The sequence below is a fragment of the Periophthalmus magnuspinnatus genome, chromosome 13 (assembly GCF_009829125.3).
Source record: "Periophthalmus magnuspinnatus isolate fPerMag1 chromosome 13, fPerMag1.2.pri, whole genome shotgun sequence".
Lineage (NCBI taxonomy): Eukaryota > Metazoa > Chordata > Actinopteri > Gobiiformes > Gobiidae > Periophthalmus > Periophthalmus magnuspinnatus.
The window spans coordinates 14,817,244-15,105,601 of record NC_047138.1 but is presented as its reverse complement, the minus strand read 5'-3'; the positions used below and the strand labels follow the sequence as shown (position 1 = coordinate 15,105,601).

Sequence of the window (288,358 nt, the reverse complement as noted above, 5' to 3'; positions counted from 1 at the left end):
TTCAAATTTAATTTATGTTTGCAATATCAAGGTTGAGTTGCACTAGATTTTGTGTTTAAGCAAAACTAAAGTTTGCTTCTGTATGAAAAGGTTAAATATTACATATCAGGTGCAGTCAATTTTTCAGTAAATATTGACTTTGCCCTGTGAATTTGCCTTAGTTTTTAATTTTGGCCCACAATGAATTTGAATTTGACACCCTTGGCCTAGATTGTTCCACAGTTTGACTATAATGATCTTTTTAAGCAAGCAGTGCACCAGGCTAAGGTACAGGTCAGATCTGTGGAGAGGTGACTCAGTTTTTAGGAAGAATGCAGGTTTTCTGACTTACTTTCAGCAATAACAACACTAGTAGATAGACACGTGCAATGTCATACTCTGTGATAACATTCCAAACAAAATAATCAATAGAGACGTGTGTAGAAAAGTTACGCAGTGTAGCTTTAATATATTGTTATTCACTAGCAAGGACCACTTTTGGGTAATTAGAGGTGTGGTTGAGGTGTGGTCCTGCTTCTGAATCTCGGTCAATCATATTAACTCCATATATTGTTTATTTTGTGCAAGACCCAATGTGTTTGTGCAACTTTTTCTTCTTATTATTATTTTTCTTATTCCCCATCCTTCATCTCTTTCTCTCACAAACTATCTGATAATTTAGATTTGGAAATAGAAGGTTAGCTCGTCTGAAATGTAGCAGAAGACCTTAGTAATATCAGCTATTCATGGTCATTGTAATCTGCTATTCAAAACAGAATATTACAACAATGAGAACTAGTCATCTGAATATAACTGTATTTGCCCACGCAGAGTCTTTGGAGGGAACCTGATTTTTTATTTATTTATTTTCTCGTGAGCTCTCCAAGAAATAAAAGCTACAATATGGAGGTGGCATGTCATCTGCATAATTTTATGAACATACAAACAAAATAGAGACAGGCAGGGGGAGGTTGTTCTGCAGCCCGAATAAGAGTCAGGTTTGTGGAGATGCAAGCTTGTGAGCAACGGTGTTTTTCCACACGCTTTGACCAAACTTTACAAAGACGAGTGGATCCGGAGCCCGATTTCAGAAGCAGTGATTGACAGGTGGATTAACCAATCAGAGACGTATGGTCTGTTTGTGTCAAAAACAAACATGGCTGCTCACATGTAAAAAAGGAAAACAAAAAAACGACATAAAGGGCTGAGAAACAGCGTGGGTTTTTGCAGAATCAGCAATGGAAGAACCAAACTCTTAATCTTAGGTAAAATAAGTTCTATATTATTTAAAATGTTATGAAAATGTTTGAGGATTTGAGAAAAAACTGATACAAATGAGTGACTGTGGTTGGACTGTCCCAGGTTAGAACGGAGGTTTTTAACCCTCTTTTGTCTGGTTCTAGGCCCTTCTAGATTCAGTAAGAATGTAGAAGGGACTGGCTGATCAGGCAAGGTTTTTTCAGAGCTATAAACACAAACCAAGCAATGTATTTTTAACAATAAAATAGCATACTGTGGTATTAAGTTTCACGAGATTCAAACTTTTGAATGATCACAAGTCCCCAAAATGGCACCTGTACAGATAACTGAAACCATGAACATCCAATTAGGCAGCTGCAAGTCTCATTCAAGGGCAAATTTCAACAATTCAAATTCATATTGTTGAATACACACAGACTCACCACACAGACATACACACACCACACAAACCACGGCACATACACAGACACAGATCACACAGACACCTAGACACATGCACACCACACACAAGGGCACACAGACAAAAACCACACACACTAACAGAGACATGCGCACACACACACGCACACAGACAACATAACATACACTCGCAGACACACACACATATCACACACGACATACACTCACACACACATATATCACACACCACATAGACACACACACCACAGACATACACACAAGGCCACACACACATATGAACACACAGACACACACCACATAGACACATGCACAGACGGACATACACGCGTAGGCACACACACCACAGACATGCACACACCACACACAAGGGCACACACAAACACACACAGACACACCACACACGCAGACATAGACACATGCACACACAGACACACACCACACACACAGTCACACACACATCACACACAAGGGCGCACACACAGACACAGACCACACACACTCACAGATACATGCACACACATCACACACAAGGGCACACACCACACAGACACACAGCACATAGACACATGCACAGACGGACATACACGCGTAGACACACACACCACAGACATGCACACACACCACACACAAGGGCACACACACACACAGAGACATAGACACATGCACACACAGACACACCACACACACAGTCACACACACAAGGGCACAGACACAGACCGTACACACCCACAGATACATGCACACACATCACACACAAGGGCACACACCACATAGACACATGCACAGACGGACATACACACGTAGACACACACACCACAGACATGCACACACACCACACACAAGGGCACACACACATAGATACATAGACACATGCACACACAGACACACTACACACACAAACACACAGACCGCACACACTCACAGATGCATGCACACACATCCCACACAAGGGCACACACCACACAGACACACACCACATAGACACATGCACAGACGGACATACACACGTAGACACACACACCACAGACACACACACCACACAGATACGCACTGCACACACACCTCACACACACACACCACATGCACAGATACGCACACACACACACGAGAAGAGCGGAAATGAGTGTGCGTGCTGAGGTGTGACTGCCCCGCTCCACTTGACTAATGAGCTGCTGTTAACTGGGAGGAAGTCAGGAGCTCACTGCGGCTACGCTTGACCCCCGGCGCTAACGCTAACTCTATGTGACAGCTACATATACAAGCCAGTGCCACCAAGCAACCCCGAGCGCTGTCATTAACTCCTCTGGACTAGTATAGAGTGGGAGCAGAATATGTGCATGTGTGTTTGTGTGTGTGGTCAGGTCATTCACTGTCATGTAACAATGCAGAGTCCAGAAGCCATGTTGTTTACCCGCTCCCGCTCACCATGACTAGTGAAGTTGTACAGTAGTTTGCAATTCTGTGTCGCAACAAAAAGGTTCTGGTTTCAATTGTGTGTCCATGGGAGTGTATTTATCTGTATGGTTCTCCTTGTGTTTTTTTTTTTTGTTTTTTTTTGTTTTTTAATAACACAAAAAATATATTACTACTGTACTGTACTGTATTTAATTGTATATCTATATATTTGCCAAATATTGCAGACAAATACAAAGACACTGAGTAGAACAAATCGGTCAAATTTTGTAAACATATCCAAAAATGCTAACGACAGCTGTGTGCTAAACACTTCATGATGCCCGTTGCATTTTACAATAAACAGAACTTTCTTTTACTTTTTTTGTTTTTCTGGAGTAACATTTCAATGTCTGTTAAGGCTCAATTATTCCTCGACTTGAATTAGTTTTGCTTGAAATACACAGAACCCACCACAAATCATCTCATAGAGGGGTATTATGCAAAATCTGTTCTTTTTTAGAGCTTTCTATCATGTTATAATGTTGTTCCCTTATCAGAAACATTCCTGATGAGGTTTTAGATATCATTCATGCATGTCTCAGTAATTTAGTGATCTCTCCCGGGCCCTATTCAAACCCTTCTTACATTTAGTACCTGTAAGATTCTGTCCAATGCTCCGTTCACAAGCCTACGTCATCCATGCTCCCACACGACAGTTCTCCATAAATATACAAAAGCGTGATTCAAAATTGTACACAACAGCTTGACAAACTTGATACGATCTGCAGTTGTTTCATTAGCGGGATGAACACTGATTGTGTTGTGATAGCGCTCTGAATGGGGAGTGACTTAACACAATGAGCAAAGGGAGAGGAGGAGAGGTGTCAGAGCATCAAAAACAAAACTTATAAAAAAAACATTTAATCAAATATAGCATTTCAAAACAATAAAAGGTAACATGGTTATGTCTTAGCAGTTAATACCCTATAGAAGTAAAATACCTCCTCTTTAGAACAGGGAAAAGTTGTGTTTCCCATTGATTTAACAGAAGGTTTAACACACACTAGACCACATCCTTCACTAATGATGCACTGTATCTATGGATAGGAACTTTTTGTCTCAAATTTGCATGTTCTCTCTGTGGTCATATTTCCCCATGTTTAAATGTGACACTTCAGCATATATCTATTGAAAGCTTCTCATTATATTCATATTATTTACTAGCCAAATATGACAAAATATTTGCTCTCCTTTTGAAGATATTTATAAAAAAGGACAATAAACCTGACCTTGGACACAGATTTGAGCAATGGCTTGAAAGTAAAAAGCAAAAAGCTTGTGATTTGTAATAAAATGTTATGTCTGTATTTAACTGTAGTTTTAAGGCATTTCCCATTTTAATAAAGGTGTAACTAATGGCATTTTTTATCAGTAAAAATGACAAATAATTTCATACTTTTTCCCTGTTGGTAAAAATGATGTGATACTTTTTAATTATAAGTCTGACGTTTCAAAACACCACTTCTGTTTGCAACAAATAGCAATTTTATTAAAGCCCCATTGTGTAACATTTTGAGCAAAAACTTTTTGTTTGTTTGTTTGTTTTTTGTTGTTTTTTGTCATTTTTTATGTTTTTATTGTACATTAAACCATAGAAAACATGCATCCTCAGTCTGTGTGGGCTTACAGCTCCACAAACCTGACTTGTACTTTGCCTGGGGGCAGCATGAGGAGGCTCTTCATGCATGTTTCTAAGGAGATGTTATTCCTTTGGCTATAATATTCTATAGTATTGCATAAAACGTGACTGTCTCCATGGAGAATTTTCCAAAATATTGCTTTAACTTTTGGGGCGGGTGCGGAGAGATCCGGGCAGCAGTCGAAGGCGGGGACCTCGACGACCGGATCTCCGGACATGGAGACTAGCTCTGGGGACATGGAATGTGAGGGAAGGATGGAGCGCGAGATTGACAGGCGGATCGGTGCAGCGTCTGCAGTGATGCGGTCGCTGTATCGGTCCGTTGTGGTAAAGAAGGAGCTGAGCCGGAAGGCGAAGCTCTCGATTTACCGGTCAATCTACGTTCCTACCCTCACCTATGGTCATGAGCTTTGGGTAATGACCGAAAGGACAAGATCGCGGATACAAGCGGCTGAAATGGGCTTCCTCCGCAGAGTGGCCGGGCGCACCCTTAGGGATAGGGTGAGGAGCTCGGTCACACGGGAGGAGCTCGGAGTAGAGCCGCTGCTCCTACACGTTGAGAGGAACCAGCTGAGGTGGCTCGGGCATCTGCTCAGGATGCCTCCTGGACGCCTCCCTAGGGAGGTGTTCTGGGCATGTCCCACCGGGAGGAGGCCCCGGGGAAGACCCAGGACACGCTGGAGGGACTATGTCTCTCGGCTGGCCTGGGAACGCCTTGGGGTCCCACCGGAGGAGCTGGAGGACGTGTCCGGGGTGAGGGAAGTCTGGGAGTCCCTGCTTAGACTGCTGCCCCCGCGACCCAGCCCCGGATGAGCGGAAGAAAATGGATGGATGGATGGATGCTTTAACTTTCTATATACATAGTGATGTGCCACCTTTAAAAAGTTACACAGGGTTGCTTAATGAATTATGTTAATGTGCTGTATGTTAAAACATGCAGCATCTACAAAATGGTGCTTCTTTAAACTGCTGTAAGAAAAGCTGGACTCAGATGCAATTAAAAAGCCGAGAGCCTCACACAGAGAAGACTAAGAGGCAGATCCTATCACATACACTGTGGCCAGAGGCAACCTGCCATACCGCCAACTCAAATACAGCTCAAATACTCTACAAAAGTGTCAAAATATTGGTGAATTATGACAGACTGGCAATATGCAAAAGAAGCCTCATCATGGCACAGCAGAAGCATAACCTCCTCAGCCTCTGCATCTCCTCCTCTTCACCAACTCAGCTTGTTCATCATAATATACCTTCATTGGCTTGAAGTTTGAACCTGTCCGAATGTAAACCTCAGAGTTACCCATTTAATGTTTAGTCACATCTCACTCACTTTGTGTATTTTTATAGCTTACTCACATATACATGTTTGTGATTATTGGGATTTGAATGTCCAACCAGGAATCTGTGTTTGACCCTCTCGAAGTCTGATCTGAATTGTCATGGACTGGAATTCACTCAGACCAAGTTTGGTAATTGTGTCCTTCAGCCATATTGCCTAGTATGCAAGTCACCCTGATGGCACAGATTGGCAGCCTCACTTCAGACAGTCTGCCCGAGTTACAAATGTTAGGTATTACCATTATTACTGCTCCCACTTTATCTCCCATCCTACTTAACCTCCACCATCAGACAAGATTGGCCAATACAAAGGTGACAGCCTATGCAGTGCAATTATACCTGAAAGAAAACTTTTTGTTCTCTCAAGGTGTAAAAGTGAAGAGAAAGAAATGATTCATTCACACTCTTTTCCATTATAGAAACTGCCTGCATTGTATATTGGCTGTTTTTGTGTATCCTGGCCCCAGAGACGTTGGTATTCCATTTGCAAAAAAAAGCCTCTGTATTTTGATATGCCGTTATCTCCTGCTATATTTATTCATTGAAGTTATCCACCCTATGTAATGCAATGACAAGGCTTGATCCGGAATATTTTAATACTGTTGCCACCAAAGAACAAAGTTAAATCGATATATGTCTGACACGACCTCAGTGGACTAAAGTAATAGGGTTCACAGAGATTATGCTGTTTTTGTTAAAGATTAGATTTATCCAGGAGTTGGTGTGTGAGAACAAAAGAGTTAGGAAATATATTGTTTATTTTATTATATTATTTATGTTTGTTCCCTCACCAAAAACATGCCTGAAGTGGTTTTTAGATGGACCCTATTCGAACCTTCCTTACGGTTAATAGTACGAGCCTGTACAATGCTCATCCCACAAGCCTACATACGTAACCCATGCTCCAGAATATATATAGCATTTTCAAAACAATAAAAGGTAACATGGTGATCAAAATATGTTATGTGCTAGGAATTAATACCCTAAAGAAAAGTGCATGACCATAGACTGCATAAAAAAGCGTTCAGTAAATGAAGCTCATCAAGACTAACAGTTATAGGTGCGAATTTGGAGCAGAGTTCCATATTTGGCATTCCAACCGCGAGTATCATAGCAACAAAAGAGGAGCGAATCGGATGAAGGTAACGCCCCTTCCTGCCCGCACCGTTGGTTTAGCATGGGGCGGGAGCTTAGCAATGCTGTAAATCAAACCTGTTTTTAACACTAGTGGGGGAAAGAAGACAGCTGATTTGTCGGTTATTAATGTTCATATCTTAAGTTATGGACACAAAGCAAAATTAAAAATACCAGGATCACGTAGAGCAGGTCAATATGAACATTTTAAGACCAGGACCAGATGGAAAGTAGCATTATGCTAAATCTGGTGCAGCCATCTTTTAATGTAACTACACATTGTCCTTTAAATAAAATAAAGTAAAGTAATTAAGTAAAGTAAAGGACGACAAGCCTGACAGCAGCAGTTATAGAGAAAGGGGTGACAGTTTTCTAATGTAAAGTGAATTGGAGCCAGAGTCGATGGAACCGGAAACGCGCCCATGATCACTCCCTATTTGGAACGCAGCGACTACCAGGTTAGCTATGTCCATTGATGTATACAATCTATGTGCATGACAGAACCTACTTAAATCCAGGCTCCAAAATGGTTCTGTTTAGCTGTGCACATTAATGTTAAGTTTATGATGATTATTTATGTTTTGTTTGTTTGTATTGTGATTTTAATGTATTTCTTGCACTTTGAATTACTTTGTGTTACCAATTGTGCTATACAAATAAACTTGCCTTGCCTCGCCTTGCCATGAATCACACAAAACACAACCCAGAGTGAGCTAATGATAAGGGAACACCATTACAACATGGAGTCTGTTTGGGAGACTAAGTATAATTTACTTACATGGTATCGTATTGACACAAACATAACTTCTACACTGACTTTCTCAAGATCACCTCAAAATTACTACAAGGTTCATCAAGGCAAAAACATCCCTCTTGACGTTGAACAGACACCCTTCCCCTAATAGCTCTGACAGGCTGGGGATCCCTGTCAGCCACGCTCCATATGGCTGCTTCCATCTCAGCTGCTTCCATCTTCGCTGTGCCCTCCTTTACTCTTCCACTTTATTTGTTTGGAACTGATCCGCTTGGTACTTCAAGCAGAGGCATAATGTGTCCTTTTAAATAATATTTCTCCAGTAGAATTTTTAACAAAATAGTTGCAGAAATTTCTACTTGAGTACCGACTAACTTTTTGAATGCAACATCTGATTTATATACGCTACACATATGCAAAATTGCCTCTTTCATTTTGCTTCATTTACATTTATTTCATTCATTCATGCATTAAAAAATTGAGTTCTCTGAGCACTCAACAATTCTCAGTTTGAATTTTGCCTGGATTGTTGCATCACAGGTAAAAATCCAATCTTCTCCTACAGTTTTTAAGCACATAAATCATCATTGGACGTATACAGAGGTCAAATTGTGTTCACAACAAATGCATGGGTCTATTAGCGTAGCATTCACATGGCTTAAGGGATTCATTTGTTTGTTTTTGTATTGTTTATTCCTTTTGCAATAAGCAGAGGGAGCTCCAGTGCCTAAATACTTGATTGGAAACTGAGGTGCAGTTTATAATGTGTTTTCCCAGTGTAGAAAGGTCAGAGCTGTGAAAAGATGATGCTGCTGGATAAGTGTAATACCATACTATTGAACATTCCAGGCAACGTGATAACATTTCCAAGAGGAAGTTGGTGGTGGTTGGTGGTTTTTCAGATTCTAAATGTGTTGATGTCATACTCCCACATAGGGGAGCATGACAAGAACCAGATTTCATTATTGATTACATCGTATTTTGCCATGAAATATCCACAAATGTTGAACCTGCTCATTTCTCTTAATGAGTAGACCTCAGACCTTAATATATTGCAACATAAATCAACACAAATTTTAGCTCTGCATCAAATATTATTGGCATATTAATGTTATGATGTCATCTGAAACCATAGATTACACTATAAATTGACATACTGTAGCTAATGCTGTAGCCGCCACGTTCCAAATACGAAGTGGCTTTTTTGTCCGTAAATCAAAATGTGAACATTAATAACAGACAAATCAGACGCCTTCTTTATCCCGAGATTGCTCCGGCTAGCGTTAGCAACAGGTTTGATTGACAGGGTTGCTAAGTGCCTGCTCCCTGCTAAATCAGCGGTGCAGGCGGGAAGAAGCGTTACCTTCAACAGCCTCAGTACAGATTGGCACTTGTTATGATACTTGTGGTCAGAATTCCAAATATGGAACTCCGTCTCCAGATTTGCCCCTATAACTGCTAGCCTCGACAAGCTTCATTTGGCTGGAGCTGATGGGTGATGTCGCACTCACTTAGTCCACTTCTTTAAGCGGTCTATGCCTGAAACCCAGCAGTAGGCCACATGTAGCACTAAATAAGGTCTTCATCGGGAGTACAACCAAAATATGTTAAAATAAGAATACATTTAGGTCAGACAAAAAATATTATTAAGTAAATGTGACGTCAATGAAATACTCTTTGAAGTACAATTTCTTCAAGATTACTCAAGTAAATGTAACTAGTCCTGTCACAATAACACATTTTGAAGCCCAATACAGTATATGGCTGTAGAGAGTTATTGTGATAAACAATAATATTGAAACTATTTTATCCAACCGATTCAGTAACAGAAAATCAAAATAATTCCAGTACACCATTTTTAAATAAACGGTAAGGCCTGAGCTGTAACCAGTGGTGGAACGTAACAAAGTAAAACTAGTAAAGTACTGTACTTAAGTAAATATGTTAGGTATCTGTACTTTACTTTAGTAGATTTTAAAGTTGATACTTTTTATTTTTACTTCACTATATTTGAAAGGAGGTATCTTTTTACCTGTGATGCAACAATCCAGGCAAAATGATACTTTTCAGTCCACTACATGTTACAGTTCACTACATGTTTTACCTGGACTGAAAAGTAAAAGTATTTTTCATTATAGTTTGAGCTCTGCTGAAAAGGCTGAGGTTTTATTTTTAACATGTTTGTTTAAGAAGCTTTATAAGATCTCACTGTGCAAAATACTTTTACTTTTTACTCTTTAAGTACATTTTTAAACGTGGTACTTACTTATGCTTATTTACTTAAGTAGATATTTACTTTCAGTTGAGTATTTTTTTTGCTCCAGTACCTGCACTTTTACTTAAGTAACAAAACTGAGTACTTCTTCCACCACTGGCTGCAACATATAAATAGCAGAATGCACCAATAATAGCCAAAGAAATTATATATTGAGCCCCAAAGTATATTCTTCCAGCTTAAGAATGATAAGTCTATATAGTAATTACAGTGACAGGCCTAAATGTAAATAAGTACTACCCACCTCTGGCTGCAGATCCACCTGTTACACTAGTCTGTCAGTAGCTGCAGAGTACATATACGCTATATGTAAACTGACAGGTAGTGAGAATATCGAAAAACAACGTGGTGACAAAAACGCATGTAGGCGCCGAGCTTGTTGATGATGGCAGGTGTCACAACTTCTCCCAGATGGTACCTTTCATAGTCTCATGTGCGCAGAGGGACAGCTGTATATAGAGAGCATATGGGATCTGTCTGTGTACAATACCCTTTGGCGTATATCAGAGAAATACTGAATCATCTTTTGCATGGTTCAAAAGGCCCGGTAGAGGAGTCTGCGAGTAAATGTTTGCATAAAAACTACAGACTTCTACAATGTCAACATCATTTGGCTGGGAAATGGTAATACGGGCAATAGTGACATCTGGAGAAGGTGCTTACGTGTGCGTTTTGTTTGCAAGGTGTGAGGAGATGAATATGTCTAGACTTGTACAATTTATTTTAAGCTAGCTCTGTCGTAGTGAGGAGAGACGGGAATCATTTGGTCAAAATACAGGTATATATAGAGCTGCTCTGTGTAACTTTTCTAGTGGAGGGTTTTGAATCTTCTGTCTTCTCGTGGATTTTTCACTGTATGGCATTAAACCTATCTAACATGAATTATTTGTATGTCTCTTGGCTGCCCTGGGAACGCCTCGGGGTCCCACCAGAGGAGCTGGAGGAAGTGTCTGGAGTGAGGGAAGTCTAGGAATCCTTGCTTAGACTGCCAGCTCCAGGACCTCTCCCTGGATAAGCAGAAGAAGATGGATGGAAATTAATTTTATTTTAATTGTTTTTAGAGCTGACAAATACCTATACAAAACATGCATTATTTTCATGATTGGAGTCACTCTCCACAGAGCTGACCTGTAACTTGGCCTGGTGGCATCATCTGCTTGTTTACACGGATATGTTTAATTGCACATATCAACCTTGATGATACATTAAAAAGCTCCTACACGATAGAAACATTTAAAAAGAGGTATAAAACTTTACTTTTTGAAAATTTCAGGACTCAGGAATGATTCGTGTGAACTGTCGTGGTTTGTAGTTTTTTCTTTTGTTTACATATTGAGTCATTTGTTGTAGAACTGATGCTGCTTTTCTTTGAATTACTGTGTGTTATTAGTAAAATGGGTTAGGCATCATAAGTATTTTTTTTTTTTTTACTTCAGCCTAAACCCTTTTGGTCAAATGTTTGATTTGAATGTAATGACTGAATAAACAGAAACAAGCAGGTGGTGAACTCTCCACTATAAAAGATACATAGGTCATCAGTCATGTTGAACTAAAGTAAAAGTACATTTACTCTTCTACAGATGTTGAGCCAGGATGGTGGTTAGGAGTATTTGGAAAGTAAGTCAAAATACTGGTCTTCTTCCTCTTACATTTGATGGTATTCAGAATTCAGTTACTAATGACAAATTAGCACATGTCAAAAGATGTTAGAGTGAAGACGTTTCACTGCTCATCCAAGCCGCTTCTTCAGTTCTGGTCAGATTACTTTTGGACACTGCCATATATCTATCTGAAGGGAGGAGCTAACTAGACAGATATAAGACAGTGTCCACCAGTGATCTGACCAGAACTGAAGAAGCAGCTTGGATGAGTGGCAAAACCTCTTTATTGTAAAAACTTTTTGTACAATTGACAGAATAGAATTTTTTCTTTTACTCATACTGGATGACTAAGGGATTACACAGACATGTTTTTGGATCTAAAATATAATCAAACTCAACATACATGATACAATATAGGAGTATAGATTTTTAAAGTACATGTTTTAGGTCAATGCGGTAAAGCAGACTGTTGAAGTAACCCATCCACACACAGGAATTTTGAATAGAAAATTTGCAGTCGTGGCCCACATAAAGGTATTGTAGTATTACCTGATTTTTACTATATTCAAAACGTAAAATAAAAAAATAAAAAAATAATAATAACAGTTAAGTTTTTCCTCGCTTATCTTATGCATTGAGTTTCTAAGCAATTTTCACAATTTTTGGAACCCAAAGTGAAATTACAGTAATCGTAACTACAACTAGCAGGCTAACAATGCACTTCCTGATTATCATACAGTAACAACACTTTATAATTAGAAAGCACACAGTTGATTTATGCAATATGTCTGTACTGGGGCAAGACAAATGGGAATATTCTGGGACAGCCACCACTATACTATAATACAATACAGCACTATCATTTTATTCAGGAACATATTAATATTCCATAAGTTATATAAGCCTGAAACCTGACATTCACCACTCCACTTCTCTTCCCACCTTTGCTCGGTGGTAGCCATGTGGTCCTCCCCTCTGCGAGCATACCACCTGCCCACTCCCGCTAACACTCAGCCTCTCATGCATATTTATTCATAACTGCCCTGTCAATCAAAGAGCTGCCAGGCAAAGTTCAGCGACAGTGAAATAGCGCTAATATCCCGACATCTCCAGGACACATTAGCATAGCGCCAGAAATAAGATAGATGACAACATTCCACTGACCGCTGACACTTGACAGTCATTTGAGATGGCTCGTAACTGCTTTTAAAGACAACATTGACAAAATCTAGAGTGTAGTGTTTTTATATTCCTCTTAAGGCCATCTGCCTATTCACAGGTGTCAGTTTCCTGCTATTTGTAACTTTTTGAGGACTTTTTTCCATTTAAAAGGTATAATATGTTCTTTCAAATTATTAATCACTATGGCAACACCCCTTACCTTTCATCATTAGCATTAAAACTAATATAGCATTAAACTAGTCGATCTTTCATTTATTAGTCTGCAAATGTGCTAAACAAATGTCTTGAAAAACCGATACATTTTAGTGAGTGGGGTTGCCTCTCCACAGAGCTGACCAGTAACTTGGCCTGGTGGCTTCACTTGCTTGTTTCAATGGAGATAGATCAGTTTAATGCCATACTATGGAATTTTTCAGGCAACAGTGAGCTCTCTCAGCAGGACTGACCAGTCTCTCCATATTGAAATTGCGTACACATACTTTCAAAGAGGGGGTGGGTGGGGTGAAGGGTTATTATGCAAAATTGATGTACATATATTTTGCTTTATACCATGTTATAACATTGTTCCCTCATCAGAAACATGCCCCAAGAGGTTTTAGATGTCATCCATGCATGTTTGAGTAATTCAGCAATCTCTCCCAGGTCCTATTCAAACCCTGCTTACGGTTAGCTGTACGATTCTGTACAACGCTCCACCCACAAGACTACATCACTCATGGTCTCATAAGATAATTCTCCATAAATATACAAAAACAAGATATAAAACTGTACACAACAATTTGACAAACCTGATGCAATGTGCAGTAGTTCATCATTAGCAGGATGCACGCTGATTGTGTTAGGATAGCGCTCCGAAGGGGGAGTGACTTAGCACGGAGAGCAGAGTAAGAGACGAATATAGCACTTTCAAAACAAAAAAAAGATAAATTAACTGCTAACAAAGACATGTAATACCTCTTTAAGTTTGCACTAAACAAAGAATGCAAAAGTTGCCAGAACGATTGAGCAGATGTTGAAGAAAACATGTTGCGTTAAACACATATAATTCCATGAACGCTTTTGAGGAACAGTCTTTTATTGCATGTCAAATCTTACATATGTTTGAGCTACTGTACGTGTATGTTTTATTTGAATTAAACACGATATAACTGCTTTATTATTTATATAAGATGATTAATATTCATGCTGAAATACACATTGTTGGTTGATCTGCGTTGACGTGGCTTCTCTGAGGAGTACAGGGTGATCCCACAGCTAACAGAGTACAACGGCACTAGGATAAGGCCTATCCATGGGTTTCGGAATGATCAAAAATAACAAACGTTGTCATAGCGATTAACAAAATATGATATCTTCTGAATGTTAAAAAGTCCTTGAAATCTTGCGTATGACAGGAAGCTGAAACCCATGAAGAGGATAGTTGAAGCTGAAGGACAAAGTGGATTATATAAATGTTGCCTTAAAGGGGACAAATATATGTTGGCAAATTCGTGTAATGTAAGTACGGAAGCGGACACTAAAAGCATCATTCCCCAAACTTTTTTTATATTCTCAGCTCACTTTTTAACATAAGTAGACATTTTATTTTGACAGTAGACACACTATGTCACATATATAGATGCCAATCTGAACTTTTGAGACTGACTCCAGACTGACTTCTTGAATAGGGAGTCTTGACAGGTAGGAATACTTTACCATAACAATGCAGACAGCAGAACTCACTGATTTGTACTTTAGTCTGAGAACAAAACAGTTAACAAGTCTGTGTAATACCTCATTCGTCCAGGGTAGAAAATGTTGACTGTTGTAAAAAAATAATACAAAAATAAATAATAATAAAATAAATAAATAAATAAATAAATGTATAGCACTTTTCCACCTTTAAAGTGCTTTACATCAAGGAACTCCTCATCCATTAATACACACATTCATACACCAGTGTACGCAGACACTCCATGAACAAACCCTCTACCAACTGAGATATTAAAGGAACTGACCATACCTTTCTCTGATTGGCTAATCCACCTGTCAATCAAGCCCATCTGAAATCGGAGAGCCAGGATATGGTTGTAAAGTTGTAAAGCTGGCCAGGTAACAGTACTGGAACTAACACCATATTTTTCAAAACTGGGCAGGATATTGTGTGCAGTTATCTTCTAAACAAACCCACAGTCTCACATGGGTGTGTTTTTCTCTCTCTCCATCTCTCCATCCCTTCTTCCTCCCTGCTCCTGCTGTTCAGTTCCATGTGAATGATACTGAGTGGTCCATCTTTCTCTTCCCTCTGCCACCGAGCACCCATCTGGCACCAAAGCCCTGCCATGCTCGCCTCTCACCTGCCCCTCTCCAGATGGCCCACCACCTGTCTGCACCTGCCAACAAAAGCCGCAATTACCCTTCATGTCCAACACGGAGGAAGAGGCAGTGTGGCAGAGAACACACCGGGGCTGAAGCGACATGCAAAGGAAAGCGGAAAGTGTGATGTGTTCTAGAAAAGATAGTTTGAACGAAATTAGATCCAAGATGGCGATGCTGGCGTAGGTGTAGTATGAGTGTCAGGCGATCCTTTCCTGATTTGGAAGGTTTTGTCAAGACTTTTATCCATCTCAAAGACACAATATTAAAACTTGTTATAACAGTGAAGGCCTGTTGCCATGGCAAATAAGAATCCTTTGCCTGAAATCCACGAAGACGTTGACTGTGTCTGAATGTCCACACTATTTCCTTGATCGGGCACTATTTTGAGGTCATTTTTAGTGGTGTCCAAATGTCCAGTTGGCGAGAAAATAGTGTGCACAAAACTTCCCATAATGCAACTTGAAAAGTAGCGGGCACCAGGGTCACTAGACTGGTCAATGTAGACCATAATGCATTGTGAGAGATGGGAAAATAACAGCGCGGCAACAGGTTTTTAACTGGACACAACATGACTGAACTCTTAAATAAGTCATTGTTGTTTGAAGTTGCTAGGGTTATGGGTTTACCTCAGCTTGAGCAGATAAACAGAGCGATAATTTCCACATTTCAGACCAAAAAAAAAATTATAGATCCAGTCTGTTTATGTGAGATCCATCTTGATAAAAACTTGTATGGTTATTATTAGTCCTTAAACATTTGTATGCCAGTTGAATCTGATCAGTATTTATTACAAAAATCAAGTTTCACATGACCTGATTGTGGTGAGCTGCATGTCCCAATCACTCTGTGAATGAAGCGCTATAGAGTCTGCTAAAGAGTGCTGGACTGTGTAGTGACTGAGGGTTTAGGGACTAGAGGGGACGATCGGACACAGCTATGGTTTTTTAGATCATCACTATATAGCTGGGTGTGAGCGTAATGTCTATTCATCTTAGATATTTGGTGTGGTTTTGAAATTAATCTATATATTTTTGCATCACCAATATACATTTTAAGGTTATACATTTGCCGAATTTTAATACTTGGGTAAAAGTACTAGTTAAAACAATTTACCACCAAGTCTTAGGGCCAGCTGAACATTGGTCAGATGGTCACATGTGTGGACACCTTTTATGAAATACATAGTGGAATATCATCCTTTCTCAGCGTGCTTACTTTTGAGGTGCATGTTACACAATATGGCATTAAAAGTATCTATATCTTCATGGAGACAAACCACCGGGCTATGTTACAGGTCTGATCTGGGAGAGGCAAGCCTGCTCGCAGTCAGAACGTGTGCCTTTCTAGATATTTTTTGTGCAATTAAAACACACTGTAATCGAATACATGCTATAATATTATATCATATTATATTATATTATATTTTTACGTTCATCATTCCCAACGCTAACACATTTCATATCAAGATGCCATTTGAGTGCAAACACCATTCCACACACCTCCAAATCTTTCCCTTATTTGTTTTTTGTTTCTCTAAAACTTTCAAATCAGGATAGAAATGTAGGGGTAATAATGGACTCAGACTAGAACTTTAACAACCACATCAAAGCCACATCTGCAGCTTTTAACCATCAAAAAAATATTGCAAAAATCAAAGGTAAACTGTCAAAACCAGACTTGCTCGGGTCCTGACTAGAACCTCAGAGAATAATCTTTAAAGCAGCTCTGCTTGCGTACAAGTCTCTCCATGGCCTAGAACCAAAGTACATCTCCCACATGTTAGTGCCATATGAACCACACTCTCACACTCTGAGGACTTCAGGGACCGGTCTCCTGCTGGTGCCCAGAGTCAGAACTAAAAATGAGGTATCAGCATTTAAGTTTTATGCAGCTGAAGATGTGAGACAGGCCTATATTTTGGCAATGTTTCAATTCAGGCTCAAAATGGCTCTGTTTAGCTGTGCATATGACTGAAATTTTCTTATCCTGCACTTTTCTTATGTTGATTATTTATGTTTTGATTTGTTTGTATTGTGATTTTAATGTCTTTCTTATTCTGTAAAGCACTTTGAATTACTTTGTGTACGAACTGTGCTATACAAATAAACTTGCCTTGCCTTGCCTTTTACTTCAATTCAACCGACACCACTTCTTTTGCACCATAAGCCATCATTGGTATTTGCATTCACACCTCTTTTAGTAAACGACGGGTAAAGGGAAGCAGAATTTGTTAGAACTAAAGCTGCGTCCTCCTTATGCACTAATGATGGTTATTATTGTGTCATATGGTTGGATCTGACTGTGCAGACGTGCTCCTTTACACTATAATTACACGTGGTGGAGTACGCGCCAATGTGTGCGCAATCCCTGGTAATTACGACTTTGACTGACAGCTGTAATAAACAATGGCGTACCTTCAGCTGTCAGGAATCACAGCGAGGGAACCAATAAAGTGGAACTCAAGACTCTTTTTCATTTTAGTTTGAATTAATGCAGACGGGATGGAAATGAAGGCAGTGTAATGATATATTGTAGGTGACTTTAGACAGTGCAGTGCCGTGTTTGCTTTGTTTGTTTATACAGTATATTAAAGGGGGTATATCCATCTTTGTTTGCGTAATAAAGCAAAATTTGTTTCGCTCTGGAACATATAAAACCAGCTCTTACGGACAAAATAAGACGGCTGTAAACTTGTATCGTCTGCAAACCAGGAAGTGTGTTGTTAGCATGCTAGTTGCTGATATCATAACAAGGCCTGTACCCACTTTTTTCTTTTTTTTTTTTATTTGTGTGTAATTAAGTACAATTCTGTTTCACTCACAGACTGTATACAAAAGTGGAAGAATGTCTCAAATGTAGAGGACAAATTTACCTGGCTTAACATTATGCGTAATTAGAAAGAGCTTGTGATATACTGGGCAGATAGCGTCACCAATCTGCGATTCTAAAATCTAACATTCATTCACATCATCAATTTTCCCAGAAAAATTTATTTTTTTGCTTTCCTATTCACCACCTCTCCTTAAAAGCCCTGTGTCAATTTTTCAATGTAGCCTATTTGAGCAATATTAATCATCCTCCCATAGACTGTATAAAAGAAGTGGACTAAATGAGTGTGACATCACCCACAGCGTTCGGCTCCAGCCACATGAAACTCATCGAGACTAACCTTTATAGGGGCGAATTTGGAGCTGAGTTCCATATTTTAAATTCCGACCTCGAGTATCATAGCAACCAAAGAGTCCATCTGGAGCAAGGTAGTTGAAGGTAATGGCCCTTCCCACCTGCACCGCTGGTTTAGCAAGGAGCAGGCGTTTAGCAACACTGTCAATCAGACCTATTACTAACACTAGCAGGAGCAAGAAGGTATCTGTTATTAATATTTATATCTTGATTTATGGACAAAATCATCAAATAAAAACACCAGGATCGTGTAACGTGGATTAAAACAAACATTTCAAGACCAAAATGGCGAGGCTGACAGTTGCAGTTATGGAGAGAGGGACGACAGTTTTTCAATAGAAAGCAAATTGGAGTCGATGGAGCGCGCCCATGTTCACTTCCTATTTGGAACATGGCAGCTAGCAGGTCAGCTATGTCCATTTATATATACTGTCTATGTCCATTTATATATACTGTCTACCCCTTTATTTTAAGTAAAAATCAGTTTCACCCCAGTACACATATACTGTAAAAGCTGATCTTAGGGTAAAAATTAGTCAGACGTATGTTTTCTATATCTAATTATAGAGTATTTGTATTTTCTGAGAAACAGGAAGTCTTTACAGTGACGTTAAAACTCTGCTTTGACATCTAAAAGTTGTGAAACGCCCTTACAAACTCATTGTGATGAATAATTAGGATGCTAGGTATGCATTAGGACAGAAGAGGAGGAATACGTTCAGATGGCTGCAAACTGTTTTTATGTAACTAGTTCAATATACAATGTATCGAGGACAACGTTTGAAGGTGCTGATGGATTGTCCATATTTTGGTCATTCACCAAAGCCATTAAATCAACCTGTCAGATGCCATAAGTGACTTCAGTGCACAGGGTTATCTTCTCCACCATTAATAGTAGGCCCGGAGTGGCTCAGAGAGTAAAGCGTACGACCATCAATCGAAAGTTCAACGGTTTGATCCCAGTCCATACCAGAGCGTGGTGGGTATGGTAGTAGGAAGAGTTGATGGCGGAGATTGACTCTTATGTTTGAAGATGTAAGAGAAAGCTGGTTGAAAATAGAATCTAAATTTAACTTGATGTGATAGTTTTTTAAGGCTTTTTAAGAACTTTTGGATATGGAAAGGGGAGGAGTGGATTAGAACCATGAATAACAGGCTTGTTTTTGAGTACCTAACTGAACAAACCCAACATGAAAGTCAGGAACCCACGCACGTCCAGGTCCGTTGAGATTTATCAGTGAAATAATTCTTATTAAATTTTGCATAATTATTCACTTCAACAAGTTTATTAGTGCATCTCTCAACTTTCACATTTACTGTCACTGTAATGCAACAACTAGCATGCTAATAGTGCACTTCCAAGTACACACAGACAATAAAAGTGCTTTTCTTCATAGGAGAATTAATGAACTATTTACCATGATAAAGATAAAATGTCAATACAGTTGGATGGAATGAATTAAAAGCATTGCAACAGAATTCTGGAACAAAAGATATTTTTCCAAATCCTGTTACTCAGACACTGAAAGTGGGCTCAATATTTGAGTTTTACAACTTTTTTGGGTGAACAGCTAGTTCATTTTTGCAGTGGACGAAAGTTATTCCTCATTTTCCTAACACCTTCCTAGCACTGTAATCTGAGCAAGGCTGTTGAAGATAATGGCCCTTCCCACTCACCCAGCTGGTTTAACGGGGAGCGAGCACTTAGCAACGCTGTCAATCCAACCTGTTGTTAATAGTAGCGGGAGCGACCTTGGGGAAAGAAGGTGCCTGATTTGTCTGTTATTAATGTTCATATATTGATTTAAGGACAAAATAGCCAAATAAAAACACCAGAATCGTGTAAAGCGGGTTAATACAAACATGTTAAGACCAAAATGATGACCCTGACAGCAGCAGTTACAGAGATATGGGGGACAGTGTTTCAATAGAAAGTGAATTGGAGCCCACGCTTACTTTCTTTTTGTAACGTGCCAACTAGCAGGTTCGCTATCTCCCTTTATAAGAATAAAAAGCATTTCAACAGAAATCTGGAACAAAAGTTAGTCTGACATTGAAAGTTTCATTATAAAGTGGCCTCAACAATTGAGTTTTATGCTATTTTTTGCTGAACAAGTTCATTTTTTGCAGCAGACGAAAGTTATTCCTCATTTTCCAAATTCATTCTTAGCATCGTAATCCTTTTTAAGAATGAATTTATAAAAACATTTCACAACTTTCACATTCCAGGGCAGTCCAGAGTTTTGCTGTCAGAATAATGGTAACAACTAGCATGCTAACAGTGCACTTCCTGTTAGTATGCTAGATGCAGGACAATATTACAACACTTATTATAGATGCAGACAGCACACAGCGGTCTTATTTTGACCATAAGAGCTGCTTTTAATATATATTTGTACTGGGGCAAAACAAATTTGACTTTCTTAAAACTACTACAAATGCAAAGGAGACAAGAGGTCCCATAAACTTGCTTCTGCTTGCTCACCTGTTTGGATAAAAAGGTGAAATTCTATTAAAAGTCAATTGTTTTTGGTGAATAGATGTGCTGGAAGTTTGATTATAAAGTGGGCTCAATATCTGATATCTGGCTTTAGTTTGGAACAATGTCCATAATAAACTTATGCAATAAGAATTTCCAGAATTCTAAAAAATAAAATAAAAAGACTGCCTTAAGTCTGCTCCTCTACAGTCCCTCTGCCTGTGCTGAATGCATCAACAGTGATTTAAGCAGACTCATTTCACACTGCATCTGAATATATATGAATGTGAGTTAGTGCCATGGGCGTCATCATATATTTGAGCCCACACCAACCCAACATGTGTCTGCCTGAGGAGGGTGTGGAAGTTAGAAACCTACGCAAGTCCCGGTCCCTCGAGTTTTATCTGTGAAATACTTGCATAGACTGTGAATGGGTGAAAATGTTTAAAAAAGCTTACTTTTGTTACATTTGTATTACAGTCTGCACATCTGTGAATGATTCTTGGTTAAAGATGCACAATGTGTGTTTTTAGGTGTTGCGTCTAGTGTTGTCGATACTAAAATTTCATGCTGGATACTAACGAATAGACACAATACTTAATACTGATTCTGTTTCCTCAGTGGCCCAGGTAGGTTCCATAGTGGTCCATGGGTGTATACTAGTCTATGTGGTTTTATGCTTGTTCTGAGATCATTCTAAAGCTATTCAGGAAAGGTTAATTTCTGTGGTCTGAATGTGACTTTTTTTAGTCAATACCTGCTCAAATGAGTTTTTATTTTGAATACTTTATTTTAGTATTCATTAGTATCTGATTTTCAATACTTTTGATAATCCTAGATGGGTCCGACACTTCACTACCTGCTCTTCTCCTTGGAGGTGTTATAGCTTGGTTGGAATGTCCCACTGTATGGTATTAAACACATATCTATTTCCATGGCTACAAGTTGGAGATGCTACCAGACCACGTTACAGGTCAGCTCTGGGGAGAGGTGAGCCTGCATGTAAATTAAATGAATGTTGGTTGAGTTTAATCTCAAACCCTGCAACATTCCGACCAAAGCAGTAACATCCCAATGGAGACAAGCAGGTGGAGAACCCAGAAAAGTACACAGTCCCCAGGTGTTACCATTTATTATTTTTTCAAGATGGTGGCAAACATAGATCATAGACTGTATCAAGAAGTGGACTAAGAGAGTGTGATGTCACCCATAGCGTTCAGCTCCACTCAAACAAAGCTCATCAAGGCTAGCAGTTATAGGAGTGAATTTGGAGTTAAGTTCCATATTTGGAATTCTGACCACGAATATCATAGCAACCAAAGAGCCAATCTAGAGTGACGCTGTTGCAGGTAACGCCCTTTCCCACCCGCACTACTGGCTTAGGGCAAAGAAGAGGCCAGATTTGTCTGTTATTAATGTTCATATTTTGAGTTATGGACACAATAGCGAAATAAAAATATCAGGATAATGTAGAACACGTTAATATGAACATTTTAAAACCAAAATGACGAGCCTGATAACAGGAGTTGCAGAGAGAGGGGCAACAGTTTTTAACGTAAAGTGAATTGGAGCCAGAGTCGATGGAGCCAGAAGCGAGGCCATAATCACTTCCTATTTGGAACACGGCAGCTAGAAGGTTAGCTATGTCCATTTATATACAGGAGCTTTTGGAATGTTTTGGTCTTATATCTCTTTTGAAAACTTATCTTATAACTTAAATTATTTTTGGAACAAAAAGTAAAATGTGTCCTCATCAGAATTACGTATTATACTACAACATTTGATTCAACTCCTCAAGATTCTTCACAGATATTTAGCCCTAGCCTCTTTGACAGCTCATTACCACACAATCAATAAACAGACCTCGGGTTTACAAGCCCCGCCTACTCCGCGCAAGCAAACATAACAGTAATTCAACACAGCAAATTGGACTTGGAATGCAATCCCGTGGACACATCTGTATTCAGACCTGCAGCAGAAATCATCCATTAAGAGGGAAGACTCGCAAATGGAAAAAAAAATACTGTACATTGTATTTTGTATCTGCTCAAACATGCCCATGCATCTGAACAGTAGAAATCTAATCTGTACGCCTTGTTTATTGGGTGTTTGGGTCAAATTGAAGGGATATGAGAAATATGGGATTTGTTTTACAGCACACTGCTTTACATGGTGGTGCTATCTCCAGGTGGTGATGTTATCCTCCATAGACGTAGTGTATTGCTCTATATACATTTCAATATTCAGACCACACAGCAGCACCATTGTTTAAAGTGTAAATGTGATGTCTGATGCATGCAGTGTTATGAGACAATTTACAGTCTTAAAGGAACAGTACTTGATTTTCTGTCTTACAAATATGAAAAAAACCAAAAACAAATACAGAGGTAAAGTTACTCAAGTAAAAGTATCACATGAAAAAATCTACATAAGGAAAAGTATTTACGTACATGTTTAAAAATGTACTTTAAGAGTAAAAAGTAAAAATATTGTGTTTGTTTGTTGAAGTGTAAATGTAGTGATATTGATGAAAAAAAAAAAAAAAAATATATATATATATATATATATATATATATATATATATATATATATAATAATAGACATATTTTGGTCAACAGTAACAATACAAATCAATTTCTTAGATTTTCTTATGAATTTTGTGTATTTATTTTTGTTTGCTCAAAGCTGAAGATTGAAATCGAAAACCTCAAATCATATGAAAAGTAGTTTTTACTTTTCAGTCCAGTTCAAAAATGCAGTGGAGTAGCAAGTACAGATACCTGCTCTCTAATGTAGTGAAGTATATGTAAAAGGTATCCAAGGTAAAGGTCCCCATTTACTTACGTACAGATACCTAAAATTTTGTACTTTGTTGCCTTCCACCACTGCATTTAAGCATCATAGCAATTATTCACCGCAATGAGTCTATTAGCGCATCCCGCAACTTCCACAGGCTAGAGCAGAGTTTTGCTGTCACTGTAATGCCAACAGCAACTAGCATGCCAATAGTGCACTTCCAGGTTCGCGGACAATAGAAGTGCTTTTCTTCATGCATTGATTTTACATTTGATGGGTTCTTACTAATTATTGGTAAGCTGGTCTGTATTTTTTTGTATCTTTACACTGTATTGACAGTAGGCTTACAACATGTTTATATTGTTCACTCAAAGAAAAATAACAACAGAAGATATCACTACAACTACTGCTATTACTACCACTACTACTACTACTACTTCAAAGTAAAGGAGACAATGGAGGTTCCGGTCCCATAAACTTGCTTCTGCTTGCTCACCTGTTTTATTAAAAGGTGAAATTCTATTAAAAGTCCATTGTTTTTGGTGAATGAATCCACTGAGAGAAGGGTCCTCTCTGAGTCAATTAACTCCATTCAAAAGAACTGTAATGGTCTCAGCACTGCTCCAGGAAAAGTCCCAGATAATACAGTCATTGTCAGGGCAGTGCTGTGTCTGTTTCTGTTTAGTTCTCTCAATAAGGACATGAAGCTTGTTAATGTTTTATTTTTAATTCACTATCCCCACTATAAATTAAATAGTAATACCCAATTACCATAAAGATATAGATATAGAGGGAAAAAGTTACTCAAGAGAAAGTAAAAGTATCACATGAAAACATCATGCTAAGTAAAAGTATTTAAGTCACCTGTCATCCTGTCTTGGTGTCCGGCTTGTTTCCCGTCATCTGCCCTGGCTCCTGCTTGCTGGATTACTCCTGCTCGGCCCTTCCTGTTCCCGCGCCTTGTCCTGTCGTGCTCCGGCCCTGGATGTCTCCTGCCCGCTCTGGACTACGCCCGTCTGGTCTGCCTCCTGCTACCTACGTCCCGTGTGAGATAAATGAACTGTCTGAACTGTCTTGTGCACTAATTGTAAATAAACACCGTAAATCTGCCCCGAGTCTGCACCCTTTGGTCCGCTACACCCACCGTTACGACAGAACGATCTTGCCACAATGGACCAAGCGGATTCGGGGCCAGATCAGATGCACCGCCCGGCATTCCCCCACCACGGACAATTCATCGGACCATACAACCTGCCCACCCTGCTTACCTGTCTGTCTCCTGTTCACGGGCCTGTTCCCCGCTTGCTGTTCTGTCCCAACCGGTCCACTCCCAACCTGTCCTCCCCTCGCCTGAACCGTTGTAGCTCCGCTGGACATCGTTTTCCGTCCAGGGACCTCCTCGTGTCATCAGCCCCTCTTCTGGACCGTTGCAGCTCCGCTGGACACGTTTCCCGTCCAGGGACCTCCTCGTGTCATCTGCCCCTCGCCTGGACCGTTGTAGCTCCGCTGGACACCGTTTCCCGTCCGGGGACCTCCTCGTGTCATCTGCCCCTCTTCTGGACCGTCACAGCTCCGCTGGACACTGTTCTCTGTCCAGGGACCTCCTTGTGTCCTCTGCCCCTTGTCAGGACTGTTGCAGCTCCGCTGGACACTGTTCTCCATCCAGGGACCTCCTCATGTCCTCTGCCCCCTCGGTGGGACCCTCGCAACTCCGCTGGACAAAGCTTTCCGTCCAGGGACCTCGTTGTGTCGTCCGCCCTTTGCATGGACCGATGTTGCCCCACTGGACAGTCCCCCTTCTTCCCCAAATTCAACCAGTCCGCACCAGTGACATTTTTCCCGCCGTCCAGCTCCCCTCCGCCCACCCGTATCAATTTTTTGGGCCACCTGGTGGCCCTTGGGGGGGGGGTACTGTCATGATCCGCACCGTCCGCTCCACGTTTTATCTCCTGTCCTGCTCCTTCCCTCCCTCACCTGCCGGAGCTGGGCTGAGCTCCTGGCTCCTCCTGCGCGCACCTGCAGCTCATCAGCGCAATTACATCCACCTGCTGCGGAGCATAAGAGGAGCTAGGGCCAGACACTGGGCGCGAGATCGTCTGCGTTTCCTCACCCTGTCTGTCCTGTCGTTGTCTGCGGGATCCTACGTGTGTCTTCGTCTCCTGTCCTGTCTTGGTCTCTGGCTTGTTTCCCGTCATCTGCCCTGGCTCCCGCTTGCTGGATTACTCCTGCTCGGCCCTTCCTGTTCCCGCTCCTTGTCCTGTCGTGCTCCCGCCCTGGATGTCTCCTGCCCGCTCTGGACGACACCCGTCTGGTCTGCCTCCCGCTACCTACGTCCCGTGTGAGATAAATTAACTGTCTGAACTGTCTTGTGCACTAATTGTAAATAAACACCATAAATCTGCCCCGAGTCTGCACCCTTTGGTCCGCTACACCCACCATTATGACACACTTATTCAGGTCTGGTCAGATTACTGGTGGCCTTATATCTGTCTGAAAGGAGGGGCTAACTACACCGAAACTGTAAACAACTATTGTCTCCAGTTTCACCGTTAATGACCCTATTCAACCTTTAATGGCCCTCTTATTGTTCTCTTTTGTTTTTGTTTGCTTCGGGTCTGAGGATGGAGTTTTAGATGGGGGACAGTTTATGTCTCAGGCTCCCATTACTGTTTAAGGAAGGATTCTCTTTCCTAACAAAAATAGCTTCTTTAACGCCCTCTCAAATCATTTCTTTTGTCTGGCTAAGATCTGAACCTCACTATCTTCAAAGGAGTGGCTTTGAAATGAAGATGTACGGCAGACTGGGGTCCAGAGGAGCTCTCACGACGGTGTTGGTACATCCTTTTATGTAGTAGCTGTTTAGTTTCTCCAATGTAATGCTCACTGCACTTTTCATTAAACTGAATGGAGTAGACTACATTACTTTGTTTATGGCTCAGGGTTTTGTCCTTTGGGTGAACCAGTTTCTGTCTTAAAGTGTTTGTAGGTTTGAAATAGGCCGGAATCTCAAACTGTCTGAAAATTCTCTTAAGTTTTTCAGACACATCCACTGTGTAAGGAATGGTAACACCTTTCCTTCTAGGTTTAGATTCCCTGTTGACCTATTTTTTAGCTCTCTTATCTATTGAAGGTCCATTTAGGATATCCACAAGCAGAGAAAGCTTTGAAGTACAGATACCTGAAAATTCTACTTAAGTACAGTACTTCACAATTTGTACTTCGTTATGCTCCACCATTGGTTACATGTTATGCTTTTTGTTTTCATTTTTGTGACGGAGCTCAACGTTCCCATCTACTTCTGTCTCCAGAAGTTTAGTCAAATTTCCATTCATTTTCCCCAGACCCTTTGAAAAATACGACTATAATAATAATACCGGTAATTGGTTTGTGTTTAATCAGTTTGAAAGCTAGCTAGCGGCTAATCGGCTAAGTGATAGCTAATAAGGATCAAATGCATAATTAAATGTATAAAATGCACTCTAAAAATAAATGGTTGATACTTATTGTATTACTTTTACTGTGACACTGATATTTAACTATTTTGGTAACTGTTTCTACTGCCAGCCAGCAACATTTTATGCATTTGTTTGGCTTTACTTCCCTTTCAGACATGCTTTTAGTCACTTTGGGATAAGTATTTCACATTTTATAACTTAATAATGTCTGCATTTGGGAATATGCTTTATGAACTACACCTTTCCAATGAGGAACAACAGAGGTCCTCATCTCCCTTGAATACTCTGCTAATAGAGCCACGTGTTTGTTGTGAACACATGGGTTTATGGGCTAAAAAACTGCATAGAAGAAGTCTGGAGTTTTATATATTGTTATAAACATCTTTACCCACAGCGTGTGACCTAATGGACTTGTCTTATAGTCTGGTGTATGAGATGAGTACTACTATGCAGGGTCACCATGACCTCTCACTCCCATTTTCTTAACTGTGAGTTTTGATATCTTAACAGTTTCACTGTATCTCCTCCGTTTGACCTCAGATGCAGTAACAGTGCTCTGTTGTACATTTTCCAAATGCACATTAGATGCCGACTGTTCATTCTGTGGTCAACAAGAAGTGTTCTGGCCTTGTGCTCCAGGTTTTCTGGTTCATGTATATTCTTATCTGTGTGGTATAAATATGCTGTATGTACTGACTGAGACAGCTCAGGGCAAGATGATGCTCTGATGTAGCATAGAGTAGGTAGCTCATTTGTGTGCACAATTGCTTCAATAAATCAGACTCTCGATTCAAGACATTCTTATTCTTTAACTGTTTGATTGTAGAAATTCTACAACAATGTGACACAACAAAAGTGGTAAAATGCAAAAGTAGCGTGAAAGCAATCCCACTCTGGATTCTTGGATTAATGAAAAAAGCATAACTGAAGTAAAATACAACTCCAGATCAATGTTCCCTCTAAATTTTTCACGAGTCTGAGCAAACACATAAACTCCCTGAGCGGTCCCATGGACCAGTGTGAGCAACATCAGACCTGTACACTGTGGTCATGCTGCATCGCATCCATCCAACTTAAATGTTTTATTAAAAGAATCAAATTACCGCATTTACATTTCTGTTATAAGACTTTTAATTAAGTGCTTTAGCCACTTATACAATGAAAATGACAAAAATCATGCTCATGACCTGTGTAGTATGTTAATGCTATTGGAAGTATTCATCAGAGAAATAAGCACCTATATTCTGTTCAAAAAACATTTAAACAACTGGTTCATAACACATCAAACATGTTTGCATTAACAATACTAATGACTTCCCCCTGACTAACCAGACGAGCACTTGTGTTTTCTCTTGAGTTGGATGTTGTGGAATGGCTGTGGACTGTCTTGTATGATGCCTGTGTTTTGTTTGTTTCTGAACACTTTTGTTGACAGTGTTTGTTATATCTGTTTTTAATGTTTTTTTCAATATTATATTGTAATTTTCTTGTTTTAAGGGAGACAGGTCTGCCATCTGTCCAGGGACAACAGATGAAAAATAGCCTTTTGGCTAATTCTGGTGCATTTGCAGCAATGCTATTAATGTACACTGTCCCTGTCAAATAAACCAATAAATAAATAAATAAATATAAATATTTAATTTTAACTATGGCAAAACATGAGCTTCCAACCAAACCAAGACAACTGTAAACTCCAATGTTGAAAACACACTTAACATTTTTATGATAAAGCTCTGACTTGTATTATGAGTATAAGTCATTGTGTGAAGCTTTTGCTGTTCACTGAGTGAGATTGTCCTACTGTGGTCTGGGAGACAGTCCGGTAACTCTTTTTCAGTATATGACACGATCATTTGATTTTTACAACTCATAAACTAGTGACAGTATTCAATGACCAATACACACTGAGAGGAATCTGTATCTGCACACCCAGCTGCTCTATTACTGTACATTTACATAACATATCAAAACACAATATATAATGTGTATTTGTATATAAAATATATTCAAAACAAGTGGTATGGGTCAAAATAAATATATATTTACAAACCACACACTGCAAACAGTGAATAAACACACACACTTCAAAATGTAAACAAACACACACTGGAAACTAAAAATACACTGTACATGTGACAGTGTGACAGTCATTCTGTGACAGAGGTTGGAGGATCGAGTCCCGCTCGGACCAACTTCTGTCATTGTGTCCTTAGGCAAGACACTTCACCCAAGTGGTGTGTCCGTGATGATTGGTGGTGGTCGGAGGGGGCGCAGATTGGCATTAGCTAATGCTAATGACTACACATTTGACCCACAATTAAGTCAATAGCAGAATAACCCACGCTTACCGATCAGCATCCAGTCCATCAAAACATAAGGTCCTCTGCTCCTCAGTCCATCACGAGATCTTCACTTGGTTCCACGAACCGCTCCGGGTCCCAGATGCCTCTCGTTTAACTTGTACAAACATCCACAGTGTCCTCGGTCGCGTACTTCCTTTGTTTTGTCCGTTTCGTCATGTTTAAAATGCAAAACTGCTGAAAAACAGTGCGTAAAATTACGCGCGTGTAATTGCGGATCTTTGCCCGAGGGCGGGCCGTCCAAACGTAAAGGGGTTAAACAGCACTTAGAATCATCAGCCAGTCTTCACTCCACATCGGTCGCATCGGCTAAAACACTGATAGCGGCGCATGAGGACGCCTGTCAATGACGTTGATAAGCTGCGCAAATGCGTATGTGAATCACATAATTGGCTGGAGCAGCTCATCACCGGTCACACTCACTAACTCACATTGAAAAATGGCGCAGAATGAATTGTTGTGTGTGTATTTAATTTTCAACTCCGGTTCGATTTTTTTGTGTGTAGAACAGATTTTCTGTGCGCGGAGACTGTAGCAGCAGTGCGCAATTGTGCACGCGCGCAGTTTAGAGGGAACAGTGCTCCAGATAATGTATAATCCCACAGTCGTCCAGGTCCATAGTAAAAGCCAAAGTTAAATCCGTCAACTGGACAAAAAGTTGTAGGAGTGAAGATGTTTCCCTGCTCATCCAAGCTGTTTCTTCAGTTCGCAGCTTGGATGAGCAGTGAAACATCTTTACTTTTTCTCCAGTTGACAGATTTAACTTTGGCTTTTACTACAACTCCGGATAGGTTTTTGATGAGGTGACAAAAGATCGAAAAAGTCCATTTTGAATAATATGCGTATTCTAATATACGTATTCTATAAATATATGCCATTGTTTTATTTCATTATTTTAAGTTGATCCAAAGCCAAAAAATATGAGTTTCAAGAGAATACTTCAACCACTTTACTATTTTTATATTTTTGTTCCATAATTTCAGACTGAAGTTACATCTTGACCAATTGCCTCCCAAACTGTGCCTCTTGTCTTGTCACAAAACGTAGGAGTGAAACGAGAGAGAAAAAAAAAAAAAAAACAACAACTGCCTCCCCACGGCCTCGACCTTAATGATCCGATCCGACTACAGACTTCCACTCCAAACAATAATAATTAGAGGGTGGCCAGGCGATTGATACCTCCTCCGGGTATGTGCGTTGGCTTTGGGCGTTGGGCATTCCGATTGTTTGTGTGTCGGCGCTTCCCCCTCGTGTGTTAGCTCGCTGTGGGGGGATATAAATCAATGTGTCACGTAATTGCTTGAGTGACCTTTGCTGATAAGAAACGGTAGCCTTTTGAAATCTCTATCTGTCTCTGTCACTTTGGCCATCTTCACCTCTCTCTCCTCCGCCCCGCGACTCCTCCCCTCGCTAACCTCTACGCCCCCCCGCCTCCTCCTTTTCCTCTCCCGCCTCCTCCGCCACATGCCCTCACATCATTATAATCGCACGCGCAAACTCCCAAACAAGTACTTGGCATCCGCTGGCCCTTCATCGATTTGCAGAGTAGTTTTGCTTGAGCACGGGTTCAGTTTGCAGTCCGCCCCAGAAGTGAAAAAAAAACATTTTTAAATCACAAAACTATTACTTTTACAGTTAAAATCTTAAAGAAGAGGGGGTATTACACTTGTATGGGACATTCATTGCTAACACATTGCATATTTCTAGTATATTTTTGAAGTTAAATAATGTAAAATTGCTTCCGTTTCATTTTTGAGTTTTTGGAGTCCCTGCTACTTCCCTTCCTCCCTGTGCTAAGTCACTCTCCCTTCAGAGCGCTATCTCAAAACGATCGGCGTGCGCTCTGCTAATGAAAATACCGCACATCGCATCAGGTTTGTGAAGTTGTAGTGTATTGCTACATACATATGGAAAGATGCCGTACTGCTAACTATTTGGCTTGAATAGGTGGGAGAGATCACTAAATTACTCAAACATGCATAGATCTCTAAAACCTCTTCCAGCATGTTTTTGATGAGGGAACAACGGTAGAAAGCTCCAAAGCGTTGATTTTGCATAATACTCCCTCTTTAAAAGATTAAAATCATAATAAAACAAGCACATTTTTTACAGTCACTTGCTAAGTACAATTATACTTCTATATTATATGTGTTCATTATTATGACAAGCAAACAACTAGAAAAATTATTAGGGCTTTTTTTTTTTTTTTTTTTTTTTTTTGCAACATAAAAAAACTATGGAAGCCCGTTTCCGCCATGAAAAAAAAAAAAAAAGCCCCACAGAAAGTCGAAATTACGAGTTTTAAACTCGTAATTATGAGTTTAAAACTCGTAATTATGAGTTTAAAACTCGTAATTATGAGTTTAAAACTCGTAATTACGAGTTTAAAACTCGTAATTTCGACTTTTAAAACTACTAATTATGAGTTTAAAACTCGTAATTAGGACTTTTAAAAGTATGAATTATGAGTTTATAACTCGTAATTTTGGGAATGTAACATTTACAAAAAGTGAACCTTATCAATTTTGATTAAATGAATTTGGTATTTTAATAATTTCCTCAATAAACCAGCGGGGTTGTGACCAGCTGGCACTCTGCTCAGACCAGGAAAACGAGCGCTCACAGACACAGAGCACAGCTCATGAGTGGTCAGAACAGCACTCAGGGCCCACTGATTTGTTCAAGACGCCAGAAACTTTACTGGAGCTTAATTTATTCATTTTTTAAAAGTATGTAGGTGATAAACATAACAGTCCTCCTCCTGTCTCCTCTGCTCTGTACACTCAGTTGCAGTGTGCTACAAGCTCAATTAAGACTTTAAAAGTTCTAATTACGAGTTTTAAACTCATAATTAGTAGTTTTAAAACTCATAATTACGAGTTTTAAACTCATAATTACGAGTTTTAAACTCATAATTACGAGTTTAAAACTCGTAATTTCGACTTTCTGTGGGGCTTTTATTTTTTTTTTCATGGCGGAAACGGGCTTCCATAAAAAACAAAACCAAGAAGTAAAAATAAATTTAAAAAAAACTGAATGAACTGGTCTGAGTAGACTTTAATATTTATTTTATCTTGTCACAAAGTGTTCTCAATAACATTAAAATGGGCTGCCAAATGAGCTGCTCTCGTGCCATTAAAATTTGAATGCATTGAATTAATTAGGTACAATGAGTTCACAAGAATCAATCATTTGTGCTAAATGTGTATTGTAGTGTAACCAGTGGACTGTTGAACTATAAGCAATAGCAAAGCAATAACATCTCCATGGAGACGTGGATGACTAACCTCCCATCAGAAAAGCTACACAGTGCACCTTTAATCAAACAATGATGATATTCACATTATATTTATAGGTACAGTATGTAACTTTCCAAATTAAAACCATACTTCAGAACATGGAGACATTGTAATCCCTCATAGATCCAGGAGTGGTTCAATGTAGAGATGGTTTTTAGCGGTGGTCATCTGGACATTGGTCATAGAGGTGAAACAAGCCATAATGATGTTAGGAAGTAAACAATGCCAGGTCAGTTTCACTCCAAAGCTCCTCCCTTTGGGGCTGGACTTATTGACTTAGGTTAGGATAAAGTCCAGTTCTTCAAGGCAGTTCCATCAAAATGAAAATGGCTTCTGAAGGAGAACTGAAATGTCATCGCCACAAAAACAATGTCCAGATGACACAGCTGAAACCATCTCTACAATCTCCATGGAGAGAGATGTTTAATGCAAAAGTGTGGATGATTATAGCCAAAGGGACCCTTCCATGTAAGCAAGCAGGAGGAGACCCTCTTCAACACCAAGTAAGAGTAAGGTTTGTGGAGATGCAAGCCTGCTCAGAGTAAGTAACTAAAAAGAAGCATTCTGCAGCTTTAATGTGACTGACATGCTCAAGATGAGAATGGAAAAAAACAACATTGTGTTAGGGATAAGATCAGCCTTAGTTAGAGAAAAATGTGAGTTATGTGGCTCTTCTTTCCTCAGTGAACCTTTTAACACTAAAATGTTGAGTTTTGCAGGTTGACACAGATTCTCTAAGGTGGCTCACTTTTTGGCCTTAGCCGCATCATTTTGATGATAATGATGACAAATTTCACACCAATGAGTAATGGGCAGACCATAATGATGTGATGACATTTTACGCCCAAAGGTCACCAGCACCGTGGCATCTACAAAATCTGCAAAACACTTCAAGATGAAACAGAGGAGGCTCTGAATGAGATCCTAGAAGTAACACATTTTTAAATGCTCACTTTAGCCAATTTAATGTTAATGTTATCAATCTCATCAATACTTTTACTCTAATACATTTTAAAGACCAAAAGTAAACTGAACAGTATTGCACATGTTTCTCCAATCTCATTTTATGTAATTTGCTAAAGATCCTGTATTTCTACGATTTCTACTTCACTTGCAAGGACCACACCACAACAATAGTATACGATAGAGATATTTTTTGATGACGTGAATAGATACGGTGGCTGGGTAGAGACTCAGGATGGGGCCTTTGTCTCAGCCAGTTAGCCCAGTCAATTCAGAACCCCTATGTTTCGTAACGTGTAATAATAATGTGGAGTTTTCTTTAGACATGCAAAACACCATTGTTGCCAGTAGAGAATTTTGAGACTCAAAAATAGATCATTATAAAATGCTAGATGATAAACTACATGTGCCATTGTTGAGAACCTGACTTCATTCAGATGTGCTTGCGACAATATGCAACCTTTTTCGCAGATATCAAAAGAAATTCAAATCTGTTAACTGAACAAACCTTGTAAGAGTGAATACGTTTTGCTTCTCATCCAAGCTGCTTCTTCAGTTTTGGATTACAGATTACTGTTGGACACTGCCGTATATCTATCTGAAGGGAGGAGCTAACTACACTGAAACTAACAAACTTACTGTTTTCAGTTTCTGTTTGTAGGCTAGGTCTGCAATCGGGGCCTTAAACATGATCTACCTCCTATTTATAATCTACCACTATACGCATCCACATCCACTTTGCACCTTTATATTTTTGTCAAGCGTTTCCTGGTTCTATTGCGAGCTGCTTGATCGCCTGTAGCTTTGTCATTTTCAGCCTTGTGTGGTGTTAAATCCCCTCCCCACTGTGATAGAAGAAGCACATGGAGATGCAAGGAGGAGGAGGAACAAAGGAGGAAGGAGTGATGAACGACAAGGTGTGGTCTGTCTTTCTTGGTTGTTAGACTGAGTGGGAAGCACAAGAAGGTTCCTGGTTCGACTCCTGGGTCACCCGTACCTTTTGTCGGGGTGGGTTTCGTCTGGCTACTCCATAGGTACAATCCTCCAGCTAAGGTAGTCCTGACCAGGCCTAGCATTGAAAGATGAGTCAACAATAAAGTGTACCTTAAGTAAAAGTAATAAAGTGTTGAGTATAAGAGCTATTGAAAAGAATTATATCTGACAACGTCCACTAGCATTACATTACATTATTTACACTACCAATTTTGTAACCAGGCCAGCGAGATTCATTCTCTCAATATTTGTGAATTGACAAAATCATGAGAAGCATCTGCCCCGACTCCCCATGGTCCAACTGGGCCCGTCCCACCAGTGAGACAGACCAATCACAAATCAGCATTGTGGTTTGGGTTGAAGCTCACTGTTGTGGCGCTTAAGCCCAATTAGCTTCAAAATTTCATCATGACCTTCTGCCTTTTTCTGACCCCTTTCAATAAGAGCCATTCCAGATAAATCTGTAGAACTTAAAGCAGATCTATTTTGCAAAATCGACTTTTCAGAGCTTTTAACCATGTGATAGTTGTTTCCTCTTCTCATTTACCCTCTCAAAGTTGTTTTTAGAGTGATTTGTGCATGTTTGAGCAATCTTTAATTGCTTATTTTCAAGACACCATATTGCCAAACAATCCCTGTCTTCACTGCCACCGGCATACACCCACTGCTCTGTACTTACTTCCCAGTCAGTTGTTAAATGCATCAAAGAAAAAATACAGATGGATATTTAAAATAGAGGTAGAGATAGTGAAAAAATGCAGTACATTCTGATACTTCCTTTAACATGATTTGTATGGCTAAAAAAAGAATAAAAGTCTAGGCGAGCTGTACTGGTCTATAATGTGCTCAGTCCTTAAAGGGTTAATCTGTAATACATGTCAGATTCGGCAGTGTCACGCAATCATTCTGGTAAAATGAAAAAAAATTTGCTACCCATTAGAGTGATCTGCAGTTATCCATCGAATGGGCCCACGGCTACATGGCTCTTTGTTATGATGACGTTTACGGCAACGTCAGGTCCAATTGGGCATCTCAGTTTTATAACACAGAAGTCAGTGGAATTGTATCATTTATTAAGTCATTTTAGATGAATATTGCAATTTCAAAAGTGCAAATTATAACTGAATGATCCACGGGTGTAATAGATTATAACGGTAGAGCACACAAAGTACAATAGGTTTTCTTTAATGCCACAGTCTGGCATTAGTCAGGTTAATAGAAACTTTGTTTACTATTCATCAGAAAAATGCCACAATAGTGTTTATGTATTTTTTTATTTTTTTGTGTGTGTGTGTGTGTATTTCATTTCCTACATGTAAACTAGAAAGATTACAAGGTACAATTTATTTTTTATTTTTTATGATATACTCAATATTCAAATCTTGCACATGTTTGGAACAACATTATAAGACGTTTTCCACATTCACCGCAGACAAACACATGGGCCTCCTCGTGCAGCTGCGTGTCAGAGCTCGAGGAAACGTATGAATGGGGAAAGCTGCAGTCTGGATGTTTTTCACTTGTAAATTAGCATCGTAGATTTGCTGTGGGTGATCATGTGGTCAGCATTGGTTTTCTAGTTTGCTATAGGAGACGGGAAGCAGCGAGCACTATGACGGGAAAAAGGAAATAGAACTAAAGTCAGCTCGAATAACCACCGCAAATGTTCTTCCTGTACAGTATGAACAGTGCATCTGGGCCACCATTTTCTCAGCTCTCAATGATGTCAATGGACTGGATCTCAGCTATGACAAAAGCAATGCAACACAAAAGGAATATAGCAGTACGGTTTGAACGCGTTGGGCTAAAAATAAGCAGGAGGCCAAGGAGATTGTGCCAAGAATGCAGGCCTCTCTATAGGAAGTACAAGTGATTAATGAACCATGTGTGGGATGTTGTGAATCTCTGAAAACAAAGTAAAATTTAAGGCAAGACACTGCTGGAGAAGAGGAAAAAAGACACATTTGTTTGAAAGTTTTTCTGTAGTTTAGATAAAGGTAAGAAAGAAAATGTACTTGAGGTCAAAATAAGCCAGTAAACTAGATCATACTGAATCCATAAACTACACCAATGTATTAAAAAAATTAAATATATCAGGATCATATATATAGATTCATATATCAACAAATCATACTTTACAGGCTGTAAAAGTCTTGTAAAAGCCTCAATTTAGAAAGAAAACAAACATGAAAGAAAGAATGGACAGCAGTGGATAAGAAGTTAGAGCATCTGCCAATCAAACCCGAGATTGATGCTTCAGTTTTCATTTGATTTTTAATCATTTAATTTTTATTATTCTGTTAGACATGCTCTATGTAACTTTTCTAAAGGAGGAGATGGAACTTATATACCCCCATCTAAAGGAGGAGATGGAACTTATATACCCCCATCGTAGACTATAAAGACATGGACTAAAGGAGTGTGATGTCACCCATAGTGTTCAGATCAAATCAAGCTCATCGAAGCTAGCAATTACAGGGGCCAATTTGGAGCCGAGTATCATGGCAACCAAAGCAAGGCTCTTGAAGGTAACGCCCCTTCCCGCCTGCACCTCTGTTTTAGCCGGGAGCAGGCGCTTAGCAACGCTGTCAATCAAACCTGTTGCTAATGCTAGCTGGCAAGACATCAGGGACAGAAGGCGCCTGATTTGAAATAAAAACACCACAATTATATCGAGTGGGTTAATACAAACGTTTTATGATGAAATGACCAAAATGCAGCACTTACCACAAGATTGGCAATTGTTTTTCAGTAGAAAGTGAATTGGAGTCAATGAGATGATCCTCGTGGAGACAAGCAGCTCATGTAACCAGACATATCACAACCAGGTCAGATCTGTGGAAAAGTGACCACTGCTCATAGAAAGAATGCATACAGTTTTGAGCAATAAGAACCCCTGTAATTGAATAAATACAAGGCACTCACATTTAATGAAATGCTGTGGAACATTCGACAAGCAATAACATCTCTAGAGAAATATAAAGATTGCAGGAAAGTTACATACTGGAGCTTTAAATTTCAAGTCATCAACACTGGCAATTACTATCACTATTGTTTTTATTGATTTGCCATTAAGTGCTAGAATGAAAATCAAGATATATTTATGTAAAGTCTTTGGAAAATGTGAAAAGTGCAAGTGTTTACCTCTGACAAGAGAAGTTCTTTCACTGCTTTGCAAAATAGTGGAAATGTTCCGAGCTGGTGTTTAGAGAGAAGCCACAAGAAGAAGCACATTTCTGCAGTCTAGACAGACTCGATGATCAATGGGCTTTTGGGCAACAGTCAAGGTTGAATGAGAAATGTAAGTTCAAATAAAACTAGTTCAAAAACCACTCTCCATCAATACAACAGTGAACAGTGTAATGCAACTAATTCATTCAACTATGACTGACACATTCTGGTCAAACATTTAAATGATCTGTTAAGTCAAACCAAACTGTGAAATCTGAGAATAGAGTCATGTGCCTTTTATTTAAGTGAACGTTATTCAATACGGATTAATTAAATGTTTTCTATGTACATTTTCTGGTGGAGGTCAGCCACTTGCTTGCCACCATGACCAGGTTATTGCTTCAAATGTTCCATCATATAGTAAATGGTAAATATAGCGCATTTCCACCTTCAAGGCACTCAAAGGACTTTACATCAAGAAACCACTCACCCATTCACACACACATTCATACACCAGTGTACTTAGAAACTGGAGGCGAGGTGGGTTGAGTGTCTTGCCCAAGGACCCAACGACAGCATTGATCTGTGAGAACTGGAATCACACTGCCAACCTGTGGATCTGATGGGATGTGACTTTAAATCTGATCGCTCGATTATGGCATAAAGCGTGTCTATATCCATGGAGACGAGCAGGTGATACCACAAGATCACCTTATACAAATGAGCTGAGCCAAGTCACAGTAGGAATGCATGTTTTTTCCAGGTATTTTTTTTAGTAATTAAACATAATTTTAATTGAAAATGTCATACTGTGGAAAATTCCAGGCAAAGATATCCCCATGGAGATAAGCATGTGGCAAATTCTCAACCAGAAAAAAATATATTTATTGCACCTTTGAGACAGTAATTTGAATTTCTGACATTTGGTTCATGTTAGAGCAATGCAATAGTATGAAGTTATGTGGACTTTAAAAACAAAGAGGAGCAATTTGGTGATATTACTTATATTGTGGCATGTCTGTTTTGAAAGAATTTAAGAATGTCATTTAAGAGATTTTACTTTTATGGGGTATTAACTGCTAACACATAACATTTAGATCATCATGTTACCTTGTATTGTTTTGAAAGTCCTATATTCCCCCGAAAACACATTAAAATGTTTAATAAGTTTCACTTTCAGTTTTGATGGTCTCCTTGTTATGTCACTCTCCCTTCAGAGCGCTGTCACAACACAATCAACGTATGTCCTGCTAATTAAACTACTGCACACTGCACCAGCTTTATCAAGTTGTTGTGTGTTTTGCATCTTTTTCTGGTATATTTATGGAGAATTGTTGTTCGTGAGCATGGATGACATAGGCTTGTGGGCGGAGCATTGGACAGAATCTTACTGCCTTAGAGAGATCGCTAGATTATTCAAACACACATGGATGATATCTTAAACCTCTTCAGGAATGTTTTTTTGATGAGAGAACATTATAACATGGTAAAAAGCTCCAAAGAGTCGATTTAACATAATAGTTTCTTTAAAAATAAATATAATGGTGAAATTGATGAACGTAGTCCTTGTTCCTTTCCTCATTAGGCTTCAGACATCCTCCATCACACGCACCATTCTTCTCTTACTTCCTCTTTTGTTGGACCATTTCATTCTGACAATGTCCTAGTTTTCATTGCAGACTAAAGTGGTACCAGTGCTGCCCAAATAATCGCTATCATTTTATCAGAAAAATCATATATAGTGGAATAGTGGTTGTTGGTTCAGAAAATTGAGCCATTTCATCCATGTATCTAATAGCACTTTTTGCTCCTTTTGCCAGGAATCGTGAACACTTTCCTGGCCCTGTGCCACAGCTTAGCATGACATCTTATGGCAGCTTTTGAAAGTTACTGCGGTGCAGTAGATCAAATTGACTTGTACACTAAGACATGTCTTCCTTACTTTTTATTCAATTCTTTGGGATTACCACAGCTAATCTTCTGCCTCCAAGTCGGTTTTTTGCACCAAATACATGCAGTTAATCCAAGTTAACCTTCCCTTTTGATGTGGTGTGTGCAAGTGGTAGTTGTTAAAAAGATATGTGTAACTTTTTTGGTACCTCCTTATCTCTATGGAGATTTTATTGCTTTGACTGAAAGGTTTCACATTATAACGTTAAACTCATTTGTTTAGTATTTATTCAATTGCAGGTGTTTTTAAAGCAAAAACTATGTGAAAAAGATCGCTATAGCGGTGTCATCTCTCCACAGATTTAACTTGTAACTTGGCTTGTTGATGTCGCTTGCTTGTCTTTATGGACATATTTATGTTTAATGCAGTACTGTCGCATATTCTAGACAAAACAAACACATCTCAACTGAGGCAGGTGGCAGAAAAGTTCCATAGTACACCTTTAAAGCAATCTTTTACTTCATATGTAAGAAATTGTTCTTTGCATTTCATTTATGGTTCAGTACTGTTGGAGCGATCTCAGTGCAGCACCTATGGGCTGTTTTCCGGATCTTGAACAACATTCAGGAGTACCTAGCTAGAGTTAAGCGTACTATGTGTATCTGTTAGGTCGGTACACACAGTTTCAGTTAAAGTTAAAAGAGACATATTATTTTATCATAACAGTGTTCCCCCATCATTAGATTACTTTGAGTTTTAGTATCATGCATGTTATCCTCCATTTTTTTTTGTTTTTTTTTTTCCCCACTCACCCTGTATATCTGCTCACTGCACTGTATTTACTTGCAATTAACAAAACAAAAAAAAAAGAAAAAAAAAAATATTGAATTTTGATAATACATGTTACAGTACATGTTGTCATACGAGTTAAAGGCACTGTACCTGATTTTTACTGTTTTAAAAACACGAATAACAAAACTCCTTAATTTGTAACTATTTCTCAATGGTCAAAAGTGATTCATCTTAATTATTCACCACAATGAGTGTATAAGCACTTTTTACACCAGAGAAGACAGTAATGCTAACAACAAGTAGCATGCTAACATGCACTTTCTGATTATTAGACAGTAAAAGGTTTATAACTAGATGCAGACAGTACGCAGCTGACTTATTTTAACCTTAAGATCTACTTATACAATATATCTGTACTACTATTTTGCTTAAATACATGAGAAAAATTGGGGACAACACAAAACAGTTTCAAACAGTAAAATCACATAGATAAACTGCTTGCTAACATGAAAGTGAAGTGCCACTGTGAAGAGGTCTTTCAATTCTGCAGTTTTGAACAGGCTGTCATTAGAACAGTTTGTATACCATCTACTCCTGTTATCTACTCCTGTTTACTAATCTGTTATAAATATTGTAGTTTACAATTAACAACACGTAAAATTATTAAAATAAAATTAAATTAAATTAAAATTAAAATTATTATCTACATATGCAATACTTAAATACACCAAAATGAGGTCTCCTGTCTATGGATGCTAACTTAAAGGTCATATATTACACAGATGACTGAGCTTCAAGCTATCTTATAATGTTATTACCTCCTCAAAACACAACTCCAGGTGTGTTTTGAGGAGGTAATAAGTTTGAGTAATCCTTTATTATTAATCTGTATACATCTCCAAAGCTCAAAATGCTCTGTTCCACCTTGTGATGTCATGAAACAATAGTTTTCAGGTTAACAGCTATCTTTTACCTTTAGTTTAATAGAGATGGGCAGTTCCAGGGCGGAAATCATCCAAATGTTTCTGGTGAGTTTAAAACAAAGTGGAGCATTTCCTGTATTACCACATGACATGTGACACATGTTTCAACCAGACAAGAGAGAAATACAAACAAGTCAATCAGAGCTAACGAGAGAGATGATCCAATCAGAGCAGAGGAAACACAAGCCTCACTCGTGGATCGACCCAAGAGTCACTGACAAACTGCCCCCAGAAATCAGGACTTCTTGTGTGAATCTTTCTACATCTCCAAAGCTCAAAATACTCTGTTCTACCTTGTGATGTCATGAAGTGGTAGTTTTTCTCACAGACAGAAAACAGGACATAGACACAAATCATTCAGTCCATACACATGACAGACATGACAGAGGGAATGACCAGTGAAATACAGAATGTGTCACACAGCACACACATTAAAGACAATACACAAAAAATCACAACCTCACAACAAGACAGAGACAGCTGTTAAGATGTTTAACACATATAGATTAGTCCATGTTATGCTCACATGTCTGACTGTCCAGAAGCCACTGTTCACAGATCTACTAAAGCTATGGAAAGCTACTAAAGCTAAAGGTCATGTTCCTGAGTTCTGTAGAAACCCTGAATGTGCGATGTAGACTGAATGAAGCCTTTCTACGTAGGATTTTACAGTCCCCTCTGCTTGATGCTCAAGTGTTTCTATTTAAATGTAACTGTATGCACTCTTTTAATGGGGCTGGAGCAAGATCATGGAGGGTTTTATAGGCTAGAATAATGTAAATATTAAGTTTAAATGTAAATAATGCTTCCTATAATTTCTGTAGGCAGCAGTGTGGTCTTGTTTGTTTGGCTCCAGCTCATCATACAGTAATTTATATGAGAGAGAATGGAAGCATTTAGATACAATTTCGAAGCCTTTATAGCAAGCTTTTTTTCTAATGTACTTAAAATTCTCCACATTGAATTTAATTATTTTTTTGCTATGCTTTTTAATTGCTGTTGTCCACTTCTTCACCTGATTTGAAGAGGGGTGTGATTACAGCCATTTTCCATGCAGTGGGATACACTCTTTCATCGATTGACCAATTAACAATTTTACATATAGATGGAATTAGCGAGACCTTTCTAAAGTTTAAGAACATGGGATCAATATTGAAAAAGTCCTTTGCCTTTGATGATTTGATAGATGATATAATTGTTTCTCCCTTTGTCCGTGAAACTTTAGTAAATGTCAATATCGGGTCATACATATTCAAAGGCACAACTTTAAACTTTGACTGATCAGGATTCAGTGTCATATTTCACATAGACGTGGCAAAATAATGACTAATACTTGCATCTTCACAGTATCCTCTGTTTTCAGTTGCATTGGTCTGTTTCCTGTAGTTGATTTCCTGTTAGTTTTGTTAAGTTCTGCCAAATCGTTTTAGCATTTCCTTTTGAATTATTAATGGCATTAATGAAAAAAGATGCTTTCGCCTTTCTCATCTCTTTTGTGACTTTGTTTCTTAAAGTAGTAAATCATTTCCTGGCATGATCTTTCTTATTTTTGAGTGATATTTTGAGAGCACGATCCCTTCGCTTCATCAGAGACCATACATCTCCATTTAACCAGGGATCGTTTTTACCATGACCTGGTTTGCATTTGACTTTTCTCGTGAACCCATTTAAAACTGTTTTGACTTGTGCTATAAAATGAACTACAGGTATTTTCTGAACAATTTTCTGTGAAATGTCGAGTCCAATCAGTCTCCCTAATTTAGTTTTTCAGCAAAAGTAATTTATTTTTAAAAGGTAATTGATTTTTAGGAATTTCACCTGTTCTTGCTTCGCATTAAATTATACATTTATTTCAGTTTTACAAAAAGGACCGTGTTATGATCTGATAATCCAGTGGCTAAATTATAGCTCTTCTTCCTTTGTTCTGAGCTAAAATTTACTAGATGTGCTTTTTCATTCTTTTTTTTTTTTTCCTTTGTCATTATAACAATGGTGGAAGGTAACGAAGTTTAAGTGCTGTACTTAAGTGGCATTTTTACGCATCTGTACCTAACTTAAGTACATTTTACAGTGTGTACTTCTTACTTTTAGTTCACTACATTTGAGAGCAGTATCTGTACTTTCTACTCAACTACATTTTTGAACTAGACTGAAAAGTAAAAAGTACTTTTCATATGATTTGAGGGGTTATTTTTGGTAACTAAAGTTTTCGTGTTCAAGCTTTGGCTTTGAGCAAACAAAAATAAATTGACAAAATTCTTTAAAAAAATTAAGACTTTGACTTGTATTGCTGCCTGTGTAAAATACTTGTACTTTTTACTCTTAAAGTACATTCTTAAAGAATTATTTACATACTTTTACTTTAGATTTTTTATGTGATACTTTTACTTTTACTTGAGTAACTTTTGCCTTTATCTGTACTTTTACTTAAGTAACACAGTTGAGTACTTCATCCACCACTGCATTCTAATTAACATTGAAATCTCCTATTAATATTATTATCATTATTGACATCACACTATTTGAGCAAAACATTTAATTTGTCATTAAAAAATCATTTTGCAGTTGGGAGTCTGAATATTCCCAGCAGAGGAAAATATATTTGGTCTGCTAAAGTTACTTTTATGCCAATATATTCAATGTCAGAGGCATTTTTCCAACTAATTTGTTCACATTTTATACTTTCTTTTACATAAAATAACACAGCTCCTCCACTTTCTTCAGTTCTGTCCCTTTCAAACATGTCGTATCCATCAATAGTAGTGATGGGATTTCCTGTTTTTTTATAGGATCCAAATCTTTTGAATCTGTTCATTTCAAAGAGCCGTTCAAAAGACTAGCACTTTTACTATTTATTGATTTGACAGAAGCCAATGTGAGAACTCATTTTATCAACACACTTATCACAGAGAGAAATGACCAAGGCTTCAATGTGTTTAAAATGGTTCAAAGTGAGAATGGGAGCGTGTTTACCCTTTGGAATCTACAAAAATGTTTCACTACAATAATAATCATTTAAAAACTAACTATTATTATGATACCAAAGATGTTTCTTGTGCAAAAAGCTCTAAGTCGTGTGTCTCAGCATTAATTAGAGTAAAAATACATCGAAACTAGACAGAAAAAGATTAGTTTCTTTTAAAAATGAATGATATCTGGTTCCAATAGCATGCATTAAAGAACTTGTGATGGCTTTCTTTACCCTAAATCTTTACTTTTATTGTCATGGATCTCTTTGACCTAACCTTCGTAATACCATCTGTTGTTATGCATGGATATATCTCTTGTTTGTGTGTTCAGCGGCCTCCAGACTAGACTAAATTGGTAAGATTTTGGTGGTTTTGATGGTATAAATACACTGTATGTATTTTCATTTGTTAGCTGAGGGCGAGAGGACACTATTAGGGACAACAGCTCTTTGACGATTGTGCAAAATTGATTCAATAAACAAGACTTTTTGATTCAAGACGACTTCTCTGTTGATTTTATATTTTTAAGGTTTTTATTATGAGAAATTCCACAACAAACCGTTCAAAAGAGCCGACTCGTTCACAAACGTTACATCACGATTCAACAGATCCACGTCCATCTCAAGCTGGAACAGTGTCTTCAGTTTGGAAGAAGAACTCAGCTTAAATATGCAGGTTTTGTGTGTTAAACATGTGTGAATGTCACAAAACCCAACTCCAGGTATGTTTTTGATGAGGAAACAACATTATAACATAGATCAGAAGATATATGCAATATGGGCCCTTCGACGCTGCGACTGTCACCTTCCAATCCCCCTTGCATTCTTGAACAACTCAAAGACTTCCTGTATGAAATTGAATGCATGAATCAACAATGGCTGCTCATCATTCATGTAAGGCAGACTATTATTGCATTATTAAAATGCGTTGATCGACTGTTCCTTCATTTAATATCACAAAGCTCAAAGAGGTGCGGGCAGGTTCCTTGTAAATACTTGATGAGGGCTCATTGTAATGGTTTTGAATATTTCATGCTTTGGAAAGAAACCAGGACTGACAGCCAGGAGTGTGACCCGTTTACCACACACACCTGCGGTACCTCAACACACACACAGGCTCCCGGGACATGCTCTAAATGCAGAATTAAACACAGAGTTGTTGTGTTGGCAGTATGGCGTCAGGGTTGCACAAAGCTGCTAAATGAAATAACAACAACAGAGATGAAGAGGCAAACTTATACCAAATATCGAAATATATTGTGAGATATAAGACCTATAAGTTCAAAATGTTAAACAGTTTGTTGATTTATACATAATCCACGTTTACTTAGTGTGTAGGTTTCCAGGAGTGGATACTTTATTTTATATTTTTAAGATTCTTTCTCCCGACCAAGGTTTAGTTTGTTTTCATACCTGATAGTTTGGACTGCTCACTAGCACTTTTCCTCAGAGTGGTCACGTGATCTTGCTGTGGAGTGTTCAATCAGCCGATTTAAACAGGTTTTGGCGCTGTCTTCCTATCAATGGAAGCAGGACGACAGCATCATCTGCAGTCTGGCTTATCCCAGGTGTGTGAGAGTAAAAATGCCCCCTCATCCTGGTTTAAAGTGCTTTTAAGATAAGACAGCGCCAAAACCTTTTTAAATGCGCTGGTCGGACACGTAACTGCGACACCATGAGACCACTCTGAGAAAGACCACTAGTGAGCAGTCCAAATTAAATTAGATTAAATTAACAGAAGACCAGATGAACCTTATTGGACTAGGTCATACTTTACCTCATTCAATTCAATTAATTTTATTTTTGTAATGCCCAAAATCACAACAGTTGTCTCGAAGGGCGTTCATGTTTTGGTTGATGGGGGAAACTGGAGTACCCGGAGGAAACCCATCCAGACACGGGGAAAAACATGCAAAACTCTACACAGAAAGGCCTGGGCGACCCGGGGATCGAACCAAACTTTCTTGCTGTGAGGGATGAGTGTTGCCACTCAGCCACCGTGCTGCCTACACACAAAAACAAACAGGAAAATCAAACTACAGGAAAAATCAGACAAAACAAGGAAAATCGGCCAGGCGAGGAGCAGAGGGAGGCGGGTGGAGGAGGGCCAGGCGGGAAGGAGGAGAGGGTCCAGCTGTCATCGGGGCATCTGAAAGAGTTACACTCCACATTGTCTCCATGCTGATGTTATAGCTATGTCTGAAAGGTTGATAACATTGAAAACATTTTGGATTTTATCAATTACAGGTTTTATTGCTAAAAATTGAAAAAAAAAAAAAAAAAAAAATGAAAACAAGCTCTTTTTTTTTGCCTCTCCACAGATCTGACGTTTAACTTGCCTAAGTTGCGTAAAACAAAATGACATACCAACAACATGGATAGTGAGGCAAATGTAACAAATTCCAGGATCTGTTGTGAAAAATTGAGCCAACTGAGCTATTTCTACAAAATGTACGCAAAATGTACAAGGAAATATCGATGTAAGTGGTACGTTTTAAGTTTCTAATAGTTGTCTGGGTGGGTGTCCTCTGGATGCTTCAGTTTCTCCAGCAACAGTGAAGAATGTGTCAAATGCAGATGACAAATGTACCTGGCTTAACATTATGCCTAATTAGACAGAGCTTGTGATGTACTGGGCAGATAGCATCACCAATCTGCAATTCTAAAATCTAACATTCATTCACATCATCCATTTCCCCCCAAAAATGTATTTTTTGCTTTCCTATTCACCACCTCTCCTTAAATGCCCTGTGCCAATTTTTTCAATGTAGCCTATTTGAGAAATATTAATCATGCTCCCATAGACTGTATAAAAGAAGTGGACTAAGTGAGTGTGACGTCACCCACAGCGTTCGGCTCCAGCCAAATGAAACTCTTTGAGACTAGCAATTTGGACCAGAGTTCCATATTGGGAATTCCAACTGCGAGTATCACAGCAACCAAAGAGCCAATCTGGAGTGAAGGTGTGGACAGTAACATCCCTTCTCGCCTGCACCACTGGTTTTGCAGGGGACGGGCCCTTAGCAACACTGTCAATCAAACCATTTGCTGACACCAGTTGGAATGACCTCGGGGAAAGAAGGCGCCTGATTTGTCTCTTATTAATATCCATATCTTGATTTATGGACACAATAGCCAAATAAAATCCCCAGGATCATGTAGAGTGGTTCATTATGAACTTTTTATTTGGAACGCAGCAGCTAGCAGGTTAGCTATGTCCATTTATAAATATGTATATATATATATATATATATATATATATATATACAGTCTATGCTTGCTCCAGTACAGATATATTGTATAAGCAGCTCCTGAGGTCAAAGTAAGTACAAGAATGATCTGCATCTAAGTATAAAACATATGAAACGATTCTTGTCCAAGAATCAGTAATTGTGAGGTTAGAATAGTTGTTAGCATTACCGTGATGGCAAAACTCTACTTTGACCTCTTTAAGTTGAAAAAAAACTTTGGACCACTGCAAACTATTCATACCCAACTTTAATGGTACAAAGTTTTGTTCTTCACATTTTTAAGGTGGTAATAGCTAACTTGGCAGAGCTTGTGAAGTATTGGGCAGCTAGCAAATTTGAGTCTAAAAGATTCCCAAAAATCGCATTCCTTCTGTTCACTTCTCCTGAAGCATGGCAAAGCTGTGTCTTATTACAGTATTCAAGACTTTCATACAGTGGCAGTGCCAGACATTTTTGGTGGGAGGAGTTAAGGGGGTGCTGAGGTCTTCAGTGTTGGTGCTCATTTAAGTTAATTTAAGAATGGAGCATACCAAGCTTGAGCTTACATTTAAGCTTAACAAGCTTAAATGTAGTTAGCCCCTGTAGGGATTTATAAAAGCTAATATGGATTTTTTTTTTTTTTAATTGGAGTCTCATCTTGAACATTTTTAGTCAAGATTGGATGTGCTATGAAAGTGGAGCAAAAATCTTTGGGGGAGCTATGAGGGTGCTCTGACTATTCTAGAGGAGGCTAGTGCCCCTGAAGCCCCCCTCCTCGACGCCGCCTCTGCTTCCATATTGTTTGTTGATGGAGTTTGTAAATGTGCTGAGCCAAACAGATAATGAGGTTAGATTTGGTCCTGAAGTTTAAATCAAACACAAAGGCCACGTGTCCATTGATTTGAGCCCGTTGTGTATCCAAATGCCAAATCAATGTGTTCAACGCCTGAGAATTGCAATGTCTTTGCTACAACCTTCCTTCAAGGAAAAGAGTATTCAAAGATGCAAAGAAAAAAAGATCTTTCTACTCTGGAATTAGTATGCACGCCTCTTGTGCCAAACTTGAATATTTTGAGTATATATATATATATATATATATATATATATATATATATATATATATATATATATATATATATATATATATATATATATATATATATATATATATATATATATATATATACATAAATGTGTGTGTGTGTCCTGCATCTTTTATTCAACAAATTATATTAAGATTGGAAAATGTGGACATAAAGGGGCACCATGTATCTTTTCTATTGGAGTGTCTGCAACCTGCTTGTTTCCATAGAGTGCTTTGGCTGGAAAGTTCCACTGTATGGCACATAGAAGTGAACTAAGAGACAGTGACATCACCCATAGTGTTCAGCTTCAGTCAAATGAAGCTTATTAAAAAAAGCCGAGTTCCATATTTGGAATTCAGACCGCGAGTATCATGACAACCCAAGAGTCCATCTGCAGCAAAGTTGTTGAAGGTAACGCCCCTTCCTATCTGCACTGCTGGTTTAGCAGGGGGTGGGCACTTAGCCACAGGTTTGATTGACAGCGTTGCTAACACTAGCGGGAGCGGCCTCTGGGAAAGAAGGGGCCGGATTTGTCTGTTATTAATGTTCACATCTTCAGTTACGGACACAATAGTGAAATAAAAATACCAGGGTCTTATAGAGCGGGTCATTGTGAACAGTTTAAGGCCAAACTGATGAGCTAGCTTCTAGTGAATAGGAGCCTGAAGCGCGTCCATAATCACTTCTTTTTGGAACGCAGCGGCTAGCAGGTTAGCTATGTCCACTTAAATATACAGTCTATGGTATGACATTGAAGAATTTTTTATTGTTCTTCTTTATTGAAATAAGGCAGTATAATAACATACAAAAATATATGATGTTGTCAAATAAAAAATAAATAAATAAAAAGAGCCAGAATTTCCCAGGAGAACTTAAGTTGTTATTTGTTTGTTTGTTTACTCCTGTAATAAAATAAATGGAATATAGGTCATGTTTAATACCATTCTGTTGACATTCCAGGGAAAGGCCAATGACATCTCCATGGAAACAAGTCGGTCACCAGAAAAGTTACATAGTACACCTCACAGTCAAAGTACAAGTTAAAGATTGTCCTTTACTGTTTCCACAGGGCAATTTCTCATCCATTTTTTGCCCATCCTTCAGTGTCACCATTCATCTCCTGGGCACTTCTCTCCATCTTGTGTCAAGACCTTGGTCAGGCTCATAGCTTAAGAATCAATGTATTACACTTGTTTTAGTTGATGGCGTTAGCAACACCCATGACACCCACCAAAACACTGGGAAAACATGCAAACTCATGACAGAAAGAACAGATACTAATCAGAGTCCCTACACAGTACCCTAACACAGTACTTGCATCCTAATTACTCACCATCATGAGTTTATAAGCACTTTTCGCAACTCTCAGAGGCCAGAGTGGAGTTGTGTGGTCACAGTAATGATAATAACAAGGACTAGCATGGTAATAGCGCTCATTACTTTGTGGTTCAGTGACGATGAAAACGCTTTATTAGATGCAGATAGCACACAGCGGTCCCGTTTTGACCCTAAGAGCTGCTTTTATTATATATCTGTATTGCAATATGCAGATAAAATTTATGTTGTTAGAAAAGTAAAATTAAAAAAAAAAGAGAGATTCCCTTAAACAACTTTCTGAATGAGCAGGAAAAAAAAGAAAAAACTCTAGCATGTATTATGGCCTGGTATGATACAGGGCATTTCCTGAGTCTTTGATGGTGTATTGTGTTCCTTATCATTGGACCAGATGTTGCTATGGCAGGTGTACATGCTCAGACCACTGTTTGTACTGAGAGATTAAACTACCACATCTGTTCACTGCTACTTCACATATAGGCCTACACAAGCTTGCCTTATGCTTAACTACCTTGAACTGTCCCCAGTTTTAGTTCCTATTGTAGTAAAAATGCAGTTTTTCCAATACCAAGGCAGTAGGAAAATGTGTTTGTGTCTACTATACAGTTAAAATCTATGACACCCAAGGATCATTATGTTATAATTTGGACAAAACACTTTGCCGTCCTCACAAAAAAAGAGTTTGCAAAAGCTGTTGGCACCTCCTATGAATAGCTATGAGCTAGCTAGTGAGTAGCAGATTTGTTTTTTTTTTTCATTTGTACCAAAGTGACTATGTGACACTACTGAACAATTGGAGAACAAAGTAAATACAGAGCAGCGGGTGTGTACCATTGGAGGTGAAAACAGGCATTGATCAGAGCAATGATGTCTTGAATACAGAAGTATAAAGATTACTCAAATATGGATGAATCATGAATCAGTCTAAATACGCATTGACGAGAGTAAATGGGAATGGGAAACAATTAAACAACTATAACATGATTAAAAGCTCTGAAAAGGTGATTTTGCAGAATAGGTCTGGTTTAAAGGTGCAATATTCGGTGTAATCCCGTCGTTTATAAGTGGTCTATGGTAGAAGAGGTTTCAAAGGTGGTTGTCTGGATGATGTTTCTCTAACAGACAAAGAGTAGTAAACAAGATCAGATCAGAACAGGGCTATTCTAGCTCCACTTCCCTCAGTGCAGTATAAAATCTAGCTCTTTGGACCAGTACTGTTAGATTCAAAATGACTTCCAGATAGCAGTAGAAACATTTCAATTTCAAAAACAAAGCTGAAACATTTTGTATCAATGGTGCACTATTTATGCATGTTATCTCAGGATGTTTGACTGTATAAATGTTGCTTTGCATGGAAATTGAACAGTTTGTCATTATTAAATCTATCTCCATGGAGACCACCAGGTGACACTGCCAGGCCATGTTACAGGTCAGGCCTGTGCCCACTCACATTACGGATGTATGTTTTCAGGGTCTGCTTGACCAACAAAACATTGCAATGAAATAAATGCTAGATATATAAGTTTATTGCTACTGTGGGATGTTTTCTCTACTAGAAACTTGTACCTTTAGCTGAAGTTGTAATCAGTATACAGTACTTATAGACCAGGGACCCAACCATAAACTCTATAGAAGTGGACTAAGTGACTTTGACATCACCCATAGCGTTTGAGTTCCACATTTGGATTTCTGACCACGAGTATCATAACAAAGCAACCAAAGAGCCAATCTGGACCAAGGTTGTTGAAGGTTGTTGAAGGTAATGCCCCTTCTTGCCCGCATGGCAGGTTTAACAATGAGCGGGCACTTGTGAAATAAAAAAGACCAGGATCATGTAGAGCGGGTTAATACGAACATTTTAAGACTAAAATATCAGGTTTACTGCAGCAGTTACAAAGAGAGGGGCCACAGTTTTTCAATGTAAAATTATTTGGAGTCAGAGTCAATGAAGCACCTACAATCATTTCCTATTTGGAACGTAATGGTTATGTCCATTTAAATATACAGTCTGCCAGGAGGTTAGTTCCAGTGACCCCAAATTATTGCTAGAAAACGTCAGTATATAGTTGAGGACAAAATTACTTGTATACATTTTTATGAAGGGGCAATAAGGTAATATAAGAGTTTTCTCAAAAGCAGAATGTCTCTCATGGTCCTCTCTGCATCTTTTGGTGTAGTTGACGTAATTTCAATGGTCTCTCAGTTGAGTTTTCTAACACAAAAGCTGCTGTTTTAATTGGATTCACGAGAGGCTGGATCCAAGCTGTTTGTTCCATTGTTTTAAAGTAGCTCTTACAAGGCTTTTATACTACGCTCTGTCCAGGCAATCTGATTGGACAAGAGGTGTGCAAAGAGTTTGCATAACACATTCTATTGATGCAACAGTATTAGAAGTAGTTAGCAACCAAGGGCCAACCATAGATGTTTGAAGATAAATCGTATAAAACTTGTGTGATCTGCCGTTTTTTCTGGTCAACTGGTCAAAACTGCAAATCAAATGTCATATCTATTGCCATGTTAATTTAATTTGTCATGTTTAATTTAATGTTAATTTTCTCCTTATTATAAACCAGTCATAACTTGAAAATAAGTTATAATGATTTGCTTTTATTGTATTTGGGGTGAGTGACAGGACTGAGCTGAAAAACCTACGTCCTTACTTTGAGCGGGTTTGCATCTCCACAGACCTGACCAGTGGTGGAAGGTAACGAAATACAAGTAGTAAAGTACTGCACTTAAGTAAAGTACAGATACCTAAAAATTCAGTTTAAGTACATTTTATCGTGGATACTTTTTACTTTTACTTCATTACATTTGAGAGCAGGTAACTGTATTTTTACTGCATTAAATTTTGAATTGGACTGAAAAAGTAAAAAGTACTTTTATGACTTTCTTTACCCTAAATCTTTACTTGTATTGTTATGGATCTCTTTGACGTAAGCTTCGTAATACCATCTGTTGTTATGCACGGGTATATCTCTTGTTTGTGCGTCCAGTGGCCTCCAGCCACTTGGACTAGACTAAACGGGTAGGATTGTTTTGATGGTATAAATACACTTTATATATTTTCATTCGTTAGCTCAGGGCAAGACAACAGCTCTTTGGCGATGGTGCACAATTGATTCAATAAACCAGACTTTTTGATTCAAGACAACTTCTCTGTTGATTTTATATTAGAAACTTTACTATTAGAAATTTCATCACAGTACTTTTCATATGATTTGAGGGGTTATTTTTACCATGTTTGTGGTAACATCCTGACAAAAAATTTTGAGTTCCAGCTTCTGCTTTGAGCAAACAAAAATACACATACAATTCATAAGAAAAATTGAGAAATTGATTTGTATTGTTACTGCTGATGAAAATATGTATCATTTTTAATCAGTGTCTTTTTTTAATCTGCCAACTTGTGGATCTTACCACTTAATCAATTATGTTTAGTTGGCAAATATTCTATCAATTGAGCCACTGTTGCCCTGCTGGTACTTAAAAAAATATAGATTTTTTCATTTGATACTTTTACTTTAACATAAGTGACTTTTAGCCTCTGTATCTATACTTTTACTTAACTAACAAAATTGAAAACTTCATCTACCGCTGAACCTGATAAAACATATATCCTTCCATGGTTTCCATGGAATCATTCAGGAACTTAAATACTGTATCTTTGATTGTAACAAACTGTGTATTTAACTTAATAACAATGTCATTTTCTTTACTGATGTAGTTTATACTGCTAATCGACTCTCAAACGTGTCATTATATCAAACGGTACCATACATAGGCTATAATTTTGTATTGAATAGAGGGTTACGTCTCCTTTTCAAATGTGCTTTCTGTTGTTTAGAATGTCATTATGTAAGCTGTGCAAACTCTGTCAAACCTAAATGTGGAAAACCAAGCTGAATATCCAATCAGAAAACAGTAGACTTTAAACCAGTTGGAAATAAACCAATCAGCCTTTGACCTTGAAGGTGCTGTACCAGATTTTCACCATCTTAAAAACATGAAAACTTGAATTAGTTCATTTTAAATGGTTTGCTGTGGTCCAAAGTTTTTTCTCACTTACCTTCTGCATTCTGAACATCCTAGTTATTCAGCAGGATGAGTTTAAAAGCGCTTTTCACGACTCTCAGACACCAATTAGATGTAGACAGTACACAATGTAATCAAGGGCAGCTTGTACAATATGTATATAAACTGGACAAAGATCATAGGCTGTATAATATATATACATGGGATGTGCCACTGGAACATAACTGAAGTGGCAGATATCAAGAAATCCTACCAATGGCTTGAGAGAGCTGATCTGAAGGACAGCACAGAGCCACTCATCCTGGCTGCACAGGAGCAGGCCTTGAGCACTAGAGCGATAGATGCCCAGATCTACCACGCCAACGCACACAACTGCAGGGTGTAAGATGCTGGCAGGGAAAGCATCCACGGGCCTTGAGTTTACTTATTTTTTCCCCATTTGGATTGGACAAAAAAGGATTTAGTGCCGGTGAGTCACATCTTTTGAGAAGCCATAGTTCCAAAAAGTATTGCTAGAATTACAACAAAAAAATAAAATTAAGTAAATGCTGAAGTCAACGTTGGAAACTAAATGGCACTGTTTACAAATAAAATCTTGTCTTGTCTCGTTCTCGTAGACCCAATCTCATCCCATCTTGTCTTGAAATTGTGTCTCGTCCCACCCGTACAAACAATGGAAACCTTATATTTTGTAGATTGAATAACCCAGATCCATATGGTGTTTTCATATTGCATAGAGAAAACTATGATCACCTTGTTTAAAACTCACTAACTCCTTTTGCTAGGCCTCAGAAATGATAGCTCTAGCTGCTTCTTTTGTTGAAGTGGCTGCTCTTTAGTCAACCTTATCGATCTGTTGCCGAACAATACTTCACCTTCACTTAATGTCTTCGCCATCTCTCCCTGCTTTTCTCCCTTTCTTCCTCCCTTTTCCTGCTCCATTTAAAACACATTGTCTTTGAACATGTCTTTTTTTAGAATTCCATTTCGCAGGGAACATGAAATACCCCATATCTTGCTGCTACATATGGCGTTTCCCATAAAGCAGACCCAATTCAAATGACTGGATGCGTGCCAATTCCCATCATATTCTGCGGGATTTTTAGAATGCCTCTCTTGTATTAAATTTGCACGCCTTCGAAGAAAAAAAATAATACTGGAAGGAAGTCAAGAGGGACAACAACCAAAAAAATACTAGTAAAATGCTACCACCTGCCACCCGATATTTGAAATGTACACATTGCCAGTCACGACGTCGCCACCACCTGTCTGGGGGTTTGGGCCGCTATTTAGGCAGAGTGACGATCTGTCTCATTCATCTGCAGTGTAAACAAGAGCTGTTGCCGACGGTTACAGGTCTGCTGGCATGGAACTCCAGAGACTATGGTGCGGTGTGCAAAAACATGATCAGTTTTTGCACGCGCTTTGATGAATGGAACATCGGGAAAAAGAATAGACAGGTAGACCGAAAGAAGTGGTGCCAGAGAGAGAGAAAAAGAGAGTGTGCCAGGTGGCTGGTAGGAACAAGAGACCAACGCATATTCATAAGCAGCTTGAGTTCAGAGTGGAATTTGCCAAGGTGTGCTAAGTCATGCTTCTAAAAAAAGAATTACAGACTAGCAAATTTGTCAAACCAATTGGTGAAGAGGTTAGCCGCCATGTTACGCAAGACTCTAGGGTTCAGTTAAACAATGGGGACACTCAAAAACAGATATGCTGTTAGCTAGTAGTCGTAATTTTTGAAAGCTGTAGGGCTGCAAGATTAACCGAAATCAAATGAATTAGCAAATCGCAAAGAGTGCAATTTTTTAAGTACCACATGGACAAAATATGGTATCTTAAAGGGTCACAGTTTGGTCACATTTCTATATGGCGCTTTTCCACCTTCAAGGCATTCTAAGCGCTTTACATCAAGGAACCACTCACCCATTCATACACCTGTGTACACAGAAAATAGGGAAATGTGGGTTAAGTGTCTTGCCCAAGGACACATCGATAATATTAATTTGTGGGAGATGGAATTACACCTCCAACCTGTGGGTCAGTGGATTAGACCGCTGTACTATTGATGCTTATGTCAAGAGCGGGATTCGAACTGTCAACCTTCCGATCAGTGGGCAAACACTTTAATCTGGTGTCCCCTGCATAATTAATTAATTTTTTTGTCCTGATTTTTCGATGTCACACTACACAACATGAGGCCTGTCACGGTAATTACTATATTGATTTATTGCTCTATATATGAAAGCTGGAACAATCTATTCTAGGGCTCAATATTTATCGTGTGCACAATTTCTTTGCAATAGAGGGTGGATTTTTTTGCCATTTTTATGTAATAACGTAAGATTTGAGCTATAGAGAGTTGAATAAATAATTTCTATGCCTAATTATTGGTTCCTTATGCTCTTTATATGTTGCCACCCAGGCTTTTTAATGATATGGTATATTTAAAAACTGTTTTACTGTGATTATTATGATTTGTTTCAGTGGCATTAAGTAGTTTCAATATTATCACTTATCGCAGTATTTCTCTGTAGCGCTATATCATCCTTCAAGATGTTTTATCGTGACAGGCCAGCATTCTAGATGTATTTCCATGATTGTAAAAGTGAGTTAATGACACGGAAACAGGATTTGACGTAACAGATTGTTCAGCCCTTTAGCATGGTGAGATAAAATAGCAATATTCCAGACTGATTTGCGCAGTGTCAATACTTGTTATAATGTAATGACTAATTTTCAATACAAGGGATTGGTATCATTAGTACCTGTTCTTTATTTAAAGATATATTGTTAGCAGACAAAATTGCAGCCTGTTCTATTTATTTTTTTTTTTTTTTTTATAACTCCATCACCATAAAAATCTGGTGTGTTATAAACTTTCTGGTATCTGTTGTATGATTACTGTGTAATTTAAACTAGATTCTACTATATTAAAGTTCCAATCTGGCAAAGAAAAAGGAATTATAAAAAATATTTTTAGTCTATATATAGACAAAAAAAAATAAATAAATAAATAAATAGACTAAATAGACAAACAACATTTATTTTGTAAGGTTATTTTTTTGTCCAAAATATCTTACGAAACATGAATCTGTACTGTTAGTGAGCTTGCCACTTCACAGACCTGGCTCGCAATTTGGCCTCCACGTCAAGCCTTTTATTTTAGTCTATTTAGGGGCGACAATAGCACAGTTCAGTAGAGTATCAGATCCACTGATCCGAAGGTTAGCGGTTCGAATCCTGATCTCGACATAAACATCACTGATAGAGCGGTCAGATCCACAGACTTAACCAACCTTGCCCTCAGGGTCTGAACACACATGCGTGTGTGAATGGGTGAGTCATTCCTTGATGTAAAGCTTTTTGAGTGACCTGAAGGTCGAAAGGCGCTATTTAAAAATGTGACCATTTACCTTTATTTGTTGGCTGAAATGTTACACAGTGCACAGCTGCTTTGTGAACACTAGACACTGCACACACATCACAGTTTAACAAGGATGAAGGAGTTAACCCAAAATTAAATGTTTATTTCATATTTAGATTACTTTGAATTCATATTCAAATCATTCCAGCTGGTGTAATTTCTACCACTTTACATTTTCTATTCTCTCCTTCTCTCTCTCACACACACACACACAGACACACACACCTGTCAGAGTCCCAGTAGGAGCCTTACAGGAGCCCATGAAGCCAAACCTTCAGTCAGCCGTGAACAGCCAATATGGTGCAAGTTTTCCAAACACAATTTACCAGGGCATATCCATTTCTGGCACTCTTTTAGCATTTGTCACCACTCTTCACAAAAAAACAAAAAAAAAACAAAACAAAACAATAAAAACAATCTTTAATTATTTCAACTTAGACTATATATATAAATGGACATAGCTAACCTGCTAGCCTTCATATTCCAAACAGGAAGTGATGATACTGGTATTTTTATTTTGATATCGTAAATCAACATATGAATATGAATAACAGACAAATCAGCTGCCTTCTTTTCCAAAGGTCGGTCCTGCTAGTGTTAGCAACAGGTTTGATTGATAGCGTATGCTAAGCACCAGCTCCCTGCTAAACCAGCGGTGCAGGTGGAAAGGGGCGTTACCTTCAACAGCCTCGCTCCGAATTGTCTTTTTAGTTGCTATGATACTCATGGCTGGAATTCCAAATATTGAACACTGCCACCAATTTGTCTCTATAGTCTTGATGAGCATCATTTGACTGGAGCCGAATGCTATGTTAGCAACATGTCGCTATTATGTCTCTACTATGTTCCTCTATATATTCCTCATCAAAAGCATACCTTGAGTTTGTTTTGTTTTATTCACACATGGTTAACACAGGGGTGTAGGCCACAATACCACATTAGATATAGGCATGATTACCACTGACAGGCAACTACCACTGAGTCTCAGTTTGTCCTAAATCAATACAATGTTACGTACCCACATGATCCTGTTCGTGACGCCAAAACTTGTGGAATTTCTTTGGAAGAGTAAAAACCTAAAAAAATCAACAGTGAAGTTGTCTTGAATCAAAAAGTCGGATTTATTGAATCAATTGTGTGCACGATTGTCAAAGAGTCACACAATCTGTTGTCCGTAATAGTGTCGTTTGGCCCTCAGCTAACAAATGAAAAAACATACAATGTATTTATACCATCAAAACAATCATACCCGTTTAGTCTAGTCCAAGTGGCTGGAGAAGCACAAACAAGAGATACATAACATAGCAATAGATACTACGGAAGTTAGATCAAAGGGGTCCAGAACAATACAAATAAAGATTTAGGGTAAAGAAAGCCATAACACCTGCATAATTAGGCTGAGGTCTTCGCTCAAGAAAACACTCTGTTCCACCTTGTGATGTAATTTGGCAATACAGGAAGTGCTCCATTGTGTTTTTAAACTCCATACACCTTCACTAGAATAATTTGGATTCGACCCTTGCCAATCTCTACTGAACAAGAGGTAAAAAATAGCTGTTAAAACTACCACTTCATGATATCACAAGGTGGAACAGAGCATTTTGAGGTTTGGAGATGTAGACAGACATAAAGGGTTACTCAAACACGTGTGAATGAAACAAAACACAACTCCAGGTATGTTTTTGATGAGATAAGAACCTTATAACATGCCTAAAAGCTCACAAATGTCAAGGCTAGAAGCATGTGTGTCAGTGAAACATTACTCCAGACTTATTTTAAGAAATTTCTTTAACATGAATTGAAAACTTAACATTTTGCATTTGAAACTAGAGCTGAAAAGTGCATAAAGAAAACCCCAAGCATTACGAGACAGCAGATATATTGTTGGTATTGATCTCAGACCTTGGGAGTCCGACTGTGATGAGGGGACTTATGATTCATACCAAAGCCAAACTTCTGTGCTCCTATGGCCTACCATTACTCTGCCCCAATCCTCATTCTCTGCATCTTTAGCTCATACCTTACATATATCGATCTACACCTGCCTCCACTGACCAAGGCTGGGCCAAAACCAATAATGTGATGATCTGCTACGGCAGAACACAGCAGGCAGGGGGCGACAGGTGAGTAAGCGCTGTTGTTAGGGAGTGGTATTAAAAGTTTGTGCACTCTTATGGAAAGCCTAAGTTCATAAAACGCTGACCAGAACAGAAGTGGATTTTTGAGTCACTGTTTCTATTGACAGGAGAATGAGCAAAGTATTCCCAACATGCATATCGGTCAAGCTGACTCAAATGCATAGAACACACTTCCTTATGTAATTCTCATCTTTAAGTATTTGTTCATCATACATAGGCTTATAAGTTAGCTTTTAGTTTAGAAAATGAACACATCCAAAAGTTAACATGAGAGAACATTACACATTCATGGAGTATTCATTGTTAACATCGTAAAGTGTATAAAGAAGTGGCCTAAAGGAGTGTGACGTCACCCATAGTGTAAGGCAAAGGCAATTGAAGCTCAACGAGACTATCTGTTACAGGGGCAAATTTGGAGATCCACACTTGGAATTCCAACCACAAGTATCATAGCAACGAAAGAGCCAATCTGGAGTGAAGCTGTGCAAGGTAACGCACCACTGGTTTGGCAGGGAATGTCCGCTTAGCAATGCTTTCAGTCTAGCCTGTTGATAACGCTAGGGGGATCGATCTCGGGGAAAGAAGGCAACTGATTTGTCTCTTATTAATGCTCATATCTTAAGTTATGGACAAAATAAAAAGGATCGTGTAGAGCGGATTAATACGAACATTTTTAGACGAAAATTATGAGTCTGACAGCAGCAGTTACAGAAAGAGGGGCAACAGTTTTCTAATGTAAAGTGAATTGGAGCAGAAGCGCAGCCCATGATCACTTCCTATTTGGAACGTGGCAGCTAGCAGGTTAGCTATGTCCATTTATATATACAGTCTATGATTAACTCATACATAACTGCTTTAAATTGCCATATTCTAATTCACCTGAAACAATTTTAAAAAATGTTTAGTTTCAGTTTTGTCTTTGATGCTCTGATGACATACAAACTCATTTCAGGCATGTTTTTGATGAGGGAACAACGTTATATTATGATAGAAAGCTCCAAAAATACAGTTTTGCATAATACCCCCTCTTTAATCATACATGTACAGTCTCTTTATGGCAAAGTATAGACATGGATTGCCAGCATGTAAGAATGGAACATACCATTTGTAAATCAAGCAACCCCCCTGGATAGAAAGCCCATTGTTTGGCAGAAGGATGAGGTTCTCTGGTGGGGTTGTGATGTGAGGTAACAAAACCATAGACCAACCAGACCAACCGTATTTTGTCACTGTATAATCAGACCTAAAGTAAAGTAGTTGGTGCATGGACTTGGATATAACAGTGTAATTTGTACCTACTAATGGTACTAATGGTAAAATTTTTATATAGCCACTTTCAAGGCACTCAAACCTCTTTACATCAAGGGACCACTCACCCATTCACACACACATTCATACACCAGACAGGCGGACAAGGACACAACAACAACATTCATTTGTGGGAGTTGAAAGCGCACTCACCAAGGTCTGCCAATGATGTTTAGGTCAAAAGCTGGATTCAAACTGCCAACCTTCAGATCAGTGGACAAACATTCTACCAACTAAGCTACTGTCATTAATACATGTAATGCTTGTTGAAACATGATAACACTGGCATTTGTACCATAATTACAAGAAGCTTGCCATTACATCTATTGTATGGCATCAGCTATAAAGTATTCCAAATATAGCTTCTTTAAATATTCTTATGATTAGGCTTTAGTTATATTTCTTCATGTAGTATTGGGATTGCAAACATTGGTCACATTGTTGTAAGTGGTGAGCTAAAGCAGAGCCTCTCCTTCCTCCCGTAAGACCCTGTGAGCATGAGCAAAGAGCACGTTATTGACCACTCTAGTTGGTTGTTTTAGGTTAGGAAGAGGCTGCACTCTCCCGATCTATCACCTCAATACTTCAGACACTCACACAACACATTTTTTGCTGATTAAATAGCTTGAAAAGCATGCATTCTTTTGTCTCCAGTTGGGCTTGCCAATCAACAGATCTGTCTGATGTTGCCATCCATACAGACATATATAATAAGTAGATGCTCAACCACATCAACCACTTAGCAATTTGGCTAGTCCAGGAGGCAGTACCCTGTATTTTTTCCTATAGCCGCAAATTATCATTAATCAAGTGGGTGTCAACCCATGGACCACATTTACGTGAGGTCAAATCCCCGTTCAAAGTCATTGCTGAGAGTGTAAACTTTTTGGTGTTTTATTATAGATCACAATGACTGTGCAAAAGTGGCATCTGAGCAGCTAACCACCTCTCAGTTGAGATTTCCAAACTTTTGTGCTTCTGGTGCATAGTGACCACTAAACATCCTCTGTGACGTCATTATTATGTAATAAACATTCATAGATGGCCCGTAGCTGTGTAATATATATATATATATATATATATATATATATATATATATATATATATATATATATATATATATATATATATATATATATATATATATATATATACATATACATATATATAATCTGCTTGTCTCCATAGAGATAGATCAGGAATTTTCTAGGCAAAACAGTAACATCCTTATGGAGACAAGTTGATGATGACCTTCTAATGGAAAAGTTTATTATTTAAAGTTTATTTATTTAAACTAGAAACAAACCAGAAACTTCTTGCTGCGAGGCGGGTTCACTAACCACTGCACCACTGTACCATTCAGTGGTTATAATCTATGTGCAAAAGGCATTATTTTACAGCATGTGGGATTTGATGTAGTTTGTTATCACCTGTCATGATTTATTCAAACCTATAATATGACATAGTGATGTCAATGTCAAAAGTGGACTAACAATAGTGACTTTTTTTTCATAATTGTTTTGTTTATTGAACGCCACACTGCACACTCAAGTGTTTTCTAAAGCATTGCAAAGTTAAAGATCTGAGAGCATAGGCGACATGAGGTGACCCTCACGTTTCCCGTTGGAATTTAGTTTGCTAAAAAAAACTGCAATATACTTCATGAAACTATGGCTATTGACTGTGGTATAATTATGCCTTGAAGCTAGACTTAGCCTTGCACTAGACTCCAGCCCACACAGTATGGATCAAAATGAACACTAAATGAGATATTGGATATTGTGTTAACAAGGGACACTATAAGGTCACACTGGTTATCCTGTCTGCTTTCTGTAGAATTACTATGTGGGCCTTTTTATATGAGGAAAAAAAAAAAAAAAAAAAAAAACATTGGTAGATTTTTATTTTTGAATTAACCATTACGTAGGAGGCTTCGACTGACAAAGTGCATTCACATGACCTTAAAGGGCCTGATTTGTCCCAGTATAGCTATATTGTACAAGCAACTCTTAAGGTCAAAATAAGTCTGCTGTGTGCTGTCTGCATCTAATTAGGATGTATTCTATTGTCCCATAATCAGGAATCGTGCGTTTGCATGCTAGTTGTTGTTAGCTATACTGTCACAGCAAAACTCCGCACTGGCCTCTGAGAGCTGTAAAAAACACTTATAAACTCATCACTGACTAGAACTAGGAAGTACGAGCACATTAGTCCTATGCTCAGGTCTCTGCACTGGCTCCTGTGGCTCAGAGAATAAACTTTAAAGCAGCTCTGCTTGTGTACAAGTCTCTCCATGGCCTAGCACCAAAGTACATCTCCCACATGTTAGTGCCATATGAACCATCTCACACTCTGAGGACTTCGGGGACCGGCCTCCTGCTGGTGCCCAGAGTCAGGACTAAACATGGGGAATCAGTGGTTCAGTTTTATGCAGCTAAAACCTGGGACAGTCTTCCTGAAGATGTGAGACAGGCCTCTACTTTGACATCGTTTAAATCCAGGCTCAAAATGGTTCTGTTTAGCTGTACATATGACTGAAAGGTTTTTCTGCACTCTTCTCTTTTAATCCTAATTCTACAATGATTTATGATTTATGTTTTGATTTGTTTGTATTGTGATTTTAATGCCTTTCTTATTCTGTAAAGCACTTTGAATTACTTTGTCTATCAAGTGTGCTAGACAAATAAACTTGCCTTGCCATCACTGTGAATAATTAGGACGTTCAGAATGGATACGATAAGTGAGGATAACTTTGGACCACTGCAAATGGTTTATAGCAAACTAGTTCTGTTGTTCAGGTACAGTGCTTTTAAAATGTAATGTGTACAATTGCTTTCACCCTTGCACAAAATTTTGACAAAACCGACAACATCCGGTTCTAAATCAGGACAAGACCAAGACCACATTTTGGTGTTACAATGTTTGTATTAACCCGCTCTACATGATCCTGGCATTTTTATTTCAATATTGTGTCCACAAGATATGAACATTAATAACAGACACATCAGCTGCCTTCTTTACCCGAGGTCGCTCCCGCTAGCGTTAACAACAGGTTGATTGACAGTATTGCTAAGTGCCCTCTTCCAGCTAAATCAGCGATGATCCAATAGCCTCGCTCCAGCTCCAAATTCGCCACTATAACTGCTAGCCTCAATAAGCTTCATTTGAGTAAAGCCAAACGCAATGGGTGACGTCACTTAGTCCACTTCTGTACACAGTCTATGGTTACGACACAAGACTTCAGCACATTTTCAACTCCACTTTAAACCATACCTCGCCAATTCCTCCAGACACTGCCCACCGTGTAGCCTGTTCCGTCTGGGCCAGTGGAAACAGTATGCACTCTAATGTCCCTTTAACAAAGACACACCAGGGGCTTAGCTCTGAGCGGCTGCCTTCATCTTCAATGTGTTTTTGCTTTGTGAAGACTCCAGCTGTTGTCCCACTACAGAGGTCACTCCAATAACTTCTACAGGCACATACTGATACACAAGACAGAGGGGGGTTCTTTTCAATTAAGTCATTTATTTATTACATTACCACATTTTATTTGAAAATGTAGTACATAAAACAGAAATTAATATTGTTGCTTCAAATATTCTTATGATCATGATTTAGTTATACAGATTTATTATGTAATACGGAGATTGACAAAGTTGGTCACATTGTCCCCTGTCATGATCTTCAGCAGAACCTATCCTTTGTTGAACCGCTAACCTTTGGATCAGTGGATAAACACGCTACCAACTGAGCTCTTCTCATCCTTGGCTTGTGTGTGAATGGTTTGAGATGCACAGATTGGCAGCATGGCTTCTAATAATCTACCTTTAGGCAGCGATGGCTTCTGAAGTCGTTAACCGCCACTGAGTTTGAAATGAATAGAAAGGACTACAGCGGTTTAACCATAGACTGTATATATAGATGAACATAGCTAAACTGCTAGCCGCGACGTTCTGAATAGGAAGTGAGCGTCAGCGCACTTCCAGCTCCATCGACTCTGGTGCCAATTCACTTTACGTTGGAAAAGTGCTGCCTCTCACTGGAACTGCTGCTGTCAGGCTCGTCATTTTGGTCTTAAAATGTTCATACTGAGCCACTCTACATGATCCTGGTAGTTTTATTTCGCTATTGTCGCTATAAATCAAGATATGAACATTAACAGACAAATCAGGTTCCTTCTTTCCCCAAGGTTGCTGCTCCCTGCTAAACCAGTGGTGTGGGCAGGAAGGGGCATTATCTTCAACAGCCTCGCTCTGGATTGGCTCTTTGGTTGCTATGATACTCGCAGTCAGAATTCCTAATATGCAACTTGTCTCCAAACTCTCGCTTCATTTGACTGAAGAAAATGGGTGCTATTTGTGCACTCAGTCCCACTCAGTCCACTTCTTTATACAGTCTATGGGTTTAATAGTCTTTTCAAGTTTGATAAACACAATACAGGTAAATGTATGGCAAAATTATTATTACACTACTACTACTGGAAATTGTAGATTACTTGTAGCCAGTTCCAACTGTTTTTCTCTATATAATCTAAGCTTTATTTTAATTGTACTGTTTGTATTATATGTCGCTAAATTTGTATATAGGTGGTAGGAAATTATGTTGTGTTTTTTTCAACAGGAACAATTAACACGTTGGCGGATTCAAACCCAAACATACCCAGGATTCTTCCCCAGGGTGCGGTGAGGTTTGAAGCGGTCACCCTACTTTTGATGAGTGAACGCTCAACCCACTCTGGCCCCTCTACTTTTGAAGAAAACCTATTGCGCTTGTGTCTGCTAAATAGTCTAGTGGATCATTAAGTTATAATTTGGACATTTTAAATCACAATATTCATCTAAAACAACTTAATAAAAGAAGCATCACTCTGACTCTGGTGCCCAATGGGAGCTGACGTTGCCATAAACTTAGAGCTGTGTAGTTGTCAGCCCCTCCAATGGATAGCTGCAGATCACACTAGCAGGTAAGGGATTTTTTTTTCATAGGATCCTACACGAACCGCGGATTAAGAAAATAAATTGGAGAACGAAATAAGTACGGAGCAGTTGGCGTGTACCGGTAGCGATGAAAACGGGATTGATTGGCAATACAGCGCCTCGAAAATAAGCCATTAAAGATTGCTCAAACATGCATGAATCACTCCAAAAACAAGAGGGTAAATGAGAAAAGGAAACATCTATAACATGCTTAAAAGCTCTGAAAAGTCGATTTTGCATAATAGGTTGGCTTTAATTATTTTGCATGTCAGTAGCACCGCATGAATCCAGCATTAGGTGACCCTTCCCACTCCTGTATGGTAGAGCAGTTACATAGGGCCCTCTCTCCCGCTGTCTCCCCTGTACACTTCATCTGTATTGACTTGTGATGCACTCAGGCTGAACCTCACATCAATTAGTCGCGCACGGTTCGAGTGTGTGGTGTGACCTTTTGGACCGAACAGGAAGAAGGAAAACTGCTGCCAACTGTGTCACTGTGACCCAAGCCAGCTAAGCACTCATTCATGTTTTAACTCCAGACATGCTTATTTCTATGCGAGGTTAATGGGTCTAATTATACACTGCACATTAAAGCTCAAGCAATGGTTTCTGCTTACATAATAGAGGTGTATGTGTTATTTAAAGGTCCTATATTACGCAAAATTGACTCTTGTGAGCTTTAAGCCACGTTATAATATTGTTACCTCATCAAAAGCATAGCTGGGGGTGTGTTTTTTTTACCATTGATCTGTCTACATAGCCAAAGCCCAAACTGCTCCGTTCCGCCTTGTGATGTCATGAAACATAACAGCTACTTTTTGGGGATTGGCAATTCTAGGGCTGAAATCATCTAAATGATTCTAGTGAAGTGTTTAAAAACACAGTGGAGCACTTCCTGTATTACCACATGACATCACAAGGTGGAACAGAGTGTTTTCAGTTTGAGAAAAGAACCTAAATACTCAGGGGTTTTGTGTTAAATGTGTGAAGGAAACAAAACACAACTCCAGGTGTGTTTTGATGAGGAAACACCATTATAAGAGATCAGAAAATAGCGCAATATAGGGGTTTTAATATGCAGTAAAGGCATTAGTTTGCACATTTAAGGCCCTATATTTGTAGTACTTTCTTTTATATTACCATGTGGCCTTATATCTATGTACTCCCTCAATTGTTCAGGTAGGTCCCATAGTGGTCCATGGGTATATACTATGTGTATGTGTTTCAAGATCTTTCTAAAGCTACTCAGGAAAGGTTCATTTCTGTCCCGTGAATGTGACTTTTTTAGTATTGATACTTGCTCAAATGAGTATCTAGTTTTAGTACTACTTTTAGTATTCATGAGTATCAAATGTTCATATACTTTTGGTATTTCTGTGTGGAATTCTGCTGAATCAGATGAAAATGGTAGGCTGCCATCTTGTCTCATGCAAATCTCTTTTTAATGACAATTTTTAAGAATATGGCATCACAAAAAAATCATTTTGAGCAATAAGGTTTAATAGTGCTTGGCAATATAAGAAAAACATAAATCAAAAGAGTCAAAAGTCTGGATTATCCTCCACATGCTTTTACTGATGGAGGATTGGCTGGGGACTTCTGGATTTAAAAAACCCAAGCTGATCATTGTGAGTTAGAAATGACAGAATCTCGATCTTGATTAAAATTTGATTAATTGCACAGGCGTAAGTTGCAGTAATTAGGTAAAATAAATTGTGCTTGGCGGGTATGGATGGCTGGCAAGCACTCTCACCTCACAGCAAACCGTTCCTGGCCAGCATAATGTTCTTCCATCTGGTTACTTCACTGTTGATCATCCCACCGATGTAATCAGGATTGAAGGATGGGTCAAATGCAGACGTTGTATTTCTTCAGCTAATATGACAGTGGTGCCAATGGCACCGTGGTTGTTTTCAAGACGTTAGAACCATCAACTGTAGAAAAAAAACAGTGGACTTACGCCACTTCCCACCTGCACCGATAGTTTAGCATGGAGTAGGCCAGATTTGTCTGTTCATATCTTGATTTACGGACACAATAGCAAAATAAAAATACCAGGATCATATAAGACAAAATAACAAGGCTCACTGCAGCAATTACACGGAGAGGGGTGATAACTTTTCAATGTAAAGTGAATTGGAGAATTAGAGTCGATTTAGCCGAAGTTTGGACATACTTCAAAAGTTTGGACATACTTTTTCATATATTTGTCTTCCATATTTCCCTGATTTGTAGATCCTCACAGATGAGATCAAAACTATGAATGGACACATATATAATTAAGCAAAAAAACAAAAGTAAATTTCAAGAGACTTCATTCATAAGCTCACTAAGAAAAGACCAAGGGTTTGCAGCACAATCAACAAAGCAAAAACCAAAGAGGCTACTTAGAGGATTTGAATAAAAAATACATGAAAAATATAATAATAATAATAATAATAATAATAATAATAATAATAATAATAATAATAATAATAATAATAATAATAATAATAATAATAATAATAATAATAATAATAATGAGCTTGTAAATGTAAAACACAATCCAAGAAAAATATTTTAGGCAGAAATATGAAACTGACAACAACATTTGGATTGTAATATCAGAGGTGGATAGTACTCAGTTACATTTACTCAAGTAACTTTTAAAGAAACTGTAGGCCTACTCTTCTAGCGGCATACTTTTACTCCTAGTTGGGTTATATTTATATTGAAGTAACAATATAAATAGGTTTTGGTTACTCTTCCCACTGTGAGCAAGTCTACAAGTAACAAAAGCTTTATGTCGACAATATGAAATGATATGAACATTTGTGTTTCCTCCACTGCTTCTTCAGATATGATTTATTTAAAAAATTTTGTATCTATCCTTTGAAAATACCAGATTGTGTGCATTATTTAATGTTTTGTCTTTCATATGACATTAATTTCAAATCATAAACTTTCTTCATGTATGTTTTTGTATGATTTCTTGGATAGGCACTATTATTGAAGTAACGTTACTCTTACTTGTGTACAATTTGTGGCTACTCTACCCACCTCTGTGCAATACCTAGAACTGATTTACCAGCACTTGTATGTTCTCCAAATAGTACTTGAAGCTGAGCCCTACCTCTGCAGTCTGTCACTAATGTCTTCTGGGCTGGACAGAGCGAGCTGCAGCACTGCCTGAGTGCCCCCGCGGCTCCCTCACCCTCCTCCGCATGTTAAGTAGCTGGCGTCGGCTCTGCTCCATGGGACAGCGGAGAGGGTACAGGAGTGGGCGAGCAGCACCAGGCCTTACCATGGGGCTCTCCTCCACTGTATCTCCCCGAGGTGGCACAGGTGGGCTCGGTGGCACCTGTCAGCGCCTGCCAGGGCACAGGTGGTGGAGGGGGTGGATGAGCCTTGGGAAACGGTTGCCATCTTGTTTTTTGGCACCTTATTTTTTCCAACTGGTCCATGCTATTCACGGGAGTAGTGCATTAACAGGCAGAGGCATGCTTAGCCCACCAATTACACCTCCATACAGAGGGAAGAGAGGGTATTACGTTTTACAGCAACTCTGGCAGGGAACCAGTGGAAACAGTGATGTGGTAAATATTTGACTATGTACTATAAAAGGTGCTGGTGAGATTATGAGGTTTGACTTTCCAAAAATTGCTAAATATGAAAATTCTGGCTTCCAACTTTTCTCAACAGGAGGTGTAAATGGATTCTTTAACCCGTGTTATAATGTTGTTACCTCTTCAAAAACATACCCGGAGTTGTGTTTTGTTTCATTCACACATTATTATTATTAGCGTTGGGAAACCAATAGGCCCTACACCATAGAGGGCTCAGGCCTAATAGTAATAATATTTTTAGCAAAAGCAATATATCCGTTGCCATGGGAACAACATATTACATGTTTTTTGAAAGTTCTTGACCTTCCCCACATCACCGTGGGGTCATTCACCATTTCGTCAGGGTTTCCCACTGAACTCCCATTGACTTCCATTCATTCTAGCAGTTATAAATATGGACAAAGCCTACTGAATCAGTGTTGACTGTTGCATGTTACCAATAAGAAATCTGCATGTGCTTAGATGCTGTCGTCAATGCTGGGGGCGACTAAGAGGACAAAGTTGAGCTCTTTGCTCCACTTTGTCTCTCTGAGTTTCACAGTGAATGTGTGAGAACTGACAGCCCTGACAAGAGATTATTTTGTCTCAATGCCAACACTCATTCTAATTTTGAGGTATAATAAATATTAAAACAACACCACAAACTGAAGTATTTTAGATATAAAAATAACCGGGTAGTCTTTATTTTAATTAATTTGTATTTTGATAGGCTGTTTATTTTATGTTTAGCTTGGAGACACAGTGAGCTGCCTCGCATGCTGTTCTGCACGGAGCCCTATAGAGTGATTTATCACTCTAGTTATTGGGGCAGTTAGGGTGTCTTTGTGTGTTTTAGGGAAAAGGTATTTAATCTATGTATATCCTTAACCCAGGAATCATGACAGTGAGGAGAGAATTTTGTTTACTTTTTGTTTTTATTTGTCAATTCAATTAATTTTGATTGTTTACTGCCACTTCCCTGTACAACGTTTGGGTGATATTAGTATTAAGCTTTTGTACTGAGTGGATACAATGATGATTTCATCCATTCAGTACCAGCGTCATGGCTGCTGGAAATAAAAGTGCCATTCATGTGTAGAGTTATGGTTTCATTCCTGTGACTTTGTGGATACTTTTCTTGAGTTGTCTAGTGTTCCTTTTGTGGTTTTAATTACTTTTAGATAAAAGTCTTCCTTAGCCTTTCGTAGCTGCACTGTAACTTTGTTTCTTAAGCTTTTAACAATCATATGGTCAGTGTTTAAACCTGTCTTAATGGCTCTTTTAAGGGCTGAGTCCCTTTTCTTCATTAGGGCCCAGATTGTCTCATTAATCCACGGCATCTTTATTTTTGCACTTTGCTTGCGGGGCTTTGTTATAGTATATTTAGAAATAATTAGTTTGATCGTCTCTGTGTCATGACACTGCTAATCCTACTGGGGGCGCACTGTGCAGACTGTTTCTTTTGGCTTTGCTCGAGACACACTTTCTCTTTTAATGACCCGTTTGCTCAACACATTTGTGTCTTCTGTAAAAGTTTGCTGGTTCTTTAAACTGTAACACTGCTATAGGTTTTACCACCAAGTTGTCTGACAGCAGTGTTTGATACTAATGTGTTGCTGTGTATTTAATATAAGAGTGTACCATTATAATTTATATTGGAAAGTTATGGAAATGCTAGCGTGATATGGGCCCTTTAAAGGTGCACTGTATAACTCAATTGGTGGAAGGTTCGCCACCTCCTTGTTTCCATGGAGATATATTTAACGCCATAGTGTGGACCATTCCAGGAAAAGCAATAGACCAAAACACTTTTAAAACCAGTGATTAAAAGGCACAAAATGAATGCATGGGGAAGACCCAGGACATGCTGGAGGAAATATGTCTCTCAGCTGGTCCCTGCTTAGACCGCTGCTCCCACGACCTCGCCCCAGATAAATGGAAGAAAATGGATGAATGTAAATGGATGGATGAATGCATAAGAACATTGTGGCTATTGATCATTTTTACAAAAAATCAGTGCAAGGTTCTAGGTATGAATCATTGTTTGAATTGTTAAAAGTAAAAAAAAACTTTCAAATATTCAAAGAACTTTTTCGATTCCGCTCAAACAGACTCTTTGTAGTGTTTTGACTTTCCTTCATAAAAACTGACAGGCGATTTGTCACAACTGACCACATTACACAGACGCGCCTCCACGTGAACAATGGACCTGTACGAAGTCATTGGAAACACCAGTCAATACCTTAATTTTTCTGCACAAAACCCGTCAATGTTTGTGACTCCATTTTCTTTAAGATTGATTTTAGATTAAACAAAGGCTACGTGACGGTGGCTTGCCAGCGTTCTGCCTGAGACGTACAGGTTTGAAAAGATCGATGTATTGTTGGAAGTGTTTGTAAGATGGCACCGAGAAAAACAAATGGAACTCTTTCACCGAGCATCCGTGAGCACAATGAGGAGCTTCAGATACAGCGCGTGTTGTCAGCTTTGAAAAGAAACATTCAAACAGCCTCACAGGTCGCTATGCTCTTGGAGAAGACTATAAGGGGAACTGCGCTGGGGCAAGATGCAAGAAGTTAAGAGGGGGTATAACACTTCTATGGGATATTAAATGCTAACCATAGACATGTATAAAGAAGTTAGGAGACAGTCAGAAGTCACATTAGCCTCAGTGCTCCCTACACCTACGTTATTCCTTGCTTACCTTATGTATTATTCACCACAATAAGTTTATAAGTGCTCACAACTTTCATAAGTTTAATCTGAGTTGTTTGGAGTGTTGTGGAGCAACCATAGACTGTATATATAAATGGACAGGGTTAACCTGCCAGCCACTGCGCTCCACATAATAAGTGACCATGGGCGCACTTCTGGCTTCAATTCAGTTTACATTAGAAAACTGTCGCTCCTCTCTCTGTTACTGCTACAATGAGCCTCTTCATTTTGATCTTAAAATGTTCGTATTACCCATTCTACATGATCCTGGTGTTTTATGTCACTATAGAGTCCACAACTCAAGATATGAACATTAATAACAGATAAATCAGGCTCCTCCTTTCCCCGAGGTCGCTCCCGCTAGAATTAGCTACAAGTTTAACTGACAGTGTTGCAAAGTGCCCACTCCCTGCTAAACCAGTGGTGTGAGCGGGAAAGGGTGTTACCTTCAACAGCCTTGCTCCAGATTGGCTCTTTGGTTTCTATGATACTTGCCGTCTGAATTCCAAATATGGACCTTGGCTCCAAATTCGCCCTATAACTGCTATCCTCAATTGGCTCCAGTCAAATGAGCCGGGGGATGGATGTCACACTCATTTAGTTCACTTCTTGATACAGTCTGTGAGAACAACGTACAGGTTTTTTTTAAATCTTCAAAGGTTTTAACTTTGAGAGTGTTTAAACAAGAGAGAAATGTGAGAAAATGTTAATACCTGTCTGAGAAAAGTGTATAAAGTGTGTGGTGAGGGGTTTTACAGCCTTAAAAACATATATAATAATTGTATAAAATAAAATAAAGCTCAGTACTTTGTACTTCGTACAGTACTGTGAATTTCGCCTATCGCTGGTTATTTTGAGAACGTAACCCCCTGCGATAAAAGAGGGACCACTGTATTAGATTTCTGATTTCTTGATTACTGTAATTCTCTGCTCGCCCAGTGCCCCAAAAGTACTATAAGGAGCCTCCAGTTGGTCCAAAATGCAGCAGCCAGAGTCCTAACAGGAACTAAAAGAAGTGACCACATCAGTCCTGTACTAAAATATCTGCACTGGCTTCCTGTCGAGCTTAGAATCAAATTCTAAGTCCTCCTCCTGACACACAAAACCCTAAACGGTATGGCCCCATCCTATCTGCAAGATGCTATTGTCCCGTACCAGCCAAACAGAGCACACCGCTCTCAGAATGCAGGAATATTAGTGGTTCCTAGAGTGTCCAAAAGTACAGTGGGAGGGAGAGCATTCAGTTACCAAGCTCCTGTGCTATGGAATCAACTCCCTGCCGATGTTAAACAGGCCCCCACAGTCTCTGTATTTAAGACCAGGCTTAAAACCTTCCTCTTCGGTATAGACCAGGTTACATAGTGAGGGAGTTAGGGACATTAAAACCTGGGATAAGATAGGCTGCAGTAGGAGATAACTAGCTGGGGGAAGTATGGCAACCTGAGCACTATCCTCTGCTTTGTCCTATTTTCTCATCAGCAATGCTATTCACATGTTGTCCCCTGTCCCACTCCCCCTGTGGAGTGTAACTCTTTCAGATGCCCCGATGACAGCTGGACCCTCTCCTTCTCCCCGCCTGGCCCTCCTCCACCCGCCTCCCTCTCCTCCTCGCCTGGCTCTCATCCTCCTCGCCCAGCTCTCCTTCTCCTCGCTTGGTCTTCCTCCTCCTCGCCTGGCCCTCCTCCGCCCCCCTTCCTCCTCCTCGCCTGGCCGATTTTTCTTGTTTTGTCTGATTTTTCCTGTTGTTTGATTTTCCTGTTTGTTTTTGTGTGTAGGCAGCACGGTGGCTGAGTGGCAACACTCATGCCTCACAGCAAGAAGGTTTGGTTCGATCCCCGGGTCGCCCAGGCCTTTCTGTGTGGAGTTTTGCATGTTTCTCCCCGTGTCTGGATGGGTTTCCTCCGGGTACTCCGGTTTCCCCCATCAACCAAAACATGAACGCCCTTCGAGACAACTGTTGTTGTGATTTTGGGCATTACAAAAATAAAATGAATTGAATTGAATTTCTGAATGTAGCTGTTCAACATATAAAATTGAGTTCAGTTTTTGTCATGATCATGCTTATACTGCAGATATAATTTACTATAACTCATTTCATTATCAAATCAGAATCTACAGCTTTTTAACCAATATTCACCATTGTAATTCCATTTATATTCACTACTCCCTACTTTTATTATTTCACTACTCCCTACTTTTATTATTTTATTCCACTCCATCGTGTCACCATATTATCACACCTTTCATGAATTAAGATTAAAATCTCTTTGAAGTGCCAAGGTTTTATGCTAAAATATGACACTCAGATATGGGGACCGGGGGAGTGATTCAACAGCGCACTTAAACGCACTACTTGTTGTCATTGCTTATTTATTTCTTTAACCGGAACTACTTTCCATCCTTGTGTCTTCTCAGGCAATTACTTTTAATTGGATAACCTTTCCGTTTGCGGGGGAGGCGCTATTTTTTAACTCGGAACACACAAGACATCCAAGCTCCGAGTTCCCCCCCTCAGGAATTCCTCACAATTCCGTGCCGACAGGTAGAATTCCGAGTATGTGTCTTTTAATATGGAAACGAGATGCAAGTGGGAGGAGGACACATCAAACACATGGAAATTCCTTGTTTGGAATTTCAAATACGGAAAAGTGCAGTTTTGAAAGATTGAGATAATAAAAATATTCTGGTTTTAATAAATATGGAACAGGTCTGATGAATAAAAGTGATGATTTGACAACTGGAAAAAGTTTTATAATTTGTGACAAGCAGATGTTATCAGTTATGTATTTGAAGTAGTTTCCTCTACCAGCAGAACTGACAAATAACTTAAGTCATCCTTCGAAATTTGACATTCTGTGTGTGTGTGGTTGGCGAACGCATCATTAAATGTTCAAAGAATTCATATTATCATTGTCTCTGTACACTGGTGTATGAATGCGTGTGTAAATGGGTGAGTGGTTCCTTCTAGCATTGTTTATCAGCATGCATTAGTCATTATAATTGTGTTTATTTATTTGTTTTGCTTCATTATTTGCTGCCACTAATGATAATATCCAGCAATATCCCTATTAATTGTTTTTATTTGATAGGGACAAGTATGTACATGAGACCATATAACATACTACATACTACAGCGTTTATAGCCAAAGCTAATTTGTAGTGTTTGTTTTTAGAAAAGCTTTTATAAAAGATAAAAACACACACATGGTTGATGATTGATTTGATTTAACAATATACAAAGGAAAATGTAGGTCCTCACTGATGGTTTGTCAGCGATTACATATCTGACTGCCCGATAAGACACGTTTCAGGTCATCTTTAAAACCAGCCCAGTCCTGGTCCAGTTTCAGCTCAGGGCTTAAGGAGTTCCAGAACTTAACCTTCCAAAAGTTCACCTTCACATTCCCGTTGTGGTCTCCTCGTGTGATGGAGCCCGCTGCTCTGAATGGGACTATGAGCTCATTGAGGACACCTGGAACGTTACTCTGCAAACATGTATACATCAGTTTCAAATGACAAAACCTAATAAAACATTTCTAAGCTAAGAACGTGTAATCGCTGTAATGTCTGGCAATGGTGTGTTCTAACAGGTTTCTTGTCTAATTATTATATTTACAGGATTGTCCATTGAAAACCATATTAATCTTAATAATAAACAAAAATAAAATGAAATAAGCAAATAAATAAGCAAATACATAAATAAAAAAAAATTAAATCAACATAGTGTTTTTTTCTTTTCTTTTCTTTTTTTTTGTGGACAAAATGGCAGTGTGACAATAGGCAGGCAGGGTCATGATACTAGGTGCAAACAGGCAACACAGAAACACTCCATCATGCATGAATCACACATATCAAATCAGATTACAGCTCAGAGTAAACTTAAAACTGATTTTTTCTCCTGTATTTGAGCATGTTTATTTCTTGTCCCTGTACAAATATATTGCACAAACAGACCTGGAGTTGCGTTTTTTTTTTTTTCATTCACACATGTTTAACACACAAACCTTACATATTGAGGCTGAGTTCTAGTTTCAAATGGAAAACACTCATTTACACCTTGTGACGTCAGTGTAAGCAGCAGTAACAGACACTATTTAATGGCAGAAATGCTTAAAATGAATCTGGCTATGATTTATGGACTTAGACCAAATGTCCACCCTAGTCCCTAACCCCTCATTCACTACACAACCCTGCACTCTTTAGCAGACTATACAGTAACTCATTCACAGATTGAGTCAGACGTGCATCTCACTACATTCGGGTCACGTGACTCTGAGTTTGGGTGAAAAAAAGTCAGCTAAACTACGCTTAAATTTTATATCTGTCATGAATAATGATCAAATGTGACTGGCACATCAGTATTTATGGACTAATAATGATCATACACATTTGTCAAGCCGGATCTTAAGTAAGTGGACTGGATTCGTCAGCTTTTTGTCGTAATCAGCAGTGCGATAAAACAGCACTTCTACCTGCTTTTATTCTGTCGTGTTATGTCATGTCTCTGTCTCTGTTGCAATGCATTGTGGTCTGTTTTGACGAGTCTAGTGACCAGCGCTGGATACTACTTTTCAAGGTTCATTGTGAGAAATTTTGCACTACTTTTTCTCCAACTGGATGTTCGGACACTGCAAAAAATGTCATGAACCCTGAATAGCGTCCTAAGTAGGGAATAGTGTGGACTTTCAGACACAGCCCGAGTACTTAAGGAGGCTCAGAGGCAAAGGACTGGAGGATTACTGAAAGACGTGAAATACAACTCCAGGTATTGTTTTATCCCTGAGTTCCTTCCAGTATTTTTCCCAGTATTACGAACACACTTGCATCCCAAAATGGAAAGCGATGCCTATAGGAGACTAGACACACTACGCTGCGTGCGCATACCAAAATAGCCTCTGTGATTGAAAAGCAGTTAATGGCGACACCCACCTGGAGTGACACGTTGCAATCAGGAAGCTCCGGTACACAGAACAATGGAGAGATTGTCATAGTCAAGTACTAGCTTTGACGTACTGCTGCTAAAAGTAGAATAGTGCATCCACCAGGAATAGTATTTTAACTATCTCATAATTTGCAACTTGTACTGCAGTTTTCTATCACTACCAATACCAAAAAAAAAAATTTAAAAATGTAACCCATTTCAGGGTATGTACACATCTGGACCTCTAGGTTCGTAGGAGCTGAGATATAGCAACAACAATGGACTCAGTAAATGTAATTAAATGTGAACTTTTAGTTATAAAAACATTAAAGAAGTGCACAATACAATTTCAAATACATTTACACATTTGGCCCAAAAACTAAAATAAAAGTGTCCCATGGGAATTTTTCATTTCCAAAATGCTTCTGTGCAACTTAGATCAATGTTCAAGTCAATAAGTCAGGGGATAGTCAGTCATGGAATGTGTCCGGAGTAGGCTCGTTGGTATTGGTCAGTGGGACTGACACAAATCCTACCACAGGATCCGTTGTATGGGATGATAGCGCTCACGATTCGATTGGGAGGCTCGCCATCAAATGGATTTCATCAGCGTCGTTATACACCAAGGTTGGAACATCACTTTTCCAGTGAAGTACAAAAACCTGACCTGTATTAGTAAAACGGGTTTTACAATCCAATTCTCAGTGTGTGCAATTGCAAATAGGTTCATATCAAATTCACATAAGATATCAACATACGTAGTGTTGTACAACATCAATTTATCCTATCAAATGGAAAAATAACTTAATATAGTTAACATATAGGTAACTACAATTACTTTCCAATTAACTGTCTCATATTCAAATAAATGTCTTATATTGTTAAAATATATCATTTTAACCAGAGTAATTTCAATGGAATTTCACAATACAATCACATTTTACCAATGTGTTCACTTATTTATGGAAAACACATTAACTTGTACAGTATAATGCATATTTATATTTTCTATGTATTAACTCTTTTTAACACAAGGTTTTAGATAAATTAAATGAAATATAACAAAAAATCACAGCTTTGTTGGTTATACGTATTTTAGATAACTTAATTAACTGAAAATGACCATTTTTTATCTTCAATTCCTTTTAACATATATTTTTTATAAAATGAACTTAAAATGTACAAAATACTCAAAATAATGAGCTAGCGTGTTCGCAAGGAGCTTCTTAATACAGTCAATGTGAACATGTGCGTGCTAGCTTACCAAGACGACCAACTCGGATGATTCACCAATTTTAAAGTAACTCAGCAATGGTTCTGCCACCTCCAACAGGAGCTTTAATCACACTAAAACAAACACTTTAACATTTGTCACTTTCAAAACACAAAATGAAAGTTACGTATGTAACTACGGTTCTATGAATCCCGGATGACCGCCAGAGGCGGTGCTTCAAGCACTGGATGATCACTCTTGCGCATGTGCAGGTCGAGATTTAATAACAACAAATTCACCTATGACTTTCCGGTGACCCACGTGAGGCTATATAGTCACGTGACTCCGGAAGCACAGTCCCTTAACCTTCTCGCGAGGGCACGAGGATTCCGAGGGACAGAGACCTCTGGCGGTCATCCGGGATTCATAGAACTGTAGTTCCATACGTAACTTTCGTTCTATTTCATCCCTTCTGACCGCCAGAGGCGGTGCTTCAAGCACTGGATGACTTGTAACAACATGGTCACGAGGAATCCATAGACCACGACAAGTAACCTACCTCCTCATAATGAAGCATGATGCTTGCGTAACATTCCATCCAGGGGATGAGGGACCGCAACATTCACCCAGTAAAATCTGGCAAACGTGCAGGGTGAGGTCCAAGAGGCCGCAGCACAGATCACATTTAGGGGAATCCCATGCATAGCAGCCCAGGAGGTAGAAAGGCCCCTGGTTGAGTGGCATCTCACGCCCTCAGGCATCAGCCGCCCCTGCGAGGTATAAGCATGTTTAATTGTTCTCTACAACTCATCGAGAGAGACGCTGTGTAGAGAGAGCCCTACCCTTACGTGGGCCAGCATAACACACAAACAGATTTTCCGACTGTCTTATACCTGCCGTAACCTGTATATAAGCCTCCAATGAGCGAACAGGGCATAAAGGTTCTGTGGTGAATTCCGTGCCAAACCTCGCCAACTGGAGCGGTTGGGCATTATCAGCAGAAGATAACACCTTAGGGAGGAAAGAGACATTAGGCCAGAGAGTTACACCTGAGCCATCAGCATGCCATCTACAGCAGGACTCATTGACAGACAGTGCCTGCAGTTCACCCACACGCTTACCCGAAGCCATGGCGAGGAGAAATGCCATCTTAAACGACAGCCACTTAATGTCTGCCTGGGCAATAGGCTCGAATGGATGAGCTTGCAGAGTCTCCAGGACCAGTGAAAGATCCCATGAAGGAGCCACTGGTCGTGTAGGTGGATGAAGCCGTCTAGCACCTTTCAAGAAACGGGAAACGTTCTTGTCACTGCCCACAGTGCCACCATTCACCCCACTGTGCCAGCAAGATATTGCAGCCACATATACCTTTAATGTCGAAGGCGACAGACCACGATCCAAAAGTTCCTGCAAAAACGCCAAGATAGCAGAGACTGAACAGCGCACCGCATCTTGTCCATGTCCCTTGCACCATTCCTCAAACAGTTTCCACCTGTTTGTGTACAGCCGCCGTGTCGATGGTGCGCAGGCATTACAGATCGTATGTCCTATTCCTCCAGCATACTCTGAGAATGCGACACCGGGCCTTGCAGAGGCCAAACCCAGAGCTGAAGGCGGCTGGGATGGGGATGCAGTATTCGTCCCCCCCAGCTGGGACAAGAGGTCCGTCATGGCGGGGAGGCGCAATGGAGAGCTGCAACAGAGTCTGTGCAGAAGTGAGAACCAGATCCTCGGTGGCCAGAATGGGGCAACCAGCAGAAGCTTGTGTCCCTCCTGCAGAACCCTGAGGAGTGTTTGATAAATCAGGGGAAAAGGAGGAAAGGCGTAGAGGAGAACGTGAGGCCAGTCGTGAGCCAATGCGTCCTGACCCAGCGGGCTGGTGTTGTCCCTCAGAGAGAACCAGAGAGGGCAATGGGTCGCTTCCTGTGAGGCAAACAGATCCACTTCGGCCCTGCCGAAGACCCTCCAGATGGTGCAGACCACCTCTGGGTGAAGCTTCCATTCCTCTGGCGAGAGAGGAAATCTGCCACCTGATTCAGCGTCCCCGGGAGATAGGCTGCCCGCAGGCTGGCAAAATGGACGGACGCCCACCTGAGAAGCTGCTGTGTTCTCTGTGTGAGATTCACTGATCTGGTCCCTCCCATGTGATTTATATGGTAAACCACCGACCTGTTGTCTGAACGTACAAGCACATGCCTGCCTTTCAAGTTTGGCAGAAAATGGTGCAGTGCCAAGTCCACAGCCATTAACTCCAGCACATTTATGTGTTCTTTGATCAGGCTCGAGGTCCATGTCCCTTGTATCACACGACCTTGCCATGTTGCACCCCAACCCGTGGAGGATGCATCCGTATACACAACCTCTCTCCGTGACGGTAGAGGCCCCAACGGGACGCCCTGTAGGATCCAACGTCTGTCTCTCCACTGAGACAGGGAGTGCAGACACTGGGGAGACACACGCAGCCTCTTGCGTCTGTGTGCGACCCGAGTTGGATCCAGATGCAGGCTGTTCAGCCACATCTGCATCGGCCGTAATGAAAGTAGTCCCAGCGGAACTACACTGGAGGCTGCTACCAACATGCCCAGAAGCTGGAGATATTGCAGGAATGGCAGGGCCTCTCCCTCTTGGAATGCACCCAGCATCCCCATGATGTTGTCGACCCTTGTGGGAGAAGGGCACGCAACCATGGTGACAGTGCTTGAAGCCATCACGAAAAAGGCAGTGTCCTGGGTCGGGACCAGATTGCTCTTGTCCATATTCACACCCAGGCCCAAGCGGCTCACATGCTCGAGTACAAGCCCTGTGTTGTGAATGGCCTGGTCGCGGCTGGGTGCACAAATTAACCAGTCGTCGAGGTAAGGTAGAATCTTCAAACCCCACGCCTGTAGTGGAGACAAGGCTGCTGCCACCACTCGGGTGAACACCCTGGGTGACAGGGACAGCCCAAACGGGAGGACCCTGAACTGAAAATGTCTCCCCTGAAAAGCAAAGCAAAGGAACCTCCAATGATTGCGTGCGATCGGTACATGAAAATAAGCATCCTTCAGGTCGATTGTCGTGAACCATTTGTCTGGGGAAAGTGCCTGAAGCACCTCTGAGGTGCGTAGCATGTGAAAAGGCATGACTTTTAAAAACACATTGAGACCTCGCAGGTCTAATACTGGACGGAGGTTGCCAGTTTTCTTCGGGACAAGAAAGTATCTTGAATAAAACCCCCCCGGATCCTGCCGAGGGTCTACGTGTATAATTGCACCCTTTTCCAGCAAGGTTGCTATTTCCAGATTGAGTGCCACGGATTTTGCCGGGTCCGAAATGGCAGTCATTCGGACCTGGCTGAAAACAGGAGGCCGGCGTCGGAACTGTAGGCGGTATCCCCGTGATAAGGTGGTCAACACCCACATGTCTGGGGTGTTGGCAGCCCAGTACTGGAGCTGTTCCGGGGTGAAACAACCGACTGCCGGCCTGGGGGGCTTCACCTACGGCCCCCCCGGCCTCTCGAAGGCCTGGTAACCAGACTGTGATAACCAAGTCACATGTGAAGCCCTGGGCCGATCACTCTGTGAGCGCCCAGACCTTGTAACAGGCCGCCGGGGAGCCAAAAATGGGCTTGATGGTACAGCATATGTCTGCTGGTGTGCAGTAGATGACCCAGGAGCAATAGGAGGAGGGGCTCGTCGGTGAAGGCCCGCCAGCTGATGTCTAGTCTGAGAGGCCTGGGCTGTCCGTTGCAAAGCCTCCAGCACTGCCTCTCCAAAAAGTTCACCCGTAACCACAGGTAATCTCCTCAAGGTTCTCCTACATGTCTCGGTTAAGGGAGATTGTGCCAACCAAACCTGCAGACGCGCCTGGGTCAGGATGGACAGCAGGCGGCCCAGCTCCCTTGACATAAAAGCAAATGCTTGTAGGGACATGTTGACCAAGCCTTGCGTAGCCGCATCGACATTAGATGCCTCTAGTGAAGTCGCTAAACCTAACAGTAAATGGGACAGGGAATTGCCAATACGACCCATGCGCGCCCCAGAGTCGTAAGCTTTACACAGCAATTTGTCAGTAACCCGGCACTGAGGTCGCGGGCACCTGGCATTGGGTCTCAGAGCCTCGTCTGGAGCCACAATAAGGGAGGCCACAGCTGGTTCAATCGCTGGCATATGTCCCAATCCAAACTTGGGCGCCTCCTGCATGGCAGCAAGGACCCTTCCATCAGACGTCGGTTTAGAAAACGCTTTTGTATCTGACCAGCAGGCATGAAGTTCCTTAATATACTCCGTAGAGGGAGGAACCAAAAAGGAAGACGCAGAGCTCTGTCGTCTAAAAAACACACTAGAAGCCATAGGCTGCGCCGTCGGTGCCTCCAGTCGTAACCGTGCAAAAGCCATGCGTAAAGAGGAGGCAGCTGAGTCATCGTCACCTCCCTGAGAGCAGGTGGAGTTGTGTGAGCTCAACTCTGATATGTCAGAACACGCATCCAAACCATCCCCAGTATGCGGGTCAGTGTCGTGGAAGTGCGTATCTGACACCGCCACAGACAAGGCATCGTCTTCACAAACAGAAACCACATCCCGCTGGGCAGCTTGCTGGTCGCTATCCCGGGTCTGCATGGACTCAATGAGAGCTCTCATTCTAGTGAGCTCTGAAGTAAGGCTATCCACCTTCGAGGATAATCCCGCAGAGCGATCCCCTTTGCTGCGCTTATGCGGAGTAGGGGAAGCATCAACAGCAGAGCGCTTTCTCCTCACCTTCCCGCTCGCCGGCAACTGGGTGTCCTGTATATCAGAGGGCCCAGCTCCTCCAAGCAGTCAGCACGCAGGGATCTCAGCATAATGCTGCAACTCATGCAAGCATTCTCCGTCAAGCCCTCCTTAAGGTGGTCCACACCCAAACATAAGGGGCATAAATCATGTCCATCCTCCGGTTGAAGCGGGGCCATGCAAGCTCTACAGCACATGGACTCCATCACAACAGACGCTAGATCAGGTCGAGCTGAAAACGCCACTCTTGATCCGCACGCTGGGATTAAAAAATACCACGTCGAGCCGAAAACGCCACTGGTGGTAGACTCAAAGCGAACAATAACACTGCTGATAAGAATGAGCTAAAGAACCGAGCACGGTTCCAAAATAACAGATATTTTAGCCGAATGCGGCAATAGTCAACACAAAAAGTCGAGCTGAACCGAACACGGCAGCAAATACAAACCAGCTCCACCGACCCGGTGTCGCTTCCAACAAAAAATGCAGTAACTACTTACCATACGGTCCTTGTGAAACGTGCACCTCACCGGCGTCAGGGAAACACCCGCTCCAGGTGAGGCACTCCGCCCCGCGCAGCTTACGCAGCCCCTGAGGGGCGAGTGGCACTCGCTACCCCGACTGTGATAGACTGCACTCAATTCACAAGTCACGGGACTCTGAGCAGTAAGCTGTCACCAAAGGGAGAAACAATTGTGGTACGAAGCAGTATTCGCGAGTAGCCACAACACACTCAACCTAAGCGCGAAAAGAAAAAAGGGACTGTGCTTCCGGAGTCACGTGACTATATAGCCTCACGTGGGTCACCGGAAGGTCATAGGTGAATTTGTTGTTATTAAATCTCGACCTGTGCATGCGCAAGAGTGATCATCCAGTGCTTGAAGCACCACCTCTGGCGGTCAGAAGGAATGACATAGAACTTTGAGTTTCATACCTTTTCTCTATTTTTTCCAGCAACACGTGAGGGAGAGGCCGTGCTCTGCGCGTAAGGAGCACAGTCAAGCTACCTGCGTGCGCTCATACCACTTCCGGTTTCGTCAAAATAAAACTTTGGACTTTCAAAATAAAACCACTTATATTGAAATGCAAAATAAATGTAAAAATACTCATTTTAAAATTATTTAAATATTATTTGGTTCTAACCGGGCGGGTTACAAAAAGTTTAAGAGAGAATATAATGATTAAAAAAGTATCTGATCCGTATAATGATAAGCTATTAGTGATTCAGTGCTTGTCAGTTTAAAGGGCCCATATTACGCAAATTTCTGATATATGTTATGATTTTTCCTCATTTCCTCAAGACACAAACCCTGCATATTTAGGCTGAGGTCTAGTTTCAAACAGAAAACACTCTGTTCCACCTTATGATGTCATGTGGTAATACAGGAAGTGCTCCACTGTGTTTTTAAACTCCATATACCTTCACTGGAATCATTTGGATGAGCCCTGGAATTGCTAATCTTGAATTGAACTGGTAGCTGTTAACTTAAAAACTACCACTACATGACATCACAAGGTGGAACAGAGCATTTTGAGCTTTGGAGATGTAGACAGACTAATAATAACGGTTATTTAAAAATGTGTGAATGAAACAAAGCACAACTCTAGGTATGTTGTTGAGGAGTTGACAACATTATAACATGGTTTAAAGCTCACTAGAGTAAATTTTGTGGTATATAGGCCCTTTAATATATCACTATAGGCTCAAACACAGACAATTTTCTCCCAACCACTCTATTTTCTATTTTGAAAGAGTGACAAGCTCATTTAACCAATTAGAGAGCTAGATAGTATACGCTTTGAGAAGAAGCAGATGCCTTCACTTACCACTTTAAAGTTGAAAATGTGCAACTGAAGTTATGTACACACCAGAAGCCATTTTTAATTGGATGGTACTGGTTTGAGACATTGGGATTTAAACTTGGATGAGTCTTGCCTCAAAGGAAGGAGAAAATGGAGGAGGAAAATGGTTTCTGGATGGGAGCCGAAACATCTTGATTGCACCAACTGTGTTGAGATGAACATCGCTGAAACCTTCTCTACACTGGACAATTCCTGGATGAATAAGGGATTACACTGTCTCATTCACCACTGTTTATATCTTGGAATATCATTAGATATTGGCCTCCTGCGACAAAAATAATAACGAAATAGTGGCAGAGTGGTTAGCAAACTTCACAGCAACAATCCTGGAGCGTGCAGGTAATTGCCTAGGGGTTGGTTTTCTCAAGGTGCTTAACAAAAAAAAGAAAAAAAAATCATAAAAAGTTAAAAAGATACTCGCTCAAGATCTGTTATCTGCCCTATAAAGGTGACAGACTTCCTCCAGCTCCCCCAGTGGGACCCCTAGGCGTTCCCAAGCCAGCTGAGAGACATAGTCGCTCCAGCGTGTCCTGGGTCTTCCCTGGGGCTTCCTCAAAAGTGGGACATGCCCAGGAGGCATTCAGAAGAGAAGCTGTAGCCGCCTCAGCTGGCTCTTCTTAATGTGGAGGAGCAGCGGCTCTACTCCGAGCTCCTCCAGTTTGACTCTAAGGGAGTACCCACCTTGCGGAAACGTGCAGTGTGAAATACAATCCCAAGTATGTTTTTGATGAGGTAATAATATTCTAACATGGCTAAAAGCATAAAAACGTCAATTTTCTATAATATGTGTTCTTTAACGCCGTACTGTGGAACATTCCTGGCAAAGCAATAACATCTCCATGGAAACAAGCAGCAGAAATGTTACAGCTACAATCACACTTTCTTTCCCTTTGAATCTTTACGATCTTTCACTCACTTTTTCTTTAGATTCCTCCCAATTGTCACAGCCACATTTATACTCCTCTCTTCTCTCCCAATCACATCTCTCCATCTCATTTCTCCTCCAATGTTTCTGACCGGCTCCTGGACGGCTGTTGCATAATTCACACGAGGATCTTTTATTTATTCCAGTACGGTTGGGGCAGCTGCACATTTCTATAGCGGGTCAGGGAGAGAGTCCAGGTCGGAGTCTTATCGCGGTTGGCTGTCATAGACTTGAGTGATGTGTATTCAGGATGATGGAGTTGTGCCCATGTGAAGAGGAGGGCAGATGAAAACAGGGGTCAGAGGAGCCAGAAGGCAAGTCGTGCTTATCCCCCGAGCAGCACAGAGTGTACAAGAAAGTACATATAGAAGTAGGGCCATATCACTGTGATTCATCATTGTAGATTGATTAAACTTGCAGTAGTAGTACAGTGCAGATTAGTATATGGTATGTAAAAAAGATACATAATGATGTTACATACTTATCAGTTATTCTAGGATTTCATGGGCCTTATTATGATTGTTGCAGGCTTCAGTGCTTGATTTCATGGTCCATATTTTCCATTAATGTGTTTTCAATTCAATCAAACTTTCTGTGCTCTCTGAGAGCTACAATGAGGGTATGTCTATTACTCCAAGTAAAATGTTTCAGTTCAATGTATGTTTTTTGTAATTTTTTTTTACATTTTCACAACAATGCAGAGGGTATTATTTTGAAAGGGCCCTGGAAAGTGTTTAGAGCATCTTTTTGGGTCATAACTTGAATAAAAAGAGGCCAGCCAGCCAGGACATCCTTTGCGTGTCCCGATTGATACATGGTCCCTAATGCCACTCTTCCATCTGCATCACAGCATTTACATCTGTACAAACATGTTCAGAAACATTGTATTAGTTTGTCAATTCATATTTCAATCTTTTTGTCAACTCTGTCAATGCGTAAATAAAAAAAAAAAGATAAACTGCTAATCTAATCACAATTGCACTAGAGTGTTTATACAAATGTGTTTTTCAGTTCTTCAATTCTAATCCTAACTGTAAACATATTGCTGGAAGCGAAGCTGCAAATCTGGGCTGTATCCCTCTCCGACTACCACCAATCCTCACACTCCACATTCGTACTCATGAAAAAGAGGGCCCAAGTGCTCTCATTGAGTTCCCCTGTATAAAAAAGATACATAAATGAATCAAATAAATAATAAATACACAGGTGGGTAGACAAGGACACAACAGCTGTATTCACTGGTCTAAGGTGGTTCAAACTGCGCTTTTCCACCTTCGAGGTACTCAAAGCGCTTTACATCAAAGAATTACCTACCCATTCACACACACACTCAGTGTACAGAGGCACAGGAGGCAAGGTGGGTTAAGTGTCGTGACTAAGGACACAATGGCAAAATCCATGTGTGGGAGCCGGAACCACACCACCAACCTGTGGGTCAGATAAGTAATGTTTATGTCAAGAATGAGATTTGAACCGCCAACTTCTGAATCAATGGATGAACACTCTACAAACTGAACTACTGTAACGTTGAATCCCACCCAACACTTTGAGGAAGTATATAAAGAGTTAATTTCCAAAAAATGCATTTGGTCCATCTCTTCTCAAGCAAATCTCTCCATATCTCTCCCAAATTTGTATGGATGTATATAAATATGGACACATTTTCAAAACATTAATATCTGCATCTGAAAATAAACTCTCCATATGAAACCCACCAACCCCGATTCGCCCTTTCTCTAACCTACCACCCCTCCTCCCTTCTCCGTGCATACTCCACTCTGCCACTCCAGCTCCATGGCCAGTGGCGGTCTCTCTGTTAGCGCCAAGAGAGCAGCTTAACCCTCTGCGCCCGGATAGCACTCCACGACAAAAGCTTACAGGCCACGGGCATGTTGTGTGTCTGTGCGATGCAAGAACTCCTCCTAGCTAACCACTTGTCTGTAAGCCGCTGTCAAACGCATGTATCAGGGAAAAGAGGGATTACTCCGACAATACATGCTACGCTGGTTCGCCTTTGACGTAACAACCAATGTGAATGAGTCTCTCGGTTTGCACAGAGAAGCAGAACAATGGTATTTCACATTCTAAAGCCCTAACAACCTTTGGAATGAGTCATCTCGCAGCGTGTATGGAAATGTATGTAGTGCGTGCCAAAGAATCAATACAGCTCTGCAATTGTATGTATATTGAAAGAAGAACTGACAGATTTTGGTTCATTTTGAACACCAAAGGCGATGCAACGCGCTATTGTCTGGGAAGATATAAGTAGCCATGGATCTATAGTTTATGCGTGTACTGCAGAATTTCATGTTGATAGAATTCTTAAGAGCTGAATAAAAATCTATTTTGTTCAACTCAGTGTGTAGTCATTATAGTTATACACACAGTTAAACAAAAAGAACAGGCATGTATAGTAGTTGGCAATAGTTGACAATCGACAGCCGCCATTGAGCTGGTCTTCGCTCTGAAGGCACCCAGAGGTCAAAGGACACAGAAGATCTGTTGAAGGTCCCCAAAACGTCAAGACAAAATGTAGTACTACAAGTGTTGAACAGGAGAATCATTTATTTTTGTTAATGTTATTTTTATGTTCGACAAGATCCACAGAGTGCTCTCTTACAGATAGGCCGAGGAGCTCAGTTACATATGAGAAACTCGGAGTAGAGCCACTGCTCCTCCATGTCAAGAGGAGCTGAGGTGGCTTGGGGAAAAGGAAGTCTGGGCATCTGTGCTTAGACTGCTGCCTCAGTGACCCCGGCCTGGATAAAGGGGAGAAAATGGATGGATTGTATGATCTAAGGAAATCTTAGGCAAAGTGGGGACCCCTAAATGCATCTTGAAAAGGGTCATTGTACATAAAAACGTCCTTGGCTGTGAGCTACCATGAGCTTTGGAGTAGAACTTTGGCTAAATAACTGTGTAGTGTGACTGAAACTGGACTGATATTCTGTATCAGCAGCTACCCGGTATTGGAATAACTAGAATGCTAGAACACACATTTTTATAAGTTGCATCTCTTTCAAAGTTTTGACCTAACCTCAGAATTTGCACGAAGACTACTATTAAATACTATTGGATTACATTTCCTTACATCAGATGATCCCTTAAAGGCATCAACGTAGAATTAAACCATCTCTAATACCACATAGCGTGTAATTTTCTTTTAAGCAAATTATAGTCTCAGGCCTCTTTATGTTTAGACAAGACCAAAGGAAGACTGCTTGTACAATTACCACTGAATTAGTTCTCTTTATCTGCAGAAAGCATGTGCTGTATAATCTCTTATGCGATTAGATTCATTATCTTGTTCCAATATGGACTTCTGGATTTGACGGCTCTATTCTATCATTTTAAGGCAAATTTCTTGCTTTGATGTACATTGCAATTTCTAATATTATGGTAATCTGAGATGAAGGCTGGTAAACTTACAGGGTAGTCAAAAATGTATACCCACATACTAAAACTAGTCCCTAAACTAGATGCTCATCTGAACAAGTATTTATGAAAAAAGGATGAACAGTTTTAGAATGGTCTTAGTCTATATCAGAACTTGTGTAAGACCACACACAGTAAAGATACAGTGTGTAACTTTTTGCAGGATTGCATGGAAATACAAAGTTCAAAGCATACTTCAGAACATTCTCCGTAGAGATAGATACGTTGTATGCTATATTGCAGAAAACTGTAGGAACAACATTTCCATGGAGACAGCAGGTCTCTCCAGGTGAGGTAAGAGTCAGGTTTGTTGAGATGCAAGCCCGCCCAGAGTAAGGAAGCATGTTTTTCCACATTTTTCATGCTTTTATTTTACCAGTATGCTCCTCTGTGTTTTGAAAGTCCATAGTGATACTTTATTCTTAGTTATACAACACAACAAACAGCCTTGGCCAATGAGTCTAAAATGAGTTACATAGCCTAGAATGTATATTTTGAAAAAGTATTTGCTGACATTGGGGTTATTGATTCATTTTGAATGATCACAATGGAGCTGGATATAAAAGAGCCCTTAAAGGTGCATTATGTAACTTTGCTGGTGGAGGATATGGCAACTGCTTGTCTCCTAGTAATGTTCCACTGTGTAATAATGCTTATGTTGTGTTTATTCAATTCCAGGTGTTTATATTGCTCAAAAACACGAAAAAAAAGCATTCTTATTGTGAGTAGGACCTCCTCTCCACAGATCTGACCAGTAACCTGGGTTGGTGGCATCATCTGCTTGTTTACATAAAGACAGATTATTTTAGATAGATGCATAGTATGGCAAAAACCTGTACTAAAAAAAGAAACGTAAAGGGAGATAAAAAGTTACATAATGCATCTTTAAAACATTCAGCTGACTTAGTTTCACAAACCAAAACTGTTTGCTGTATTTCTGCTCTAAAGTTTGGATTTATAGGCTTCAGCTTCCAGGAATATGCAACATTTCGAGTACTTTTTTCTAGCTCAAAACAAATAATATTTAGTTTCAAACACTTAATTGCAAAGGAACAGTCCTAATTTCTCATCATTCTGAAACCCTTGGACACACAGACTCTGTTAGCCTTAAGCAGGACTGGCTATGGGCTTTGGTGCTAGCTAGCCTGTGCAGCTGCCGTCTTCATTAGCATGGCAGACAGCAGGGGGCTACGTGACGCGCCTGTTATTGGACTGTGTGTTTGTAGGACAGAGGACAACACATCCTGCAGGCTTCTGGTCCAGGAATAGCACCATCGGCAGAGCGCTTATGTAATGTATACACAGGACACGTAGGGGTGAAGCGGAGGGCGCGAGGCCGTAAACTTCACGAGGGAGGGACAAAGCTGACTTTCATTTAAATGAGATGGTTTAATGAGGGAGCAGGGTGCGCACTATGCTAACGAAAAATGCACTGAATATATGTGATAGGAATGTCAAGTGTTAACGTTCTGGTTATACATCCAGTAAAATGAAGGTTGCCAATTCAAAACCTACTTATATCTAGGTCTGGCACAATAATTACTATAGCGACTTATTGTTCAGCATATTAAAGCTGGAACATTATTTTTTGGGGGTCAGTATTTATCGTGTGTAAATTTTTGGTTATTTCGTTGCTATATGATAAAATTTAAGCCATGAAAGGTTCAATTAACTTCTATGACTCATTACAAATACAAACTAAGTACTTAAGTGTTTCATTCTACTGTTTATTTATTGTGGGTCATGAATTTTTAACACTATAGATCCATCCATCCATTTTCTTCCGCTTATCCGGGGCTGGGTTGCGGGAGCAGCAGTCTAAGCAAGGACTCCCAGACTTCCCTCACCCCAGACACGTCCTCCAGCTCCTCTGGTGGGACCCCAAGGCATTCCCTGGCCAACCGAGAGACATAGTCTCTCCAGCATGTCCTGGGTCTTCCCCGGGCCTCCTCCCGGTGGGACATTCCCGGAACACCTCCCTAGGGACACTATAGATTTAGAATCGTTTTTGTGATTTAAATCTACTCTTGGGTTTTTGTATCAGTTGGCATAAATTATTATAATAAAATATAATATAATATAAAATAATTATTTTAGTATTATCATTTATTGTCTATATTTACTTCAGCGCTATATCGAACTTCAAAATTTGTAAATGTGACAGGCCTACTGTTGTCTCATAAGGAGCAAAAACTTTAGCACATGCTTTCCTAGTGGATTTAAAGTTGTTTTAAGAGACATATGTCAAATATATATATTTTAGGAGTGTTTAATATGTTAGATGAAACTTTTTTTTTAGGGTCAATATTTATCATGGTGACTTTTTCCTTTGAACTAAAGGGAACATTTTGGTTATTTTTCTGCACTTTAATAAGATTTCAGCTGTAGAAGACTGAATTATGAACTTGTCAAACTAATTACTTAAGTGTTGCATTCTGTTCTTTAGAGAAGGTAAGGCAAGCTTGTTTATATAGCACAATTTGTACACAAAGTAATTCAAAGTGCTTGACAGAATAAGAAAGACATTAAAACAATACAAACAAAACATAAGTAATCAGAATATAATTAATATTAAAAGAGAACGAAAGCCGAAAAAAAAACTTTCATTCATATGAACAGCTAAACAGAACCGTTTTAAACCTGGATTTAATCATCGTCTCACATTTTCAGGAAGACTGTTCCAGATTTTAGCTGCAGAAAACTGAAATGCTGATTCTCCATGTTTAGTCCTGACTCTGGGCACCAGCAGGAGGCCGGTCCCTGAAGTCCTCAGAGTGCGAGATGGTTCATATGGCACTAACATTGGGAGATGTGGAGATGTATTTATTTATGCAGTTATTTTTGCAGTATTGTACATTTAGAATTGATTTTTGGGGATAATTCTACTTTATGGTTTGGTTTCAATATCATCGTTTATCATCTATATTTACTTCAGCAATATATCGCACTTCAAAATATGTTATCGTGACAGGTGTTCCCTTCATCACTATTGGACTCAAAGATGTATTTTTATTAATTCACGCTTGTTGAAGTAATCAGGCATTGTTCCCCATGCGAGGTTTGAGTGCAGAGACATTTCCTACCCCTCAATCTTCACACTTATTATGTGTATGATGGTGAGTCATAATGTTTCAAATTGTCACATAGCCACTCTTCAAACATAAAAACACAGAAATGGAAATCTACTGCTTGTGAAGGTGAATTGCCACTATGAAGAGGCAGGGCTTCTCAGTTCTACAGTTCTGAACAGGAAGTCAGTGGTCCCTAAAATGATGATCTATGTTGTACAGAAATGAAAGGAATGCACTAAAATGTACCAGCAAAAGTGTTGTTCAAAAACGCAAGTGGATTGTAAAATGAACCCCAAAATTAACCCCATGATTGTAAAAACACTTTATAAAGTTTCTGTGCTTTCATATTTTTAATCCACGTTTTGCCTTTTAAATATCATTTAAATTACTTTAACAATTTCCAAACCAACAATTTTTCGATATTTCTCCTGACATAGTTACAGACAGATCAGACACTACATGATGTGTTCAAATGTACAGTTGAAACCAGAGGTTTTTAAAAAGACATACACTTTTTTTTCTCACTGTCTGACATGAAATCAGACTAAACTTTCCTGTTTTAGGTCTATTAGGATTTCTAAAATGAGAGGATTGCTTTTAGACTTTTTTCATTACTTACTAACTCAGTCCACAAGCTTCTCACAATAGTTTGCAGGAATTTTGTCCCATTCCTCCTGACAGAACTGATATAAACTGAGTCAAGTTTGTAGGCCGCATTGTTTGCACATGCTTTTTCAAGTCTGCCCAGAAATCTTTAATATGATTGAGTTCAGGGTTTTGTGATGATTGTGAGGATGACCATTTCTAAACATTAACTTTGTCATCCTTAAGCCACTTTGTTATCCTTAAGACACTTTGCAACCAGTTTGGCAGTATGTGTCGGGCCATTGTCCATTTGGAAGACCCATTTGTACTCAGTCTTTAACTTCCAGGCTGATGTCTTGAGATGTTAGTTCAATATTTTTTACATAATGTCCTTTCTTCATGATGCGGTCTATTTAGTGAAGTGCACCAGTCCCTCCTGCAGCAAAATAACCCCACAACAGGATGCTGCCAACCCTGTATTTCACAGTTGGGATGGTGCTCTCAGGCTTACAAGCTTCCTCCTTTTTCCTCCAACTGTTACAATGGTTATTATGGCCAAACAGTTCAATTTTAGTTTCGTCAGACCCCAAGACATGTCTCTAAAAAAAGGTCTTTGTCCCTGTGTGATTTTGCAAACTGTAATCTGGCTTTTTAATGATTCATGGGAGTAATGGCTTCTCCCTGACACATGTCGGTACAGTTCTCGTTTCACTGTGGATGACACTTTGTACCAGCTTCAGACAGCATCTTCACAAGGTCTTTTGCTTTTGTTTTTGGATTGATTTGCACATTTCGGACCAAGACTCCTTCCTCAGTGGTATGATGGCTGGACATTCCCATGGTGTTACGTATAATTCTTTGAACAGATAAGATGATGAGCCAGACTTGTGCAAGTCCACAGTTCTCTTGATATTTTGGATGATTTCTTTTGACTTTCCAATGATGTTACACAAAGAAGAAGTGTATTTCAGGTTTGCCTTCAAATGCATCCTCAAGCGTGTCTCTAATTAAGTCAAATGTTGTCAATAAATCAGAAGCTCCCAAAGACATGACATTATCATCTGGGTTTTCCCAAATTGTTTTATTGCATTGCAATCTTACCGTATGTAATCTACTGATTTTGAAGAAAGTAATGAAAAAATTGTCTAAAAAACCCCCAAAAAAACCCAAAACATCTCTCATTATTTTGGCATTTAGCTAATAGAAATATTTTTGGTAATCCTAATTGATCTAAAGCAGGAAAAGTCTGATTCTGATTTCATGTTAGTGGCAGTGAGAGAAAAAAAGAAAAAAAAAAGTATGTCTTTTTATATAGTGTATGTAAACTTCTGGTTTCAACTGTATAAAAGGAGGTATTACTCAGTTTGACAGCTGCCATTTTAAAATGAATACAAATAAGTATGGTTGTAAAGAAATATATACAAATATTCATGGATTTGAAAATGTAAAAAAACCTGTTTCAACCATCCATCTAGAATGACTCGATATCACTAAGAAAAGGAGGGACTCAGTCGAGTGGTCCCACAGCAGCCAACTGACACACTTTGATCATAAACTGTATCATTTGGACTAAGTGAATGTGTTTGCATCAGGCCTAATGTTTCTGACGTTTCTTGTTATCAAGTATTTTGAGGTTTTCTTTTGTGTGGAAATATACACTGTCTGCTGAACACAAAGCTTGTGTGGACTTGACTGGATCAGCCGGGAGCCGTACAAGATGGATTCTTGTAAGTTTGAAAAGTCAAACATGACAATGCAGCTTGCTGCGCAAAGGTAAAAAATAACTGTTGACTTGTACAACTCACCTTTTAAACAATGGGCCATTTCTTTTATGGCATCTTTACCCCCTCATATTTTCTCTCATATTTTTTCTTTTTCTCACAGCACCTGTAAGAAAAAAAAAAACAAAAATCAAACATATATCATTTGAGTTTTAAAGTTGACAAACGATATTGCCGTTACCAATCACAACCTCTAAACCTGCTTCTATTTATTTTACAAGAACCCCGAGAGCAGCAAGTTTTGTTACACTTTAATACTGGCCCATGAATTTTTGTTGGTTAGCTCACCCACAACCAAATCAAATTCTCAATGATTTTTGCAGCATTGGGAGCTTTTAACAGCTTATGTTTACACATCATCTTCTCATAAAAACTAACCCCAAACCACTCTGAGAACGTCAAGGTGAAATCTTAACACTATGAATCAGCTGCCATCCACATGTAGACCATAAAATATAATTAAAATAGAATTAGCACCTTCCAATGTTCCACGGAGCGCCTTTATAACTATGCATGCCAGTTTTTGGATTGACCTGGCAGCCCTTATCAGCGTTAATCCTCCTGCTGTGAAAAGCATGTTCTTCTGTCAGAAATGAGATGGGTCTGAGCAGCTGTAACCAGAGCAGAAGTGCACTCTGGGATATGTGAGCCAGAGAGAAGGACGAGCAGGACTACAGTGGCTTTGTTAGAGGAAGAAAAGGCTGTTTTAGGAAATATCTTGGTTGTTAATCCCTTCTGTTTATAGAATGGCTTTAATACTGACAAAGCTGTAATGTAACTATGTCTAGAGCAAGGCCACCCAAACCTTTTCCCTGCGAAGGCCAATGTAAAAATTGTCAAGTGGGACTGTAGGATCATTTGAAGGGACATTCTTAGACTTCATAGGGAATTTGTATTCTGCATTTGACTCATCCTTCAAAGCCGCTGGGCAGTGACCTCTATCCAAATCTTGAGCTAGTCTTGGTCAGGACTACCTTAGCTGGATTATTTGATCTATTTTGCTTGTTATGAGTTGATGGGGAAAATGGAAGAAAGACACCCAGACACAGGAAAAACATGAAAACTCCACACAGAAATGTTTGAAGGTCAAACACGGCACCTCCTTGTTGTGAGCTGAGAGTGGTACTGGTTTTGGCAAATATATTAGATTAATGTGCCATTGCATTGTATTGAACTTTTGCAATGGTTAAACATATTGTAGCAGCCAGCGGCCCTGTGCCACCAGCTACTAGACTAACAGGGCCCAAAGGTGTTACAACATGTGGTTAAAGAGCCCAATATTTGTGTATTCAGTGAAGTATCCTTTAATTGCCATTTTCTGCACTTACACAACCACTGTCAAAAACGGTATGCCTCTGCTCTGTAGCACTGCTCATCCATTAATTAGCTCTTAAATAGGCACACCTGGGCACACCCAGCACGACCGACTAGGAATCACAGTGCCACAAAGTGGTTGACAGTGCAAACACACAAAAGGGTCTCAAAATGGCTCTTACACATACTTAACAGCAACAATAACAGCTTTGAAATGGTTGAAAGTTGTAGGTACAAAATATAGCCTGTGTACACTGCATAAATGGATGTAGCTAAACTACTAACTGCCATGTTACAAACAGGAAGTGAGCATGGGTGCACTTCTGGCTCCATCAACTCTGGCTCCAATTCACTTTACATTGAAAAAATGTCACCCCTCTCTCTGCAACTGCTGCGGTGAGCCTCGTCATTTTGGTCTTAAAATGATCGTATTGACCTGCTCTACGTATCCTGGTGTTTTTATTTCACTATTTTGTTTCACTAAATCAACATCTGAACATCAATAACAGACAGATCTGCTAAGTACCTGCTACCTGCTAAACCAGCAGTGTTCAACAGCCTGGCTCCAGATTGGCTCTTTGGTTGCTATGATACGATACGACACTGCACACCACAGATCTGGCCTGTAACCTAGCCTAGGGATACTATTTGTATCCAAAGACATTTATAAGTGTAATGCTGGGACATTTCAGGCAAAGCAAAAACATCTCCATGGAGACAAGACCCATAGTGTCTGTCCACATGTGTGAAGGTTGGAGGTTCGAATCCCACTCTAGACATAATCATCATTGGTTGAGCGGTTCCATCCACTGACCAACAGGTTGGTGGTGCAATTCCAGCTCACACAGGTTAATGCTGCCGTTGTGCCCTCGGACAAGACACTTAACACACTTTGCCCCCAGTGTTTGTGTACAATGGTGTATGAATGTGTATGTGAATGGCTGAGTGGTTCCTTGATGTAAAGCGCGCTTCAAAGTGTTTTGAAGGTGGTAAACGGCTATATAAAAATGTGACCATTTTCCATTTACCAAGGCAAGTTACATAGTGGAGCTTTAACCTTAGCTGACTTTTCCACCAGCTATGGGCTATGAGTAAACATATTCAAACCGAGGAAAAAAAGCAACAAAAAAACTCCCATATACCTGATGCTTGCTGCTGTTCCAATATTTCTTTTTACTAATTCACCTCACAGCATGAACATGTAGATCCACTATTTCACCGGGGCCATGTCTCATTTCTCTTTTCTCTCCTCCTTCTCCTTTCTCTCCTCAATTCTGCAGGAAATGGGTGAGGAAGTCCCAGCCACAGAGGAGCAGAGGGGAGAGGAGAGAAGAGGAGGGGAGAGAGGAGCAGAGGAGTAGAGAAGCAAAGGACAGAGGAGCAGAGGGCAGAGGAACAAAGGAGGGAGGAGCAGAGGAGAGAGGAGAGAGAAGCAAAAGAGAGAGGAGCAGAAGAGCAAAAGAGAGAGTAGTGGGGGGGCAGAGAAGAGCAGAGGAGTGAAGAGCAGAGGAGAGAGGAGGAAAAGAAAGGAGAGAGGAGCAGAGCAGGAGCAGAGCAGACAGGAGCAAAGGAGAGAGGAGCAGAGGAGTAAAGGAGAAAGGAGTCGAGCAGAGGGGAGAGAAGAGCAAAGTAAAGAGGAGCAAAGGAGAGAGGAGCAGAGTAGAGAAGAGGAAAGGAGGCAGGAGCAGAGGAGCAAAAGTTTTGTAGCAACTATACAAACTCGTCACAAATTTTTCAATATTTCATCTGATGTCTGCCCCTTGAACCTCGCCCATGTTTCCTTTGTCGTTTCCGTCCCTTGCCTCCTCTGAGCTTTGGGACACCACTTACTATTGCTCATTTGATTGACAGCTGAAAGTGGAGGATCAAGGAGAGGAATCAAGTTTATTTTTAGTAATATAACACGTTTAAAGCAACATCAGCTGCCCAAAGTGCTTCAACAACAAATATACAGATAATACAATACACAGGAAAAGAACAATAAAACACAAAGATATCCTGTCTAGTATTAAATGCCAGAGAGAAGACGTGACACAGAGGGCATGCCCAAGAAAAGGATCTGTCACCTCTAGTTGAGCATAGACTGTATATATAAATGGCCATAGCTAATGCCCTAGCTGCCAAGTTCCAAATAGGAAGTGATCATGCACGCACTTCCGGCTCCATCGACTAAGACTCCAAGTCGCTTTACATTGAAAAGCTGTCACCCCTCTATAAATGCTGCAGTGAGCCTCGTCATTTTGGCCTTAAAGAATTCATATTAACCCTCTCTACACGATCCTGGTATTTTTTATTTCGCTATTGTGTCCGTAAATCAAGATATGAACATTAATAACAGACAAATCAAGTCCAGTCTTTACTTGAGGTCGCTCCTGCTAGCGTCAGCAACAGGTTTGATTGACACCGTTGCTAAGCATCCACCCCCTACTAAACCAGTGGTGTGGGTAGGAAGGGGCATTACATTCAACAACCTCACCCTGGATTGGCTCTTTGGTTGCTATAATACTCATGGTTGGAAGTCCAAATGTGGAACTAGGCTCCAAATTCACCTCTATAACTGCTAGCCTTGATGAGCTTCATTTGCCTTTAGCCAAACGCTACGGGTGACGTCACACTCTCTTAGTCCACTTCTTTATACCGTCTATGGTCTTGAGCCTGACTTTGGACACAGCCAGCAGGAGTTGGTCAGCTGACCTCAGGGCTCTGGGTGTAGTAGTAACCCCCTCAAATAAAAAGGACCCATAGAGTGCAGACATTTAAACACAATCAATAACAATTTGAACTGTACACAATATGAAATAGGGAGCCATGGCGTGATGTGCTCTCGTCAAAGGGAAGGAAGCAAGGAAAGAGAATTGAGATCCTGGACTACTTCACAGCTAGTCTTGACAAAGCAACAATAACCACTTAGACAAAAAGAAATGACTTTACGATAGACTTCCACTTCCAGGTCACCCTCCAAACACTAGACTGCAGTGAGGGAGCTGTATATATTAGTCCTGAAATGTCCTCTTTTACATTAATCAATCCTCAGATTTTCAGAGTAGCTCAGGAGTGTGTGTAATGGTGCCACCTCTGACAGCTCTCATTGCCAAGAAGCTCCAACGGGCCCCAGCTGTGTTAATAGGAAAATGGCTAGGCGGGGGCGCAAAGAATGAATATGAACTCCTAAAATCTCCTTAATTTGGAAAACGTCAAGCCGCTCGTCCCATCAGGATTTGTTCATTAAACTGGATTACAACAACTTACTTTTAAGGATCCCCAGTGAAGTAGTGAATCATTTTATGTCATTTATAACTGTTGAAATCTGGAAGATATTTTTTTCTCATCGTAGTTATAAAACGTTGAAATATTGACTTAAAAACAAGGCTAGTTGGAAAAGTTTGGGTCTGAAAACATCCCATTCTCATTCATATCGGTTGGGGCGAGAAGCACTACGCATATTGTCTGCAGTTGTTGCCTTGTGAAACGACATCTGACGTTAATACCTGCCAAATTATGCAACTGATTTCAGAGACATACTATACACTATATAATTAGCACACTCACTACCCATAATTTTACATATACTTTTATAGTCTATGGAGATTAGAGGTAAGATCGGGCCTAAAAAATCCAGCCCGACCCGACCCAGGCCCGCGGGTATTAAAGCCCGACCCAGCCCGAGCCCGACCAATTAACTTGATTTGCAGGCCCGAGCCCGAAGCAAACCCAAAATTTCATATTTTATTTGTGAGGATAAATAAAAAAATAAAGAACCAAACAAAGTTAAACATGCGTAAAAATAAGCCTACTAATAAAAAACCTTCGCCACTAACTACTGAAAATGGTTTAAGGTCCTGACAGCAAAAGTCCACGCACTTGTCTGTGATGGCCTGCTTAGCGCGAAGAGGTGCAGTCTTTGGGACAAATGATAATATAGATGTTTGACGATCATCACTTTTGCCAGTACAGCTGTTTAAATGCCTGCTCAGCGTCGAGGTGCCAGTCTTTTTGCTCTCGTATGAAAGCAAAGCGCCACATTGACTACATTCAGCGAAGCCAACGCAAGTTTCTGTAGCATTTTCAGCAATCAGTTTGAAGCATTTCCACACCTCACTCTTGCCGGTGCGTGTTTGCCTTTTCAGTTCCCCTGTCTTTAGTTTATCCTTTACTTCTTGCTGCTCCATATCAGGGATACCAGGTCAAAATAGATGCGGACTTGCGGAGGGGAAGAGGGGGCGTTCACGTGCGCAGAGTGTGCTCTGGCTCTGCGGCTCCTGTTTAGTAGTTAAATAGCAATTACCTTACAGCGCCTTCTCTGTTTTATCCAAATTATTTTTTTATAACAAGTATTCCTAAGTTTAGTATCCACACATTGTTTTAGTATACATTTTTATAAACATATATTTATTTTAAAAAAAAGTCAGCTAGAGAGAAGCCCGAGCCCGACCCGACCCGAACGTAATGATTGACATTTTAGGCCCGACCCGGCCCGAAATTCGGGTCGGGCTCGGGCTCGGGCTTAAGATCTTACCTCTAATGGAGATGTCAATGTTTTACCTCAGTATAGCATTAGACATATACATCTAGCATTTGTGTCATTATGGGTGTTTTCATTGTCCAAAATAAAATACCTTGACAAACATGCATTCTTACTGTTACTTTGCTCGTCTCTCCACAGATCTGACATGTAACTTGGCTTGATGTCATTGTGTTCATGGAGATACGGTGGCTGAGTAGCATTCACACTTCACGGTAAGAAGGTTCCAGGTTTGATCCCTGGGCCTTTCTGTTGCGGACTTTGCATGTTTTTCCTCGTACAGGCACTCCCCAAACTAGATGGGTCTTCACTGGTCCTGACGAGGTTCCCCCATCGACAGTGAAGGATGGGTCAAATGTCAAATGCAGAGGACAAATTTCCCAGTGAATATAATAAAGTGTACCTTAACATTATAGATGAGTTAAATGTTATGCTGTGGAACATATAGGTAAATACATATATAGAGAACAGACTTTAAAGCAGCTCTGTTTGTACAAGTCTAGCACCAAAGTACATCTCCCACATGTCAGTGCCATATGAACCATCTTGCACTCAGAGGACTTCAGGGACTGGCCTCCTGCTGGTGCCCAGAGTCAGGACTAAACATGGGGAATCAGCGTTTCAGTTTTCTGCAGTTAAAACCTGGAACAGTCTTTCTGAAGATGTGAGACAAGCCTCTACTTTGACAATATTTAAATCCAGGTTCCAAATGGTTCTGTTTATCTGTGCATATGACTGAAAGATTTCTATTCTGCACTCTTGTCTTTGAATGTAAATTTTATGATGATTATTATTTATGTTTTGACTCGTTTGCATTGTGATGTTAATGTATTTCTTATCCTGTGAAGCACTTTGAAGTACTTTGTGTAAAATTGTACTATACAAATAAGCTTGCCTTGCCTTGCTTAAGCAAAGACAACATCTCATGAATACAAGCATGAATACACACTTTTCTGGTTTGCCCTCCACCAGAAAAGTTGCACAATTAATCTTTAAATGAGAACAAATAAATAATCCGTACATATGTTATGTTTGTGTTGAGTTCAGTAGTTTTATTACAATATACAAATATACAACATCTACATATCCTTTAGCAGCACCGACAATAGTGAGTAATTATGACAGCTCCCTCTGCAGATCAAGGAATGAATCAAAAACCACATGTGTCATTCTGCTACACTCCCTCAGTACCTCACACTGCTCCCATGCTCTGATCCTCTACTCCGCTTTTATTTTTATCTCGGCATTCGCGCTGACAAACTTCTCCCTCTCAGCCACTTTTAGTGCCATTCTGGGAGGATTCTTCTGAAAAATATACCTGAATGTTACTCCAGCACGGATCGGCGAACAAGGTGAGAACATAAAAGATGACAACACCTCTGGTTCAGCATCGTTCTAACTGCAGTGTGTTCTGTCAGATGTGAGTGTGCCAGTCACAGCGACATTCACTTGTTCTATTATGGTATTATGGGAGACATGGGATCTTCATAGACAGAACATACCTGTGGCATATAGCACTTAAACCTGTGGCGTATAGCGCTTAAAGCCACCCCCAAAATAAACTTTTAGCTTATTTTTCAGCCAAAAAATATGTGCCATTACTAAGAGCGGGCTTGCGTCTCCACAAACCTGACAGTTATTGGGTCTGGTCATAGTCTGTATATATAAATGGGAATAGCTAACGCACTAGCCGCTAGATGATACACATATAGCAGGTTAATACAAACATTTTGCTTTTGTGTTCGTAAATCAAAGTATGAACATTAATAACAGACAAATTAGGCGCTATACCATCGGTGCGGGTGGGAAGGGGTGTTACCTTTAACGGCCTCACTCCGGATTTCTTTGGTTGCTCTGATACTCACTGTCGGAGCTCCAAATATGGAATTTGGCTCCACTGCTAGCCTCAATGAGCTTCATTTGACTGGAGCCGAATGCTATGGGTGACGTCACAATCGCGTAGTCTATTTCTTTATACAGTCTATGGGTCTAGTATATATCCACACCTGCTTGTCTCCATGGAAATGTTGTTCCATTGGCTAAAATATTCCACCGTATGGTGTAAAACTTCTATCTACATGTTCCGACGTGTATGGTTTTAACTTTCTATTTAAATGGAATCATGCAGGTAATTAGCCCAGTAATTTATTTCAACTGCAAGAAGTCACAATTTTTCTTTAAGGCCAGTTCCAAGCTTGGATAAAAGTATATATTTGCATCAGGAATTGATGTTACAATAATTGGTGCTGTGACTACTAGCCCATTGGAATCTCAGTGTTTTCTATGTGTCAAATAAAAGTGTTTATTTGAATGTTTCCCTCAGAGGTAGGGTTGGGATAGAGATAGTTTCTGGAATGTCCACATAAAAAATAATAATAATTTTTAAAAAATACTGAAAAAGCTATTTTAATTCTGTTTTGCACAAATCTGACCACACAAATTTAACCCTTTGTGCATGCATTTTGTATAATAGAAGTAACTCATTTGTTAATGGGCATATTATGCATTCCTCTGGTATTAATTCCCTTTTAAACATTCTGTGGGGCTCCTTAAGATAAGAATTTTGCATTTTCTAACTTAAAATAATAACAATTCGAAAATATTGAAAGTACACCACCTCCGTTTCCAATGGGACATTCAGGCACTGGGGCTTCCTCTGCTGTCAGCAATGTGAATAAACACTGAGACAAGTGATGGTTTATGGAGTTAAAAACTGCAGAAGTCTAAATTTTTACCTGTGACGTAACAATCCAGGTAAAACGCAAACTGAGCTTTTCAGAGAGCACAGAGCAGACTATTTTTAATTAATGGATTAATTAAACAGCTTTAAAGAAAACATTATTTTAGGTTTTTGATTAGAGGACAACAATGTAACAGGTTTTAAAGCTAACTAACCCCTTAATTTCACCACCCAACACGGCATCCATACCCTCTTTATCGAAACTTCTACCCCACCCACTCCCCATGCTCACCTCTGCCCCCTCCTGGATGCATCTCTCGCTCATAATTTTCTTTCTGCCGTCTTCCCCCCTCTCGCTGTAATGAGACCGTGACTTCCTACACAATGAGACTGAAGGTGACGTAAGTGGACTCCTGCGTGCCGAGGAAAACTGACCTCAATCAAAACTATTCTAGCAAGAATGCATCACTCCCGGAGGTGGATAGTACTCAGTTACATTTACTCGAGTAAGAAATTGTACTGATGGGGGTGACAGTACCTCAGTTGGTAGAGCGTTTATCCACTGATCTGAAGGTTGGAGGGTCGAATACCACTCTTGACATAAACATTATTGGTTGAGCGGTTAGATCCACTCACCCACAGGTTGGCGGTGCGACTCCAGCTCCCACAGATGAATGCTGTCGTTGTGTCCTTGGGCAAAATACTTAACTCACCTTGCCCCAGTTTACTGAAATAACAGTACTCTTATTTTGGTTACTCTTCCCACTTGAGTAAGGGTACAATTAACAAAAGCTTTATGTTGACAATATTAAACGATTTGAACATTTGTGTTTCTTGCATCGCTCCTTCAGATATGATTTAGTTTGTCTCATTGTTGTGTCTGTCCTTCCCGACGGTTTCTCTTTAAGTTACTCTTACTTGAGTCGTCATTTTCCCAAATACTTTTCTACTATCACTTGAGTAATTTCTTGGACCATTTCTTTGTACTTCTACTTGAAAGTAATATTATTATAAAGAAACATAATTCTTACAGTACTTGAGTAAAATTTTGGCTGCTCCACCCACCTCTGATCACTGCCCTCTTCCCATCCCTTGCCCTCTGGAGCTTTCTCTCCATCTCCCCTCCTCTGTGTGAGGTTTCGTGGTGTGCTTTATTCTACCTGACCTGCTGTGTCACGGCGATAGTCATTCTCATCGCTCAAGCTCGCACTCCCGGCTCCATTTCTCCCTCGCATCCTCTGGCGATGATCACGCTCTATTCGTCATCATTGTTCTGTGATGGTAATCCGTCCATCTGGCTGCGTCACAGGGCCATAACATATGTGGAGGAGCGGAGCATTTAGCAAAGTCTACTTTAAAGTTGGTCTAGTTCAACAGTTAGAGCAATAGTCTGTAAGTTCAAAAGTCGGCTGCCGGGCCTGGTCAGACTCAGTTTAAGCGTTGCTATGTAACTTTTAAGCAAAGGAAATAAACTAAGATAAAAGCAAGATTTTTCACTTTTCGGTGTTTTTATTACATTGAAAAAACAGAACCAGGAGCTGTGTTTTGTTTCATTCACACATGTTTAAGACACAAACTCTCCATATTTAGGTGTTCTTCTTTCCAACTGAAAACACTCTGGGCCACCTTGTGATGTCATCTGGTAATACAGGAAGTGCTCCACTATGTTTTTAAACTCCATACGCCTTCACTAAAATCATTTGGATAAATTCCACCCTGGAATTGCCAATTTCTACTGAATAAAAGGTGAAAGGTAGCTGTTAACTTGGAAACTATGACTACGTGACATCACAAGGTGGAACAAAGCATTTTAAGCTTTGGAGATGTAGAATAATCATAAAAGGTTACTCATACATGTGTGAATGAAACTAAACACAATGTCTTAAAGCTCACAAGAGTCAATTTTGTGTAATATAGGACCTTGAAAAAACAAAACAAAAACATGAGTCCTTACTGTTAATGGACTTTAATTTACACAAACTGAACTCTTATTTGACTTGGAAGAGGGCCTTCTGTTTGTCTCCATGCTCTTTGGATATAACATTCCACAGCGTGACATAAACCTTATCTATCTCCATGGACAATGTTCCAAAGTATGGTTTTATCTTTCTATTTCCATGGGATCATACAGATGACACGCAACCTCCAGAAAGTTACACAGTGTTGCTTTAATAAAAAATGTAGATACTCTTCTTAACTGTCTGAGTTTGATGGGCAGGATAGACATGAGATTAAACAGACACCCATAGGCCCTATTGATTCAAAACAAACATGGCTAATGCAAGTATGGATGTTTTTAAAGCAAATTTTGAACAGCACAAAACATTTTAATCAGCGTTTAAGTCATGCATTAAAGATAAACAGCATACGTAAAAATGATGATCCACGAATGTAAAGAGACAAAATTATTAGTTATGAGAAAGTCTCTAAACCTAGCTGCATTTGGTTTAATTCAAGTTACTGCTGTTGTGTCCTTTGGCAAGACACGTCCACTCTGCCTATGTACGATTATGGTATGTGTATAAGCAAATAAGTGAGCGACTGGTTACTAGAGGGAAGGTTGGCGCAGATTGGAGACAGAATAAATAATGCTGTTTTTGTTTTTTTGTTTGTTTGTTTTTATTATTATCAAAGAAAGAATATATTTAACTCAAAACTGTACAGATTCAATAAAAAAAATTAAATAAAAATGAAAAAAACACCAAAAAGGGCATGTAGATCTGAAGTTTCATTCCATAGAGCCGTTATTGGTTGGCGTTAAATGTATCTGCCGTTTATTACTGAAGTGCTTTTATTGCACAAAATACCTTAGAAAAGAAAAAGCGTTCATAGTGTGAGCGGAGTCGCCTCTCCACTGATCTTACATGTAAGTTTGCTACTCTGCCAGCATTGTGTTTATAGGATGCTTATTGCCAAAAGAGGAAGTATTTAAGGCAACATTACAGACACAGTTTTTAAGCTTCTATTTTTGGCCACAATTTCAACTTTTCACTGCAGAATGAACAAACACACCAAGACCATCTCCACTGCTTACACTGGGAACAGCACAGCAATAAATAAAGTTTAAAATTATCTTATAGTGTAAGCGTTAGCAAAGTTGGAAAAATGTGTCCAGCAACCTTGCAGAAATCCATGTTTGAGCCCAGAACATTGGGGAGAATACTAAATTAAACAGTGGTAAACTAATGCAGTCTCTGAAGGACACACCAATCAATGTCAACAAGGTTACTAAGTCAATGGGCTCGCATGAAATCAACCAACTGCACAATCAGCCCCACTACTACGACCCAGCGCTGGAGAGAGGGCCAGAGGAGAGTGGAGGACTGAAAACTACTATTCAAATATACATACAAATACACAGCTGGAATCAGGGGAGTTTTCTGAATCAAGGTTGAACTGTATAAAATAAAAACAACAAAAAGACCACGTAAAGACCATAAAGATTCACTCCATGGAGCCATCATTGCGTTTCCTAAAAAGTTTCTTCAGCAAGGCATTAAAAGGTAAACTTTTTATATAGCGCTTTTCCACCTTCAAGGCACTCGAAGAGCTTTACGTCACGGAACCACTCACCCATTCACACACACATTCATACAACAGTGTACACAGATACTGGAGGGGAGGTGGGTTATGTGACTTGTCCAAGGACACAATGACAGCATTCATCTGTGGGAGCTGGAATCGCACCGCTAATCTGACCGCTGTATCAGTGATGTTTTTGTTGAGATTTGAACTGCCAACCTTTAGATCAGTGGACAAATACTCTACCCACTGAGCTACAACCATTCCCGTATAAATGTATCTATTCAGGATTTATTCCATTGCAGTGCTTTTATTGCACAAAATTAAATTGCACTGCATTAAATATTGCACTGTATTAAATTAAATATTGCACTCAGTCAAACATATTGCACTGTATTAAATATTGCACTCCAAACAAAAAGCATTCATAGTGTGAGCAGAGTCGCCTCTCCTCTGATCTCACATGTAACTTTTCCGGGTGGTGCCACCTGCTTTTCTCCATGGAGGTATTTAAGTTTAAAACTATACTGTGCATCATTTATGTAGCGCTTTTCCACCTTCAAGGCACTCAAAGCTTTTTACATTAAAGAACCACTACCCTATTCACACATGCATTCATACAACAGTGTACGCAGACTCTGGAGGTGAGGTAGGTTAAGTGTCTTGCCCAAGGACAAAACAACAGCATTCATCTGTGGGAGCTCGACTCACAGCACCGTCGTGTGGGTCAAGGGATCTGACCTCTCAACCAATCATGTTAAAGTCAAGACTCTGACTATATCTGACTGCATTGTCCCTGTCAAATAAAACGATAAAAGAAAAAGCGGGATTCAAACTTCCAACTTTTGAATCAGATGACAAGCACTCAACATCTCCATGGAAACAAGCACTTGCACATTACCACTAAAAAAGCGTTTGTGGTCGATTTGCAAAGCGACGTTGGCACTTCCGAAACTTTTTTATGCATATACAACAAAATTCGCTCTGACCAGATTTAAGCACATATTCTGCTGTTATGTGTCCGCGGTAACTTTTCCTCAAACCAAATGAAATGTTTTGCTGTCACTATGAAGCGTGTGAAGCGTCAGAAGACATTGGAGCGTCCATAATCAAAGTGAATCATGTATGTGTCATTCATGTGGAGGAATGGAGAGTCTGACAGAGCTGGAGGTCTTTCTGATGCGCTGACATGGCAACAAGGAAGACAGACAGAAATACTGACCTTTCAATGACCTTTTGATGTCATTGTATGGCATTACACAAGGTGGGCGGTCCTCAGTTAGAATTACATTTATTTAAGTATATTTTTTTTCATAAATTGTACTTAAAGAGAAGGTATTTTACTTCTATGGCGTATTAATTGCTGACACATAACATATTTAAATCGCCATGTTACCGTTTACTGTTTTGTAAAAGCGATATTCACCAAAAACAACATATTAACATGCATAAAAGTTTTGCTTTCGTTTTGACAGTCTGAGTCCCTGCTCCCTGGGCTACCCCACTCCCCCTTCAGAGCGTCATTACAACACAATCAGCGTTCATCCCGCTAATCTCGCATCAGGTTTGTCAAGTTGTGTATAGTTTTGTATCATGCAGTTGTGTATTTATGGAGAATTGTCGTGTGTAGCAGGATCATTTTAAGGAGGGTTCGAGTAGGGCCCGGGTGAGATCGCTAAATTACTCAAACATTCATGGATGGTATCTAAAACCGTTTCTGGCATGTTTTTGAAGAAAGGAGACACGTTATAACGTAAAATACACCCATTCTTTGAATAAAAAAATGGGTTACTCTTGGCGTCCTGAGTAAATCTACAAGTGACACAAGCATTATGTTGTAAAGTGATTTGAACGTCCTTGTTTCTTGAATGGCCACATTTTCAAACAGCGCTTTTCCACCTTCAAGGCACTCAAAGCTCTGTGCATCAAGTAACCACTGACCCATTCACACACACGCATTCATACACCAGTGCACACAGACACTGAGGGTGAGGGGGGTTAAGTGTCTTGCCCGAGGACGCAAAGGCAGCATTCATCTGTGGGAGGTGGAACAGCACCGTCAACCTGTCAGTGGACCGTGCAACCAACGATGTTTAGATGTCGAGATCGGGATTCGAACCGCCAACGGAAGATCTATCAACTGACCTACTTCCTCCGTGATCCCATTTTTTTCTTTTTTTTTTGTTTTGTTTTGTGCTTTAAAAGTACCACAATCAATGCCTTATTCCCATTACAAGAACTTCAAATTAACTTCAATAACTTTGACAAACTTTAGCAATCAATTTAATCACTATTATTATGTGTTCCACAGTTGTTCTTTCCAACCTTTGACAACACTGGAAGCTCTCAAAGCCATATCGTATTTATTACAGAAGCACATATTACGCTTGCAGCTCCCGGCTCCTTTCTTGCCTGATTTCCGTCGCCGTGGTGATTACACGCAGGGTAAATTGCAGCATATGTGAAATATTGAATTACTTAGCCACCAGAGGCATTGGACAGGCTCAGCTGATCCGGAAGTGATGCAATCTGGCTAGCCCCATTTCCAGTGGTATTTAAGTCGTTTTTCGTGTGAATGGGTTGGCACGGGCTTGTCTCCGGGTGCGTGGGGCCTCATGGTGATCGGGTTTGTAAAGGGTGGTTTGGATGTTCGCGCGTGGTAATAGCAGCGGGGGTGCTTGCCGTAATGATGTGACATGTAAAGAAATGCGCATGAGGTTGTTTTTAGTTCTAATCCACGTTCTACCAGAGAGGCTCGCTTAAATTGTGTTGATTTGTTGCGGCTCTTTTGTGGATGGACCCTTTTTCTCACGTGCAAGGTAATATGGCTTTGGTTTTATGTTGAAAATGGGTCATTAAGACATTTTTAAGACAAAATGAGATCGATTAATCATCAGCTAATTTAGTCATCAAATAATTTATAATTTTTCCTTTGTTTTAAATTGTATCTTGTGTCCATAGATAAGAGGTAAAAATATTCAAAACAAATATTGCTTTTACTGATAACGGTTGTAACACTGATTGCATTGTTGTTGTTGTTGTTGACAAAAGTCTATTCGGGTTGCCAGTTTATACGATTGCATCCAGTTCCGGCGCCGCTCTTTCTTCTGTTTTTTTGCACCTACACGCACCTCGTAGAGCTCGTAAACACACAAAGCGTTATTATACTGACTGTCATTCGCACACACCCACAGCACACGACTCACATACACTGACAGTCACATTCTTCTTATTATTTGTGAAATAAATGCCTGACAAAGTGTTGAAACGTTGCCGTCTGTGTCCGCCCCATTCTTTTGTTGCGATCTATTGTGCCATAACAGTAAAAACGTAAATTCTCCTTCAATCCCTGCACCTCACCTGCAACTCCATAATGATATAAGTCTGGTCTCCACTTCCTCAGGCTCAAACACAACCGTGCAATCAGATATGTTTGTTTCAGTGCTCATTGGTCACTCATCATTTTGAAACAAATGACATTTCTCTCACCAGTGTTCCGCTCTGTCAGGATTTGTTTTGGTTTTTTGTGTGTGTGTGTGTGTTCTGTGCTGTTTTCCCCCCTGCATTCTGTGTTTGAGTCTGGAGCTGGGCGGAGACTCTGGCACCACCTCCGCACACCTACGTCAAGCCTTCACCTGCGAGTAGAAAAGGACTGAGGATCCAACACTCAGGGCCAGGTCGTCTTGTCATCTTCAGGTCATGCTCCGGTTTACTTGCTCATCTATCCACTATGATTTCACTCCTTGGAACTACCCTGCATCTCCGTTTCCGACCCAGCTCTCCATGTCGGGTACGAACACCCCAGCCGTTGACCCTGAGACCCACGACCCGCTCCGGGACTACTGCCGACAACACCGTTCCCAACTGTCTGTTATGACTACCTTCATTCAGTTTCCTATCTCTACAAATAAACTCCGTTCTAACTGCTTCCCCGAGTCCTGTGTCTTTGGTCCCCCTGTCAGTCTTTACAACACGCTCATTGTTTCCTCTGTGATGTTTTTCCATTCATTTTTTCCTCAAAAGCAGCCATATTTGTTTTAATATGAACGGACCATGACTGTCCCTGATTGGCTAATCCACCTGTCAATCACATCCATCTGAATTTATTGATATTCAGCAGTGGCCAGTCTATAGTAAAGGAGAAGAGTGTATTCTAGGTCCCATGCGATACAGAACCTGCAGCCAATCATGAATCAGCGCTAGTGCAGCCTCTTCAGCTCAGGGACTACTGGAGGTTCTGAGTTTTCACCAGAGCTGGTTTAAAGTAAGATAAAAAAGGGAGTCAAAAAAAAAAAAAAAAAAAATCCAGTTAAACTTATAGTAGTTTCTGTTCTGTTGCATGAAAAACAGCTGCAGAGGTACAGGGATCGTTCTGTAGATCTTTATTTTCGGTTACAGCAACACTGTCGGGTTAAAGGCAGTACACGGTGAGATTGTACCAGGGTCTAACAGAGCCTCACAAAGTCAGTCTCACAGAGTTTCATAATCTCAGAGTCTCATAATATTAGAGTCTCACAATCTCAGAGTCTCACAATCTCACAGAGTCTCACAATCTCACAGTCTCACAATCTCACAGAGTCTAACAATCTCACAGAGTCTCACAATCTCACAGAGTCTCATAATCTCAGTCTCACAATCTCACAGAGTCTCACAATCTCAGAGTCTCATAATCTCAGAGTGTCACAATCTCAGACTCTCATAATCTCAGAGTGTCACAATCTCATAGTCTCACAGAGTCTCACAATCTCAGAGTCTCATAATCTCAGAGTCTCACAATCTCATAGTCTCACAATCTCACAGAGTCTCATAATATCAAGTCTCACAATCTCACAGTCTCACAGAGTTTCATAATCTCACAATATCAGTCTCAAAATCTCAGAGTCTCACAATATCAGAGTCTCAAAATCTCAGAGTCTCATAATCTCACAGAGTGTCATAATCTCAGAGTCTGAAGACGGTGATCTTGCACCAATGTTTATTATTACTCGAGCAGTGGGAGTTAACATTATATAGATAAGAAATTCAAAGCACAATCGAACAATATGATCACATCAGGAAGTCGAACATTGTGATTGCATCAGTCTATAATACCCAGCGTGGGGTGATATATGGCCACTGCTGCACGGAAAACAGAACGTTTTACACCATTATAAGAAAGTAAGCAACATTACATTTATATATTGTCCCCAGTAGGTCTGTGTAAAAGTATCAAAACATACACTGAGAGATAATACAAATTCCAACTTTGTATTTCTTCTCAAAACTTTAACCTTTCCGTCCCATAAAAGCTCGACGTCTCTTTATGCCACACTCCTGACTCCATATTGTGCGAGTAATGACAGAGATGATTGTGATTATGATTGCCACGGTTACGGCGCGCCTGCCACCTGAAGCTCCAGGCAGCTGTCGACAGATGTATTTTAACGACATTTATTAATTACACTCTTCTCCTGTAATGTCAAATGATGTGGAGTGCTCTCTGAAGATTCATAAGTAGTTCACCCTCATCATTTTGGGCTAATGTGACTAAAGGATGTCATGTGCACCCGAGTCACAAATTTTCTCATCATGCATTTGGTCTTTGAACGCCAGCCCAATCTCTCTGTCACTCATGTCACCTGTGCGGGTAATTTATGCAAAAATATGATCGCAACTTGCTCCCAGGCTGCCCTATAGTGTCATTCATTTCAACATAACAAAGAGGACGGAAATAGAATGTGATGTTTTTATTTATTTATTTTGTTTTGCAACTGTGATTTTGTGAGACGAAGCGTTTTAAGAGGGAACTGGCTTCTTGGTGTTTCATATCAGGCTAGTGCGTCAGATTGAATACAGGAAGTAAAAAATAAGCTAAATGTGTTTTGTTTTTTTTTTTTTTTTCCTCAAGGTTGCAGTGATAGATAAGGACAGAAGAAAGGAGAGTACTGTAGAATGAGTAATGCCATAAAGAAACAAAGGAACCCAGGTAGGTTGTGTTCTTGTTCTTCTATAGAACATTATGGGAGATTTACAGTTTTTCAAAGAAATATCCAAGTTTTGAGCAACAAATGCTGAACCTTATTAATTGTGAGAGACTGACTCCCCAAACTTACATATTAATCTTATCTCTTAAAGTCCTTTCAACTGACAACAGACACGTCTTTGGGGTTGAATAATGGCACCACAACTGAAGATACTGTTATCAAATATTTCACTCGTCTTTATTTATTCTGACAGAGAAGCATTGTTCCAGTTTCTGTTTCATGAGGGTAGGCCCATTAATTAGAGAGGTATAAGCCACAGACCAGGTCGACAAGTTAAACGGCCAATTCTTCCATAAGAATCTGATCTTTCTAGCTCAGTTTTAAACTACAGGCATTCTTCATTACACTTGTACAACAAGATGAATTCTTGCGATATCTGAGTTCACAAACTCACAAGAACATCTTGATTGATAAATGTGTAGAATTCAATTCAGTTTACATAAATGACACATGGCATGAGTCATGTTAATTCTTCATGTATGTCTGACAGAGTTTTAAATGTTCATATTTGCCATAAAAATCAGGTTAGACTCAATTTACAAAGCAGTAACAGTGCATAAGTGCAGCAGCACAGCACAGTGTCAACAGTGTCTCCAGGCTTTTTAGCAGAGGAAAGACAGGAAATAAGTATTTGCAGTCAAAATAAACTTCTGATGCCCTTTCAAAATAAGTCTCTAAAAACACCACAGTCTCATAAACAGCATGCGCCGCATCCAGGACCTCGAGGAATGACTCGTGATGGACTACGCAAAGTTTATAGTTGTGGGGGACAAATATAAAACATGTCAAACAGCAGCTTTTTAAGGACAACATATGAAGAAAAAGACACTGAAATTTGCTATACAAAGCATTGTCTCTCTTGTCAACTGTTCTATAGTTTTACGTAATTCATCTGACCAACACTGAATATGTGTTTTGGTGTTTGAGAATATACAGAGGCTAATGTTGTAGGGTGTAAAAACGGTATATGCAAAGTGTAAATTCTGTGTTAGTTCGACATTTCTTAGATGATTCTTTACACAACTGTAACACAATGTAACATGAAACAGGTTGTATCAGATATCTTCATATTTACCTTAGCATTCCAGGTCATTTTGGTGAAATTGCCTTTATTCTGACTTCTCCAAATTAAAATAATCACCACTATTGAACCCTCAGTAGTAAATGCACAAGTTTGGGGTCTTTGTAAAGGTAACACCCTATAGTTTTACCCACAGGTGTCAGAATCACCGTGAGTTTGTCTGCTGAGCATTTATACACTTTGGAACACACATAAAAAATAAAAAAAAATTTCATCCTCACCAAAAAATTTTTGTGAAAATGAAGGTAGAAAGCTGCAGTAGGTAGGTGGGGCCAAAAATACACTATATCTCTGACAAGATTGTTGACCACTTACACTTCAAATTTGAGGTCAATACCTATAAAAATGAGAGTTTTACAATCATTTTATCATGAGTAAGTCCAGGCCTCTCCAAACCTATCCAAATGAAGACATTTGGAGAACGTTTGGAAAAAGTGCAATAACTTTTGAATGTTTCAACTCACAGACATCAGTGAGGCTCTACTGAAAACTCACACTGAGAGGAATCTGTATCTGCACACCCAGCTGCTCTATTACTGTACATTTATATATCATATGAAAACACAATATAAAATGTATATTTGTATATAAAATACAGTCAAAACAAGTGCTATGGGTCAAAATAAATATATATATTTACAACCACACACTGCAAACAATCAACAAACACACGCACTTCAAAATGTAAACAAACACACACTGGAAACTAAGAACACACTGTACATGATCGTACAGTGAGACAGTCATTCTGCAACAGTGGCCCAGTGGTTAGAGCTTTGGTCCCGCAACGTGAAGGTCGATCGATTCCCACTAGGACCAATTTCTGTCATTGTGTCCTTAGTTCTGTCATTGTGTCCTTAGGCAAGACACTTCACCCAAGTGGTGTGTGCGTGATGATTGTGATGATTGGTGGTGGTCGGGGGGCGCAGATTGGCATTAGCTAATTAATGCTAATGATTACACATGATACACATTTGACCCACAATTAAGTTAATAGCAGAATAAACCATATTACCGATCAGGAACAGCATCCAGTCCATCAAAACTCCTGAGTCCACCATGAGATCTTCACTCGGTTCCACGAACCGCTCCGGGTCCGAGATGCCTCTAATTTAACTTGTACAAACATCCACAGTGTCCTCGGTCGTGTACTTCCTTTGTTTTGTCCGTTTCGTCATGTTTAAAACGAAAAACTGCTGCGTAAAATTACACAATACGCGCGCGTAATTTTACGTGCGGATCTTTATATCCAGTCTCGTCTTTTTACGCGCGTAGCAAACTCCGTCTGTTTACAGTAAACCACTGCATGAAATGCATCAGCGTGTTCCATAGTTCATGGGCTTTAAGAGGAAAACATCACTAAACGTGTGTAATGTAACAGCTTGATTCTACAAGGGGGAGAGTGGGGCGTACTCTTTCAGTCATCTGTAGCTCTCATTCACTGTCCGCTGTCCAGTCACCCACAGCCCCCACCTTATTGGCCAACTTTGGTGTCAATCACAAGCTAACAAGTTTGTTTTGCGCTGAGGAACAAAGTTGGCGCTGTCAGAAGTTTATTATGCCTGAAACTGACAAAAGAAATGCAGAGAAGTGACGGAACAGATTTCACTTTCCTGCAGCAGATTGGACATGGAGGCTCTAACTTCCTTTGTGGACATAATTTGTTGACTGGAGTATATTCTCTGGACTTTACGGAACGGATGAGACCAACTTTGTGTGAATATGTTGATGTTTGACAGAACCAGAGCGCTCAATGGTAAGTGAAGTCTAAATCCACATTTCTGACTTCTCTGTAAAATGGCTTTCCTGTCAGCACTGTGGTGATTAGAGATGTAAATGGTTTACATATTCAGAAAGATGAATGCCGTAGCTTTCATTTGATGTGTAGATTTTGTGTGGGTGACACAGAAATACACGTACATTGCTGTAAAGTTGTAACGTAAAGGCCGTCGGAACGCTAAGTGCCTATGATTTTGGTAAAAGAAATATTACACATTTTGACTTGACTTGGTTTTAAGGTGTATAATTTTACTTCCTGATTAGAAGTAATGGCATCACGCCAGGGAATTCCATAACTGTTACCTAGCAACCATGTGTTACACAGAGATAATTATTTGAAAATTAAAACAATATGAAAACCCCCTTTAAATTGTATATAACTTTCGAATGGAAGTCTCTCTCGCACGATGTCATCCATGTGCTTTAAAACTCTGCTCTACTTCCTGCACTTACTCCATATTTTTAACTTCACAAAATGCTACTTGATTGGTGTAAATAATGATAATTTCCATTTACAACTGGTATTATTTCACCAAATGAACCAAAAATGTGTAAATCTTAAACCTGTCATACACACTTGAATTAGTTTTTATACCGTCACCGCTGTACTGCATGTTGTGCACCCACAGGTATAGGCCTATCCAAAACACTACAGCAGTGAGTGTGTTTGATGTAGTTCAAGTACTGCCCTCTTCATGTCCTTTCATCTGCTCGCTCATCCCAGACCGGAGATGTCCGTCACTGCGGCAACAAAGACTCACTGTTACACTATGACTAGCAATCATACTTTACAAAATTCATGTTCCCTGGAGAATTTAAAGCCATTTCAAATACTTTGTCTAACTAGTGTCTTTTCTGGACCTGACGGAACTTTAGACAGTCTGTCGTATCCCCCAGTGCAGATTCCCTCAAGGATTCTCTTTTCCCCACTGGGTTTTTGTAGATTTTGATTGCTGAGAAACATAGTCTAAGGACAGGCACTGCTCTTGGGCTAGTTATCCAGTTGTTTGTTTCATGTGGATGTTGTCTAATCTGCTTGTCTCTTATTGACCAATGAAAACCACAAGTCACTCATTTGAAGACGGTGAGGTGCAGATTTTACGCACAGGGAAAAATTGGTTAGCAAGTCGAGCAAATTTTTGTGAAGAAAGACATTGAACAGACATGGATTGTGGATGTTTACAGAAGCATTCTGAATCCGTGGAATAGAACCACAACAAGCCAATCAAATGTCTGTGTAATCCCTCAGTCATCCAGGTCTGATCCACAGCAAAGGATGAAGTTTAAATCTGTCAACTGGACAAATCGTTGTAGGAGTGAAGACGTTTCACTGCTCATCCAAGCCGCTTCTTCAGTTCTGGTAGCTCCGTCTCATTAGACCTAGCCTACGGACAGAAACTGTAAACAATAGGTGTGTTTCAGTGTAGACAGATATAAGGCAGTGTCCACCAGTAATCTGACCAAAATTGCCGTGTGAGCATGGGTGACTTATCCTTGTGGTCTGAACTTTACAAATATGGCCCGTAAGAGATCACTAGATTACTTAAACGGGCATTAATGACATATAAGTCCTCTTCAGGCACGTTTTTGATGAGGGAACAGCATTATAACACGGTAGAAAGCTCCAAAAAGTCGCATAATACCCCCTTTTTAAGATGACATAACTTGGCGTGACTCAAGACTTAACACAACAATACGAGAGCAGAACAGGACAGTGCCTACCCTTCTACCAAACACTGGCTGCATGCTTGAAAACTCCGTGACTTGTTTTAATCTTCAATTTTACAATGTCAACAATTGCTCAGGCTGTAAATACTGCAAGGTTTGTCTTAACTTTTGGGGAACAACTTCTACCTCTTCTCTAATAGCTTTGAATGGGATCTTTTCTCTGCCTTCTGACGTGTCCGGGAACTCTCTATGGCTTTTGTGTCTCTGAGTAAAAAAAAAACTGGCATATTTATCTTCCAAATGTCACTCTACCTCTACCTCACCACAAATACAACTTTTTGGGGGTCAAGACTATACACACGCGTTTCTATATCCCTCCCCAAGTGTTACGATTAGAATGGAAATCAATTTGAGGTGCCCATGGCTAAACTGATATCATTACATTTACTGGTGGTGGAATAATGGGCGGCTATATCGTTATTTGGGAGAGAATATGAGCAGGAAGACAGCTTGCCGCAGGTGAGAGCTATAATTAGTACGTGGTTGAGGGTACACCTGCACGGGCGGCCATTATGGAGCTAGTCAAACACTCAAGGGGAAATATAATGGCGAAAATGCACCAAAAATTGTGTGATTAGGAACGGCATATTGTTTCTGAAACTGGGCTGTTCAGCTTGGTTCAGTATGAAAATGGAAAGGAAGATATGATGATTCTGGGTGTTTAGTCCCACATTTTCTTGATAGATTAGAAATAATTTGGTATTTTTCTCGAATTCTAAATATGTACAAATTTGTGTTAGTGGAAGCGGAGTGAGTCTATGTCTTGCTGTGCCAAAGACCCAAAGTTACTAGAATCACAATAATAATACTACATATATTTTGAATGAGCAGTCCTTGCAAAAGTATAGAAGAGAACAAAAATCATCAGAAAGTGTTAGCAAGGATCCAAAATATCAACACTCTATACTGACTGAGGGCGAAAATTATTGACTCACATATCGATACCTGTTTTTCAGTCAATTTCAGACTTGTGATTAGTTTATCTGCAGATATATTTCATCTTCACAACAGTTTGAGCTGGTCTGAAGTGAATATAACCATAGTCTCTGCACTTACCAGCAAGGTAAATTTCTATAGAGGAGTTTCAATGCATTTTGTACAAAACTTTCTATCAGATTGAAATCGCCATAGTATTTTTTGGTCACCTTAAGCACAAGAGCCGTGATAACAGCACAAAATGCATACAACCCTTAACCTTACCTTAAAAAAAAAAAAAAAATGTTGTTACACAGGTGTGGGCAGTGGGCTTTAAAGACTTGCACTACACTGTGATGTGTCATGGAGTCATTTCCAGTGGTGGAGCATAACAAAGTACGTAGTAAAGTACTGCACTTAAGTATAAATTCATAAATGTATCTATACTTCAATTAAGTACATTTTAAAGTGGATACTTTTCCTTTGACTTACTGTATTTGAGAGCAGGTATCTGTACTTTCTACTCCACTACATTTTAAACAGGATTGAAAAGTAAAAGTATTTTTCATTATTGCTTAAGACCTGCTGAAAAGGCTGAGGGGTTTATTTTTAACACGTTCAATAATTTGAACAAACCAAAATATACAAATAAAAACTAGAAAAAAAAGCTAGAAACCCCCCCCCCCCCAATTGATTCAATTGTTTCTGTTGAACAAAATTCAGCACAAATCTGTATCAAAATTACTATATCTGAACCTCAAAACCTGCACGAAATACTTTTACTTTTTACTCTCTATGAACATTTTTAACAGGTACTTTAATACTTTCACTTAAGTGGATTTTTTCATGTGATACTTTTAATTGAGTTTTTTTTTTTTTCCTCCGGTATCTGTACTTTTACTTAAGTAACACAATTGGCCATAAATCAGTCATGACAAATAATATCTAATCTGATGTAAATTCACTGTTACTGTAAGAGGTCAGGTTTTGTTAGAAGTATTGTCTAGACCCAAGAACTCACAGTTTTAGACAATACTTAAGATGCTCTCAAATACAATAAATAATTAAAAAACAACATGTTTTTTATATTTTTTATTTCAAACAAAATTCGTTATCTTGAAACTTTACAGTCTCATCGTTATATGTGTTGAAAAAAAATGCAATTGTAAATCAAAGACCAAATAATTACACTTCACATATGACCATAAACGTGACTCTGCAGGTCTATCTCCATGATATCGAGAAGGGCAGATGCACTTTTTGGTTTTTCGGGGTGACATCTATTATCAGCTCCTGTGAAACACAAAAGTGAAAATTAACCCAAGATAAGAACACTTTTAGAACAAGGTCTGTCACGATAACACATTTTGAAGTTCGATATATTGCTGAAGTAAATATAGACCATAAATGATAATACTGAAACAAATTTATGCCACTGACAGAATAACCTAAGAGCAGATTTAAACCACAAAAACTATTCTAAATCTACAATATTGTTAATAACCATAAGCGGCAATAAATAAATAGTAGAATGAAACACTTTAGTTTAGTACTTAGTTTACATCTAGTATAATGAGTCATACTTTTTACAGCTCAAATCTTATGAAAGATCCAAACAATACCCCAAAACGTCCCAGTAGTGCAAAGAAAATGTACATATGATAAATACTGACCCCCAAAAAATATTGTTCCATCCAACATACTGAATGGTAAGTCGATATAGTGATTATTGTGACAGGCCTATGACACAGAAATCCACCACATACTGATGCCGTCCTAAACTCACTTGCATTTGTGTTAAACTGTATTCCTGGGTTTCAGATGACATCCCAACTTTCTATAGTCCAATCATAAGTAACACAAAGTGGTTCAGCTAAAATTGATATTGTTAAAATGCAGATTTTTGTCCTAAAACTGTGAGTTCTTGGGTCTAGTTTATGGCGCTTACACGTATGACTTGGAGTCGGAAATTGAGTAATTATAAGTAACTACAAAGCAGTGGGAGGAGATAAGGGGTAGGTGAAAACAGAAATGTTCTAAGCACTCAAGCCTTAAATGCAGGACAATACAGGAGTGGTACTTGGACAGTTCTTCAGAGTGCTTACATTTGCACTTAATGCACTTCTTTGGCTAATTTCTTGTTTAGAACTACAGCAGAAACGATGTTGTCCACTTTAGACCTGGTTTAGCTCTAGATTAGACCTGAAATAGTTCAAATATAGACTTGGTTGAGATCTGGTGGTACTTGGAAAGCCAAATGTTTTCTTGGTGTGAAAAGTTTGAGAGCCATTGCAGTACAGGATTACTCAAACATGCATGAATCAATCAATACATGTAAGTGAGAGGAGTCAATTTTACATAACTCTTCCCCTTTAAATATGGGTAATGGAGTATAAGGTCCATGTTACCTGCCGTATGTACAAATACACAATAATAAATGCATATAAAATAAAGAAAACTCTAGCACTATACAGTTGTCAAAAGTAATGAAAATCAGATGCTAATCGATACTAGACTAAATACTCATTTGAGCAGGTATCGATACTAAACAGAACAAGTATAAGACCACATAGACTAGTATAAGCCCGTGGACCACTATGGAACCGACCTGGACGACTGAGGGATTACACAGATATAAGGCAACATGGGAGTATATATAAGAAAGTACTCTTATTTAATGTTGAAAATCACATTCTACTGTCTACAGAGAATGTTTTTTCTCATCTCACCGACCCTTCCCTCACTGTACTCCACAAAAAGCCAAATCACGAGCCATTCATTTGAGCATAGCTGTATGTTCGGCGGTTTATTCAAATAGCTCTACCGCAGTCCCCTTCCCTTGCAGTTGTTATCCAATCGGACTATACTCAAGCAGACAGATGAAAAATTGAAAAATTGATAAAAACTATAGCTTTTCCCGTGTCTCCTCCGCAGCCTGCTTTAGACCATCATCTCTCATCCAAATCTGTGTGTGATGTATCCCCCTCTGCCCTCTCTGCTCTCAAATGAATCCACATGCGCATATACAAATTGGACGTTGCTCGAGGAGAATCTCAGTGTCCCTGGCAGATTCGCTCCGTCTCCGCTAATGGTGGTATACATCAGAAACGCGTCGCCCTTTTGGCCAGTGATTATTTAGGAAGACGCCCGAGCTTTGTGTTTCGGCTGTCACAGATAAGGCTGGGCTATAGTGAGGGGAAAGAAACAGATGCTTAAGGTTACAGGACGGCCCAACTGGATAAGCAGAGTTTAGACTAATTTCACCAGCTGGTTTTGAGTATTTAATCTATTTCTGATATATATAATCACTATTGTCATGATAAGATGCTGCATTGATGTTGATTCCCTCAGGTGCCCGTAAAAACAAAAAAAAGTGTAGTTGTAGCAAAGGGCTAGCAGTTATAGGGGCCAATTTGGAGCCGAGTTACATATTTGGCAGCTGATTTGTCTCTCACTAATGTTCATATCTTGAGTTATGGACACAACAACGAAATAAAAACACCAGGATCATGTAAAGCGAGTTAATACGAACATTTTAAGACTGAACTGATGAGCAGACTGACAGCAGCAGTTACAGAGAGAGGGGTGACAGTTTTCTAATGTAAAGTGAATTGGAGCCAGAGTTAATGGAGCCGGAACACAGCAAGCTAGCAGGTTCGCTACGTCCATTTATATATACAATATGTGAGTTGTAGTTAGTATAGTTAGCTCCTCTCTTCAGACAGATGTAAGGCAGTTTCCACCAATAATCAGACCAGAACTAAAGAAGCGGCTTGGATGAGCAGCGAAATGACTGCTATAACTTTTTGTCCAGTTGACAGAATTTAATTTTTGTTTTACTGTGAATCACACCTTTACAACTGAATGATAACACAGACAAAAAATAAATAAAAAAATAATAATAATAATACAACTAGGGCAAATAACTTTTTTTGGATTAGTCAGCTAGTCAAACAATTGTTTTTATAGTAAATTATATATATATATATATATATATATATATATATATATATATAATTATTATTATTATTATTATTAATTTATTTTATTTTAATTTTATTATTATTTTTTTTTTTTTTTTACCAAATAGTTTACTCTTTTTCTAACTTAATTTTGATTTGTAATGCTGTTCATACGTGTCACTTTGTCACTTTTTGGTGAAGTTGCCACCACCTGTTTGTTTCTATGAGCTGTTATTCATTTACCCAGAATGTTCCACAGTATCTACGCTTATCTATCTCTATGGAAACAAGCAGGCGATGTCACTGGTTAGGTCAGATTTGTGGCCAGGCGACCCCTCTCACAACAGAAGTATTTCAGTGTACTTAAAAAAAAACAAAAAACAAAAAAACACTTCAAACCAGTTTAAATCCATACTGAGAAACATTCAAGGTAAAGCTGCATCTGCAGATGACAGAGCACCTACCAGAAAAGTTACACAGTGCACCTTTAACTAGTAAAATGTGGAAGGGACAGATTTGAAATACATAAAGTTGTCTTTTGACCTATCTAGTCAGACTATCTTCATTTGCTTAGACACACCTCTCTCTTGTCTTCTCATTTCCAGTACAGGAAATCCTTCTTTTTACACGCTTTAAACATGCACGTCCCGACTGGAGAGTGGAGCTGTTCATTACTGAAATGCACTGTCAGGTGGAGTGAAGGCTTGATTACTGCTATTAGACGTCAAACTAGGGCGCAGTGGGGGGCCGGCTTGTGAACCTGGGAATTTTTGTGTCGAGCTGACAGTTTCTGACAGGCGCGCAATGCTCCATCAACGCCAAACCTGAAATATGAATAAATGCGCGACGCAAGTGACACCTTTTCATAAATTAATCTGTTAAATGCAGTGATTTGGAAGGCACCGTCGCAGAGGGGTCCCAGGTCTAAGCAGGAGGCTATCCAGGTCAATATGTTTGATACAGCGTCTGTGTTTGTGTGTGTCTGTGTTTGCGTGTCTGATTTCACTTTATGATTAAGAAGATGCAAAATGGCATAAACTAAAATTATCTTAAAAATTACTTCCTTCATAATGAGCAACTAGTGCACTAAGAACGGCTCTAGTAACAACTCACCCTAACTCCTAAGCACGAAATGAAGTAATATTAAAATGAAATTATTCTTAATAAACTATATATAAAAGTCCATAATGAATAATGTGTTCTTCATTGTTAATGAAAGTATATTAAAGGTACACTATGTAACTTTTCTGGTGGAGATGGAGATGTTATTGCTTTGCCTGGAAAGTTCCACTTTATGGTGTTAAACCTCTCTGCCATGCATTTATTATTTTATTGACCTTTATTTAACGAGGAGGGTTCTGCTGATGATCTAGAATCTGTTTTTCCCCGGAGGGGAGGAGCTTATTGTAAATGTTTTTAATGGCAGAGGAAACCGGAGCACCCGGAGGAAAATCTATGCGGACGAGAACATAAACTCCACACAGAAAGGCCCTGCGCTGCCCCAGAATCAAACCCAGGACCTTCTTGCTATGAGGCGAGGGCACTAACTGCTGCGCTAACCACTGCGACATCATTTTTTATTGCTCAAATATATTTTGAAAAACGTTCATTGTTATGGTGAAGGCGCATGGCTCTCCGTGCTCTCATTTTCTCTGTCTCCTCGTTAAACATAAAACAATTAAATTCTGTATCTTCTCTTGTCCTCCTCCACTAAATCAACTGTGTATCTGCCCAATGTACCTGAACACCCATTTTACCTACCAAACTACTGTCTCACGTTGCCACTCCTATTTACTTCAGGATTCACAAAATAGTTTAAAATCCTTTCTAGCCTCAACTTCAAATGGAACTGTAACATCTTGATCTCTTCTATCTCTAGTCTCTGCCTATTTCTCAATGTCACCATCTTAAACTATACCAAGTACATGGTCTTACACCTACTCCCTTTTTAGGAGGTAAGTGAAAACAATGAATAAAGAAAAAGGCTGTGTGTAATACAAATTGTGTAAGACAAAAATCTGTAGCTAAACCTGAGCATTTTGCATTAACTTTTTTTGTTTACTTTGTAACTCTCCTGGTGGGGGATCCACCACCTGGGGTCCACTTTGCTTTGCCCGGATTGTGTCATAGTGAGGACTTAAACCAATCTATCTCACATTTATTCTGTTGCAGGTGTTTTCATTGCTAAACAAATATATACCTGTTTGTCATGGAGCACGATATGTTTAATGCCATACTATGAAGTTAAACAATGTTAAAAATGTTAGTAGAATAGTGAAACATATTTTCCTGTAATGTTACCCAAAGGCCCATCATGTCCACTCCATCCCTCTGTCTCAGCCCTCTCCTCACCTGTGTGTCGACGTTGTGCTGGACAGTGAGTGGGCTCGAGGACCCTGGAGAGACAGTGAGCGTTGCCTGGGTGATTTGCACACTCCCCGCTCCCCAGATCTTCACCACACCCATCGAGAGCTGATCCTCAGGCTTTAGTCCATTATGAATCACATTGTTGGTCAGGGTGTTCTGAAAGACAAAGTATCAGTGTAAAGATCATGACAAAAGTAAAAAGGAGGTTAAGAAAAGAGACCATAGTTTTGGAATTTTTTGAGGGGGAAAACGTGGATAAACTCATCTAGAAGTACTGTGTGTGTACTCAGGGCAACAGTGGCTCAGCTGGTAGAGTGTTTGTCCGCTGATCTGGAGGTTGGCAGTTTGAAGCCCACTCTCAGGTTTGTTCATTGTTTCCTTGGGCTTAATCACTTAATCCCCCCTCACCCTCAGTGTTTGAATAGATTGGTGTGTGAATGGGTGATGTAAAGCGTTTTGAGTGACTTGAAAAACCACAAAGGTCTGTTTTTAAAATAAAATAAATTAAATTAAAATATAGTACCTATAAAGATATAATGATATAATAATAATAATTAAAAAAATCTAACTAATTGAGGCAATAAATAAAATATGACTAACATACACACTGGTCTTTTAACTTCTTTACAAGCTCTTACATATTGCTTAAAAATCTGCTGAGGAAAAAGTGCCAGACAGAAACTTGCGCTCTATTACACCATTTAGCATTGGGAGTCTGTGATTAGAATATGTCATGTGTAAAATGTGTGGGATTTAAACTAAGAGGAAAAAAATACACAATATTATTTTGATAGTCCTTCCTGTCACTAACTTCGCGTGGTCCTTGGTGAACAAAATTAAACTCGGAAATCCAACAATAACCTTCCCATCACTCATTTTTCACTCAATACTTGAGTTGACTTATGGACAAACACTTTACCAATTGAGCTCTTGTCAACCCTTCAACATGTTTTAAACTTACAATAAGAAAAGGAAAAAAAAAAGAAGAAGCACAAAACCTTTAAATACAATAAAATATATATATCTTGCACTATGTAACTTTTCTCGTGACCTGCTTGAAAGAAGTTATGCAGAAAAGTTAATGCTTTGAATGGAATGTTTCCCAGTATCACATTAGACTTATTTATCTCCATGGAGACAAGAAGCAGGTGGCCCCACCAAGCCAAATTACCGATTACATCTGTGGAAAGGTAAACACGCTCACAGTAAAATGGATGTTTATCCATGGTACATTTGTGCAATACAAACACCTGGAATTAAAACAAAACAAAAATTTAAACTGAAATTGAAACAAAATGAAAAAGATTGCTACGTTTAATGCCATACTGTGTAACATTAAGTAAAATACACTCTATTCAAAACACACTCTGAACTCAACTTCCCTAAACATTACATATTGTATTGACCTCTTGGATATATTGTAGTGCACTGGGATTTTGCTCTTTTTTTTTTTTTTTTTTTTTGCCCCAGCTGTAGGAAAACATCGCCCAATTTACCAACTTATCATCTGAACCATAGCAATCTATAGATGCACACCCCCATAGGAAAAGACCTGGCTCTCCAAAATGGCATATGATGTGCTAATCTGCCAGGCAGCATTGGCCCCATTGCTCCAGTTATCCTCATCTTCTCACATCTGCTTGTTCACACACACACACACACACACACACACACCCCCACACACACACACACACCCCCACCCACCCCCCCACACACACACACATGCACATGCACACACACACGCACTCCTTCTCCCTCTGTACCCCTTGGCTGTCAGACGTTGGGGCTGTTTTATCGCTGTGTGAAATTGCTTTGGAATGAGTTTGATGGTAGGCAGAGGACAGACACAGATGTTTGGATGTAGTTTTGCGGTGTGTGTTTGAGCGGAGGTTGGATCATGTATGGTTGGATGTGTGTACATGGGTGTGTGTGTGTGTGTGTGTGTGTCAGAGAGAGGAAGAGAAAAGAGGGAGGGTAAGACAGGGTGAGGGAGAGATAGAATAGTTTGCCTGGCTGCAGAGCAAATGGGGCTGCTTTAGTCCCATTAGTCCTAGTGATTACGGGGAGTGTGTGTCATGTCTGATTCCAAACAGTGATCAAACTGGGAGTTTGGTTATGTACTCGCCTTTCACTGAACTTATACTTGTCTCTGAGGAGTATTTCACATAGAGATGCAATATGTAACTCTCACACACACATCTCTCCACACTATGGCATTAAACTTCTCAAGCTTGCATTTACAGGTCCTATATTATACGGAATTGACTCTTGTGAGCTTTAAGACATGTTTCCAATGCTGTTACCTCATCAAAAACATACCTGGAGTCACGTTTTGTTTCATTTATACATGTTTGAGTAATCCATTACTATTAGTGTGTCTACATCTCCAAAGCTGAAAATGGTCCGTTCCACTTTGTGATGTCAAGAAGTGAGATTTCAAGTTAACAGCTCCTCAGCAAAGATTGGCAATACCAGAGTTTAAAAACAGTGGAGCACTTCCTGTATTACACAGCCTAAACATGTACAATTTGTGTGTTAAACATGTGTGAATGAAACAAAACACAACTCCAGGTGTCTTTTTGATGATGAAAAAACATTATAACACAAAACACAAAATGGCTTAACATGGACCCTTTCATAAATGACTAGTGTTTAATTGCACAAAAAGAACTTGCAAAACATGCATTTTTATGGTGAACAAGGTCGCTTCTTCACAGATCAGAATTCTTGCGAAAAGTGTGTACAGGGAGAAAACACAAACATCCTCACTTCTCCTCCCTCTGAGCACAGATTGGCTTCTGCCTCATCATCTGAAAGCCCTGATGTCCGAGGTTCAGAGTTCATTCATTTTGATGTTAAGCAGTCTTTTTATAGATTGTAAAGTTGCCGTAGAAAGTGTGTATTTTTGTACATGCACACTGTATAAATGAGACCCCTGATCTGTAGCTTGGGCTTGAGGTGACGCCTACTTGTCTCCATAGATCCGTGAATACATTTTGTGCCATACTGTGGAACATTAAAGTATAGATAAAGCAATAACATCTCCATGGACACCAGCAGGCAATTAGACCTTTCACCAGAAAAGATACAGTGCACCGTTAATGAGAGATATATAATAGAGCAAAACAAAAAGAGCATTTTAGTTAATGCCACAGTGACTTTTAATGTAAAAATACACTAAAATAAAAGCATGTCAATTTATTTTGATTGCGTCCTTGCACTGGGTGGGCTTGCATCTCCACAAACCTTACTGTTATTTGCTTGCTTGCCTGCTTGTTTCCATGGCAATGTTGCTCCTTTAGCTTTAATCTTGCACAGTATGGCACAAACCTTTTCTATCTTCATGGAGAATGTTCCAAAGAATCAGAATCAGAAGACTTTTATTGCCACCGTCAGTGAACACAGCTCACAGACTAGGAACTTACTTCGGTGATAAAGTGCAACATAAAACACACTGAATAAATACAAATAAGGGCATGCACAAAGTTAAAAAGATATGCTTAAAGATAAAATTAAATACTTAGAGGTAGAAAAGCAGGTTTTAACTTTCTATTTCAATGTAATGATGCAGGTGATGCGCCAACTCCAGAGAGTCACATACAGCTTTTTTTTTTTTTTTTTCCCACACAGGGAAAACATAAATAAAAAAATCTCTGAATAAATCACCTTTCTTTCACCAATTAGGGTTTAAAAATTTTTTAAAGACGAGACACATTACATGCTTTTATGATAATGCTTCTTCAATACTTTAGGACCTGGAAACCCCCTGTAATAGCTTGAGAATGAGCAGATGTACAGGCCATTTTCAACAGCTCCTTTTGTCTGTGATTGGAGGATATTAGAGCTTCACACAAACATTTGCCAGGGTTGTTTGGGAACACAGCTGAGGTTGGACTGCACTGTGCCATTTCGGTACCCATTTGAAAATTGCACCATCAATTTTACTCCATAAAATTCTGTTTTGCCAGCACCAAAGCCATAAATGTGATTTTTAGCCGTAGTAACTGAATACTGCATAAAGCCCCTCGATAAAAAGGCGCTGCGGTTGGCATCCATGTTTAATAGATCATCAAGGGTGGTAAAAAATAAGAACGTAATATAAAGAACAATGCAAAACAAATGTGAGCTGTACGCAATGTAAACTAGCTACATTTTAAACCTACACTGAAAATTAATGAACTGATAGTAAAAGGTAAGTAAGTAAATATCAATTATTAACTAACATTTGATAACATTAATAATAATAGTAATAATAATAATTATTATTATTATTATTATTATTATTATTAATTTATTTTTATTTTTTAAAATAACATTAAAAAAATCTAAACTATATTATATTATTAACTCTAAACAAGTATTTTAAAAAGAGGGTATAAAACTTGTTGCTTTTATTGTCTTGAAAATGTTATGAAATATTTTAACATGATGTTAAAAGTTTCGCATTAGTTTTTGATGCTCTGAGTCTTCCCTTCTTTTGCTCTTTTTCTTAGTCACTCCCCCTTCAGTGCGCTATCACATTACAATCGTATATTTGTATATTTACAGAAAAGTGCTGAGGGAAAGCATGGGTGACGTAGGGTTATGAGCTGAGTCTCGGAGAGCTAACTGTAAGGAGGGTTTGAATAGGACCTGGGAGAGATTGTTAGATTACTTAAACAAGTGTGGATGACTTTTAAAACCACTTCCGCCATGTTTTTGATGAGGGAACAACCTAATAATGTGGTAGAAAGCTCCAAAAGGTCTAATAATAAAGATTATTATTATTATTTAAAAGGTGACAGTAACATCTCATGCTTGTTTCTTAAAAAGCTTATTATCTTTCCCTAAATTATAATTAACCCCTTGAAAAAATACTGACTTTTGAGGTTTTGTAACATCATTTACCTTCCTTCCAAAGGCACACATATGCTTTTTAAACCTTGTTAGGCCTGTATGCAGTAAAAGCTCTCCTCAAATCACCTTCACAAAGTTGGGCATGCGAAATGATGTGCTAATGGTTTCCAGCGGTTAGCCTTTGACTTCCGCCCACTGGTCTGGTCCACGGTGGGGCTCGGACTCATTCTGTTTGACCGGATTAATAACAATAACTACCCTCGCTAACGCCGCTAACGCCGCTAACAATGCTAAAGGCAGAATCCGTGTGCTTGGCCTCTGAACTTACCGATTGCACTGAGAAGGATGAGAGCAGATGCTCATTTCTCCCAGCCGTATCTGTGAATACAAAAGAAAAAGGCAATTTAGACGCAGAGGAATGGAGAGTATTCATTTCATTCATTCATTTTTTATTTTTGTAACGCGCAAAATCACAACAACAGTTGTCTCGAAGGGCGTTCATGTTTTGGTTGATATTCGTTCATGTGTAGTGAATGAGGAACGCTATGGAATACAAAGATGTTTTACAGTTCAGAAAATACTCGTGTTTGACTCGAATGAGGCTGCTCATAATAGCAGTGACATTAGATATAGAATCAGAAGGATCAAGTAACAATATACAATATACACACAAATACAAATACAAAATAACTGCACAAGTAGAAGAACTTTGGTAATTCTGTGTTATTCAGCCCCAAGGCAGCTGTGGCTAGAGAAATAATTTACCACCAAATATTGAAAGTGAATGTAAAGAGACTTTGAGAGCACAAAAATGCTATCTAAGACTGAAAAAACTTGTGATATTAAGTTAGATAAAAAATAAATAAACAAATTTAAATAAATAAATAAATAAATTTAAATAAATAAATAAATAATAATAATAATAATAATAATAATAATAATAATAATAATAATAATAATAATAATAATAATAATAATAATAATAATAATAATGAAATATATATCAACAAAATTATGAAAGTGCTTTCCGAATATTCCCCAAAATAATAATTTATTAAATGGTCAAAGTCAGATGGATTAATTAAATATTCACAAAAAAACTGACATATTATGTGTGGGGTTTTTTTTGTTTTGTTTTTTCCTGGTATTTAGTAATAAAGCTACCGTTTGTAATTAGATTCGCCAACCCGACCATGTTGCATTCTCACATAACGCCACTAGGTGCTATCTGCGTTACTGCTGTCCAAAGCTAGTGTGCCAGCTTTGACCTGACAGAAGAAGACCAAAGAACACAGGTGAGTCTGAACAAAGGCCAGGTGAGGGGACACAGGTTTCACATGTACTATTTACTGGTGTAAAAAAATAAATAAAAAGATCTAATCTAAACCTACGAATGGTAGCTTTAAACTATAGCATATGCAGATCATGATAAAACATTTTGTTCATCATAAACTGCAAAACTGATCTAAAACAACACAATAACATAAAAGGGTCCTTTGTCTTCCTGTTCAAAACTGCAACAACTGAAAGGCCCTACCTTTTCATAGTGGAATTTCACAGTTATAACACAGTTAAAAGCTCATAAAAGTCAACTTTGCATAAGAGATCCCCTTTAAAACAGATTCTAGACTGCAGCTAATTGAATTCCCTCTCCCCCAACCTGTTACAGACTGAATATGAATGACAGATGAGTGGCAGCCTGTGGAACACTGTAATAGCCCAAGTGCAAATGGATCATATCAGCAGGAAAGCACTACACGGAGAGGCAAAGAAAACAAGTAAGACGTGCTAAGGTTAGACTGCGGACGGACGGGGAGAGGCAGAAGACAGGAGCGAGGGAGCAGATAAAGGAGGAGTGATGGAGAGCCGATCTGGAGGCAGCGACATGGCGAATTACTGTAATAGTTTCTGTCGCTCCCCTTCTTTGTCATCCCTCGTTCCCCTCTCTATCTGTCCCGCCCGGCTTTGTCCCAACACAAGCACACAACGCACTTTCAATCATATGGGTGCGCTTATAATGTTATGTTAGAATTAGGTTTTTGCATTGAAGCAGAATTTTTTTTTATACACCACATACTTGTAAAAAAAAAAAACATCAAGACTTCTAATCTTCTAGATCACGTGTGTCAAACTCAAGGCCCGTGGGCAAAATGTGGCCCGCCAGGTCATGTTTATGTGGCCCACGACAAAGTAAATTAAAAGGTATGACTGTCAAAAAAAAATAAAAAATCAGTTTATCAGGAGATACACAGTTACACAGCCATTTTTTCATATCTATGCAAATCCATATGCAATATTGGTAACTTGAATAAGTAATAAATATAGAAACGGTTAAATAACAAAATTAAAAAGTAGTTGCATTTGTGTTTTTTTTTATATTTGTTTACATTTATCTTACAGTTACATCTGGCCCTTTGAGTGCAACCATTTTGTTGATGTGACCCTCTGTGAAAATGAGTTTGACACCCCTGTTCTAGATGGTAGCTTTAAGTACCGGTAGTTAGTTAGCCGAGCTTACTTATTCAGCCTTCCAAAGCTCAAATGTTAAAAAAACATGGTAAAACTGAGTCTTCCCAAAATATCTTTTCCACATTTTCAATCTGACAGTAGCTCAGTTGGTAGAGTGTTTGTCCCATTATCTGATGGTTGGCGGTTTGAATTCTGCTCTCGACATAAACATGGTTGTGTGTTCAGATCCACTGACCCACAGGTTGGCGGTGCGATTCCAGCTCAAACAGATCAATGCTGTGGTTGTGTCTTTGGGCAAGACACTTAAACCACCTTGCCCCCAGTGTCTGTATACACTGATGTGTGAATGGGTGAGTGATTCCTTGATGTAAAGTGCTTGGAATGCCTTGAAGATGGAAAGCGCTATATAAAATTGTGACCATTTATAATTTATTGAAGACTAAGTTCATATAGTAATTATCGTGACAGGCCTAATACTGGTGCTCCTCTGTAAATGTAAGGAGGTTGAGGGTTTGAAAACTGGAAGCCTTTTTGAATCTACTGTCTCAAAGCATGGCCATACCCAGACAGATTAACAGTACGTGTTCTGCCCCAGAGCCGGATGTCTGTCTTGCTCAAGAATACATCAACAGTGACCATTACCTGTTGCAGGATTTGAACCACCAGCCTCATAAACAAATACGCACTGACTGAACCTTAACAGCTGGTTCTATACACTGGCACTAAAATACACACATACATAAAATGGTGACTTGAACTAGTTTTCTTTTTAGTGTAGAAATGTGACAATAAATCTACCTTGAGCCTACGTAACTATTAGCCGGGACAAAGACTAGCGCAGTCCCTCAAAACCTCAAAACTCAAGAACTGCGTTTTTACACACACTCTCAATCGCACAACCCCTCTGATTGAAATCCGAGTGCCAAGTACGAATCCTAAGGCCATGTCACAAAATGGGAAAAAGCAAGAAAAAAGGTTGAGTGTTCGAGGCGTAGCAGATGAATCATCACTCAAATCTGAATGTGGTATTATAAAAGCGTTCACTGTCAAACAACAACACACAGTTCCGTTTTATTAGCCTGCCAAGTGGACATATGGCCCCAGGGTTAACCACAACGTTGGCATGCCTACTGTGCTGAGATGAATGAAATCTCAAGATAAAATATTAGATAGAGCCTCTCGAAAAGGTTCAATTTATTTTCAACCACAAATGACAAAACGAATCTCTCATAGGCTGTGACCATTCCTTTGAATTTGATAATATAAAAAAATTCAGAGCGAGATACATTTTTAGAAAGAAACCTAGAAAATAAATTCCTTTTTTCCCTGTAGCTGTTTGATGCCTAGAAAAAAAAAAAAAAAAAAAAAAAAAAAAAAATGGCTGTGAATGGCTTGATGAAATGTACTTTCTACACTACCAGGATCTGTCTTCTTTGTAATAGAAGTTTTGGATTTTTACCAATATATTAAAGCCACAGGATGCAACTTTTTAGCACAAAAAATATAAGCAGTTTTCTTTTTTTTTTATGTTTTGGATTCCCTTGAAAAAAAGATTAGTAATCACAATGAGACTTTCCTGTTTAAATAACAAAAAAACAAAAAAAAACAAAACCTTCTACCTCAATTTACCTGTCATCCAACTCGGTTCCAAAGAAGACTTTTCAACAACAATTTGCTCTCCTGTATTCCATAGCGCATAGTACCGATCTGAAAACTGCACTTACTAATGCTTTCCCCGTCGTCCCAGAAGAAGGATCCTTGTGCTGTGTTGGAGTCACTCAGGGCCACGATCAGTCCAAGTGGATTTGTGCGACTGAAATGGAAGCAGGGCAGAGGGTTAGCCTAGCACGTAGCCAAAGGACACTGTCTCTATATATACACCTGCCTGTGAGGACAAAAGCATTAACATCTGTGCTGAGGGGGGCCCACCTGATCCCAATGCTGCTGCTAGAACACCCTGCGCCTCCGAACGGCAATCAGGACTATCATATACATAGACGAGAACAGTGGAAGCCGGATTGGGTAAAGGGTGAAAAGTAGCTATTGTACTAGCTCTGAGTCGGGTTTAAAAAAGTTGAAAGATATTGCTGGCATGGTAACTGCCTCATACTAATTCAAATAATATGCAAATGTAAAAGTTGCTGAGGATAAAATTGAATTAAACTTGCAAATTTAAGATCATTTGGTGTGGCATTAACTTATCCACATACCTATGCTATCTCATCTATTGTACATATATATAAATAAATAAAGACCAAGCAAATGTAATACAGTTAAAGTCCGAATGGGCCTGTCGCAGTAATTACTATATCGACTTACTGTTCAGTATATGAAAGTTGGAACAATCATTTTTTGGGGTCAGTATATATCATGTGTACTTTTCCTTTGCACTACTGGGAATATATTTGGTTACTTTTGGCTATATGATAATGTTTAAGCCATAAAAGTTTGAATTAATAACTTAAACACTACTAAAGTGTTTCAGTATTCTGTTTATTTATTACAGCTCATGATTTTTAAACAATATAGTAGATTTAGAATAGTTTTTATGGTTTAAATCTTCTGTTGGGATAGTGCATCGGTACATAAATTAGTTTCAATATAATCATGTATTGTCTATACTGTATTAACTTCAGAATAGGAATAAATAATAAATCAAATCCATCCATCCATCCATCCATTTTCTTCCGCTTATCCGGGGCCGGGTCGCGGGGGCAGCAGTCTAAGCAGGGACTCCCAAACTTCCCTCACCCCAGACACATCCTCCAGCTCCTCCGGTGGGATCCCAAGGCGTTCCCAGGCCAGCTGAGAGACATAGTCCCTCCGGCGTGTCCTGGGTCTTCCCCGGGGCCTCCTCCCGGTGGGACATGCCCAGAACACCTCCCTAGGGAGGCGTCCAGGAGGCATCCTGAGCAGATGCCTGAGCCACCTCAACTGGTTCCTCTCTACGTGTAGGAGCAGCAGCTCTACTCCGAGCTCCTCCCGTGTGACTGAGCTCCTCACCCTATCCCTAAGGGTGCGCCCAGCCACTCTGCGGAGGAAACCCATTTCGGCCGCTTGTATCCGCGATCTTGTCCTTTCGGTCATTACCCAGAGCTCATGACCATAGGTGAGGGTAGGAACGTAGATTGACCGGTAAATCGTGAGCTTCGTCTTTTGGCTCAGCTCCTTCTTCCCCACAACGGACCGATACAGCGACCGCATCACTGCAGATGCTGCACCGATCCGCCTGTCAATCTCACGCTCCATCCTTCCCTCACTCGTGAACAAGACCCCGAGATACTTGAACTCCTCCACTTGGGGCAGAGACTCACCACCCACCCGGAGAGGACAAACCACCTTTTTCCGGTCGAGAACCATGGCCTCGGATTTGGAGGAGCTGATTCTCATCCCAGCCGCTTCACACTCGGCTGCAAACCGCCCCAGTGCCTGCTGCAGGTCCTGGCTCGATAAAGCCATCAGGACAACATCATCCGCAAATAGCAGAGGTGAAATCCTGTGGTTCCCGAACCAGACCCCCTCCGGCCCCTGGCTGCGCCTAGAAATTCTGTCCATAAATATAATGAACAGAACCGGTGACAAAGGGCAGCCCTGGCGGATTCCAACATGCACCGGGAACAGGTCTGACTTATTGCCGGCAACACAGCTCCTGCTACAGTCATACAGGGACCGGACAGCCCTTAGCAAAGGGCCCCGGACCCCATACTCCCAGAGCACCCCCCAAAGGACACCGCGAGGGACACGGTCGAATGCCTTCTCCAGATCCACAAAACACATGTGGACTGGTTGGGCATACTCCCATGAACCCTCGAGGACCCGATGGAGAGTATAGAGCTGGTCCAGTGTTCCACGACCAGGACGAAAACCACACTGCTCCTCCTGAATCCGAGGTTCGACTATCGGTCGGATTCTCCTCTCCAGTACCCTGGAATAGACCTTACCGGGAAGGCTGAGGAGTGTGATTCCCCTGTAATTGGAACACACCCTCCGGTCCCCCTTCTTATACAGAGGGACCACCACCCCGGTCTGCCATTCCAGTGGTACTGTCCCCGACCGCCACGCGATGTAGCAGAGACGTGTCAGCCAAGACAGTCCCACAACATCCAGAGACTTGAGGTACTCGGGACGGATCTCGTCCACCCCCGGAGCCTTGCCACCGAGGAGCTTGCTAACCACCTCGGTGACTTCAGCCAGGGTGATGGATAAGTCCGCCTCTGGGTCCCCAGTTTCTGCTTCCTCCTCGGAAGACGTGACAGTGGGATTGAGGAGATCCTCAAAGTATTCCTTCCACCGCCCGACAACATCCCCAGTCGAGGTCAGCAGCTCTCCACCCGCACTGTAAACAGTGTTGGTGAAGCACTGCTTGCCCCTCCTGAGGCGTCTGACAGTTTGCCAGAATTTCTTTGAGGCCATCCGATAGTCCTCCTCCATGGCCTCCCCGAACTCTTCCCAACCCCAAGTTTTTGTCTCTGCAACCGCATGAGCCGCAGCACGCTTGGCCCGCCTGTACTCATCGGATGCCTCGGGAGTCCCACGAGCCAACAAGGCTCGATAGGACTCCTTCTTCAGCTTGACGGCATCCCTTACTTCCGGTGTCCACCACCGGGTTCGGGGATTGCCGCCGCGACAAGCACCGCAAACCTTACGACCACAGCTACGAGTGGCCGCATTGAAAATAGAGGTGGAGAACATGGCCCACTCGGAGTCCATGTCTCCAACCTCCCCCGGGATCAGGGAGAAGTTCTCCCGGAGGTGTGAGTTCAAGACCCCTCTGACAGAAGGCTCTGCCAGGCATTCCCAACAGACCCTTACAATACGCTTGGGTCTGCCAAGTCTGTCCGGCTTCCTCCTCCGCCAGCGGATCCAACTCATCACCAGGTGGTGATCGGTTGACAGCTCAGCCCCTCTCTTCACCCGAGTGTCCAAGACACGCGGTCGGAGGTCAGATGACACGACAACAAAGTCGATCATCGACCTCCGACCTAGAGTGTCCTGGTGCCATGTGCACCGATGGACACCCTTGTGGTCGAACATGGTGTTTGTTATGGACAAACTGTGACTAGCACAGAAGTCCAATAACAAAACACCACTCGGGTTCAGATCAGGGAGGCCGTTCTTCCCAATCACGCCCCTCCAGGTGTCGCTGTCGTTACCCACATGGGCGTTGAAGTCCCCCAGGAGAACAACGGAGTCCCCAGTCGGTGCACTGTCTAGTACCCCTCCCAGGGACTCCAAGAAGGCCGGGTACTCTGCACTGCTGTTTGGCCCGTAGGCCGACACAACAGTGAGAGACCTGTCCCCGATCCGAAGGCGCAGGGACACGACCCTCTCGTTCACCGGAGTGAACCCCAACACGAAGCGGCTGAGCTGTGGGGCAATGAGCAAGCCCACACCAGCTCGCCGCCTCTCCCCGCGGGCAACGCCAGAGAAATGGAGAGTCCAGCCCCTCTCAAGAAGTTGGGTTCCAGAGCACAAACTGTGCGTGGAGGTGAGGCCGACTATATCTAGTCGGTAACGCTCAACCTCCCGCACAAGCTCCGGCTCCTTCCCCCCAGCGAGGTGACATTCCATGTCCCCAGAGCCAGTCTCCATGTCCAGAGATCCGGTCGTCGAGGCCCCAGCCTTCGACTGCTGCCCAGATCTTCATGCACCGGCCCCTTGCGGATCCTCTTGCGGGTGGTGGGTCCACATGAGGACGGCCCCACATCACTCCTTCGGGCTGAGCCCGGCCGGGCCTCGTGGGGAAAGGCCCGGCCACCAGGTGCTCGCTGTCGAGCACCCATAAATCAAATTACACTTTAAAATTTAAAATAATAGCTATTCTATGTTGCCTTTTGCATTTTGTTCACAACTAACTAGAATTTGATTACACAAGCCAAACAGAGCCATATTTCATATTTCTTTGTGTCATATGTTTACATACTATTACGATGGTTGTTAACAAGTTACTTAAAAAGTATTACTCTGGCTGTACTTACCTGAGTTTTGTGTTTCTCTCTGGTTTCTGCCATGGTAAGATATAACCTCCTCTGACATGAAGGTTAATATGGTTGAGTGGGGTTGACATGGTTACCATCTGTCCACGCACACCCACGTCTTTGGCCTAATAAGAAAAGCAATAATATGTTTTTAAAAGGCCCATATAATATTATTTTCCGATTCATGTTCTAATGTTGTTTTCCTCATCAAAAACACACCGGGAGTTGTGTTTTGTTTTATTCACGTATGTTTAACATGAGCATAAGTAGGCTGTGTTCTTCTCTCAAACAGAAAATACTTTGTTCTACCTTGTGATTTCATGTGGTAATACAGAAAGTGCTCCACTGTGTTTTTAAACTCCATACACCTTCACTAGAATCATATGGATACTTTCAGCTCTGGAACTGTCAATCTTTACTGAACATAAGGTAACTATTTATGTGAAAACACTTCATGACATCACAAGGTGGAACAGAGCATTTTGAGCTTTGGAGATGTAGACAGACTCAAATGTGTGAATGAAACAAAATACCACTCCAGGTATGTTTTGGATGAGGTAATTATAATATAGCTTAAAGCACACAAGAGTCATTTTAGCATAATATAGGACCTTTAATGTAGAACCCAATTCACCTCACACAACTTTCACACAATACTTTGGTACTTGAATTCCACAGTAGCGGCTGACTCTACACTCCGTTTGCTTGGCCATTGCAAACTACTTTTCTTGTGTTAAGCTTAATAGTGGGGTCTAACAGCTGTGGGAGAGACATCAGGCTGCCTTCTGTACCAGTGTCTGACTCTTTTACTGCTATTGTCGAAGATGTTCCTTGTTGCTGGAACCAGGTTTTCTGTTGTCTGAGGTCAATATTATAACATAAGATCTGTACTCAGTAGTACTGTTGTCACAAAACTAAAATTTCAAAATCAATTTCGATACTAAGGAATAGGCTGACTATTCCAATACCATAATGATAATGGAAAAAAAAAAAATAATAATAAAATGAATAAATAAATAAATAAATAAATAAATATATATATATATATGTATATATATATAATATAATAATATATAATTATATAATAATATATATAATTATTATTATTTAGACAATAGAATGTAATTTTCAACATTAAATCATAGTACTTTCTTTTGTGTTACCACGTGGCCTTATATCTGTGTAATCAAGATAGGTTCCATAGTGGTCCATGGGCGCATACTAGTGTAGTTCATTTCTGTCCTGTGAATGTGACTTTTTTTAGTATCGATACCTGCTCAAATGAGTACCTAGTTTCGATACTAGTTTTAATATTGATTAGTATCTGATTTTCGATACAACCCTCCTCATTAGGCAGCACTGTTTTTGGATGTATGAGTTGTATGAGAATCTGTGGATTTATTTATTTATTTTTTAAAGCTTTTGTGATAGATTTCTTGAAGGAATAATGTTATTTATGTTATTTTTGTAGCAGCACATCTGTATCTTACATAATTGTTTTTAATAGCTCTTTTTACGTTTATTATTTTATTTATATACTTTGGTCTTGATGACTAAAAGGCTTTTAAATTCACTACTGGTTGTTTACTGTTCCATTCATCTGACCATTACAAAAAAAATAAAAATAAATAAATCAGTGACTCACAAATGTGCAAATATACAAGTCAGCGCCCTGAAAGCTTGTTTTTGTCACTGTTGTATTAATAGCATTATTCAAATCAGGATAGTCACTGTGAGAAAAAGCTTTTAGTGTTCATTTAAAACACAAAATTACCCATTTACTTTGTACAGTACGCCACTTCATTAAGTACAGTTTTGTTGATTTGTTTATACCTTTTAGCCTTCATTTGACGGGCCACCACAGTGTGTACAGCTTTATCTGACACAGCGCCCTCTTTAGAAAACTGACCCCATCCATTTGTGAATCAAACATAACCATTTCATTAATACATCTGCCCATTCAATATGATTCATGATTCTTTGAGCGTTACCAAACTACAAGAAGTTGTTATCTGCCTCTTGCTGTCTCTTTAGCTTCATTTATAGAATTAAACTGAACTACACTAAGTAAACACATTTCACTTGATTAATTATTTCATTTTTTCTGCAAATCCCATAAACTTTCTCTTCAAGCCCGGGCCTATACTCCAAGTTACTTACCGTGTGATAGTCATACCAGCGATCATAAGGAACATATCCCCTCACTTCTCTGACACCCTGTTGATAACACAATTGGTTAATATGCAAAAGCCAATTGAAAATAAATAATAACTTTAATTGTACAAACCTTGTCCATGGCCGGTGTTATTAGAAACGCTGGACCCCATAGGAATTGGTTGTGGATATCCCATGTATTTCTATCTTGTACAAACCTGGAAAACAGAAGTTATATAGTTATTAACAGTGGTGGATAGAACAGCCAAAAATGTACTCAAGTAAAAGTACTTTCTCTTTTAATTAAAATTTTCTGATGGTTATTTTATGTTTTGTTTGTATAGATTTCAACGTCTGTCTTATTCTGTAAAGCTCTTTGAATTACTTTGTGTAGGATTTGTGCTATACAAATCAACTTGCCTTGCCTAATTACTCAGATAAGATAAGAAAAGTAATTGGTGAAAATAATACTAAGCTGTTATCACTTAAGACAGACATATTAGTACTAAACCGGGAGCAAAGCTGGACTAGACCATGATTAAACCAAGACTAGAACGGGACCGTCAAGTTTATATCAGGACTGTGAACTATCATCAAATTGCGATCCAAGTGTGAATGCAGCCTCACTCACACGTAGCATCGTAGAGTACCGTTACTACCATCTTACTACCCGTTACTTCTTACCAACAGCAGTGATGTGGACTCTCCCATGTCCTCTGTCTAACAGACTGCTCGAACACTCATTTAGAATTAAACGCTCTTAAGAACCTAGCCAAATATGTGTGCCATTCTCGCCTCTGCCAGTTCCTTAAATACCATCTGTAGTCTTCTGAAAGTCTCTTGAATAAATTAATCCATGTATAAATGTTTCATGCCCCTTTTATTAACTCCTTCTCAGTGAAAAATTACACCAAGCAAATAGCGCGACCGTCGGTCAGGAGGGAAGAGCATGTAGATGTAAATAAAGTAGTTTTTTTCCAGTTTCGCTAACATCTGTCGCTAATAAAAGCAGCTTTGATGGGAAATTAGCCGAGCATTAAAACAGAGTGATGCTAAAAATGTTGCACTCCAATGAAAGCCGTATCCCAAATAGCTTTTTAGTCCAGCAACCAGCTCATGTGCAACTCCGTATTGTAATGAGAGCCAATGCAGTATGAAATCTGGTTATCTCGCTAGCCGATCGGGAAGACTATCCAGCGTGCTAATAAGCAAATGATTGGATTATGGGGGACTGTGATGTTAGCGGAGAAGACGTACTCGTGCAGCAGGGGCCGGACGACGGTGCTGCCTTTGGTGTGGGCCTCATACATCAGGGTGTAGAGGTAAGGTAACAGAGTGTAGCGGATGTTCAGAGCATCCCGAGAGGTGTTGGCGAAGAATTCGTCCCAAGCGACGGGGTCTTGTCTCTGAAAACATACAGAGAGGAAAAACATACATCACTGTATTAAGGATTCAAGAGTGAGACCTATGCAGATACACAAAACTATAAAATAAACTTGGGAAACTGTGAAACAATATCATAATTTGGGCTAAAAGTTTAAATTAAAACATGTTACTGACTCATGGTTTGCAATCAGGTACCGCCCCTTTAAAGTTAAGGTACACTTTACTGTCCCCGTAGGGAAATTTGTCCTCTGAATTTGACCCAGCGTTCAATGCTCCTGGGGTGATTTGAAGCAGCCGTGGGAACATTTTATCTTCAGCTCTTGGGCTAGTCTTGGTCAGGGTTGAAGTGCCCAGAGGAAACCCACCCAAGCACAGGGAGAACATGCAAACTCTACATAGCAAGACCTGGGAACTTTTGTGCTGTGAGGAGAGAGGTCACTCAGGCCACTCAGCCACTGTGTGAATCTGACAGTAAAAATTGTTACTACCACTACTACCACTGTCAGCATGCCACCTAAGCACCTGACTGCAGCAAGTCCAGTATTTGTGTCAAGACCAAGGTCAATAACCACTTCTACTCATAAAGAGTCTCAAATAAAATAATATTTTACAATAAGACACTTTTATCTATGTGTAGTCGAAAAAAGCCTTCACCACCTCAACTCAGAACACATTTTATTTCATGATACTTCCCTAACCCACTACTACACATTCAAACTTCCCCGGAATTGCTTAGCCTCCATTTTGAATATTTCACACTCAAAGAAAACTGTTCAAACATCGCACCACGTCAGCTGCCTTCCAGTGCCATGTTTGAGTAAGCAGATTCACTATAACAAGATATACTTTGCAAACGCCTCGTGCACGGTTCATTTCCTTCACTCACGAGTACATGCAGAATCCAGCCAAGTGTGGATTTATTATACTGCTCCCTTTTTTTATGCGCCAATGCTATTTACCCTCTGCCGTAGTCTCCGCTGTCTTGACATTATGTTTTCTGTTTATTCGGATTTCGCAACTTGCCGGGAACAACTTGCAAAGTGCTGCGAAGCATGAAGGACGCCTGACAGGAACACCGGAGCTAGTTAGTAGGCTGGAAGGGGCACGGCAAATGGCCCTCTGATAAATTACCCACAAGCCACTCCGGCGCCAAATGTAGCGCGCTGACATTTACCTTATTTTAATCATCAACAAGTACGACGTCTCCTTAAGGGACGAGGGCCAGCGGAAAGAGGACATGGTGTACTGTCATTTAGGAGATGTAGGCCAATATAAATGCATTAGCCCATTTATCCAGAGCTGTGCAGGGATAATATTAAGGCCGGCTAAGTGCAAGGCGTAGTAGACACTTAGCTCGAGCGCGTCATTGCTATAAGCTCGTCATAGTGCAGGAGAGGGCACAACGACAAGCTAAAGGTCTGTGTTTACAAAATAAATTGGTAATAGAGTGTGCACGGAAAGGCCAAGATACTGTTCTTTGGCATCAGTCCTGTCTTTTGATGGTAACGATGTAGTTTGTTTATTATTTATTTAAAGTGGGAATATTACGCAAACCCATGCCTGAAGAGGATTTATATGTCATCCATGCATGTTTGAGTAATTTTAGCGATGTCTACAGGGCCCTATTTGAACGTTCCTTAAGGTTAGCATTACGATCCTGTCTAATGCGCAGCCCATAACCCCACGTCACCCATGCTCCTGCACAACAAATATATTAAAGCATGATACAAAACAATACACTACAACTTCACAAACCTGATTCGATGTGCAGTAGCTACATTAGTGGGATGCCCAGCAATTGTAATGTGATAGGACTCTGAAAGGTGAGTGACTTAGAACACCTAGAGCAAGGGGAGTGGGGTCTCTGAGCATCAAAAACGAAACTGAAACCAATTTTACATGTTAATATGTTGTTTCCGAGAATATAGCATTTTAATAAACAATACAAGATAACATGGTGATCTAAATATATTATGTGTTAGCAATTGATACCCCCTCTTTAACCACGACAGTTCAGCTGAGATCATGCAAACCCCACAGAGAAAGGCCCCGCAATGCCTGTTTAAACTCACAGACTGTGTAAAGACGTCGAGCGAGTGCAATGTCACCCATAGCGTTCATCTCCAGTCAAATGAAGCTCATCGAGGCTAGCAGTTATAGGGGTGAATTTGGAGCCGAGTTTCATATTTGGAATTCCGACTATGAGTATCAAAGCAACCAAAGAGCCAATCTGGAGCGATGTCCATATATATATACTGTATATACAGTCTATGGTAGAACCCAGGACCCTTCTGTTGTGTGGCTGAAGTCCTAACCGCTGTGCCGGCGCAATTCAAAATTGAGCAACCTTGAATAGTTCAAATAATGAATGCTAAATATAAAGTGGGCATGCTATCCAGTAACTGCTTAAATACAAATAAAATAAAGATGTTACTCAGGTCATTATTCACCTTTAACTCAGAAAATTGTGTCACAATAGATAATAATAATTTAAAAATAAAAACTAAAAACACTGAAAATATAACAATTTTGAAATTTATTAAATCCAACATAATAAAATAGAGAATGTATCATTTCTTAATCATACTGAGATTCTTGAACAAATAAATGGTGCCCTGATGCCACCATATGAGAATGTTATAACCTGGCATCATTTGTGGTTACTGTCCTTGTAAAATGAAAGCACACTGCCTCACAACAAGAGAGTCCTGGGTTTGAATCCTGGACATGCTCTCCCTGTCTCCTTAGAATACTTTGGGTCTCTGGCAATCTAAAACTGACTGATGTAAAGTGACTGGATGTTCCAATTACTAAACAGGGATACACGGTAAATACTGTTATTCTCAGGGGTAAATTATCTAGAAGATTACCTAACATTCAACATTTGACATGTTGTAATTAAAAGGAAGGCTCTTCTTGTCCACGCTTTCGTTTTCACCTTAGCACCTTGAAACATGTTAGTGTGACTTTAGCATGTGTGCGCGTTCATAGGGCAAATCAGAGAAATCTTAACCTAACATTAGAACACAGATGGTGGGAGCAGGTACTGTTGTTTTTCATTAGCAGGTGGGGAATGTGTTAACTCTATTAACAGTTAACAGATAAGATAAGCTATTTTAGTTATCAGCAACTGATAGTATATTAAGCAAAATTAACTCTTGTGAGCTTTTATCCATGTTACAATGTTGTTACTTCCTCAAAAACATACCTGGAGTTGTGTTTTGTTTCATTCACACATGTTTGAGTAACCCATTGCTATTAGTCTATCCATCTACATCTCCAAAGCTCAAAATGCTCTGTTCCACCTTGTGATGTCATGAAGCGATAGTTTTCAAGTTAACATCTACATTTTACCATTTTAAACTCTAATCTAAAATTATCCAAATTATTCTAGTGAAGGTGTATGGACTTTAAAAACACAGTGAGGCACTTTCTGTATTGCCAAATGACATCATAAGGTGGAACAGAGCCTAACTAATTCAGCCTAACTATGCAGGGTTTGTGTGTTAAACATCTGTGAATGAAACAAAACACAACTCCAGGTATGTTCTTGATGAGGAAACAACATTATAACATAGATCAGAAATCATCACGATATTTAGACTATGCCTGTGTAATCCCTCAGTCGTCCAGGTTTGATCCATAGTAAATACCAAAGTTAAATCTCAATTGGGTTTAACTTTGGCTTTTACTACATTTAGACTCGCATACCAGTCCTCAAGAAATGGTAAGAGAGTGTTGATGCCAGCTCCCTTTAAATAGCATTACAGTGATCTACTTGCATAGCCTAATTAGCATGTAAATCAGCCTAATGTCTTTAATAGCTGACAGAATTGACTTAATAATTATGTTGTTGTTCTAAATGAGTCATTGACAGCTGAGCATGCCCAACCTTGCTCTATTTGTCAACAGGCAGTCAATGCACTCCCGACAGCGAAGGCAGAGTTTTGTGGGAAAAAGGGAGGGATGGATAACGGGAGCAGGAAGAGGTGTAGACGTGGAATCTATCTTGTGGAGCGGATGAATTTATGTGCACATTTATAAGGGCGAAAGGCCTTGTGACGCGTGCTGATTTGGGACAGATACGACTGTGCAGGTGTGAGGAAAAATGTGTTTATGGTGCAGTGTCAGGCGACCTCATCAGTCCTGGCCACTTGGCTTTTACTTTCTCTTCATCTGTCTGGTTCTAATCCACTCCCTCGGTACATCTGAACGACGTTGCATTTTTTTTGGATTGCTTAAGGAGATTTATTTTAAAATGTAACTGGTAATTGTCAATATCAAATAACTTAATATTGGGTTGATGGAGGTAGGAACTTGGGAACTTCTAATCAGAAATGAAGGCATTTCCTTAAATTAGTGTGGCCCTCCACATCATTTTATGTGGCCCTTAACAGGGTAAATTAAACGGTATAATGCTCTTAAAATGCCATTTTATCACAGTCATATTGTTACATCTAGACAAATGCATATGCAATATTAGTAACTCAGACACTGTATAAGTAATAAATACAGAAACAGTTAATTAAGAAGTTAAAAAAGTTGTTAGATTTATTTTACATTTGGCTCTTTGAGGGCAGCCATTTTGCAGATGTGGCCCTCGGTGAAAATGTGTTTGACAACCCTGTTCTAGAATGTAATGATTTCATACCTTCAGATGAGGAGCAAAAGCCAGTTTTGATAAGTTTGTATTCTGCCATAAAATGTCCAAAAGGTTATTTTCCAAACTGTTAAACTATATCCTACCTAGAATTAGCTACATTGCATCCATCAATTTTTTTCTCTTTATCTGGGGCTGGGTCGCATGGGCAGGAGTCTAAGCAGGGACTCCCAGACTTCCCTTACTCCTTCCTGGAACCCCAAGTCGTTCCCAGGCCAGCTGAGAGACATAGTCCCGCCAGCGTGTACTGGGTCTTCCCTGAGGCCTCCACCCAGTGGGACATACCCAGAACACCTCTCCGGTAACATTGCATTTTAATAAAATTCGTTTCAGCTGTCCATCATCTGCATTTAAAATTACTGCCCCATAAAATATTGTGAAAATCGTTTTACCTTGTTACATGCTTGTTGTTGCCAGCCAATCACAGCCTGCCAACTTTTCCTTCCAACCAATTACCTCTCAGTGCTCAAAATGCTCTGTACCCTCTGTGATTATGCTATTTTAGCTAACTAGCAATACATCTCAAAAGAAGCAGCAGAATCAACAGCCTCCTCAGCCTTTCCAACTCCTCTTTACGCCCTCTAGTGTCCAGCTGTAGGGACTGCGTGCACAAACAAGCAATATCCTGTAATACACTGAACCATCTCATTCATTCAAATAATTAGTAAGAACAATTTGGCTGTGTTATCTTCATAGTTACACACCACAAGTGCGCAGAGAGCCAGTTTGTGCAACTGTTCTGGTAGACTGTGTCCTCTGCTCAAATTGCCGGAATAAATTTCCACTTTGTTCTAGTTTGACTGTGAACAGTACTGCGAGTACAATGCTGGTGTGGTGAAATTATCCGGAGGTCATGACTGGACGAGGGCGAGAGACAGTGGGCGTGACAGGGCATGGAGAATGACTCTGCACAAACAGTCTCTCTCTCTCTCTCTCTCTCTCTCTCTCCTCTCTTCTCTCTCTCTCCACTCTCTCTGTCTCTCTTCTTCTCCAGTGTCTGTGCCCTTGTGTAACCTCTGGTCCAATATGTACTGCTAATGCCGAGGTGTCAAACGCCTTGTTGAGCAGGACATAGGGTGCTGGCACTAACTGTCTGATAACATGGGCGCTACGTGTGAACATGGGACTTCCTTTACAGTACACTCTTTAAGTATGTGTGTTTTTGCTGCTTTGATTTTGGTCTTCTTTCTATTACAGTATTACAAATAAAGTATACATAGTGCAAAGACCCGCATATACTGAAACATGCAATGTTTTTTGGTCCATGTTTTCTTTTTTACCTACAAAGCTGCTACACTTTAGGACGATAAACAAAAGCTAAAAGTTCAAGACTGGGCTGTAGCCTCTTTACTTTTTCACTTCCTTCACCTAAAAAAATTAAAATTTACATTCCCATGGGTATCCCACTATTTCCTGGCAAATCCAGTCTGATATCTTTATGCACTTTTTTTACTGATTGATATCTGTCTGGTCCCCACATCCTCTATTGCATCTCGAGTAGGGATGGGACGATATTAAATTTCAGACTCACGATTATCGTGGTCAAAATAATCGCGATTAACGATATTATCGCGATAATTATTAACCTGTTAACGTTCCGACGGCCCGGGCCTACTTTACAACTTTACAGCAATGTACATACACTTCTGCGTCACCCGCACAAACAATCTACACATCAAATGAAAGCTGCGGCGCTTGTCTTTCTGGATATGCAAATCATTTTCACCTGCAATCACCACAGTGCTGACAGGAAAGACGTTTTTACAGAAAAGTCACAAAGTGTGATTCTGGACTTCACTTACCATTTAGCGCTCTGGTTCTGTCAAACATCAACATATTCACACAAAGTTGGTCTCATTTGTTCCGTAAAGGTCCAGAGAATATATTCCAGTCAAGAAATTATGTCCACAAAATAAGATCCTCCATGTCCAATCTGCTGCAGCAAAGTACTCCAAATATGAAATCTGCTCCGTCACTTCTTTGCCTTTCTTTAGTCGATTTCAGGTATAATAAACTTCTGACAGCGCCAACTTTGTTCCCCATTGCTAAACACACATGTTAGCTTGTGATTGACACCAGTGTTGGCCAATAAGGTGGGGGTTGTGGATTACTGAGCCCGCACACAGCCAATGAGCAGCGGGACAGGATGATGTATCACATGCCGTGGTTTTCCGTAAACAGATGTACCCGGAAAAAAATGTGTACTCCTCAATGCCATGCTGGCGAAATGGACCGGTCCTTGTTGCGCCGGAAGTGACGCAAGTGCCCGTCGACGAACATTTTTAATTTTTTTTAATTAAGGCAGTTGGTGAATTGGGAAACGAGTGGATGCAGAAATGTGTGCATAATGGCACATTTTACGCACTGTTGTTTTGCGTTTTAAACATGACGAAACGGACAAACCAAAGGGAGGACGTGATCGAGGACACTGTGGATGTTTGCACAAGTTAAACTAGAGGCATCTGGACCTGGAGCGGTTCATGGCAAAGATTAAAGATCCCACAGTGGACTCAGGAGTAAAGGACCTTATTTTTTGATGGATTGGATGCTGTTCTCGATCGGTAAGTGTGGTTTATTCTGCTATTGACTTAATTGTACGTAAAATATACCGTGTATAATCGTTAGCTTTGCTTCTGTGCACATAGTGCACATTCGGACCATACGCTCTGGCACATTTGTGTTCAGCTGTATGAATTAGACTTAATTTGTCTATTGTTTAAAAGGTGTTGTTTTATTCTGCAGTTTGCATTAATGTAGGTAAAAATCTAAGATGTACACACATTAGCGTCTCATCTATGCGCACGGGTGAGGCGCTCGCTGGTACGTTCCTGTGGAGAGTTACGGATCAGACTTTGTTTATTGTTGATATCTGACAGAATATAGTTCAAACATAGATAAGCACAGAAGCTACAAGTGTCATTGCTATGTCAGAGTGGGCAAACACCAGAACTAACATCTAAACGTTGTATTGGAACTGGAAACATGAGGCAGTGTGGTGCCGTAAAGGCGATTATAATCGTGCGCGATGATCAAGATTATTAAAAAATGCCACGAACGATTAATTGCGGACCTTATTTATCGCGATTAACGATATTATCATATATCGTCCCATCCCTAATCTCGAGTCAAGTCGAACGTGATCGCGCAATCAAATCTGTTTGTTTTTTTTCACTGACACGCATGAAACGAACAAGCTTATTGGTCACCTATGATTGACAAATAAAATCAAATTTACCTCGATGTTTTTAAGCCCAACTTCGATTTTTTTTTTCTATTTTTTGCTATATGGGTGGACCATGCATATCCCTGATTGGCTAATCCACCTGTCAATTACGCCCATTTGAAAACAGGGAGATTCACAGAGAGATCTGTGTAAATTTTAAAACTTTATATGGTATTCCTACAATGATATTATATTCCTATTATATTCCTATTATATTCCTCTATTGTAAATATTGAATGGAATATTTGCTACTACCTTGTATTTTAAAGAAGGATCCCAAAAAAAGTAGCTTGTTGTTAAACTCAGGTAATTATAAACTAAACTAAAAAAACAATGCATCATAATCAAAACCTTGACCCAAAACGTAATTATTTTTACAGTATCACATGAGCAACCAACTTCATTCATTCACTTCATACATTACCAATTCAAAATAACCTCTAACCATTTGAAGTTATGTTGCAAACAGACTAAACCAACCAATTTCACTTCAAAACTGGCCACCGCATTCCTTCAGCAGCACCAGGGCCACAGCATGACTACCCCTTTAGCTAATACAGTACGCTATGCTAGTGATAGGCCACCCAGGGAAGCAATTTCGTAGCCTTGAGTTAAAATCTAACATTGAAATGACAATCTCTGAATATCTCCCTCCAATATCTCCCCCCTTTTTTTCAGCTTTATCTTCTGAGCCTTAAGCCACTGTACCTCTCCGCGTGCGCCTTTTTTGCTCAATTTTCCCCATGTTTAAACACCCATTTGCAAGCCATTATTAAATGATTGGAATCACGGGGCGTATGTGTGCATGGTGTAGAGGTGAGAGGTGTGCCGTGGTGCCCAGATCACCTTGAGAATTCAATTATACGGGGCTCCATGCTGTTAAAAAGAGCACGCGCACACACATTACACACACATTTACACCCACACACACTTACACACATTTGCACACACGCGAGCCTGTCCTGTCTCGTATTGCCGAGTAGGGGAGCAGAGAAATTTCGCCCGCTGGGATCGATCTCCGGACGGGCATTATTGGATTTCTCAGACGTGTTCCAACGCTCTTAAAGGTCACCGCTCCAATGAATGCCAGCGACACTACACCGCCAAACAGGTCTATCGCCGTGTGTGTATGTGTCCGAGTGTGTGAACAGATTAGGGCCAAAAAACAAAAGAGGACAGTTTCTCTTTCCAAACCATAACGTATAATGGTATTAGAAAACAAAAATGAGGGTAAGACTAAAGGTCCTATGTTACTCAAAATTTACTCTTGTGAGCGTTAAGCCATGTTAGAATGTTATTACATCATCAAAAACATACCCAGAGTTGTGCTTTGCTTCATTCACACACATTTGAATAACACTTTATTATTAATCTGTCTGCATCTCCAAAGGTGACAATGTTGTTTCGCCTTGTGATGTCATGAAGCGGTAGTTCTCAAGTTAACAGTTCCTTTTACCTTTTGTTCAGTAGAGATCGGCAATTCCAGGGCAGAAATTATCCAAATGATTCTAGTTTAAAAACACGGTGGAGCACTTCTTGTATTACCACATGACATCAGAAGGTAGAAGAGTGTTTTCCATTTGAGAGAAGAACTCAGCTTAAATGTGTGCTCATGGGATTTGTGTGTGATAAACGTTTGAATGAAACAAAACGCAACTCTGAGTATCTTTGTGATTAGTAAACATTAGAACCTAATAGCTTAATAAAGGCCTTTTCACATTAAGTTGTTTTTTGTTGGGGTTTTGTTCAGCTCTTTCTATTATGGTTTTGTAATATAAAAACAATGTCTCCCATAACATATTTTTTGTTGTTTTACATTTATAAATCCACTAGAGACAAAGGTACAAAAGAACACACAAATAACAAAATAATAATATTTTTTCAAAAAATAAGAACAAGAGAACTAAATGCCTACATAATTATTAAAAGAATAATGGTAATTATATGCTATAGCTATATCTATATAACTATCTATATCTATATATCGAGAGAAGATAGAGAAGAAAGAGAGAGAGAATGTAAGTATTGTAAGTATCGCATTATGTCATTATGTCAAGATTTTGGTGGGTTGGGGGGGGGGGGGTTTGCTTTCTAGTTCAATAAAATTAAGTGTCTGGCCAACGATGTAACGTAACGCATGACATTCATTTGCTTATTATCAAGGCTGATATTTGCAGTAGTGCCATCATTGGGTAGATTTTTAACATTAACTTTACCTTAAAAACTTTATTGTCCACCAGAGTGAACACATCAGTCCATCACATCTTAAGAGGCACTAAATAGGTTACAATGTCCACTACATTTAAAAGAAGTAAGTAAGTATGCTGCACATGCACAGCCTTTTCATGAGTGCGTATTTAACAAGCCGACAGTATTTGGCACTAATGAATCTTTATACACCTTCTTTGTTGCTAAAGGCATTCTGTACCGACGTCCTGATGGCATCAAATTTAACCCATCCTAACATCAGTAGTTATAGTAGTTATATTGGATTTTGGGTTCTACTGCAGTGATGAGCATTGTGACTTTTTCGGTAACACTTTATAATAACCAGACAGGTTACAGCATATTTTATGCTTTAAAGGTACACTATGTAACTTTCATAGAGATGTTGTTGCTGTGCCTGAAATGTTCCACAGTAAACCATTAACTTTCTCTATCGTGCATGTATTCATACAGGTGAGTGTATTGCATTATTACAGTGATCGGGCTTTCCTCTCCACAGATCTGACTTGTTGTTGGTCTTGTAACAACATCTGCTTGTCTTCATGGACAAAGTTAAGTTTAATATCATACTGCGGAACATTCCAGGCAAAGCAATAACATTTCCTTGGAAACATGCAGGTGGTGGACCCTCCTCCAAAAAGTTACATAGTGCACCTTTAAGTCAACTCTTCAATTAATTTTTGAGTGTGTTTTTGTGTGAATGAATGTCATCTTTGCTATTATCGTAAATGAGCTACTGCAACAAAATTATTTCATGAAAAGAATTAATGAAGTCTGTCTAATCTCATCTAATCTCTACGACTCTATGTTTATGTTATCTGCGTAACTCACCGGATTGCCCAAACCATTGTGGTTGCGTGAATATGGATAGAAGGCACCGAGTTGCATCCAGCGCAGGCAGAGTTCATACTCTGACGGGTTGAAGAATCCACAGATGTCTGCTCCAGTCTGAAACGCAGGGCCATGTGTGTGTGAAGAGAAGTTTTACAAACAGCAGCAGAAGTGAGAGGCAGACACAGGCTTGTGGCGGGGAAGGGCTTATAATAATATTCTGAATGACTGTATCACAAGCTGTCCTTTGATCAGTGGGGCTAGCAAACAAAATAACATCACACAGGCTGCTGTAATCTGCTTACAAAGGACAAGGTCACGTCAATAAGATTATGGCTTGTCAAACTCAAGATCAGAAGATGATACTTACATAAGGGATTCCAAACAGACTAAACTCCATCATGCCTAAAGAAAGAGAGTAGCAGACATGAGTAAGGCTTCATCACAGACTGTAGGTGTGCATGTGTGACCCATGCTACTATCACATCCTCAGGTGTGGCAAACTGTGTACAGTCACATCATTCACTCATCTGTTCCTAAGGAACACACAGCATGACAAGTACCTATGATGGATTTATAGAGCTGGTCCCAGCTGGCGTAGTTGTCTCCCAGCCAGTGTCCAGCCCACTGCCCACTGGAGGGGTAGGTGGAGCGGGTCACTACGATGCCTCTTTTACCCGTGATAGCCTTCAGGGCACTGTATAAACAAAGCACATGCACTCATTTGTCTTAGCCATCACACAGATAGCTCTATTCCAGCAAAACTAAAGGACTGTACATTTTCTCAATGAAACTGTTGCTTCAAGTCTGGGCTCGGAGCCCAGTGTCTCCTGGCCCTTCTGTGGCTAATTCTGCAATCTGGCAGTGATAAGGGGACAATCTGACCACTCGGACCAATACAAGTGCACTGTTGATTATGCACACAGAGTGTTCTGATGTGGATGAAGGTGATTTTGTGCACTGTGCTATGTGGGACATATGGGAGGAATGATCACAGGCCGGAGAAGTGCTCCTAAAATCTAAAGACTGGGGCAGGTCAGTCTGTGAATAGGAACGTTCACACACCAGTCTGGCAGCCAGGAGGTGCAAATGAAAGCAGTAACATGGGAACAATCACCACTCAGACACTGAAATATTTCAAATAAAGCATCTCTACTATATCATAAATGTCCTCCAACTTTGACTACTATTTACAACGTAATATGCTACAGTCTCTGGAGATAGGCTTATAGGTGTTGAGAAGGCACAGGGCATTTCAAATCCATTACTATTCATCTGTCTTTACTTTGACAGTGTATTTATATGTAGTTCAAAACCTACTCAAAGGTGGGTTTGGTGTGGGACCAGCCGTAGAGGTTGTGAACGTCGTAGTGCCTAACCCGTTTCTCGGAGGGGAGGATCTGCTCACTGTTCATGCACAGGGTCTTATGGTTCAGGCCCATATGTTTGGATTCCAGAGCTAGTCAAAGAGAAAAAGAGTAGCACAACATCTGAACAGGATCTCTGGTAGCGGGCATGCCACCTGCAGGCTTTATGAAATGGAACGTTAAAGCCCCAGTGTGTAACCTTTCAGCCAAAATACTAAAATAGAATAAAAAGCATGTTTTTTCAATGATTGCACTGAAAACACGTGTCCTATTTCATTAATATTCATGGAGGATGTTCCCAAGTATGGTTTAAACTTTCTATTTCCATGGAATCATGTCGGTGACATGCCACCTCCAGAAACTTACATAAGGTTAAACTTTGGAACATTCTTAGTTTTATGCCTGCGAAACATTTCAGGCAAAGTAATAACATCTCCGTGGAGACAAGCAGGTAGCTTACTGCAAAGATGCATGTTTTTCGAGGTTTTTTAAATGCAATGCAACTGTCTGTCTGTTATGTAGTTTTTTGGTAGAAATCTTGTGCGATGGGGCTTAAAGCTTCAGCATGTCACTTTTTATTTTGCTAAAAATAGTCAAAAATAAAAGCATGTTTTTTTTTCATTAAAAAACACTGAAAAAACATAGAAACATGCATCCTTACTCAAACTTCACTTGAATCTCAAGAAAACTGACTCTTCTTTGGCCTTGAGGAGGATCTCCTCCTACTACTACTTGTTTCCAAAATGAATGGAACTGTTGTTTCTTTGGCTACAGTATTCCACAGGATAACATAAAACACATCTCCATGGAGCGTTGGACATTCTGGACTTTCCATGTCCAGAATGTTCCATCCTATCACTTTAAATAATACATAAACATGATAATCAAGTCTTGTCTTACGTGGCATATATGGTGGATTTTCCAGGAGAGGGTTACCAAGACACTTTCCATCAACAGTGCCATGGACAAAACTGGCAGGCTCATTCATGTCCTGTGTATGGAGTGACATTCACATAGGGTTGGAATAGTACTTTGTTCTATCATATTTTAATATAATTTTACTCACAATCCAGATTCCATCAAACTTCACAACATTGTAAAAATCTGAAATTTCTTTTTGCCACCACAGGGCTGTTGAAGTGCGGAAAAAGTCAGGGAATGCTGCATAGGCTCTGTATAACTGAATATGAAGTCTACATTACAAATTATACAAAGGGAATTTTTTAATAATAGGATATTTTAAATTGACTATACCTTAACTTGAGTGTCCCAGTCCAAAGAGGTATCTACAGTGACATTGGGTATATCTGGCCATACCTGCAAAAGAAAAAAAACAAAACAGTTTGTTGTCAAAATTGGTTCAGGATTCAACCATTGACAACTGTTAGTTTTGGTCTTACCTTTCCCCATACAATGTCATTACCCAGCTCTTTTGGCCACTTGATAAACACATCTTGTGCAAGACCATTGGTAAAAGCAGGATAAGGCTCAGTTTCATTGCCTGAAATGGCTGGATCCTGGAATTGGATAAACAATTTTAAGTGTTTTTCAACATTTTATGAGTTTATGACCCACTAAAACATTACCAAAGCACATCATTTAGACAAAAAATGTGCAAATAGTTTCCTTGACCCTTGTGTCTGGTTCTTTGTTTTTGGCAATGATGATTGTCTCAACTTGTTCAGATGCAGTTCAGACACTCCAAAAATGGTAAATTATTCAGTTAAATGAAAGTCATTAACTTAGCTCAAATTAGGTTTTTTTTGTTTTTTTTTCAAAGCACACCTGGCAATACTTCAGGGCACACAAGTGTTCCTCAGCACAATGGCTGAAAATCAATGACTTAGAAATAATGCAATCACAAGTAGCTCATGTTTTATAGTGTGCTGACCTAACTGAAACTCATATGTAATATTAAATATGTGAATTTAGTGCACAAAAATATTTCATTTAGTGCAGAGAAAAAATGATTAAAGAGCAGGTATTTTACTTCTAATTTTGTATAAATATTTTTTGTTAAGTTGTGATGAGTGATGGGCGCTATATTGGTTCCAGTATCTGTACCTATATTGATCAAAATAGCTTATTATCGCTATTAGCCGATATTTTATATTTAAAATATCGGCCAATATATATTTATTTATATTTTTTTCTGGCACTGCCCATGTGTCATTCCCAGTTTGTCCTCAGTGCAGTGCCTTTGTCTTTTTGTACAGACGAATGAGTAAGTGTAGTAACAGAAGAGTGTTACTGTATTTGGCTGTATGTTTACACGTTATGTTTACATCCATCCAATATATTTTATTATTTTTACAAAGGTTAGCCTCGTCATTTGGTGTTAAAATGTTTGTATTAACCCGCTGTATATGATCCTGGTGTTTTTATTTTGTTATTTTTTCCATGATTCAAGATACAAATCAGGCTTTTTCTTTCCCCCGAGGTCGCTCCTGCTAGCATTACCATTTGATTGACAGCATTGCTAAGAGCGTACTCTATGCTAAATCAGCAATGCGGGTGGGAAGGGATGTTAAACTTCAACACCCTCGTTCTGGATTGGCTCTTTGGTTGCTATGATAGTTCAATGAGCTTCATTTGACTCGAGCCAAACGCTATGGGTCATGTCACACTCACTTAGTCCACGTCTTTACACAGTCTATGATATCGGAACATTCCTAGTTGTGATGTGAACAATCTCCTGGCACAAAAGAGTAAATCTGACAGTGGTGCAGGTGGTACAGTGGTCATCTTATAACTGGGAAGTTGGCAGTTTGATTCAAGCTCAGACCATTGCATACTGTTATTGTACAGTTAGGCAAAACACAGTCTTTACTGGCCATAGAGCATTGTGTATATACTGTACACAACATATCAATATATTATTCAATTATGTTTTTCTCACCAGAATGAAGATAAACCTCATGCCCTCTGCTCTCATTGAATCCACCAGTGCAGGGAGGCCTTTGAAATTCACTTCATCTAAGACGAAGTCCAACTGACGTTCCATGTAGTCTATGTCACCATATTGCACATCCTGGAATACAGAGGAACAACACAACATCAGCGCTGTTTATTTGTACACTCTTTGTTTATTTAGACTTGTCACTTTAATTACTACATTTATATGTAGTTTTTCTTTGCACTACAGGGAGTGTGTTGGTAATTTTTTTGGCTGTATAATAAGACTTAAGCTGTAGAAGATTGAATTAATAACTTTTATGACTCATATAGATGCAAGGTAAGTACTAAGATTTTGCTATTTACTTATTTATTGCAGGTCATGATTTTTCAACAATATAGATTTAGAATAGTTTTTGTGATTTAAATCTGCTCTTGGGTTGTTGTGTCAGGGGCATAAATGAGTTTCAATATTATTGATTATCGTCTATATTTACTTCAGTGATATATCAAATTTGAAAATTTGTTATCGTGACAGGCCTATTTGAGTGAAATTAAGTGGTTAGTTCTATACCACTATGAATTGAAAAAAATAAATGATAATAAAAATAGATAAATAAAAAAAGGCCATTGCAAACTGACTCCTGAATCCTAACTTATATTCATGGATTTTCTTTAAGGGAAGAAGTCAACATTACTATAAATAACAGAAATGGGACAATATCTCGTGAGGCTTCCTTTACATTTTGAATGGACAAAAAGAGGTTAAAAAAAAAATCTAAATGGTGAGGCTAAAATTGTATTATAAATGATATATAAACCTCTCATGGTCTCATCCCATCCCTAATAAATAGTTTTACAAATTTCTACACAGATTCTGTTGAAATTTGTGTAGGTATGATCTAATTAGTTTACATCCTTCCACCAAAGTACTTACATAGGGTATCCCAGCAGCTTTCATGTCCTCATACAAGTTTTTGATCTCTGTGTCATTGGCGTAACCGTAGCGACAGAGCTGGAACCCGAGCGACCAATAGGCAGGCAGAACGGGCCGCCCAATCAGCTGTTAAGAGGAAAGGCAAACAGGGAAGTTAGGGCAGAAAGTTCTTTGGCGGGGAAATCGGCTGGCCTCCGCGAAGTGTTTGTTTGATTCCCTTTCCCTTTTTTCAGCGAGTGTGTTTAGATTGGCTAAATGAGAGCGCGCAATGAAGCAAGGAACTCCCAGCTGCTGCAGTCCATCAACGGCAGCCCTTGGCCAGACACAAAATACACACACGTTTTAGCGCTAGCACACACACTCGCACAGAGCTATGTACTAAAACTAGGCTCAAGGAACTTACCGCAGTATACTCCTCCACCACCATCTCCGGAGTGGGGCCCAGGACCATGAAGAAGTCCAGGATGCCCCCCAATGTTCGGTAGGTAATAGCGGGAGTGGGCTGGAACGTCACGTCTAGATACACAAAAAGGAAATTAGAAGTTAGTCATTTCATGTTTATGTAAAGTGGGTTGAGTCATAGTTTAAACAGGATGAGGAGAGTTTTCTTATAATAATAAAAGTGTAATTGGTGAAAGGTATGTGGTGAACATGAAAAGTGTTCAGTTATGATTAAACTATGTCTCTCAGTTTGATGTTTTACATGATCTGCTAATGTGATTCGGATTATCTCCACACTAAAAGACAACTAATTTATAATGTTTTTCACTTCAGGGACAGGGATTTTTTCTGTACAAAATAATTGATAAGAATACTGCTGTGGAAATCTTGATGAATAATAATCCATTTGTGAAGCCTGGTGAGTTATGAAATACAAAAAGGTTTATTCTTTGTTACAACAGATATGGACAAGACAGGATTGGCGTCCCGTAATTTCCCCACTGTGAGACAAATAAAGGTTTATCTTATCTTATCGTATTATATTAAATGGACATTATGTGTTTTTGTCGGGTATTTATCATTAAACTAAAACATCTTTTGTTGTTGGAAAATGGCTCATTGACATTTTTGAATACAACATGTCTCGGCTGAATAATCGCAAGTAAGTGCAGGGCTGTGGGCGGAGATAGGAGGTAGGTGAAACACTGAATTTTCAGAGTTTCATTCCCTTACTCAAATGCAGAACAAAACAAGAGTCAATCAAAATACAACTTTGAGTAAGGTCATGATTAGAAAAGGTTGATGTAATGTAGTTAAAAGCTGATAAAAGTCTATTTTACATAATATGCCCCTTTTGGGAAAAAAAAAATACAAGAATTTTGTGAAAGACCTAATTTAAAAAGGTGTACATTCTGTGACATACAATTTAAACTTGATCTATAACTTGAACCGTTCTATATAAATGATGGAATAGACATAAAATATAAGACCGTATCATTTCTCCACGTTATTAACACACTTGATAATTATGTAAATGAGTATGTGCGATCCGTGTTTTCTCACCCATGGCGTTACTGTTGAGGAGCAGCACACCGTGAGTGTCGGCTGTGTTCTCCAGGCCCATATAGAAAGGATGCACTCCATAGCAGTTCATCTTGTACTGCAGCAGACAGGAGAGGAGCACAGGTGAACAATGGCTACACTAGATATTAATATATACCAGGAGTGAGCGTTTCATGATTTGTACTCATGTTGCTCGTACTCCATTTTGTTTTGTCAGCTCTTTGTTTTTGGAGCAGACACGGAGTTTGTCATTGTAAATATGGGGAACACTGTGCAGTTCAACAAAACTTCAGAAAGTTGAAGCTAGACTTTTTTATTGACAATAAATGAATTAAATATAAATGTCACATATCACATTTCAGTGTTTACATAACAAGAATAGGATTTTTTTTTTCTGTTTCATTGTTGGATCTGAACAGAGCATTTTAGAACTACAATGAAAAACCTATTATTTAAGACTAGATTAGATTTTTCTTTTCATTTCTTCATTAATTTTAGTGTTTTATTGACAATTTTATTTCTATAATTTGCTCTGCTGAATCAAATCAAAATCAAAACTGGTCAACTGTGGTTATTTTTTTTTTTAGATGGGCTATAAAAACAAATTGGAATTATTTTAGCTAATGAGAGAGAGCGTGAAAGAGAGGTTTATATTGCAACCTACCCCATGACAGTACTCCTAAAATGATATCAATGTGAAGAGCGGGTAGAAGTATTGCGATTTCTGATATGTTTAAAAAGAAAAAAGTGTGTGAACATTTCTTCCTTTCACTTAGGACATTCCCTTACCAATTTAGCTTATTGATAATTGCTCCAACTAAAACTGCGATTTACATATATATACATATATATACACATATATATATATATATATATATATATATATATATATATATATATATATATATATATATATATATATATATATATAAATATTAATATTAATCTTTACTTAGAGGGAGACCCAATGAGACTATTTAGACCAGTGGTCCCCAACCACCGGGCCGTGGACCGGTACCAGTCCGTGGATCAATTGGTACCGGGCCACCGGCCGTCCAAGAAATAATTAATTATTTCCGTTGTATTTATTATCTGAGTCTGAAAAATCGTTTATTTTGAAAAATCTTTTATTTTGAAAAATGACCGGATTCTCTCGGTTACATTTCCGTCACTTGAGCGCCAACAACTTAACCACTTAGCGTTCCAACGGCCCGCCCGCGTTACAGGTTACAACTTCACAGCAATGTACATGTACTTCTGCGTCACCCACACAAACAATCTACACATCAAATGAAAGCTACGGCATTCATCTTTCTGAATATGTAAACCATTTACACCTCGAATCACCACAGTGCTGACAGGAAAGCCGTTTTTACAGAGAAGTCAGAAATGTGGATTTAGACTTCACTTACCTTTGAGCGCTCTGGTTCTGTCAAACATCAACATATTCACACAAAGTTGGTCTCATCCGTTCCGTAAAGGTCCAGAGAATATAATCCAGTCAAGAAATTATGTCCACAAAGGAAGTTAGAGCCTCCATGTCCAATCTGCTGCAGGAAAGTGAAATCTGTTCCGTCACTTCTCTGCATTTCTTTTGTCAGTTTCAGGCATAATAAACTTCTGACAGTGCCAACTTTGTTCCTCAGCACAAAACAAACTTGTCAGCTTGTGATTGACACCAAAGTTGGCCAATAAGTTGGGGGCTGTGGGTTACTGGAGCCGCGGACAGTGAATGAGAGCTACAGATGACTGAAAGAGTACGCCCCACTCTCCCCCTTGTAGAATCAAGCTCTTACATTACACATGTTTAGTGATGTTTTCCTCTTAAAGCCCATGAACTGTGGAACATGCTGATGCGTGACATGCAGTGGTTTACTGTAAACAGACGGAGTTTGCTGCGCGCGTAAAAACACAAGACTGGGTATAAAGATCCGCACGTAAAATTACACGCGCGTATTGCGTAATTTTACACAGCAGTTTTGCGTTTTAAACATGACGAAATGGACAAAACAAAGGAAGTACACGACCGAGGACACTGTGGATGTTTGTACAAGTTAAACTAGAGGCATCTCAGACCTGGAGCGGTTCGTGGAACTGAGTGAAGATCTCATGATGGACTCAGGAGTAGAGGACCTTATGTTTTGATGGACTGGATGCTGTTCCTGATCGGTAAGCGTGGTTTATTCTGCTATTAACTTAATTGTGGGTCAAATGTGTATCATGTGTAATCATTAGCATTAGCTAATGCCAATCTGCGCCCTCGACCACCACCAATCATCACGCACACACCACTTGGGTGAAGTGTCTTGCAGGACACAATGACAGAAGTTGGTCCTGACTGTCTCACTGCACAATCATGTACAGTGTGTTCTTAGTTTCCAGTGTGTATTTGTTTACATTTTGAAGTGTGTGTTTTAGACCATTTAAACGATTTAGACCATTCTTTTTCATGCTCAAAGGCTCAAAATACAGAAAAAATACTAACAAAAAACAAACAAAACAAATAACTACATGAATCCATTTAAAACATTATAAACAGATGCAGGTATCAAAGTTTGTTACCAGATTATTAAATTGCGATTGTGGCACCAAAGTATCCAGTTTTCCTTGAAATACATTCCATTTTTGTGAAGCAAAACAGCCAAAAGCCTTTTTTCCCATCTCAGTTCTTGTGCGGTTAGACCTTAGACTTATGCAGTCATGTGATTTGCTTGCTATATATTATGTAGCCCTAGTATGAAGGAATTTTTACACATTTATTCCATGTAAAAGTGCAAACTGCCCTGAGGATGACCCACATAACAACACTGCAGAAAACCCAACAACCACTATGCGTTCTCAATCCACCCTCTCCTCCACTGGACTTTCAACTCTATCCTTCTTTACCCTTTTGCATTTCTGACTCTCCTTCCTCTCCTCCCTCCATCCCTGCTGCCCTCAGCTAGGGCCCGTAACATTTGTCTGAACCCTGTGGAGGCGCTCCTGACAGCTCAGCAATTAGGGGCCGATAGTGCTGAGGCGAGCGGGAATGCGGCCTTGACACGCATTTCAGAAAACATGATGACACTCAATAACTGCTGTTCATATCAACGGCGCCTCAAAGTGACACGGACATGACGTTTACATCCAGGTTATTTACAAGTCACCTCCGCCAGTCTCCAGAGAGGTGTGTTACATGTGGTTTAAGCAAATATGCATAGTGTAAGGCTGTTCAGTAGGGGGAGTATGGAGAATTTGTGGGTTGGGAAATTGTAACTGATTTTAGTAACTTGCACCCAGGGTTGGACATTTAATAGAATTTGAATCAAGACTGAGATTTGGGCATTTCTAATCGTCAGTGATCAGCTTGGGTATTTTTAAGGAACCCTAATCCTCTGTCAGTAAAAATGTGGTTTGGAGGCGAGTTCATATTTTGGAGGAAGAAATTAGACTATTTTTGTGTTAAATGGCTATGATCAGTACAGTTTATGTTCACAAACTTACATTTAAATCCATTTTCATTTGTGTTTGTAAGACAACATAATATTTAATTGAAAATGAAGATAATATGAGGTCCAGGCCGAACCAATTATAGCATCAAGCCAAACTTTAACCAGCACCTTCTTGTCTCTATAGATATGTTATTGCTTTGCCTGAAATGTTCCACAAGATGAAAGTACATGTATTCATGGGAGATGATGCCACCATTCCAAGTTACAGGCCAGATCTGTGATAAGTCAACCTCGCTCACAGTGATAATGTATATTTTTCAAGGAATTTTTAAGTCAAAAACAAACCTGTAATTGAACAAAACTTTAATCCTGTACTATGGAACATTCTAGGCAAAGCAATAACATCAATGACATCCATGTACCATTGCTTGTTTGAGTTTGAGACCACCAAACAAAGCAAAAAAAAAAACAAGAACACTGACTCTTGTTACCTATCAGAGTGGCACGATAAGTATTTCTAACTGTAGTGTTGTACTTACGCCCGGTGGCTGGTCCTTGGCGAACATGCCCCAGGTGTGGTAGTTAAAGTTGTGTTTGTACGTGGGGTGTTCTGTCTCCCCAAAGCCATAGACAAACTCAGAGGACAGCTTGGTGGACACTTGGATGAACAGGTCCGAGAAGGTAAATCCAGGCACAGATGAGTCCCAGCTAAGAATAAAAACATCAGTGTTTTACATGTAGCTTATACGTTAGTTGAACTTGAAAGTGAAAAGAGAACATCCTGAGGAAAGAGAAACACACATTTCAGCAGTGGTGGAAAGAGTACTAATATTTGTACTTTATATCGTATAAAAATGTACTCCATTGAAATTATCTACACTGCAAATTGTAACTAAAAGTAAAAAGTACATATGAAAAAAAATGCTACTCAAAGTACAAGATCATTTTTAATACACTTTTCAATTATTTTGTACAAAACTTTATTAATTAAATAGTTTTAACGCTGGATTATATTGTTTTAAACCACAATCTGTATATTCCCAGAGCTCTGGCCAATCAGAGCAGGCGATGCAGGGTTGTTGTCAGTGTTTGTAGGTATAGAAAGAGCAGAGACAATGGTGAGACATATGTGAACTAATTACAATGACAGACTTAGTACTTATATATAGACTTATAATTATAATTAAGTACAGGTTTAAAATGTACTCAAAAATGTACAATCATCCAAATGACCATTACAGTAATTTGAGTATTTGTAATTAGTTACTTTTTACTTTTGGTTTAAAGTTCCTATATTATGCTATTTTCTGTCATATTTTCACATCGGAACAGTTGGATTTGGTTGTTATCGCCCTCTTCAGGCCACAGGGAGAACAAAAAAAGACTATCCAGCACTGGTTTTAACCACTTGAATGTAATAGATGAGAGACATAATGCTTACAATGTAGATAGGGACATTAAGTAAAATAGTGTCCGAATGTAATAGATGAGAGACATAATGCTTACAATGTAGATAGGGACATTAAGTAAAATAGTGTCCAAAAAGTAAAAAAAAAAAGAAATTCTACCTATTGTACTTTACTATCAGAGTCAAATAAAACGGCTTATTTTCAAACTGTTTCCTGTTCTCCAAAATGAACTGTGGCAGGCTGGCAGTTCAAAACAAACACTGGCTTGACTACAGAATACTGCTAGCTTGGCTTTAAACACATTCTTTTAAAGAGACTTGGTGACAGTTGCTCTTTTATGTGACAATATTGTGAGTGCTGAACAAGAGGAAGCTACCGTAGGCTTTCTCTCTTTTTCCTGGGCATATCTGATGAGGTACACTCAGCGCCATGGGGCTGAGTCAGCATTTCGGCTTTAATCCCCAAAGCCTCCTGCTCTTAAAATAAAAAAAGTCAAACAGAGCCTTGTCTACTGTTTTTATTTCTTGTTAACAACGGGAACTAGCGGGTCTTAAAATAAACTCACTTAGGAGAAGAAAGTTTTATGCAATTAGCCCGAAAATACTCACGATGGGGGAGTGAGAGTTTTTAATAATATGGGTATAAAATAGATTTCAAGATGCACTATTGGCAACAGAGTGAGGAAAAGTGTCTATATTTAGTGTTAGAAATCATACCTTTGAAAATGGCACGCTAACATGTAGATGGCTACATTGTTTTGATTTAATGTGGAGGTATTTTGAGCCAGAAAATAGCAAATAGCAAATGCCATCTCATGTTATAATGCTGTTACCTCCTCAAAACATACCTGGAGTTGTATTTTGTTTCATCCACACGTTTGAGTAATCCTGTTTTTTTAGACTGTCCATCTCCAAAGCTAAAAACGTTCTGTTCCACCTTGTGATGTCATGAAGCAGCAATTTTTGAAGTTAACAACTTTTTCCTCTGGTTTAGTAGAGAATGAAAATTACAGGGTTAAAATTATCCAAGTGAAGGTGTAGTTTAAAAACACAATGGAGCACTTCCTGCATTACCACATGACATCACAAGGTGGAACAGAGCGTTTTCCGTTTGAGAGAAGAACACCTAATTATGCCGGGTTTGTGTGTTAAACATGTGTGAATAAAACAAAACACAACTTCAAGTATGTTTTTGATGAGATTTTTGATGCTTTTTAAAATCTGAAAGAGTTAAAGGTGCACTATGTAACTTTTCTGGTGGAATGGATCTGCTGCCTACTTGCTTTTGCCTGGAATGTTCCATGGAGGCAGACAAGTCATTATAACATAGATCAGAAAATAGCGTAATATAGGCCCTTTAATACAGTTTTAAAAATGTCTTTTTTAACTTAAAGGTGATGTAACTTTTCTGCTGAAAGGTTTGCCACCTGCTTGTCTCCATGGAATGTTTCACTATGGCATTGAACTTATCTGTCTCCATGGAACATTCCAGGCAAAGCAAAAGCAAGTAGGTGGCACATAGTATACCTTTAACTCTTTCACATTTTAAAAGCTAATATTTTAAATGAACCTCCTGAAAAAAATAAAAAAATCTAAAAAATAAATGAAGAAAAGACAATAATAATAATAATAATAATAATAATAATAATAATAATAATAATAATAATAAAGGAATTGTACATTTATTTCAGTCAATATTTCATTTGAATTGTAAGCCTTGGTGTCATGGAAACCACATTTTGTTGACTGAACACAATAGCAGATACTCACATGGCAGTTCCTGTGCTCTTCCTGATAACTCGAATGCCAAATGGATTATTGGTAAGTTCAACTTTATACATTCTCTTGTTCTCATCAGTCTCGGGGTTTGCCGGAACATTTAACGGCACAGGGACCTCATAGCGTTCTGTAGCTGGATCCCAAATCTAAAAACAAAAACATGAATACTATACACAGAAACTGTATATTCATGATAAGGAATACACTCTACAATACCTTAAACCGTAGCATGTCACTTGAGAGGTAGAAGACTTGGACTCGTAAGTTGTTGATGTCGGGTGAGCCGGGGCGGTTCGTGCTTTTGTGCTTTGCGTTCCTACTGATGTCCAGAGTTATACCTGAGTCTGTCTGACTAAAGGTTGTGAAAGTGTACCCATAGTCTTGAGGGTAGAAACACCACGGAACCCTCTCAAGATTGCTTGGCTAGAGTAAAGAAATCAAACAAAAACTGATGTAAATTTTGTGATGAGGGTTACATTACACAGTCTAGAGACATAGGTTAGCAATTCATGTATTTATATCATTTTTCAAGAAAGGTTTGTAATTTTTCTGTAGAAGTGTTAGCCACATGCCCCAAAATGCTCCACAGTATGACATTTAACTTATCTACATCCTTGGAAACAAGCAGCTGACCCCACAAGGCCAAGTTACAGGTACTTTTGAGCAACAAATACCTGCAATTGAATAAATGCAGTGTAGATAAGTATAACGCCATACTGAGGAACATTCCACGCAGAGCAACGAGAATCTATAGCGGCAGGCCCCTCATGAGAAAAGTTACTCAGTGCAGTGCATTTAAAGGTCCTATAAGTCAAAACTGACTCTTGTGAGCCTTAAGTCATGTTATAACCTCATTAAAAACATACGTGGAACTGTGTTTTATTTCATTCACACGTGTTTGAGTAACCCTTTATTTTTAGTCAGTCTACATCTCCAAACCTCAAAATGCTCTGCTCCATCTTGTGATGCCATGAAGTGGTAGTTTTCAAGTTAACAGCTATCTTTTAGTTCAACAGAGACGGGCAATTCCAGGGCTGAAATCATCCAAATGTTTCTAGTGAAGGACTTTTAAAACATAGTGGAGCACTTCTTGCATTACCGTGTGACATCACAAGGTGGAACAAAGCATTTTCTGTTTGAAAGTAGAACTCAACCTAAATATGCAGGGTTTGTGTATCAAACATATATGTGAATGAAACAAAACACAACTCCAGGTCTGTTTTTGATGAGGAAGTGACATTATAACATCAATCAGAAAATAGTATGATATGGGCCCCTTAAAGAAAAGACCAAAATTCCTCAGGACTATATGAATACAAGTTGGAATAATAACGATTCATCTCACCTCCCAGAGGCATCCTCTGGCCTTGCACTTCGTCTCATCTGCGTTTTCTTCTGGATAGCAGTCGAAGCGTTGGAACTCGAGTTGGGGCTGGTTCCACTGGACGGTATACGACTCGCCCACCTGCAGGTTTAGACGCCGCAGGAACAAAACCTACAAAAGGAACATCACAAGGGGATGCTTATTATTAATTTGAAATCAGTAGGGAGTATCTTTTCAAAGTGATTTATGTTTTTGTTTTTTTTGCATGTGGCACTAAAAAGTTCAAAGTGCTGGAAACCACACAATCATGTGCTTTTTAACAGTATAGCCAACATGCAAAAAAATGTTTTTAAAAATCCGCATTTCAAACTCCGCAACCATGTGTTTGTAATCAGAAACACCTGGCTGTAATCAGATAAGTCTTTTGTGATGTCACCAGCTACTTGAAATTACAAAGGCCACTGAATTCAGCACAAACTTATATTTAGGCAATTTAGGAAAAAAATCATATTGCATAGAGTTAATGATGATGATTCAAAATATAATCAAATAAATTCTTCTTGAATAATAAGGTTTTTAAAATAGTCAGTTATCAGTGTACTTAACTCTTCTATAAACTTTGCATTTGTTATGTATGGATTTTAACTTTGCAAATGAGATTACTAAACCTGCAAGAATGAAACAAAACACTACCCCTTGTAGATTTTGTGAACAAGAAACCGTATTACAAAAAATATTGAAAGACAAATACACTTCAACTTTGCATAACGTGTCTCCTTTAGTTCTGAAATGACAAAATGAGTGACTGATTTTCATATCGCTACCACATCCTCACCGCTTCCCATCATGCCTGGGAGCCGATTCGGGCCTGCTTGAGATTCAGAGGCTGTTCTTCTCTTGCGTGTGCCATCAATTAGGACACAGCTGTTAATTTCCCTTGCTGTTTCAACAAGCTCTGGTGGGAATTATGAGTCACTCTTCCTCTCCTTCTGAGGGAGCCCCATTTACTCCAGTCACCACATTCACCATCTGAGTAATCTAGGCCTGCACGGATCGTCTTCTGTGCCCAATCTGCTCATGTGCCAATTCAGACTGCAATTATCCAGCCATTTGGTTCAATTACAAAGCAAAAGCCACATGATTTTGATTTCAAATATGAGTTAAATGGAATATAGCAGGTGCTCCATTGTTTTTTATGCATGCCAAGCTTTTTTCCCGTTGTGACCCACTTAGCTATGGGGATTTTTGACCTCCAAACACAAATATGCTATTCCACAAAATTAAGTTTGCTATCAAAATGTTGAGTTTAATTACATGACATCAGCCTAATAATTATATAGACAAACAAAATCTACAGAAATCTATATTTGAACAGCATCAAGTTTAAAATTTTCTCCATATGTTGAAAATATCTTGGGACCCTTGCGCACACCCAGACACCTGGGCAAAAAGCCACTAATTATGCTAATGCTAATACATGCTAATGCAAATATTACTATGGTGGGGATGCAAAAGGCTTGAGTAAGTTTGTTATTTGACATAGACAATACTATTTCTATGTTGTAAGATGAGGGGAATTGCTAATTGTAACCTACTTTGCAGTACAAGTTAGCTTCATAACCGCATACTGTAAATGCATTAAAATTCTAAACCTGCAATCGTTAGTCCAGTGCTAATAAAGCAACAAAGCCACAGAAATCACCTGAATAATGTCCCTATAGCGAAATAGCCTACTCAGAATTACCAACCATACCCCATGTTTTAGATTAAAAGTACAGTATGTAACATGAAAATTAAAAAGATATTTCCGAACACTTTCCATGGAGATCGATAAGTTTTATGTCATTCTGTGGAAGATTATAGCCACAGGAACAAAATTTCCATGGAAACAAGCAGGATGAAGCCCAACTCCAGGCCAAATAAGAGTCAGGACTGTGGAGATGCAAGCCCGCTCACAGTAAAAAAGGACAGTTTTTCAGTGCAATAAATACAAACAAAAACAATAAAATAAAATAAATAAATAAATACTAATAATAATGTTAGATAATGTGGCTTTAAATACGTAAGAATTCTGGAAAACATTATTAGCATAATGGTTATTATAAGTCCACTTGTGCAGCTCATTAACTATAAAACATTGCCAGGCTTAGAACTAGCATAACACCTTCTTATGTGGCTGGACTGTTTGAAAACCCACACGCTGTTCAAGCCATCAAACTCCTTGTTTACAATGAAATGTGGGCCCTTGCAAAACTTGGCCTAACTCAGTCGAGAATTGGCGTTTTGTTGCACCTGTTTATTGACCTAAATGCGTTTTGTCGGCTGGTCGCTCCTCTCAAGGTCCAAGTCGGTCCAAGCGTGCAAAGACCGATGGACGTAACAAATCAGTTTCGACTTCACAGCGCAGTTACCCTTCACCCTGAGGAAATGATTACCGCTGAGGATCATTTGATAAAACCAGGCAGAGACCTTGAGTTCCGACATATAAACAATCACATTCCAACACGCATGGGTACATACGAGGTTCCCTATGCAAACTCTAGTAGCCGTAAAGATGATGGCGCTACCCTTTAAACTGTGCCACTTGTCATTTTACACACATGGTGCTAACAGTTATCATTCCTTACGCTTACAGTTTAACCTTGGATGGGGAAGTAATAGTTTCTTGCTAGTTTGATTGAAATAAATGGAACAAAGGTAGTCGCACTCAAAACCCATCGGCACAGCTTCTGCCCATATACCTGCAAGGTTTTCCTCATAAAATGGATTTATAGGCGCGTTTGGGAGTTTCTTTATATGGCATATAATAATGATGAGATAAAAGAGGGAAAGCTGCTAAAATAACAAGGCGGTCATTATGGGGCATTCTGTCTCATTGTGTCTCCATAGCCGCCATTTTGTGTCAAATGAAATGTAATGAAATCTATGTTTTTTTTCTATTGTTGGGCTTCAATATATGTTAGATAAAACAATATTTTTTGGGGGGGTCAATGTTAATATTTGTCTGTACAGTTGTTGTTTTGTTTTTTTTACATTATTTTATTTTATTTTTATTTTTTTGGGGGGGAGGCATTGTTTATTTATTGCAGCTAATTTCCGTCTTTCTTTTTTTAATTAATATTGTAGATTTATAATAGTTATTTCTTCTTTTTTAAATAAATCTGCTCTTGGGATAGTGTGTCAGTACATAAATTAGTTTCAATATTATTGTTAATTTAATGAGTTATATTTTCTTCAGCAATATGTGACACTTCAAAATTTGTTATTGTGACAGGCCTAGGTACAGTATTGTTCTCGTAGAAAAATCATTTAGCATAGATAATGGCTAACAGCTAAAAGGTCATCATAATTCCTATATCAACTATATTTTTCCAGGCTCAATATTTATATGCCTTTTTCTTCACTCTAGTGGGGAAATCTCTTCTTCTTATTATTTAGTAGTTACTAGTATTAGACCTTTGTGAGGGCATCAGAGTTGCAGATGGTCCAATAATTAACTTACATGACACACATATGCAGATACTAAAACTAACTACTTAAGTGTTTCATTGTACTATTTATATATTGCTGGCCACATAATGATTAATATGAATCACTTACTATCCTGCCTTAAGGTTATTGTGAAAGTGGTATTATTTCATTTCAATATTATCGTTTATTGTGATATTTTCAGAATCGATATATCACACTTCTGTCCTTGTTTAGTCTTGATGTAGGCCTATTTCAGTTCCAGGTTTAGTCCAAATATTGATGTATGTGTAGAAACCTTAATGCCACCTTACTTTAAATGAAATTTCAGATAAAAGATTCTTAAAGGGATCTGTTTTGGCCCAGTACAGATATATTGTAAAAGCAGCTGAAAGACCAATATCTGCAGTCCGCTTATAATTATAAATTGTTTTATTTTAAGTGCTCAGAGTATTTTAAGTGCTGCTGCATGCTAGTTGTTGTTAGCTTTATTGTGATGGTAAACTCTGCTCAAGTCTCTGAATGTTATGAACGGTTGTTAATTAGAATGCTTGGAATGCATTCGGTAAGGGAGCGTTAAAATCGGACTGCTGCAAAGAGTTTAAAATTAAGTCGTTTTTCATGTTCATAAAAGAAAAAATCAGGTACAGCACCTCAAATAGTCAAATGTTAGGTTAGATGATGTACATGAAGCCAACTAACTGAGAGTCTGTTAACTAGAGACATCTTAAAATATATAAAACAATAATTTATGCTTACCTTCTTGGTGTTATCATGCTGGATGTTGGCAGTGGGCACATGGGTGACCGCTCCAGTCTTAGTATTTACGATAATGATGGTCGATGGAGCCAGCGGTATGCCTAGAATGGTGATGTCATCAAATTTCAGATTGTTTGGGTCTGTGTATCCAATATGGGTGGCATGAAGGGTGAGAATTCCCTGGAAAAGAAAGACAAATGATTAAATTCCTCACTCAGAGAAACAGTTAAAACCAGCAGTCACATCTCTAGAGGTATCATTGGACTGGATCATTATCTGATTTTTAAATAAATAATAATAATAAAATTTGGGAAACCATAGCCTAGAAAATATGTGGATGGGGTAGCATCTCTTAAGCAATCAGGATGAGTGTGACGGTAATTATTACAAACTACAAATAGGTGGAGCAGTTGTATACTGCTGCATAAATATCTTTATGTATATTTATGTATGGGAGGATATATATATATATATATATATATATATATATATATATATATATATATATATATATATATATTAGTTTTAATGTCTTTGCATTGAGTGTTTTCTATACTTAAGATGACAGTGTAAACCTCACTATCGTATGTAATATAAGCACAAATTAAAACTGCAAGCAGTGATAAAGGCCCTCGCGGCCCCTTGCGACCGCGGGGTACATGCCACCATGGAGTTCTTGCCTCTCGTTCCCGCTTATATTGCCCCTCCCCCCAAAATCAGCGGCTAAGTAATACTACTCCATTCATTCCAATGAGAGCATTTCTGACATTTTCATATGTAGCAAATTTCAATAGTCTATGAAGTCATGTTTTCATCCCAGTTAACAAAAAACCCATGTATTTCAATGAGAAATTTCAGACGTTGCTATGGCAACACACTATTAAATGGAGCTATGTTCTCATTGGATTTTTTGTTCAGTATAGGAATGTCCATGCCAAATTTCAAATGTTTTTGACAATGTAAAAATTTTTTAGATCCCATTTACAATTTCAAGGGGGCGCTGTGGAGCAACTGATTGTCTCAGCTATGTAAATTTTATATCATTAGGTTCAGATCAACAGTGTTACCAAAATGTATATTAATGCCGGTTTACAGGCCACAGCATGTTTGAGTTAAGTGCAAGTAAATACTAAACGCCATTTTTGTTTGCATGTTGGCCACACCCACATTTTATGACTTCAATTCAAGAGAGTAGCCTATATTCCCACATGGATCTAGTTCATTTTGACCAATTTGCAAGTTTCTTGAATGAAAATCCATGGCGTAAAAAATTCAAATGTGAGTTACAATTTTGAAAAAATGGGGTTCCGCCCACAATGGCCGACATCCTGTAGGGTTTAGGATGGGGTCATAATATACATTTTTGCTTGTTTTGACATGTGCTATGTTTGTACCAAATTTAATTTGTCTATGGTGAGAAAGGTCTCTCATTGCCGTAATGTATTTTGACTTTTGAGGTGGCGCTATTGAGTCGTTTTGAAGCATACATTTTTTAGCACATGAAAATTCCAAATTTTTTACCATTCTTGAATTTTAGGTCATAGCTGGATTAGTGTAGAGCATCTATTTAGTCTAGAACAGGCATACCCAAAGTCCGGCCCGGGGGCCAATTGCGGCCCGTGTACAAATTTCCACTGGCCCTCAGCATCTGGAATAAAAATAATGATGTGTGGCCCGTCAGCACTGTTGACCAGTGTAAAATACACATGTTCAAGCTCACTGACTTTTATCGCCAACTGGATAAAGACAAGTTTAAAGAAATTCAAACCTTTGCTAAGAAAATGCTGAGTTTCTTTGGTTATATTTGTGTGAGAAGTGTTCTTGTTTATGAACTTTAACAAGAACTGTGTGAGGACAAATCTAACTGACTCTCACCTGTGTGACACTTTGCGCATCAAAACCACTGTCTTTGAGCCAGACCTGGTTTATTTACTACAGTCCAGATCTCAGTTTCACCCTTCACATTAGTGCAAGTTATGCAAGTTGCAAGTTAAGTTGTTCTCCTTCTGAGGTGAATAAATCCTAAAATCTCAGTGAATTTATTGTATTGTGATTATCAAAACCACAGTTTAAATGTTTACTTTTTACGTTAATTTTGTTTTTGAAAGGTGAAAGCCATTTGCAATAAAAAGAAAAAAAAACTATTAAATAATTAATTTGCAATTAATATTAATGGTTCAAAGAATGATCGGGCCGAATGGTCGGCCTACAAACACTTTCACCTCACCAAATCTGGCCCTCTTTGTAAAAAGTTTGGACACCCCTGGTCTAGAATAAAGACCAGCACTCTGAACCCCATTTATTTCAATGACACTGTTACCACGGTAACATGGTTGCAAATAGAGGTATGTTCTCGTAAACTTTTTTGTTCAGTATGGCAGTAGGGATGTTCATGCCAAATTTCAAATGTTTTTGACGAAATATTTTTTTTGGGTCTTATTCAAAAGTTCAAGGGGGCGCTGTGGAGCAATGTAATGTCTGACCTATGTAAATTGTATATCATTACGTTCAGATCAACATTTTGCACAAAATGTACATTCATACCGGGAAAAAGGACACTGCGAGTTTGAGTTACACGCAATTTAAAACTTCAAAAAATTGCTTTTTTATTTACAGGCTGGCCACATCCACACTTTTTGATGTAGAAAATTCCAAAGGGGTTTAGGGTGGGGTCATAATATAATTTTTTACTGTTGTTCTATGTTTGTACCAAATTTCACTTGTCTGTGATAAAAAATGTCTCTCATTGCCGTAATGTCTTTTTTATTTTTGGGGTGGCGCTATTGAGTCATTTTGAAAGAATAATTTTTGTGAACATAAAAATAATACATTTTTTGCCAAACTTGAATTTTGGGTCTAATAAAATAGAATTTTTGTTAACATTCAGGGGGTCAAAAATTGCCTCAGAGTGGTAAGTATAATAATAATAATGGAAATTTCTTTTCCACCCATTATTTTTCTCCTAAACAATAAAAGCTAGAGTCATGTGACTTTTTCACGTTGTGCTCCATCACAAATAAGGCCCCTGTGAATTTTTTCACAGGTCCACGACAACTCCATTGTCTTCTATGAATTTTTGAAAATGAAAGTTGAAGAGTGCGCTAGAGCTGGATGATTTGCATATCATTACGTTCAATTTGCAAATGTGCATAGACGCTCTATTAGCTTTTTCCCAACAAAAAATATGCAAAAGTAAAATATTTTTTGAAATTTTCCAGAAATTGCAATTTTGTTGAAAATTCACCATGACCACACCCAAAGTCATATTCAAAATGTAATTGATAATCTTTAATCACACATGGGTTTAGTGGAATTTGGCCAAATTTGAAGTGGTTGCAATGAAAACTGTGTGAGGAGATGTCCTGAATGTAAGGGTGTGCACTTTTGTCATTGCTGAGTTTGATCCAATATGGCCGACTTCCTGTACATTTTAGGGTGGGGCCATAATATCATTATTGTCATGTCCCGACATGTTCTATTTTTTGATGTGAGTTTCGGAGTCGGGCTTCCATTGGCCTCATGAAAAACAAAGTTTGAGGTGGCGCTACCGAGTTTCGTTATTTTTTTTATTTATTTATTTTTTGTGACGTTTAGAGCTCGTTGAGTTCTAATTTTTGACATCACTCACTGGCAGGTCGGGGCGTGTTTACTACTTGATTTTTGCCATTTCCCGGGTTTTGGATGCGGTTTTAATGAGTCTCTCGCCGGGACGTTGAAGCCTAACAAGCTAGTCGCTGTCATGGTAACCAGATACATTCCATGGTTGCTAATAGTTGCATATATAAGCCCTTACATTCCGATTTTCTGCCATTTTCTCATTGCACTCGGAGAGAGAAGCTAAGCTAAGCTAACTAGCTAAGAGCATCAAGCTAATCGGCTAATTCTTTGTTTTTCAGCAGAACTTGAACTCAGCGAGCCTCATATTCAACCACTTCAGCTCTCAGCATGTCCCAGGTTAGATGACTTTACTTTTTTACTATACTTTACCTACATTTAGGCATTTAATTTATTTACTAAATATTAAATATATTCTGTCTAATGCTAGTAGTCATTAGCTAACTGTGAGAGACAAATGTTGCTGTCACTTGATGTCCGTGCAAATTGGGTAGAGTTAGCCGCAAATTGTACTAATAAGATTTAGAATAACCCAAGAAATTTGTCAAGTAGTAAAGAGTATTTATACTAATATGTTTTTGGGGAAACTACTACCGAAGGAGCGGTGCAAGAAACACAAATGTTCAGATCATTTCATAATGTCAACATAAAACTTTTGTCACTTGTTGACTGTCACTTCAAACTAAATATTAAGTTGGAGTAAAGATATGGTTGTTCAAAAAGTAAAATGTAATTGAGTACTACTCATCTCTGCTTATAGACTTCCTCACAGTGGGAAAAGTCATAGGTGCAGGGCTGGTGAATCTTCTATTTATTCAACATAAGTGACATCATAATAATTGTGATAGGCCTGCTCTAGACTCAATGTTGTCTCTATTTTTAACCAATTTGATACCAGTTAACGATAAAGAAGGAAATATATTGTCATTTGTTTAGCTAAAATTAAGAAAACCTTGCATATAATGAGCATAAGGCAAACATAGAAAATACTACTGAAGAGCGGTGCAAGAAACACACATGTTCAGATCATTTCAAATTGTTAACATAAAGCTTTTTTTACTTGTTGACTGTTACTTCAAACTAAATATTACTTAAGTAGAAGTAAAGATACGGTTGTTCAAAAAGTAAAATGTAACTGAGTACTACACATCTCTGCTTATAGACTTCCTCACAGTGGGAAAAGTCATAGGTTTAACCAATTTGATACCTGTTAACGATAAAGAAGGGAATATATTGTCACTTGTTTAGCTAAAATTAAGAAAACCTTGCATATAATGAGCATAAGGCAAACATACACCAGCAGAAGTCTCTGAGATTATATAGTGACCCACATCTGAGTCAAGAATTGACAATGTTTACCGCTCTTTTCACTATGTAAAGCCATAACAACAAACCTAAAATTAAATCAAAACAAGCTAACCGCTGTCATGGTAACCAGATACATTCCATGGTTGCTAATAGTTGCATATATAAGCCCTTACATTCCGATTTTCTGCCATTTTCTCTCTGCACTCGGAGAGAGAAGCTAAGCTAACTAGCTAATAACATCAAGCTAATCGGCTAATTCTTTGTTTGTGTTTCAGCGGATCTTGAAATCAACGGGCCTCAAGTTCAACCACTTCAGCTCTCACCATTTCCCAGGTCAGATGACTTTACCTTTTTACTATACTTTACCTATGTTTAGACATTTAATTTAAATATTAAATATATTCTGTTTAATGCTAGTAGTTATTAGCTAACTGTGAGTCAAATGTTGCTCCCTTCATGTCCGTGCAAATTGGTTACAGTTAGCCATAAATTGTATTAACAAATTTCTTGGGTCATTGTTAATCTTATTAAGTAGTAAAGAGTATTTATACTAATGTATTATCATATTTATACAAAACTGTATACTTCAGTTCTGTTACTTCAAACTTTAGATGTGCTCATAGAAGTTTGTTTTTCAGGGGTTGTGGTCGTTGATGGGTCACAGGGCGGACTGTTTACATCTCAGAGGAGCCGTCGGAGGAGCCTCTAATCCCACATGGGCCTTGTTCATTTTGTCCAATTTGCAAGTTTCTTGAATAAAAACTCACAGTGTAAAAAATTCAAATGTGAGAGTTACAATTTGGAAAAAAATTGAATGAATGAATGAATTTTGCCCACAATGGCCGACATCCTGTAGGGTTTAGGGTGAAGTTATAATCTAATTTTCTACTTGACATGTTCTATGTTTGTACCAAATTTAATTTGTCTACGATGAAAAAGGTCTCTCATTGCCGTAATGTATTTTGATTTTTGATGTGGTGCTGTTGAGTCATTTTGCAACATAATTATTTTTGCACATGAAAATACAACATTTTTTGCCAATCTTGAATCTTAGGCCATAGTTGAATTAGTGTAGAGCATCTATTTAATCTACAACAAAGACCAGCACTCTGAACCCCATGTATTTCAGTGACACATTTCTTATGTTACCACAGTAACATGGTTGCAAATAGATGTATGTTCTCATTGGCTTTTTTGGTCAGTTTGTCAAGCCAGATGTCCATGCCGAATTTCAAATGTTTTTGACAAAGGTCAAAGAACAAGGATTTTTTTGGTCCTATTCAAACGTTCAAGGGGGTGCTGTGGAGCAATGTAATGTCTGACCTATGAAAATTTATATCATTACATTAAGAACAAGATTTTGAACAAAACGTATATCAATGCCGGGAAATAGGACATGCATGCAGGCATGTTTGAGTTACGGGCCATTTAAAACTTCAAAAAACATCTTTTTTCTTTGCAGGCTGGCCACACCCACATTTTATAACTTAAAAAAACATAGGAGAGTAGCCTATATACAGATTGAGTCATTTTGATACGTAAATTGTTTTGAACATCAAAATAATACATTTTTCACCAACCTTGAATTTTGGGTCCAATATAATTGACTTTTCGTTAACGTTCAGGGGGTCAAAAATTATCCGGCAATCGGACAAGAATAATAATAATAATAATGTACTTTTTTTCCCACCCATTATTTTTCTCCCAAACCATCACAGCTACAGTCATGTGACTTTCTCACATTGTGCCCCATCACAAATAAGGCCCCTGTGAATTTTTTTATAAGTCCACGACAAATAGATTGTCTTCAATGAATTTTTGAAAATGAAATTTCAAGAGGGCCCTAGAGAGCCAATTTGTGAGAGAGTGCCTTGATTTGCATATCATTGTGTTCTGCTCACAAATGTGCATAAACGCTGTATTAGCGTTTTCCCAACAAAAAATGTGTGAAAGAGAAATATTTAATTGAAATATTTCAAAAAATGCGATTTTGTTGAAAATTCACCATGACCACACGCAAAGTCATATGCAAAATGTAATTGATATTCTTTAATCACACATGGGGGAGGGATTTGGCCAAATTTGAAGTGGTTGTAATGAAAACTGTGTGAGGAGATGTCATGAATGTGAGGGTGTGCACTTTTGTCATTCCCGGGTTTGATCCAATATGGCCGACTTCCTGTACATTTTAGGTCGGGGCCATAATATCATTTTTGTCATGTCCCGACATGTTCTGTTTTTTGATGTGAGTTTCAGATTTTTACTTTTTACTTTTTTGTGAGTCCCATTGGCCCCATGAAAATCAAAGTTTGAGGTGGCGCTACCGAGTCGTCTTTCGTAATTCTTTCTCGGGGTCTTTTGTGACAATTAGAGCTCGTCGAGTTCTAATTTTTGACACCACTCACTGGCATGTCGGGCCGTGTTTACTACTTGATTTTTACCATTTCCTGGGTTTTGGACGCGGTTTTAATGAGTCCCTCGCCGGGACGTTGTCCCAGGCTCGGGCCTAATAATGTAGTTTATTATTCCTATAGTAAATATCTGATCATGTCTTCTATTTTATCTTATCTGTATTGCTAGTCTATGCCTTTCCCTTGTGTTATATTTGGTAGATAAAGAGGTCCCTTACTGACCCCGATGGAAATTCAACTACCACTAAAATGACCAAACGTTGCCCACTGAACTCCAATACAAATACTCAAAGCCATAGTGGCCTTAGGTGAAGCCAGGGCATCCTTTGTAATTATAAAATCTACAAGAGTCCGAGCTCCGGGCTGCATTAAACATGTGAGCAGCTCTCTAGCTACTAGATCCAACAAAGCTCCTGTAGAGGACCATGGATCAATCGTGATTGTTGTTCCGGGCATAGTTTCTGCTCCCTAGTGCTTTCATCATTGAGTTAAAGTCCAGATCAGAAGAATACCAGTGGAGTGAAGGACTGTACCAAAACTTACATAGATAACTGTGAACCTGTAGTGGATGTATTTTCCAGTTTCCACGGTTTCTGCAACGAGATGAGAAAAGACAAAAAGTTGGTAAACAGTGTCACAATGTAACGCCATTGACCTTCCTAATGTGCTTGCGCTAGCAATGTGCAAGTGTAGTAGCAGGGAGCACACTCTATAGTCTCACATGCTTCCAGGTGCTGGTGCTATGCATAGGCTGTATATGTAAATGAACATAGCTAGCTGCCACATTCCAAATAGTAAGTGAGAATGGGAACAATTCAACTCCATCTACTCTGGCTACAATTCATTCTCTATTGAAAAATCGTCACCCCTCTCTCTGTAACTGGTGCTGTCTTAAAATGTTCTCATTAACCCACTCTATTTTGTCAAAATATGAACATTAATAATAGCCTGCTCCCACTAGCATAAGCAACAGGTTTAATTGACAGCATTGCTAAGTGCCCGCTCGGAATTCCAAATATGGAACTCCAAATTTGTCGCTATAACTGCTAGCCTCGATCGGCTTCTTTTGACTGGAGTCTAACGCTATCGGTGACATCATGCTTCATCAGTCCACATCTATATACAGACTATGGTGCAATGTGAAAACAGGCTGGAACAGTAAAGAACTGCTCCATGTATGGATGATAATGTAAAACTAAATGAACAGAACAACAAAGAAAATAAGCAAAAAAAACAAACAAAAAATTGCTACAAATAGGTACTATTAAATTAATGGAATCCCTGCCTCTGTCAAATCAGTGCACTTCCCTTTGTGCTTTCAGTGAAGGAAAAATTATACAAAGCTAAGGCTAACAACAACAACAACAACAACAACACTCGTTACACAAGCAGGATCACAACTGACTCACGAGACACTTGGTGCTAAGCAACACAAGAGCTTAAAAGAATCCAGCTAATGAGTGATTTGAACAAGATGGAGTGGATTTGCAAAACACTGGGGAACAGGAGAAAACGTGAGAGGGGAAGCAGAGTACCGCGCGTGTCTCCGTCGTCCCAGAATAGCTCCCCTGTGGCCTGGCTGTTGTCGTCGAGAGCCACGATCAGGCCCATGGGGTTGGTGCGACTGTGAGGAAGCACACACACGCAGATGCACATGTTAGACACGTGTTAACAGCTCGCTAAGATTTTACGACTGTCTGGTAATACTGAAATATCAAGGTGTTTGGAGAGTTTGTTTTGTGAAAGCCACTTTGGAGTAAAAAGAGTTAAAGTATTTTTTCTTTTACTAATCATTTAAGTTGTTTGTTGTTTGTTTGTAACTCTAAAATCATCATCATTACCAGGGTGACAGCTGTTTGGTGTTTTTTTTATTTTGTTTTTTCAGAATTTGTTTATTTGGCTTATACAGAAATTGTACAATGTACATTCACATATCACAAATAGTGAGAAAGTAAAAATATATTCTGCACAATCTCCTTTTATAACACAGTGATACACACACAAAAACAAAAACACCACACTAACATTCTCCATCCAAATGCCAAAAAAGAAAAAATGGAGTTACCCGTCCTGTCCATGCATATACATACATACATACATAGATACACGTACATATGCATATACATAAATATACATACTGGAGTGAGAACCCATGAACCTAGATGACATAGGAGATGAGCAATTATATAAATAGCTAGATACATTTGGGGAAAGAAAGGAAGGACCTCTAGAAAAAAAAGGGTTAATCAGGAATAGAAGGGTAGTTAATTTGTTGTACTATTTGGAACAGTGGATGCCATATTTGTGCAAACCTATCAGAGGAGCCGTGAAGTGTCAATCTTATCTTCTCAAGTTTAAGAAAATAGAGTACATCCCTGAGCCACTGTATAAATGATGGAGGCTGTGGGGACTTCCATTTTAATAAAATTACCCTCCTTGCAAGAAGGGTCATATAAGCAAGGGAGTTCCTCTGGGAGTTGGAAAGAGAAGGTGGCCCTAAAAAAATCCCAAATAAGGCACTCAAAGGATTTGGGTGAATTTTCTTGTCAGTAACACTTGAGATTATTGAAAACATTTCGGTCCAATAACCATAGAGTTGTGGACATAGCCAAAATGTATGAATAAGGTTTCCCGTAGATTGTTGGCACCGGTCACATGTTGGAGAAATATTGGGGTATATTTTGGATAAGCGTGATTTTGTATAATAAACTCAGTGAATATGTTTACACTGTATAAGACTGTGCCTAGCACATATGGAAGACGTATGTACATGTGTTAAAATTCGTGACCACGTCTCATCAGACAGTCTCACCAAGATCTCCCTCCCAAAGGACCTTCACTGAGTCAAGAGAATTTGAGCGAATAACCGGGGTGACAGCTATTTTTAGCATCCTTCTCAGATATGATTATTTTATTCATTTTACTTTATAATTAAGGACAAAAATAAATACATTTTAGTCAAAAGAAAAACCCTTGTGTCCTAAGGCAAGACACCTCACCCATATGCCTAGTATGAATGTGGCGTGTGTGAGTGTTGGTGGTCGCATTACCCCTTCAGAGTGTGGGGTTGTACAGTCAGAGTATGTAAAAATTAATGAATAATGCACTGTAAAGCGTGTTCGAGTATCCAAAAAGTGCTTCACCTGTACGTGGTGGTGACTGCCGGCTGTTGCGTGGGAAGAATGGCTCCTCCTCTGATGTGTAAGCCCAGTTTGTCTCCAGGGATGTACATGTTAACAAACTGCCTGCGTGGTACAATTCTCTCCATCTGAAAAACACAACATATGATAAACGCTAATATACTAATTTATATATATATATATTTTTAAAAGAAAATTGTGTAATATTTCTGGAGTTAATATGATGCAATAGTGTGGTTATGCTGTGCGGTCGTGAGCTGGCAGACTGCGTGGGTGCGTTGGAGAGCACTTGCTATTTCGGTCCATGTAGGTGCAGGTGTCCCGGGTGCAAAGAGGCCTGCCTGAAGTGGACTCTGATTAGTAAACATGAGCAGGCTTAGATATAGTGTTCCCCGCAGTATGATCAGAAGAGTTAGTCATCTGCACTTTTCAGCAGTATAGTTATTTCTGCTTCTGTAGCCCTCTAATCTGAAATAGCAACGTTTTCGAATTTAGATCCTATGGTTTAGCCTGATTATATATGAACGCTAACATCACAGAAAGGTAAATTTCAAGGTTAAGTTTTTTTTTTTTACTGCTGTGCCTAAAATGTTCCACAATGTGGTATTAAACTTATCTGTCTCCACGGAAACAACAGTGTCACAGTCCTTCTCATAGTTAGAATGCAAGTTGTTGTTTTTTTTTTTTGCATTAAAACACTTCATAATAATATAAGTATAATGTGTATGTGTAATCCCACATTGTGAAACATTCTACACAAAGCAATAACATCCATGGCGACAAGCAAGTGACGGGAAAGTTAGAAAGTGCGTCATTAGGCATTATATTAAATAGATCAGTGTTTCTGTGAGCACTAAATTAGATAACATTATAAAAAATATATACATATAGTATATAGTTTTAATATTGTTTTTTTTTGTTGTTGTTTTTCTGTAGATACCCAAGAAATATCATTATCTTTCACTATCTCTGTTATGTAGTCAGTTAATCCTAAATTGAATTGTGCTTCCTTCTCATTATACAGTTGCAATAACCCTATATATTCATGCCATAAATCTTCACTCTTTTGAATATAAACCTAATCGTCTGCACAAACTCCTCATTTTTAGCTCTACCTACACTCACCTTCCTCTATTCTCATGCAGCCAATCTTCTGTCTCTCTCCCTCTATCTCCGTCATTTCTCAGAGGGGCCTTAGATGTAGCGCAAGTTAATTTCTTCTCTCGCGGGCACCCAATCCTCAGACCAGGCTAAAACAATTTCAGACTCCCTTTTCTCCATCTCACCTTGCTCTCCTTCTGCCCGGCTCCTTCTCTGAGCTTGACTATTCTCTCCAGCGGTGCTCTAATTCTTCGCCTTCATTCTCACTGAGCTAATGTGTGTGTGTCTGTGCAGTACAGTAGCACACTATGGACATGTGTGCGGAGTTAGTGGAGCGTCTATAAGCAATTTCAGATCTTATCAGGCACTCATTGTCTGCCTTAAGGAGCTGCTTTTTCATCCCTTCTGGCCAATCCCGCGGACTTCCTACGCTGTAAAAAGTCATTCTGTGTTCCCACTTCCTTGATCCACCTGCCCTGCAATCTATTGTGTGTTTAATGCATCTATTTTTGTCCTCAATGGAGCTCAAGTCTATTTTGGTAACATTGCAACAGTCCTCATTTTGTTATTTCCCATCTTGGTAACTTGTAAAGCACTATGTAATCAGGATGCATTTACCCATTCGCACACCAGTGTACACAGACACTGGGTAATAGCAGGTTAAGTGTCTTGCCCAAGGACACAACAACAGTATTCAATTGTGGGAGCTGGAATCGCACCGCTAACCTGTGCTTCAGTGGATCTGACTGCTCTACTGATGATGTTTTATGTTGAAAGTGGGATTCAAACTGCCAACCTTCAGATCAGTGGACAAACACACTACCTACTAAACTACTATAAGAGTAGCATTGTTTTACAGATTAATTTGGACCATTTTCTTATATTTTAAATGTGCACAATGTAATTTTGAGAACTTCTTCTTACAATGTTCCACGGTATCGCATTAAATTATTATATATTGCCATGTATTGGATAATTGGATAAGCTATAATTTACACGTGTTTATGTTTTGTCCTGTGATTTCACATCAACTGGCTCAATAAACTGTTGTTTAAGTCACTAGAAAATGACTTTTCTTTGTCATGGCAGATGCCCTTTCTATCAGAACAAGGGGTGGAGTTTTCTGACTGTGGATGTATTGCTGGGATGAACAACATTGAGTAGAAACAAATACACAACCTCGGCCTAAAGCAGCACTAAGTAACTTTCCTGGTGAGGATGCATAGCTAGAAATGTTATTACTTTACCTGTAGTATTCTATAGTATGACATTAAACGTATCTATTTCCATGAAGACAAGCAGGTGACACCCTCACTAACAGTACAGATTTGTTTTGTTTTATTTCATGGCCGATGAGATGCTAATATTATAATTTAATCATTTCAAAATAGGCTTAAAGGCATACTGATGAACATTCCAGGTGACACAATAACATCTCCATGGAGACAAGCAGGTGGCACGTCTCATCAGAAAAGTTACACGCGTTTAACATTTTGCACTCACGCAATCACCATTCACCATTTACTTTCAACACCTGTCACATCTCCACGCCGTCTCCTCTGTTTCCATTCTTTCCCGCCTTTTCATGGTCACTTTGCTCACATCAGTAGCCTTTGCCGTCCTTCACTCCGCGCGTTTGTTCTCCTACATAATCGCAGGGGACCAACCAGGACAAGGGGCCCAGCGGCAAGACAGCCAATCTAATCGCTCATCTGATCAGCGGCCGCTTTACATTGCCACTGTGACGCCCAAATAAGGTCCCCGGAGGAAGTCGCCACTCGCTTTATCTCCGCGTTAGTGAGATAGTCACTGTTTCCATTTCTCTCTCTCTCTCTGTCCTCCCGTGTCCCTCCATTCACTTGGGCTGTGTACTCAATCTAGTCTAAGTCTTATCTTAAACAAAAAACTTCAGGCGAAAGCTTTTATGCGATACGTGCTGGCTATGTGTGTGTTAACGCCCCTGTGTAATGTGGTGTTGATATGATCTGTAATGGTGCTTAGCAAAAATAAAACATCTAGTCTTACAATCAATTAGGTTCATTTTCATGTGAAGTCAGTTGGCTGTGCTGTGGTTGTCAAACTGTGGTGCCAGTGACATAAGTGAGGTTATTTTGTCATTTGAATTCATTTAGTTATATTTGATACTAATACTACTTATTATCAATGTACAATTTCTCAAAATCCTTTAAAGGTACTGTATGTAGATTCTTGATTTTAAGTGTCCAACTTGACCTGTGTCCTAAGCATAGAATGTATATATAAATAGCTAACGTTTCAAATAGGAAGTGGCTCCATCGACGCCAATTCACTTTACATTGAAAAACTGACACCCCTCTCTCTGTAACTGCTGCAGTGAGCCTCATCATTTCTATTAACCTGCTCTACATGATCCTGATGCTTTTATTTCGTTAATGGGTTTGTCAATCAAGATATGACCATTAATAACAGACCAATCAGGCAGGCGCCTTCTTTCCCCAAGGTTACTCCTAGTGTTAGCAACAGGTTTGATTGACAGCGTTGCTAAGCCAGTGGTGCGGGTGGCAAGTAAATTAAACAGCCTTGCTTCTGATTGGCTCTTTTGTTGCTATGATACTCACAGTTGAAGATCCAAATATGGAACTTGGCTCCAAATTCGCCCTTATAACTGCTATTTAACTTATTTATTTAGTTATAAGGGCGAAGTTATAAGCCTCGATAAGCTTCATTTGACTGGAGCAAAACACTATGGGTGACACTCACTTAGTCCACTTTTTTATACAGTTTATAGTCCTAATGTATGCAGTAAACTTGTTCAAATCAAATATAAAGACAATTATCCAATCAGAAAGCAGAATGAGTGTCACATGTGTCTCTGAATTTGAATTACCAGTTTCAATGCTGAAATCCAGATGTTTTAAACCTAAAAGGGCTCTCCCTGATCTAAACCCTTAGAGAGTGAATTCTGGAGGTTCTGAGTGTTCGCTGCCACATGTCCAAATACTGAGAAAAACTTGTACGTGTCCTCTATCTGCAGGTATAAAACAGTAAGAGTGCAGACTACACATAGTTCCTTTAAAGGTGCACCGTGCAACTTTTCTGATGGAGGGTACCTGCTTTTCTCCATGGAGATGTTATTGCTTTGCTTAGAATATTTTTACAGTACGGCAATAAACAGGTAGCAGTACTAGGTTAAGTTACAGGCAAGATCTGCAGAAAGGAGACAGGAGGTCGTTGTTGTTCAAAATTAACAACACCCCTACTGAAATAAATTCTATAGATATGTTTATTGCCAAACTGTGGAACATTACAGCCAAAGGAATACGATGGCACACCCTCTACTAGAAATGTTACATAGCTCACCTTTAAAATTGCTTACTGCTAAGACGCAGCCATAGCAAGAAAAAGTTTTATAATGCATTGGACACTGTATACACTCGTTATTTGACCTTGCATGAAACCACTCTGGATGAATCATGAAAGAAATATGATATTGACTTCATTGTTTTACTGTTTTCCAATGGCACATCTAGACCTCCTGGACAAAAGAGTTTTATTCATATAGCTGGAGTGTGCTTCAGGTGTCTAGCAGAGCGTATATGCACAGATACAATATCAGAAGCATTATTTTTGTGTGGCCGAATGTCCTTGATGCTTCCTGTAAAAGCACTGGCACAGCACAGATGACTAAGCTCTGACTGACTTTAAAACTGACTTTATCCAGTCTATCATGCATATACAGTCACTTACCACAGACAGCACTGAATACAGCTCCATATATGCTTATAACTAGGCCTGTCACGATAGCATATTTTGAAGTTTGATATATCGCTGATGTAACTAACTGGGCGATAGACGATAACACTGAAACTCATTTATGCTACTGGCACAAAAACCCAAGATTTAAACCACAAAAACTATTCTAAATGTACAATATTGATTAAAAAAAATAAATAAAAAATAAAAATAATAATAATAATAAAAAAGATAAAATCATGAGCTGCAATAAATAACCACTGGGATTTATTTATTTATTATTTATTTATTTTTTGGCTATATGATAGATATAGATTTGAGCCATAAAAGTTTGAACTAATCATTTCTATGACTCATTTCACATGCATACAGGGATAGTGTTTATCGTCTTTATTTTCTATACATATCACAGTTATAAATGTCTTATTGTGACAGGGTTATCTCTAATTTGGATTGGCAGTTTGAAAGCTGAAATCCAGTTGGTTCCACAGTCATTGATCCTTATCACGCGTATACAGTCACTTACAGCTGATATAGTTATTATCTTGACAGGCCTTGTCAAGATAATGACTATATAAGCTGATACAAAAGGATAAAAAAGACATTTTCTAAATAGTTTCTGAAAAGTCTAGTGTTGTGAGTAGTAGTAGCAGTGAGAATTACAGTGAGAATTACATTATACGCATTCAAGTTTTGAGTATCAATTTGGTATGGGAGTATCATAATCGGTGAAAAAATGTATGTGTGTTGTTATTAGTTGATGTAATCCCCTTTTCGTTTAGATGGGTCTATGGTAAAAAAGGTTTTGAGACGTATTCAACCACCCGGAAGTCATTTTTAATATGAAGGTCCACTAGTCTGAAGAGGTAGAATTTATACTGGCCTGAGGGGAGGGAGCTAGATTAGTCGTGCGCTAAGGCAGGAGTTATCCACGTTATTCTGGAAGTTGCCGTGGGCACTGCCATTGTTATTCGGGTTGTATTGTTTTGCATGAGCTGGCGATCCTGACAGTAAATAAGTTCTATACGGACTACAGAGCTGGTTGAAAGCCTCCCAGAGAATCGGTGTGTTGTTGACTTGTTTCACACAAATCAATCTACTTACTATAATATTTTAGTGGCAAAACTTTTCTCAAATTTGATTTCTTGGACGGTGGAAGTGCCACGTCAAAGAAATCGCGGTACAGCAGCATATATAGGCAAAAGTGGGTGGGGAAAAATACGGTCAATGCATACCTTCTGTTTACAACACCCAGAAAGTACAAAATAGTCAAATGCTAATGATAATCAACCCAATTTTAGCTCTAAACCGGTACCTTCAGATTGAAAGGGATTTCCAAATGCCAGTCGAAATGACACTTGATTTCAAAAACATAGAATAACAACCTCTAAAACCTTTTCTACTCAATTATTTTAGTTTAAAGACAGCAAGGAGGCTAACTAGTCATAAAGCTATTATGAGTTAATATGGCAATTACTCAAACATGACACGTCCACGATACTACTTCATTTCGTGGTAATATGCTTAATCCTAACCAACTCTGAAAGCTATAAATTACCAACAACACGGGAAACAGGACATAAGGCAAAATGCATTATTCCAGTTTTCATGCTATTTTCACTTTATTATTATGATCAAACTGTGCTGTAAGGTGCGACCCAATTCAATCAAAGAAACTATTGAAAACCAGAAATGCATTATAACGTTGTATATGGTTTTGTCCTCTCAAGTTTCCCTGAAGCTTATTAAAATCCAACTTTTGAACAATAAAAAAAAAAGCATCTACGGCAAAAATGAATGGACATTTTTCATTAGCAACCAACCAGCTTTCGAGTAGTGTTTTTGCATTAAATACAATACAGGAAAATCATCTCTAAACAGACCTAACAAATGTGAAACTCGGATCACAATGAGCATATGATAATGACGTCTCCCGAGGCCCATAGATTATAAATGGATGTAGGTTCTTGGGTTTACTTACCGTGTCGTAATCGTACCACACTGCATCTGGGACGTATGCCCGAATGGTATCTGTCCCCTGCAGAAAACAAGAACAAAGATGTTACTTTACAGTCATCGTTGCACTCATCTTGATGTTTTGAATGTTAAATACGTGATTATGTGCCTTTTATTTGTGGTGTCGACATCAAACGTGGTGGAAAAGCATGTCTGTGTTTGATTTGTGTTTTCCAGGCAAGAACACGAGTCTTTATGAAGCGCCGGCACTGACATAAACAAGGCTACAACGCACTTACAAAGGGTTTAGTGGGGGATAAGACCTGGTTTAACATTTAATTCAATATTAGTAGAGCTAGAAAGAGATTAAAGATTATGCAGTTGCGGTGGCTCTTAATGTATGCGTGAACACTATAGATGGGCCAATATAGGTTTATAAATGGCTGATGGCGATATCGATTGTTTAGAAACCAGAGTAACAAATTGCTGATTAGCGCTGCAGTTATTTTTGGGGCAATATGTTGGGCTGACTTTGATTAGTTCCTCATATTATGCAATTTAAATTTACTATAAACTCACTGACAGCCCTTTTTTATCACAAACTTTAAAGCCAGTAGTGTATCACATTCAGTGCAGCTGTCTCTTGGTTTTGTGCGTATGTTCTAGGCGACAAATCGACTAAAACAAAATATTGGCCTGTGCTGGAGATTTGCGGCTGATACTCAATAGCTTGAAAAGTCCAAATATTGGTCTGTCTCTAATGCATGTTATTATTTTGTTAGTTGTAGGGTTGTCAAAGGTATTGAAAATCAGATGCTAATCAATACTGAAAGCATTATCAAAACTAGATACTGATTTAAGCAAGTATCGATACCAAAAAATAAAATAAAAAAATCTCATAACTGGGTAAAGTTTGACCTTTCCTAAATAGTTTCATCTTGAGTTTCATCAGAACTAGTTTAAGACCACATGGTATAACAAACAAATACTATTCTTATGTGTTGAAAATTACAATATTGTCTAAAAGCAGCTTTTAAAATGATCGTTTGGGTTTCAAAATAGGTTTTGAGTATCAAGTATATTCTTGAGTACAGAAGTTGTGTTAGAAATTTAAGTCGGTCAGCTATAGTATTTCATGTTTTCAAAGTGATGAGATAGAATGAAAGCAAATAATGCATTTTTACATGTATATAAGAAATGAACAAGACATGAATCTTACAGCAAAGTGTTATCAGGACATTTGAAAAAAGTCTTTTAAAGTCTTAAAAGCCAAAGATGACAGAAAATAAACTAAAAAAAAAAAAAAAGTGTCCGTCAATGAGGTATATCGTATATTGGTTTTACATGGAATGGGATAGAGAGCTTATAACTCATAATACCCAAACAGGTGAGAGCCCATGCATATGCGCTACAGCTCTACCACTGGCTGTGAGTATTCCATCTAATTAAAAGCAGCAAGAGGAGCTCAGGCTTTTTCCCTTAATAAATAAAATTATCATGGAACAAAACTGGTCCAACACTGGAGTTGCAACTGGATTGAGTGACATTTTTTTTTTTAACATTTTATCTAGTTGATAGGTTACAGTGTACCCCAGGTCAATTGGATCCTGTGAGGGGCTCCAATTGAGGTAGCTGGGTATTGAGGTAGCAATACACGGAGAGAAAATTGAACAAGTTTCAACTTATAAATATTTGGAGTCAGCCAAAATATAATGCTGACGTTCTATACAGCTAGAATAGGGTTTGTACTAAGGTATGGAATAGTCAGCTGGTTTGGAAACCTGAGTGTCAAGTTTAAGTCACAGATCCTTACAATGGTAAAACTGGCTGGTTACATCATGGGTGTGTTTAATCTGACAGGACCAGGGAGCATTTTTGAACAGTCAGTTGTGAGCCAGGCTCTGAAGATCATCACAGATCCTGCTCATGTGCTCAACACAGTATGAGCTCATGCAGTCTGGGAGGAGATACAGGGTTCCTCCAAAAGTTGTTCGTGCCCCAGTCCATAAAACTGATAAACAACATGGACTGATTGTGCAGATGTGTGAAACCTGAGTGATTGTATATTGTTGTCATGATGCCTGTCGTTCCTGCACTTTTTTGCACTTACCCCCCTCCTTCCTATGTCTGAGCCTGGAGCTGGGCGGAGATTGTGGCTCCTCCCGTGCACACCTGGGGCTAATCGAGCCAGGACCTGACACCCAGCGCCAGATCGTCCGCGTATCTCTGTGGTACTCCTTGCTTGGCTCTGTTCATATTTTTTCGCTTTTTGATATTTTGCTTCTGCTCCCTTGACCCACCCGCCTCCTCTACCGGTACAGTCCGTCCCGTCTCAGACTCTGCTACTCACGCTCTACCCTTGGACCACGGCATACACCCCGCTCCCGACTCACCGTTTGATCTACCGTAATTTTTGCACTATTAAACCTTCCCCGAGTTCTGTCTTTTTGGTCCCTCCTGTCTGACGGTACGACAATTGTCCAGTTCTTTTTGTATTTTGTTGTCATGTCATGTCTGTATGATCATGGTATTATTGACCCCTGCTCCAAGTCAAATTTCTCCATGAGGAGACAGAAACCTGAACTTAAAACCCCACCAACCCCTGAGTTTTTGTTCAACTCCACCACATAAGATCAAAGAAGCCTGGATCATATGCAAAATAAAGATACACACATCAACCACTACTTTTTATGAATACAATTTTATAACAACTCCTGCTCCACCCAAGCCTACACAGACACTCTTCCTATTACTGAAACCCATATCAAGATAAAATGGAACTATTGAGAAACTTCTATAAAAAGACTTGTTTTTGATCTGATATGAAGTTTCCCACAAAAGCGCGGTGACATTTGAGCCTGCACCTTTATGATGCAAGAGATGATGGAACAGACAGCATCAAGCGCAGACTGATAGGTGACAGGCTCCGCTGGCTTAAGGTGCTGGGCAGACAGGAGTAATCAATAGCGGAGGGACGCTCCTTTGATAGCACTGTCAATTCTGCACTCTCCCTGACAGCGGCAGAGGGAGAGCGACACAGGGAGAAGAAAGAGGCAGGGGACTAGAGCTTATACAATTATAGATTATAGAGTTAGTAGGGTAGTAGCAGTCATCGTAAGAGTTAGCAGTAGTGGTGCTAGTACTAGTACTAGAGGTAGTGACATGCCAAACTGATATTTGCATGTTTTTGTTTAGGCTGATCATCTGACTAATGGACACACACAGAGCTTTAAGTAGTAGTAGAGGTGGTGGTATAAGCAGTAGCAGTAGTGGTGGTATTGGAAGCAGTGACAAAAATTATCAGTAGCAATGACCCTATAGTGGTAGTAGGAGTATTAGTAGTAGTAGTGGTAGTAGTAATAGTGGCAAATTGCTGTTGGAGTAGCACTACAAAAAGTATTGCAAAAGATGGAGGCAGGAAACTCCAAATGTGTCCCAAACAAACAAAGGAGTAGACATACTATAAAAGTAGTTGAAGAAGTCATAGTAATAGTCATTGCAGTAGTAGCAGTGGTATTAGTAGTAGTAGGCAGGAGGCAGGAAACTCCAAATTGATTTGAATGAGTTGAAGAAGTCATAGTAATAGTCATTGCAGTAGTAGCAGCAGTAGTAGTAGTAGCAGCAATATTAGTATTAGTAGTAGTAGTAGTATTGGTGGTGGTAGTAGTAGCAGCACAATTAGTATTAGTAGTGGTAGCAAGCACTGACAGTTTACAAAATTGTCACAGAAATAAGGAAAAGAATGAGGCAGGAAATCCAACTTTCAGTACCAGTAATAGTAGTGGTGGCTTAGTTTTAGCAGCAGCAATAGTACAAGCAGTTACAGTAGTAAGTGTTTGTAGTTGTAGTAGCACACAACTGGTAGCAGACAAAATAAAGTGGAAACTCCTGGTCTATCTCAAAAAGATTTTAGCCGATGAGTCAGAGGCACTGGTGTCCCCGCCGCTCTACTCCTCTCTCCATTTCTCTTCAATAGTGTGTCCCGTTTTATTGCCCTGTGAGGAAAGTCATTAGGAACAAGAAACAGGCAAGAGAGGAGAGCCAGGGGGAAGCCAAAAAGGTAACACGTAATGCAAAGAGTAAACACCAAAGTATGTTACTGTAGATTTCCCCATAGCTTCAATGGAGGGGACACATTATTGCTCAAAATAAAAGCTTTGTAATGTTGAGAGAAAATTGTCCCCCATAGAATTTAAGTTGTTTTCAAAACCAACTAAGAAATGTCATCAAGTAGCATTAAAGCTCCCATTAGAGGATAAAGCGGTAACAGCTTTAAAGGCAGTCACTGGACAAAGTGTCCAATGCCCAATGAGAAGAAGAGCCAAAGTTGTAATTAAATTGCTATGGCTTGGTCTATATATCAAAGTGTTTTATTTAGTCGCCTTTATAATTCATTTTTATTACAGAGAATGTGCGTAATATTGAAATTTAGCATATCTCCTAAACAACAATTTTGATATTATATATGTGTATATGTAAAGAAAGACAGCAAGAGAGAGGGAGAGAAAGAAAAAGTGAGAGAAAGAAAGACGGAGAGAGAAAGAGGGAAAGAGAGGGAGGGAGCGAGTGAGAGAGGGAAAGAGTGAGAGAGGGAGAGAGAGGGAGAACCCGAGCAAGAGAGAGAGAGAAAGAGAGAGAGAGGGGGGAAAGGGAGGGAGAGACAGAGAGAGAACGAGAAAGAAAGAGAGAGCAAGAGAGAGAGGAAAGGAAAGAGAGGGAGAACCCGAGCGAGAGAGAGAGAGAGAAAGAGAGTGGGAGGGAAAGGGAGGAGGATTGAGAGAGAGAGAGGAAGAGAGCGGGAGGGAGCAAGAGGGAGAGAGGGAGGGAAAGAGCGAGAGAGAGGGAGAGTCTAAGCGAGAGATAAAGAGAGAGAGAGAGAAAGAGAGAGCAAGAGAGTGAGGAAGGGAGAGCGAGAGGGACAGCCTGAGCGAGAGAGAGAGAGAGAGAGAGAGAGAAAGAGAGAGGGGGGGAGTGAGAGAGAGGGACAGAGCAAGAGGGAGAGGGAGGGAGGGAAAGAGAGAGGGAGAGAGCGAGAGATAGGGAGAGGGGGAGGGGAGAGATACTTTATTGATCCAGAGGGAAATTCAAGTTCAGCTGCAGAAGCATACTGCACTTCACAGTCGCCTTTGTGCCTCTGTCAAAGGGCTCAGTGCAGCATAACAGGAGCACTGGTCAGGTAGGGTCAGCAGATCCTGTGTCTGGGCAGTTTGAGGGGAGGAACAGTCCTCAGTACAAAAGTGTCCCTCGCCGAGTGCACCGACTGGTCGTAAGACCGATCTTAACCCTATGTTCGACTTAAATCTGAAAGTAACAGGCAGCCTATAGTTATGACTAATGCACCAGCCAGACTAAAGCCCTCTGCGTGCTACACCCAGGTGTAACTTTTACACCCAGTGTGGGGCAACATTAGACACGAGTGTGGAGTGGCTGATAGAGCAGAGAGTAGCAAATGGCAAGTGCCACGGGCTGCTGGAGCTGTGTCTGCCGCTGCTGTGGCTCTTCAGCGAGGCTATGGTGGCTTTTCCCTGCTCTCTCCCGTGTGCTGACTGCTGTAGCCAGCTTCAGGCTCCTATCTCCTTTTCTTTAATCACAGACCCTGTACAAATGTGCTTTCCTGTCACGTTAGTTTGAATTGGCAGTAAATAATCCAAGACCGCAATGAAACTAACCAAGACTGAAGTTCCTCAGATTAATTGAAGGAGAAATGTATTATTGTAAAACTAACAGCTGGCATTTCTCCTTCTTCTTAAAGCCTGACTAAACCCTAACTGAACATTTCACTAACATCTACCTGTCCCTAGTCCATTTATGTCACTTTAGTGCAGGTAATTTTCAGCTTTGTGGTCTAAAACCCCCTTACTCTCTCCTTTACTCCTCCAGGAACTGCCCAGTTTAACAGCTCATTTGGACTGGGGCAGTGGGTGCATTTTAGGCATTTAGTCACACTTTAAAAAAAACTGGTGACATATACATTGATATTTAGGCCTAACTGAATCATTCTTTTTCAAGAATTGGTCAAGATGCATTACTGCTTTTCTGAGAAGATGAAATTCTGAATGATAGATTATAAAGTGTGTAAACTTGACTGCCATACACCCTCCTCTGCAGGCCTGCTCCCTAATGGCTTATCAAAGCTGCTGTCCAGCTGCTGAGATGACAGCGCGGGGAAATCGTCTCCTTTTCTGGTGTCTGATTTGCTCGCGGCGCCTATCACTCAATATAGTATCTAATGTGATGGGACTGCAGGAGTTAGCATGGCGGCTAACCGTGATTGAGAAGGACAAGCCACGAGGCCTACATCCTCATTTGGCGCAGGCAGGCAGGTCCCTCTTAGCCGTCCGCGCACTAGGATTTGATCAGGTGGGGTTGAGATTTACGCTGGCAGAGGGATCAGATGGTACCTCGAAGCGACAGGGAAAAAGGCAGGGGCGAAAGGGGGGAGAGGATGAAATAAAAGGGGATGACGAGGGGCGAGTTGACAGGCGCTGATTAAGAGAATGCAGATTAGATAAGAGAGGGATGGTCTGATGAAAGGGAAGAGTGTAACGTTCCGGCGGGCGGGGAGAGAGGGCAAGAACCAAAGGGGTAGGAGCGAATGACAGCGCTCTGGGATCATCAAAGAGGGCGACTGAGAGAGTGGTACAGACCTGGGAAGGACAGGGAGAGGAGTGGGGGGGGGGGATTTTTGGGGGGCTTGTTAAAGATCAGCGCGTGACCCTACTCAAACAGATAAGAGCATGGGGCTTTATGTGGGCCGTCACAGTCTGATGGCTGTGTAACTGATAGCGCATGGTGTTTTTAATCCACAACGCTGGCCACAGTTAGTACACAGAGGACCCGGCTCAAACTAATGGAAGCTACGTCCATATCATCGACTGTATAAATGAACATAGCTAACCTGCTAGCCACTGCATTCCAAACGGGAAGCGAGCATGGGTGCAATTTGGCTCCATTTACTCACTTTCTATTGAAAATTAGTTGCCTCTTTCTCAGTAACCGCTGCTCATTTTGGTCTTAAAATGTTCGTATCAACCTCTTCTACATGATTGTGTCTTTATATCTCGCTATTACGTGTGTAAATCAATGTATGAGCATTAATAACAGACCAATCATGCGACTTCTTTCTGTGAGATCGCTCCCGCTAGCGTTAGCAACAGGTTTGATTGACAGCTGATAAACTAATACAAGAATCATATGCATTTCGGTTTCTACAGGTTTGAACTACAGAGTAACTAGTTGTTTTTTTTTGAGGGATTTTAATGTCTTTCTTATTCTGTAAAGCACTTGGAATTACTTTGCGTATGAATTGCGCTATACAAATAAATTTACCTTGGCTTGCCAACAACATAATCCCTAATTGCAACTAACAAATAAAAAGAGTTTAAGCTGATTTTAAATGTGGGTTTCAAACAAAGCTATACAGTTGCCTTTATCTAGAGTTTCTGATTTAATTGAAGTGTTTACAGTCTAATGTAAACAGATGGTACTGTGTAAATTTCTTGTAAGTATAAAACAGACAATGTCAGCTTTTTGTGGAGAAAGAAAATGGATGCTTAGTTTAAACCATATGTTCTCATCAAAATGGTTTATTTTAGGCTACAACAACACCAAAGCAAATGATATACTGCACGATGATCGGCATATTGGTGTAGAATGGTTTACATCAGATGCCCTTCTTGAAGCCACTATTCTCAGTTTCCAAGCTTAGGCCTGCTTGTCTCCATGGGGAGAAGTTTTATGGCACTCTTTGAAATATTTCAAGCAGAAGAATGGACAACAGATTGTGGACCCTCCAGCCTAACACATGCAGAGTTCCCCTTTAAAGTGACCATGTACCTAATTTTTTTTCCATATATTTGATCAAATGTGTCTTGTAGTAGAACAAATACAATGTAAAAGCTGTTTTTGAGGTTAAAATGAGACCGCTGTGTGCTGTCTGCATCTACAAATCATTTTATTGTCTGAGAATGCGGTGAGCTTTGTCAGATTTGTTATCATGCTAGTTATTTTAGCATTACTGTGACAAAAAAAAATCTATTCTCGTCTTTGAAAGTTGTGGAAAGTGCTTAAAAAACTAATTGTGGTGAATAATTAGGATGTTAGGAATGCGTTAGGAAAGTGCGGAATAACTTTGAACTGCTGCAAACCACAAATCAGGTATAGGGTATTTAACTAACCACTTCCATCCTAACCCAGCCCTGTGTCATACATAAGCACTCCTCCACTACTTGAAAGTTTACCCCAATCACACTTGCACAAAGTTACTTCACTGCCCTGCCCCTCTGTGAATCCAATTCGAGCTCCTCTATTCCGAGTAATTCGCAAGGGGCCACGCCAAATTGCTTATTAATAAGGCCACTTTAACATGACCGCAATCTATGAGAATGCGCCACGTACCATAGCCGCGCAAACAGGCACGCACACACATACTGCTATCTGCACTTCTAATCTGCTGCTAATGAGGTCAGAGCTCTCATTAGGGCTCACACAAGAGAGTGGGAGAGAGAGAAAGAGGAATAGAGAGAGAGAAAGAGAGAAGAGAGGAACAAAGAGGATCACATGTCATGTCTCCCAGCGGAGGTCACACCATTCGCCTACATGGTGTGGTGTTGAGCTGTAAGCGATCGAGCAGACATTTACACTGCTTTATACGGTCCCTTCATATGGAACAGTATTGCGTAATATTATGAAGTAGCAATCTGAGGGGGACTTCTGTTTGCTGTGGTGGGAAACAGTGGAGGAGATTTGCTGTTTTTTGCAGAGTCGAGAATGTGATGTAACAGACCGGAGCGGGGACCTCTTAGTGGGCTGCACAGGGGAATCGAGCGCTGTCGCCATAGCAATTAATAATTCTGAACACAAAATTATAACTTTTGAATGGGGAAAGTTCACAAAGAATCAAATCAGGAATGAATTATTTGCCTGGAACTCATAAATCATTAAACAGGGCCAATTAGCTATTATGCTAAGTCAGCTTTTTGAGCTTTCAACCTATGCATCAAAAACGAAACTGAAACTAATTCAAATTGTTTGTTTTTTTTGCCGAATATACCATTTCCAAAACTATACAATGTAAGACGTTGATCTAAATGTGTTATGTTGTTGTAGCAATTAATACCCCATAGAACACATGTGTCAAACTCAAGGCCCGTGGGCCAAATGCGGCCAGCCATGTGATTTTATGTGTCCCGCGACAAGGTAAATTAAAAGGTCTGACTGTCTTAAAATATCAGGAGATACACAGTTACAGAGTCATTTTTGTCCATATCCATGTAAATCCATATGCAATATCTGTGATTTGAATAAGTAATAAATATAGAAACAATTAATTGACAAGATTAAAAATTAGTTGTCTTATTTTACATTGCATTTAGTTACATTTATACGGTCTTAATGTTATATCTGGCCCTTTGAGAGCAGTCATTTTGTTGATGTGGCCCTCTGTGAAAATGAGTTTGATGCCCCTGCCATAGAAGTATACTTTCAATTAATTTAGATAAGCCTAGCCAAAATTATACTGGTATAAAAATAACTTGTTTTTTTATTGTTCAATGCCTGGATACACCCTAACTCTAGACTACAGAAATCTTTCACGTCAACGCCAACTCAAGTACACAACGTAAATCTCCGTTGTTTTACTATTAAACTGCAGTATCTGGCCTCATGATGTCGCTATACTTGTAAAACCAAACTAAAAAGACAACAGTCAATCGTCCTAGTTCCTACCACATTTCAACGAAACACTACAGCAGAAGTGTCATCTGGAGCCAAGCGAATTGTTCTGAATATATAAGTGCTGTGTAATAGGATCGTGTATGGTATGTCTGTCAGCCTCACCGGGTCCAGGACAGGGGTGATAAGCAGATACTTTCCCCACAGGAACTGCCGGTCCACTGTCCAACTGGCACTGTCTGAGTAGAACCTAAAAGAATAAATAAAAACATATGTAAGGGAAAGAAGTGTAAAGCAAAAAGAAAAAAAAGCTTCACTCCTGTATTAAGGTGCACTATGTAACTTTCCTGGTGGAGGGTCTTCATGAGTATGTTATTACTTTGTCCCCGATGTTCCACAATATGGCATTAAACATATCTATCTCCATGGAAACAAGGAGGTAGCGCAATTAAGCCAATTAGATCTGTAGACCTCGTTCGCAGTGAGAATAAAAATAATATAGACCAGATTAATGCTGCACTGTGGAGCATTCCAGACAAAGCAATATCTCCATGGAGACAAGCAGGTGAAACATTACATACTGCAGCTTTATCCAGCAAGGTCTTGAGTAGAATCATTGGACAATGTTTTTATTTGATCAGAAGGAATCGTGCGAATGCAGAGGCCATGTTGGTTTATTAATACAAACACAAAAGTCTCATTATTGATGGGAAACAAACTCCCTTTCATTGCTCTAGTTTCTCAAACAAAATATTTAAACAGCACTTTTGTTCTGTTTCCATCTTTGGACAAAGAATATTTGTTCCTCAATTGAAAACAAGAGCAGACTCATGCATATTCTAATCGTGAACCAAGTTGGATATAAAAGGCTATTTGTTTGTACTTTCATGTTTTAACCCAGTTCATCAAAAATAGACGCCATAGCCAAGTGTTGTGTGCAAAAATGAGTGCTCATGTGGTATACCATTAATTGTAAATTGATGTAAGATAATAGTAGAATACAACTGTGAAATTACAGAGTACTTACCAAAGTACTCCTTACCAAAGTTATCCCTTACCTTAACAATAACATGCTTTTTTAATTGGATGCAGACAGCACACAACAGACCTATTGTGATCTCAAGAGCTGCTTACAGAATATACACATTTTGCTCAAATACATCAGGTTCAGGGCCTTTATTCGCTCTGAAAGTTTGATTTCATAAAGTTGATTATTACACACAGTCCAGGAGAGAGATAAACTAACAATGTGAAAGATGGTTTGGTAATAGTATCAAAAATCCTGAATAAGTGTCAAAGTGTGATGGTTAATTGTAGAAATAAAATGTGATGTTGTGACATTCATGCCATCCATAAAAACTAAAACTAATCTATGAGTCATTCTGAATAAAATATATTTTGTCAATTAGTTGCAACTAGTCACCATAAATCTAACTTGAGTTTACTCAGTACAGATTAACTATTGAATATTATTGAAATGTCCATGTAGTGAAGTTGCCAAATAAAAAATTAAAAAATACTGTATAATGTTATCTATTAATTTTACATAGCATTTCCTCAGGTAATATCTAAAACAGAAGTTACTGACTGGGTCCCCTTTTTTCATCCAATCGGCCTGCCTCACTTCCGGTGCCACCAGGAGGTCCATGGCCCTTTTTGAGTGAAAACAGAAGCTGTGTACATAGAACTTAATGGGGATGCAATAAGTTGCTAACTTTAAATTAACATCCAAAAACTACAATTAGTGATTTATATCAAGAAGTCAAAGACAAAAGGGGATGCAGGCAATTCACAGAGAGAATGGTAAACAAATGCTAATCATATAGGATGCATGCATTTTCATATCAAACACCTGTTAACCGTCACGTTTTATGATAAATTACCTGGTAATCTACTATAAATAAGCCACATGTTAATCCACTTCATGATTTGTGTTTTTTACGTGTGCTATGGGTAGACATGATTAGTTTTTCTCATAGAATAAACAGGCAGCATATTTCTAACTGTAACATTTAGTTTATCATGTTATTTTGGATGTAATGCATTTCTTGTGTTGGATTTCATACAGTTAAATGACATATTTGCTGTCAATGTTGTACAGTTTAGTGGTAATAATTCTGGGTTTGTTTATCATAAGCTATAGTTAAGCTAGTTGCTAACATCAGCAAACAACAGTATTCATTTTGGATCCAATAATCAAACACATGGTCGAAATAGTGATTAAATGGATGAATGAATTTGTTTTCCATAAATTCGAAATCACTCCTGAGGTTCTGATGCTGGACATTTTATGCCAAAAAGAGAGAAGACCGAACTGTATCTACCGAATTGAATGAAATTAATGAATTGATGAATGAAATGGGATGTTTTCACCCAAAAATGGGCGGGGACAGCAAAAGTGCCCATATTTTTAACACATCTATATCACAGTGACAGAGTGGGAGGGGCTAAAATTTCAAACTACATGTTCCTGACTCATGGTCTGAAATCAGCCACAAGGCCTTTAACATTTTTGTTAACTTCTAAAAGTTTCTCTGCATGTTGTTAAAATTATGAACCAAAATGACAAATATGCAAGAAAACGCCCCATTTTTCTATTTTTGCAAGCAGCCAGCAGAGACATATCAATCTTCCTCTCATCCATATGCATTGCGTTATTTTTGCACTTTAATAACTTTCTGCATGTTATCTCATTGAAATGGATTTTACAGAGATATTACCTCAGCTGCATGGATTTAACGGACAGGCAAGAACACAATGGTTTATCAAAGTTGTTTTTGTTGGACATCCGACAAAGTGATGGTATTTCATACACCTAGACACAGAGGTGGAGACTTGAAAGTCATGACTTGGACCCTTGAGTCACTATTTTAAGGACTTGAGACTCGACTTGATAAAATGGACTAAGACTTGGGACTCTACTTGGACTTGAAGGCTAGTGACTTAGGATTTGACCCAGACACGAGCTCTCTGACTTGAGGTGACTTGATGCTTCTCCTCAAAAAATAACAAAAAGTTGATACTTTTGGTGTTTAATTTTACAGGAACATGTCCTTTCCCCACTTCTCTATTTGTCATCAGGGATGTAACAATAACTGAATCATAGTGATATCATATCGTCAAATGTCTTAAATAATATTGGGCACTGTCACAATAAATTGGGTTAAAACAGCAACTACTAGCCTCCAACATAATCCAATAAATATTGCTCCATGAGATCTGTCTATTATTGCATTCCTATTTCTTATCATGACTTTTTTTTTAGTACAATTTAATAAAAAAAAAAAATTAAATTGCAAAAATCTGAGCTGTATATGATACTTAGGCTCATTGACTTGAAGTTCAGAGGAGAGAACTTGGACTGGATTTGGACTTATGGGCCACTGACCCCAGACCTGACTTAGACTTGCTTGTCTTTGACTTGGAACCTGACTCGAACTTGAGACTTAGTTAAGACTTGCAAAACAAGGACTTGTTCCCACCTCTGCCTAGACACATCAAATCAAGTTGCTTAGGATTTTCTTTATTATTCCACTAGTTAATACATATAGCACTAGTTCTTTGCATTAATTGTTTAGAAGCATTTAAGACACAATATAATGCAACCTGACTTTTTAACCTTTTAGCCATGTTAAATCAAAATTTTGTTTTTATTCTTTAAAAACATACCAGATGTGTTTTTTTCCCCTATTTTTCGTAGAAGTACTAGTATTTTTAAGTAGCCTCTCCAGAGCTCAAGATGCCCCACTTCCTCCTATTAACATCAGCATGTGGTCCTTCAAAAAGTGCTCCTCCATGTTTTTAATTTAAAATCCATCCTTTTTATTACTACTTTTGCCACAAGGTCCATTCACATAAAACAGTATTTATTTAAACACACTGTACCTGATTTTTAATGTCTTAAAAAACTGAAAAACAGGACTAGTTCAAATGGTTTGGAGTGGCCCAAAGTTATTCCTTACTTTAAGTGCTTTTCATAGCTTTCAGTTAACTAGCATCTTAACCTGCACTTCCTGATTATCGGACATTTTATCATTAGATGCAGACGGCTCACCGCGGTCATATTTTGACCTCATTATATATACCTTTACCTTTATATACAAAACAATATATATAATATATAATATATATATATATATATACATATATATATATATATATATATATATATATATATATATATATATATATAATATATAATATATAATATATATATATATAATATATAATATATAATATATATATATATAATATATAATATATATATATATATATATATATATATATATATATATATATATTATATATATATATATATATATATATATATATATATTTAGGCTGTGTTCTTCTCTCAAACAGAAAACACTCTGATCCACCTTGTGATGTCAGGTGGAAATGCAATGCAAGTGTGTTGCTGTGTGTTTAAACTCCATACACCTTCACCTGAATTATTTGGATGATTTCAGCCCTGGCATTTCCAATCTCTTCTAACTTGTTTACTTGAAATCTACTGCTTCATGACATCACAAGGTGGAAACAGAGCATTTTTGATCTTTGGAGATACAGACAGATTAATAATAAAGAGTTACTCAAACATGTGTGAATGAAACAAAACACAACTCCAGGTATGTTTTTGAGGAGGCAACAACGTGGTTCTAACATGGTTTAAAGTTCACAATAGTCAATTTTGTGTAATATAGAACCATTAAAATATTGCAATAATATTGTTATCGCAAAGTAAAACATCATATCTTACCAGCCCTACTAGACATCCATACTGCTGACTTACTCGTGCATCATGGGCCGTACCACCGTCTCCCCCGTAGTGTGGGCCTTGTAGAAGAGTGTATACAGGTATGGCAGCAGAGTGTAGCGGATGGTCAGGTAGTGCTTGGAGCTTCTCACCAGGGTGGAATCGGTCCCGTACCAAGCAGGATCCTGGGGCTGGAAGACAGGAAGATGGATGAGAGTGGATGAGAGGTGCAGGCAGGGCAACTGAAAGCAGGGGAGGGGCAGGGAAAATAACCATTTGTCTCCACTGCCTTTCAGTACGGAGATATAGTTAATTAAAGGTGAAGGGAGTGGAAGGGAGATGTGAGCTCGGGAGGTGCAGGTGGTGAGGCAGATGAATTATGTGAAATGTGGGAGGATTGTGTCAAAGACATATTTACATTCTTTTTTAATGCTTTTATAGCATTAATTCCTATACTGAAAATATATATGACATAAATAGAACTTTTACACACACCACAATAACTTTATGGTTCAATCTAAATGTACTTTTAAAACAGACGCAAAGCTGCCAATATGCCTGCGTGCCCCTTCTGAGCACCAACCACCCCTCAACTTTCGTTAAGAAAAGGTGGTTAACACAAAAGCAATAAGCAGTAGAGGCTGGGGGTTGAACCAACAACCAGCATTGTCAAGCACCTTGACCTAATGTCTATTGAACAAATCTTCTAAGCCGCCAGAATTCTTAATTTTTCTAAAGTGAGGTGTGTGAGAGTAGAAAAGCCCCATCGTCCCGGTTCATAGTCCCGTGGACACGTTTCATTATTTTGATTGCCTCCATAATCCAGGGACGATTTGTCTTCCTCACACACACCAGGGATAATGTTCTAAAGAAGTTGGACTTCAGATGGCGCTGTCGTAGGTAGACAAAGCTAAAACCTAAAGCTTTAAATCAGGATACATCACAGCAACATCACGTGACGACTCTGAGGAAGAACGCTAGCATTCAAATAAATTAACAGAAAACCAGACGAACCTCAGTGGACTAATACAAATTTACTACTAAACAACAAACAACTACTACCTACCTGGTGCACACTGTACTAATCTTTAATCCAGCTATCGGCAACACTGTTAAATGTGTTTTTGTTTGGCTCTGATTTTAAAACTGAAGGAGACAAAGTACAATTATAAAACTATAAAAAGCCTTATCATGTTTCACTATTATAGCAATGAGACAGATTCACAATGCTAGACTCATCAGCACGACCTGTTATAAATAAGTGGGCCTTAATGACATTAATAATCATTAGTGGATAATTGTTATAGAACGCTCTAAAATGGGAAATTATGAGAAGCGAAGTTGAGCGATTGAAACAAAAAGCGGAAAAAAGTCAGCCACCAAAACTGAAAAGTATGATTTAATTTCCATGATAGTGCCGAGTAAGAGGGTGATTAGCTGCTAACAGGCCGTGCTCCTCTCATTGCGCTAATCATTTATGCCCCGAGAGAATGTTCTGGTGATGAGAAGGCTAGGCTACATGTGTGCGTGTGTGAGCGCGTGTGTGGGTGCGTGTGCGTATTGCCCTGTGTTGCCATGTAATGAAAGTCGTGATTAGGGCAAAGCAAAGGTCACGCATTAGCCATACTTCAGATTCATCACAAGCACGTCTCTGTTCTCTGTGTGCGCTGCTTCTCAAATGGACGTGCGATGATCGATAGTGGTGGATAAAATTGTACAGCTCTGGTTTAGACTATATATAACCTTGTATTTAATTACTGATCTAGTTTAGAGCAGGTTTTATCCTGGTGTTTACAGTATGGGTATCAGTGATTTTTATTTTCCTAGATAGCGGTATTGATTCGATATTAAAAATTTAGATATTTGGCACCAGTGTTTGTTTTTTTTTCTAAGCTGCTCCAGTCTCTGTGTGCCCATATGTCATTCCTAGTTTGTTCTCAGTGCATCCGATTTTGTCTTTTGAAACGTGTAATGAGTAAAAATGGAAATAGAAGAGCAGTTAGGCAGAAAATATGGCTGTATGTTTACACAATCATGAAACAAATTATGTTATGTCTCAGATAAATACTTTTTTTTCAATTTTTTACAAAAGCGAAAAGCTAATTTGTGAACTTAACTACAGCTTAAAGCGGACCTATTGCGCAAAAACCAACCGCCATTTTAACCATGTTATTGTGGTGTCTCCATTTACCCTCTCAAAGTTGTATTTAGTTCAATTCATGCATATCTGAGTAATTATTCTCCTGTATTCTAGACGTTATTGCTCCAATCAACCCCCGTTTTCACCGCCACCAGTATACGCCATCATCTCCCTATGATTGTGATTTAAAATGTCCAAATTATAACTTAATGATCCACGGGTGTCATAGATTATAACTATAGCAGACACAAGCACAATATGTCTTTAAATTTATGGGCCTTGCTATGGATTTTAAAATCTTAATAGCGTTATTGGCAAAAATCAGCTAGAGCTTACTTAATTTAGTGTGACATCCACACCTCTGGTTAAGAGCAGATTCAGTTTAAATGAATTACTGGTTCAGAATGATTTGGTCAGACATGGTCAGTTTGGCTTCAGTGTTTAAATTAATTTTGCTATTTACTTTACATAACTCAAGAGTCAGTGGATTTACATAGCACTTTTATACCTCTAATCAATGGGCATTCAAAGCTCTTAATATCAAGGAGCCACTCAACGTTTTACATATTCACACAGTGTACACAGACACTGACGGCGAGGCGGGTTAAGTGTCTAGCCCAAGGACACAGCAATAGTGTGCATCTGTGTGAGCTGAGATTGAAATGCATAGAGGAATGACTCGTGATGGACTACGCAAAGTTTATAGCCGTAGTGGACAAATACAACACAGGTAAAATGTCAACTTTACAAGGACAACTTATGAAGGAAAAGGCTACTTACCATCTGAAACGTAGATGGCAAGTAGCCTAATTAATGCAAGCACCGCATTGGTTTAGGTCAATGGGGGAAGCATCGTTCCTCTTGTCAACTGTAGGGATGGGACGATATTAAATTTCAGACTCACGATTATCGTGGTCAAAATAATCGCGATTAACGATATTATCGCGATAATTATTGACCTGTTAACGTTCCGACGGCCCGGGCCTACTTTACAACTTTACAGCAATGTACATACACTTCTGCGTCACCCGCACAAACAATCTACACATTAAATGAAAGCTGCGGCGCTTGTCTTTCTGGATATGCAAACCATTTTCACCTGCAATCACCACAGTGCTGACAGGAAAGACGTTTTTACAGAAAAGTCACAAAGTGTGATTCTGGACTTCACTTACCATTTAGCGCTCTGGTTCTGTCAAACATCAACATATTCACACAAAGTTGGTCTCATTTGTTCCGTAAAGGTCCAGAGAATATATTCCAGTCAAGAAATTATGTCCACAAAATAAGATCCTCCATGTCCAATCTGCTGCAGCAAAGTACTCCAAATATGAAATCTGCTCCGTCACTTCTTTGCCTTTCTTCAGTCGATTTCAGGTATAATAAACTTCTGACAGCGCCAACTTTGTTCCCCAGTGCTAAACACACGTGTTAGCTTGTGATTGACACCAGTGTTGGCCAATAAGGTGGGGGTTGTGGATTACTGAGCCCGCACACAGCCAATGAGCAGCGGGACAGGATGATGTATCACATGCCGTGGTTTTCCGTAAACAGACGTACCCGGAAAAAAATGTGTACTCCTCAATGCCATGCTGGCGAAATGGACCGGTCCTTGTTGCGCCGGAAGTGACGCAAGTGCCCGTCGACGAACATTTAATTTTTTTTAATTAAGGCAGTTGGTGAATTGGGAAACGAGTGGATGCAGAAATGTGTGCATAATGGCACATTTTACGCACTGTTGTTTTGCGTTTTAAACATGACGAAACGGACAAACCAAAGGGAGGACGTGATCGAGGACACTGTGGATGTTTGCACAAGTTAAACTAGAGGCATCTGGACCTGGAGCGGTTCATGGCAAAGATTAAAGATCCCACAGTGGACTCAGGAGTAAAGGACCTTATTTTTTGATGGATTGGATGCTGTTCTCGATCGGTAAGTGTGGTTTATTCTGCTATTGACTTAATTGTACGTAAAATATACCGTGTATAATCGTTAGCTTTGCTTTTGTGCACATAGTGCGCATTCGGACCATACGCTCTGGCACATTTGTGTTCAGCTGTATGAATTAGACTTAATTTGTCTATTGTTTAAAAGGTGTTGTTTTATTCTGCAGTTTGCATTAATGTAGGTAAAAATCTAAGATGTACACACATTAGCGTCTCATCTGTGCGCACGGGTGAGGCGCTCGCTGGTACGTTCCTGTGGAGAGTTACGGATCAGACTTTGTTTATTGTTGATATCTGACAGAATATACCGTATTTTCCGCACTATAAGGCGCATCGGAATATAAGGCGCACCTTCAATGAATGGCCTATTTTAAAACAAATTTCATATATAGGGCGCACCGCATTATAAGGCGCATAGAATATAAACTACTGTAGTAGCTGGGGTTGTGTTACGCATCCACGAGATGGAGCTGCGCTGAAGGGAATGTCAACAAAACAGTCAGATAAGTCAGTCAAACTCACAAAACAAGTTAATGCATCACAATATAGTAACTCTCGAAATAGTGCAACGTAATAACAATAACTCAACGTTGTTCAAACGTTAATGTCCATATTCACAATATCTCCCAGTCTTGTTTAGTTGTAAACACGTGAAAGAAACACGTAAAGCCTCACTTTTTCAGTTCATTCCTCATTCACGAATCCGTCGAGTTCTTCCTCTTCAGTGTCTGAGTTGAACAGTTGGCCGAGCTCATTCAAAGTGCACGATTCCGTCTCGTCAAAATCGCCATTATCCGTGTCGCTGCTGTTGTCTTAACAGTTCAGTGACATTTCCTGCCTTCGTGAAACTCGGACCGCAGTTCAGACTGATATATCAGCCCAGGCATCCGCGATCCATTGGCAGATTGTGGCGTATGTCGCCCGGCGCCGTCTCCCCGTTATCCCTATAGCGTCGGATCCTGTCGTTGCAGATACAGCGGGTTGTGGACTTTCCAGCAGCGTAACTCCGCGTCCAGTCGTGCTCTCATGTAAACTCAAACGGCGCCTCAAAGCGGAGACATGGGGCTATCTAAATATTTTACCGTCATTACGGTAATCTGCCTCTGTTGTCCTGAAGGTGACGAATGAGAGCGCGGTGCTGCGGAGATTTTCCCAGTCATTTATTCGACGCGTAAAAGAAAAAATACGGATGGATGTGTAAAATAGAAGTAGTTGTGTGGAAAAAATGCAGCAAATGCTGATACTTCGTTTAACATGATTTTTATGGCTAAAAAATAATAAAAGTCTACGTCTAGGTAAGCTATACTGGCCCATAGTGTGCTCAGTCCTTAAAGGGTTATTACCGCTATTACTTCAGCGACGGCTCCTGACTGCGGGTGTCATAATTGACCAATATTGATCCATATATAAGGCGCATCGGATTATAAGGCGCACTGTGGGTTTTTGAGAAAATTAAAGGCTTTTAGGTGCGCCTTATAGTGCGGAAAATACGGTAGTTCAAACATAGATAAGCACAGAAGCTACAAGTGTCATTGCTATGTCAGAGTGGGCAAACACCAGAACTAACATCTAAACGTTGTATTGGAACTGGAAACATGAGGCAGTGTGGTGCCGTAAAGGCGATTATAATCATGCGCGATGATCAAGATTATTAAAAAATGCCACGAACGATAAATTGCGGACCTTATTTATCGCGATTAACGATATTATCGTATATCGTCCCATCCCTAGTCAACTGTTCTATACCGTTACATAATTCATCTGAGCAACAATAAATATGTGTTTTGGTGTTTACACGTGAGAATATAGACGCTAATGCAGCAGGAGCAGATCTGATGCCTCTGTTGTAACTTGACACTTAAAAATATACATGCAGCTTTGCCTACGTTACATGTCGCTGCAGGTCCAGGTGTAAATTGCGGGAAAGACTCATTCGGCATCTTTCATAACATGTAATTGTGCGCTTTACTTGGAAAGATCCACAATGTACAATAACTACATCTAAGCCTTTACTTCCTTGATTCACATATATACTGTTAAGATTAATCCCTACTGCATTTGGACTTCGCAGTGAGTTTCTGTAAAGCACTTTTTAAGTCCAGTCAAGTGCCTCCATTCCCAAAGCAGCTATAATGATTTCGAACAACTCTGCTTCCCCAAACTAACCCCCTAAAGTCCCTCTGCTCTCATGCACCACTATACTCAAACATGACAATTTTCATTTCAAAACTTCCCTTGCCCCAGTACAGATATATTGTATAAGCGGCTCTTGAAATCAATATAAGTCATCTGCATGCTGTCCGTTGTCTAATTATAAAACGTTGAATTATCCGTCAATCAGGAAGTGTACGTTAGCATGCTAATTATTGTTAGCTTTATAACTTTGGACCACTGCAAACTAGTTCTGTTTGTCACATTTTTAAGACAGTAAAAATGAGATACAGCGCCTTCACAATGGACTGGACTTCGAAGTGAGTTTCTGCAAAGCACTTTTTAAGTCCAGTCAAGTGCCTCCATTCCCAAAGCAGCTATAATCATTTCGAACAACTCTGCTTCCCCAAACTAACCCGCAAACACCAAAATCCCTCTGCTCTTCATGCGCCAGTATATTTCAAAACAACAATACCCTCAAAGGATCCTTCTACGGACCCTCGCTTTGGGGGAAAACGCACAGTTGAAATCACCTCTGTGATGTTACAAGCCCTGCATCACTTTAGCTTTGGTCCAAATGTGTGTGCTTATTTTGGGAACTGGATTCGAATGGCCAACTTTCAGATCAGTGAGTCACTACACATAAGTATTTATTGTTTTCCTCATGTATGTCTTGCCTCAGTACAGATATATTGTATAAGAAGCTCTGTCTGTATGTAATTATAAAGTGTTTTATTATCCGATCATCAGGAAGTTTGCATTAGCATGTTAGTTGGTGTTAGCTTTACCGTGATGGCAATACTCCTCATTGGGCTCTAAAAGTTGTGAAAAGCGATTATAAAAGCATCACAATGAATAATTAGGATGCTCGGAATGCATTAGGAAAGTGAGGATTAACTCAACGCTGCAAACCGTTTAAAATGAACTAGTTCTGTTGTAAAAATGAGGTACACCACCTTTAAGATTTGTCCCTGGACTTCACAGTGAGTTTCTGTAAAGCACTTTTTAAGTCCGGTCAAGTGCCTCCATTCCCAAAGCAGCTATAATCATTTCGAACAACTCTGCTTCCCCAAACTAACCCACAACCCCTGAAAGTCCCTCTGCTCTTCATGCACCAGTATACTCCAACATGACAATGCCCTCAAAGGATCCTTCTCCGGACCTTCTATTTGGGGAAAGCGCACAGTTGAAATCACCTCTACGATGTTACAAGCCCTGCAGCACTTAGCATTGGTCCAAATGTGTGATGTATAAATCTGAAACTTGACAGACTAATAGAACAAGTATAGAAGGAAATGTCCTTACCCTGTAGCCTTGAGCGTTGTGGTTTCGGGAGAATGGATAGAATGCTCCCACCTGCATCCATCGGCGGCACAGCTCCTCACTGCTGTCGTCAAAGAACCCGCAGATGTCAGCTCCGATCTGAAACACCAGGACCACAGAAATGATATTTTCATGATGGATGTGTGATTTGTCTGAGATGTTGCAGCTGCTTTGACATTTGATGGAAGTGAAAGATCGAACGAAGTGCGGGTGTAAGGGTGTGGGTGTGCATTGAAGCTAAAATAACACCATGTAATATCATTGTATCATTGTATTGGTTTTCAGCTAGCATGATGCACGTGGAAGACTTTTTTTTCTACAATACAAGACATATTTATGGTTTAGGCGCTTTAACGCAAACGTGGGTAGAGTAGCTAAAAGTATAAGTAACGTTATTATTTATTACGGTAGTATAGATAAGTCAAATAAATGCTCAAAAGTAAAAAACAAAAAAACAAAAAAGTATTTGGGGGAATAGTCTTTGGAAACAAAACAAAAAAGAGAAGTTACAGACAACCGAGAGAGTAATTTCCAAAAGCACAAAATGTAAATCAGAAGGTAAGTGCAAGAAACACAAATGTTCCAATTATTTTAATCACGTTAATTACTAAGTGGGTGAGTGCTGTTACTTAAAAATAATATTGCTCGCACTGGTATTACTATAAATAGAAGTATAAAAGTAAAGTGTGAGATGAAACTACTTAAAGATGAAGAACTGAAGAACATTTGTTCAAAAAATTAAGTAAATGTAACTCATAACTAGTAGTCCAATAAGCTTCTTCTGGTCTTGCGTTTGCTTATTGTAATAGATTATTTTTCCAGAAGTTTTTTATTTTTTATTTTTTTTCATAGCTGACAGTTTGGGCTGCTCACTGATGGTATTCGTCAGGGTTTTCACCTGATGTTGCTGTGACATGTTCGGTCAGCTGTCTTCCTACCGGTGGAGGCAAACAGACAGCGCCATCTGCAGCCCGACTTCTTCAGGACAGTATCCCAGGTGTGTGAGAGTGAAAAAGCACCCTCGTCCTGGTTTAAAGTCCCATGGACACGTTTCAGTATTTCAGTTGCCTCCTTCATGCAGCGATGATGTTTGTTTCTGTTTGCTCCATCGTCACAGCAACATCACGTGACCGCTCTGAGGAAGAGCGCTAGTGAGCAGTCCAAACTGTCAGGTATGAAAGCAAACTAAACCTTGGTCTGGAAAAATAACCTATTAAAATAAAGTAACTCATAACTACCCACCTTTATCCAGGCTGCAGTCATAATATACAATAGATAAAATGTTACTAACATGACATTGGTTTATAGTGACTGAACAACGCCTGTCTGATTCTTCTTCAAACCAGTAAAGAACTTGGAATTGCCATGGGATTGTATTGGAGAACTGCCCTCATATTTTATGTCATAGCATCTGGTCTTTGTTTTTACCCGGGTTTCATTCCTTAAAGGTCTCGCCCTTTTCTTTGTGACAATACACTGTTCCCTCTGTCATATTTTAGCCTGGCTTGAAAAAACCTATTGACTTTCACACTCCTCCGTGTCATTTTTTTTAATAGCCATCCCAGACTCTTTTAAAAACCCATATTGAAACTTCAGTCAACAAATTCCCCTGCCATAGCAAAACAGTGACACCAGGAGAATACCCGGCCAGAATTCCTCTTTGAAAATGTCTTCCTTGATGCTCCCTCTGTCGCCCTGATTGTTATTGGCAGGCGGTAGATGTGGTCAGCGGTCTTTATTTACATTAATTGCACCGAGGAGTTCAGGAAAAAAAGGCCAGTCCACAGAGGCCAAACTAGCCATTGTTTACTATTGGCTGCATTCACCATGGGTGATGTTGGAGTCGATTCAAGGGCTACTGTAGTACCCTCTCTAGTCTGATTTCAACCAAGCACAATGCGATGGGACAGATGGTATTGTATGAATGGACTTTAGCACCTAGGCTGCGGCAGGTGGAGATGTTAGCGATTAGGGAAGTAAGATGGATTTGTTAGATAAAATACTGCCTCCTGGGGTTTGGACACTGATGGTGGTGAAGAAGGGGAGATGGAGAGGCTGAGATGATGTGTTTTCTTTGCATGGAATGTTCAATAGTATGGCTTTAAACTTATCTATGTTGCATTTCAATTATATACATACATCTTACATCGCCATAGATCTAACCAGTAACTTTGTTGTAGTTTGATAGTGTCACCTGCTGGGCACCATGGAGATATGTATAACTCTAGACCACATGTGTCAAACTCAAGACCCGCGAGCCAAATGTGGCCCTCAGCATCATTTTATGTGGCCCTCGACAGGGTAAATTTAAAGGTATGATGGTCTTAAAATCTCAATTTATCATCAGATACGCAGTTACACAGTCATATTTTTACATCTAGGCAAATGCATATGTAATATTTGTAACTTGAAAAAGTAATAAATACAGAAACAGTTAATTAACAAGTTACAAAATTTGTTAGATTTATTTTACATTTGGCCCTTTGAGAGCAGCCATTTTGCTGATGTGGCCCTCGGTGAAAATGTGTTTGACCCCCCTGCTCTAGACAAAGCATGTTTAAAGGTGCATTTTTTAACTTTCTTGTGGGACATATGAGACCTGCTCATCTCCATGGAGACATTATCACTTTACCTGGAATGTTTCAGTGTATGGCATTGAATTTATCTTTCTTGCATCTATTACTTTACTTCTGTTTTTATTGCTAAGTTTAACATCATATGGTGGAAGGTCCAGAGAAAGAAAGTTGAAAGTTGTCTCCATGGCGTTGTTATTTCCAATTCAAACAGGTGGCGGACCATCCATCAGAAAAAAAACGTTAAATTGCTTATTGCTAGACATGCTAATCAAGAGGCAGTAGCTAGTACACCACGTAGTTACTCCATACATAAAAAAAAAACTTTGCATATTTAAAAAGCGCTTCATTATATGTGCTAGTGCTAAATAAAATGCCTCCAAATCAGCTTGACACTGCCCGACCGCATTATTGTTGGCGTCTAGCAGCCCACCTGATGTGCACAGCTGGGGGAGAGTATGCCTGGCTCCCTGTTGTGTTCCTTTGCCTCATAATATACACACAGTCCACAGTGCTCTCGGATACTGTAGGCTCTGCACTTCTGCCGTGTTTTTTTTTTTTTTTTTTGTCCCTTTTTTAACACTGTACCTGCAAGGCAAACTTGATAAAAAAAAATTAAGATGTCAATCTTAATGCGTCTCATTACAGACACACTATATATTTTGGGCCTCTATGTCGTTAAGCTCAAACCCAAACGTAGATCTCAATTAGTGCTTGAATCTCCTTTAAAGGCGCAATGTGTAACTTTCTGGTGGAGAGTCCATCACCGGCTTGTCTATATTCAGATGTCACTGATTGCCTCAAATGTTCCACAATATGACATTAACCATATACAGTTGAAACCAGAATTTTACAGACACTAAAGAAAAAGACACAGGCTTTTTTTTTTTTTTTTTTTTTTTTTTTTCTCACTGTCTGACATTCAGTCTAAACTTTTGCTGTTTTAGGTCAATTAGAATTACCTAAATTATTACTATTTGCTAAATACCAGAATAATAGTAAGACTTGACATCATGATTTGTGTTTTCCCAAATTGTGTAAATGCATAGTAATCTTGCTATATGTAAACTTCTGACTTTGAAGAACGTAATGAAAACATTTCTAAAAAATCCTTCTCTCATTATTCTGGCATTTAGCAAATAGAAATAATTTAGGTAATTCTAATTGACCTAAAACTGGAAAAGTTTAGTCTGATTTCATGTCAGACCCTGAGAAAAAAAAGCTTATGTGTCTTTCTATATAGTGTATGTAAATTTCTGGTTTCAATTGTTTCTAGAATTTATTTAATTACATTCAAATCTTTATAGCTTAAAAATACCTTGAAAAATACACATTCTAACTGTGAGTGGGCTTGCCTCTCCACAAATCTGAGCAGTAGTGGCGTCACGTGCTTGTCTCCATGGAGATAGATAAGTTTAATGCCATACTGTGGATAAGCAATAACATCTTTGTCTGCACCTTTTAGGGAAGGTAAACATAAATAAAAATAAAATACAAACAAAAACCTAAAAAAACAAAACAAAAACAAAAAAAAAAACAACAACAATAGACCAATTTTCGAGTGTCAGAACAGCATGTTAACCAAGCAGGAACAAGCGTTAACAGATGTAGTTGGCGCTGATTTACATTTTCAAAAAGTGGTACAAGATGAGTTTTGGAAAGCCTGGCAAAAAAATGGAAATGGAAATTTTGGGTGTAACTGTTGGCCCATTTTGTTCGTAGAAAGTTAACCACGGTGCATTTAAATGGTCATTTGCCACCACAAAACGGAAAATTATGCACAAACAAGATTATCTTGGCAGCGCCTTGCTGAATATGTTTGCGTGCTATCACCGAGTGGGTAGAGAAAGTTGATTGCTCTTTAGCTAGCATTACAAGTAACTAGCTAGGGGCAAAAACTGTTGCTATGCTTTGCAAATTAACATGAATGCAACAGCTTCATGGCATTTTTCCACATCATCATGAAAACAAATGCTGGTAAGAACGTGAAATGAAGTACTTTGAAAAAAAAGAAAAATATAACATTTACTTGGAACCATTCTGTGGAGAGGGATCCGAACCTTAGCCATAATAACCCCATTCCTAAAACCTTAACCTAAATTAAGCCATAACTACCTATATTGAAGAATCTACCTCATGTAGTCCAGATTTCTTCAGTCCCTACAGTAAAAAAAAAACCCCAAAAAACAAAAAAAAAACAACAACCAAAAAACGAAAAACAAAACTAACCTCACCAAAAAATATAGTGTATACTAGATATGCGGTTAGAATATAATAGCAGTTGATGTTTTCATGCCAGTCTAAAAGCAAATATTTTATTTAAGTATTTACAAGTATTTAAAGGTCTTATATTACGCAAAACTGACTCATGTTTGCTTTTAGCCATCTTAAAATGCTATTACCTCTCCAAAAAACAACCCTGGAGTTGTGTTTTGTTTCATTCACACATGTTTGAGTAATCCTGGATTATTAGGCTGTCTGCGCAAAATGCTCCATTTGACCTTGTGAGGTTATTTAGTAGTAGTTTTAAGGCTGTTGGTATCACTTTTAAATACTCTCATTTTACCTTTTGTACAGTTGAGATTGTCACATTGTCAAGTCTGTAATATTTTCTGATGCACCAAGGAGTGTAACATTTTCAGTGAGGTTAAAACAATAGCTGTAACTTCGAAATACAAATCCAGGGCTGAAATGATCCAAATGCTTCTAGTGAGTTTAAAAACGCAGTGTAGCACTTCCTGTATTACCATTTAATGATATCAAAAGGAGGAACAGAGTGTTTTCAGTTTACAGAAAACACAGTATACAGGATTTGTGTGTTAAACATGTGTGGATGAAACAAAACATAACTCCGTGTATGTTTGTGATGAGGAAACAACATTATAACACAGAAAAAATAGTGCAATATGCAATATAGGCTTTTAAGTATTTAGCATGTGGTGTATTTCTTTACCTATTTTTTGCATTGACAACATAACCTATAGATTTGAAATTCTTCTTGCAATTTTCCAATCTAGAATACTATGGACACTCTACTTACATAAGGAACTCCGAAAAGGCTAAACTCCAGCATGCCGGGGATAGCCAACTTGATATCATTCCAGTTGGCAGCGTTGTCTCCCAGCCAGTGACCCGAGTACTTGCCCACACCCGGGAAGGAGGAGCGGGTCAGCATGAGGGTCCGGTTCCCTCCAAATACACGCTGGAGCGCCCTGAGGAGAGACAAGCAGAGGAAATATGAGCTCTGTGTAAGATGCAGCGCAGGGAAAGTCAAGTGGGATGGTACTGCTTTGTAAAAGGTTACAGCTTATTCAGAAATACACACATACACATTACAAACATTTTAGATAAGGTACTAGTGCAAATAAATATATTCAGAATGGTGTTAGAAACCATTGTCTACCACATTTATGCTTTTGAACACTGCAACAATGCATGTGCTCAGAAAATGTCAGCTACTTTTGGTTGAATTACATTAATTAAATAAAATAAATATTGTAATTTTCAAGAACAAAGTTTTGCCTTATATCAATTTTACACTTTTTTTCCAGATTGTAAAATTTGTCACAATTATTGGAAGGAAGTAAAAAAAAAAGGAAAGTTTTGCACGTCATTAACAAAGACCACACATATACCAGATAATAAATGCATTGTTGAGAAAAACCTCAAAAAGCGAAAGTCAAAGTCGGCACTACTTTCCCAACTCTATTGTACATTATTATTTCGCTTAATGAGGAGAATCGAAGAAGCATTGATTTCCATGACAATACAAAGGCCGGGTGATGTTCACAAAATGTGTCTCCTGCCAATAATACATTTTAATTAGTCAACGCGAGAGAAGCAGCTGGCCTTATTGAAGTAGTGAGTCAGCAACGATGACCTCAAAGGGGTTTTTCATTGAATATACAATGTGTGTGTGACCTTACAATGGGTCACTGCTGCGGTACAGGCCATGCTCTTTTGTATAAGAACAAATGATTTTGTCACTAAAATAACATGTCTGCACTGGGGCACTAACTGCATGTCATTTTTCACTGACACGCCATGCATTTCATTCACTACTCAGTGTTCGATCCATGCATCTACACTGGATGACCTATAGAAGGCTTCTAGTCTAAATGTCAATGAGACCTTCAACCTTTAACCTTTCGTGGTAAACTTAAAATAAGACATATGTATACCTCTGCTATATAGGTTTAATTTATGACACCCATGGATCATTACATCAATATTTGGACATTTTAAAATCGCAATATTCATCTAAAATGACTTAAAAGAAACAACTCCGCTGACTTCTGAGTTAGAAAACTGTGGTGCCCAATGGGAGCTGACTGCAGATTTTTTTTTTTTTTTCATTTGTACCAAAATGACGACACAATGCTGCCAAATTCCTACATGTATCACTATTTAAAGAAAATAAATTTGGAGAACAAAGTGAGTACAGACCAGTGGGCATATGTCAGTGGCGGTGAAAACGGAGGTTGATCGGCAAAATGGGAAAATGGCAAAATGGCACACTCAAACATGCACAACTCACTCCAAATGCAACTTTGGATGAGTAAATGGTGACGGGAAACAACTATAAAATTATTAAAAGCTCTTAAAAGTACATTTTGAATAACGCCGGGCATCACAGCAGCGTCCAGGGAAAGTGGACAGTGAACTTTGGAAACACAGCAGGAAAGCCCTCTCCTAAGCACCACTCTCACTCACTGAAGAGACAAGCCAAATCTGTAGCAACTCAGAGGTCCATGGATACAGCTATGGTCTCCATGGATACAGAAGAACAAACAGCTTATTCCCTTAATGCTTGTACTTAGAACTGTACAGGTTGCACTTCTTAGTTGACAAAAACACCATGATAAAATGTTAAAAACCAAGATCAAAAATTCATGTTTCAAAAAGTGCTCCGTGTTCCAGTAACAACAACTTCGCTTCTTTTTATATTTACGTCGTACTTAATTGTATTTGTGCAGTCTTTAATTTAACATCCAATGGGACTACCTTTTTACTGTAGTGTATTAAAATGAATTATATTTGATTCATTTTGTTGGTCTCTTTAGTGTTGTCTTCACTCAGTAGCACATTACGGTATGAACAAATGTCTATGGATCACGTGAAACACTGGTCTTATGGGAAGGTTGTGCTATATTGTCAGTATTGCATTAGCAGTGTTTGTTTTTTATTTCCCATTAGCTGAAACCCCATTAGTGCAGGTGCATGCCGATAACTAATTGATTTAATTTCCCATACCATCACCATTGGAGCATATTAGAAAGCCTGGAAAGTCAGAGTTGTTTTTGCTTTGTGTAAATTGCTATACCATCGAGGCCTCAGTCATTTGAACGCTCGTGTAATGCATCGGTGTCGCTCATCTACTAAGAGACTAGACTTTTTATGTTCATTGTGGATATTATAGAGCTCAAGTTTCTGTATGAAACTGTGCAGCTACATTGCAAAACTAGTTTGTTGACATTAGAATCCCTACAGTGATATATATTTAGGCTTCAGCTACGACTCAAAGCATTGCCGCATAGAAGCAAGATATAGGTTAAACACATCTATCAAGTAAATATATGCAATTAGTGTACTGTAGTAGTAGTAGTAAATGGTAAATGATCACATTTTTATATAGTGCTTTCTACCTTCAAAGCACTCAAAGCACTTTACACCAAAGAACCACTCACCCATTCACACACACATCCATACATCAATGTTCACAGACAATGGAAGAGAAGTGGGTTAAGTGTCTTGCCCAAGGACACAACAACAGTATTCATTTGTGGCAGCAAGACTCGAGCCGCCAACCTTCAGATCAGTGGACGAATACTCGTATAGTGATATTAGTATATTTTAAACTTTAAATACCAAGTTTTAAACATTGGTTTCTACCGAAGTGTAATAATTTTGCTGAAAAATCTGCTTTATGTTGTATATCTAGATCATGATTTATTATGGCCATACGCGATTAATCAAGACTGCAGGCAGAGGTGGGTAGAGTTAGTAGCCAAAAATTGCGCTCAAGTAAGAGTAACGTTACTTCAAAATAATATTACTCAAGTAGAAGTACAAAGTTGTGGCCCAAGAAATTACACAAGTGAGAGTATTTGGGAAAACTACTTCTCAAGTAAGAGTGACTTAAAGAGTAATTGTCAGGACATACCAACTGATTTATAATTTGAAGTTAATGTGATTTGAAGGACAAAATATTAATTATGATACAAGAATTGGTATTTTGAAAAGATAGATACAAAAAATTGAAAAAAAACCCATTATATCTAAAGCAGTGGTGCAATATTCAAATTTTACACCAAATTTCAGTACGAAAACATTACAGGAGGAAAAACAAATACATTTTTCTTAATAAGTAAACAACGGAAGAAGTTTAAAATTGATATCTATAATTTAAGTTTTTATTTTATTTTTTTTAAATTTTCCATCTCACCTGCAGTGCCTCGTCTCAAGTGTACGTATGGGAAGAGGAAAAAGTATAATAGTATTAAAATGAACCTATTTGTAAATGTATTCCATCTAACCCGTGGTCACATTATCACTTCTCCTCTTACGCTCTTTAACTATTGGAACAAAGAACACGACTTTATGAGCCGATGGGAAGCGATTACGTCTATAAACTGCCTTTGAAGCATATGTGAATGAGGAAATATCCATATATTTCTTTAAATGGACCACAGCTATCCCAACTTCTCTGCAGCTGGTGATGGATACGCATAAATTTACATAACTGTGACCCGGTTTTCCCATATATCAACTGTTCTATTCTATACTTAGGTTGATTTCTGTTTAAGTAATGGGCCCTTAAACTGTTTTAGCGTCCAGCTTAGATGAGAAATTCATTCACTTTGCCCGCCAGCCGTGCTCATTAAAACATATTTCTGCACTTATCACATGGTATAAGCCACACTATTGGTTGACGCCGGCGACTGGGTAATTAAAAAAAGGTTATAAGTCACCAGACTGCAATGGAATGGAGTGGATTTTTGCATTTCACATTTGCAAGTCAGCCCTACAAATCTATCCAACTGCCATTACTCAAAAGTGTGCACTGTCCGACACTGATTCTGTGTGTTGGGTTATTTTAATGTTGTGTTTGGAGGCTGCCAATGAATCTAGTAAGCTCTGAGAAAAGGTGGTTTTGGCTAAAGAATGGTTTTGGGAAATGTTCAAATGCAGGTTGCTGACAAGGTGTATAATATGGTACATCTCAACTGAACTAAAAGGTTTTGCTAACATACAAAATGAAGCTGTCATGGCATTACTTAAAGGTGTACTGTGTAACTTTTCTCATGAAGTGTCTGCTGTCTGCTTAAAGATCTTCAGTGCTAGAAGGTAAGAAAGTGCAAGTAGTAAAGTAGAATTTTTAAGTATCTGTTGTGTACTTAAGTAAACTTTAGTGTGGATGCTTTTTACTTTTACTTCACTATAATTAAGAATAGGTATATGTACTTTCTATTTCACTGCATTTTTGAACAGGACTGAAAAGTAAAAGTACTATTCATATGATTCGATGGGTTATTTTTACCATGTTCATGGCAACATCCTGACTAAGGTTTTTGAGTTCAAGCTTTGGCTTTGAGCAAACAAAAATAAATACACAAAATTCATAAGTAAAATTAAGAAAATGTATTCATATTGGAACTGTTGACAAAACACGCATCGCTTTTGAAGCAATATTACTACATTTAACACAAATGAACTTAAAATACTTTTACGTTTTACTCTTAAAGTACATTATTAAACACGACTTAAATACTTTTACTTAAGTAGATTTTTCATGTGATATTTTTACTTTCACTTGAGTAACTCTTTACCTCTGTATCTGTACTTTTACTTGAGTAACAGAATTGAGTACTTTATCCACCACTGAAGATGTTATTGCTTTGCCTGGAATGTTTGACAGTATGGCATTAAGCCAGGTCAATTTACAGGTAAATAAGAGTACAAATGCATGTTTTTTTTTAAGGTGGTAATTAAAAAAAATACATTCTAGATAGATGATGTGTATCGCTAAAAATACTATGAAACATTCCAGGTAAAGGAAAGTGGAGACAAACAGGGGAAAGACTGATCTGTGTTATAAGATTTGAACTGTAGGGGTGGAATTATGAACTTCACTGAATAATTATGGATATAAACTACATAAGTATTGCGTACTGTTATTTATTTATTGCACCTCATATTTTTTAACAGGCCTATTGAAGTATCCCATGAATCTAAATTATTCCTCTCAAATTTATTTTCATCTGAACAGAAGATGTACTCGGAAAGTGCAACTATTTTTGCTGCTAAAATGTGTACTTGGTGTTTTAATAGTATGTGTGCGAGTGTGTGATGTCTTCAGCGACCCCTGCCATTTCAAGTACTATGTGACATCACTCAGGACTGCCATGATTGAAGCCAGGTGTTTACAAACTTGGCTGGAGAGGCAGAGTTTGAAGTGTGGATACCTGTTACACCAATCACACTGTTCCTCAAAAGTCCAGACCTCGCCCCTCCTCCCCACTCACTCTCCCCTTTAGTCTGCAGCTCTATTTGCAATGTGGTTGTGGGCAGACTTTAGCAGTTTAGTCCCAGAAATAATCATATACAATAACTACTCACTTCTCTGTGGCCAGCACCATGGAGTACCCGTAGAGACTGTGCACATCGTAGTGGTTCCCCCAAGCCTGCTTTGCGTCCATACACAGGGTCTTACTATACATCACCTCATCCAGGATCTCTAAGAAAACAAACAAACACGTGATGAAGACAATGGGGTGGTGTAAGGTGACGGAGGCGAGTGGGGGTGAATTCAAATGCTCCGCGGAGAAGACGGCTGAGTGATGAGGGAGAAAGGGAGCGAGAACGGGAAGAATGGGAGGGAGGTGATGAATTCTGCAATCGGACAAGTGTTCAATGAGAAAACAGGAGGCAGAGAGAGCGATGGACGAGGGGAGCGAGGGAAGAGGAGAAGGAGGAAGGTAATAAAAAGAGTGGCCAGTCAAGAGTGGCCAGTCCGGTTGCGTTTAGAGTCATCCAGGTTGTGACGAAGGAGGTATCTAGGGTATAGCACCCAAGGGAGTTTTAGATGAGTCTCAGAAGTACTGGGTTGGATGCGTTATCATTTGGGACCATGGTTCTTATTACTTGGGCTGCTTGACTCTGAATGCAATATATAACTTTGAAAATGTTACTTAGTTGTCAGGTCAGGACAACAGCGCTGACTTGATAAATTTAAGATAAGTTTAATTCTCATTTACCTGGAATAAACACAACAAAACTGTCAAATTTGCCAATACTATCCTGAATTGTAGGTCATATTTGAGTGTTTAACCTAACCAGCGGTTTTGATTAAAAATAGATGTTGCTACTGCATTTCTTGTGGCTTATTAGATAGGAACCTCAGGGCAAGTTTGCAATTAGATAACAAAACTAAACGTGAATAAATTCAAACTCCAAATCATATCTTGAGGGCTGAATAAACGAGCAACCTTGAATATATGAAAAATAAGCAATATGATTTGGCACTAGTTGTACTTGCTGCGTATGTTGCCATGTTTGTCTATAAAAAAACAGCTTTAAGTAGGCCTGTCATGATGAGTACTATATTGAGTTACAGTTCAATATATGTTGGGTGAAAATATAATTTTTGAGGGTCAATGTTTTTTGTGGGGACTTTTTCTTTACTCTAATGGGAAACATTTTATTGCTTTGTTCTAAGATAAGATTAGAGCTTTAGATGGTTGAATGAATAACAAATTATAGATACAAACTAACTACCAAAGTGTTTCATTCTGCTGTTTATTTATCACTGTTCATGTTTGTTTGTTTTTTTACAATATTGTACATTTTTATTTTTTTATTATGCTTTATCGTCTATATTTTCTTTGGCAATATATCAAACTTCAATGTGTGTTATCATGACACGTCTAGCTTTAATGACAACTTCAAATGTCCTGGAGTGATATAACTTTAGTCTTTCCTCTAAGTTTTACGTTAAACAGTGAGTCAAATAGTGTGAAACATGCACTTATTTAAGGGTGGCAGCATACACAAAACAAGACAAAAAGTGGTAAAAAATGTAAAAATCGAAATCTTACTTGGTGTGTATGGAGGGTAATTGAGGTTGTTGCTGGCACAGCCTGTGACTGATCCTTTCTTGAAATTTGCAACTTCATTCATGTCCTGCAAATGCCAAAAATGCACATTTAGAAGTACAGTGTGTGGGATAGCATATTTTTAATTAAAAAAAAAAAAAAAATCTGTGTAAGGTATGATCCATAGAAAAAGAAAAATTCAAAACTGTCGACTGGACAAAAAGCAAATAAAGCCATGCAGTCTACTCCATTCAGTGTAGCGGAGACTGCAGTGAGAGTTATATTGGAGAAACTAAACAGCCACTCCACAAGAGAATGTACCAATATCATTGCAAGAGCAGCTCAGGATGCCAATCTGCTGTACATCTTCATCTCAAAGCCACTAACCACTCCTTTGAAGATAGTGAGGTACAGATCTTAGCCAAAGAAAAGAAATGATTTGAGAGGGGAGTTAAAGAAGCAATTTCTGTTAGGAAAGACAATCCTTCCTTGAACAGGAATGGGGGGCCTTAGACATAATTTTTCTCCTATTTATATGTCCATCCTCAGACCAAAATCTAAACAAGGTGCTAGTCAGTATGCTAATAGGTGTGAGAGGGCATCCATTAGAGGCCTGAGTGGTTATTCAAAATATGACAGTTCACACTTAGTGCAGTTCAATAGACCTAGTTTACAAACAGGTGTGTTACTTTCAGTGTTAGCTCCTCCCTTCAGATAAATATAAGGCAGTGCCCACCAGTAATCTGACCAGAACTGAAGAAGTTGGATGAGCAGCAAGACGTCTTCATTCAAACAAATTTTGTCCAGTTGACAGAATTTAAATGCTCAAATTGTTAAAATGGGCATGAACAAATCTGTTATCAAATTTTACAATCAAAACATACTCTGCTTGTAACTAACCTGACTAAATATGTTTTTCCCCCAATCCAGCAAAAACTAAATCAACAAAACACGCATTTTACGAATTGAAAAGCAGTTTTTTGGCAAATTACCTTTTTACAGAAGAGATTATACCGGCAGTTTTCTTACTGCTAATGTAATTCATTGTTTCCAAAAACTATTCTCATTTTCATGTGCTAAACATAGAAGACCTGACTGTTTTAACCGAGGTGATTGTCAAGCTGGAAAATCGTGTTTAGCGCTGCAAAAACCCTGAATAATGAGCCATTCAAACTCCCCTAAGTAATATTAAAATAACACAAATTTTAGCTTGTTTTTCTCCATCACTTATTGACCTTAATATTCATGCTACATTGAAGAGAGGGGGGAAAAAAAAGCTACCACTCAAGTTCGGCATGACTTTGTAAAACAGCTAGTGGTTTTAAATGGTTGCACTATGAGTTAATGAGTATTTGTTAAGACTTAGGAAATGCTTACAATCCAGAGGGCATCGTGCTTGATCTCGCGGGAGAACCTCTCGTACTCATCCACCCACCAGTCGATGCAGGCTTGGCTGGTGTAGTCTGGGAAAACGGTCTCTCCTGGCCACACCTGAGCAAAAGATTAAGTGCAAAATGTGTTTACAACCATAGATCCGATAGACTTTGGACAAAACAACAGTTAATAACATTATGGTTTTAGAGTTATCTGATCTGCCCGCTGTTGGAAATGGATTGAGTTCGGGCCGGGCGAAATGATACAGCAAAAAGACGCGTGTGTTCCTATTGATTGTGACCCGGTTTCAGCCAATAGTTGTTGATAGTTTTTTGTTATCTAACTCCCGATCATTCTCTACTTTTGCTACGGACCTGTTGTGGTATTTCTCTCTATTATATCGATATAGATTATCAGCTTGGGACCAACTGAAGAATCGCTATGGAACAGCCAAAGGCATGGATTGGAAGGATGGGTATCAAAGACAGTAGAAAACATATAATTTAATCTAAAATAGAAAGTCGACAATAACTGTTGTAAAACAAATTATAGTGATATTAAAGATGCTATATCTGTAACATGAAAACCACATCTAGTTCATTTTAAACTGTTTGTAGCAGTCCAAATGTATTCCTCATTTACCTTATGCATTTTGACCATCCTAATTATCCACTGCAATGAGTTTATAAGCGCTTTTCACATTTTTCAGAGACCAGCGCAGTGTTTATCATCATGGTACTGCTAACAGCAACTAGCATACTTCCTGTTTCGTAGAGAATATAACACTATAATTAAATGCCAAGAGCAGAATCAGTCTCATTTTCCATTTTCTAAGAGCTGCTTTTACAATATAATTGTACTGTGGCAAACTGCTTTGACTTATGGTAATTGCATGACATAGGGTAAAAGGCCCTTTATATCGATGTCCCTAACATGAGGCCCTGCAGTACTTAAAATAGAAGCCTGATACAAATGTCGACAGAGAGCTGATTTGTGAAGTGGAAGCAGAACCTACATCTTACAACTATAACTTATATAGCCTCAGTTACCACTATTTGGGTATTTTGTCTGGTGTCACTCACATCATTATAGCAAATCTGTCGCAGCATGCCATTTGGCTTGGATTTAGGCCATCTCTTCCTGCCTTAATATGCCTTCACTGTCTGCAGAGCCACATAGACTTTTAAACACCATTACTAACACTTAAAGTCTCAGCAGTGTCTGTGGCCTTATATTGCCAAAGTGTCCCTATTGCTTTACAAATGAGCACAGTTTGCATGTTATTCGCCATACATAATAGAAACAGACAGGTCTACGTGAGAGACAGAGACACTGTGTTTAGGAAAACAGACAAAAATCAAGAGTGTGAGCTATATTGATGAGAGGAGCTGGAGAAGAAGGGATGAAGAGGAGGAAGGAGAGAGCGAACGGTTGAGGCAGAGAACAGAAGAGACGCTGATCGATAACACAATAGCAATCTGCCGACGTGCCGCGTGTTAGGAGTCGTCCTTAATGGCACATATTGAAAAAAACGATTAATCCTGGCAGAAAACACTTGAGTTTTTGTGTTTAGGTGCGCCGCGGTATGCTAGCAGCGCATGAAATCGCTAGATATTAAAATCCAAGGTTGCTGTCTTTTACCTTTACTTTCACTGCCAATAACTTTACAACTCTGAGAAGACTCGAATCAGGTACGTAGGCACAATTAGATTTACCGGCTGATGTTTTTGGCAGCTGTTCAGAAATACAAGGTCAGGGCTTATTATAGCCATGTGCGGTTGCTGACTACTTTGCCTATGTATGCTTAATTAATGTGTTCTGAAATTCATTATTATTATTATTATTATTATTATTGACTATACATTTTTGTAGATTTTAGGTTTACTTGTAAATGAGTCATGTATGTATTTACTTTTAAAATAGATTTCACTTATTTATTTTTTTTATTTTACAAATTACATAATTATTCGTATTTATTAATTAATCTTTTAAATGTATTTATTTATTACTGTGGTTGTGGTTTACACGTGGCTGTTTTGCAACGCTCTCTCAGATGGGTGGCATGAGACGTGATCAACAAATGCTGAAACTGCTCTTTTAAATCAATAATTAGGTTCATGATCTCACTATATCACCCTCGAAATCTCATTTACGATATTGTTTTTACCACCCCCAACTTAATCAATCATTTATTTATTCAGTTATCTTTGCTTATACAGGGAGATCCAATGAGAGTGCTTGGACTTTCTTTTTCATGGGCGCCCTGTTCAAATAGAGAAAAAAAAATAAAAAAACAAGAAGCAAACAAAACAAATAAGTATATTAGTCCATTTAAAACATCAAAAACAGCTTATCCTTGAAATATATTCCAGCCAAAAGTCCTTTTTCCCCATCTCAGTTCTGGTGTGGCTAGTCCTTAGACTTATACACTGATGTGTTCTTGTATTAAATGTTCTCATATCAATGATTAACAAGTACGATAGTCCGGCAGTGTATGAAGTAGCCCTTTATAAACACATTTCATCATTATTGACCTTTAGAATACCGTGATGTCATCTGAAACCCAGCACTTGACGCATGTCTTAGATTTCAACACATTTTATTTCATCTTGCGGCATAACGACGACTTTCCTTATGCCTGCTGTTTTTCATTGTGCTCATATCCCTCCTCCTGTCTGCTTTCTGATCTTTCATAGCCTGTCTCCCAGCCCTATCTGTACGCCTCTCTTCACTTTCATTTGCCACAGAATACCGCGCCGTCTTTAGCGTTTACCTGATAAAATGTCTCAGCCTTTGGTCGTGTCAGTTGGGTTGACTTCCTGGCAGCGTGGTACCGCTCAATAAGGCGGTCTTCCTGTACATTTGTATCTAATGTATTATCTGTGCTTGTTTGGAGGCTGTACTCCCCCCAGCCGTGCTCTTGTCTCTGTCAATCCTACCTGCAGGTCCTCATAGATTTCTCAGTCCCAGTGCTTTGTTTACGAACATCGACTGTTCCCGGATGCGTGGTACTTTTTTGTGTGCAGATAACAAAGTATTGAACAGGAAAGTTTTATTTGATAGAAATATGTATTTAAGTGTTTTTTTTATTAGTGAGGAGGACCATTGTGACCCCTATAATAATAATAATAATAATAATAATAATAATAATAATAATTTTCAGCACTAATGAACAATTGAACAATTAGTACAAATTATATCTTTTCATTCTTGTATCATTAATATTTAAAAGTAAATAAACCGTGGTCAAATAAACTGGTTTCAAGAATTAGAGGCTTACAGTGACAAGTTTCAACAAACGTGGTGCTAAAATTATTCTAATAAGCATTGTACCACAATTTTCTCACAGCAGAAGTACGAGAAGTAAAATTCAATACATTATACCGAACAATAGGCTCTTTGCACAGCAGCATACCAGCTAGCTCACTGCGTCTCAAAGCTAAGAGTCACTTTCACTAAAATCAGAAAACATAAGATAAACTAATAACTAACTAAATTAATTCAACTAAGGACTACCTAATTATTTTTAAATGTAGAATACTTCAGTTTGTAGTGTTGATTTAATATTTATTATGCCCCAAATTTAGCATTAGCGTTAGCACTGAGACACAAACACCTCTCTTTCTAAACACAGAAGTGTCCCCCGATGAAGTATTAATTTTATTTGTGTAGTTTTTAGCATGTTGTCAGTGGCATCAACCTGCAGCTCCCTGTCCACTGCCTAATTTTTAAATGTTTATTAATTTTGGAGTGACTCAAAAAAAAAAAAAAAAAAAAAATGACAGAGATATAATTGGACAGGAAGTAGTGATGCTAACAGTGAGGTTTCCTTATGCTGTTGGTCAGAGTGCTAATACTAAACTGTCCCTGTCCACTGCCTGATTTTCTGATTTTTAAATGTTTATTAATTTTGGCGTGACTCAAAAAAAAAAAAAAAAAAAAAAAAAAAAACTGACAGAGATATAATTGGACAGGAAGTAGTAATGCTAACAGTAAGGTTGCCTTATGCTGTTTGTCAGAGGATTTTAATGCTAATACTAAACTAAAATCTTATTGCAATTATGCGTTATGCTACTTGTAGTTTAAGAATTGACTTCAGTAAAAGCTGGTTCTCCACTCAAGCCTTTAATATTCAGAGATGGTGATGGGGATTGATCCTTGGTAGACTGCACTGCGTTTCACCATGTCAGCTATGTTATATAGAAAAATTGGCATTTCAATCTACAGTTGTTTTTACTGTCACATCCTTACTATATCAATATTAGTCATGGTCTTGTCCATCATTTTAGTTGGACTATATTGAAAATGTCAAGGAACAAACACAAATTGACTTCAGCTCATGTGGATGAGTCTTCCTGTTTAATAGGGGCTACGGATATATTATAAAAGCAGCGGTTGCAGTTACAGCGATACCACTATTGTCTGCATTTAATTAAGATGTGTTTTATCCTCCAGGAAGTGTGCTGTTAACATGCTAGTTGTTGTTAACATTACTGTGATGGCTAAACTCCGGTCTGAAATTTGTGAAACGCACCTTTGAACTCATTGTCATTCACATGCTAGAATTGGATTGAGGATTAACTTGAGACCATCGCTTTTTTTCACATTTTTAAGACCGTGAAAATCAGGTACGGCGCCTTGAAACAGAAAATTATGTTTTTATGTGATTTTGCGCTGGCATTATGCTCTGTTTAAAAGCCTTGAAATGCATAGCGGCAACACCTATTTGAGAAACAGGTTGAAGGTTAGTCTAAACATCCTGAGCAGCAGGAGAAGCTTTTATCCTTATCTACAGAAGCAATTAGCCGTCTTAAAAGCAGGAAGAAAATACTGGTGTCGCCCAGGTTCCTCCTTCATCACTGACACTGCACTACAAAGGTCCCGTTTACAAAAACCCCGCTGTCTCCTCTAGCGGCACGCACACATTCATATGGAAATAAAGTGGAATCAATTATAATCACACACATGCGTAAACAGCTAAAAATAGCTTCTTGTTTCAAAATGGATGCACACGCGACTTGCCCATTTCGTATTATATATCTGAGGCCGGCCACGCAGAACATTTCTTAAGATTAAACACTAATGCGGAATCAATGGATATGTTTGACCTGTTAGGATCGGCGTGGAAAGGCGATTAACACGCAGCCTGGGTTTAATCATGTGCGTAATCAGAATCGTAAAAAAAAGCAGGGGAGTGGATGACTTTTCCACCTCGCATCAACCCTCGCTGCGGGGAAGAGACCTAAGAAATATGGGAGTTAGAGAGGATCAAAATAGCATACATGGGATTGGAAAAGTTTCTATTAAGGGCTGTTACGGTGTGGAAAAGCAAATATACAGGCGGAAATGGAATGGGCTATGTAATGTGTGAGGATATGGAATCGGAAGATGGCATGTTTTATTATTACATAACACAAAGTAATATTTATATAGTCCACGCATTGTTCGACTCCAGTGGTTTCCAATCTGTTTTCGGCTCGCGTACCGCCTAAGCTTTGACTCACACTGCGCCTACCCCCTAACTTGGGTGCTAGGCAAATAAATCCATTAACTATAGTAGTATAAAGTCAACTGTTACAATTACATTTTCTTGTTTAATAGTATTGATGTCCAAAATCCTCTTTAATATTCTTCAGGATGTAGAAATGCATTTTAGGAGAACATTTTTTATTCAAATACTACTACTAATACTACAATTTTATATTCTTTTAAAATCTGAAACAAGAATTGGCCTTGCAACTTTCTTGTTGAGAGGTTTAAGTTCAAACCATTAAGCCACCCTACAGCATAATACAGCCACTATGGGTTTTAAGCAGGGTATACTGTCAAGACAACGTTCCATCTGTAAGGGATGCACTATGTCACTTTTTTGGTGATGGATTGGCTACCACCTGCTTGTCCGTATGGGGATGATTTACTTGAAATGTTCCACTCAATGACATTAAAGTTAGCTATCTTCCATTTCGGCTGCAAGTTTTTATAGCTAAAAACAAACTTGAAAAAACAACAAACAACAACGTTTTCTTAACCGGGCATGCCTCTCCACCGATCTGACCTGTTACTGATGGTGCCACCTGCTTGTCTCCATGAAGATAGATACATTTAATGCCACACTGTTTAACATTTCAAGTAAACCCACACTCACAGCAGGTGAAGGACCCTCCACCTGAAAAGTTAGTGTAGTATCTTTACATTATACTTAGCTCTGTAATTACACTGCTTTAGATGAGGACATGAAAATAGTATCGAGAAATAGATTTGGAGCCGAGTATCATAGCAACCAAAGAGCCAATCCGAAGTCAGGCTGTCGATAACGCCTTGTCCCACCCGCACCGCTAGTTTAGCCGGGAGCATGCACTTAGCGACAATATCAATGAAACCTGTTTCTAACGCTAGCGGGAGCAACCTCGGAGAAAGAATGCAGCTGATGCGTCTGTTATTAATGTTAATATATTGATTTATGGACACAATAGCAAAATAAAAACACCAGGATAATGTAGCGCGGGTTAACACGAACATTTTAAGACCGAAATGACGAGTCTGATAGCAGCAGTTACAAAGAGTTGACAGTTTTTCAATAGAAAGTGAATTGGAGCTACAGTCGATGCAGTCTTTGAATTGTACAGACAATGAACATACTACTTCTTGAACCATACTGCATATAAATAGTGTTGAATATATTTCTATAATTATGTAATGACAATAACTTCGTCAGGCTGGCAGTGAAAAAGTAAAGTGGGTACACAGTTGGACTACAAAACCCTCTTGGCGTCATATCTATCAAATCATGTACGGATATTTTGCCAAGTCGTAAGTGTGAAGTAAACTAACAAATGCACCTTACCTCTCCCAAAAGAGGAGTTTTCCCATCGGCCTCGAAAACCCAGGCGTTCTTGGCTGTTCCGCGGTCGTACGAATCATATGATGTGTTTCCAACTCTCTTACTGGTGGCTATGGCAGGGTCCTTAAATGAAAAGATGACATTCACAGAGATGAACAGATGGCAATGCAAAACAAATAAATACAGCTTTGAATGCAAAATAAGAAGGAGCAAGTGACTCAGCAAAGGTGGAGCGCTGGGAGCTGAAAGGATTGCGAGGATTACGAATGAATGCATCAAATACATCAGAGGGACTGTTTTTTTTAATGTCTTGGGAAAATAGGTCTTGACAAATGGAATTGAACTTAATAATGAGAAAGAATGAAATAATTTGTTCTTTAGCTACAGTATATGACAATTTGCATTTACAGAGCTAAACAGTGAGCTGGGATGTTGTCTTGTTCTGTAAATAAAATACCAATTCATATTTTTTTAGAAAGACCTTTTGAAACATACATTTTTTAAGGTTTAAAGGCACGACAAAAGATGTGATTAAAGCTGTAGTAGCCAACTTTTTTTCTATTAAAGGTACAGTACGTAACTTACTGGAGATGGCACGTCACCTGCATGATTCCATGGAAATAGAAAGTTAAAGCCATACTTCAGAACATTCTACATGCTGCTTTACATTGTATGCCACAGTGGAAGATTACGGCCAAAAGAACAACACCTCCATGGAAACAACCAGACAAAGTAAGGGTCCGGCTTGTGGAGATGCGAGCCCACTCAGAGTAAGGACGCTTGTTTTTCAGTGCAATAAACACAATCAAAATTAATGAAAAAAATATATGTTTGAGTCTATTTTTGGGATGAAAAGTTACATAGTGTGGCTTTAAATTAATAGTTTTGTTTGTTGTTATTTTCTCCAAGAAGGAGTTTTGTAAAATCGGCCTGCTACACGCTGTCTCTAATTAGACAAATATATATCTAAGGCAAATTTGTAAGAAAGAGCTATGTGAGTTGCTATATGACACTTTTCTGTCTGAAAAGGTAAAAAAAAAAAAATCATACATGTGAATACTAGTGATGTGAAAAAAGGTTTGTGCGTGCTTTGATATATTTACATTCTCCAAAAGATTTAAACACCTACTTCATTATTTCACGGTTTGAAAATCAGGTACCCCAGATTTAATTAAAAAGAAGAAGAATTTGCTGACAATTTAAAAAAAAAAAAAAAAAAACTGCAAAATGGACAACCACCATCAAACTTTCAAACAAACTCCTAATACTTACTCACTTACTTACTTTTCTAGCCTGGTATATGAGACTTGTGTAGCCAGAAGTGTCCAGCCACTGTTGAGCTCCACTGATTAGAACGAATACCCCTTTCTAATCAGACTTAAATACAGCTTTAAATGCCCCTTTTTCTCTTAACTTTTGCCAAGTTATAGGGCTAACTTAGAGACCATACATTGTGAACTTGAGAGCCATCCAAAGACTCACCATTTGGTCTGTTTTAATAAAGTGTAATTACTAACAACATTCCTCATAAATGCTAAGTGGGACAACATCTGTTCAACAAATGTGTTTATGTGTCACTGTTATTGACACATAAACTTTATATGGCTGTGTAAAATATATAAAAGCCATGGATGAATGGGCATATGAATGGCCAAGTTTACATGCCCACAAAATATGATTATCAACAGATTTCTGGACTTGTATGACTATTAAAATGACATGCAAACCGCAAAATCTGATTTGAGTAATGTGAAAGACCATGATCAGGGAGAATTCAGATTATGCTAAACAGATTTTGCTGTTCACATGGTATATTTATAATCGGACAACTCCAGAAATCTGATAATAGGGCTGCGCAGTATATGCTAACGGTGTGATTCTTTAAGTCCATGGCAATTCAATTTTGTTTACTTGGGTAATCGATTCTTCATTCTAAAAGGATTTTCTATTCTTAAACAAATCTAAATTCATTTTTGAAGCTACTTTTCATTCAAAAACAAAGAACATTTATTTCACACATTTTAAGTTCCCTGTTGTAACTATCCTTTATGTAAACTGCACATCCATTCAAAATTGAATTGTTCTTAATCTTAAAAATCTGATTATATGTATTTGTATTTATTATTTTATTAGTTCATAATTCAATAGAAATAACAGATCTACTCAATCATTATCTAGGCCCAGTGAATTCATACTGCAGTGATTAAACTTTTATGCATAGGCCTAGTAATTATAACTATTTTCTTATAGCTAATGTACGATGAATGAGGCTTTTGCCCTTTAACTCTGACAAGTTGTGGCTGCAGTTAGAGTATTTGCTTTCCTCCGCTGCTAACAATAACACTGATATCCCATTCATCTCTCTTCTGTCTCGGCACTGTCTCATGTAAGTCTTGTCCTCTGTGTGTGTGCTGTGTGTATGTGTGCGTCCGTGTACAGTACTCGGAGACAGCCCCCCTCTTGCTTGCTCCGGAGCGGTGGAGAGAGCCCAGAGGCAAACAATGATTTAAACACACTACAACAACTGTTTTTAATGAAGTTATGGCACAACACGTGTTTTTAAACGGATTTAATACAACGCGCAGGCTATTCCCAGTTTATTGACGAAGGGTAACGCTGTAAACTCCGATGCCAGGCGAATTTTAACAGGGCATTTTACCATGGAGGAAACACTGTTATTGACGTAATTTTAAATCATTTTTGAGAGGCTTAGAATTAAGGTGAAGAATTGTGATCCTTTTGAGTAAATGCAATTATCAAATCCTAAAAGCTACATTTATTAAGATAATAACATGTGCTAATATTTGTATGGACAAAATCTTGTTGTAGCTGCAGTTTAGAGCTCTACAAACATGTTCTGAAATGCATGGGATTCTCGTATTAGTTCATATTTCGGGCTTCTCTCAAATGCTAATGGTTCTGTTTATAAGGTGCACTCTTAAATCACAAATCTACTCAAAATCTAAAATCTTGCAGCTCTGATCTGATAATAATATAATTTCCGTACCAGGATGAGAATGTACCGCTGTCCTTTGTCGTGGAGGTAGTCGTAGAACTGGGGCAGCTCAGCAAACTTTACTTTGTCATAGGTAAAGTCCTTCTTGTCCTCCATGTAGTCGATGTCAGTGTACTGGATGTCCTGCACAATACACAGACAGTAGTTATGAATATGAAATGACATAGCTCACTTCACCACTTTAAATCAGACAGATTGGATGTTATTAGATATTCAGAGTCTAATGGGGAATTTGAATTGGCCGGCATGAACCACTTATATGTAAGAAAAATCACATTTGCATCAAGCAGAGCTTTATGAAATTCAGAGCGAGAAGGGTTCATTCTTGCAGTGGTAAAGGAGGATGTGGGAGATAGTAGCTTAAAGTAAAAAATATTTTTTTAGAACAGTGAAACACAATTGTGTTGATATCAATGACTATGTTCACATGCACTCCAAAATCTGATTATAATCTGATTTTTGGACATTTAAGATAATTTAAATGACATGTATACTGTGAAATCTGATGTGGGTATTCAGAGGAACCATGATCAGAAAGAAAGCAACTGATGTTGCTGTTTACATGTCATTTGAATAATCTTATAAATCCAAAAATGGGATAATAATCAGATTTCGAGTGTGCATGTAACCACATCTCCTGTCATTGAAATACAGTAACTATGATTATTCCTAATACTGTATACTATCATACATCAAATCACCAAATATAAATGAACATTACAAACCGAAACAACTTTTGGTCAAGTATGTATCTTCCTACTTCTATCCAAAAGTTCAGCGTTAACAGGGAAAAGTTCAAATCTTTGCTTAAACTATATATTTTCTTCTATGGCTATTACACCTTGTGTTTTTCAGCCTGTTTGTACAGCCCATTACCATTGCTAATGCTAATACACACACACTGCCTTAAGCATCTGCGCTGATGAAAAGCCAAAAGTTTTTAATTGCTAGTTCGTCTTGTTGACCTGCCTTTGCCGGACTCATCTGAACCCGAGCAGCATTCAAACAACCGCATTAATATCCCGCTAAACATTGGGAGGACAATGGATAGGTTACCGCTGGGGTTGCCAAAAGTATCAAAAATGAAATACTTATCAATACTAAAACTATTATCGAAACTAGATACTCATTTGAGCAAGTATCGATACTGAAAAGGGCATGTCAGCTGGACAGAAATGAAGAACAGCAGGGCAACAGTAGCTCAGTAGCAGTGGTAGAGTGTTTATCCACTGATCCGAAGGTTGCCGGTTTGAATCCCGCTCTGGACATAAACATCATTGGTTGAGTGATCAGATCCACTGACCTGCAGGTTGTCGGTGCAATTCCAGCTCCCACAAATGAATACTGTTGTTGTGTCCTTGGGCAAGACACTAAACCGACCTGTGTGTGGTATAGTGACCAATATGTGGGTAAATTGACATAAAATGTTTTGAGTGCCTTGAAAGTGAAAAGTGCTGTACAAAAATATCACCATTTACCATGAACTTTTCCTGAAAAGATTTAGAATGATTTTGAGCTGTATCAGAACAAATATAAGAGCACATAGACTGGAAACTACCTGGACGACTAAAGGATTACACAGATATAAGACCACATGGTAATATAAAAGACAGTACTTTTATTTAATGTTGAAAATCACAGTCTAAATGAAGCATTGTGGTATCGGAATCAGTATTAAGTATAGAGTCTATTTCTTGGTATTGAAAATTTGTTGGAATTTTAGTATCATGACAACACTAGTTACCACACATTTTCGATCTGATTTTGGTCTTTTTCTGGCCATGCAGTTGTGTCGGTGCATTCTGCCAGAGCCTCCTTCATATGGATGGACCAGATGGTTGTGAGGGCTGTGCCAGATCTTGGCTGTAATGGTAATCAGCTCCAGACGTATTAGAGAGAATGTGATAATGCCCTCTGTGGTCTATCTAATGGTTATCAAATATGTCCCTGAGTACAGCGCGAGAGAGGCAGCTGCATGCTAATGTCTTTGGGTACGAGACACAGATTTCAGATTAGCTCAGTGAAATATTTAGATTGGGGAGCGTTTTAATACTTCAGGAACTAACATGGGGCATGGTTCACGAAGTAAACAGGAAGAGAATGGAGCTGGAAAAACTTAATGAAATGTGATATTACGCAATATCAGTTTTTCAGTTCAGGTAAGTTCTGGAAGATTTCATAACTAACAAATTACTCCAGTAAGTATAGAGTTTTTTTTTTTTTACATATATTTACTGTACATGTAATAACATTAATGAAGATCTGAGATTTGATTTCTTGCATAGTGGGATAAAACACAGGTGGTTCCCAATATCAGGTGAAAGTAGAAGTATAAAGTAAGAAAAAAAATGGGTCTCCAAACTTTAGACTTTTTTTTTTTTTTTTGGTTGGCCATCTTAAATTATTATGCCAACTTCACTTTTGGAGCGTTCTACCATGTTATAACATTGTTCCCTCATCAAAAAGAACATGCCTGAGGAGATTGTAGATGTCATCCATGCATGTTTGAGTAATCTAGCGATCTCTCCATCAATACACAAAAGCAAGATACAAAATAATCCGCTACAACTTCACAAACCTGATGCAATAGTTTCATTAGTGGAATGCAAACAGATTGGAATGTGATAGCGCCCTGAAGTGGGAGTAGGAAGCAAAGGGAGGAGGGACATTTTAATAATTTGTTTTTAGCAAATATAGCATTTTCAAAATGATAAAACGTAACATTATGATCTATGTCTTATTTGTTAGCAGTTAATACCCCACAGAAGTGAAATACCCCCTCTTTAATGTTTAGTTAATGGATCAGTTCTTTTCTGTATAATTGTGCAAAGATGCTGTGACAGAAAGTTCAGTTTTTAAGGTTTTAAGAAGAAAATTATTCAAGTTTTCTTCAGATAATGTTACAGTGACTTTTATTCTTCACTTTATAATGTATGTAACAAAAACAGATTGAAGATTACCCAAGAGAATTATTTATAATTGGTTCCTTGGACAAGACAAAACCTTTGCCCTTGATTGGCCTCCTTTATGGCTACATGATTCTGGCTTTATGGCATCAAATGAAAGTCCGACTGAAACTTTGCACTATAAAAGCGATGCACTGATATCTTTAAATATCTTTGTGTGAAAAGTTAACGCTCCAGGCCCTGCTCCTAAGATAAGCCCAGAGCTCATTTCCACGAAAATGTCAAGCAGAACTGTTATTTATCTGCCGTTACAACTGAAACGGGAGATTTTTTTTTTGTAGCACTCAGAGCAGGATGGCTAACATAATGGAAAGCATTCACTTGATTGGCTCTAACTTGAAAGAAACCAGTGGATTAGGCAAGTGTCACTGCAATATTGAAGGAAAAAAAAAAAAAAAAAAGATTTTTTTTTTATGCAACACAAAATAATAGTAGTTATTCTCATGTGGTCTTTCGCTAGATACCAAAATGCAGTCATTTTTTAAAACTACCAATAAGAGGTCTACTCTTGTGTTTATTTTAAAAATACTTGTTGAAATAAGTATTTAGTTTTGACACAAGTTTTAATACCGTTTAGTATCTGCTAAATAAATCCCAACATATATCTATCTATCTATCTTTCTATCTTTCTATCTTCTATCTTCTATCTATCTATCATCTATCTATCATCTATCTATCTATCATCTATCTATCTATCATCTATCTATCTATCTATCTATCTATCTATCATCTATCTATCATCTATCTATCTATCATCTATCTATCATCTATCTATCATCTATATGAGTGTGTGTATGTGTATATATACTTTGATATGTATTGGCTAAAGCAATCTACAATATGGTAATAAAAAGTAGCAGTAAATACTTCATTCTGACTTTTTTTTTTTTTTTCTTTCAAAACAAAAATTTCAAAAATTTTCTATAGCACAAAGAGCTTTACATCAAGGAATCATTCACCCATTCACACACCAGTGTGCACAGACATTGGGGCCGAGATGGGTTGCTTGCCCGAGAACATGATGACAGCAGTCATCTGTGGTAGTAAACCTGTGGTCAGTGGATCTGACTGGTCAGCCAATGATGTTTAGGTCGAGAACGGGATTCAAACCACCAACCTTCGGATCAGTGGACACTTTACCAACTGAGCTTGTTTATTTAGTACTAATTTTGCTTTGGTTTGGTGTTGGTGGTCTTGTAGTAACTCATACATTTGCATTGAAATAAAAAATAATAATTAATAAGTAAATAAATAATAATAATAATGTTTCTGTGTCAATTAAAGTATACTAAAATATTATAAAATGCTGTATTAAACAGAATATTAAACTCCATTTTGCTCTACCCTAGCTAGAACATATAGCGACATTATTTGACAGAAAGCTGGATTAGCCTGTCCAGGCAAAAGGCCACTCCTATCGCTCTGACTGACTGCCCACCTCCCCCCGCTCAGCCTTCCTATCACGTTCGGGCAGATAGTGTGCTGGTTAAGGCCAGTGCAGTCACAGTAGTGCATGAGTGCTTTAGATTTAACAGAGGGTACATGAGGTGAACCATCGATCGACCCCGTGCCCCCCACACACACCCTATACAGATCCAAGACCCCACAGAGTATATGGGCTGTGATCGCTCAATATGTTTTGGACGGGTGGAAGTGAGCGTGAATTGGCCATGATGACGATATACACTACACAGAGATGAAGAGAAACGAGTCAGATATGTTGGTAGGGGGGTAAAGGACAGGAGGTGGGTAAGGCAAACCTAAGGGGCATTTCGAATGTTGAGACCTGGTTAAAACGCCCATATTACGCTGTTTTCTGATCTATGTTATAATGTTGTTTCCTCATCAAAAACATACCCGGAGTTGTGTTTTGTTTCATTCACACGTTTAACACACAAACCCTGCATATTTAGGCTGAGTTCTTCTCTAAAAAGAAAAATGCTCTGTTCCAACTTGTGATGTCATGTGGTAATACAGGAAGTGCTCCACTGTGTTTTTAAACTCCATACACCTTGACTAGAATAACGGATCATTTTAGCCCTGGATTTGCCGATCTCTACTGAACAAAAGGTAAGAGGTAGCTGTTAACCTGAAAATTCCCGCTTCATGACATTACAAGTTGAAACAGAGCATTTTAAGCTTTGGAAATGTAGACAGACTAATAATGCAGGATTACTCAAACATGTGCGAATGAAACAAAACACAACTCCAGGTATGTTTTTGAGGAGGTAACAGCATTATAACATGGCTTAAACTCACAAGAGTCAATTTTGTGAAACATTGGACAAACATTGAGGGAATCCCATATTTTTCAAAACCTTGAAATGTAAAGAGAACTGGAGGACATTTGGAGTGACATCTTTAACAAAGCCCAGTAAAACAAAGAAATACTTAAACTTATTTGTACATGAAATATGTGACTGTGTACGTGAATGTGTATACTATATTGTGTACTGGGCCAAACCCTGCAACTTGTCAATGCCTGATTGTGCCTGATCTTGGTGGTTAAGCAGGGTTATGCCTGATTAGAACTTGGATGAGAGACGGGACTCTTGTATTGTATTTGTTTTGTCCTATCGTATTTTTGCATGTTTTGTTTGTTTGTTTTTTTGAAGATGGCACTTTATATTGCATTTGTACAACACTTTGGGCAGCTGTGGTTGTTTTTAAATGTACTGTATGAATAGATTTGACTTTACTTGACTTTGGCTTGATATAACTCTAATTGCCATTGACACACTGAGGGGGAATACCTCAGTATGTCAATGGCACCTTACTATTCCGTCTTTGAATGCCATTTCTGGTTCATATAATCACACGTAATAGTTTATTTGTGTATTTTTCTAGTGTTGACCATGCACCTAAGCCTCTTCTGGCAGTGAGTCTAAAAATACAGCGTCACATAAGGGTCAGCTCTTACATATGGAATCTGCACAGCACGGTTCCTCTCCACGGTGGCTTTGACTTCACTCAGGCTGCCATAGTCCCAGCGTGAGAGCTGGAAGCCCAGTGACCAGTAGGCAGGGATGACGGGCCTGCCAATGAGCTGGACAACATAATTACACATGCAGTTAATGCATTTGCACTGACATCAATACCCAAGTGCCTCCATGAGCAAGCCTCAATATTATGTGGTATTTGAGAGATCTGAAGAGGCTTACTTCGAGAAACTCCTGCACCACTTGTTCTGGTGTATCCCCGAAGACAATGTAGAAATCCAGAACTCCTCCGATGGTCCTGTAGGTTACTGCAGGGGCGGGCTGCAAGGTCACCTCTGCAAGAAAGCAAAGGACAATAGAGGTTTAATAGAGAGCAAATGTTATTTATGGGGTATTTGAATACATCATGTTGACAAGAGAAGGAGGATCTAAGGACAGAGAACGCCCCAAGTCAAGCATGATTTATGAATTTGTTTGTGTGTGTCATTGTTAGGCCAAATCAACCATTTCTATGCTGTAGTAATAACGGGCTATACAAGAATTATTTTATTTAAATCCACATCATAGACCATATGTATTGTATTGTATTCTTTCAGTCTATGGTCCACATACACTAAAATGTATCTCTTTTGTGAACTGATCTGTGAGTAGCTCAGTTTGTAGAGCTTTTGTTCACTGATCTGAAGGTTGGCGGTTCATATCCCACTCTCCACATAAATGTAGTGGAGAGGTTGGATCACAGATAAACGCTGTCGTGGTGTTCTTGGGCAAAACACTTTTTTTATTTTTTTATTTAACAAACTTAACCTCTCTCAAATCAAATGTAGCTTTCACTGTTAAGAAATCTAATGCTGGCTTATTCTTAGTTAAAGGAACAGCGGATATGATGTCTCATTTATGTTATAGTTTGGGGTTTTGGACAATTATCCAATAAGAATGCAGAATAAGCCTCACAAGAATCTGTCATTTGGGTTGAAATCCAGTTGGTTTAAACCCAAAAGGACTCTTTCTGATCTGAATCATGACTACCTAAACCCAAGCCTCTGAGTGACTGAATTATGGAGGTTTTAAGCATTCACGAGGCCTTTCAATACACTGAGATGGAAAAAAACAAAAAAATTATCTTGTATACAATCACCTGAAGGACTATTAGGAACACCATACTAATAAGGTGTTTGACCCCCTTTCGCCTTCAGAACTTCCTTAATTCTACGTGGCATTGATTCAACAAGGTGCTGAAAGCATTCTTTAGAAATGTTGGCCCATATTGATAGGAGCATCTTGCAGTTGATGGAGATTTGTGGAATGCACATCCAGGGCACGAAGCTCCCGTTCCACCACATCCCAAAGATGCTCTATCGGGTTGAGATCTGGTAACTGTGGGGGCGATTGTAGTACAGTGAACTCATTGTCATGTTCAAGAAACCAATTTGAAATGATTCGAGCTTTATGACATGGCGCATTATCCTGCTGGAAGTAGCCATCGGAGGATGGGTACATGGTGGTCATGAAGGGATGGACATGGTCAGAAACAATGTTCAGGTAGCCCGTGGCATTTAAACGATGCCCAATTGGCACTAAGGGACCTAAAGTGTGCCAAGAAAACATCCCCCACACCATTACACCACCACCACCAGCCTGCACAGTGGTAACAAGGCATGATGGATCCATGTTCTCATTCTGTTTACGCCAAATTCTGACTCTACCATTTGAATGTCTCAACAGAAATCGAGACTCATCAGACCAGGCAACATTTTTCCAGTCTTCAACTGTCCAATTTTGGTGAGCTCGTACAAATTGTAGCCTCTTTTTTCCTATTTGTAGTGGAGATGAGTGGTACCCGGTGGGGTCTTCTGCTGTTGTAACCCATCCGCCTCAAGGTTGTGCGTGTTGTGGCTTCACAAATGCTATGCTGCATTCCTCGGTTGTAACAAGTGGTTATTTCAGACAACTTTGCTCTTCTATCAGCTTGAATCACTCGGCCCATTCTCCTCTGACCTCTAGCATCAACAAGGCATTTTCGTCCACAGGACTGCCGCATACTGAATGTTTTTCCCTTTTCACACTATTCTTTGTAAACCCTAGAAATGGTTGTGCGTGAAAATCCCAGTAACTGAGCAGATTGTGAAATACTCAGACCGGCTGGCACCAACAACCATGCCACGCTCAAAATTGCTTAAATCACCTTTCTTTCCCATTCTGACATCCAGTTTGGAGTTCAGGAGATGGTATTGACCAGGACCACACCCCTAAATGCATTGAAGCAATTGCCATGTGATTGGTTGATTAGATAATTGCATTAAGGAGAAATTGAACAGGTGTTCCTAATAATCCTTTAGGTGAGTGTATGTCCTCTATTTGCAGGATTAGGCGCTTGCAACCCAGGTTCAGTTTTGATTGTAGCAGGCCTCATACAGTTCCTTTAATATGAGTAAAACTCTACGCTATAGAGTTTTTTAACTTTGTATTGTCAGTATTGCTATGTCTATGTACAATTTTTCTGCCAACATTTTGAGTTACCAAACCAGATGCAAAGCAAAACCAAACATCAAATAAAAACAATTGAAAACCCACGCACTTTTGTAAAACTGAAACATCTCAAACTAAAAGTGTGTTCTAAGCACTTGTGGGCAGGACAATATGCGCGGTAAGTTGATAAAATAAAGTGTAAATGTGCTTTGTAAGACGCCCGTCCTCATGTGAAAGCAGCGTGTCAGCACACATTCCCAGCGCTCTCACTCATCCTCCGCTGGGTAAAACAGCCATGCAATATTCCCTTTGATTTGTCAGCACAGTTTTGATTGAGGCAAAAGTAGATCAATTTATGCCTCAGAGATGGAGTCTATCTAATGTTCTGTGTGTCCTTGAACCTTTGTAAAACATTAAAGGCTTATATTATGCTAAACTTGCTGAACTTTAGCTTTTGAACATGTTTTAACCATGTTCCTGCAATAAAAAAATCAAACCTGGAGTTAGGTTTTGATTGTGTTACATGTTTGAGTAATCCTTGCATATTCAGATCTGTTCATGAGGAGCGTGTTTGCCCACTGATCCATGGTTCGAATAATTTATTCAGCGGTCAGATCCGCTTACCCACAGGTTGGCGGTGTGAAGTCCAGGTCCCACAGATGAATCCTGCTGTTGTGCCCTTGGACAAGACACTTAACCCACCTCGCCCTCAGTGTCTGTGTACACTGGTGTATGAATGTGTGTGTGAATGGGCGAGTAGTTCCTTGATGTAAAGTGAAAGTGGAAAAGCACTATATAAAAATGTGACAGTTTCATTCTTAAAGGTGGTCTATATAACTCTTCTGGTGCAGGGTGCGCTATTTGCTTGACTTGTGTTGCCTAGAATGTTCCACGGTATGGCATTAAATGTATCTCAATGCAGACAAGTAGTTGTCGTCACCAGGCCAAGTTACAGGTTAGACACGTAGAGAGGCGAGTCAGATCAGATAATAAATCCTTTTTTTTTTTTTTCATTTTTTCGAGGTACTTTGGATCAATAAAAAGATACATGCTTTACACCATACTTTGGAACATTCAAATGAAAGCATGAACATCTTAGTGGAGAACCCCCCCACAATCACCACAAATGTTACACAGTGTACTGTACCTTTAAGAAAAATGTAAACATCTATTTTTATGTTTTATATGGTGTAAGATAAAAGAATAGTAGGTGACATATTATAGTTACTGCTGCTAACAAGTTAACTAACCCTAAACTAAACTATTTTCCTAAGCTTAACCATAACCCTGTTCCAAACCCTGTTAAGCAAACCAAACTTTAATCACAACCAAATTCCTAAACTCCATCACTTTAAATGACCAATCACAGCAGATCGTCCTTACGGAGCTTCCTAAGCATTAACCTTTCCACATCATCAAGTTATAAACCATGGCTGTGTCCGATTGTCCCCTCTAGTCCCTAACCCCTCATTCACTGCAGCCGCACACTCTTTAGCAGACTCTACAGTGCCTCATTCACAGACAGGTTCAGACACGCAGCTCACTACATTCAAGTCACATGATTCTGGCGTGGGTGAAAAAAAGTCTAAAGGATAAAACTTGATTTCAGTCAGATTCAATGGTGCATAAGTATTTATGGCCTAATAATAACCATACACGTTTTTGTCAAGTTGGATCTCATCTCACGTAAACTGACTGGATTCATCAGCTTTTTGTTTGAGATTTGGAAATTTTAACAGCTCAAGCTAAGGTAAGCAGCTATTGAGCTTTACACAGAAACAGTTTATTTAAAAGTGTTCAAGAATCAACAGTGCAATAAAACAGCACTTCTACCTGCTTTCATTCTGTCGTGTTGTGTCCAGTTAAAGACCAGTCTCTGTCTGCAGTTGATTTTCCAACTCCTGCAATGCATTGTGGTCTATATTGACCAGTCTAGTGGCCACCGCTGGACACTACTTTTCAAATTTTGAGAGCACTACTTTTTCACCAACTAAACATTCAGAGGCTACTAATCTACTACTAAAAATGTCATAAAAATTGTTAGTTAAATAGGGAATAGAGTGGACACAGCCAATGAAATACTCAGGCTAAGGATACAAAAAGCACTTGGAATGTGAAGCGATATTATTAGTTATTCTATCTATTTGCAAGTGCAGTGCATGTATACATATGTTACTGTAAGAATAACAAATCCAATCTTTGAAGTAGTTATGCTAGCTACGAGACAGGCGTTCGTGCTCTAAAAGCCGGTATTTCGTCATGCTTGCTTGTGTTCTACTCACCCATGGCATTGCTGTTTAAGAGGAAGACCCCGAATGACTTCCCGCTCTCATCTTCCAGACAGAGGAAGAAGGGATAGTGTCCGTAGAGGTTGTGTGTTCCCTGCAGCAGAGAGGAGAGCGTCAGAGGGATAGAGGGATGAAGCGATGAAAGGATGAGAGGATGAAAGGATGAGGGAGAGGTGTTAGTCACAGGAGAGACTGGTAAAATAGTGGGCAGATTTTTTTATTTTTATTATCGGTAACAAAAAAACAAAAAAAAAGAAACATTGCTAGTTATGTGAGCAACACTATATTCCAGTCTATTTAGATTTAATAATTGTCTACATAATATAAATAATCCTTTTATATTAAAGGTCACAGTGTAACTTTTCTGGTGGGACTGCTACCTGCTTGTTTCCATGGAGATGTTATTGCTTTGGTGGCAGTGTTCCCCAGTCAAACCTGTCTATCTTCACTGAGAAAAGCTGGCGACACTATAAGCCAAGTTACAGGTAAACTCTGTTGAGAAGCGATCCTCCACACAACACCATCTCCATGGAGACAAGCAGGTGGTGGACCCCCCTGTCCAGAAAGGTTACATAGTTCATCTATAAAACCTCAATTATTATATCTAATGATTATATCAAATATGCAGTATTCGTATTTAAGTATTTAATAACAAATATATTTTACTCTCAAATTTTGCTTTTCCCCCTGTCCACAACTTGTAAAATTTGTTAAAAAATGTAGTTGGGATTTGTGTGACAGATTGAATTGGCACAACACCAATCATATGCCTGTTTCCTAGTGCTCCCAACATGTCAGCCAGACACAACCAGACCCAATGGCTGTTAATTGGTCCAATGTGTCCCCATAATTGTTAAGTCTCTTGAGTTAAAAATTATAATTTGGCAACAAAAATTTTCATTTCTCAACCTGAATTCAAATTAGTTAATTTGAGAGAATAATATGAATTCATACTTAGTGGGTATAATTCATTTAGACATTTTCAATTATGTTACCGTGACCTAAGCAGTCTTGGGAATAACGGAGTTAAATTATAACGGCGTTACTAACTGCGTTACTTTTTCACTAACGGAGTAATATAACTACTTTTCCCAGCGTTCCAACGCCGTTACCGTTACTGATAATAAAATGTGGCGAGTTACTTTTAATTAAGTTCACTCTGCTCTTCATCAGAGTCTCTCAGCCGAGGAGCTGCAACGCTGTTGTGTTTCTTTGGTGAAAGAGGAAGCTGGGGTGAGATAAAAGGCTTGTTTGAGATGCGCAGATACGACACCGTCGATCAGTGCACGGTGCATGCCGGTTAGTTTTGTGTCCAAGATGCCACGACTTGCTCTAACGTAACCTGTGCGCCGGTAACGGAAGGTTTTTGAGCAAGACGAGCGCTGCAGCTCTCCACCGACTGCGGCCGCCTGCATGGACTACAAACACGTACGTAATGCATGATGGGAAATGTCCCGTCCACAGGTGCATTGACAGCTGATTGGGTCCGAGTTGTGTTTTGATCAGAAACGTGACTGTGTTCTCTCCAAAGAGGAACAGGCTCAGATCAGAGGTTTGAAAGACTTCTGCTTCTAAGATACAAATGCTGCTCCAATCGTTAGGATGGATAGATAAATAAATAGATAAATAAAGGAATAGATAAGTGTTAGAGGGATTGTGTGAATCTTTTAATGAATGTACAAGAGTTGGATAAAGTTCAGTTTATGTTGAAATAAGAGTGATTAATATTTGAATACTGGACAGAGAATTACAGTGTGTGGCCAGAGAAGCTTAAAGGTTTTGTATTATTTTATTACAGATTTACATTTGAATGCCTTAGTTTTGCAATACATTGCAAAGATTTTTTTCAGTATTATACTGAAAGCACTTTATTGTTGTTATTATTTATTTTAATGAAGAAAGTACTTGAAGTTCAGTTGTCTGAAATTGTGTGACATGTTGATTTATTTGCACTGCAAATGACATTATATATATATATATATATATATATATATATATATATATATATATATATAATTTTTTTTATTATAATTTTTTTTTTTTTTTATACATTCTATAATTTACTTGTAAACAAATGTTACTTGTAACTATAACTAATTACATTTTTGAAGTAAGATGCCCAACACTGGACCTAAGTAAAGTATTAGTTGAATGGCAAAAAGATGGAAATGAATGAGGCCAAACTCATTATCTGGACTTGTGAAGAATATAACAAAACACATAGGTAGCAGTTTGAGAAGACTCCAAGGTTCTCTGCAGTAAATGTAAAAACTAAGTCTTATTATTAAAGCTGCAATATGTAACTTTTCATGTGGAGAGCCTGCCAAATGCTTAGCTCTGTGGAGTTGTTGCTTTGAAAAAAAAAAAAAAATTCAAAAGTATGTGTGTATATATCTCCATGGAAACAGGGTTACGCCACAAGCTCAAGTTACTGGTCCACTTATGTTTTTGAAGGTTTGAAGGTTTTTTTTTAGCAATAAAACACCTGTCATTTAATAAAAGAAACATGTTTAATGCCATGTTTCAGGCAATGTTATGCCCTCCACTAGAAAAGTTACATAGGCATGGACAGTCAACATGTGTCTTTACCAGGCAATACTTTTTGTGAATGGGCTACTATAAAACTACTATGCAACATCTGATATGGTCGTGTCATGGTATACATTATCTGGTATATACATGCACAAGTCTTTCGCCATTTAAATGAGTCTTGGCAAGTGAATTCACCCCTTAATGCAATTGTAATATGTAGTAGCCTTTTCATGGGTTTCAGGTTAATGATATTCTGTTTTAAAGTGTTTATCACTATGGTAACGGTCCTAATTTTTTCACCATGCTGAAAATGTGCAGCACATATCTCACCCCATTGGGAAAAGCATCTCTGGTGAAAATGGGCCAGGTCCTCCAGTTGGTGTCATGGCGGAAATGCTGGTGTACGTGCTCCCCTAGGCCATAAATATTATGGGATGGCAGCTTGGCCGATATCTGGAGGTACTGATCTGCAAACACCAGTGGGGCCATGCTGGTGTCAAACCTGCAAATATATTCAGAAAAGGGAGAGGTAAACAAGAGGGCAGGCCAGTACTGGGAACGTGAAAGAAAGAGAGAGAGGATTTGGAAAAACTCAAGTGAGATTCGGAGCGGAGGCGAGGCAGAGATGTGTGAAGGAGATGAACTGGAAAAAAAAACATACAAAAATCGCAAGATAGAACGGCCCATCAAACTGTAATAAGCCTTCTGGGTGGGAATGCTCGCAGCTTCAAAACAAGACATACTTGGTTAGTTCTAGACAGCACTTCTATGGAGCCGGGTTGGTTTTTGACCTGCTCACATGATAATTTTATGAGTTTATAAGATTAAAGAGAGACTAGGGTTTATCATTTATACAAAGGGTGTACATTTACCATTTTATATGTCAATAAAGTATGATTTAAAATGATAAGGGCAACAGTTTATAATGGCTGGAGCAATAGCAGTTTTATGGGCTATTCATGGTTTTTATTTCCGTACTAATAATAAAACACTATCATAACAGCAATGGAAAATGTATATTGTGGTATTGTGCAGTTGTAAAAGGCCATTCTATAGATTAAAACGGTTGACCGCAACTTCAAGTAGATTAATGATTTACATAATTACATAGAATTACGAAGAACAGTGTTGTGCAATGCAAGTGGATTTTATGTAACACTGATAATTACACTTTTAAAAGCTCTAATAAAGCAAGAATGTAATTCACAATGAACCAAATACTTTATTAAGAATGAATTAGGCTTAGTACTAATACCTTGAAGCTTTCTACCTTGTTATAATGTTGTTAAATCATCAAAAAAATGCCTGAAGTCATTCATGCATGTTCAAGGAATTTAGCGATCTCTCCTGGGAACTATTCAAATCCTCCTTTACGCAGTACGATTCTGTCCAATGCTCAGCCTACAATCCTATGTCATCCTTACTCCTGCAGGGCCATAAATATACAAACACAGGATATTAAACAATATACTACAACTTCACAAACCTGATGCAATGTACCGTAGTTTCATTAGCAAAGAGAAACTTAATAAACATGTTAATATGTTGTTTTTGACGAATATAGCATTTTCAAAACAATAAAAAGTAACATGGTGAACTAAATATGTTATGTGTTAGCAATTACTACTCCATAAGACCCCCTCTTTAAAGCTAATTACCGGTAAGTCAACGTGGTACCATTGAATACAAAATAATGGAAATTGCATTTTCCATTCTGTAAGATGTGACATAACGGTTGCCACAGTTACTGTAAATAAACGTTTTATCAATTTATTTTATTTATTTAGTTACTCTCACAAGTTATTTCAACCAATTGAAAGCCATAATTCAGCATTGAATATTATTGGTACCGTAATAGTAGTAGCAATAATATAATTTGAAGCTGTATTATTAGTAGTAGTAGTACCAGTAGTATTAGAAGGGACAAAAGCAACCATTCACCGGCACATGTATTTGTACTGTGTAGGGGTAGGCAAAAACACAGGGAAGACTTATCGTTGACTATCTCGCCTGTCTGCTGCAATACCTTCATACAGTTTATCAGAGCAGTGGTAACAAAAAAATATGTTGTGTGTCCATTTCAATACACGCACCCTGTAAATAGCTGATTGAAGATAAAGCTCGTTCTTGCAGTTCTGACTGTATAGATCGATCTTAATCTCTCCAGATGCACAAACACATATGTAGAAGGCTGCATTATGAAACCACCGAACAGCTATTTCAGTTCAACTTGATGGATGTAGTGACAGAAACATGTTTTATATACGTCATATCTTTCTATTTGTATGAGAGCATGTACTACACAAATCAGTGTACCATTTAGCGCTTGTTATAGCTATATATATATATAGGCACGGGTCATGTTTGTTTACCTTTACCGTGAGTCATTATATCTATACTATTACAGGGCTTCATTGTCCCATGGCTTGTTTATTTATTGCTATGCTATCTAGTTAATATTTATTGCAGTACATGGTGATTTTTTTTTTAAACATTGCTATTTCACCTAACATGTGGCTTTCAAATTCTAGAAAGTGGTAAACACCCACAGAACGGGAGGGCAAGATATAGTTTTGCTTAATGATTACAAAAAAATATGCTAAAGTGATGTCCAAAACATGTTAAACCTGATCATTTATTTTTAAGGAATAGTATGTAAATTCTGAATGTAAATTTCACAGACATAACCTATCTGTGTCCCCAAATGTGAGGGGCATGTTCAAACCATATATAGCATTTACTGATAACAATTCTAAAGCTGATTTATTCTTAGTTACAAAAACACTGGACATGATAGCCAAGTTGTTTATTTTATAATTTTGTGCTTTGGTTCTTCATACAATTATCCAATCAGAGAGCAGAATGAGCCTGCTTTGGGTTACCAGTTTCAATGCTGAAATCCAGTTAGTTTAAAGTAAACCTAAAAGGACTCTCTGATCTGAATCCTCACTGCCAGACCCCCAGCACCTGCAGTGAACCATTAGGCTCTCAGCTTTCACATAAGACATGGCCATATACTAAGAATGAGAAAAACGTATGTCTTCTATGTGCACGTTAAGGCACAGGCAACCCAGGATCGATTTGACAATTGTAGTTCCTTTTTTTTTTAAACCAGTCAGAATGCAGGCTACATACAGTCCCTTTAAGTAACTTGCCCCCCATGATCTCCTCTAAATATTAATAAGACTATTTAACACCATCTAAAACCCAGTAATCGTGTTTAAACATAGGGCAAACTCCAACATTGTCTTATCTACGTCTATTGTCTCATTCATCTTCACACTAATTCTCCATTGCGTTTAGCCCGAGCATACAGGCTGCGTGTGGACGTGGCTTATACTCACAGGACTTTCATATTCTCCTTTCTGCGCACAGTGATGCCGAAGGGGCTGTGTGTGATCTCCATGGTGTCGCTGATGGGGCTGGATGGCTGAGCATTGAGCCCAGCGATGTGCTCATGGGGGACCTCGAACCGCTTATTCTGTGCGTCGGAGATCTGAGGAGAAGAAAGAGCGTTCAGCACTGTGGAGCCAGAGCTGCATATGTACCAGAGTTTGTATTCTGAACTCAATGGCAATTTTTTGTCCACTTATTGGTCCCAAGAACTGCGGTGAAGTGGGATTTTGATGTTGTAATGAATGTAGCTATAAATGTGTTTTGTTTCAGAATACATAAAAAGGAGAATACGGCTGCAACTAACAATCATTTTAGTAGGCGACTAGCCAGTGATTAATTATTTGATCATTTGACAAGTTAAACAATTATTTCTATTGTAATTTGAGACTTTTTTAATACTTCATCAAAAAAAAAAAAAAAAGGTGGAAATAGGCCTGGGAGATATTAATTAATTTCAGCACATTTTAGCAAGACCAAAACTCCTTTCAGTAGGCACAGTATAAATTAACACACTGCATACATATAGTGCAATGATGATAAAATACGTGTGATTCTCTAAGCCGTGTGCCATTTAAAATATGTGCTGCAGAATGTTGGACTAACAGTAAGCGTGAGGTTAGCTTGGCTCATACCAGTGAACAGTGCATTACAGTAGTCAAGATGTGTAGAGATCCCCTGGATCACCTGCACCAAATCACTAAAAGATAAACTCCATTAGAGTCTAGACAATAGCCGAAGGATTTAACTGTGGCATTTATCTGCTTGGCAAACTTAAAATCTTCATCAGTGATGATGCCAAGTTTGTGGCTGTAGGTTTGTTGGTTGGTTTAAAAACAATTTCTGCTTTGGAATTTTGAAAATTCATAGCCAACCGGGCCTTAATGTCATCTGAGCATTTCAACAGGGGTGCCAGGAAACTGGTGGTGATTTTTTGAGGACCAATAAATTTGGGTATCGTCAGCGTAACAGTGGTATTGTATCCCGTGTTTTTATTTTTTTATTTGACTCAACGGCCGACGGTTCAAAGAAAACAGGGTCGGCTCAACAATAGAGCCCTGGGGAACTCCAGAACATAGGGGGGCCAAACCTAATTGATGTGATTTATTGCTTAGCCCTATGTGAAAATATGGTGACTGAAGGCAAATGAACAGCGGATATTTATGAATAAAGTGTATTATTGATCAAAATCTGAAATGGCTAATTTTGAGTTAACAATGTTGTCTTGTCAATGTCTTTGTTATAAGAAAGTCTTATTGGATGTGTTTTAGATTCTGTATGCTCCAGATAACGATTATCATAAAATTATTTTTACAGTAGTCATGATTTATCATAGCAGCCCTGATGTACTGCATTTGTGAGTTTTTCATGTGTGCATGAATATGACTATGAATGCACCAGCCATCCCAACTGAACTGAAGTTTCAATTTGAATTCTAATGTGATTATGTGGGTAACAAACTTTCCTCTGTAAATAAATCCTGTAAAAAATAGATTCCTTTCTGCTATCCTTGTATTTTAGACCTCAACAGGTTATGAAGTATAAGTGAACCCTGTGTAACATTAGAAGTTCATATTTAAATTAACACAGAAAAAGCTATATATAAAAGATAGATTTTATTTTTTATTTATTTTATTTTTTTTATTAGCAATGGGCTCAAAGTGTAATAATAGTAATATTGCTTCTTCATCATCTGTAAAATATTAACTATTAAACAAACATGATATGACAGCTATTCACTTTCCCCCCACAGTTTTAGTGCCATAAAAGAGCATGTGTCTAGATTATGTTTATGATGGAAAACCACCATCACATTTGTACTGTATCCCTCCCATGTCATAGCGTTTACCTTAAAATGAAGGCGCTTGGGTGTCTGCATTTCTGCATAAAATGCCAGCTCTTGAATATCTGCCCCAAACAAAGATGGAGCTGCCATCCTTTTTAGAGTTGCTTTCAATGCTGAAAAAAGAAAACAAAACAATATAAGATTATATTTAAAAGTATAAATTTGTATTTGTAGTTTGTGTTATGAGTAGTAGGTAGTGTAGGTAGGCTATGGTTATTTTTGTGTCTGGGTGTGTTTCTCTTATCAAATAATCCTCTAGCAGCGTACTGCAGGCCAAGATTTCAAAATTGGGTTTAAGTGAATATGACAGCTTTTCATGTTTTTCTAATGTATACTTGTTTGGTGGGATAGTATCTCATTTAACAAAATAACGAGTTTTAGCCCTTGCTAGCATTATGGTTGTAACAGCTTTGGAATTACCTCTAAGTCTGTCGTATCAGCTGTCCACGTCTATCCAGGAAGTAAAATTATAAACCTCACCAAAAATTCATCTTAAATAACTTTGTTTTAAATAAATGATAAGTCTAATCTGTCCTATACACAGATTAGATTTATAATTATGGTACTGGTTAATGAATGATTCAAATGCAGAAGACGGCATAGAAGATCAATGCTGCATTCAGTCTGCGGTGTCAGGGGCGTCAAGTTTGCATTGTGTTTCAGCCATTCGCATAGCGTGTCTTGAGCATTCACGTGGCACCCATGGGCGTCAGACGTCAGAGCGGGTCCATGAGTTTCAAGCGCCTGCCCTCAAATGTATCTAACTAGAGGTGTTTGGCATGATTTTGAAGCCACGGTGTGAACTCACCATTAGACAGTATTAACCAAAACTTAATCAAGAATTATTAGTAACTATGAACCCTAATTTAAATATATAGTAATAATGACAATGGAGCCTATACAGGACACAAAGAGACAGACATTTACTGTATGTATTTCAAGGCATTGTCAACACATGCATCAATGATAAGAAGGAAGCATTAACTATATGATCCACCATATACATAAACAAATTTTGACTAATGCAACAATTCTTTATTCTGCCAATAAACATCTTACCACAGGATTTCAAATGAAACCCTTGAAATGAGATTAATATCTTTAGAAGACATCCATATCCCCCTGTGTCTCGTTCACCAATCAGATCAAAGGATTCCTGATGCTTGGAGAGACCAAGCGCATTAAGGGCTCGGAGGGAAATGCCTCTTATTTGCATAGCTGCCTCAAGTGATATATGCACAATATTTGAAGACAATTTAAGTATTATATAAGTCTTTCATTTATGTGGCTGGGAGTCTCTACTGAATACTAACATGGTGCAAAAGTATCTTTGATAGCTCTCTCCTCACTTCTAAGCAGTTCCCATTTTTCAATTTAACCACCTTTACCACACCAAAACAGGCCCTTGCCAATACATTTTTCACCTTAAGATGATGTTACGCTATGATCGCGGGGTTGGGTGAACGTTTATATATAAAAATTGTCCAATGAATTTTTGTTCTTTACGCAATAACCGCGTTGCCAACAATGCAGTGAAATCAAGCGGGAAATGGGAAAGCCCGCATGCCGCAAAGTCAATCATGTTTTCTGATATGCCATCCTTGTCATATTTCACAGAAAGTTATGCCCACGGCGAAGTAAGTAGGGAGCGGGGGATTGGATGTGGAGGCTGAAAGATTGATGGAACACAGCGATTGTTTGACTTAGAAAATAGGCTAAGTAAAACTAGAAGTCAAATATTTTAGTTTGGGCAAAGAGCTGTGGGGGCATGAAGGGAATAAGGGGTTTACCATTAGGATTGGATTGATCCACCGATTCCACCGTGTATCCGTGATTTGTGGAGAAGTAGCACCAGGGGACGTTTCGCTCATCCAGAGGACTCCAGCAGCAGCCACGCGCCTCACATTGTTGCTGTCAAAGAATATGAAGACGTTAATACGGGAATATGTAAGGGGATTGCAAACTGTTTTGAGTGTAGAATGTAAAACGTATGTACTGGTATGCATGTGCAAGAAATTCAGTAGTAGTTGGCTTCACAAATTTAACATGTTAATCCTATGGCTTAAGCATATTTCAACTGTTGACTCTAACGTATGGATCTATTAAAATGACTGGATAGGGTATTGCTATCTTATACGTGTCTCAAGTTGGATTAGTGGCCACTCCCTCTACAACAAAAAAATCCCTCGAGCCCACAAAACCGCTCATGTTTGACAGACAGGGACCGACAGTTTACAACTTTCACAAAGATCAAATTTTGTGGCAATTTTTACCTATTTTCATAGGTAAAAAACATAACCTTTTTCTCAGCTCACAATCTCTCTGTTGTCTTAAAAAGTGCTTTTTAATCATTAGCTTCAGCTACGCTTTATGTCTACTCTAGCTAAACTCAAGCGCTGATTGGTTGGCCACGTGGTACGACATGAATGAGCATGGGTTTGATGCAAACGAGCCCAACTGAATGGGCCACAGGTTTAGAACAATATACAATAAACAATATACAAATATATAACATTGCTTACAAAATGTTTTGTTTCCCATATATATGTCATGTAATCACAGAAAACTGTGACATAACATTACATTTTGGCTAAGGTCACATTTCGCACTTCTTCACAATAGCTTCTTTCATACAGGGTGCATGACATCCACTCTGGGAGGATTTAAAAAACTGATGTAATCTCAATTTGTTGGACTCTACATTTGACTCTGTATAGACTTTGCATTTGATTCTGCTTTGAATTTTGCTGTACGCTGCCTTTAACCCAACTGTACAATAAAAATCTACAGAACGATTGCTAAACCTTTGCGCCTGTTCTTCATACAACAGAACAGAAACCAACACAAGAAACAGAAAAAAGCGCCCTGGAAGCATAAACATTATTATTTATAATTTGTAATTTATTTATTATTCCCAAGCCTCCTTCGTGGCCGCTCCACTTTGCTCGCTCTTGTCACGCAAAATCTCATGGGGGGTAGCTCAACTGTGCATGGTCCATGGGCAGGGCAGGACTCACAAGATGCGCCATTTAGCACAGCCCATTGACTTCAATGGGCGGCCATGTTTAGACCCTGGGGCTTTCTCTAACACCACTGGGGCTCAAAATGGCACCAGCATTAGTTTCTGAATGTACAATAAATACATTTTACTTTTGATTATGATGTAAGGTTGTCAAAAATATCGAAACTCATAGTAATCGACTGAGGGATTAACAGATATAAGGCCACATGTTAATTTAAAATAAACTACTATGATTTAGTGTTGAAAATTATATTCTATTGAGTGTTTGTATTATCACTGCGGTATCAGAATCGAGTAGCGAGTCTATTCCTTAGTATCAAAGTCGAGTTTCAAATTTTTGTATCGTGACACCAGTATCATGCTGATAAAGAAGAAACTGGTTGTTGTACTAATTTCATGCTAATTCATGTGGATAGGTCCTGCAGTTACAGAGCTATAGCCATAAACCAGGAAACATTTGCATTTTGACTGGAAAATTCTACCAGATTTCTGACTTGTCCTCCAGTTGAGAATCTTGTCACGTCGTTAACTCGAGCTATTAACATTTCAAAATGGCTAATTGTGAATGCATTTACTTAGTAGCCTACTTTCAAATAATAGTTGAAAATATGCCTTAGTCCAATGTGCTCAACAGATAAACCTTATTGTATGCTAGCTAGACTATCTGTGATTTTTTTGCTTAAATGTACAGACATTTTTTGATATTTTTAACATCAAGCAGCGTGTTATTGGGTGTGTTTTTTTTTCCATCTGTGGTGTGCTTTCTTAGACAAAACAATAATTTGTACCTTGGAGGCTCCGGCATCAGGGTAGCAGTCTACTCTTTCAGCTAGGGGGATATTTGGACACTGAGGAACAATGGGGTTGGTATTTTCTGCCAAGAGAGAACAACACAATTTCTGCATTTGACCACAAAATTGAGCACAAAGAGTGAGTCCACACATTGCAAATTCCAATGACAGTCTAGCATTAACAAAAATAGTTTTAAAACATATGTGATGCAGCTGGACTGTAACTGCTGTGCTCTGCTGTACTCACCTTGCTAATGCTAGCTGGCCTTGTACACTCTGCATATGGTATGCTAGTTTGCTAATGTGTTAGCTCAAAATGGTGCAAACAAGGTGCAATTGCTTTAGCCGAACTTTTTATCATGTGAAAATGAAGAACAAATAAATTACATGTTATGTTTTTAAAGATATGTTACTTATTTTTACCAACAACTGTTGCAACTTAAATGTTGCATATACATATATCTTGCAACAAATCCTTTAGCAGCATTCAGTAAGTTTGTTAAAACTCTATTTCCTTTATAGTTGTCCAGTATTTTTGAGGGATGTACATTGAAAGGAAAAAAAAAAGGTTTCACAAAAATAATTAGAAAATTGTTAATTTTTTTTCTTTATCCCCCTCTCCCCTTTCTTTCATTGTAGCCTATCTCATTAGGCCTATGTAGTTAATCATGCTCAGAGGTGGATAGTACTAAGTTACAATTACTCAATTACATTTACCTGAGTAACATTTTAAAGGAATTGCACTTTTCAGAGTACTTTTCTAGCAGCATGCTTTTACTCCTACTTCAGTAATATTTTTTATTGAAGTAACAGTACTCCTTGTTTCCATAGGGTTGATATGGTGTGGACCCTGAGTCTTTTCAATGCATAAAGCGATCCATACCGACCCATTTTAGGGGTCCAAAGCAGGCTGCTGAAGGTACTACCTTCCAAAGGTATGGAATGCTGGGACCAGCTAGCCACGCCCCCGCGCAGTCATTGGAGGATCAGTACTTGGGGTAAAATATTTGGTTACTCTTCCCACTGTGAGTAATTCTACAAGTGATAAAAGCTTTATGTCGACTATATGAAATGATTTGAACATTTGTGTTTCTTGCACTTCAGGTATTAATTTGTTTTGGGTTTTTTTTTCTCATTTTTGTATCTATCCTTTGAAAATACCAGATTTTGTGCATTATGGTTTTTTTTGTTTGTTTGTTTTTTTAAATTACATAAATACAAAATAAATTAAATTACATTTACTTCAAGTTATTAGTTAGGCCACTCTTTAAACTACTCTTATTTGAGGAGTCATTTTTTTTGGACCACTACTTTGTACATCAACTTGAGTAATATTATTCTGAAGTAACATTTCTCTTGCTTGGGTAAAACTTTTGGCTACTCTACCACATCTGTTATGCTGTGAGAAATATGGCCAATGTGAATTAAAGTGTCTTGCCCAGTTTTACAACAATAAGTGATGCTGTCGGGCAAGGTTTGACCCAACAACACTCCAGCTGGTGGGCGAAAACCCAACTCACTGCACCACTGTGAGTCAAGCACCTCTGACTAAGTGATACAATGAATTTCTGTAACCTGTGGGTCATGTAGGGGAGTCATTTCTAAATATAAATTCTTTCATCTTTCGTTTTATAGAAATACAGCCCTGTAACCTACTTACCGTTTTTGGTCTTCCCTATGTTGGTGACGTACAGTATAATAAGGGCGATGGAGGTAGCTGTCATCAGAACGAACATGGCAATGAGGGCCAGCTCCAGTCCCGAGAAACGCCTCCTCCCCATCTACAGTAACAGCACACAGGGACACAAAGAGGCCAAAATCATTAGCACCCAGTAATGACAACACTCTGACTACAGGCAAGGTCTCCAAGGTCTCCCCAAACCGCCCAACGAGTCCCACCGGCGAGGTAAGACACACAAAATCACACATAGACGGAATATAGCCACATACTATACGCTTAAATCATGTAAATAATAAAAAGGCCACTCAACAAGGAGGAAATTACTATGGTAGATGGTTTTTTTTTTTGTTGTTTTTTTTGAATAGTGTAATCAGTGCTCTGGATTAAAGAGCGTGAAAGAAGGCTAATCAAATTAAACCAAACAAGCAAGATTTTTTGAAGGCTTGTTTCTGCAAAAAATCAATTAAATAATAATAAAAATAATAAAACATGGTAATGGTAGCCTTTTTGTTATTCTAATCATAAAATAATAGCAAATAAAACATGCAAGGAGTCATATCAGTGAATTTGAGAGCAGTATAGTGAACAAAGCCTACAGTGTCTTTATCGTGGGTGGTAGTATTTTTTGGTATATTTTACTAAATTATTATGTGAAAGTACTACAATTTTGCTGCTTGTTTATAGAAAGTCAACTTGTTTATTCAATACATTTAACATATTTGCTGTTTTGAGTTTGATTAAAATGGATGATAGTGGTTTAGAAAAGAAATACTGTTATGTGTTTGGTTCCTAAAAAATACTGAGTAGTATGTGCAGTATATTAATTATCTCTTAGTGCCATTTCATATAGAATTGTATTGTTATGCTATAATTGCCAGCTCTAGTTATGATACAGGCAGTGGGGAAGGAAGTACTCAGTTTTGTAATACTCAAGTAAGTAAAATATGACATGAAAAAACTGCTTAAGTAAAAGTAAACTTGAAAAATAAAAGCATTTACCCCAGATTTTGGGTTCTAATAAAGCTTCAAATGGACTGATTTTGATACAGATTTGTGCTGAATTTTGTTCAACAGAAACTACTGATTTTTTTTTAGCTGTTTTTATTTGTATATTTTTGTTTGCTCAGACTACACTCATATTAAAAATAAACCCCTCAGGCTTTTCACCAGATCTCAAACTGTATTTTTTATTTTATTTTTTTTTTTACTTTTCAGTTCTGTTCAAAATGTAGTGGAGTAGAAAGTGCAGATACCTGCTCTCAGACGTAGTGAAGTCAAAGTAAAAGATACCCACTTTAAAATTTAGTGAAGTACAGATACTACTTTAATATTTTTACTTTAAATTACGTTACGTTCTACCACTGGATACAGGAAGTACTTACTGTAAACTTGTTTTTTTTGGGGTAACATTGTAGTAATTGTATATAGCACCTATATGTACACTATACCTATACTGATTTTTACTTGCACTATACCTAAACTTGATTTTTGGGGTACCTGTATGTAGTACCTATACTTGCACTGGACCTATACCTATAATGCACTATATTATACTATACTATTACTATACTAGTAGCTATACAAGTACCGATACTGTACCATACACCACTGCAACATAATCTTAGCCCCTAAAGAAATGCTCCTAAGACATTTTGCCACTAACTAAATATAAAAGATACCCACTTTAAAATTTAGTGAAATACAGATACCTACTTTAATACTTTTACTTTGTTACGTTCTACCACTGGATACAGGAAGTACTTACTGTAAACTTGTTTTTTTGGGGTAACATTGTAGTACATGTATATAGCACCTATACTTACACTATACCTATACTGATTTTTACTTGCACTATACCTAAACTTGATTTTTGAGATACCTGTATGTAGTACCTATACTTGCACTACACCTATACCTGTAATGCACTATACTATTACTATACTAGTAGCTATACAATTACCGATACTGTACCATACACCATTGCAACATAATCTTAGCCCCTAAAGAAATACTTGTATGACATTTTGCCACTGATTCTTTGTTCAAACCTTATCAATACAGTAGTCCTCACCCGTCATATCAGTTGCTTAGTATTTTCAATCATTATGTAAGTCAAATAAATCTGGGATTAATCAACATTCCGTAGATTCTTCACTTTAGTGTTTGGGTGTGAGTTGAATTGGGTAATATCTAAATGTTACTAGTTTATTTTGTTAAGAAAGCTTCATCTTTGAATAATTATATCTTTACCAAATTGGCTCACAAAATGATGCGCACATTCCAAACCATTTTCACCGTTCTCAATCATAGTGACATTGAATTTATACCAGCTGCAAACCGTATAACTGATTTATATTTCATTTCAAAATGGCTACCCGAGTGTCACACAAGAGTTAAAGGCACCCGTCAAATTAATCTGGCAATTAGGCTTCTCTCCAAAGTCCCGTTAAGAGACACAAAACAAGGTGAGTGTGTGAGAGTGTGAGTGGATGGAGGGTATTGGGGAGAATGAGAGGCTCAGAGTGGTGCTGTTTAATGTCCTGTGAAGAACGGGCAAAGGCAAACCACAGCCAAATGTGTGCCTGCCCTGCCCGTTTACCAGCACTTTCATTTTCTATGGAGGAAAAGCAGAAATGAATCAAACAGAATAGAGTACAAACAGCGTTCAGGTGTTAAGTAAAGTAAAAAGTAAATCTAGTTTTACCGTCTTCTTTTTGTTGAATTTGGGTGCCAGAGGTGTTGGTTAGTGATAGGGATGGGACGTAAAACAATAATATCGTTTATCGTGATTAAAAGGATGACAATAATCGTTTGTGGCACTTTTTATATAATTGTGATAATCGCCAACAAAGATAATCGCCATTGTGTAGAAAAAACTACTTCTTCCTGATGATCTTCTCTAGATCACTGTTGTTTTCACTCATAACAAAGTACAATATTTCAACAGTTGTTTAAATATGAACCTATTCATGATATTAAAATTGTAATTATTCATATCATGAACATTTTTAAACTCTCAGCAACAACAATTACCGTGATACAATCGATAATCGCAATTATTTTGGCCATGATAATCGATAATCCTTGTTAGTGACTGGTTACTGTTTCCACTGCGAGTAAGTCCAGTGCCAAAATTCTTCTTAAGATCTTTTTTTTGGTCTTTCCTTTGAAAATATCTGATTAAAGGTACTCCATGTAACCTTAGAGGGTACCTGCTTGTCTCCATGTAGATGTTATTGCCTGAAATGTTCCACAGTTATATACAGTATCTATCTCCTTGGAGAAAAGATGTAACAGTAAGAGTAAGAAAGTTTTGTTTTTTTTTTGTTTGTTTTTTTCAACGTATTTCTTAAAGATCTGTAACTAAATAAATTCAGGATATATATGTTTAATGCAATCACGTGGAAAATTCCAGGCAAAGCAATAACTCAATCGCAAACTGCTGGTACACTCCTTCAGAAAAGCTGCATAGTGCACCTTTAATGTTTTATTCTTCTAATGAAATTAACTTTAAATCAAATTTTACATCCAGACAGTTACTCTTACACCTATTTTAATTTGAATAGTAGTCTTACTGTTACCACTACTTAGTCTTAGTACTTCTACTTGAGTAATGAGTAATCGTAATTTTTTGCTTAAACTACCCACCATTGATGCCTGCTAATGTTTGCTGAAGGCACTGACCATACTTAAGCATTATCAGGTACCAACTGATATATATTGCGCTAAAATTTACAATGAATGGTTTGTGCTATTATCAGTCTTCTAATATCATCATGGTAACTTTGAACAGAGTTATCAAATACATTTTCCATAATGTGCAGTCATTTTATTTGTATTGGTATATGGGGGATGTCCATAGATTGTATAAAGAAGTAACATCACCCATAGTGTTCAACTCAAGTCAAATGAAGCTCATCGAGGCTAGCGGTTACAGGGGCGAATTTGGAGCCAAGTTCCATCTCTTAGCAATCAAAGAGTGAGACTGTTGAAGGTAACACTCCTTCCTGCCCGCTCTCTGCTAAACTAGAGGGCTATCAATCAAATTTGTTACTAAAGCTAGCAAGAGCGACCTCAGGGAAAGAAGGCGCCTGATTTGTCTGATATTAATGTCCATATCTTAATTTCCAGACACAATAGTGAAATAAAAATACCAGGATCATGTAGAGCGGGTTAATATGAACATTTGAAGACCAGAATGATGAGGCTCACTGCAGCAGTTACAGAGAGAGGGGTGACAATTTTTCAACTTTAAGTGAATTGGACTCTCTATTTGGAACACGACAGCTAGCACATTAGCTATGTCCATTAATATATATAGTCTGTGGGGATGCCTTAGATCACATGTGTCAAACTCAAGCCCGCCATGTCATTTAATGTGGCCCACAAGATAGATAGCAAGTTATACAGCCATATTTTTTACATCTATGGAAATACATATGCAATATTTGTAAATTGAATGAGTAATAAATGCAGAAAGTTTATGAACAAGTTCAAGTTAAAAAGTAGTTACATTTATTTTACATTACATCTGGCCCTTTCAGAGAGACCATTTTCCTGATGTGGCCCTCGGTAAAAATGTGTTTGACACCCCTGCCTTAGATTCTTAAACTAACTCAATAATTACAACATAAAATATGACTCTTTCACAATCGTTTTCTTAAAAAAAGCATAAATCCAACTTAAACACCTGAAAAGTTATTGTACGCACCGTCGAGAAAGCTGTTTTCACATTTACATTTCACCAAAAAACTGATTCCAAATACGGCTGTGCCAACAAAACACATGCAGACATACCCCTAAGCTTCCCAACTTCTGTCCAATGCTGCCAGTACTGTTCTAAAAATACTCCAGCTATATCTACTTACATCTCCTCTTTCACACTGACAGTTTGGCTCAGTAATAAACTGCATGTTGCTACTTTAGTTAAGTTTATAATATTATGTGATTATATATTTGTTAGTCATTTTATGGTGATTTTGAGATTCAAGAATGTGATCCCAGATGGGGGCAAGAACCAGTTTTTCCTATTTTTTTTAAATTGCACCTTGCCATTAAATATCTCTGAATTTACAAATGTTGAACCTAATGATTTCTTTCAGTGACTAGACCCAAGAACTCACTGCATTACAAAATGTATCTGCATTTTATCTATATAGATTTTAGCTGCCCCCCATCTGTATTAAATATTATTGACCTGTAGCAATAGGCAGAAAATTGGGCAGAAAATCATTTCACTCATTTGCAATTTTGTCTTAAAATCCATGCTCTAGACTAGTCTCAGTGAATGAGCCAGATAGTTATTGTGCAGGTGAATATGGACCAGTGGATTCACTCTGCCACTGTATCCAACAGATCAGTGTGTGGATGCACCACAGCTTTCTCCAGCTAAACTCAGACAAGACTGAAGTCATCGTCTTTGGCCCACAGAAACATAGAGAAAGTGTCAGCAGTTACCTCCAGTGTTTCTCTCTCTAAAACCTTCAAATCAGGCTAGAAATCTAGGGGTAATAATAGACTCAGACTTGAACTTTAACAGCCACATCAAATCAATAACATCTGCAGCTTTTTGCCATCTAAAAACATTGCGAAAAATCAAAGGTAAACTGTCAAAACCAGACTTGGACAGACTTATCCATGTATTTGTCTCCAGTAGGATAGTAACGGCTTGCTCACTGTTTAGCTGTGTAGAAGACTGAAAATGTTTTTATTCTGCACTCTTCTCTTTTAATGTTAATTTTACAATTATTATTTGTAATTATTTATGTTTTGTATTTGTTGTATTGCTATTTTAATGTCGTTCTTACTGTGCAAAGCACTTTGAATTACTTTCTGTACCAATTGTGCTATACAAATAAACTTGACTTGCCTTGGTACTACGACAAAAAGTAAAGGACCTGTACCCATTGTGTTCCATGTATTTGAGTAAACTTTGTCTTGCCCCAGTACAGATATACTTTATAAGCAGCTCATAGGGTTAAAATTAGACCGCTGCGTGCTGTCTGCATATAATTATGATGCATTTTAATGTCTGTAATAACAGGAACGTGTGTTAGCATGCAAGTTGTTGATAACATTACTGTGCAAAATTATGTTCTGGTCTATGAAAGTTGTGAAAAGCGCTTATACATTCACTGTTTAGAATGCTTGGAAGTTGGATTGCATAAGGTAAAGAAGAAATAACTATTAACTTTTTTTTTTTTTTTTTTTTTTTTTACCAGATCAGTCAATTAAGCTGGAAGTGGTGTAATGTACAAAATGAAAACTAAATACATTTTCACCCATTGGATGATAGCATTGTTGCTAAAGACTTTGAAAAAAAAAGAGAAACAAATTACTTCGCCTTCTAAAGTCTTCATTTATGACTCTGTTTGAAGGTTATTATCTGTGGTGTAGTTGGTATAATCTATAAGAAGTACTTGAATGCTATGATATATACGGTGAATGAAAGGGTTCAGTTTTTCACATTAAAAACAAATCTGATATAGCACTTTTTAATATTACATTTCATTGAGACAGATGATAATTTTGATTAACAATTCAAGAACACGTATCTTTATATTGCCTATAAGAGGTACATCCATGTAGGACTACTGCATTCATTGAAATTATGGTTTATTTGACTCATTGAACTCAAAATAAAAAGGTTTTGAGGTTGAAGGTTTTAAGTTGCAAAACAAGATCACACATATTCTGAATAGAAGGTAATTAAATGCATTTTCGATTACTACATTTCTGTGATTGAAATGAAATTTAAATTGAAGTTATGTAGAACATGCAAACATGTGACCAAAACAAGCATAATCATGATATTTGACAGACCAATAGTAACTCACATAGTAAACTTTTAACACCGTAACAATGTATTTTCCAAGCGCATTTCACATAAGTTATAACAAAACAAATTTAACGCGATTTTTTTATATGAAAATGCCATTCTGTAGATGGAGTCTTACCTTGGCGGTGTTGTGGGGTAAAGTGCGAGCCAAAGACTGAGTTGTAGTGAGATATAGTAGCCTATAATCCTCTGGAAGTATTGTCACCACTCCTCCCTGTGTGCACGGGGCTGTTTCACAATCTCATAACACTGAGCCTGCAGCTGTAAAACGTCAGATAACCATTGATGGCAAGAGAAAACAAGTGCTGCCAAAAAATCCTCATATCGCATTGTTGTGCTATCAATCACGTTTGATTTCAACGTCTCCCAGTGTGGGGGTGTGGGCCATTTTAGGTTGGGAGTAAGTTGCTGATGAGTTTGGGTTTATGTAAGCCGTGAGTCAGCAAACTGAATCTGGGTAATCTTTAGAACCTCATGACCATAACAGCACTTTATACATTAACAGAGTCGTGTGCTCAAATACTGAAAAAAGTCCATTTATGTATTTGCAGTTTGAACTTCTATCTATAGACATATAATAAAGATATGAATATGAATGGACAGACTTCAACATGAACTTGGTTAGGATCTATTTAAATGTTGAATTAATTAAAAAAAAAAAATCAAATCTCAGAAACATTAATTTCCCAAATAAACACTGACAAAATATGTGCTAAAACTCATATTTTTAACAGAAGCGGAATTTTTTCGCTTTTATTACAGCCGCTAAAATTCATATCAAGGTCAAAAACTCCGTAATAAAAGAATAATATTTTATATGGCTGACATTAATACCATATTATGCCTACTTAAGTTTTAATTAATTTTATTAAGAACCATAAAAGTAGATATTTGTTATTCTAATTTAGTAGGGCAGTTTACATTTTTATTGCATTTTTAGGAGTAATAGCTCCATTAAGTGGAAAGACATTGACCTATTAAAGTTAAATTTGTGAACTACAATTAGGAGTTCCAAAAGTGAATATAACCATCATATATATATATATATATATATATATATATATATATATATATATATATATATATATATGCACTATTAAAGTACATGTGCATTCTTTGTACTGTTATTGGCCTTTAAACCTGCTCTTGAGCACTTTTGCTTTGACATGTTTTAGAGTTTAAAATAATGATCGTATATATTGAACCATTCTTTTTTTTTTTTTTTTTGTCCTCACTCCGTGCTGTGATCACTTTGAACGAGACAGGCAATGATTTATGGATTTACACATCCTGGATAGGCTTTCTACCTGTGACGCAACAATCCTGAGAAAATTCAAACCGCATATTCTCAGAGGCAGGTTCAGAGGCAAAGAACTTTATTAATGAATAAAACCAGCATGAATGAGTCAGAATACAACTCAAACACAGTATGTTTTTCTGTTTATCTTTACAATAAAAGATGGTTCATCTGACCATGCAGATATATACAAGTCCATGAGCTATCCCCTCTTGACCTCTGAGCCAAAGGCTTTCACTCATTGCTCCTGAGTCACTAAGAACAGTACAAATCTGCTCGTATAAATGACATGTACAATCCCCATCTTCCTTCAAATAGCCCCTGTTTCTTGACTCAAATAGCAACATAATATCTTCTCCTGTTATGTGGCCCGAGTGCAGGTGAGGTCATGAATTACACCTCTACAGCTTGTGATTTCAGAAGTCAAGTTGCTTCTTCTACAGCAGGGGTGTTCATTACGTCGATCGCGATCTACCAGTCGATCGCGATCTACCAGTCGATCGCGAAGGCATTTTGGGTAGATCATGTCCCGTCATCCATCCAGTCACATGACTAATATACAGGACAACCAGTCAGATTACACCTGACCCTAGGTCACATCATGGGCGCTGCACATGCATAAACAAGCGCTAGTTAGCTTAACCCTATAGCGTGGGATCCTATTGTCGCCGATAGAGCGCGGTTGCGGATTTTCCAGCAGCGTAACTCCGCAACTAGTCGTGCTCTCATTCAAATTCAAACGGCGTTTGAAAGCGGAGACATGGGGCTATCTAAATATTTTACCATCATTACGGTAATCTGCCTCTGTTGTCCCTCAAAGGTGACGAATGAGAGCGTGGTGCTGCGGGGATTTTCCCAGTCATTTATTCGATGCGTAAAAGAAAAAATACGGATGGATGTGTAAAATAGAAGTAGTTGCGTGAAAAAATGCAGTAAATTCTGATACTTCGTTTAACATGATTTTTATGGCTATAAAAAAAAGACAAAACTGTAATCAACATGATTAGCTCTGTTATCGCTTTCAAACGAAAAATACTATTTTACTCCTGGCTGGCTGTCAGAAGCTACTGCCCCAACTATGCATCCCTCACTGATTCCATTCAGTGCAAGTCATCAGAGCAGTAATCATCATGCAAGTAATTATGAACATGTAAGAAGTTCAATTGTGTTGTGCAGTATTATCTCATGACGTTGTGCAAGGTACATTAAAATGCACTGTACATGTAAGAATTCATAATACCTTTACAAATAAATATATGTTTAACATTTTTGTATTAGGTGGTAGATCTTTCAGACACGATCATTTTAAAAGTAGCTCACATACTGAAAAAGTCTGAGCACCCCTGTTCTACAGCATCCCTCTTTTGTTAGTTTTGAGTACTGTCAAATGACTTTAATGATGTACTACGAAACTTCTCTGCTACTACTATGTTTGTGTCATTCAACTTATCTATCTTACATTTTACTAAACACCAGGTGCTGTTTCTTGTTAAAAATATAAAATACCTTAAAAACATGCATTATTTCTATGAGTTGGCTCGCCTCTCCACAGATATGACCTGAAACCTGGTTTGTTGACGACACCCATCTTCAAGGAGATAAATATGCTTAAAGGGCATGTACCTGATTTTTTGGCTCAGTAGAAGTTCTTGAGGTCAAAAGTCGCATACTGCGTTCTGTCTGCATCTAATTATGAAGTGTTTTCTTGTTTGGGAATCAGAAAGTGCATGGTTAGCATTCTAGTTAGTACCATAATCACTGCAAAACTCCACTCTGGCCTCTGAAAGTGGTGAACATAAATGTACTGTGAATAATTAGGATACTTGGAACACCTAAGGTAACTGAGGAACAATTTTGGACCACTGCAAACCATTTAAAATGAACTAGCTCTGTTTTTCACCTTTTTAAGACGTAAAAATCAGGTACAGCACCGTTAACGCCATGCTGTGGAATAATCCAGGCAAGACAATCATCTCCGCTGAGACAAGCACATGGCGGACCTCCAACCGGAAAGGTCACAGCGCCTTAAAAGTTCCATTTTGTTAGTGAGTTTACAATTGCAGCATCAGAAGTGGCCTTATTGTCTAAGCATGCGTAACATCATCCAAAACTAAGAAGGCAGCTGGCTATGTGCCCCGGAGCAAGAAAGTTGTATCCCCCGATATTAGATACGACTGGATGCGTATGCCATTTGCTAGACAATGGCAAGCCGTAGAAAACAATAAGATTTTACTTTTGGGGGGGGATTTTTGGCATTTTAAGTGTCCATATGAACAGCCATCCTCTGTAGTCCATCGCTACGGGCGCTGGGGCTAGCTTCAAAGACACCGCATAGCAAACTCCACTCTTTTTGTTGATTTCGCTCACAGCAATGGAGAGGATACAGAAGTTTGAAAATTGAAGTGTGCATTTTTTTTTTCATAATGGCCAGACTTTTGTCGAGGGGGAAAACACCAAATCATTTTGTGATGGCTTCGGGCGTTTTTCGTTTTTTTCAAAGATTGTAATAGACAGGACCAACTGATTGAGCTATTTGCTACTCAGAGACAAGAGGGGAGAGGATTGCCAATACAGGCATTGAGTGCGGTGATCTACTGACCCTTTCGCAATTGACGTAAGCAAGAAGATTAACGGTGAATTTGTAATGAAACGTGTCCTACAAATCACGTTGATGGGTTGAAATCTTCAAAATGATACTTGAAAAAGAATTGCGATTGATTATGAAGGGCAAAACTTAAAGATATCAGTTCAAAACATCTGAAATTAAAGCACCAACTGGTAGATTTAGACAAAAAAATATATTTTCTTTTAGTTTGTTTTCATACCTGACAGTTTGGACTCAGAGTGGTCACGTTATGATATTGCTGTGACGTGCCTGGTCTGCTGATTTAAACGCCGTATTTAGAAGCAGCGCTGTCTTTCTACAGTCTGACTTCTTTAAGACAGTATCCCAGGTGTGTGAGAGTAAAAAAGCCCCCTCGTCCCGGTTTACAGTCCTCGAAACAATCGGGTATGAAAACAAACTAAACATGTGAATGAAAAAAGAATCTGTTGGAGTAAACTATTGGAATACATAATCAACCACATTGGACTCTGAGATCCAGTGGTAAGTTTAAAGTAATATAGATTATATATAAGACATAGAATAAAGAAACACAGTGGAAAGATCAAAATGGTAGCTTTGACATGACATAAGGTTATCTAAGGATGAGGATGAGTTGCTTCAAAATAGATGAAAATGTCTTAGTTGAAATTATAGAAAAAATGAATAGGTCTGTTTGTTATATGAGGCTGGGTAACAAATGCTATAAAACTAATTTCTATGCTTTACAAATTAACACTTTTGAATTCATATTTTCATCTTCTGCATAATTATGGCTCCATTATGAAGTTTTGTAATAATACGCAACTCTATAACTGTGGTTGCTATGTTTCGTCTTGCCTGCAAAATGGTAAATTGTGTAAGTTGTACATGCTGAATACTATACCATTATATCACTGAGTTTCCTCCAGCGGTAGTAGATGTTGTTGGTGATGGGTCATTCTAGGTGAGACTCCAGGTCAGAGGTCTTGCATTATTGTGTCCAAAGTTCACATTACGTGTTACAATACTACATATACTTTAGCTGGTGAATACATGAGAATCTGTCTCTCTTCTCCCTCCCATACCCTTTTCAATTTCAGGTGCGGACTTCTAAGAATGCAGTGGCAGCCCATCGCAATAGAACAAACTGAAATTGGCAATTCACTCCCCCGTATCGATCCAACTTATTTTAGAACCAGCTACTCAACGCTGAGAGCTGCCAACCAAACTGCGTTTCTAAATGTGGGTGCTCTCCTCTGCTCTGGTGCCTGCGGGTACAACGACCTTACATACCCAGCATGACGGAGAACCATTATGTACAGTGCAAGTTTAATCCTGGAACTGACCGATGACAAGCACGTTACAATCAAAGGCAATTTTGAAAGTAACAGTAGTTTGATTTATAGAATGGCTTTGGTTTTTCCTTGCTTTTCGTCGATGTGTTTTTCTGTGAATTTACAGTGTCGTTGTGGTAAGCACTGAGACCTCACAGCAAGAAGGCGTGGGGTTCGATTTCCTGGGTTGAGCTTTTCTGTCAGAAGTTAGCATGTTTTCAATGGACATGAAGATTTTAGTGTTAAGTTAGCCATCAAAGCAGCACAGTGACTTGGTGGTTTGCATACTAACCTCACCGCAAGAGGATCCCTTATTTTGGTTTATGTAGGCCAATGAAATCTTCTTAGTTACTTTCTCATTTAGTTGAATTACAAGCACTTATTCCTACATACTCAAGGCATTCCGAGCATCCTAATTATTCACTGCAACGAGTTTATAAAAGCTTTTCACAACTCTCAGACACCACAATAGAATTTTGCTGTGACGTAAAGCTAACAATAACTAGCCTGCTAATGCGCACTTCCTGATTATTGGACAATAAAAGGCTTTATAACTGGATGCAGACGGCATGCAGCGGACATATTTTCACCTCAAGAGCTGCTTAAACAATATATCTGTGCTGTGTAAAGACAAATTTTGTTCAAACACATGGGAAGAAACTGGGTATAGGCTCTTTAAAACATAGCTGTTATAGCTTAAAGGTGTATTTCATATTTTTATTCATATGGCAGTAAGGTAGTTCAGTGAATTCACCTTTTATGGAAGTGCTTTATTTTATCAGTCAGAGTTTTAGTTATAATTTCTGACAGATTGTTTTTTATGGGGTTTCATCACTGAGAAATCCCTCTCCTTCTGACCATGCATTGGAAAAACAATGAATTTTACTTTTTATTTCCAAAGGTAATTCTTATTTCTATGGTGCCATTCATTCATAGTTAAATCTTTCTTATATATATACACAGAATTGAGTATCTCTTACTTTACTATAGTGTTTGTAAGTGTTACTTTAAAACCAATTACTAATGAGGAATAGTGTGCTCCCTGCCCTTCGCTCTGACAGGTCTTTCAGTCCTCATTTGGCACAGAGGCAATCATGATCGACAAACACAACACTTTCCACCCCACTAGAGAGAGCTTCTTATCTGCTGCCCTAGATTATATGGCACTTTATGGTGTTTTTGTTTCTAAGCGTTTCACAGTTACTCCAAGTGCACAAAGTCTGAACTGCTGTCAGAAGTGGTGGAAAGGAACCCACTAGTTTTACTGTATAATTTAGTTTAGTACATTTTGTAAAGAACATTTTGTATGTTTTATCTTGTTAAAGTATTTATTGTGATAGTAAACGTGTGGGGAGGAGTGGCAATACCATATAAAGGGCTGTGTGTGTCACATAGTAGTAGTAGTAGTACCAGTGTTTGCAGTACATTCTTCTATCACTTTATGCATTTGCAATATCATTTATATATTGTGAAATAGTTGAGTACTGGGTAAGAACATACATTTGACTGGAGAATATGTTGCAACTTTCATAATAACGACTGCACACAAAAAAATAGGCTACGTGCAAAAGGTGAAAGATGAACTTCTTTTTTGTTTAGTTTTTTCAGCTTTTCTCCACATTGTTCAAGGACCCCCTGAAATAATGCCGCCCAGATCATACGGTAAAATGTGCTAGTTAATTTAAAACAAGTTGCTTAAAGTCATTCTACTAAAATATTAGTAAAAGAAAATTTTGAGTTGCCATAAAGAGAGTTTTAAGTGCTGGGAGAGGGGCTAAATTACTGAAACATGCATGTAAAACCTCTTCAGGCATATTTTTGATGAGGGAACATTATAACATAGAAGAAAGCTTTTGCATAATACCAACTCAGTGCTCCCTCAAGTTTGATGCTCAACGGATTTCAGCCATTTCTCTGCAGTGCATGATGACGAAGATTTTTTTAAATATAGAACATAACAAATCTTAAATATTTCTGTAATATTCAAAGCTTCTCCGATGAACACGGCTCAGTGCTTCACATGCTAATGGCTAAGTGTGATTCTGATCTGGTCTTGTTCCAGAAGTTTCTCAATTTGAATGTAAAATAGCTTTTTGTTTTGATACAAGATAGACCACGCATTACTCATCTTTTATAAATAGTTTTAGATAGGCCTGTCACAATAATTACTGTATCGACTTATCGTTCAGTATATGAAAGTTACAACAATATTTTTGGGGTCAGTATTTATCATGTGTACTTTTTCTTTGCACTACTGGGAAATTTGTGGTTATTTTTGGGGCTATATGATAAGGTTTAAGATGTAAATATTGAATTGAATTAATAACTTCTATGACTCATTACAGATGCAAATTAAGTACTAAAGTGTTTTATTTTGATGTTTATTTATTGCAGCTCATGTTTTGTTTTTGTTTTTTTGGGTTTTTGTTTTTTTTGTAAAGTATTGTAGATTTAGAATAGTTTTTGTGGTTTAAATCTGCTGTCAGTGGCTTACTTAATGGTAAATGATAAATCTTCACATTTTTACCGTCAAGGCACATCAAGGAACCACTCACCCATTTACACACATTGTACGCAGACATAGGGGGCGAGGTGGTTTAAGTGTCTAGCCCAAGGACACAATGACAGCATTCATTTGTGAGAGCTGGAATCGCACTCGCCAACCTGTGGGGCGGTGGATCTGACCGCTCAACCAATGATGTTTACGTCGAGAGCGGGATTCGAACCGGTTACCTTAGGATCTGTGGACAAACGCTCACACCAATTGAGTCCTGGTTCAGTATTATTGTTTATCGACTGTATTTACTTCAGCAATATATCGCTCTTCAATGTTTGTTATCGTGACAGGCCAAGTAAACTGATGTAGCTAATTTGATCTCGTACTTTATATTAAGATTTGTACATTTTTCTCGTCCTCTCAGAGCATTCCGCATTCACACTAACTACATTACATCGCTTTGGACAGTGAAAGCATATCCTCCTTCCTGGCACAGTAAAACAAATGCCACAAGATAAAGCGTTGCACTAGGGAACTGATTATCTTTGCTTTCTGCTTGGCATAACTCAAGCCCGGGAAATGGCAGCATAACAATGGAGTGTCCATGTTGATATAGACGTTTTAACTTCCTCGGGGACAGTGTCATCCAGCAATTATACCAGTCATTCTCGGTAAGCCTGGGCCACTATCACAAAACGCCACTCGTGTTCGGAAATACAGGTGGCCATTATGCCGTATTCTCCCGCAAGCGCAGATGTTGTAGTCGTCCCATAGGAAAGGTACGCCAATGTGAATGAATAGTGGAAAATGCATATGTCTATAGTCACGCCCACCCCTAGCAGCAGAGCAGAGCCGGCTTTTGCTGCATCATTCCTTGGGGAAATATGTTCCTGAGTCTGCCTCCAACACAAAGAGAGCCTGGGAAGTGCACACGGTATAATGAGAAAGCAAAAATCTGTCAATCTAAGGGCGGTCATGTTGAATGCTTTTCTTTGATAAACGTGTTGTGTTGTTGGGCATGTTGATGGGTAAAGTGGTTTGTCAGGTAGATAAGGAGATTTTATAGCCCCCATAGCTGTACAATCTTCTTCAATAGGTGGATTAGCCAATCAGGGACATGCATGGTCTGTGCAAATGAAAAAAAAAAATCACAGGGGCCTGAAACATAGTGGATTTTCAGTGAAGCACTAAACACTGTTAATATTGGTTAAGATAAGTTTCATTTTATTTGTAAATCATAAGTGACCAATGAGCTCCTTTGCTTCACACGTGTCAAAAAAAAAAACTAAACAGGGATCCGATTGCTTCATCATGTTTGACCGGACATGAGATGCAACAGGGAAAGTGAGGACCAGACTGATATCAATCTATATAAAAAATACAGAGAGATATCAGTCTGAATTTGCCAGGCAAGTACAATATAGCAATCAAAACAAAATTGCTGTTTGAGTTGGAGCAGTCATCAAATAACATAGGCTGTAGTTATTAAAGGAACAGTATGTAAGTTTCTGGAGGTGGTATGTCACCTGCTTAATTCAATGGAAATCGCAAGTTAAAATTCCACAAGCCCAAATAAGAGTCAGGTTTGTGGAGATGCAAGCCTGCTTACTGTACATTTTCAGTGCAATAAAAACATCAAAAATGAAAAAAAACAAACAAACAAACAAACCACCATGCTTTCGATTTATTTTATTTTATTACTTTTTTTTTACTTTAAGTTTGTACTGTGGCTTTGAGATAATAGAATGTCCTTTTAATAGAAAAATGTTGCCGCACCTGTCGTTTAGACCTGTTCTTGTATGCTTGTATTAGTTTATCACTTCATATTTCAGCCTCCTCTCAAATGTTAATGCTCCTTGGTGTGCTAACAGCACTGAAATATACAGAACCCAGAAGAAAATGTAATTCAATTTTTACCCCCCCCAAAATTTTGTAGCTAAAATTGGCCCTTTTGTGAATGATTCTGGTTCTACTGGTTCTAAGCCAGACTGTCAGGAGCTATGCAGACACTAGGCACTCAAGAATCCCAGTTAGGAGTAGCTAGCTGGAGGAATAGCTGTGCACATGTGATCTGAGAAAGACAGCATAAGAAGGACTGACAAATCAGTCATATCTGGGACCAATATATTTTGTAAAATGAGTATATACAAATAGGCTTCTTTTTTCATCATTAAGTCTCATTAAGTGCAACTATGGGAAGTGTGCAATGATTGTAGTGAGCAATTTTTATTTTGAACCTTTTGTGACCCAGCCCTTGGGACAACGGATTGAAAATAGCCTTTGGCTGTTCATTAACATGCATCGTCCCAAACAAATAAATAAATACATAAAAGTCACGTTTTAGTTCAAGTTGCACTGTGGAACAGTTTATGGGATAGAAAGTTTATTGGCCCTCATTTATTAACTGTTATAGCTATAAAAATGTGACTTCCTCACACCATTCCACCAATCATAGAAGCATTTCTCATCAGGAGTTTCTCAGCAGCAACCTAGTGCTATTTAATCAAGTTGTCTAATTATTAACCATTAATAAAAATGTTTTGGTGCCAAACAATCAGAGGTGGGTAATACTCAGTTACATTTACTCAAGTAACTTTTTAAAGAAATTGTACTTTTCTATCAGCATACTTTTACTCCTACTTGAGTAATATTTTTACTGAAGTAACAATACTCTCACTTGAGTAAATGTTTTGGGGACTTTTCCCACTGTGACCATATTAATTGATTTGAACATTTGAGTAGTGAGTTCTTACTTCAGTAGTACTTTTCTCAAATATTTTTTTACTCTTACTTGAGTGATTTCTTGGACCTCTACATTGTACTTCCACTTGAGTAATATTTTGAAGTAACGTTACTCTTACTTGAGTACAATTTTTGGCTTCTCTACCACCTCTCCACACAGAGTGTGCTGTGAAAGTTGCAGCTAACCATGTGTGCTACATAGGCCCCAGTTTTTTTCATCAAACTGGGTCCTTGTCTGAATAAAAATTGCTAGCCTTTCATATATTCAGTCCTCAAATTTACTACTAGCACTGAGCTGTGCATGGTCTGCAGCAATGTATCAATATTTCATTATTTCATGCGTGTGTGCCGGCTCCTATAGAGAAAAGCTGTCATAGTCTCATCTTTGAATAGCATGTGCACTGCGGCTATGTGGTCAGAGAATTGATTCCGCTCGGACGAAGTTCTGTTGTTGTGTCCTTAGGCAAAACACTTCACCCACAATGCCTAACATGAAAGTGGTGTGTGCACAGATTGGCAGCCCCGCTTCCATCGGACACTTAGTCAGTTAATCGGTTGATGGTGTATTAGTTGACTAATCATTTTGTTTTGATTACAAGGATTTATGTGAGACAACAGTAGGAATGAGGAGATTGTGAGTGAGTTAGCTGAAGTGTGGGGAAGCTGGCCCGATGTAGTCAAAGTAGGAGGCAGATTTGAACAAAAAGTGTCTTTTACTAGACTGAATGTATTTAAAAAATATATATATATATATATATTGAAAAGCAAAATAACTAAAGAAAACAACAAACTGTTCACACAACTAAACAGAAAAGAATTAACTTAAATTAAATCTGCAAAACAACCACATGGACACGACTACACTGATGACCCCCAATGGACTAAACCTGGCTACTTTTATACTCTCCCAGCAGGAAGGACCTGCCCCGGGTCAGTACAAATCATTGCACAGGTGCCAATTAGGTTTTAACTTTAGCAGTATATCAATATAACTGCTTAATTTATGAGGGCCCAAGTCCCTTTAACAAAAGTGTTTGAAATAAAACTATAAACATTGAAATACTAAAACTAAAATACACAAAGACACTGAAACAAAAAGGTTCTTAAACCATTACATGATCTAGCCCACGACCTCAGCCAAAGACTTTTAAAATGGCTGACAGTGGGTGCGCCCTCCTTGTCATGGGAACATAGACTCCAAATAACCACATAAAATATCTGTAAAAAGTAAGTTGTGTATGTGTGGTTTAACTTAAGGGTGAACTATAACTAAATAAAGACTAAACAAAACAAATCCGGGATAGCTGTGTCTAGCCGTTTAGTTTGCTATGGAAAAAAAATATGGGAATTAAACAAATGTGTTTATTAAATCAAATTGATGTGAGTTTAATGGGACAAAGGCCCACTTTGTCACATGAAGACTTTGTATTTTTGAGGTAAATTGTTTCCTAGTAAGTTTTTCTGCATAAATAGTTGTTTTTTGCATGGTCTGCTGAGCAGGTGTAGTTTTTGTGCAGTTGAGGGCAGACTTATCGATCAGCATCTCTTTAGTCAACCAATAATTTCTGTGGACGACTACACCCCTACTGTATACGGAAATGATTTAACCCAAGAAAAAAAACAAAAAAACAACTCTCTCTCCCCTTCCCTCCCATAGGCCTTCTCACATACTGCACCATTCATATGTGGACTAATACAACCTGACAGCTAATTATCTTAAACAGAAAGTGCTGATGAAGGCAAAATAGAGGTACTGCAGATTAGCACTGAAGATAAGACACTCCAAGCAAAACTAAATGTCATTTGTGTATAATTATAGCTTTGTAAATATATGAGGACAACTTGCCATTTCAGCTGAGGAAACTTGGAAATAGCTGGTAAAGTGGCATAAAATACTGAAGTACTTTTTTTTTTTTTTACTTAAAAAGTACTTAAAATATAGTGTTAAGGTAAGTGTAAAGGTTGTAGATTTTGGGAGGTCAGAGGCACACGTGTGACAGTGACGTAATCAGAAGTATCAGCAACAAACTGTTATCAGACAAACTTTATTACTTTCAAGTAGGGATGTCAAAAGTTGAAAATCTGATGCTAATCGATACTAAAACTAGTATCGAAACTGTATTCTCATTTGAGCAAGTATCGATAGTACAAAGGTCACATTCTCAGGACTGAAATGAACCTTTCCTGAATAGCTTTAGAATGATCTTATGCTGTATCAGAACAAATATAAGACCACATAGACTAGTATATGCCTCTTGGACCACTATGGAACCTACCGGGACGACTGAGGGATTACACAGATATAAGGCCACATGGGAATATAAAAGAAAGTACTACCAATTAATGTTAAAAATCACATTTTTTTGTTTAAAGAAAGAGTGTTTTTATTACTATTGTGGTATTGGAATTAGTATCTGTTCCTTAATATTGAAATGTTAGTATCGTGGCAACACTCCTTTCAAGCTGGGGTACCTCATTTTCACACCGCAGATGTAGGAAGTAGGAAGTAAATCTGTTTAACTCGTCCCTAGCTCTCACAAACCCTTTGGCACAGTGTAAATTGAGCAGCGGTCTCATTTTGTCACTTAATGCTGCTTTTATAATACTTGTGAAAAAAAAAAAAGAACACACACACAAAAATTATATAAAAAAAAAACAAACAAAAAACAAACTATTTCATATTCCAGGTGTCTATGTGTTTATTATAAAATACTTATGTGCTTTTATTTGAAAACGGATGACTGATAACATATAGAGATTTATATTTTTACTTGTTCAAATATGTGATGCAGTGACACCTACACTATTAGCTCTCGTGTTAGGGGATGCCTTCAGAATGCCCTTTTGAGTTCATGGCCAACTGGTCTTATAGGATCATAAAACTCGAAAAGGAACTCATTTTGCTTTCTGATTGAACGATTATCTTAAGAACCAGAAAAAACAACAAAAAAACTGATGGTAATGTAATTGAATGCAGTCATTGTAGATAACAGATATTTTATTTCAAAGTGATCAAAGGTCAAACATACCTATAAACAGAGCCTCTTTGTGAAAGATTAGTCCAGGAGACTACTTTTTGAAACACATTTAAAAGCACAAATATATACAGATGCATTTACAACAAAAACTTGTCGATGGGGTCGTATCATATTATTTATGTATGTAATAAAGTTTTTTTTTGTTTCATTTTGTCCGTAAATCAAGATATGAACATTAATAACGGACCAATGAGGCACCTTCTTTCTCTGAGGTCATTTCTGATAGCGTTAGCACCCCCTCCCTGCTAAACCAGCGGAACAGCCTCACCCCTGGTTGGCTCTTTGGTTGCTATGATAATTGCAGTCAGAATTCCAAAAATGAAATTCAACTCCAAATACGCCCCTTTAACTACTAGCATATGAGCTTCATTTGACTGAAGCTGATCGCTATGGGTGACGTCACACTCCCTTAGTCCACTTCTTTATAAAGTCTATGGGCAAAACTCCACTCTGGCCTCTGAAAGTTATAAAGTTGTGAACACGTTTTCACTTTATTGCACTGTGGATGATTGGCGGAAATAACAGAAAACATCACCATGGAGACAAGCAGGCATTGGGCCTTCTCATCAGAAAACGTACGTAGGTCACCTTTAAGACCTAACCCTCCTCCACACAGTTATTCTGATGTTCCTGGCAGCAGACCTCATTACCGTTGCGTTTCTTTAAGTCATTGCCTTGTTGCGTTGCACGTTTGCTGTGATCTCCGCCGCTGTTAACTGGATGGAGCAGTCTGTGATCACTTGCCCCTGTTTCCCTTCGCTCAGTGGAGAAGATGAAAGAAGGCCTAAACACGAAGAAACTGCACTCTCTACTCCTCCATGTTCACTGTGTATTTTATGGGGCTACACTTGTTCTGCATAGTCACTAAGTAATGCCATTCCCCCTCTCCGCTCGTAAAACAGGCAGATAAGAACGGCAGGCAACAGTCAAGGCCTCCTCACACGGCTTTTCAATCAATTTTCCTGTTTGGTTTAGATAATGTTTACTGATCAAACAAGATGCATAAAACACTAAAAATATAACTAATAAAATATTGGTAAAGGTGACAGGCGGATCGGTGCAGCCTCCGCAGTGATGTGGTTGCTGTATTGGACTGTCATAGTAAAGATGGAGCTGAGTAGAAAGGCAAAGCTCTCGATTTACTGGTCACTCTACGTTCCTACCCTCACCTATGGTCATGAGCTCTGGGTAATGACCGAAAGGAAAAGATCACAGATACGAGCAGGGTGGCTGGGCTCTCCCTTAGAGATAGTGTGAGTAGCTTGGTCACATGGGAGGAGCTTGTAGTAGAGCCGTGCTCCTCCACGTCGGATGTAGTGTTTAGTGGTTTGCATCCCACTCTCGACCTAAAAACTTCATTGGTAGAGTGGTAAGTTCCCATAGTGGCTCATAGGTTGGCGATGCAATTACATCTTCCATTGTGTCCTTGGGCAAGACACTTAACCCCCCCTTTCCCCCAGTGTCTGTGTACTCTGGTGTGTGAATGGGTGAGTGGTTCCTTGATGTAAAGTGCCTTGAAGGTGGAAAAGCTCTTTATAAAAATGTGACCATTGACCATAATTGGCCAATACCAATATATGTTTTGTACCAATATATATTTTTAGAATTTTTTACCCACCAAATGAAGTAAAGTTGTTCACAAAATAACTTAAAAACACAAAATAAAAACACTTTTTTTTTTTTTTTTCCTAAGACAATTCCTTTCTGAGTTATTGCATGAATGGATTCATTTACACTTTCACAAATCAAACAAAAAGCAGACTAAATGTAATTGAAATGTCTTAGGAGGCACAAATAAGCTACAAGTCAAATCACCTGTTGGAAAAAAAACAAAACAAAACAAATGTGGCATAACTCTCAAATCAGCACAAATAAAACTAATCACAACCCCACATATGATTTGTTTGACAACTTAACCCATTTAGTATTGTTTGTAACAAATTAAAGGCAATTTTATTTAAAGGGCCCATGGCAAGCTAGACTACTCATTTTACTAAAACACTTCAGATCATTATTTTAAGATTTTACCGAGAAAAAAAAAAAAAAAAAAAGTTTTGTTTTGTTTATTTGGTTTAAAATTTTACTTCCTGGTTGGAAATCATGACATGACTTGGGAAATCCATAACTGTTACCTAGCAACCTTACTGCACACTGGACCAAAACTCCTCGAATGTACAAAAATGATTTGACAGATGAAATAATTTAGCTAAAATAATTATCAGAAAAATGTGTTTCACAACATGTGTTGTACATTGCACCAAACTTTTGGATAGAATTCTCCCTAGTGTAATGTCATCAATATCTTTTAGAACGCTCTACTTCCTGTAATTTTCAACATACTTTTCAACTTTTGCAAATCGCTATATAATTTCATTCACAACAGGTATTATCCCACTCCACTAATGCTGAACACGGTGATTAAAGTTCACTTGCTTCTATTCTCTCCCCTTCTGTCTCATCACACTGGAGTCAGGCTTTACGGGTAGCAACAACCAATCTTCCGGTTGCTATGGTAACTCAACAAGGGTGAACTTTTGTCCTTAAGTCCTTATGTCTTGAATCAACTTGAGCTTTTAGATGTTACGATTTTATGTGTTAGCTTCAATGGATTTGCAATGGGAAAGTTAGCGTTAGCTTCCAAACATGATCAACTATGTATCACCAACAACCACTCAACCGCATGTGAGTAACACTGGAGGCAGGCACTGGGGGTAAGACGGATTAAGTGTATTGCCCAAGGATAAAACAACAGTCTTCTCTTTTAATGCTAATTTTTATGATTATTTATGTTCTGATTTGTTTGTACAGATTCGCAGATTTTTTTGGTGCAATTTTGCATGCTTTTTTTGTAATGTATGAGCATGCATTGTGTCCTGCGTCCTGATTGGCTAAGGGACTGTAGAGAACTGTTAATCAGTCTCCTCCTGTGTCAGTGTCTCCTGAGAGAAATGTGAGAAAAGTGTATAAAGTGTGTTCAGAGGGGTTTTACAGCCTTAAAACCTATAATATAATTGTAATAAATAAAGCTCACTACTTCGCAGATTTCACCTATTGCGGGTTATTTTTAGAACGTAAGCCCCGCCATAAACAAGGGACCACTGTATTGTGATTTTAATGTTTTTCTTATCCTGTAAAGCACTTTGAATTACTTCGTGTAGAAATTATGCTATACAAATAAACTTTTCTTGCCTTTTCTGGGCAACAGGAATCGCACCAGTGGATATGAACACTCTACCAATGAGCGGGATTCGAACTGCCAGCCTTCGGTTCAGTGGACAAACACTCTAAGAACTGAGCTACTGTCACCCCGTATATCAGAAAAGACCTATATTAAGAGGAACTATCACAAAGAGAAAGTAAAAGTAAGGGAAATGTAAAGAGCTAATTTAAACCAACTTTTTTTTTCATAAAGCTTTATATAGATAATTAAAGCCACTCCCCCACAACAACCTTTTGCTCTACAAAAATCCCCCAAGAGAGAATGCGGCGATCTCTGGTCAAAAAGTTAATAAACGATCGCTAGGTTTTTCTCTTGTGATGATGAGTTAGAAAACAGTATTTGTAGTAATGTAATGGCTGGTATGTTTTGGACACTTGAGAGCTGTAGAGAGGACAGTGACAAATCTTGAAGTGCTCCCCCAAAGCACGGAGCTTGCATGTGTGTATATACTGACATGGTGCCACTTGGAGAGAATGGAAAAATAGCAAGTAAAGCCACACGCTTATCTGTGAGCGAGACTGCAAATCCTCCTTCTGTCTGTCACTCCTCCTGCACAAACCTATTCCCTCTCTCCCTTCCTCTTCCATGTTTGGCCTGTTTTATCTCGCATTATCTGTCTTTCCCACCCAGCTGCATGTATAGGTTTCGCCCTTTTGTACAAATGACTTTTAACAGACCAGCTATCTTGTCTTCCATCCCCACTCACGCTCTCCATCTGTTTGTCTCTCTCCTAGACATTTTTTTAAGAGTAAAGCGTTATCCAGAGCAAGTACTATGTAATTTCATGACTTGATGTATTTTCCTATGTGGTGCGGGGACAATAAACCGTAAGTACTCCATAGATACTTTCAAATGACAACTGCAATTTCACCAACCGTACATCACTGAATGAGTCTATGTTTAGTCCACTTTTCCAACTATGTTCTCAATATTGTTTCTAGTTTCTGGTTTGATTTCCAAACTTTTTTCACTCAGAGACCCTCGTTTTACCAGTAGTACGTTGGTGACCCCAGAACTCTTCAACTACAAGCTGTAGACAACATTTTTATTTGTTATTATTATTTTTTACTCTGCTATAATAGAGTAATCATTATAAAATATGTGTTATGGAGACAATTTCAACACTTCGATTTATTATAATTTAGGTAATCAAGTTTGAACATCTTCTAAGAAACCCCTCGGGAATCACAAAGAACCTTTGGAGCCGCAAATTTTGTTGGGAATGATGTACTAAACTCGATAATTTTGCACATAGAAACACCTAAAATTATCTTGATAAACTATATTCATAACCCGATTTTAAACAAAACAAAATAGTTAGATGCTAAATCTGCAGTTTTTTCTTGTGCAAACAGACATGGAGTGAAAACCCTAATATGCAACTTGTTTTGACTAAAATAACCTCCTTACTCTGAGCGGGTTTGCATCTCCAAAAACCTGACTCTTTATTGATTTATTGTTTATTTGAATGAGGGCTGATACAATAAACATAGATTAACAATTCAAAAGCAAAAAAACAAGCAATAAATACAGTGAGTTTGTCAAAATATCACATACTTACAAACTCACACGCTGACATTTCCCTCTTTCTCAGCCCATCCTCTCTCCACCCGGTCACCCCATACTCTCTCTTTCACACACACAAATTACACATGGTCCCAAAGTTTATCTCCTTTCACTGAGAAGACAGACAGAGACATCTTACAGGAAACCTAAAGGAACTCGCAATCCCCCTGCGCTGTAGCTCTATATTCCCCATGCGCTGTGGCTCGTTGCTGTGGCTCGTGTGGACCTTGTGAGCAGTCTGTTTACAAATTTACATCGTGCTTCGGGAGCCAGACCATTTGGACACGGAAATGTTGTTCCTTTGGTTATAATATTCCACAGTATGGGATAAAACTGTTAAATCTCCATCATGAATGCGGTAGACTTTCCACCTCCCGAAAGTTACATACATACACTGTCACTTTAAGTATGTATGGAGCTTCAAAAACTGTCTTGCACACAGCTCCACGGCAAACATGTCCACTGTGATTGGGCCTCACGTTTACTATAATGAACATAGATTGAGCCGTTCCATGGTGTAGTTTTATGTTATTAAAACCACATTAAACAACAATTAGTTTGAACTCGCTTCTTAGGCAATACTTTATTTGTCCAGGCTTGGTCTTGTTCTAAGCAGAGAGGTTAGATGCCATGTCTTACCCGTGCCCTTTTGCATTTTTCATGACCTTTTTTCTTTCTTTCTTGTAAGGCTTTGATACCCTCCTCTCTTGCCATCAATCCATAGTCCTCACACTTCCTCCATTTGCCTGCCTCCTGCATACACGGAAACACAATCTAGTCTCCGCTGCTGCTGCTCGGAATCTATACTTGTTCTTGCCCTTAACCATAATATGCAGATGTATCGATCCAGCTACTAAGCAAGAAGCAAGGAGGCATCAAATATAGAATACAGGCTGCCTCTCTCCGCTCTCCACTCTGCTTTAGTCTTGTCATAATGACCTCTCTGCTGACTCATGAGGAGTTATGGAATCTGTATTACTCTATGACTGCGAGGATAATTAGAAAAACCTATTAGGCTACAATAAAAGTTAGATGGGAGCAGCACTTAAGCTCAAGACAAAAATGCCCTTTAAGAACAGCTTTAGCTCTCCGACTGGTAGAAATGTATGCAAAAGGAGCACGATGTTTTGGGGGTTTTTTTGGAGTGAGAGACTTCGGAGTCGGTCAAACCAATTTTGAATTCTGAAACACTGGATGTGGAACGAAGCGTATTTTTTTATTTATATATAGATTTTACATTTTTTTTCTTTTTTATTACAATGTCGCTAGTGATGTAAAAACTGTTTGGCTCACGATGGAGGCTAAGATGTCCGCATACAAATCAAAACAATGGCTGCGCTACAAATGCGTGCTGTCATTGTGTCCTTGGGCAAGACAATTCACTCGTCTTGTCTATGAGTGTGTAAGTGTTCGTGTCGGATGAGCAGTGTTGCGGGAGCTTGTATGGGAAATTGCTTGTAAAAAATGTTTGCTGGGGATAAGCAAGAAATAGTCCATTTTGTACATCCTTCTTTTTGGATATTAGTGATAAAAATGTGTTTTAGTTATACGCAGTAAGTAGAGCTAAGGCCGACATATGATGCTTTTCTGTTTAATGCGGCTCTATGCTCGAACACAGACACGTTCCACAAACAGTTCCTCCTATTGGTCAGTCGCTGTCATGCTCTGAGTGACTGACGTATGGATTTAACCAATCACAGTGAAGTTTGAACTCTCAGAAGCAGCATCTAGCTTTAGTTACAACTTAATGGCATATATAAAACATACTAACTTCATGAAATGTAGTAATTTATTCCCCCATAAGTTGCTGTTACATTGGTGAACACTCTATGGACACTTTCTGCAAATGCACACTACATTTGATTTAAGTTAGTCCATGCTTAGAATCTTCTTTCCAACCTGCAATGCATTTTTTCTATCTATTTACCCCATAGACAGAATATATATAAATGGAGTTAGCTAACCTGCTAGCCGCCGTGTTCTAAATAGGAAGTGATCATGGGCGTGCTTCTGACTCCACAGACTCCGATTCACTTTACATTAGAAAACTGTTGCTCCTTGTTTGTATTAACCCGCTCTACCTGAAACTGGTATTTTTTATTCCGCTATCGTGTCTGTAAATGAAGATATGAACATTAATAAGAGACAAATCAGCTGCCTTCTTTCCCTGAGATCACTCCTGCTACCATTAGCAACAGGTTTGATTGACAGCATTGGTAAACCAGCAGTGTGTTGCCTTCAGCAGCTTCACCCCAGATTGGCTCTTTTGGTTGCTATGATACTCGATGTCAGAATTGCAAAAATCGAACTCGGCTCTAAATTCGCCCTATAACTGCTAGCCTTGATGAGCTTCAATTGACTGGAGCTGAACACTATGGGTGACGTCACACTCACTTAGTCCACTTCTTTATACAGTCTATGATTTACCCAAGAAATAATGCTATTTTTCCAACAACAAAAGAGACTTACTTAACAACATTAGCGCTCCCTCCCTTGACTATACAACTTTACCCAACATTTAAACTCGACTCCGGACAACTGTTTCCTCCTAAACTGTTCAACCAATCTTTGATTTGCCTGCTCATGTTTGCAGAATCCTAACAGTTGAGAGTTGGAGAAGGGATGTGAGTGTGGCCTAAATGAGGTGAATGACTTGTTGTTAGTGCCGCTCGCCTCTGCCTGCCAGCACAGAGAGCCTCTTCCTTTCGGGCTCGTCAGTATGCAGAACCTTCTCCGCAGCGCCGTCCTTGTGTTATAAATACCTAAGTACACACCACACACGAGTGCACGCACAATCGAAATTCTGTTCCACCCTCGTCACTGTCCTTGAGGTTCAAATATGTAAAATGTATAATTATGGCGAAGATGTAATAGTTTGCGAGATAGCATTTGATATTGCGATGACAGTGGCTCAGTTTGTAGAGTGTTTGTTCACTGATCAGAAGGTTGGCAGTTCAAATCCCGCTTTCAACATGAACCAGAGCCATGAACATCATTGGTTTAGCGGTCAGATCCACTGAGGCAAGGTAATCAAGTTTATTTGTATAGCACAATTTGTAATTCAAAGTGCTTTACGGAATAAGAAAGACATTAAAATCACAATTCAACAAAGCATAAAGCATAAATAATTACCATAAAATTAACTTTAAAAGAGAAGAGTGCAGAATAAAAACCTTTCAGTCATATGCACAGCTAAACAGAACTGTTTTGAACCTGGATTTAAACACTGTCAAAGTCGAGTCCTGTTTCACATGTTCAGGAAGACTGTGCTAGGTTTTAGTAACATAAAACTGAAACACTGTGCTCCCACAGATTAATACTTCTGTGGCGTCCCTGGGCAAGACACTTAACCCACCTCACCCCAGTATCTGCATACACTTGTGCATGAATGTGTGTGTGAATAGGTGAGTGGTTCCTTGATGCAAATCGCTTTGAGTACCTTATATAACGATATATACAAATGTGACCATTTACCATTTACCATATTCTCTAATATGGTAATGAACACAAGTACTATGCAAAGAGTGATGAATCAGTTCGCCAAGGCTTAGTCTCAAACTCGACATTATGGTAAGAATAGTCACTTGCAATCACATTGTTAAACAAATAGGCCTAGTTTAATTTTAATGATTATGGACTGTTTGGACACAAGTTGTTTGATATAATTATGAATTCACTCCACGGTTCCATAAAAATAAAAGGCTACTCTGCACCAATGACTCTCCTCCAACCACAACAAAACACTACAACAATTACACAAAACTCATTTATATGGACAACGTAGGTGAAATATCTTTCCCAAGGATTACAATGACAGTATGCACTGGCTCTGGAGATTGTATCACAAACCTTTAGTTAAGGGTCGGCATGTATTGAGGAATGTGACTTGGCATGTCCATCCATCCATCCATTTTCTTCCGCTTATCCGGGGCCGGGTCGCGGGGGCAGCAGTCTAAGCAGGGACTCCCAGACTTCCCTCACCCCGGACACGTCCTCCAGCTCCTCCGGTGGGACCCCAAGGCGTTCCCAGGCCAGCCGAGAGACATAGTCCCTCCAGCGTGTCCTGGGTCTTCCCCGGGGCCTCCTCCCGGTGGGACATGCCCAGAACACCTCCCTAGGGAGGCGTCCAGGAGGCATCCTGAGCAGATGCCCGAGCCACCTCAGCTGGTTCCTCTCAACGTGTAGGAGCAGCGGCTCTACTCCGAGCTCCTCCCGTGTGACCGAGCTCCTCACCCTATCCCTAAGGGTGCGCCCGGCCACTCTGCGGAGGAAGCCCATTTCAGCCGCTTGTATCCGCGATCTTGTCCTTTCGGTCATTACCCAAAGCTCATGACCATAGGTGAGGGTAGGAACGTAGATTGACCGGTAAATCGAGAGCTTCGCCTTCCGGCTCAGCTCCTTCTTTACCACAACGGACCGATACAGCGACCGCATCACTGCAGACGCTGCACCGATCCGCCTGTCAATCTCACGCTCCATCCTTCCCTCACTCGTGAACAAGACCCCGAGATACTTGAACTCCTCCACTTGGGGCAG

The 288,358-nt window shown here is 38.9% G+C and overlaps 1 protein-coding gene across 1 annotated transcript; it reads right to left on the bottom strand.

Moving 5' to 3' along the window:
• Positions 1–119,765: 119,765 nt before the first annotated feature.
• On the bottom strand, positions 119,766–265,769 carry si (sucrase-isomaltase (alpha-glucosidase)). The gene is made up of 48 exons (XM_033976422.2): positions 265,663–265,769; positions 258,686–258,806; positions 257,023–257,108; positions 255,003–255,123; positions 253,216–253,325; positions 251,318–251,469; positions 248,304–248,475; positions 245,436–245,535; positions 240,907–241,019; positions 240,666–240,791; positions 234,771–234,902; positions 231,767–231,886; positions 224,926–225,039; positions 223,552–223,636; positions 222,074–222,191; positions 216,495–216,666; positions 210,864–210,980; positions 203,358–203,512; positions 198,731–198,815; positions 188,919–188,975; positions 182,108–182,232; positions 180,500–180,588; positions 179,508–179,557; positions 171,631–171,810; positions 167,425–167,574; positions 166,296–166,502; positions 166,071–166,225; positions 163,432–163,600; positions 159,462–159,558; positions 158,362–158,474; positions 157,959–158,084; positions 157,026–157,157; positions 155,527–155,643; positions 155,381–155,443; positions 155,193–155,306; positions 155,027–155,117; positions 154,080–154,218; positions 153,323–153,456; positions 153,130–153,164; positions 152,760–152,876; positions 141,691–141,839; positions 140,567–140,651; positions 140,440–140,496; positions 138,280–138,404; positions 134,026–134,114; positions 130,161–130,210; positions 124,982–125,152; positions 119,766–119,960 (listed from the first exon to the last, which is right to left on the bottom strand). The coding sequence occupies exons 2-48, from the start codon at positions 258,804–258,806 to the stop codon at positions 119,892–119,894; spliced, it is 5,454 nt and encodes a 1,817-aa protein (XP_033832313.1). The 5' UTR covers positions 265,663–265,769; the 3' UTR covers positions 119,766–119,891.
• Between the last annotated feature and the right edge of the window lie 22,589 nt (positions 265,770–288,358).

What these genes read in the sequence shown, in the direction of transcription:
- si (XM_033976422.2), bottom strand. Translation starts at nt 258,806, where the DNA reads ATGGGGAGGAGGCGTTTCTCGGGACTGGAGCTGGCCCTCATTGCCATG. An exon ending in TGGTGCAGGAGTTTCTCGAA is followed by an intron (nt 240,792 to 240,906) that starts GTAAGCCTCTTC and finishes TATGTTGTCCAG; the next exon opens with CTCATTGGCAGGCCCGTCAT. An exon ending in ATGACATTGTATGGGGAAAG is followed by an intron (nt 155,444 to 155,526) that starts GTAAGACCAAAA and finishes TTTCTTTTGCAG; the next exon opens with GTATGGCCAGATATACCCAA.